The sequence below is a fragment of the Melospiza georgiana genome, chromosome 29, assembly GCF_028018845.1.
Source record: "Melospiza georgiana isolate bMelGeo1 chromosome 29, bMelGeo1.pri, whole genome shotgun sequence".
Classification (NCBI taxonomy): domain Eukaryota; kingdom Metazoa; phylum Chordata; class Aves; order Passeriformes; family Passerellidae; genus Melospiza; species Melospiza georgiana.
This window is the reverse complement of record NC_080458.1, coordinates 5,029,652-5,272,851: the sequence shown is the minus strand read 5'-3', so window position 1 is coordinate 5,272,851 and position 243,200 is coordinate 5,029,652. Positions and strand designations below refer to the sequence as shown.

Here is a 243,200-nt window from a genome sequence, read left to right as displayed (position 1 = left end):
TCCCACAGCACCACCCTGGGCACCCCCGGCACCACTCGGTGCCCTCCCGGTTTCCCGAGCCATGAACCGACAGAGCCACGACATCCCGGGAGGAGCCGCCTCCAAGAGGGGCTCCAAAATTGGGAAGGGAAGCAAGGGATGGGCCTGAAATCCCAAGAATTGGTCCCAAAACTGGACCAAATCAGTGCCCAGATCCTTGGAGGGGGTTTGGTAGCAGCAGTTCCTCCTAAAATCAAGCTCGACATGGAACAAGAGTTTCCCAAAAGCATCCAGAGACCACCCATTTATTGAAGGTCAGAAAAGTCAAGTCTAAAAAAGGAAATAGGGCTTTTTTCCTCAAATATTCAACCCAAACCCTGGCAGGTCCCCTGGCCCTGGGCTGAGGTTTCAGGAGGAGCTGCTCCCAGCTCAGCTGGGCGCAGCCTTGTGCCAATTGATTCCCTGAAGGGCTGCCCCGGGCATGGTGCCTACAGGACCAGCCTGGCACTTTCTCATCCCAGATCCCAGTGGGAATCCTGGATTTTTCCAGAGGAAATCCAGGGATCTGCAGGAAGGGAGCAAGGGATGGAGACAGAATCTCAAAGCAGAACAGGTGCAGGGGCAAGGAAACACAACCCAGCTCCCATCCCTCCAAAAACTCAACACCAATGCCTCAAATGGAACCTCCCCCAAAAGTCCCCCCAGGCTCTGCCACAGCCCCTCGAAATTAAAAGGAACCAAACCACTGAGATATAAGTTAATGCTTAAATTATTTGTAAAACATCTTAAATTTTCTGTGACATATTTTAAATATCCCCCACGTTCCCCAGATGGGGGGGTCAAAGCCCAACACTAACTGGAGGAGCCTATGGGGGAAAAAGGGAGGAATAGAGAAAGGGTTCCTTATCCTTTCACAGCTTTTAACAACTAAATATCAATAATAAAAGTTATATTATAATAAAATAAGTTCTTCGTGAGGCAGTGGAGATCAAAAAGCCCTTAGAAAAGCCCCGCAGGGTTCGGGCTCGGGCTCTGGACTCAGTAGTAAAAAGAGGGAGGGGTTATTTGGGGAGGGGAGGCAGCGGAGGGGGCGGTTCCGAGGGCAGAGGGGGCGGTCGGGGCTTGTCCGTGTTGCTGGCAGCTCTGGAGCCGCTGGAAGCCCGGGGGTTCAGGAGCTCGTACGAGTGGAATTCGAAGGCTGGGGGCTGCGTGGGCTGCATGCCCTGAGCGCTCAGCAGCGAGTGCAGCATGTTCACCGTGTCCTGATAGTCACTGGCCTGGCTGACGTTGTGCCCGTTGGCCCCCGAGGGCCCCTTGTCCGATTTGTGAGCGCCCCGAGCTTTGCTGGGCTGCGCTAAATCCGAGCTGTGCCCGGCCAGGTGGGCAGCCCCGGCCAGGTGGGCATACGGGAACGGCACTCCGGGCCCTTTGGAGACTTTGCCCACCTTGGGCTGGTGCTCGTGGGGCATGGCAGGGGGCTCCTCGGGCAGGGGTCTTTTGCGGGTGGGTGCCAGGGGCCCGTAGCCCTTGTGGGGGGCGGCGGCAGCGCCGGCTTGGGCGCCGTGTTTGGAGTCCCCCGGGCGCTTGGGCGCGGTGCTGGGGCCGGCGCCGAGCTGGGCGTGCAAGTGTTTGTGCGAGTGGTGGTTGTGGTGGTGGTGGTGGTGGTTGGATGAGTGGCCCTTGTGCTTCTCTTTGTACTCCCTGCTCTTGCCGCTGCTGCTGCTGCTGCTCTCTGTGTCTGCAGAGCTGTGTCTGTCTCCGGGAGCCGGCACTTTGAGCCGCATCTTGATATCCTCCTGCTTGGAGGCGATGGGCCTCTCCCCGCCTCCCGCCACCGCCGGGATCCTCATCTTGAGAGCTTTGTCACCCTTGTCGGCGCTGCCTGGGTTCTCCTGCCCCGTGCTGGGGATTTTCAGGACGATTGGGGAGGGGTTGCTGTCCTGCTGCCCTTCCCTCTCCCTCTGCTGCTGCACCAGGAGGTTTTGAGCGGCGTAGGCGTATTGGGAGCGCACGTTTGCCTCCATATTTTCCAGCTGCCGCTTCTGCGCCGCCAATTCCTCGGCGTGCTTGGCCCGGTATTCCTTGAGGGACACCTTGGCCGAGGGCGCGTTCTTGGTGCTCTGCTTGGGGTAGGCAGCAGCAGCACCATCCTGCTGCTGGTGCTCAGTGCCTGATGTGGCCTCGTTAGTCCTGTGGACGTCCAGCTTGGCCAGGGGGTGCCAATGATCGGCCTGGGATGGGTCGGCGGCCCTCGGCTCCCCGGGGGAATCGGTGGAGGCCGGGAGAGCCGGCCCTGCTCCGGCCGTGGAGGATGTGGACATGCTCATGAGGCCGGCGATGTTCATGTCCGAGCTGTTGTTCCTGGAGATCATGTTGAGGATTGTCTGCTCCGACAGGTTCTCGTCGTCGCCGTGGTCGTCGGTTTTGGATTTCCTGGCTGCTTGAGAGGCCTGGAATTAAAACAGATCAGTGGGTGTTTACTCAGGGGTGTTGATGGAGTTGGTGTGATCCAAGCAGCTCAGCTGGACAGTGCAAGGTCTTCTTTACAGACAGATCCACTCTGCTCCCATCCCTCCTTGTGGAAAAATTCCCAACCCCTGGAAGCAGGGCTGCTAATGCAGCTGGAAAATCAAAGTTCTGTACAAGTTAAATCACAACAGATGAACTCGAGCACCACGAGCATCACACACAGTATCCCAATTCCACACACAATTTCTGTACAAGTTAAATCACAACAGATGAACTTGAGCACCACACACAGTATCCCAATTCCACACACATTTTCTGTACAAATCACAACAGATGAACTCGAGCACCATGAGCATCACACAGTGTCCCAATTCCACACACAATTTCTGTACAAGTTCTATCACAACAGATGAACTTCAGCACCACACACAGTATCCCAATTCCACACACAATTTCTGTACAAATCGCAACAGATGAACTCGAGCACCACAAGCATCACACAGTGTCCCAATTCCACACACAATTTCTGTACAGGTTAATTCAAAACAGATGAACTCGAGCACCACGAGCATCACACACAGTATCCCAATTCCACACACAATTTCTGTACAAGTTAAATCACAACAGATGAACTTCAGCACCATAAGCATCACACACAGTATCCCAATTCCACACACAATTTCTGTACAATTTCTGTACAAGTTAAATCACAACTGATGTACTTCAGCACCACACACAGTGTCCCAATTCCACACACAATTTCTGTACAAATCACAACAGATGAACTCGAGCACCACACACAGTATCCCAATTCCACACACATTTTCTGTACAAATCACAACAGATGAACTCGAGCACCACAAGCATCACACGGTATACAAATTCCACACACAATTTCTGTAAAAGTTAATTCACAACAGATGAACTTCAGCACCACAAGCATCACACACAGTATCCCAATTCCACACACAATTTCTGTACAGGTTAATTCAAAACAGATGAACTCGAGCACCACAAGCATCACCCAGTATACAAATTCCACACACAATTTCTGTAAAAGTTAAATCGCAACAGATGAACTTGAGCACCACACACAGTGTCCCAATTCCACACACAATTTCTGTAAAAGTTAATTCAAAACAGATGAACTCGAGCACCACAAGCATCACACAGTGTCCCAATTCCACACACAATTTCTGTACAAGTTAAATCACAACAGATGAACTTCAGCACCACAAGCATCACACACAGTATCCCAATTCCACACACAATTTCTGTACAGGTTAATTCAAAACAGATGAACTCGAGCACCACGAGCATCACACACAGTGTTGCAATTCCACACACAATTTCTGTACAAGTTAAATCACAACAGATGAACTTCAGCACCACACACAGTATCCCAATTCCACACACAATTTCTGTACAAGTTAAATCACAACAGATGAACTCGAGCACCACGAGCATCACACACAGTATCCCAATTCCACACACAATTTCTGTACAAGTTAACTCACAACAGATGAACTTCAGCACCACGAGCATCACACAGTGTCCCAATTCCACACACAATTTCTGTACAATTTCTGTACAAGTTAAATCACAACAGGTGAACTTCAGCACCACACACAGTGTCCCAATCCACACACATTTTCTGTACAAATCACAACAGATGAACTCGAGCACCACAAGCATCACACAGTATACAAATTCCACACACAATTTCTGTAAAAGTTAATTCACAACAGATGAACTCAAGCACCATGAGCATCACACACATTATCCCAATTCCACACACAATTTCTGAACAAATCACAACAGATGAACTCGAGCACCACAAGCATCACACAGTATACAAATTCCACACACAATTTCTGTAAAAGTTAAATCGCAACAGATGAACTTGAGCACCACACACAGTATCCCAATTCCACACACAATTTCTGTACAAATCACAACAGATGAACTCGAGCACCACGAGCATCACACACAGTGTCCCAATTCCACACACAATTTCTGTACAATTTCTGTACAAGTTAAATCACAACAGGTGAACTTCAGCACCACACACAGTATCCCAATTCCACACACAATTTCTGTACAAGTTAAATCACAACAGATGAACTCGAGCACCACGAGCATCACACACAGTGTCCCAATTCCACACACATTTTCTGTACAAATCACAACAGATGAACTCGAGCACCACAAGCATCACACAGTATACAAATTCCACACACAATTTCTGTACAAGTTAAATCACAACAGATGAACTCGAGCACCACAAGCATCACACACAGTGTCCCAATTCCACACACAATTTCTGTACAATTTCTGTACAAGTTAAATCACAACAGGTGAACTTCAGCACCACACACAGTATCCCAATTCCACACACAATTTCTGTACAAGTTAAATCACAACAGATGAACTCGAGCACCACAAGCACCACACACAGTGTCCCAATTCCACACACAATTTCTGTACAAATCACAACAGATGAACTCGAGCACCATGAGCATCCCAATTCCACACACAATTTCTGTACAATTTCTGTACAAGTTAAATCACAACAGATGAACTTGAGCACCACACACAGTGTCCCAATCCACACACAATTTCTGTACAAATCACAACAGATGAACTCGAGCACCACAAGCATCACACAGTATCCCAATTCCACACACAATTTCTGTACAAGTTCTATCACAACAGATGAACTTCAGCACCACACACAGTATCCCAATTCCACACACAATTTCTGTACAAATCACAACAGATGAACTCGAGCACCACAAGCATCACACACAGTGTCCCAATTCCACACACAATTTCTGTACAAATCACAACAGATGAACTCGAGCACCACAAGCATCACCCAGTATACAAATTCCACACACAATTTCTGTACAAGTTCTATCACAACAGATGAACTTCAGCACCACACACAGTATCCCAATTCCACACACAATTTCTGTACAGGTTAATTCAAAACAGATGAACTCGAGCACCACGAGCATCACACACAGTGTCGCAATTCCACACACAATTTCTGTACAATTTCTGTACAAGTTAAATCACAACAGATGAACTTCAGCACCACACACAGTATCCCAATTCCACACACATTTTCTGTACAAATCACAACAGATGAACTCGAGCACCACAAGCATCACACAGTATCCCAATTCCACACACAATTTCTGTACAAGTTAAATCACAACAGATGAACTCGAGCACCACAAGCACCACACACAGTATCCCAATTCCACACACAATTTCTGTACAAGTTAAATCACAACAGATGAACTTCAGCACCACAAGCATCACCCACAGTATCCCAATCCCACACACAGCTCCCTCCCTTGCTGTCCTGCACGGTGATTCCCCAAGGAATCCCAGCCCGTGGCCGAGGTTCTTACCCGCCAGTTCCGGATCCGTTTCAGCCGGCTGGGAGTTTTCTCAAGGATCTGCAGGAATTCATGAGTCAGTTCTGCAGAGGAGACACAAAGCCAAGCAGGAGGGTCAGAACGGCCCCAGTCCAGCAGGACAAACCCCCTCATCTGCCACATGGAGCTACTGGTGGGATGGAGCTGCGCCAGGAGGGACATCCTGACAATCTGACCTGTTCAAACTCATTCCTCTGTGGTGCTACAGAAGAAAACCTCACCAAGCCCTGAAACTCCTGGAGAGCCCATGAGGTGATGCTGGAACCATCAGACCCAGGACCAACGATGCCAAAATAATTTTTAAGCTGCCTTTTGCAGGGGGGAGGAATAAAAAACACAACACCTCTCTCTCCCAAACTTACCATCTAAGAGCTCCAGAGTTACAGTGCCATCAACGTACTCCCACCAGTGCTTGCCGTCCGTGGAGACTGGGATCTCCCAGTTGGACCACTTACAGGCCAGGTGGATACAGACGCAGGCCACAACGGGAGGGGTGTACTGCAGGCTGAAGGTGGTCAGGTGCAGGCTGACGTCACCGGGAGAGAAAACAAAAATCCATCAACTCCCACGCCTGAGCTGCAGATCCACGCGGGATTTTGGGGGGATTGTGGCCCTCTGGAGCACCCCAGAAGGACCCTGGGGCACAGGCAGCTCCATCCTGCTCCAGCACAGCTTGGTTGGGCTTGTTTTTAAACAGAGAGTTTGGGGTTCTGCTTCTCTCCAGCAGGTTTTGTGTGGAGGTAATTTGGGAGATTTTCTGAGAGGGGAAAAGTCACTGGGGATCTGCAGAGAAACTCGTGCTTGTTTTGATGCAGGGAATTTGGGATCTCTTCCACCAATTTCCCTGTTTTACTACAGGAAATTTGGGATCTCCTCCAAAAGAAAGAAAATCAGTCACCCCACCAACCTCTGCTCTGAGGAGAAACATATCCCTGTTTTTGTTACAGGAAATTCGGGGTCTCCTCCACCAGTTTCCCTGCTTATCCTTCTTTTGATGCAGGAAATTTGGGATCTCCTCCAAAAGAAAGAAAATCAACGCTGAGGTCACCCCAACCAACCTCTGCTCTGAGGAGAAACTCATCCTCGTTTTACTACAGGAAATTTGGGATCTCTTCCACCAATTTCCCTCTTTTGATGCAGGAAATTTGAGATCTCTTCCACCAATTTCCCTGTTTTGCTACAGGAAATTTGGGATGTCCTCCACCAATTTCCCTCTTTTGATACAGGAAATTTGGCATTCCCCTCCAAAGGGGAAAAATCACTGGGGACCAGCCCCACCTCTGCTCATCAAGAGAAATTCGTCTGGTTTTTTTGCTCATCCCCATTTTGTTACAGGAAATTTGGAATCTCCTCCAAAAGAAAGAAAGTCAGGGCTGAGGTCACTCAACCAACCTCTGCTCTGAGGAGAATCTTCTCATCCTTGTTTTACTGCAGGAAATTTGAGATCTCCTCCATCAATTTCCCTGTTTATCCCTCTTTTCATGCAGGAAATTTGGGATTCCTCTCCAAGGGGCAAAAATCACTGGGCACCAGCCCCAGCTCTGCTCATGAAGAGAAATTTGTCTGATTTTTTGCTCATCCCTGTTTTGCTACAAGAAATTTGGGATATCCTCCATCAATTTCCCTGTTTTGGTGCAGGAAATTTGGGATCTCCTCCAAAAGAAAGAAAATCAGTGCTGAGTCACCCCAACCAACCTCTGCTCTGAGGAGAAACTCATCCTTGTTTTACTACTAGAAATTTGGGATCTCCTCCACCAATTTCCCTGTTTATCCCTGTTTTGATGCAGGAAATTTGGGATCTCCACCAATTCCCCTGTTTTGATGCAGGAAATTTGGGATCTCTTCCATCAATTTCCCTGTTTATCCCTCTTTTCATGCAGGAAATTTGGGATTCCCCTCCAAGGGGGAAAAATCACTGGGCACCAGCCCCAGCTCTGCTCATGAAGAGAAATTTGTCTGATTTTTGGCTCATCCCTGTTTTGCTACAGGAAAGTTGGGAATTTTCTCCATCTCTGGTCATTCTTGGTTTGCTACAGAAAAATTTGGCATCTCCTCCATTGGTTTCCTTGTTGATCCCTGTTTTGCTACAGAAAATTTGGGATCTCCAAGGACAAAAGTCAGTCCTGCCAGCCCCACCTCTGCTTTGGGGAGAAAAATTCCAAGCACAGCTCCCAGATGGCACCCAAGGAGCAGCTTTAGGAAGGGTCTGTTCCTTCCCAAAGGATTTTTAGGGAATACACCTGATGCTGAAGAGAACCTGAGCCAGGTGATCTAGGAAATATTTTCATTAATAAATTAATTTTCCACATGGCCATGAGTGCTGGGAGTGTGTGGGCAGCACCAGGACCAGAACTGAGGGATTTTGAGGACATCAGAGCTTAAGGAAACACAGAAACCAAATCTTGAATGTGGGATTTGCCCACTCCTGGATGGGCCTTTTGGGGATTCTGCCACCATCTCACCACCTTTCCCATCAGTGAAAAGTGGAGAAGTTGAAGTTTGGCATCTACAACCAAAAATCCTCATGTTTTATGGATTTTGGGTTTATCCAGAGAAATTCAGAACCTTGGGAGAGAGAAATTCAAGGACAACAAAGAGACTTAACCCTGCCAGAATGAAACCAAAGGGAACACAAGGATTAATTCAAGTTCATGCCAGAACTGGTTTTCTCAGGTAAAACCAAAGCTCTTCTCACACTTTCTGCCTGGATTTCCCTCAATTACAGCCTTAACTCCTAATCCCATGGCTTGGAAATTCTGGCTGCAGGGATAAACCAGGTTTTAGGGCTGTGTTTACCCAAATATCAGCACCAGCACATTCCTGAGGGTGGAAATGCACAGGGTGCCCTTTGGAGCACAAAACATCTTCAACAAACACTGAAGGTGAGCAGGAAACACCTCCCAGGTGGAAAAGGGAAATCACATTCCCAGACTGAGCTTGGAGGAATCTCCAGCCCTGCAGCTTCACCTGTGTTGGCACCTCAACCACTTTTCCCCCTGTAATTTCCTAAAAATTCTGTGTTTTTCATGTCTGTTCCAAACACAAACTCCATTTGCCTGAAGATGATAAATTCAATTTGGAAATAATCCTAATTAAAGTGCTGGCATCAGGCTGGCAGTGAAAATTTAGGTTGGAATCTCCAGCCCTACAATTTCACCTGTGCTGGCACCTAAACCACTTTTCCCTCTGTAATTTCCTAAAAATTCTGTGTTTTACATGTCTGTTCAAAACACAAACTCCATTTGCTTGAAGATGATAAACTCAATTTGGAAATAATCCTAATTAAAGTGCTGGCATCAGGCTGGCAGTGAAAATTTAGGGAGGAATCTCCAGCCTTGCAGTTTCACCTATGTTGGCACCTCAACCACTTTTCCCTGAATTTCCTAAAAATTCTGTGTTTTTCATGTCTGTTCAAAACACAAACTCCATTTGCTTGAAGATGATAAACTCAATTTGGAAATAATCCTAATTAAAGTGATGCCATCAGGCTGGCAGTGAAAATTTAGGTTGGAATCTCCAGCCCTACAGTTTCACCTGTGTTGGCACCTAAACCACTTTTCCCTCTGTAATTTCCTAAAAATTCAGTGTTTTTCATGTCTGTTCCAAACATGAACTCCATTATTTGTCTGGAGATGATAATCCAGGAAATTAATTTTAGAAATAATCTCAACAAAAGTGATGCCATCAGGCTGGCAGTGAAAATTTAGGGAGGAATCTCCAGCCTTGCAGTTTCACCTATGTTGGCACCTCAACCACTTTTCCTTGAATTTCCTAAAAATTCTGTGTTTTTCATGTCTGTTCCAAACACAAACTCCATTTGCCTGAAGATGATAAATTCAATTTGGAAATAATCCTAATTAAAGTGCTGGCATCAGGCTGGCAGTGAAAATTTAGGTTGGAATCTCCAGCCCTACAGTTTCACCTGTGCTGGCACCTAAACCACTTTTCCCTCTGTAATTTCCTAAAAATTCAGTGTTTTTCATGGCTGTTCCAAACATAAATTCCATTTGTCTGGAGCTGATCATCCAGGAAATGAAATTTAGAAATAATCTCAACAAAAGTTATGCCATCAGGCTGGCAGTGAAAATTTAGGGAGGAATCTCCAGCCTTGCAGTTTCACCTGTGTTAGCACCTAAACCACTTTTCCCCCTGTAATTTCCTAAAAATTCAGGGTTTTTCATGGCTGCTCCAAACATGAACTCCATTATTTGTCTGGAGATGATAATCCAGGAAATTAAATTTAGAAATAATCCGAATAAAAGTAATGATTTTATTTATTGATTTAATCAATAATTCAATTAATTAAATTAAAATTTAATTAATAATTAAATTTAGTAATAATCCTAATAAAATCCTGGCATCAAGCTGGCAGTGAAAATTTAGAGACAAAACAAAGCAGAGAAAGAATCTGGGGCTGATTTTCATTTCCAGGGAAAACTGAAGGACAAAACAAGAAGAACTAAAAACTTAAGGCTGATTTTCCTTTCCAGGGAAAATTTAGGGACAAAACAACCCAAAATAAGAACTTTGGAGTGATTTTTCTTTCCAGGGAAAACTTAGGGGTAAAACAACCCATACAAAAAAATTGTGCTTGATTTTTTCTTCATTTATGCCCCAGATCAGCCTTTTTTTTGGGGTACAAACCATATTTGTGGCCAATTTCCACAGCACCTGCTTGAGTGAAAACTCTCCAACACCCAGGAATAAGCAAGAAAAAATTTATATACTCATTTCCCCCTCAATCTTTTTGATTTGTTTGGGGTTTTTTTTGCAAACTTTCACATCTAAATTCCTATTAAATAAGCAGTGAAGCTCATGATTATCCCATCTGCCTTATTTTCCAGCTCATTTTACCCAGCAGCTGGCAGAAAAAATGGATGGAACCTTTCCTCAAGGCTCTTCCTGTGGGATTCCCAGCTGAGCAATGCCTCTGGAGCAGCAAGATAAATGATCAACCAATTATAAAATGATAAAATAATAACCTGTTTGTAGCCATGAAATAGGAAGTTTGTGCCAAGTCCTTGCTGGCTGCAAGAAAAAAAAAAATAAAAATAAGAACAATCAGGGTGTTATTTGCATAATTTTCATGTTTTTTTTAGTGCAAGAACCATGGGCCACCCACAGATTGACCAGGCCACAGCCACAAGGATTTGGGGAATTGCTGCTCACTGAGAGCTTTGTGTGGTTCAGAAGAGTCTAAAAACCATCTAAAAATGCCTGAATCATCTAAAAATGCCTTTATTTTGAGAGTCAGAGGGATGGACCAGCTCTCCTGGGAGGAAAATCTGGGAAAATTGGGAATTTTCAGCTCTGGGGTGACCCTGTTGTGGCTTTTCAGGTTCCAAGAGAGCTGAAGTGGGACTCTGGAGTGGCAGGAATGGTTTTTCACTTGGAAAAGATAAAAATAAAATGGGAAATTTGGAAGAAATCCCTTTCTGTGAGAGATCCCTTTGAGAATCACAGGAATGGAGCAGCTCTCCTGGGAAGAAAATCTGGGAAAATTGGGAATTTTCAGCCTGGACAAGGCTCTGGGGTGACCCTGTTGTGGCTTTTAACATTCCAATAAGCTCTGGAGTGGCAGGAATGGTTTTTTCACTTAGAAAAGGGAGAATAAAATGGGAAATTGGGAAGAAATCCCTCCCTGTGAGGGATCCCTTTGAGAATCAGAGGGATGAAGCAGCTCTCCTGGGAAGAAAACCTGGGAGAATTGGGAATTTTCAGCCTGGAGAATTGGGAATTTTCAGCTCTGGGGTGACCCTGTTGTGCCTTTTCAGGTTCCAATAGAGCTGAAGTGGGATTCTGGAGTGGCAGGAAAAGGGGGAATGTTTTTTTCATTTGGAAAAGATAAAAATAAAATGGGAAACTGGGAAGAAATCCCTGTGAGGGTGGGAAGGCCCTGACTGCCCAGAAAAGCTGTGGCTGCCCCATCTCTAGAAGTGTTCAAGGCCCAAGCTGGAACAACCAAGAGAAGTGGGAATTGTCCTTGCCCTCCCAACCCAACCCATTCCAGGTTCTGGGAAGCTCTGGAGCAATCCCAGCTGGAAATTTCCCCCTATTTCCCCTCCCAATTCCCCTCTCACCTCGGACAAGCTGGGTGCACTTCACCACATGGGTGTGAGGATGGTCAATGGTGATCTCAAAGCCTGGAAGGACACAGACAAAGATCCATCAGAACCTGGATTTGTGTTTTCCTGCATCCCTTCCCTCCCACAGCCCTGCAGGAATAGAGGAACCTATTTTTTTTTCCTGTATCCAGAAGCCTCAAATTTGTCCAGCTACAAACTCAGAAAGTTTCTGCTGCTGCCAGACCTCCCAGCTTCTGAAAGGCCTCACTGGAAACAAAACAACCATTAAAGAATTTTTAAAAATAGCAAGACAAAAGCCTCTTGAAGCAGCTGGGAGGAAGGCAAACACAATGGCATCTGCTCCAAGGGATTTCTCTCACCCAAAAAGCTGAGAGGAAGCAGATTTGTTTTCCCTTTGAATGGGCCTAAAGCATTGAGGACAACTGAGTTTAATCCTGGCTCCTGCTTCCTCCTCACTTTGGGAATTCTGTTTGAAAAAGGGGAAAAAAAAATAAAAATTCCAACTGGTCCATGTGCACAGCAGATCTGCAGAATGTTCTGGGAGAATTTGGGGGTTTTAGAAGGTCCCTGGAGAATTGAGAGGCTGCAGAATTGGGCTGGGTTTAGCCACAGGTTTGTGGCTTACAGCTACACTGATGGAGGGACACGGAGTCTGCTCTGAGTCCAGTCAGGAATAACAAATTCTGCTCTTTTGGAAGGAAAATCTACCTAGAAACTGCCTCTGAAACAGAATATTTGTTAGTGAACATCACTTTGAACAGTACATTTGATAAAGAAACAGGGCACCAGCTCCACCAGTCACAATCCAAAACCCAGAAATTCCTCCTGGTTTGTTGAGCTCTGGAGATTTTTCCCCCTATTTAATTCTTTAATCAAAATATTCAGTTTTAACCCATTTTTTAAGACATTTCTCAGTACAAACTGCTTCCTGCAACAGAACTGGAGTATTATGGCCTGGAATTGGATGCTCTTTAAAGTCCCCTCAAACCCAAACCATTCCATCATTCTATAATTAAACTGGAAAGCACAACCCAGGACAAAAAACAGCGTCCAAACAGCAGAAATCCTGATTTTTTTAGGAAAAAAAAAACCCCAAAAAAGTGACAAACCACACTTAAATCTCTCAGCAACGAGCCTGGCACGGGTTCCACCTGAAAAATTGATGTTAAAAACAGGTTTTGTTGTGGAATTCTCCTGGCTCTGGGGTCGGTCCGGTCGCTCTGAGGAACTTACCCAGGGTCTGTAGGATTATGCTCTCTAGAATGACCAGGTCTTGGGCTTGCTGCAGGTAAGCCTGGGGTTGAGAGGACAGGCAGGTTACTCATGGAGAGGCACTGATTAATCCTGCACATTCCTAACACCCTTCTCTGCAAGGCAAAAATTGGAATTTCCCTGCATGGGGGGACTGGAAGAGATTCCCTGTAAGCGTTCAAGGCCAGGCTGGATGGAGCTCGGAGCAAGATGGAAAATGAAAAAAATCAGCTTTTCCTGCCTTTTTTGCTTTAAATTTTCTGTAAATTTCCATGGAAAAAGCTGCCCCTTCCTGCAGGACTCACTGCTCAGCTCCAGCTAAAAGGGGCTGGCTGGAGAGATGAGGGATCAGGAAGGTTTTTAACCTGCACAAAGTTAAAAATGTTCCTTATCCCTGCACATTCCTAACACCCTTCTCTGCAAGGCAAAAATTGGAATTTCCCTCCATGGGGGGACTGGAAGAGATTCCATCCAAGTGTTCAAGGCAAGGCTGGATGGAGCTCAGAGCAAAATGAAATATTGGAAAACGTCCCTGCTTGTGGCAGGTGGGTGGAATGGGATGGGATTTAAGGTCCTTGCAACCCAAAACGTCTGGAGATTCTAAGAAAGATTCTAAGAAAGAGGGATCAGAGAGTTGGGTGCTGATCCCCCACAGGAGCAGTGCAGGAATCAGCTTTTCCTGCTTTTTTTTTTTCAATTTTCTGCAAATTTCCATAGAAAAAGCTGCCCCTTCCTGCAGGACTCACTGCTCAGCTCCAGCTAAAAGGGGCTGGCTGGAGAGATGAGGGATCAGGAAGGTTTTTAACCTGCACAAAGTTAAAAATGTTCCTTGTCCCTGCACATTCCTAAAAGAAAAATGGGAATTTCCTGATCAAGCCTGCACATTCCTAACACCCTTCTCTGAAAGGCAAAAATGGGAATTTCCTGATCAAGCCTGCACATTCCTAACACCCTTCTCTCCAAGAAAAAAATGGGAATTTCCCTGCATGGGGGGACTGGAAGAGATTCCCTCCAAGTGTTCAAGGCCAGGCTGGATGGAGCTCAGGGCAAGATGGAAAATGAAAAAAATCAGCTTTTCCTGCCTTTTTTGCTTTAAATTTTCTGTAAATTTCCATGGAAAAAGCTGCCCCTTCCTGCAGGACTCACTGCTCAGCTCCAGCTAAAAGGGGCTGGCTGGAGAGATGAGGGATCAGGAAGGTTTTTAACCTGCACAAAGTTAAAAATGTTCCTTATCCCTGCACGTTCCTAACACCCTTCTCTCCAAGAGAAAAATGGGAATTTCCTGAACAAGCCTGCACATTCCTAACACCCAAGAAGAAAATGGGAATTTCCCTGCATGGGGGGACTGGAATAGATTCCCTCCAAGTGTTCAGGGCAAGGCTGGATGGAGCTCAGAGCAAAATGAAATATTGGAAAACGTCCCTGCTTGTGGCAGGTGGGTGGAATGGGATGGGATTTAAGGTCCTTGCAACCCAAAACGTCTGGAGATTCTAAGAAAGAGGGATCAGAGTGTTTGGGTGCTGATCCCCCACAGGAGCAGTGCAGGAATCAGCTTTTCCTGTTTTTTTTTTTTAATTTTCTGGCAATTTCCATGGAAAAAGCTGCCCCTTCCAGCAGGAGTCACTGCTCAGCTCCAGGAGAGATGAGGGACCAGCAACATTTTTAACCCACTGAGACAAATGCTGGCACATTCTCCCACACTGAAGCTCCTCCTGCAGACACTGGCACACAGCACACCTGGATCCAGATGTGCAGCAGAGGAGAAAAAAAAAAAAAAAGCTTTGCACAGATGGGGGAAACCCAAATCTCTCTTGGATGGAGGAGCTGCCCCTGAGCACCTCAGCAAGGTGGAGGAACCCCAAGATTCCAATGCCATCCCCACTCCTGCAGCTCTCCCAGCATATCCCCAAGCCTTCCTCCCCATCCTCACCTCACTCTTGGTGTCCAGCAGAGGCTCCTGGGGGTGCAGACAGGCATGTGCCACCTTGATGACGTGCTCCAGCTTCCTTGGCTGCTCCTCCACCTTGGCTGCCAGGAAAAGAGCTGCTGGCACCACTGACTGTGGAGGAAAATGCTCTGTGTGCTTAAAAAGTCACCAAATTCAAGATGAAAAGAAATAAACCAAGTGGATTCTAAAATATTCCTGCAAGGAATTAAGGCTGTTCAGATCTGGCCACCAACAGGAGGGACAAAAGGGTCCCTTTGCCTTCCCAAAACTCCTCCCAAGGTGGGTTCCCCTGCCCAGGAGTGGATTTGGGGGTTCCCAGCACCCCTCAAAGCCCAGCACTCACATTCCTGTGGAACTGGGTGAAGGACTGCACCATGTAGAAGCGATGCATGTACACGATGGCCGTGTTGATGGTGAGCTGGGAGCTGGCAATGGGGTTAAGGAAAAGCACAGAGACCCCCCAAAACACCCAGGGGAGCCCCTGGAACAGAGCCCCACACACCAACAGCAAGATGGGACAGCCTCCCCTCATTCCCAGGGCACTTCCCTGCATCCTAACACAGCTCTCCTGAACCCCAAAACGGGCTCAGTGCTCCCCATAACCAAGCTGAGCCTTCCCAACACCCCAAGAGAGCTCTCCCTGCTCCCAAAATCCTTTTTGGGATCTTCTTGGGATGTTCAAACAAGCTCAGCTTTCCCAGGCACTCACGGGCTGAGCTTTCCCAACATCCCAGTACAGCTTTTCCCACTCCTCCGACCGGATTTCCTCAATCCCAAAACAGGTTCAGTGCTCCCCATAACTAAACTGAGCCTTCCCAACACCCCAGGAGAGCTCTCCCTGCTCCCAAAATGGGGTCTCCTCCATCCCAAACAGGCACAGCTCTCCCTGCTCCCAAAATCCTTTTTGGGATGTTCTTGGGATGTTCAAACAAGCTCAGCTTTCCCTGTCACTCGTGGGTTGAGCTTCTACAACATCCCAGTACAGCTTCTCCCACTCCTCTAACCAGATTTCCTCAATCCCAGCTCCCAAAACTGCAGGAGAGCTCTCCCTGCTCCCAAAATGGGGTCTCCTCCACCCCAAACAGGCACAACTCTCCCTGCTCCCAAAATCCTTTTTAGGAATTACTTTGTCCTAAAATAAGTTCAGCTTTCCCAGTCACTCATGGGCTGACTTCCCCAACACCCCAGTACAGCTTCTCCCACTCTTCTAACCAGATTTCCTCAATCCCAGCTCCCAACACCCCAAGAGAGCTCTCCCTGCTCCCAAAACCCTTTTTAGGATCTCCTTCATCCTCGAACAAGCTCAGCTTTCCCAGGCACTCACGGGCTGAGCTTTCCCAACATCCCAGTACAGCTTTTCCCACTCCTCCGACCGGATTTCCTCAATCCCAAAACGGGCTCGGCTCCCCCCACTCCCGGGCCGGCCCTCCCCGAGTCACCAGCGCAGCTTTCCCTGCTCCTGGAACGGAATTTCCGCGGTCTCCAAAGGGGCTCGGCTGCCCCTGCTCCCCTCTCCGGTTGTGTTTTCCCTTCCCAAAACCTCCTGGATCCCAAACCGGGCTCGGCGCACCCGAGCTCCCTTTCCAAGCTCTCCCTCTCCAACACTCCAGCACAGCTTTCCCCGCGCCCCAAACGCGATCTGCCGAGCCAAAAACGGGAAAAAGCGGCTTTGCCCTCCCCGAGAGCCGCCCGGGCCTTCCCGACACCGCAGCACCGAGCCGGGACCGGGCTCGCCTCCATCTCCACAACACTCAGCTCTCCCCGCTCTCCCGGTACCGACTCCCGGCTCTCTCCTCACTCCCGCCCGGGTCCCCCCGGTCCCGGCTCTCCCCGTCCCGGCCTTCGCGACACCGCAGCACCGAGCTAGAACCGGGCTCTCCTCGATCCTCACAACACTCAGCTCTCTCCTCACGCCCTCCCGGCTCTCCTCGTACCGACTACCGGCTCTCCCCGCCCCGAGAACCGCCCGGGCCTTCCCGACACCACAGCACCGAGCTGGAACCGGGCTCTCCCCGATCCCCACAACACTCAGCTCTCCCGGTACCGACTCCCGGCTCTCTCCTCACTCCCTCCCGGCTCTCTCCGTACCGACTCCCGGCTCTCCCCGGGCCCGGCTCTCCCCGCCCCGAGAACCGCCCGGGCCTTCCTGACACCCAGCACCGAGCTGGAACCGGGCTCTCCCCGATCCCCACAACACTCAGCTCTCCCCGCACGCCCTCCCGCCTCTCCCGGTACCGACTCCCGGCTCTCCCCTCACTCCCTCCCGGTTCTCCCCGCCCCGCCCCGCTCCCACCCGCGGCCTAGCGCGGCCTAGCGCGGCCGGATACACGTTGAGGCGCTGCCCCATGTCCTGCAGCAGGTTAGCCGCCTGCTGCCGGTACGAGAGCTCCTTGTCGGGGTCCAGACCGGCGCGGCGGGATGGGCTCCGCTCCAGCTGCTCGCGGCTGAAGTACCAGCGCCGCCCGGGCCCGGCGCCGCCGCCGCCCGCCGAGGCCTCCATGGCGGCTCTGCGCCCGCGCGGGGGACGCGGCGTGCGCACGCAGCGCGGCGGCGCGATGACGTCAAGCGTCGGGTGGGCGGCCGCGGGGGGGAGCCGTTGGTGGCGCGAGCGTTCCAAAGCAGGGAGGGACGTTGAGGGGGCGGGGCTAAGAGAGGACACGCCCTCCTCGCGGACAGGCCACGCCCCGCCCGCTGAGGGGGCGCCCGCGCTTTGCCCTCACGCCGTGAGGGGCTCCGGTTTCGGCCGGTCCCGCACCACGAGGCGGTTCCCGTGGCGCCACCAGCGGTTTCTCACCTCCCCCTTCTACGCACTGACACGCGAGGACTGCCGGGATACCGGTGTATCCAACCCGAGACCCCCGCCTCACCGGGACCTCAGTGTACCCCTCCGGTATGTTTCCCCCCTACTCCCGGGAGCACCGGGAGCCCCACATTCCTCCAAGATCCGGTTTTACCGGGTTCCCGCAGCCCCAACACGTTGCCTGTGCCCCCCCAACCGACTTTCCACCCCCTTTCCTTTACCGGGACGCCCGCGCTTCCCCTCACGCCGTGAGGGGCTCCGGTTTCGGGCGGTCCCGCAACACTCCCGCACCTCGGGGCGGTCCCCGTGGCCCCACCAGCGGCTTCTCACCTCCCCCTTCCACGCACTGACACCCGGGGTGGCACTCCAACCCGAACCCCCCCTCAGTGTACCCCTCCGGTATGTTCCCCCCCTACTCCCGGGAGCACCGGGAGCCCCACAGTCCTCCAAGATCCGGTTTTACCGGGGTCCCGCAGCCTCAAGACGTTGCCTGTACCCCCCCAACCAACTTTTCACCCCCTTTCCTTTACCCAGTGAGATAAGTTCCTTTACCGGGACACCCCCTCTCCTCACACCGGGACTCGGCTGTGTCTCCCTCCGGGACCCCTCCTCACCGGTTCCCGGTGTTTTTCCCCCCTGGGATCCCGGGATCCCGACCCCCCCCCCCTCCCCGTACGCCTCACAGGCCAGGCCACAGCTCGTATCCAAAGTGTTTTATATATAATTTATCTGTACACACGAAGGACAAAGTACCTCAGGTCTGCGCTGGGATGAGGGGGCCAGTGCCTCCCTCACTCCCCCCCTCCCCGCCCCAAAACTGCTTCCAAAAAAAAATAAAAGAAAGAAGAAAAAAAAAAGTCACTTCATTAGTTTTTTTTTTTTTTGCATTTAAAAGGGGGAGGGTCTTTCCCCCCTCCCCTCCCCGCCACAGCCCCCCAGAAGGAGCTGGGACCCCCGGGGGGTGAGGGGGCTGCGGAGATGCTGGGCCTGCGCCTCCCCACCCCCGCAGGCGGCACTTCAATTTGGCACATGGAGGGGGCTGGGGACCCCCAAAACCCCCTGCAATCCCTTTTCTGGGGGGGGAGGGGGGCCCATCTCCCCTCTTTGGCACATGGGGGGGTTCAGCAAAGAGATTGGGGGGTTACCATGACCCCCACCCACAAAAAACACCCCGGTGCAGGGCTGGGAAACACCCCCTAAAACACCCACGGAGGGGAGGCACAGGGTTACCTCCCCAACCACCTCCTTGTGTCCATTTCTCCCTTTTTTTTTTTTTTCTTAATATATTTGGGGATTTTTTTTCCTTTTTTTTTTTTTTTTTTTTTTTTTGCCTGGGGGAGTCCCCCCAGCATGAGGGGACACCACGGGGACCCCCCCTAACTACCCCCAGGGCCCGCATTGAGGAAGTAGGTGGTCATCTCCCCCTTGCCCTTGACCTTGACCAGCCCCCGGCACTCCAACACGTAGCCCTTGGCCGCCAGCACCTGGTACAGGTCTGTTGTCACCTGGAGGAGGGGGACACAAGGGTAAGGGGGGGGATTTGGGGGTCTCTGGGCAGGTGTCCTGTGTCCCTCCCAGCCCTGACTGACCTGGATACGATCAGGGACCCCGGTGCTGTCCATGCGGCTCGAGACGTTGACGGTGTTGCCCCAAATGTCATATTGGGGTTTGCGAGCCCCGATGACCCCTGCGACCACTGGGCCCATGTTCAGGCCTGGGGGGGACAGGGTTGAGAGTCAGGGAAAACCCAAACACTCGGGGAAGAGGGGGAAAAAAGGAGTGAGGCGGGGGAAAAGAAGGGGTAGGGGGTGAGATTGGAAAAGGAGAGAGTGACAGGGAGAAGAGGAATGTGGAGGGGAAAAGGGGGAGGTGATGGGGAGAAGGGAAAAAGGGGGAAATAGGGGTGAGGGGGGAAAAGAAGGGGTAGGGGGTGAGATTGGAAAACAGAGTGTGACAGGGAGAAGAGGAATGTGGAGGGGAAAAAGGGGATGTGAGAGGGGAAAATTGCGTGGGGAAAGTGAGATTGGAAAAGGAGAGAGTGACAGGGAGAAGAGGAATGTGGAGGGGAAAAAGGGGAGGTGATGGGGAGAAGGGAAAAAGGGGGAAATAGGGGTGAGGGGGAAAAAAAAAGAGGTAGGGGTGAGATTGGAAAAGGAGAGTGTGACAGGGAGAAGAGGAATGTGGAGGGGGTAAAAGGGGATGTGAGAGGGGAAAATTGGGTGGGGAAAGGGGGAAAGTGAGATTGGAAAAGGAGAGAGTGACAGGGAGAAGAGGAATGTGGAGGGGTAAAAGGGGAGGTGAGGGGGAGAGGGGAAAATTGGGTGGGGAAAGGGGGAAAGTGAGATTGGTAAAGAAGGGGTGAGGGGAAAGGACCGGTGAGAAGACAAAAGGGTGTGAGGGGGAAAAAAGGGGGCACAAGAGCAGAAAAAGGGCAGGAGAGGAGAAAAGGGGGTATAAAAGGAAAAGGGGTGTGAGGAAAATGGGGTATGAAAGGGAAAAAGAAAAGGTGATTGGGAAAGGGAGCGGATGAGAGAGGAAATAGGGGTGCAAAAGCCACCAGAACAAAGCCATAAACAACAGTGTGGGGTGGCTGGAGGTGCAGAGGGGCGTGCAAGGGGCGTGCAAGGGCTCACCAATCTTCATCTGGAAGTTGTTGAAGGAGTGCTCGTTGATGTACTTCATCTGCTCCATGAGGTGCATGGCGTAGTCGGCCAGCGCCGCGATGTGGCTCCGGCCCTCGCGGTCGTACGTGGCCGCGTTGAGCCCCGAGGCCGCCATGTAGGTGCTGCCAATGGTCTTGATCTTCTCCAGCTGCCGGTACTTCTGCTCGCTGATGATCTGGGGGGACGGGCTGGGCTCACCCCCACAGCACCTCGGCAGGGTGATGGGTACCCCAAATCCTGCACGCCCTCCTGTGGCTCTGTGAGTGCTGTTCCGTGGCTTTTCCAGCACCTCCTGCACTGTGGCTCCAGCAAAGCTGCTCCACAGCCTCTCCAGCAAGCCATGACCACATCCCCTGCACCCCAACCTCCTCCATGGCATTCCACAACCCCTCCAGCACGCCATGACCACATCCCCTGCACCCCAACCTCCTCCATGGCATTCCACAACCTCTCCAACACACCATGACCACATCCCCTGCACCCCATCTTCTTCCATGGTGTTCCACAACCTCTCCCACACCCCCTGCACACCATCTCCTTCACCCTGTCACAAACATGGTGCTCTGCAGGCTCTCTGTATCTTGTGCACCCCATCTTGCACCTCATCCATGGTGCTCCACAACCTGTGTGTGTGTTCTCTGCACCCCATCCTCATCCATGGTGCTCCACAGATTCTCCAGCACCCCATGACCACATCCCCTGCACCCCAACCTTCTCCATGGTGCTTCACAATCTCTCCACCACCCCCTACACACCATCTCCTTCACCCTGTCACAAACATGGTGCTCTGCAGGCTCTCCATATCTTGTGCATCCCATCTTGCACCTCATCCATGGTGCTCCACAACCCATGTCTGTGTTCTCTGCGCCCCATCTTCATCCATGGTGCTCCACAGCTTCTCCTGCAATCTGTGGCTGTTAAAACTTCTGCACCTCATCTTCATTCATGGTGCTCCACAGCTTCTCCAGCACTCCATGCACACCATCTCCTGCACCCTGCCCCCTGGACCACAACCTCCTCCATGGTGCTCCACAATCTCCACCAACCCCTACACACCATCTCCTGCATCCTGTCACAAACATGGTGCTCTGCAGGCTCTCCATATCTTCTGCATCCCATCTTGCACCTCATCCGTGGTGCTCCACAGATTCTCCAGCACCCCATGACCACATCCCCTGCACCCCAACCTCCTCCATGGCATTCCACAACCTCTCCAACACACCATGACCACATCCCCTGCACCCCATCTTCTTCCATGGTGTTCCACAACCTCTCCCACACCCCCTGCACACCATCTCCTTCACCCTGTCACAAACATGGTGCTCTGCAGGCTCTCTGTATCTTGTGCACCCCATCTTGCACCTCATCCATGGTGCTCCACAACCTGTGTGTGTGTTCTCTGCACCCCATCCTCATCCATGGTGCTCCACAGATTCTCCAGCACCCCATGCACTCCATCTCCTGCATCTTGTCCCCAAACCTGGTGTTCCACAGCCTCTCCACCACCCCATCTTCCTGCACCTCATCCTTGTGCACTCCATCCACGCTGCTCCAGCACACCCTTCACCCATTCCTGTGGCTCCATGAAAGCTGCTCCATGGCTTCTCCAAGGATGAGTACACCCTGTACCTCATCCCCACTGCTCCACAGCCTCTCCAGCACCCCATGACCACATCCCCTGCACCCCAACCTCCTCCATGGTGCTCCACAACCTCTCCACCATCTCCTGCATCCTGTCCCAAACATGGTGCTCTGCAGGCTCTCCATATCTTGTGCATCCCATCTTGCACCTCATCCATGGTGCTCCACAGCTTCTCCTGCAATCTGTGGCTGTTAAAACTTCTGCACCTCATCTTCATTCATGGTAAGCTCCACAGCTTCTCCAGCACTCCATGCACACCATCTCCTCCACCCCGTCCCCTGGACCACAACCTCCTCCATGGTGCTCCACAATCTCCACCAACCCCTACACACCATCTCCTGCATCCTGTCCCAAACATGGTGCTCTGCAGGCTCTCCGTATCTTGTGCATCCCATCTTGCACCTCATCCATGGTGCTCCAAACCTGTGTCTGTGTTCTCTGCACCCCATCCTCATCCATGGTGCTCCACAGATTCTCCACCACCCCATGCACTCCATCTCCTGCACTCTGTCCCCAAACCTGGTGTTCCACAGCCTCTCCACCACCCCATCTTCCTGCACCTCATCCTTGTGCACTCCATCCACGCTGCTCCAGCACACCCTGCACCCACTCCTGTGGCTCCATGAAAGCTGCTCCATGGCTTCTCCAAGGATGAGTACACCCTGTACCTCATCCCCACTGCTCCACAGCCTCTCCAGCACCCCACGAACCCCATTTTGCACCCCATCCCTGTGCCCTTCACCCCCACGCACCCCCTCGGCCCAGCACCTCATCGAAGTCGGCGATGATCTCGTTGAGCAGCCGCAGACACTCCACCCCCTCGTTGTTGGCCTCCAGCTCCACGTAGAACTCGGAGAAGTTGCTGATGGAGGCGAACATGACGGCCACGCACTCGCAGGACTGGTAGTAGAGCTCGTCGTTGCGCCGCTCGCGGGCCAGAAAGTGCGCGGCCACGTCCTTGGGCAGGATGTTGTGCAGCAGCCGCCGGTTGTAGGCCTGCAGCTCCTCCATCTCCTCCTTCTCACCCGTTGCCTGTGGGCACAGAGCCAGGTGGGAGCTGCCACAGGAGCCCCACAGGCACCCCAGCATCAGGGTGTGGAGAGGGGGTTGGTCCCAGCCCCATGGTCACCCCAGTCCTGGGGTGCAGGGAAAGGGTTGGTCTCAGCCCCATGGTCACCCCAGTGCTGGGGTGCAGTGCTGGGTTTGGTCTCAGCCCGATGGTCCCCCCAGTCCTGGGGTGCAGGGAAAGGGTTGGTCTCAGCCCCATGGTCACCCCAGTCCTGGGGTTGGTCCCAGCCCCATGGTCACCCCAGTGCTGGGGTGTGGAGAGGGGGTTGGTCCCAGCCCCATGGTCACCCCAGTGCTGGGGTGCAGGGAAAGGGTTGGTCCCAGCCCCATGGTTACCCCAATTCTGGGGTTGGTCCCAGCCCCATGGTCACCCCAGTCCTGGGGTTGGTCCCAGCCCCATGGTCACCCCAGTGCTGGGGTGCAGGGAAAGGGTTGGTCCCAGCCCCATGGTCACCCCAGTCCTGGGGTTGGTCCCAGCCCCATGGGCACCCCAATTCTGGGGTTGGTCCCAGCCCCATGGTCACCCCAGTCCTGGGGTTGGTCCCAGCCCCATGGTCCCCCCAGTCCTGGGGTGCAGGGAAAGGGTTGGTCCCAGCCCCATGGTCACCCCAATTCTGGGGTTGGTCCCAACCCCATGGTCAACCCAGTCCTGGGGTGCAGGGAAAGGGTTGGTCTCAGCCCCATGGTCACCCCAGTGCTGGGGTGCAGTGGTGGGTTTGGTCTCAGCCCGATGGTCCCCCCCAGTCCTGGGGTGCAGGGAAAGGGTTGGTCCCAGCCCCATGGTCACCCCAATTCTGGGGTTGGTCCCAGCCCCATGGTCCACCCAGTCCTGGGTTTGGTCCCAGCCCCATGGTCACCCCAGTCCTGGGGTGCAGGGAAAGGGTTGGTCCCAGCCCCATGGGCACCCCAGTCCTGGGGTTGGTACCAGCTCCATGGTCACCCCAGTCCTGGGGTGCAGGGAAAGGGTTGGTCCCAGCCCCCACACCTTGCTCCTACCTGGAGCTTCCAGAGGAAGTCGAGGCGGGCGGTGGACTCGACCTGCTGCGCGTGCAGGTACAGCGCGAGGGCAAACACGGCCAGGACCACGGGGGTCACGTAGCGCAGGGCCACCTTCCCCTCTGCCGGGCTGCAGGAGCCCCAGGAGCCCTGAGGTGGGCTGGGGGATCTGTCCCTGCCCACCCAGAGACCCCAAACTGCACCCAGACCCCAAACATGCACCCAGAGATCCCAAACTGCACCCGGACCCCAAACATGCACCCAGAGATCCCAAACTGCACCCAGACCCCAAACATGCACCCAGAGATCCCAAACTGCACCCGGACCCCAAACATGCACCCACCCACTCGAGGGACACCAAATCTGCACTCAGACCCCCAAGTTCCCACTCACCCACACAGGGGAACCCCAAAGATTCACCCACTCATCCAAGAGACCCAAAAAACTTCACTCAGACCCCAAAGATCCACCCACCCACTCCATGGACACCAAATCTGCACTCAGACCCCCAAGTTCCATTCACCCACACGGGGGAACCCCAAACGTGCACCTAACCCCAAAGATTGACCCACCCATCCAAGAGACCCAAAACCTTCACCCAGACCCCAAAGATCCACCCACCCACTCCAGGGACACCAAATCTGCGCTCAGATCCCCAAGTTCCATTCACCCACACGGGGGAACCCCAAACATGCACCTAACCCCAAAGATTGACCCACCCATCCAAGAGACCCAAAACCTTCACCCAGACCCCAAAAATCCACCCACCCACTCCAGGGATGGCAAATCTGCACTCAGAGCCCAAAGTTCCCACTCACCCACACAGGGGAACCCCAAACATGCCCCTAACCCCAAAGATCCACCCACCCACTCAAGGGACACCAAATCTGCACTCAGACCCCAAAGTTCCCACTCACCCACACGGGGGAACCCCAAAGATTCACCCACTCATCCAAGAGACCCAAAAACCTTCACCCAGACCCCAAAGATCCACCCACTCAAGGGACACCAAATCTGCACTCAGACCCCCAAGTTCCATTCACCCACACGGGGGAACCCCAAACGTGCACCTAACCCCAAAGATTGACCCACCCATCCAAGAGACCCAAAACCTTCACCCAGACCCCAAAAATCCACCCACCCACTCCATGGACACCAAATCTGCACTCAGACCCCAAAGTTCCCACTCACCCAACCCCAAACATGCATCTGACCCCAAAGATCCACCCAGACCACCCCCTTCAGGGACCCCACAGCTGCATCCAGACCCTCCCTATTCACCCTCCCATCCTGGGGACCCCAAATCTGCATGGTGGACCCCAAAGATCCACTCACCCACCCAAAGGTGCCCCAGCTTCGCACCCAGACCCCAAAACTGAGCCCACACCAGAGACCCCCAAGGGACCCTCCTGCTTCTGCCCACCCCACTTGGCTCCAGTTTCCCACTCACCACTCTCCCTGGGTCATGTTGAAGGGGGGCCTGTGGGGACAGGAGCCAGGTGTCAGTGGGGTGGGGACACAGCCCCGACGTGGGGACCCCTGGGGGAGGACTGGGGACACTCACAGGGCGTTGGCCAGGACCAGCAGGTCGGCGTTGTCAAAGAGAGCTGCGTGAGGCCCCTCCACCAGCAGCAGGAACGTGGCCTCGATGCCCACCATGAGCAGCAGCTTCCCGATGCTGCTGATGTGCAGGAAGACGGAGCAGGCCAGCAGGCTGAGCACCACGCTGTAGCTGAAGTACTGGGGGGCACACGGTGGGATGGCAGCAGCACCCCAAAAACACCAGATGGCACCCAGGAACAATAGATGGCACCCCAGGAACCAAGACTGGCATTCCAGGAACCCTGGAGCACCCTGGGAATACTGGCAGGCACTTCTGGAAATCCCTGATGGCACCCCAGAAACATCTACAGAACACTGGGAGCCCCAGATGGCACCTCAGGAACCCCAGATGGCACCCCAGGACAGGGAACCTCGCACCCATGGGATCTCTGCAGCACCCCAGTAACCCCTGCAGCACACTGGGAACCCCACATGGCACCCCTGGGAACACCAGCCAGCACCACAGGATTCCTGAAGCACCCCAAGAACCCCAGATGGCACCCAGGAACCATGGATGGCACCCTGGGGACCCCAGGAACTCCTGCAGCACCCCAGGGACCCCTGAAGCACCTTGGGGACCCTGCAGCACCCCAGGAACCCCTGAAGCACCTTGGGGACCCTGCAGCACCCCAGGAACTCCTGCAGCACCCCAGGAATGCCAGCACCTCCCCACGCCCACAGGGACCTTGCACCCCTGGGGACACTGTGCCAGCACCCAGCAACCTCAAGGGCTCAGTGCCAGCACCCACTGAGGACCTTGGACCTGAGCAACCTGTCCCAGCACCCCGTGTGTGTGTGGGCACCCTGTGCTGGCACCCTGCACCCATGGGGACCCAGTGCCACCACCCTAGGAACCCTCTGGGACCCTGTGCCACCATCTTTGGGGACACAGTGCCAACATCCTATGTTCTCAGGGACCCTGTGCCAGCATGTTTGGTGGCACTGCACCCATGGGGACCCCACACCAGCACCCTTGGGGACACAGTGCCTGCAGGGACCCCATTCCAGCACCCTGAGTTTTCAGGGACCCTGTGCCAGCGTTTTTGGGGACACTGCACCCATGGGGACCCAGTGCCAGCACTCTGTCACCCTCTGGGACCCTGTGCCAGCATCCCTGGGGACACTGCATGCATGGGCACCCTCTGCCAGCCCCCAGGGAGGACTTGGCACCAGCAGGGCCCCCTGTGGGAGCCACGCCCTGTGCCAGGCAGTGCCCACGGCCGCTCACCTCGGGGAAGTCACAGGCCAGCCCGTCGCCGTGGCAGGAGCCCACGGCAGTGCCCAGGGAGAAGTTGAGGGCACGGAGCTGGCACGGCCCCACGGAGCCGGGGGTGACGTTGAGCTCACGGGCGGCACAATCCCGCAGGGCCACGCGGCTGCAGGAGAACTGGGGGGGGGGCAAAGAGGGGTGAGCTGGTGCCCCACAGCCCCAATAAAACCCCCCCAGACCCCCGTGATGCCCCTACCATGTTGACAAAGGCGGCGATGAAGACGAGGAGGATGGCGAAGACGGCGATGCCCGTGCTGCGGGCACGGGACTGGACGATGCCACGGGAGAGCTGCTGCAGGGCGGCGGGGAAGAGCTGGGGGGGCACCAAGGAGCCGGTCAGGCGTGGCTGAGCCCCCCAAAAAACCCTCCCCCAGCCCTCGGGTACTCACAGTGACGCAGGAGTAGATGGCGCAGATGAAGAGGATGGCAGCAAGGAGGATGAAGATGCTGACGTAGACCCCGAGCATCAGCGAGGAGCTGGGGAGAGGTGGGAGGTGAGTGATGGGGTTCAGGGGGGGGGGTCAGAGCTGGTATTTTGGGGGGCTGCAGCACTTACTGGGGGAACACCAGGATCTGGAGGCAGCAGATGAAGCAGAAGACGAGGAGGGTACAGGCCACGTAGCCACCAAAACGGTCATCGACCTTCTTGGAGTACTGAGGGGACACGGGGAGCTTGGGATGGTTGGATGGAGAGAGGGGGGACCCCAGAACCTCAGGGGGGTCCCAGGGGAAGAGTGGAGGTGGCACTGAGGGGACACCAGGGAATGGGGGGGGACAGGATGGAGGGAAATGGGGGAACCCCAAGGGATGCGGATGAGGGGGGACTGGGATACAGGGGGACAGGAGCGACCCCAAAGGATGGGACAGAGGGGAATGGGGAACCCCAGGGGATGCAAGAAATGGGATGGAGGGAAATGGGGGGGACCCCAGGGGGTGGGGAAAAGGGGGACAAGAACCCCCTGGGGCATGGGGTGGGAATGGGAATGGGATGTAGGGAGGGGACCCCCGGGGATGGGAGGGGACAGGGGGGACCCCAGAAGATGGAATGGTGGGGGATGAGAGGACCCCAGAAGATGGAATGGTGGGGGATGAGAGGACCCCAGAAGATGGAATGGTGGGGGATGAGAGGACCCCAGAAGATGGAATGGTGGGGGATGAGAGGACCCCAGAGGATGGGAGGGAACAGGGGGGACCCCAGAAGATGGAATGGTGGGGGATAAGGCTGAGAAGGTGGAGGAACCACCAAACCAGCACAGAGAAGACCCCAAGGGATGGGAGGACCCAGAGGATGGCAGGGGGGACCCCAGGGGATGGAAAGATGGAATGGTGGGGGATGAGAGGACCCCAGAGGATGGAAGGGACAGGGGGGACCCCAGGGGATGGAATGGTGGGGGATGAGAGGACCCCAGAGGATGGAAAGATGGAATGGAGGGGGATGAGAGGACCCCAGGGGATGGAAAGATGGAATGGAGGGGGATGAGAGGACCCCAGGGGATGGGAAGGGACAAGAGGGACCCCAGAAGATGGAATGGTGGGTGATGAGAAGACCCCAGAGGATGGAAGGGACAGGGGGGACCCCAGAAGATGGAATGGAGGGGGATGAGAGGACCCCAGAGGATGGAAAGATGGAATGGTGGGGGATGAGAGAACCCCAGAGGATGGGAAAGGACAGGGGGGACCCCAGAAGATGGAATGGTGGGGGATGAGAGAACCCCAGAGGATGGGAAAGGACAGGGGGGACCCTAGAAGATGGAAAGATGGAATGGTGGGGGATGAGAGGACCCCAGAAGATGGAATGGTGGGGGATGAGAGGACCCCAGAAGATGGAATGGTGGGGGATGAGAGGACCCCAGAAGATGGAATGGTGGGGGATGAGAGGACCCCAGAGGATGGAAGGGACGGGGGGACCCCAGAGGATGGAATGAAGGGGATGAAGCTGAGAAGGTGGAGGAACCACAAAACCAGCACAGAGAAGACCCCAAGGGATGGAGGAGAGAAGGGAGGACAAAGATGCTGACAGGGCCAGGGCAGAGAGGACTTCAAGAGACAGACAGAATGGTGGGTCCAGAACAAAAGGGGACAGAGGGGCCCCCCAACCTTCTTCTCCAGCTCGGGGGTCTGGAAGGTGAGCAGGAACTTCTTGACGTGGTCCTTGCGGAGCTGGTCAATGCTGCGGGCATCGATGGCCCGGCTCAGGAACTCGTCCACCTCATCCTCAGGGTTCAGGGCCTCCTGGGCACCACGGCTGGGGAATGGGGGGCATCAGGACCCTCCCAGCTCTGCCCCAGGGAGGGGCTGGTCACGACCCCCCCCAGCAGCCCAGCATGGGAACAACTCACTTGTCCTTGCTGGAGTCATCGATGCCCTGCGAGACACAAGGGAGGTGTCAGAGACACTGGCACGGATGGGGGCAACCCTCATGAGTGCCAAGGACATGGGACATCCCCCAGCGTCACCCAGGATGGGGGACAGAGCTCCAGGGGTAAATGGGGCAGGAGAAGTCCCCAGTGGCTTTTGGCAAGGACAAGAGGGTCCCAGGGGTCTGCAAAGGGAGGAGGGAGGGGATGTCTAACACCCCTGAGGATGCCCAGGGCACTGGGGATGGGCACAGCAGGGTCAGGAGCAGCCCCCCCAAGCTGTGGTGGCACTGGGGATGGGCACAGCAGGGTCAGGAGCAGCCCCCCCAAGCTGTGGTTGGGCACTGGGGATGGGCACAGCAGGGTCAGGCATCAGAGATGTGCCAGCCCAGGGGATGGGCACAGCTGGGTCAGGAGCAGCCCCCCCAAGCTGTGGTGGCACTGGGGATGGGCACAGCTGGGTCAGGAGCAGCCCCCCCAAGCTGTGGTGGCACTGGGGATGGGCACAGCAGGGTCAGGAGCAGCCCCCCAAGCTGTGGTGGCACTGGGGATGGGCACAGCAGGGTCAGGAGCAGCCCCCCAAGCTGTGGTTGGGCACTGGGGATGGGCACAGCAGGGCCAGGAGCAGCCCCTCAAGCTGTGGTGGCACTGGGGATGGGCACAGCAGGGTCAGGCATCAGAGATGTGCCAGCCCAGGGGATGGGCACAGCAGGGTCAGGAGCAGCCCCCCAAGCTGTGGTGGCACAAGATGGGCACAGCAGGATCTCCAAGGGCTGCTGAGCACCAGGGCCCACCCAGGAACTCCCTGATGCCCACAGGCAGCAGAGGAAGCCACGAGAGCTGCGGGCAGGGCTGGGGAAGCCACCGACAGCCCCGGAAGGGCAGCGAGGGGCTGATAGCACTGTGCCCAGGGTGCCCCATGCCAACGCCCTGCCCAGGGCCGCTCACCATCTGCCGGAAGGCCTTGGAGTCCTTGGTGCGGGAGAAGGAGCGCTCGGGCACCCAGCGTGGCACCAGCCCCTCGCTGGAGTTGGCGCGAGCGCGCTGCAGCTTGGCCAGGATGGCTTTCTCCTCCTTCTGCGGGGTGACACGGCCATGAGGGGGGTGACCCCAGCTTTGCCAACCCCTGCTGCCCCCTCAGAGCACCCCAAAACTGACGCGTTTCTGGCTGCAGCCCACGATGAGGAAGGTCTCGATGTTGTGCTCCTTGAGGTAAGCGTTGCGCTCGCCGCCGTGGCCCGGCTCCACCTCGTAGTCCCCGTTCAGGTACTGCAGCGTGGCCCAGGTGATGTGGATCCGCCTGGGGGGTGAGGAGGATGAAGACGCTGAGCCCTCCCTGCCTGGCACGCCCTGCCCAGCCCCCGTGCCCAGCCCCCTGTGCCCGGCTCACCCGGCTTTGCCGCCCGCCTCCATGTGGTTGGCCAGGGTGACGTCGTTGGACCAGACGTCGAACTGCCACTTGCGCAGCCCCAGCACGCCGCAGTGAACGCGCCCGCTGTGGATGCCCACGCGCATGTTCACGTTCACGCCCGTCACCTCTCGCACCAGCCTGGGGATGGCAGCGGCACCGCGTCACCCCCCGGGCGCTGCGTGGCACCCCCCAGGTGCCCGCGGGGCATCGCCAAGTAGCCTTTGGCTTTTCGGGAGTGCCCAAGCATCACAGCACCCATTGGCACCAGATACCTCATGGTGCGCCCAAGCACCCCATGGCACCCTCTGTGGCACCCTCCATGGCACCCCAAGCACTCCATGGCACCCTCAAACACCCCATGGCACCCTATGGCACCCTCAAGCAGCCCATTCCCCCCTCAAGCACCCTATGGTACCCTCTATAGCACCCCGAAGCACCCTATGGCACCCCCAAGCACCCCATGGCACCCTCAAGCACCCTATGGGATGGGCACAGCAGGGTCAGAAACAGCCCCCCAAGCTGTGGTGGCACTGGGGACGGGCACAACAGGGTCAGGCACCAGAGATGTGCCAGCCCAGGGGATGGGCACAGCAGGGTCGGGAGCAGCCCCCAATTGTGGTGGCACTGGGGATGGGCACAGCAGGGTCAGGTGCAGCCCCTAATTGCGGTGGCACTGAGGATGGGCACAGCAGGGTCAGGAGCAGCCCCCCAAGCTGTGGTGGCACAAGATGGGCACAGCAGGGTCAGGAGCAGCCCCCCCAAGCTGTGGTGGCACTGGGGATGGGCACAGCAGGGTCAGGAGCAGCCTCCCCAATTGTGGTGGCACTGGGGATGGGCACAGCAGGGTCAGGCACCAGAGATGTGCCAGCCCAGGGGATGGGCACAGCAGGGTCAGGTGCAGCTCCCCAAGCTGTGCCAGCCCAGGGCACGGGCACAGCTGGGTCAGAAACAGCCCCCCAAGCTGTGGTGGCACTGGGGATGGGCACAGCAGGGTCAGGCATCAGAGATGTGCCAGCCCAGGGCACGGGCACAGCTGGGTCAGAAACAGCCCCCCCAGTTGTGGTGGCACAAGATGGGCACAGATGGGTCAGGAGCAGCCCCGCAAGCTGTGCCAGCCCAGCGGATGGGCACAGCAGGGTCAGGAGCAGCCCCCCAAGCTGTGGTGGCACTGAGGATGGGCACAGCCGAAGGGATGGGCACAGCAGGATCAGGAGCAGCCCTCCAAGCTGTGCCAGCCCAGGGCACGGGCACAGCCCCGGCTCTGCCCCACTCACGAGATGGCCTCGATCATGTCCACGCCCATCTCCACGCAGCAGTGAGCGTGGTCCCCGCGCGCCTCGGGCAGCCCCGACACGCAGTAGTAGCAGTCGCCCAGGATCTTGATGCGCAGGCAGTGGTTCTCCTGGGGGGCACCGGCACGTCAGGAGGGCTCCGGGAGCCCCCCCAAAATCCCCCGGCCCCTCCACTCACCGCTGCCAGCTTGTCAAAGCGGGCAAAGAGCTCGTTGAGCGTCATCACCAGCTCCTGCGCCGTGCACTGCGACGCCAGGCTGGTGAAACCCTCGATGTCCGCGAAGAGGATGCTGCCAGGAGGGAGAGCACGGGCTGAGGGTGGCCCACACGCTGCCCCAGACACCCTCAAGCAGCCCATGGCATCCTCTATGGCACCTCCATGGCACCCCCAAGTACCTTATGACCTTATGACACCCTTTATGGCACCCTCCATGGCACCCCCAAGTACCCCATGACACCCTCAAGCAGCCCATGGCATCTCCAAGCACACTATGACACCCTCAAGCACCCCATGGCACCCTTTATGCCACCCTCCATGGCACCCCCAAGCACCTCATGACACCCTCAAGCACCCCCTGGCATCCCCAAGCACACTATGACACCCTCAAGCACCCCATGCCACCCTTTATGCCACTCTCCATGGCATCCCCAAGCACCCTACACACCCTCAAGCACCCCATGGCACCCCCAAGCACCCTATGACACCCTCAAGCACCCCCTGGCACCCTCTATGGCACCTCCATGGCACCCCCAAGCACCCTATGACACCCTCAAGCACCCCATGGCACTCTCCATGGCATCCCCAAGCACCCTACACACCCTCGAGCACGCCATGGCACCCTCTATGGCACCTCCATGGCATCCCCAAGCACACTATGATACCCTCAAGCACCCCATGGCATCCTTTATGCCACCCTCCATGGCACCCCCAAGCACTTTATGACACCCTCGAGCACCCCATGTCACCCTCTATGGCACCCTACAACACCCTCAAGCAACCCATGGCACCTCCAAGCACCCTACAACACCCTCAAGCACCCCCTGGCACCCTCTATGGCACCCTCCATAGCACTCCCAAGTACCTTACAACACCCCCAAGCACCCCATGGCACCCCCAAGCACCCTACAACACCCTCGAGCACCCCATGGCATCCTTTATGCCACCCTCCATGGCACCCCCAAGCACTTTATGACACCCTCAAGCACCCCACGGCACCCTCCATGGCACCCTACAACACCCTCAAGCACCCCATGGCATCCCCAAGCACCCTATGACCTCCTCAAGCACCCCCTGGCACCCTCTATGGCACCTCCATGGCATCCCCAAGCACCCCATGACACCCTCAAGCAGCCCATGGCACCCTCCATGGCACCCCCAAGCACCCTATGACACCCTCAAGCACCCCCTGGCACCCTCTATGGCACCTCCATGGCACCCCCAAGCACCTTACAACACCTTCAAGCACCCCATGGCACCCCCAAGCACCCTATGACACCCTCAAGCACCCCATGGCACCCTCCATGGCACCCTACAACACCCTCAAGCACCCCATGGCACCCCCAAGCACACTATGACACCCTCAAGCACCCCATGCCACCCTTTATGCCACTCTCCATGGCATCCCCAAGCACCCTACACACCCTCAAGCACCCCATGGCACCCTCCATGGCACCCCCAAGCACCCTATAACACCCCCAAGCACCCTACGACACCCTCAAGCACCCCATGGCACCCTCTATGGCACCTCCATGGCACCCCCAAGCACACTATGACACCCTCAAGCACCCCATGGCACCCTCTGTGGCACCTTCCATAGCACCCCCAAGCACCCTACAACACCCTCGGGCACCCCCTGGCACCCTGGTGATGCCCCCCCCAAAGCCGTCCCACGCCCGGTGCCCGCGGTACCTGACGTTGTCGTGCTTCTGGATGTAGATCTTGTGGAACATCATGTCCTCCTTCTTGGTGTTGATGTCCTCCTTCATCTCCATGGCCACGTGCTGCGGCAGCACCGACAGCAGCAGCCGCTCCTGCAGCCACAGCAACGCCACCAGCAGGGTCAGGGGGTGCTGCTGGACCCCCAGCTCAGCACGGGGGACCCCCGGGACCCCCCCATCCATCCCCACCTGCTGCCGGTTCTCCCTCTGGAGGTGCAGCCGTGCCTGGATGTAGCCCCGGGTCTCCTGGAAGGCCTGGCGCTGCGACACCTCGGCCGGGTAGTGGGTGCAGACCCCCACCACGTTGGTGCACAGGAAGATCAGGGCGTTGGCACTGAGCTGGGGGGGGAGGTGGGCTTGGTGAGACCACCCAAGGACCCCCAGGCAGCCAGAGAGCACCCAGGGACCCCCAGGCAGAGGAGGGAGTGGGTATGGGGACATGGGCACTCAGGGCAGGGGGACAGGGGGGTCCTGGGACACAGGGGACAGGGTCAGGGGGACACGGGCAACAGGGTCAGGGGGACACAGGGGACAGGGTCAGGGGGACACGGGGGACAGGGGGGTCCTGGGACACAGGGGACAGGGTCAGGGGGACACGGGGGACAGGATCAGGGGGATGTGGGGCACCAAAGGACATGGGAAAACAAGGCAAGGGGGCTGCAGGGACATGAGGGACTTGGGGACACAGGATGGGGGACAAAGGGACACGTTGGTGCAGAGGAAGATCAGGGCATTGGCACTGAGCTGGGGGGGGAGGTGGGCTTGGTGAGACCACCCAGGGACCCCCAGGCAGCTCTGCCACCCTCCCAGAGGAGGGAGTGGGTATGGGGACATGGGCACTCAGGGCAGGGGGACAGGGGGGTCCTGGGACACAGGGGACAGGGTCAGGGGGACACGGGGGACAGGGTCAGGGAGACACAGGGGACAGGGTCAGGGGGACACAGGGGACAGGGTCAGGGGGATGTGGGGCACCAAAGGACATGGGAAAACAAGGCAAGGGCGCTGCAGGGACATGAGGGACTTAGGGCTGTGAGAAACCAGGGCAAAGAGCATGCAGGGCCCTGGGGACACAGGATGGGGGGCAAAGGGGACATGGGGACAAAGGGGACACATGGTAGGGGGATCACAGGGGCCTGAGGACACAGGTTAGGGTGGCAGAGGGGACTTGGGGACACAGGGGACATGCAAAGGGTGAATGTGGAGGGCCTGGAGAGCCAGGGCAGGGGGATGTGGGGATGTTAAAAGCAGAGCAGGGGGGATCTGAGGATACAGGAGCCGGGGGTGCACGGGAGCCTGGAGCACGGGGGGTCATGGGGACGCCCTCGGGAAGCAGAGGAAGCCCGAAAGCGGCGATGGCTGCGGAGAGGGAGCTGCGGTTTCCCCCCCGTCCCCGTCCCCATCCCCCGGGAGCGGGGCCAGGGCTATTTATAGCGCTCCAGCACGCTGGGACACCGAGGAGCAGAGGCCTCGCATCCCCTGCCCGGCCCCATCGCATCCCCCCGGAGCCCCAGCGCTCCTGCCCCGAAAGGGCGAACCCTCCCCGGGGGCGCTTCCCGTGACCCCGCCGGCCTCGGGTGTCGCCGCGCTCCTCGCCCCGTGCCCCGCGGGGACAGCACGTGGCCCCGGCCCCGGCCAGGCAGGGCGAGGGTGACGGGGACGAGCGGCGCTGCTCAAGGAGGGGGGAGCTGCTGGGGGCTCTCTCTCTCTCTCCCCCATTCCCATAGTTCCATTTTTGCCCGTTTTTTGGGTTTTCCACCCCATTTCTCCTTCCCCCCCCCATCCCTCGCAGTCTCTCTGCCCCATTCCCGTATTTCCCATATTTCCGTTTTTGCGATTTTCACCCCATTTCTCCCCCTCCATCCCCCACAGTTTCTCTCCCCCATTCCCATATTTCCAGTTTTCCCCCATTTTTGCCCATTTTGGGGGGTTTTTCTCCCATTTCTCCCCCTTCCATCCCCCGCAGTTTCTCTCCCCCATTCCCATATTTCCAGTTTTCCCCCATTTTTGCCCATTTTGGGGGGTTTTTCTCCCATTTCTCCCCCTCCATCCCCCGCAGTCTCTCTCCTCCATTCCCATATTTCCATTTTTGCCCATTTTTGGGGGGGTTTTCCCCCATTTCTCCCCCAGGCAGAACACACACCCCCAGGGATGGGGGACCCCTCTGCACCCCCTGTGCTGAGCAGCACCCCTCCGGGAGCCCTCAGAGAGGCAGGACAGGGGACATTGGGGACATCGGGGACATTGGCAGTGTCCCAGCCCCTCTGGGTGACGGCCACTCCCCTGCCCTGCTGCCCGGGACCCGCGTCCCTCCTCGGGGGTTTCCGCCAGCCCCACAACGGGGGCTTTGTGGGTGCAGCCCACAATGGTGGCTCTGTGGCGGCATGAGGAGCCCATCCCACCCCCACAGCGAGACCCCAGCATGGAACCTCCCCCAAGAGGCCCCCTCCACATCTAGAACTTTCCAGCAACAACAACAAAAATAAAATAAAATAAAATAAAATAAAATAAAAAAATCCCAAATTTGCAGAGCGGCATTCAGGGACGGCAGCAGGGCGGGACCCCGCGGGGCTCAGCCCCTCCCAGGTGTGCCCCTCACCTGTTTCCAGAGGAAAGGGTCGCTGGCATTGCGGTGCCAGGCGATGGCGAGGTGCAGGGCGGACAGCAGGACCCCGGCCAGCACCGCCGCCCTCATCCGCACGGGCAGCAGCGTGTAGGTGATGTAGATGAAGAAAACGCTCCACCAAACCCCCTCGGCAGCGCTCCGGGGAGCCACGGCCACCGTGCCCAGCGCCTGCACCCCGGCCAGCAGCCCCAGCACCACGTAGCTCACCACCCACATGTAGTCCTGGGGGAAAGCGCTGCGGCTGCACAGCACCATGAGGAGCAGGAACAGCGCCGTGGCCCCGGCCAGCGCGGCGGCCGCCGGCACGTGGGGGGCACCGGGCAGGCAGAGGAAGAGCAGCATCACCCCGCAAACCAGCACCAGCACTCCCATCAGCACCGTCAGGCTGCTCTGGTTCATCTGGAAGAAGTAGCGCTGGTAAAGCCGCTCCAGTTTGGCCGACTGGAAGCGTTTGGAGCGGAAAACCTGGAGCAGGCGCCGCCAGCACTCGCCCGCCGACGGCCGCCCCCCGCGTCCCGCCGCTGCCTTGGGCGCCTTGGCCTCGCCGTCCTCCAAGCCCGCATCCACGGATTTGAGTCCCAGCTCGCCCGAGGGCCCCTTCTTGCCGTAGTGATCCTCCTGCCAAGTGCAGCGCAGCCCCCGGGGGGGTCCCGCGGCCCGCTCCATCTCAGGGTCCTGCAGGCAGCTCATGTAGCGGGGGCCGCAGAGGCCGCCCCGGGGCCGCGGGCCCTTCTTGCCGTTGCGCTCCCCCCATGCCGTCTTCCTCTCGTCCACCTTGGGCACCAGGATGCCGCTGAACCACGACATGCTGTGGGCACCGAGGAGGGCTCAGGGCCTGGTCCTCCCACCCCGACACCCCAACAGGAGCCCCGGTGTGCGCGGGGGTGCGAAGCCGTGCGAGGAGTGGAGCGTTCTGATGTCCCCACCACCATCCTGGGGATGCAGAGCCCGAATCCCAGCTCTCCCGTGGGCCCTGCGTTGGGTTCCCGGTGCCCCAATGTCCCGGTGCTGGGTGCCCGGTGCACAGAGCTGGGTTCCCGGTGTCGGGTTCCCGTTGTCCCGGTGCCCGGTGCGTGGCCCTGCCGAGGCCGCCCCGAGCCCGCCCTTCCCGGTGCAGCGACCTGCGACAAAGCTGGGACCGACCCGGCCGTCCCGGCCCTGTTTGTCTTGAACGGCGGCCAACGGGTTTTACCGGGCACGGCCGCCCCGGGGCACCGGGAACCAGCCGGGACGTGGCAGCCGGTCCCTGCTCCGGGCGAGCGGCGGCGGAGAACGGCTACCGGGAAGGGCCGGCCCCGGTGGCGGCGGCGGCGGCGGCCGCCTCCCTCCTCCCCTCCCTCCCTCCCTCCCCGCTCCGGGCACGGGAGCCCCGCCGAGCCCGGCCCGTACACCGGGACCCACCAGCGCCCTCCGGCCGCCGCACCGGCCGCTCCCGCCGCACCGGACCCCCCCGGGGGCCGCACCGCTCCCGCCGCCCGGGGGCCCAGCCCGGTGTCGCCCCCCGCCCTAATCCCAGTTCCAGTTCCCAGTCCCGATCGCGGTCCCGGTGCCGATCCCCGCCGCCGCCGCCGCCCCGATCCACCCCCCCCCCAGCCCCTCCCGCCGCTCCCGGTGCGCCCGGGCGGCCCCGCTCACCTCCGCCTCCGGCGCCGCCGGCCGCGGGGCCCCGCGCCCCGCCACGGCCCCGCCGCCGCCGCCCGCTCCTACACGGCGGCCGCGCCGCGTTCCCGCCGCCCCATCTCGCGCCCAGGCCGGGCCCCCGGTGGCGGCGGCGGTGGCGGCCCCGGTCCCGGTCGCGGCCGCGCAGCCCCGGCCCGCCCCGGCCGGTGCCCGCCCCCCCTCCCCCCCCCCGCCCGGATCCGCTCCCGGGCGCTCCCGGCCGGGCGGCCTTAAAGGCGCAGCGGCGGCGGCGGGAACGGCCCGGTACGGCCCGGAGCGGCCCGGAGCGGCGGGGGCGGACGCGCACCCCCGGGGCTGCGCACACGCGCACGGACACACGGACACACGGACACACGCACCGACATGGCGGGGACAGCGGGCACCCCCGTGTCCGCACAACCCCCGCGAGTGTGTCACTTGCACACCCACCCCGGCGCCCCCAGCGCCTTCCCCTTGCACACATCCCGGTGCCCCCTTGCACACGCACTGCACGCCCTGGCACACGCGTGTTGCACGGCCGCGCACGCGAATCCCTTTGCACACCCGCAGCCAGCACACGCACCTACACGCACGCATCCCCTTGCACACGCACACGCACAAACCCTTACACACACGGATTTTGCACGTACACGCCCTCCTTGCGCGTTTACACACCCGTGCACATTTACACGCCCTTGCACACTCAGGCAGCGCCGTTATGCACTCTCATATAGACGTAGAGATATGTGTGTGCAAACACACGGATCCCCGTGTTCACACACCTGTGCAACCCCTTAGGCACAGCAGGTGTGGGTGCACACACACAGCCCTTGCACACGCAGTTTGCACACGCAGCCCTTACACACACACAGACACACGGCCACGCACCTTCCTCACCCACACCCCACACACTTCACACACTCTGCCTTGCACACTCACGTACACCCACCCCTTGCACACTCACCTTTACACATACACACCGCCCCACCTTCACACACACAGCCCTTGCACACCCCCCGTTATAGCCCCGTTACACACTCACAGCCCCTCTTACACGCGCCCTCACCCTGACCCACTCTTTACACACTCACAGCCCCCTTGTTTGCACACACACCCTGAGCCAACCCTTACACACTCACAGCCCCGTTGTTTGCACACACACCCTGACCCACTCTTTACACACTCACAGCCCCCTTGTTTGCACACACACCCTGACCCACTCTTTACACACTCACAGCCCCCTTATTTGCACACACACCCTGACCCACTCTTTACACACTCACAGCCCCCTTGTTTGCACACACACCCTGGCACACCCCTTACACACTCACAGCCCCCTTATTTGCACACACACACACCCCCCTTGCAGAGCCCCCCATTTCCTCACATCCTCACGCCCACCCTGGCACGGGGGCCCCCATCCCCGGTAACCCCACTCGTGTCCGTGGCACCGACCCTGCCCTCCCCCCACGGCAGCACCTCCCGTATCCTTCCCTTCCCTTCCCTTCCCTTCCCTTCCCTTCCCTTCCCTTCCCTTCCCTTCCCTTCCCTTCCCTTCCCTTCCCTTCCCTTCCCTCCCCCGCAGCGGCGGCGGCGGCGCGGGGCCCCGGGGAGCGCTGATTAATCATTAATTAGGAGCCGCCGGCGGGGCCGTGTCCCTGCGGCCCCACGCGGAAGTCCCGACGCGCGGGGGAAGGGGGGTGCGGGGCTCCGTGGGGCTCCCGGTGCAGCCGCGCTCCCGTTCTGCCCCTCCGGGCCGGCGATGCCGCAGCACCGGCACCGGTGCGAGCCCCCCACGGCCCCGCCCGCCCCACGCGGGAGTCCCCGGGGGCGTAACCCCATAACGGGGGGGATACTCCGGTGTGGGGGCGGCGGACAGAACCGTGGAAGGGGCGCGGTGACGGCGGGAGCCGTCCCGGCGGGATGCGGGCGGAGGGGCTCCCGCATCCCCGCACGCGCGTGGGCAGGGCTGCGGCGGCCCCCGGGGGGCTCCCGTTGCCCGGTACGGCGCCGCCGGTGCCCGCAGCACTGCGGGTTGTGGGCAGGCTCCGCTCTGCCGGTGCCTCCCGGTGGCTGCCCGGCTGCGGGGGCGCGGAGCGGCCGCCGCGGGGATGGGCGCGGGGGCGGGCGGGCGGGGGCGGGGACGGCCGGGACGCCCCGGCGGCCCCGTGTGATGCGGAGCGCGGCGGTGGCGGCGGCGGCGCGGCCCTTCCCCGCCGAGCGCCGCGGTCCGGTGTGGGGCTGCCCCGCCGGGATCCCCGCGGCTCCTCCGGTGGGCGCCGCCGGGGATGTCCGCCCCGGCGCAGGCTGACGCTTCCGGCTCCTTCCAGGTGAGCACACCGGAGCCTTCCCGGCCGCGGCGGGCCCCGTGCGGCCCGGTTCGGTTCTGCCCGCAGAGCCGGCGGCCGCCGGTGGCGGCTCCGCGGCGGGGCCGAGCCGCCCGGAGCCGCCCGGTGCTCACCGCCCGCTCTCGCCGCAGAGCCCCCGGAGGCTCCCGAAGCGCAAGAGCCGCTTCAAGCGCTCGGACGGCAGCACCTCGTCCGACACCACCTCCAGCATCCTCCGCAGGCAGGTGAGCGGGCCGCCACCGGTACCTACACCGGCACCGAGACCGGCACCGGGGCGGGGCAGCCTCGGCAGCCCCGGGTCCGCCGCTGCCGCGGCTCCGCATTAACGCGCGGAGCCGGGGTGGGGAGCGGGGAGCGGCCGAGCGTCTCCCACCCCAACCTCCGCACCGGAGGGAGCTCGGGGGCCGCCTCCGCCCCGCCGCTCCCCCGGGACCGGAGCTGGGCGCCGGCACCGGGCGCCGGTAGCATCGCAACAGCCGCTCCCCGCGGCTAAAAATAGCGAGTGCTGCGTCAGGGCCGGGCCGGCGGCGGGCACCGGCACTGCGGCGCGGGGGGCGGCCCCGGGAAACTGAGGCAGCGGAAGGGGACCGGGCCGGGCGGGGCTGTAGAAGCGGCCGCGGGGCTCCCCTGCCGCTCCCTCAACCGGCGGCACCGGGCCGGCTCCCCGCGCTGCCCGGGAGAGGCACGGAGCTCCCCGCCGCCCCTCCGCCGGTGCTTGGGTTCCTCCGGCCCCGAGCTGCGCCCCCTCCCCGGCCGCCGGCGGTGAGCGGGTACCGGGGAGGCTCCGCGGAGGGCGGGGGGTTCCGGTCGGGGCGGCCCCGGGGGCGCAGAGCGGCCGGAGCATCCCGAGTCCCTGGTGGGGCAGCGCCCGCCGTTCCGGTACTCCCCGGTACCCCCGGGGACCCCGCGACCCGGCCCAGCGCCCGGCGCGGCCCCTTCAGCACCTCGGAGAGGGCCCGGCTGGGCCCCGCCGTGTGCCCGGTACCGGGGCCCGTTCTCCATTCCGGTGCCCGGTGCCGGTGTCCGCGGGCGGTGCCGCCGCTGGCCGAAGCCCCCGCCCCGCCGAGCGCTGTATCCCCGATATCCCCGGGCCGGCCGTGAGCTGTCCCGGGCTGGTCCCGCCGCTCGGTAACGGGGCGGGCCGGCCCGGTCCCCCGGGACCCGTCGCTGCCCCCCTCACGGGGGCGGGAGGGGGGGGGGGCGCGGCGGGGGGGGGGGGCGGGAGCGGCTCCGGCCCCGCCGCAGGGCTCGCCCTGCAGACGGGGCTGCTGCCGGCTCGGGGCAGGACCGGAGCCGCTGCACCGGAGCATGGAGGTACCCACCGGGACCCCCCCGCCGCCGCCCCGGAACCCCGAGCAGGCTGCACAGCCCCTCCGCCGCTGCCCCGGGACTCTGCTGTCACCCGGAGCTCTCTTAGCAAACTATCCCCCCCCCTCCTCCCGGGGCACCGGGAGCTGCTCCGGTGACCGGTCCGGGTGCACCTCACCGGGACCGTTCCGGTCTCCCTGTTGCCAGCGCAGCCCCCCTCGCTGTCCCCACCGGAGAGGGGCTGGAGCCCCCCGCCAACACCGGGAAGGGGGAACGGCGACCCCCAACAGCACCCACCCACCCAGTGCCCCCACCGGGATGAGCGGCGGGGGCGGCTCCGTGAGCCCCGGGGGGGCGGTGGGAGGCGGGGGCGGGGAGGGGCGGGGAGGGGCGGCGGCGGCGGCGGAGCGGGCAGGGCCAGCCGGAGCCCGAGCCGCAGCCGGAACCGGAGCCGGTGCCGGTGGAGCGGGGCGGGCGGGGGGGGGGGGGCTCGGCTCGGCTCGCCCCGTCTATGTCGTTTTCTGACTCCAGCGCTACCTTCCTGCTCAACGAGGTACCGGCTCCGGTACCGGCTCCGGTACCGGGGGTCGCGTGCGCGGGGGGTCGCGGTGGGTTCGGGGGGGAGAGCTCTGCGCCCCCCGGGGTGGTGATGGCGGACGAGGGGGGGGGGGGGGGGGCCGTGCCCGGTGCGGGGCTCATGCCCGGTGCGGCGGGGGCTGTGCCGCCCCCCGGCCCTTTGTTCCTCGCCGCCGCCACCGCTCCCGTCCCCCCCCCCCAACCCGGTACCACCGGAACCGGGCGGGGAGAGAACCCCGATCCCCACGGCCGGGGGGGCCGCGTTGGGGGGGGGTCGGGGATGCTGTACCGGGGGGTCGTGCGTGAGGGGGGGGCTGGGGATGCTGCACCGGGGGATTCCCTGGGGATAACGGGGGGGTCGCGCTGGGGGGGGCAGCCCCGGAACGCTGCGGAGCCACCCTGGGCATGCCGGGGGTGGGTGGGGGATGCTCGGGGCGCGGTGACGATGCTGGGGGGGCCGCGCTGGGGAGGCCATGTTGGGGGGGGCTCTGCTGGGATCCATTTTGCCCGGGGGGGGCTGCAGGGGGGGGGGGGGGGTCCGGGCTCCCCCCGGTGTGAGCGGGGTGGGATGTGCAGGTTAACGGGGAGGGGGTGGGGCTGAGCTCAGCCTGGGGGGCCTCGGGGGGGGCTCAGCCACATTCAGGGACCTATAAATATTTCACCGCAGCTTCTGCGCCTGTTCCCGGCGCAGCGGGCGGTGGGTAAATAGCGGAGCGGCGGGGAGGGGGAGCCGGGGGTGCTGGGCTGAGCACCCCAGGGTGGTGGTTTGGGGGGGGGACAGGGGTAAGATTCACATCTCAGGGGCAAGATTCACATCTCAGCGTGACAAGGGGCATCTCCCCACCCCTGCGACCCTGCCACCCCCCCAGCGCATGGGGGCTTCACCCCAGGGCAGCTGTGCTGGGTGATGCCACCTGACACAGAGGTGATGCCAGCGCTGGAGGGGGGGCAGCAGGGTGCCCTCCCCTCGTTGTGGGGGTCCCCTCGCAGCCCCCCCGGCACTGACCCCGCTCCCCCAGGGCTCGGCGGACTCCTACACCAGCCGCCCTTCCCTGGACTCCGACGTGTCCCTGGAAGAGGACCGTGAGGGCGCCCGGCGCGAGGTGGAGAGCCAGGCTCAGCAGCAGCTCGAGAGGGCCAAGGTACGGATGGGGAGACAGCCAGGGCACGGCTCGGGGCTGCTGCCGGGGCCCAGGGGTGCTGATCACCCCCAAACCCCCCCCAGCACAAGCCGGTCGCCTTCGCTGTGCGCACCAATGTCAGCTACTGCGGGGCGCTGGATGAGGAGTGCCCGGTGCAGGGAGCCGCCATCAACTTCGAAGCCAAAGATTTCCTGCACATCAAGGAGGTCAGCTGGGGTGCTGAGGGGGTCTGCTCGGGGCCAGGCACCTCCCCTGCCCTCACCTCTGCCCTGCCCTCGCCCAGAAATACAGCAATGATTGGTGGATCGGGCGCCTAGTGAAGGAGGGGGGGGACATCGCCTTCATCCCCAGCCCCCAGCGCCTGGAAGCCATGAGGCTGAAGCAGGAGCAGAAAGCCAGGTAGGGATGGGACCCCCGGCCCCACTCCGGGACCCCCCAACACCCGCTCACACCCCCTCGTTCCCCAGGAGAGCTGGCAATGCCTCGGGCCTCGGCGACAGCGGGAGCCGGCGATCGCCTCCCCCCTCCTTAGGTAAGGGCACAGCTCGGCCCAGGGGAATCGTGGGGGTCCTGAGGGGGTCCCCCCTTTTTAGGTAAGGGCAGATCCCGGCCCAGGGGAATCGTGGGGGTCCCGAGGGGGTCCCCACTTTACTGTCACCAACCTCTGTCTCTTCTCTCCCCAAGCCAAGCAGAAGCAGAAGCAGGTGAGTCCCAGGTGCGGGGGGCTGTGGCTGTGAGCAGAGACCCCCCCCCCCTCTTTTCCCTGCTTATGGGGCTGGGGGGGCTCTGGGATGCTCTGGAATGGGCTCGATGCCCCCTCCTGGGCTGGGGGTGGGGACACAGGGCACTGCCACCCCCCGTGTCCCCCTGCAGACGCAGCACATCCCACCCTACGACGTGGTGCCCTCCATGCGGCCCGTGGTGCTGGTGGGGCCCTCGCTGAAGGGATACGAGGTACGGATGGGGGCATGCGGGGTGGTGGCCTGTTGTCCCTTGTCCCCTCCCTGGCCACGGTGTGCCGGCAGAGGGCAGATGGCACGGCCCAGGGGGGTGGCACGGTGCTGAGCGGCTGCCACCTCCCCGCCGGTGCCATCTGCCGCGGCTCACGGCGCCGGCGGCCCCTCGGCAGGTCACCGACATGATGCAGAAAGCGCTCTTCGACTTCCTCAAGCACAGATTCGATGGCAGGTGAGAGCGTCACCCCAACCCTGAACGCCCTCCTGGCACGGCCTGGGCATCCCCCAGGTGCCCACGGTGCCCCTGTGTCCCCTCAGGATCTCCATCACCCACATCACAGCCGACCTGTCCCTGGCCAAGCGCTCCATCCTCAACAACCTGGGCAAGCAGGCGATCCTGGAGCGCTCCACCACCCGCTCCAGCATCGGTGAGGGGTTCAGGCTCCCCCTTTTGGGGTGCTGGCACCCCCTCCCAGGGCCAGCCCAGCCTCACACCCCCCTCCGTGTCCCCCCAGCCGAGGTGCAGAGCGAGATCGAGCGAATCTTCGAGCTGGCCAAGTCCCTGCAGCTGGTGGTGCTGGACGCCGACACCATCAACCACCCAGCCCAGCTGGCCAAGACCTCCCTGGCACCCATCATCGTCTACGTCAAGGTGTCCTCCCCCAAGGTGAGGGGGCACCACGGCTCTGGGGGGGTGCCCTGGCTGCCCCCCCACGGTGCTGTCACCCCGCTGTGCCCTCCCCAGGTCCTGCAGAGGCTCATCAAGTCCAGGGGGAAGTCGCAGGTGAAGCACCTGAACGTGCAGATGATGGCAGCTGACAAGCTGGTGCAGTGTCCCCCGGTATGAGCCACTGTCCCCCAACCCTGGGGATGCCAAGGGGGGACCCCCAAACCCTCCCTGAGCCCTCTCACTGCCCCCCCAGGAGCTCTTTGATGTGATCCTGGATGAGAACCAGCTGGAGGACGCCTGTGAGCACCTGGCTGAGTACCTGGAGGTTTATTGGCGTGCCACGCACCACCCACCACACGCCTCCCACGCCGTGCCCTCGCCCACCGGCCTGCCAGGCCTGCAGGTAACCCCATGGCACCACCCTGGCAGCTGACACACAGCCCCCCATATTGTCACCACGGGGACTCAGTATTGGGGTGCTGGGGACACAGAGCTCCCACACTGTCCCCATGGGGACTCAGTATTGGGGTGCTGGGGACACACAGCCCCCCACACTGTCACCATGGCCCCCCACATTCTCCCCACTGGAACTGGGGGGACACACAGCCCCCCACAGTGTCCCCACAGCCCCCCACACTGTCCCCATGGCGCCCTACGTGCACCCCACTGGCCACTGGCACCCAGGGGAGGGCATGGGGGGCACACACAGCCCCCCACACACTGTCCCCATGGGGACTCAGTATTGGGGTGCTGAGGCCTCACAGCCCCCCACATTGTCACCATGGTCCCCCACATTGTCACCATGGCCCCCCACATTCTCCCCACTGGAACTGGGGGGCACACACAGCCCCTTCCCTGCTTCCCATGGACCCCCAGCCCAGGGTGCCAGGGCTGGGGTGGGTACAGAGCCCCCTCCCTGCTTCCCATGGACACCCAGCACAGGGTGCCAAGGCCTGGGGGGGGCACCGAGCCCATTCCCTGCTTCCTATGGACACCCAGCCCAGGGTGCCAGGGCAGAGGGGGCACAGAACCCATTCTGTGCTTCCCATGGGGACCCAGCCCAGAGTGCCAGGGCAGAGGGGGCACAGAATCCATTCTGTGCTTCCCATGGACACCCAGCACAGGGTGCCAAGGCCTGGGGGTGGCACAGAGCCCATTCTGTGCTTCCCATAGACACCCAGCACAGGGTGCCAAGGCCTGTGGGGGGCACAGAGCCCATTCCCTGCTTCCCATGGGGACCCAGCCCAGAGTGCCAAGGCAGAGGGGGCACAGAATCCATTCCCTGCTTCCCATGGGGATCCTGCCCACGGTGCCAGGATCCGGGGGAGGAGGGGAACCCAGCCCAGGGTGCCAGGGCAGAGGGGACACAGAGCCCATTCCCTGCTTCCCATGGACACCCAGCACAGGGTGCCAGGGCCTGGGGGGGCACAGAATCCATTCCGTGCTTCCCATGGGGACCCAGCCCAGGGTGCCAGGGCAGGAGGGCACACACAGCCCCCACCTCTCACCCCCTGCCCGCAGAGCCAGCAGCTGCTGGGCGAGCGGGGCGAGCACTCCCCGCTGGAGCACGACAGCCTGATGCCGTCGGACGAGGCCGGGGACACCTCGCCCCAGCCTTGGGGGGGAGCCACGTCCCAGCGCAGCTCCCGGCACCTGGAGGAGGAAGAGGAGTACGGGGACCCCTACCCGGAGCTGTACCAGCCCCACCGGCACCACCACCACCACCACCACGGCAGCGGCCCTGGCACGCCGGAGCGCGCGGGCGAGCGCAACCACGACAGGAACTGGCAGCGCAGCCGGCCCTGGGCCAAGGACAGCTATTAGGGCTGGGATAAGGGTGGGGGGCACGGCTGGGAACCGGCCACACCCCCCCCCCCGCCCCCCCAAACCCCGGGTGTGCTCCCCGCCTCGCCCCAGCCCCGCGCTGGGGGTGCTCAGACAATCGAACTCAGCACCGGCAGCTTCCTCTGGCCCGGCCCCACCCCCGGGCGTGATTTCAGCCATAAGCACAGCGAGGTTGGGGGGGGGGGGTCAGGATGGCCCTGGGAGTCCCCGAGGAAGTTTTGGGGAGCCTGGGGACAGACACACGCCTTGGCCGTGCCTCAGTGTACCCCCCTACCCATCACAGGTCGGCTCATTCTCCGCAGGGCAGCTGCCACGGACAGTGGGTGCCCCTTCCCCCGATAAAAAGGGGAGGGGGCGGTTGTAGCAGCATCCCCCAGCCCGCCCAGAGCCGAGGAAGGAAGGGAAGGTGCCTGCTCACCCCCCCCCCACCCCGGGACCTGGCCTGCCCCCTCCCCACCCCTGCATGGGACCCCCCGGGAGGAGTGGCTCTCACCGCTCTGCACCGATTCCCCCCACCGCCCCTCCGGTGACCGCGGCCACCCCGGCCCCGCCCTCAGCATGGGGAGGGTCCCGGGGGGGCTGCCCGGGCTCTGGGGGCTGCTCCACCACGCTTGCACCACCCACTGCCCTGTCCCCATTGTCCCCATGCTGTCACCGCACGTCACCACAGTCCTGTAAATACGGTGCCCACCGCCCTCCAATGGGGGGGTCCTGGTGTGGGCTGAGCCCCCCCCTCCCCCCCCGCGGCCATTATAGGGGGGGAAATGGGGTGGGGGCCACAGATTTGTTATAATTTCTTTTGTAGAAAGCACTGATTGCCCTGTAATTGGTTTCAGAAACACACACGAGTGCTCAGAGCTGCCTGGTGTCCGTGTCTGTGGAGGGGAATGTGGGGGAAGCTGGTTTGGGGAGGAGGGGGGGGTGCTGAGTACCTCCAAACGCTCCTTTAGGGCACTGCTGCCTTCTGTCCCCATGGGAGGTGGCACCCAGGGGCTGGCAGTGCCACCCAGGGAAGGGAGAGGATGAGGAGGTGACACCGGTAACGCCGCTGCCGGTTTATTCCTGCAGCCTGGAGCTTCAGCTACAAAAAAAAAACCAAAAAAATAAACCCCAAAAAGCCCAAAGGATGAGGTGCAGACAGCTCCCAGGACAGCCAGAAAAACCCAGCCCCACCCTGGCAGCAGGGAGGGAGCGGCCCCCAAACAGCCTCCAGCAGCTCCTCGGATCCGTGGGGAAACTGGGAAGGGCACTGGGAGAACAGGGGGGACAATTTGGGATAATCCCAACCCCAATCTCTGCTCGTGGGCAGTCCTGGGGTTGCACAAGGAGCTGGGAAAAAACAACAGCCAGAGCAGTCCTGGCAGCCCTGCTGGTCCTGCTGTCCCCAGAGGGGTGGCAAAGGGACCCCTCAGGCAAAGATGGTCTCCTCCCGGCGCTTCTTGGTGAGGATGGTGCCAGGCTTGTGCTGGGCATCGGGGTGGTTTGCCAGCTCTGGGGGGCACGAGGACACGGGGCTCTCCAGGATGGCCTGTTTGAGGTCGTAGAACACCGTGGAGTCCTCCTTGGTGAGGAAGGTGATGGCCACGCCACTCTTCCCCGCTCGGCCCGTCCGCCCGATGCGGTGGATGTAATCTGGGAGATGGGAAACGAAGGGTTAAGTGTGGGCAGTGCCAGGGCTGGGCACTCCCTGCAGCGTCCCCTGCACTCCCAGTGCCAGGGTTGGGCACCCCACAGACTCCTCAGTGTGGCAGCACTGGGGTTGGGCACCCCACAAGTGCCAGAACCAGGGCCAAGTACCACCCACACCACCAGTACCCAGGTTGGGCACCTACAATGCCCCCAGGACCAGGACCAGACAGCCCCTGGACTCCCAGTACCAGGGCTGGGCACCCCCTCCATCCCGAAAAACAGGGCTGGGCACCCCCCATAACCTTAGCACTGGGGCTGGGCACTCCTTCCATCACAAGAACCAGGGCTGGGCACCTCTGCAACCCAAGAATCAGGGCTGGGCACCCCCCACACCCTCAGCACCAGGGCTGGGCACCCCCCCCACACCCTCAGCACCAGCGATGGGCATCCCCTACACCCTCAGCACCAGGGTTGGGCACCCCCCACACCCTCAGCACCAGCGATGGGCACCTCTGCAACCCAAGAACCAGGCCTGGGCACTCCCCACACCCTCAGCGTTGGTGCTGGGCACCCCCCACACCCTCAGCACTGGGGCTGGGCACCCCCCACACCCTCAGCACCAGGGCTGGGCACCCACCACACCCTCAGCACCAGCGATGGGCACCTCTGCAACCCAAGAACCAGGCCTGGGCACCCCCCACACCCTCAGCACTGGGGCTGGGCACCCCCCACACCATCAGCACCAGGGCTGGGCACCCCCCACACCCTCAGCACTGGGGCTGGGCACTCCCTCCATCACAAGAACCAGGGCTGGGCACCTCTGCAACCCAAGAACCAGGGCTGGGCATCCCCTACACCCTCAGCACTGGGGCTGGGCACCCCCCACACCCTCAGCACCGGGGCTGGGCATCCCCCACACCCTCAGCACCAGCGATGGGCACCTCTGCAACCCAAGAACCAAGCCTGGGCACCCCCTACACCCTCAGCGTTGGTGCTGGGCATCCCCCACACCCTCAGCACTGGGGCTGGGCACCGCTCCATCCCAAGAACCAGGCACCTGGGCACCTCTGCACCCCCCTTAGTGAGGGCATTACCAGGGCCAGGCACCCCCCTGCACACCCAGCACCATCCTCCTCAGTGTGGCAGCACCAGGGCTGAGCAACCTCCCAAAGCCCCTCAGGACCAAGCCCCCCAGCGTGGGCACAGCCCCCCCAGTGCCCCCCTGAGTGCCCCCCAAGCCTCACCCTCGATGTTCTTGGCCATGTCGTAGTTGACCACCATGGAGACGTCGTGGATGTCGATGCCACGTCCGGCCACGTCCGTGGCCACCAGGATGTCCTTGGCTCCAGCCTTGAGGTTGGAGAGGGCGAATTCTCTCTGCTCCTGGCCCTTGCCACCGTGCAGGGTGCAGGCATTGTACTGTGGGAATTCACAGGGGGGTGAATGGGGGGCACATCCCTGGCACAGATGTATTTGATAAAAAGCCTTTGCTTATTAGGATTTTCCCTCCTGAGAAGCTGGGAGGCCTCAGGAACAAAATGGAAACATTGATTATCTGCTGCTGTGGGATGCAAAAAGTGCATCTGTGATTGGTCTCATAGAGTTGTTTCTAATTAATGGCCAATCACAGTCAATGATTATCTGCTGCTGTTCAGACCCCTCCAAACACCACCACATTTGGTGACCCCAAGTGATGAAAAACTCCACAAATCCCCACGTAGGGATGAGGGGGACAGGGCTCAGGGTGACCCCCTGTCATGGATGTATTTGATGAAAAATCCTTTCCTTAGAATTTCTCCTCCTGAGAAGCTGGGAGGCCTCAGGAACAAAATGTAAACATTGATTATCTGCTGCTGTGGGATGCAACAGGGGAATCTGTGATTGGTCTCAGAGTTGTTTCTAATTAATGGCCAATCACAATCAGCTGGCTTGGACTCTCTGTCTGAGACACAAACCTTTGTTATCATTCCTTCTTTTTCTATTCTTAGAAATAGAAATTCTTAGGAATAGAATTCTTAGGAATAGAATTATTTCATCTTCTGATGAAATAATTTCTTCTATTCTTTTAGCATAGTTTTAATATAAGATATATGATAAAATAATAAATCAAGCCTTCTGGAACATGGAGTCAGATCCTTGTCTCTTCCCTCATCCTGAGACCCTCTCTGAACACCACCACGTTTGGTGACCCCAAGTGATGAAAAATTCCACACATCCCCACGTGGGGATGAGGGGGACAGGGCTCAGGGTGACCCCCTGTCATGGATAGATTTGATGAAAAATCCTTTCCTTAGAATTTCTCCTCCTGAGAAGCTCAGAGGCCTCAGGAACAAAATGTAAACAATGATTATCTGCTGCTGTGGAATGCAACAGGTGAATCTGTAATTGGTCTCATAGAGTTGTTTCTAATTAATGGCCAATCACAGTCAATGATTATCTGCTGCTGTGGGATGCAAAAGGTGGATCTGTGATTGGTCTCATAGAGTTGTTTCTAATTAATGGCCAATCACAGTCAGCTGGCTTGGACTCTGTCTGAGACACAAACCTTTGTTATCATTCCTTCTTTTTCTATTCTTAGAAATAGAAATTCTTAGGAATAGAATTATTTCATCTTCTGATGAAATAATTTCTTCTATTCTTTTAGCATAGTTTTAATATAATATATATGATAAAATAATAAATCAAGCCTTCTGGAACATGGAGTCAGATCCTTGTCTCTTCCCTCATCCTGAGACCCCTCTGAACACCACCACATTTGGTGACCCCGAGTGATGAAGAATTCCACACATCCCCACGTGGGGATGAGGGGGACAGGCCTCAGGGTGACCCCTTCCCAGCCCAGCCTCACCCCCATCTTCTCCAGGGACTTGGCCAGCACATCACAGCCCTTCTTCTGGTTGACGAAGATGATGATGGGCGGGTCGAAGCCCTGCTCCAGGATGGCCAACAGCTTCTTCCTGTAAGAGCACAAAGAGGAGGAGGAGACAGTTGGGCAAAAGAGATGCTGAAGGCTCAGGCCACCCCTAAATCCGTGCTCCTCACCTTTTCTCAGACTCAGACATGAGGAACACCTTCTGCTCCACCCTCTCGTGGGGTTTGCCAGCGGAGCCGATGTAAACCACGGCCGGGCGCCGCAGGTAACTGCGGGCCAGGCGCTCCACGGCCGGGGGCATGGTGGCTGTGAACATGACAGTCTGCAAGGCAAGGGCACAGGGACAGCCTGTCAGGGGGCACTGTGCCCCCAGAGAGGAAGGAATGGTCCTGGTGGGGCAGGGAACATCTCCTCAAGGAGCAGGAACATCTCCTCAAGGAGCAGGAACATCCCCTAAGGAGCAGGAACATCCCCAGTGAGGAAGGAATGGTCCTGGTGGGGCAGGGAACATCTCCTCAAGGAGCAGGAACATCTCCTCAAGGAGCAGGAACATCTCCTCAAGGAGCAGGAACATCCCCCAAAGAGCAGGAACAGCCCCAGTGAGGAAGGAATGGTCCTGGTGGGGCAGGGAACATCTCCTCAAGGAGCAGGAACATCCCCAGTGAGGAAGGAATGGTCCTGGTGGGGCAGGGAACATCTCCTCAAGGAGCAGGAACACCTCCTCAAGGAGCAGGAACATCCCCAGTGAGGAAGGAATGGTCCTGGTGGGGCAGGGAACATCCCCAGTGAGGAAGGAATGATCCTGGTGGGGCAGGGAACATCTCCTCAAGGAGCAGGAACATCTCCTCAAGGAGCAGGAACATCACCCATGGAGCATGAACATCCCCCACTGAAGAGGAATGTCTCCAGTGGGGCAGGAATGTGATCCTATGGAGGAGGAACATCCCCACTGGAGCAGGATGATCCCACAGTGAGGTGGGAATGCCTCTGATGGGGCAGGAATGTCCCCATATGGAGCAGGAACATCACCCAAGGAGCAGGAACATCCCCCAGTGAAGAGGAATGACCCCAGAGGGGCAGGAACACCTCCTGTGGAGCAGGACATCCCCCAGTAAAGCAGGAATGACCCCAGAGGGGCAGGAATGTCCTCCCAAGGAGCAAGAACATCACTCATGGGGCAGGAACATCCCCCAGTGAAGAGGAATGACCCCAGTGGGGCAGGAACATCCCCTATGGAGCAGGAATGACCCCAGCGGGGCAGGATTGTCCCTCATGGAGCAGAACTGTCCCCACAGGGCAAAAATGTCCCCTTGTTGGGCAGGAATGTCCCCTCATGGGGCAGGAACATCCACTGTGGGGCAGGAATGTGCTCCCATGGAGCAGGAACATCCCCCATGGAGCAGGAATGATCCCAGTGGGGCAGGATTGTCCCTCATGGAGCAGAACTGACCCCAAAAATGCCCCCTTGTGGGGCAGGAATGTCCCCTCATGGGGCAGGAACATCCACTGTGGGGCAGGAATGTGCTCCCATGGAGCAGGAACATCCCCCATGGAGCAGGAATGATCCCAGTGGGGCAGGATTGTCCCTTATGGAGCAGAACTGCCTCCACAGGACAAAAATGTCCCTTTGTGGGGCAGGAATGTCCCCTCATGGGGCAGGAACATCCACTGTGAGGCAAGAACGTTCCTCCACAGAGCAGAAACGTGACTCCCATCCCCTCAACCCCTTCCCCAAACCCCCAAATTCTCCCTCCCACCCCCCACAGGAACCCTCCTAGACCCCCTTTACCCACCACCCACCTGTCTGTACTTGTGCTTCCCGGACTCAAAATTGGCCAACATCTTCTCGGGGTCCTCAGCCTCGTCGGTGTCAGGTTTCTGGTTGGTGACAGGCATGTGCTCCAGGATCTTCTGCACGTCAGGCTCGAAGCCCATGTCGATCATGCGGTCGGCCTCGTCCAGCACCACGTAGGTGCAGCGGCTCAGCACCAGGTACCGGTTCTCCAGCACGTCAATGAGCCGGCCCGGGGTGGCAATGACAATCTGGGGGGGACAGGAGGGTTGGTGGGAGCAGCTCAAAGCTCAGATGAACCCCCCCTGACACCCCAACTTGTCAGGAAGTTCCTCTGGTTGCCCTAGAAGCAGAGAGCTTCCAGGTCTAAGAAGATCTTGGCTCTGTGTGTCTGTGACAAGGAAGGTGATTCCATGGAGCAGGAACATCCCTCAGTGAAGTAGGAATGAACCCACAAAGACACCTCTGTGTGTCTTTAACTCTGTGTTTGCCATGGGTTAAAAAAGTTGTTTTTAACGATTTTATTTTTTTAAAAACGATTTTGAAAAGTAAACTGGGAGTAGGAGAGGGATTAGGATTATTTCCCTGTCATTTTAGCTCCATTAATTATCCCATCATAAAGGCAAACAAGCACCCATGGAAAAAATTATCAATTTTGTGTGAGGAGTTACAAACTACAAGAGTTTGAATAGAATGGCAGTGAATTTGTCACAGGTTGAAAATGTTGAATTTTGGGGTTTTTAGAATGGGGGTTCAGGAGGCAAGATGGAGGCTTGTCCAGTCTTTCTCCTTCTTCTTCTTGGCCTCCATCTTCTGCTGTGATGGTGGCACTTTTGGGTTGGTTTAGAGTAGAGACAAACTGTCTAACACAGGTGATAGGATTGGAAAATTATAGTAAATAATGGCTTTAGTATAAAAAGATAACACCACCCCAAGGTGTTGTGTGCCATTGTTCCAGATTGCAAGGCAAGATGTGTTCTATTACCATCTGTGTGGCAGCTGTCTTTTGTCAATGGGCAGTTTTTCCTTATCTCTTCCACAATCACTCTTCCCTCTGGGGGGACATCTGCTGATAACAGCTATTGAATGTCAGTGCATGGCTGATAAGAACCGCAGCATCCCATTGGGAGATGTGAGCCCAGAGGGAGGAGCCAAACATTCCTACCTGGACACAGTCTGGGATTTCAAACATTCCTGCCTGGACACAATCTGGGATTTCAAACATTCCTACCTGGATACAATCTGAGATTTCAAACATTCCTACCCGGACACAATCTGAGATTTCAAACATTCCTACCCGGATACAATCTGAGATTTCAAACATTCCTACCTGGACACAATCTGGGATTTCAAACATTCCTACCTGGATACAATCTGGGATTTCAAACATTCCTACCTGGATACAATCTGAGCTTTCAAACATTCCTACCTGGATACAATCTGAGATTTCAAACATTCCTGCCCGGATACAATCTGGGATTTCAAACATTCCTACCTGGATATAATCTGAGATTTCAAACATTCCTACCTGGACACAATCTGAGATTTCAAACATTCCTACCTGGACACAGTCTGGGATTTCAAACATTCCTACCTGGACACAGTCTGGGATTTCAAACATTCCTACCTGGACACAGTCTGAGATTTCAAACATTCCTACCTGGACACAGTCTGAGATTTCAAACATTCCTGCCTGGATACAATCTGAGATTTCAAACATTCCTGCCTGGACACAGTCTGAGATTTCAAACATTCCTGCCTGGATACAATCTGAGATTTCAAACATTCCTACCTGGACCCAGTCTGGGATTTCAAACATTCCTACCTGGACCCAGTCTGGGATTTCAAACATTCCTACCTGGATACAATCTGAGATTTCAAACATTCCTACCCGCATATAATCTGGAGGTTCTGGAATACCAGCACTGCTTCTCCACTGGATTTCCCAGAGGAGCAGCAGCTGCCTCTTCTTCCCCATTCTTCTTCTTCCATTCAGAGGAAGACTCCACCCTTTCCTACAGGATCCCTGCTCCAACAGAACCACCCCTGACACTGCAGGAGGGCTGAGCCACAATTCCAACTGGACTGATACCAACATCCTGACCCACAGGGTGCCAGGTTGGGTTCTGACTCTCAGTGTTGTTCCAGTGAACTGCATTGTTTATTTCATCCTTTTATTTTCTTCCCTATTAAAGAACTGTTATTCCCTGCTCCTATATTTGTTGCCTGAGAGCCCCTTAATTTCAAATTTATAGTAATTCAGAAGGAGGGGGTTTACATTTTCCATTTCAGAGGTGGCTCCCGCCTTCCTTAGCACACACCTGTCTTTCCAAACCAAGACACACTCTTATTCCTGCTCCCATATTTTTTGCCTGAGAGCCTCCTAATTTCAAATTTATAGCAATTTGGAGGGGTGGGAGGTTTACATTCTCCATTTCAGGGGAGGCTCCTGCCTTCCTTAGCACACACCTGTCTTTCCAAACCAATAAAAACTGTTATTCCTGCTCCCGTATTTTTTGCCTGAAAGTCCTTAATTTCAAATTTACAACAACTCAGAGAGGAAGGAGTTTACATTTTCCATTCCAGAGCAGGCTCCTTCCTTCCTTAGCATACACCTGTCTTTCCAAACCAAGCCAGCCATGAACCGACGTGCTGGACAGATCTCAGCAGGTCGGAGAAAGAATGTTAAAGATCACAAAAAATAAACAACTTTGAAAAGGAAAGCCAAGGAACCCTGGCTTCTTCTTCTTCACTCTCAGGGCTGGGAAAAAGAGATTTTCCAACACCTGGGGGTCATCTCAACACCAGAGACCCCTGAGCACTGACCTCGCAGCCCATGCGGAGCCGGAAGCCCTGGTCCTCGCGGGAGATGCCGCCGATCACGGCCACGGTGCGGATGCCCAGGGGTTTCCCAAATTTGATGGTTTCCTCCTCAATCTGCTGGGCCAGCTCACGGGTGGGGGCCAGGATGATGGCGTAGGGTCCCTGGTCTGATTCCTCGATGCTGCAGGATGGCAGGAGATGGTTGTGTCACTCACAGTGCCACGTGTGTGCCCTCCAGTGTCGCCCCATGCCATCCACCATGGCACCCTGTAACCGTGCCTCAATCCCCTGACAGTGTCACCCTGTCACCCCATCCTGTCACGTCCACAGTCCTGACCCCTCTGCAGTGTCACCCTGTCACCTCCACAGTGCCACCCTGTCCTGACCCCTCTGCAGTGTCACCCTGTCACCTCCACAGTGCCACCCTGTCCTGACCCCTCTGCAGTGTCACCCCATCCCCTCCACTATGTCACACTGTAACCCTGCCTCAATCCTCTGACAGTGTCACCCTGTCACCCCATCCTGTCACCTTCACAGTGTCATCCCATCCTGACACCTGTGCAGTGTCCCTTTGCCACTCCCCCATCCCACAGGCAGTGTCACCCTGTCAGTCACCCTGGGCAGTGTCCCCCTGGCACTCCCCCTGTCCCACGGGCAGTGTCTCCCTTCTACTCCTCCCCCTGTCCCATAGGCAGTGTCCCCTTGCCACTCCTCCTGTCCCACGGGGAGTGTCACCCTGTCCCACAGGCAGTGTCCCCCTGCCACTCCTCCTGTCCCACGGGCAGTGTCACCCTGCCACTCCCCCTGTCCCACAGGCAGTGTCCCCTTGCCACTCCTCCTGTCCCACGGGCAGTGTCACCCTGCCACTCCCCCTGTCCCACAGGCAGTGTCCCCCTGTCCCACGGGCAGTGTCCCCTTGCCACTCCCCCTGTCCCACAGGCAGTGTCCCCCTGTCCCACGGGCAGTGTCCCTGTCCCTGCCACTCCCCCTGTCCCACAGGCAGTGTCCCCCTGCCACTCCTCCTATCCCACAGGCAGTGTCCCCCTGTCCCACAGGCAGTGTCCCCCTGCCACTCCCCCTGTCCCACAGGCAGTGTCCCCCTGTCCCACAGGCAGTGTCCCCCTGCCACTCCCCCTGTCCCACAGGCAGTGTCCCCCTGTCCCACAGGCAGTGTCCCCCTGCCACTCCCCCTGTCCCACAGGCAGTGTCCCCCTGTCCCACAGGCAGTGTCCCCCAGTCCCACAGGCAGTGTCCCCCTTCTACTCCTCCCCCTGTCCCACAGGCAGTGTCCCCTTGCCACTCCCCCTGTCCCACAGGCAGTGTCACCCTGTCCCACAGGCAGTGTCACCCTGTCCCACAGGCAGTGTCCCCTTGCCACTCCCCCTGTCCCACAGACAGTGTCCCCCTGCCACTCCCCCTGTCCCACAGGCAGTGTCCCCCAGTCCCACAGGCAGTGTCCCTGTCCCTGCCACTCCCCTCCATCCCAGGGGCAGTGTCCCTGTCCCCACCGGTCGATTTTGGGCAGGGTGGTGATCCACACGAGCAGGGGGATCAGGAACGCTGCCGTTTTGCCGCTGCCGGTCTCGGCCACGCCGATGATGTCGCGGTTCTGCAGCCCGATGGGGATGGCCTGGCGCTGGATCGGGGTCGGCTCCTGCCGGGGGGAGCAGGTTGGGAGCAGAACTTCCCCTGTTCCCCCTCTCCAAACCCCCCTGCCCACCCCTTTTTCCCCCTCCCTCCCTCCCTCCCTCCCCAGCTCCCCCTCACCTTGTATCCACACTTGTCAATGACCTCCAGGATGTGGGGGGGCAGGGAGGAGTCCTTCCAGGAGCGGATGGGATTTGGGATCTTGCCCCCCTTGGTGGTGATGCTGTAATCCTCACGGAAGATGCGCCAGTCCCTGTCTGTCATCTCATCCAGCTTCTTCTGGGACCAGTGCCGGTCATCCCAGCGCTGCTTGGCCTCCTTCTTGCGCAGCTTCCGCAGCCGCGCCCTGCCCGGGGAGGGAAGGGGTGGGGAGAGGGAAAAGGGAATGGGGGAAAGGGATGAGGAAAAGGGAATGGGGAAAGGGAAAGGGAAATGAGAGAAAAGGGAATGGGGGAAAGGGAGAGGGAAAGGGGAGAAGGAAAAGAGAATGAGGGAAAGGGAGAGGGAAAGGGAGAGGGAAAGGGAAATGAGAGAAAAGGGAATGGGGGAAAGGGATGAGGAAAAGGGAGAGGGATGAGGAAAAGGGGAATGGGGAAAGGGAGAGGGATGGGGAAAAGGGGAATGGGGAAAGGGAGAGGGGAAAGGGGAGAGGGGAAAGGGAATGGGGGAAAGGGAGAGGGGAAAGGGGAATGGGGGAAAGGGATGAGGGATGGGGAAAAGGCGAGAGGGAAAGGGGAATGAGGGGAAAAGGAAATGGGGAAGGGGAGAGGGAAAAGGGAAAGGGAGAGGGAAAAGGGAATGGTGGAAAGGGATGAGGGATGGGGAAAAGGGAATGGGTGAAAGGGGAGAGGGAAAAGGGAATGAGGGAAAGGGATGGGAAAAGGGAGAGGGAAAGGGGAGAGGGAAAGGGGAGAGGGATGGGGAAAGGGGGATAGGGAAAGGAGGATGGGGAAAGGGAGATGGGAAAAGGGAATGGGGGAAAGGGATGAGGGAAAGGGAGAGGGATGGGGAAAGGGGGATAGGGAAAGGGAGAGGGATGGGGAAAAGGGAATGGGGGAAAGGGAATGGGAGAGGGAAAAGGGATGGGGAAAAGGCGAGAGGGAAAGGCGAATGAGGAAAAAGGGAACGGGAAAAGAGAATGGGGAAAAGGGGATAGGGAAAGGGATGGAGAAAGGGAGAGGGATGGGGAGAGGGAAAAGGGAATGGGGGAAAGGGGAGAGGGAAAAGGGAATGGGGGAAAGGGGAGAGGGATGGGGAAAAGGGAATGAGGGAAAGGGATGAGGAAAAGGGAGAGGGATGGGGAAAAGGGAAAAGGGAATGGGGGATGGGGAGAGGGAAGGGGGAGAGGAAAAAGGGAATGGGAGAAAGGGATGGGAAAAGGGAAAGGGGAGAGGGAAAAGGAAATGGGGGAAAGGGAGAGGGAAAGGGAGATGGAGAAAAGGGGGAGTGAAATGGGAATGGGGAAAAGGGAATGGAGAAAGGGGGATGAGGGAAAAGGGAATGGGGAAAGTGGGATAGGAAAAGGAGAATAAAGGAAAAGGAAATGGGTGAGGGAAGCACGATAGGAGAAATGGAGATGAGGACAGGCAGATGAGGGAGGGGGATGAAAGAGGGAATGAGGGCAGGGCAAGGAAAGGAAAAACAAAAGGGAGTGAGGAAGGTGAGGAAGGGGAAGGAGAAAGTGTTAAGGCTCACCCTGTGCCTCTAGAACTCTTCTGCCAATTACCTGCAGGACCTGCTGCAGCCCAGCTCCACATCCCAACCAAGCTAAGCCAGCCATGACCCCACACACCCCTCAGCACCCTCCCAGCTTCCCCAAAACCTCACTCCTCCTGCTCCTTCTCCTCCAGCGTCCTCCTCTTCTCCATCAGGTCCCCGTAGAAGCGTGACTGCTCCCGTTTCTGCTGCTTCAGGTCGATGCCGGCGATGAAGCCACGGCCCAGCAGCTGCACCTGGTGCCTCTCCTTGTACCTGGGGCAGGGTGGGAGCATCAGGAGCAGGCCTTGCACCCCACAGGGACACCCCCAGCCCTCGGGGCACCCCAGCACTCACAGGGGGTTGTAGTCAATGGAGGTGTCCTCCGATGCATCCCACTCGAACACAAACTTGCGGTCGTTGAGGTGCCGCGTGCGCCGCCGCTTCTTCACCCCGCCCAGGTACCGCTCCTGCAGGACCCCAGGCTCAGTGGGACCCCCCATCTTCCCCCCAGCCCCCCCCAGAGCAGCCCCCATCCCCACCTTGATGGCGTGGAGCTCTTTGCTCTTGTCCTTCTCCTCCCGGATCTTCTGCCTGCCCTCCTCGTCCTCAGTGCCGTTGGTTTCCCGCTCCATGCGCTCGCGGCGCTCCCGGCGCTCGCGCTCCTGGGGGTCTTCTGGGGAGCAGGGGAAGGGGCTCAGAGCCAGCAGCCACCCCCAGGGCTGGGTGAAGGGCTCCAGGGATGAGTCCTTACCCAGCATCTTCCTGCCCATCTCCTGGAATTGTTTCCTCTTCTTCCTCTCCTCCTCCAGCAGCCGCTGCCGCTCCTCCACCTCCTGCTGCCGCCGCCGCAGGGCCTCGGCCTCCCTCTCTGCCTTGGACAGGAACTTGGGCTGGGATGGGAGAGAGGAAATGTCACACTGGGCCTGCCTGCCACCCCCTGGGCTGCTGGGGGTCCCCTCAGCCTTCTCTGATCCTTCCTGGGGCCCCCAGGCCTCCCCTTTCCCTCCCATCCCTCTCTGGATCCCTCAGACCTCTCCACTCCCTGCAGAGCTCTCTCTGCTCCATCCCTGTGTCCCCTCCCTCCCCTCTGTGCCCCTCACCTTTCCCTCTTCCCTCCCAAGGTCCTTCTGCTCCCTCCTGGGGGTCCACCAGGCCTCCCCTCTCTCCACAGCCCCCCATGTGCCCTCCCAAGTCCCCCAGCCCTCCCTGCTCCATCCCACGACCCCTCCCAGTGTCCCCTGGCACTCCCTGCTTCCTTCTGGGCTCCCTCTGCATCCCCAAGTTTCTCAGCCCTCCCTGTCCCCTCCTGGGGTCCCCACAAACATCCAGCAGAGGGAAGAGGCTCCTGTTCCTTCTCCCACCTTGGCTTCTGCCTCCTCTTCTGCCTTCTTCTTTGCCAGCAGCTCCTCCAAGGACAGCGGCTGTGCCTGCAAAGGAGGTCAGATGTCAGCACCACTCCTGGGGACCTGGATCCCTCAGAATCACTCCTGGGGATCTGGATCCTTTGGAATCACTCCCCAGGTACCTGGACCCCCCTGGAGCCACTCCCCAGGGACCTCGATCCCCTCCCCAGGGACCTGAATCCCCCTGGAGCCACTCCTGGGATCCTGAATCCCCTTGGAATCACTCCTGAGGACCTGGATCCCCCTGCAACCACTCTTGGGGACCTGGATCCCTTGGAATCACTCCTGGGGACTTGAATCCCCTGGAACTACTCCCCAAGGATCTGGAGCCCCTTCCATCCAAGCCCCATCCGTCCCCTCCTCACCTTCTCCTTCTTCAGGGCATTTTCCTCCTCTTCCTCTGCTTTCCGTGCCTCCCGATCCTTCCGAGACTTGGAGTCCTTCCCCCTGCCCGGGGACAAACTTCCAAGGGAAACAGCACCAGGAATAAGACACCAAGCACAGCCCTGGGGGGGGATCCCAAACCTCCAGGGGATTTAGGGGAGAGCAGGAACCCCCCCAAAGAAGTGACAGGACCCACCTGGACCGCTTACGGTCCTTGTCCCTCCGGTGCCCATCCTTGTCCCTGTCCCGCTCCTTCTTGCTGCGCTCCCGGTCCCGCTCCTTGTGCCGCCGGTCCCTGTGGGACAGGGGGGTCACACAGCCCCACAGGGGGGTCACAGCCCCACAGGGGGGTCACAGCATGGCCCCACAGCCCTCACCCACCCTCTGCAGTGGTTTTGGTTCGTCAGTTTGAGATTTGGATGGTTTTGAGATTTCCTGTGGTGGGCTCAATGCTGCCCAATCCCCAGGGGACTCAATTCCTGCTGTGGGGCAGGGTGAGGAAAAAGGCAGGGCAGGCTCGAAATTTTAAAAAGGAGCCTCTTTATATCCTCTTTAAAACAAATAAATACTGTTAATAAATTCTTCTTTATACCCTCTTTAAAATAGATAAACACTGTTGATAATTTTTCTTTATATCCTTTTAAAGAGAGTATAAAGAAAAATTTAGTAACTAAAATAAAGAGTATTAAGAATCATAACAAAATCTTTACAATATTTCTTCTCCTCTCACAACTTTTTATTTCCCACTGACAAAGCCATCAAAGCTCTTCCAAACCACAGGGATAAATTTGAGATTTGGTTATTTTGAGATTTCCTGGCCAATGCAGCAGTGAGTGTGGTGGGCTCAGTGCTGCCCAATCCCCAGGGCAATCAATCCTGCTGTGGGGCAGGGTGAGGAAGAAGGCAGAGCAGGCTCAAAATTTTAAAAGGGAGCCTCTTTATACCCTCTTTAAAATAAATGAATACTGTTAATAAAATGTTCTTTATAATAAATAAATACTGTTAATAATTTTTTCTTTACACTCTCTTTAAAATAAATAAATACTGTTAATAAATGTTTATTTATACCCTCTTTAAAGCAAATGAATACTGTTAACAATTTTTATACCCTTTTAAAAGAGTATAAAGAAAAATATATTAACAGTAATATATTTATTAATATAATAATTTTATACTGTATATCATTATATTTATTAATATAATGATATATATTTATGAGTTATCAATACAAAACCTTCACAACACTTCTCCTCCCCTCACAACTTTTTATTTCCCACCGACAAATCCATCAAAGCTCTTCCCAAATCACAGCTGCCTCACCTCTCTGTGGACTTGGAGCGGGACCGCGATCGGGAGCGGCTCCTCCGGCGCTCCCGGGATCGGTGGCGCTTCCGTTCCTTGGCCGGGGGGGAGCCCTTGCGCTCCCGGTCCCGTTCCCGGTCCCGTTCCGGGGAGCGGGAACGTTTCCTCTCCTCCTTCACCGGGGATGCGTCCCGATCCTTCTTGTCCGCCACTTCTCCGGCCATCTGCGGGGAGGGAAACACCGGGACGGTCAGAGGGGAGACCGGGAGGGAAACTGGGGTGCAGGGAGGGAGAGAGAGGGGTTGTGAGGGAAGAGAGGGACCCCAAGAAGGAGTGGGGAGGGCTGAGAGAGCACCAGGAGGGAATGGGGAGATGTCAAAGGAGCCGGGGAGGGAAAAACGCCAAAAAGAAGCAGGGAGAGCTGGGGGACACCGGGATGAGGGAAAAGGGACCTTCAGGAGGATGGAGAGAGAAAAGGAACCCTCAGGAAGGGGGAGAGAGAAAAGGGACCCTCAGGAGGGAGTGGGGAACCCAGAGAGAGCGCAAAGGGACCCTCAGGAGGATTGAGAGAGAAAAGGGACCCTCAGGAGGGAGAGGGGGACCCGGGGAGAGCACAAAGAGACCCTCAGGAGGGGGAAGAGAGAAAAGGGACCCTCAGGAAGGGGGAGAGAGAAAAGGGACCCTCAGGAGGGAGTGGGGAACCCAGAGAGAGCGCAAAGGAACCCTCAGGAGTCAGGGAGGGAACTGGGGGACCCCCGAAAGGGCACAGAGGGACCCCAGCAAAGAGCGGGAAGAGCTGGAAGGCCCCGAGGAGAGAAGGAAGAGGGAAAGGAGGACCCCGAGAGGGCACAGGGAGCCCCCGGGAGTGAACGCGGGGAGCCCTGAGGGACCCCGGAAAGGCTCCGTGAGGCCCGGGGGACGCGGCGCAACGGCGCGCCAGGCCCTGCCGCTGGTAGCCAGTACCGGGGCTCTGCCCGGTGCCGCGGCACCACGGCTCTGCAGCCCCCGGGCCCCTCGCTCGCTCCCTGCAGTGCCCCCCGCTCGCTGCCGCCGGTTCCCGCTCACCGCCGCAGCCCCGCGTTCAGCGCCGCCGCTCCGCCGCCATGTCTGCCGGGCCCGCGGGGTTTACCGGGACGGCGCGGGACTACAGCTCCCGGCAGCCCTCGCGGCATTGGACTACAGTTCCCGGCATCCCCCGCGCGCTCCCGGCGCCCCTGCGCAGCTGAGGAACCGCCGCGCCCCGCGATCCTTCCGCCGCGCGGCAACTCCCCCCTCCCCACGGCAAAGAGTCCCCCAGGACGGTGTCCCCGTGTCCCCCACAGCCCGCAGGCACCTCCTGCTCACCCAAATGAGGTCCCCACGGCCTAGAGCACCTCAAAGCCTGGAGAGACCCTCCCGAGTCAGTGTCCCCCGTGTCCCTGCGCACCCCAAATCTCACGGGGACCCCTCCAGATCAGCAGCTCCAAGCACCCCAAACTCACAAGGGACCCCCAGATCAGTGTCCCTGCAGGAGCCTCACCCTCCTATTCACAAGATCGGGGAGTCCCAGGCAGAATGTGGGGGCAGAAGAAGTGGGGGGACTCTTTTGGCACCCCGATCACATCAATGTCACCATCAGCAGTGACACCAAAACATCCCAAAAAACCTCCAAAACCCAAAATCCCGCCCCAAAGCACAGGGCCAGGCAGGGCTGCACATAGGTAGGTGTTATATTTCTGATAATAAATAAGCTTTTTTTAATAACACTGACATGGAACAGAGACACCCCCCCCCATAATCCCCCTCCCCCAAAATATAGTCCATAAAACAGCCCCCCCTCCCCAACCCACAGGGTCCCCCAGGGCTAAGCAGCAGATGAGGGATGGGGGGAAGGGGGGAGAGAACAGGATGAGGCCATGGATGAGTCCCATGAAGTGCACCCCAAATCCCACAGGGATCCCCGGGACGGCGTCCCTGTGTCCCCCAAAACCCACAGGGACCATCCCAGGTGATGTCCCGGAGGGTCTGAGCACCCCAAACCCTCCAGGATTGGTGTCCTCAGGGTCCTGTGCACCCCAAACACCACAAAGACCATCCCAGGTGGTGTCCCCAGGGTCCTGAGCACCCCAAATCCCACAGGGACCTCTCTGGATTGGTTTACTCAGGATCCTGTGCACCCCAAACCCCACTGGGTTGATGTCCTCGAAGGTCTGAGCATCCCAAAACCCACTGGGCTTGGTGTCCCCAGGGTCCTGAGCACCCCAGACACCCCAGGATTGATGTCCCTGATGGTCTGAGCACCCCAAACACCCCAGGAACCCCCTCAGGGTTGGGAACTGGGTGATGCCCCCTCCAGGACAATAATGCAGCACCCCAAACCTCCTTCAGAGCTCGGGGGGGACCTCCCAAACCCTACCCAGCCCCACAGGGACCCCCCTGGATTGCTGCCCCCGAGGGTCTGTACACCCCAAATCCCACAGGGACCCCCTGGATTGGTGTCCCCAGGATCCTGCACACTCCAAACCCCACAAGAACCATCCCAGGTGATGCTCCTGAGGTTCTGAGCACCCCAAACCCCACAGAGACCCTTCTGGGTTGGTTTCCTCAGGATCCTGAGCACCCCAAACCCCCCAGGGACCCCCTCAGGGTTGGGAACCGGGTGAAGCCGTCTCCAAACCCCCCGCCCCCAGGGCAAGGGCAGCACCCCAAACCCTCCTTTAGAGCTGGGGGGGGACCTCCCAAACCCTATCCAGCCCCAGGAGCCCCCCTGGGTTGATGTCCCCAGGGTCCTGAACACCCCAAATCCCCCAGAGACCCCTCTGGGTGGGTGTCCTGAGGGTCCTGTGCACCCCAAACCCCACAGGGACTACCCCAGGTGATGTCCCTGAAGGTCTGAGCACCCCAAACCCCACTGTGGTGATGTCCTTGAAGGTCTGAGCGCCCCAAAACCATCAGGACTGATGTCCCCAGGGTCCTGTGTGCCCCAAACTCCCCAGGGACCCCTCTGGGTTGGTTTCCTCAGGCTCCTGAGCACCCCAAACCCCCCCAGGGTTGATGTCCTTGAGGTTCTGAGCACCCCAAACCCCACAGGGACCCCCCTGAGTTGGTGTCACCAGGATTCCGTGCACCCCAAACCCCACCAGGACCATCCCAGCTGATGTCCCAGACGGTCTGAGCACCCCAAATCCCTCTGGGCTGATGTCCCCAGGATCCTGTGCACCCCAAACCCTACCAGGACCATCCCAGCTGATGTCCCAGACGGTCTGAGCACCCCAAACCCCACTGGGGTGATGTCCTTGAAGGTCTGAGTGCCCCAAAACCATCAGGACTGATGTCCCCAGGGTCCTGTGTGCCCCAAACTCCCCAGGGACCCCTCTGGGTTGGTTTCCTCAGGCTCCTGAGCACCCCAAACCTCCTCAGGGTTGATGTCCTTGACATTCTGAGCACCCCAAACCCCACAGGGACCCCCCCTGGGTTGGTGTCCCCAGGATCCTGTGCACCCCAAACCCCACCAGGATCATCCCAGCTGATGTTTCTGAGGGTCTGAGCCCCCCAAATCCCTCTGGGCTGATGTCCCCAGGATCCTGTGCACCCCAAACCCTACCAGGACCATCCCAGCTGATGTCCCAGACGGTCTGAGCACCCCAAATCCCTCTGGGCTGATGTCCCCAGGATCCTGTGCACCCCAAACCCCACCAGGATCATCCCAGCTGACGTTTCTGAGGGTCTGAGCACCCCAAACCCCCCAGGGACCCCCTCAGGGTTGGGAACTGGGTGAAGCCCTCCCCTCCCAGGGCAAGGGCAGCACCCCAACCCCTCCCCAGCCCCCCCCAGACCCCATCCCGTGCACTTGGGGGGGGATGGGGGGGCTTCCCAAATTTGGGGTGGGAGCGGGAAAGGGGGCTCTGTGTGTGTTTTTGTGTGTGTGTGTGTGTGCGAATCCCTTCCCCCCCCTTCACATGACGGAGCAGCTTTTCGCTTTTTCCTTCTTGAAGGTGGAGGAGATGAGCTCGGAGCGGCTGGGGAGGTGCAGGAGGCGCTTGGAGAGGCCGCGCCCGGGGCTGCGGGGAGGCTGCGGGGCGGCGCTGCTCAGGCACAGCCCGGACGCGGCGCGGAAGATGCTGTGCACGCTCTTCTCCGAGGTGAAGGCCGAACACTCCAGGTAACCCTCGGCTCCCAGCTGCCGGGCGGCCGCGCAGCCCTAAAAGCGGGGAGAGTCGGGTAGGGGGAAGGTAGGTCAAGGTCATTGGGATATCCCAAAGTGAGTCCCAAAGCTTGAGACAGCCCCAAAGTCATTGGGATATCCCAAAAATCGGGATAGATCGAAGTCATTGGGATATCCCAAAAATCGGGATAGATCAAAGTCATTGGGATATCCCAAATCCACTGGGACAAAGTCATTGGGGTATCCCAAACTGAGTCCCAAACCCATTGAGACAGCCCCAAAGTCATTGGGATATCCCAAAAATCAGGATAGATCGAAGTCAATGGGATATCCCAAATCCACTGGGACAAAGTCATTGGGGTATCCCAAAAATCAGGATAGATCAAAGTCATTGGGATATCCCAAAAATCGGGACAGATCAAAGTCATTGGGATATCCCAAAAATCAGGATAGATCAAAGTCATTGGGGTATCCCAAAAATTGGGATAGATCAAAGTCATTGGGATATCCCAAAAATCGGGACCGATCAAAGTCATTGGGGTATCCCAAAAATCGGGATAGAGCGAATTCATTGGGATATCCCAAATCCACTGGGACAAAGTCATTGGGGTATCCCAAAAATCGGGACAGATCGAAGTCATTGGGGTATCCCAAATCCACTGGGACAGCCCCAAACCCACCGGGATATCCCAAACTGAGCCCCAAACCCATTGAGACAGCCCCAAAGTCATTGGGATATCCCAAAAATCGGGACAGATCAAAGTCATTGGGATAGCCCAAAAATTGGGATAGATCAAAGTCATTGGGATAGCCCAAAAATCGGGACAGATCAAAGTCATTGGGATATCCCAAAAATCGGGATAGATCGAAGTCATTGGGATATCCCAAATCCCCTGGGACAGATCAAAGTCATTGGGATATCCCAAAAATCAGGATAGATCGAAGTCAATGGGATATCCCAAATCCACTGGGACAAAGTCATTGGGGTATCCCAAAAATTGGGATCGATCAAAGTCATTGGGGTATCCCAAAAATCGGGACAGATCGAAGTCATTGGGGTATCCCAAAAATCGGGACAGATCAAAGTCATTGGGATATCCCAAAAATCAGGATAGATCAAAGTCATTGGGATATCCCAAATCCACTGGGACCGATCAAAGTCATTGGGGTATCCCAAACTGAGCCCCAAACCCATTGAGACAGCCCCAAAGTCATTGGGGTATCCCAAAAATTGGGATAGATCGAAGTCATTGGGATATCCCAAATCCACTGAGACGGATCGAAGTCATTGGGGTATCCCAAAAATCGGGATAGATCGAAGTCAATGGGATATCCCAAATCCACTGGGACAAAGTCATTGGGGTATCCCAAAAATCGGGACAGATCGAAGTCATTGGGATATCCCAAAAATTGGGACAGGTAAAAGTCATTGGGATATCCCAAAAATTGGGACAGATCGAAGTCATTGGGATATCCCAAATCCACTGGGACAGCCCCAAACCCACCGGGATATCCCAAAGTGAGTCCCAAACCCATTGAGACAGCCCCAAAGTCATTGGGGTATCCCAAAAATTGGGACAGATCAAAGTCATTGGGATATCCCAAAAATCAGGACAGATTAAAGTCATTGGGGTATCCCAAATCCACTGGGACAAAGTCATTGGGATATCCCAAAAATCAGGATAGATCAAAGTCATTGGGATATCCCAAAAATCAGGACAGATCAAAGTCATTGGGATATCCCAAATCCACTGAGACAGATCAAAGTCATTGGGATATCCTAAACTGAGCCACAAACCCACCAGGATATCCCAAATCCACTGGTACAGCCCCAAACCCACTGGGCTATCCCAAACCCATCAGGACAGCCCAAACCAACTGGGACAACCCCAAACACACCTGGACATCCCAAACTGAGCCCCAAACCCATCGGGACAGCACAAAGTGAGCCCCACAAACACCAGGAGAACCCAATCTGAGCCCTGTGCAAACACAGGGACACCTCAAACCCACCAGGATATCCCAAACCCACCCCTACAAACACTGGGACAGGCCAAAATTCCAAAATGAGCCCCACAAACATTGGGACAGCCCAAAGTGAGCCCCAAAAACATCGGGACAGCCCAAACTAAGCCCTACAAATCCACTGGGACAGCCCAAAGTCATTGGGATATCCCAAAGTGAGCCCTACAAACACCAGGACACCCCAAAATCATTGGGATATCCCAAATCCATCGGGACAGCCCCAAACACACCTGGATATCCTAAACTGAGCCCCAAACCCACTGTGATATCCCAAAGTGAGCCCCACAAACCCATGGGGACAACTCAAACCCACCAGGACAGCCCAAAGTCATTGGGATATCTCAAAGTGAGCCCCAAACCCACCGGGACACCCCAAACTGAGCCCTGTGCAAACACCGGGATCCCCCCCCAAACCCACCCCCATGTCAGACTACTGGGACACCCCAAAAATCACCCCCAAAAACAACAGCATCCCCCAAAACCATATCAGACTACCGGGACACCCCAAAAATCATCCCCAAACCCACCAAGACCACCCCAAACTGAGCCCTGTGCAAACACCAGGATCCTCCCCAAACCAGACCACTGGGACACCCCAATCCCACCCCCCACAGCCATTGGGGTCCCCCCAAACCCTCGGGGCCCCCCCAGACCTGCTCGTAGGAGATGGGCGCCTGTTTCTGGTGCGAGAGCTCCAGCAGCGTGCTCAGGTCTGTCCTCAGGTCCGTCTTGCAGCCGATGAGCAGCACGCGGGTGTTGGGGCAATAATCCAGGATTTCTGTCTTCCACTGAGGGGGCAGGGCACCTCTCAGGGACAGGGGACACCCCAAAAGCCTCGCCCTGTCACCTCCATGGAGGTGGTGTCTCCATGTGCCAGCCTTGACCCCACAGAGATCCCCACAGGAACCCCCCAAACCCCACAGAGATCCCCACAGGAACCCCCCAAACCCCACAGAGATACCCATAGGAACCCCCCAAACCCCACAGAGATACCCAAAGGAACCCCCAAACCCCACAGAGATACCCACAGGAACCCCCAAACCCCACAGAGATACCCACAGGAACCCCCCAAACCCCACAGAGATCCCCACAGGAACCCCCCAAACCCCACAGAGATCCCCACAGGAACCCCCCAAACCCCACAGAGATCCCCACAGGAACCCCCCAAATCCCACAGAGATACCCACAGGAACCCCCCAGACCCCATAGAGATACTCACAGGAACCCCCCAAACCCCACAGAGATACCCACAGGAACCCCCAAACCCCACTGAGATACCCACAGGAACCTCCAGACCCCATAGAGGTACCCACAGGAACCCCCCAAATCCCACAGAGATACCCACAGGAACCCCCCAAACCCCAGAGAGATACCCACAGGAACCCCCAAACCCCACGGAGATACCCACAGGAACCCCCAAACCCCATAGAGATACCCACAGGAACCCCCAAACCCCACGGAGATACCCACAGGAACCCCCCAGACCCCATACAGATCCCCACAGGAACCCCCCAGACCCCACAGAGATACCCACAGGAACCCCCCAGACCCCACAGAGATACCCACAGGAACCTCCCAAACCCCACAGGAACCCCCCCAAATCCCACAGAGATACCCACAGGAACCCCCAAACCCCACAGAGATACCCACAGGACATTGTCCTCACATCCCTGAACCCCCCAAACCCCACAGGGACCCCTCGGGCTGGTGTCCCCACATTTGTGAGCCCCCAAACCCCTCTGCATCAGTGCCCCTGCATCTCTGAGCCCCCCCCAAACCCCACAGGGACCCCCCTGCATGGGTGTCCCCACAACTCTGAACCCCTAAACCCCACAGAGTCACTGGTCTGTGTCTGTGAGCCCCCCAAACCCCCACAGGGACCCTCCAGGCTGGTGTCCCCACATCTCAGAGCCCCCTAAACCCCACAGCATCAGTGCCCCCTCATCTCTGAGCCCCCTAAACCCCACAGGGACCCCCTAGGCTGGTGTCCCCACATTTGTGAGCCCCCCAAACCCCACAGGGACCCTCCAGGCTGGTGTCCTCACATCTCAGAGCCCCCCAAACCCCTCAGCATCAGTGTCCCCACATCTCTGAGCCCCCAGATCTCACAGGGACCCCTCGGGCTGGTGTCCCCTCATCTCTAAGCCCCCCAAACCCCACAGGGACCCCCCAGGCTAGTGTCCGCACATTTGTGAGCCCCCCAAACCCCACAGCATCAGTGTCCCCACATCCCTGAGCCCCCAGACCCCTCAGGGTCAGTGTCCCCATATCCCTCAGCCCCCAAACCCCTCAGCGTCAGTGTCCCCACATCCCTGAGCCCCCAAACCCCTCAGGGTCAGTGTCCCTGCATCTCTGAGCCCCCCTAAACCCCACAGCATCAGTGTCCAGGCATCTCTGAGCCCCCAAACCCCTCAGGGTCAGTGTCCCCACATCCCTGAGCCCCCAAACCCCACAGCGTCAGTGTCCCCACATCCCTGAGCCCCCAAACCCCACAGCATCAGTGTCCCCACACCCCTGAGCCCCCAAACCCCACAGCATCAGTGTCCCCACACCCCTGAGCCCCCAAACCCTTCAGGGTCAGTGTCCCCACATCCCTGAGCCCCCAAACCCCTCAGGGTCAGTGTCCCCACATCCCTGAGCCCCCCCAAACCCCACAGCATCAGTGTCCCCACATCCCTGAGCCCCCCCAAACCCTTCAGGGTCAGTGTCCCCGCATCCCTGAGCCCCCAGACCCCTCAGGGTCAGTGTCCCCACATCCCTGAGCCCCCAAACCCCTCAGGGTCAGTGTCCCCACATCCCTGAGCCCCCCCAAACCCCACAGCGTCCATGTCCCCACATCCCTGAGCCCCCAAACCCCTCAGCGTCAGTGTCCCCACATCCCTGAGCCCCCCCAAACCCCACAGCGTCCATGTCCCCACATCCCTGAGCCCCCCCAAACCCCTCAGGGTCAGTGTCCCCGCATCTCTGAGCCCCCCCAAACCCCTCAGGGTCAGTGTCCCCACATCCCTGAGCCCCCAAACCCCTCAGGGTCAGTGTCCCCACACCCCTGAGCCCCCAAACCCCACAGTGTCAGTGTCCCCACATCTCTGAGCCCCCCCAAACCCCTCAGGGTCAGTGTCCCCACATCCCTGAGCCCCCAAACCCCACAGCGTCAGTGTGCCCACATCCCTGAGCCCCCCCAAACCCCTCAGGGTCAGTGTCCCCACATTTCTGAGCCCCCAAACCCCTCAGGGTCAGTGTCCCCACATTTGTGAGTCCCCCAAACCCCACAGCGTCAGTGTCCCCACACCCCTGAGCCCCCAAACCCCACAGCATCAGTGTCCCCACATTTGTGAGCCCCCAAACCCCACAGCATCAGTGTCCCCACATCCCTGAGCCCCCCCAAACCCCTCAGGGTCAGTGTCCCCACATCCCTGAGCCCCCAAACCCCACAGCATCAGTGTCCCCACATCCCTGAGCCCCCAAACCCCTCAGGGTCAGTGTCCCCACATCCCTGAGCCCCCCCAAACCCCTCAGGGTCAGTGTGCCCACACCCCTGAGCCCCCAAACCCCTCAGCGTCAGTGTCCCCACACCCCTGGGCCCCCCCAAACCCCACAGCATCAGTGTCCCCACATTTGTGAGTCCCCCAAACCCCACAGCGTCAGTGTCCCCGCATCCCTGAGCCCCCAAACCCCTCAGGGTCAGTGTCCCCGCATCCCTGAGCCCCCAAACCCCTCAGGGTCAGTGTCCCCACATCCCTGAGCCCCCAAACCCCTCAGGGTCAGTGTCCCCACATCCCTGAGCCCCCTCCCCACCTTCTTGGTGGCGCTGTCGAGGGTCTCAGGCCGGCTGACATCGAAGCAGAGCAGGACGGCGTCTGAGTCGCTGTAGCACAGGGGCCGCACGTTGTCATAGTAGGGGGAGCCTGGGGAAAAGGGGGGGACACCGATCAGCCCCCCCCAGCCCCGGGACATGGGAAAGGGGGGCTGGGAAAGGGACAGAGCCCCCCCGTCCGAAATGGGGTGGGGGTATGGGTATAGAGAGCCCCAAAGCGACAGAGCCCCCAAAAAGAGACACAGCACACCCAAAAGTGACAGAGCACCGTTCCTGCCCAGGGTGGGGACACAGCTCTAGGCACCCCCAAAAAGGACAGAGCCCCCCAAAAGAGACAGACCTCCATCCGAAATGGAGTGGGGGTAAGAGTATAGAGACCCCCAAAGGGACAGAGATCCCCCAAAAAGACAGAGACTCCCCAAAATGGACACAGCCCCATTCCTGCCTAGGGTGGGGGCACAGCTCTAGCGACCCCAAAAGGGACAGAGCACCCCAAAAGAGACAGAGATCCCCCTAAAAGAGACAGAAACCCCTGTCTGGACTGGGTGGGGGCACGGGTATAGAAACCCCAAAAGGGACAGAGTCCCCCAAAATAAACACAGTCCCATTCCTGTTTGGGGTGGGGACATGGCTCTAGAGACCCCCAAAAGGGACAGAGCCCCCAAAAACAGATCCAGCCCCCGTCCTGACTGTGGGGACACAGCTCTAGAGACCCCCAAAAGGGACAGAGCACCACAAAAGGGACAGAGCACCCCCCAAAAGAGACAGAGGCCCATTCCTCCTTGGGGTGGGGACACAGCTCTAGAGACCCCCAAAAAGGGACAGAGTCCCTAAAACAGCCACAGTCCCTCCATCCGAAATGGGGTGGGGGCACAGGTATAGAGACCCCAAAAAGGACACAGCTCCCCAAAAGGCACAGAGCCCCTAAAACAGACACAGCCCCCTGTCCTGACTGGGGTGGGGAGACAGGTCTAGAGCCCCCCAAAAGGGACACAGCCCCATTCCTGCCAGAGTGGGGGCACAGCTCTAGAGACCCCCAAAAGGACAAGGCCCCACAAAACGGACACAGCTCCCCAAAATGCACAGAGCACCCCTAAAAAAGACACAGTTCCCCAAAAGGGACAGACAGACACACAGCTCTAGAGACCCCCAGGAGGGACAAAGTCCCCCAAACGGACACAGCTCCCCAATAGGCACGGAGCCCCCAAGAAAAGACACAGCTCCCCAAAGGGGACAAACGGACACACAGCTCTAGAGCCCCCCCAAAAGGGACTGAATTCCCCAAAAGGGACAGACAGACACACAGCTCCAGAGCCCCCCCAAAACAGACACAGCCTGATTCCTACCCACAGTGAGGACACAGCTCTAGAGCCCCCCAAAAGGGACAGAGCCCCTAAAACAGGCACAGCCCCATTCCTGCCTGGGGTGGGGACACAGCTCCAGAGCCCCTAAAAGGGACAGATCCCCCCCAAAACGGACACACGGACACACAGCTTTAGAGCCCCCCAAAACGGACACAGCTCCCCAAAAGAGACAGACGGACACACAGCTCTAGAGCCCCCCAAAACAAACACAGCTCCCCTCCTGCTCAGGGTGGTGGTCCGCAGCTCTAGAGAACCCCAAGAAGGACACAGAGGCACAGCTCCAGAGGCCCCCCAAAAGGGACAGAGTTCCCCAAAAGGGGCACAGCTCCGGAACACCCCCCCCAAATCGCCACCTCCGTCCCCGCAGCCCCATCCGCGTCGCATCGCGCCTTGGCCAGGCAGCGGGAAATGGAGCCCGCGCTGTTTATGTAACAACCCCCCCGCCCCCCCTCCCATTTTGGGGAGCACCGAGGGGGTCTCGGGGTAGCGGGGGAGCCAGAGGAGGGGGTGTCACACGCTGTCACCCCCCCCCCCCCCCGGGATCCCCGGGGACACGGAGCCGCCAGCATCGCACCGGGGACTGCGGGGATCGCGGTGCGGGAATGGAGGGGGGGGGGGTTAATGGGGTGGGGGGCTCTGGGATGTTCCCCCACACACCCCCCCAGCCCCCCCAAAAGGCCTCGGAGGGGTTTGGCAGCCCAGACGCTCCGTGCACGGAATAGCAAAGAGGCTGCGCCAGCGCATCGCCATGGCAACCGGGGACCGGCGGGGACCCCCCCTCCACACCGGGGGGGACACTGCAGCACCGGGCAGGGCTGCCCCGACACCCCCCCCCCCCCCGCCAAATATTGGGGGTGCCCAGGGACGCGGAACAGCGGGCTGTCCCCATAAATCCGCCCCATTCACAGGCAGAACTCCACCCGGGGGGGAGCTCAGCGGAGTGGGGACCCCCACCAAAAAACGGGTTCAGCTTCCTGGGACACCCCCCCAATTCCTGACCCCCCTGTGACCGTGGGGTGGGTCCCTGGGGAGCGCCTGCACCCCCAAACCCACGGGTATGACCCTAAACCTAAACCCCCCCCCAAGTGCGGGCACCAAGCGCCCTCCGCAGCCGCAGGGACCCCAAAACACCCCCGGCGCCCCAAAACACCCCCGAGACCCCAACAAGGCCACCAAAGCCCCTCCCCTCCCACGCTGCAGGTCCCCAAAACACCCTCGGGATGGCCAAAACACCCCCACTGCAGGGACCCCCCGCTCACTGCAGCATCCCAACCGCGACCCCCCAAAAGCCCAAAGCACCTTCCCCGATCAGGGCCGGGGCAGCCCCCGCCGCACTCCCCCGGTAGCGGAGCCCCCGCCAGCCCCCCAAACATGCACCGTTCGTGTCTACCCCCCGGTACCGGAGGTGTCCCAGAGGCTCAGTTCCACCCGCTGCTCCTCGCTGGCCAGACACGCCGTGTAGTTCTCAAACACGGTGGGCACGTACGTCTGCAACGGCACCGAGAGCGTCAGCGCCCCGCTCGGTCCCGCTTTTACCGGCGCCCACTTTACCGGTTCCCCGGTGCCGTTCTGGGCTCACCTCAGGGTAGCAATCCTTGGCCAGCACCTGCAGCATTGCCGTCTTGCCGCACTGCACGTCACCCACCAGCACCAGCTTGCACCGGGCCGGGGCGGCCGGTGCCGGCCTCCGCTCCCGCATGGCGGCGGCGCGCACGCGACCCCCGCGCTCGCACCCACCCACCGCCCTGCGCCCCGCCGCCGCAGCGCCCTTATATACCCCGCCGCCCGCAGGGCCCGCCCACGGCGGCTCCCGTCCGCCAATCAGCGCGGGGAATCCCGGAGCGCCGGCCAATAGCGGGGAGGCAGAGCGGGCGGGACACGCCCCGTGAGCGCGCTCTTGGCCGCCAGGGGGCGCCCGCGCGGGTCAGGGCGGAAGTGCCGCGGAGGCCCCGCCCCCTCAGCGGCCGTTGCCGGGAGACCGGAGGGACGCGCGGGCCGGGCCGGGACCGGGGCCGGTACCGGGGGGACCCCAAATTGGGGAAGGATGGCGGGGGGGAGACCCCATTGGAAGGGGTGGTGGGTGCTGGGGGAGCGTGGGAGGGAGATAGGGATGAGCTAGGAGGGCTCTGGAAGTGGGGATGGGCAGAGGGAAATGGGCCCTGGGGCCTGGGGAAGGAGGTGGGGACAGGTCTGGGCGGTCGCTGGGAGGGGAGAAGGGGCCAGAAGGGGTTGGTGGGGTCTGGGGGTGCTCCGAAGTGGAGGGGCAAGGAAATGGGTCTGGGGGAGCCTGGGGAGGGAGGCAGAAGGTTATGGGGTGTGGGGTACCCCATAGTGCAGGGGGCTGGGAAGGGGAAACAGGCCGTGGTGAGGGCCCTGGAGGGGTCACCACGCACACCCCGACCTCTCCTGCCCTGTCCCCTCCTCCAGCCATGGCGAGGTCCCAACTCAGTGCCCCCACGTCGGCCGAGGCCGAGCTGCTGCTGCTGCAGAGACAAGCGCTGGTTGAGGAGGAGCAGGCCAAAATCAAGAGGGCGCTGCTCACCCGCTTCATGCAGGTCCGGAACCCCACTGCAGCCTCCCCTGATCCCCTCCAAAGTCCACCCTTTAAGCCCCCCAAACTCTTTTCCCCAGCAAATTTCCCCATCATCCCCACCAGGGCTGGGGCTGCCCCCGTTCTGTTGCACCCCCTGGTAGCAGAGCAGCCCCAAACCCCTTCCTGCCCCTTTCCCACCTCCCATTCCTCCTCCACAGGAGAAGCTGAGCCACTGCAACCTCCCCTGATCCCCTCCAAACTCCACCCTTAAAGCCCCCAAACCCCTTTTCACCAGCAAATTTCCCAAGAGCTTTCCCCATCACCCCCACCAGGGCTGGGGCTGCCCCTGTTTTGCTGCACCCTCTGGTAGCAGAGCAGCCCCAAACCCCTTCCTGCCCCTTTCCCACCTCCCATTCCCCCTCCACAGGAGAAGCTGAGCCGGGAGGAGCAGAGCAGCCTCTGGGGTCTCCACAAGGTCCGCACGCTCTGGCGCTCAGCCCAACGCAAGGCCAAGGACAAAGAGCTGCGCCAGGACATCGAGATCCTCAGCCAGACCTTCTCAAGGGTCATGGACTGCAAGGATGGCACCATTGAGGTGACTCTGGCTGCTCTTCCCGGGCCCCCTGAACGGGGAGAAGCTGTGAGAACATTGATGGTTTCAATCCAAACAGCTGAGTGTCAGGAGAAGGTCCAGTCCCTGGAGATGTTGGTCTGTGACATTCCTGGTTGTCTTGGTTTGGAAGGACAGGTGTCTGCTGAGGAAGGCAGGAGCCTCCTTTGAAATGGAGGATGTAAACCCTCTCTGAATTGTTATAAATTTGAAATTAAACCCTCCCCACTCCTCCAAATTATTATAAATTTGAAATTAAGGGGCTCTCAGGCAAAGATATGGGAGCAGGAATAACAGTTTGTCTTGGTTTGGAAAGACGGGTGTGTGCTAAGGAAGGCAGGAGCCACCCCTGAAATGGAAAATGTAAACCCTCCCCACCCCTCCAAATTATTATGAATTTTAAATTAAGGGGCTCTCAGGCAAAAAATATGGGAGCAGGAGTAACAGTTTGTCTTGATTTGGAAAGAGGTGTCTGCTGAGGAAGGAAGGCAGAAGCCTCCCCTGAAATGTAAAATGTAAACCCCCTCCCTCTGAATTGTTATAAGTTTGAAATTAGGGGGCTCTCAGTCAAAGATATGGAAGCAGGAATAACAGCTCTTTCTTTAATAGGGAAGAAAATAAAAGGATAAAATAAACAATGCAGTGAACTAAAAACAACACTGACAGAGTCAGAACCCAACCTGGCACCCTGTGGGTCAGGATGTTGGTGGCAGTCCCATTGGAATTGTGGCTCAGCCCTCCTGCAGTGTCAGGGGTGGTTCTGCTGGAGCAGGGATCCTGTAGAGAAGGATTTATTCTTCCTCTGAAGATCCAGTGGAAGAAGAGGCAGCTGCTGCTCCTCTGGGGAATCCAGTGGAGAAGCCGTGCTGGTGTCTCAAAAACCTCTGGATTATATTTGGGTAGGAATGTTTGAAACCTCAGATTATATCCGAGTAGGAATGTTTGAAATCTCGGATTGTATCCAGGTAGGAATGTTTGAAACCTCAGATTATATTTGGGTAGCAAAGTTTGAAACCTCAGATTATATCTGGGTAGGAATGTTTGAAACCTCAGATTATATCCAGGTAGGAATGTTTGAAATCTCAGCTCCTCCCTCTGGGCTCACATCTCCCAATGGGATGCTGCAGTTCTTATCAGCCATGCAGTGACATTCAATAGCTGTTATCAGCAGATGTCCCCTCCTGAGGGAGGAGTGATTGTGGAAGAGATAAGGCAAACTGCCCACTGACAAAAGACAGCTGACATACAGATGGTAATAAATACATCTTGCCTTGCAATCTGGAGCACTCGTGGTCCTTCCTTGTTCTGAAACAGACTTGCAGAATCCTGAAACAGAGAACTATTAAAGAAAATCCTTAATAACTATTTAGAAATCCACCAAGCTCTTTATCTTCTCCTGAAACTCAGATTTTTAGACTTGAAACAACGAACATCCTTTGCTTTTCTCACAGCTTCTCTCTGTTCTGAGGGCAGATGAATCCCACAACTCTGGGGCTGGCAGGGTGGGGAGGGGTGTGGGGGTGTTCACAGGGGTCCCAGGATGAGAGAAGAGATGAAAATCTTGGCTCCATGTTTCAGAAGGCTGAAATATTATATTATATTATATTATATTATATTATATTATATTATATTATATTATATTATATTATATTATATTCTTTTAGTATAATATATACCATATATATTAAAATATAAGGTAAATATAAAATATATGATATATGTATATGAGATATATATCTTATATTTGTCATAAGTATAAATATATTTTATATAAATATAACTATATTTTTATATTTTTTTCTATAAGATATATATAAAAATACATGATAAATATAAGATATTTATTGAAATATGTGGGATATATTATACTAAAAGAATAGAAGTAAGGAATTCATCAGAAGGCTGGCTGATTTATTATTTTATGATATATATTACATTATATTCTTTTAGTATAATATATATTATATATATTAAAAATACAAGGTATATATTAAAATATATGAGATATATATTATGATATATGAGATATAAATTCTGATATATATTATATATATCTTATATTTATAATATATTTTTCTCTAAGATATATATTAAAATATATGATTAATATAAGATATGTATTAAAATAAATGATATATATTATACTAAAAGAATAGAAGAAAGGATTTCATCAGAACGCTTGAAAGGAAAGGAAAAAATGGAATGATAATAAAATCTTGTGACTGACCAGCGTCCGAGACATCTCACTATGATTGGCCATTAATTAAAAACAACCAACATGAGACCAATCACAGATGCACCTGTTGCATTCCACAGCAGCAGATAATCATTGTTCATATTTAATTTCTGAGGCCACTCAGCTTCTCAGGAGGAAAAATCCTAACAAAAGGATTTTCTATAAAATATATCTGTGACAGAGGAGGGGTGCCAGGTGACACAAATGACCCCCCCCCAAAAAAAATGACTCCCCAAAACCTCCTCAGGCGCTGGTGACGGAGCTGAAGCAAGCAGAGGAGCAGCAGAACCGAGCCCTGAGCAGCCACCTGGACCTCACAGACCAACTGCTGAACCTGCAGCGCCGCCGCCTGGAATACCTGGAGCAGGGCTTTAGTGCCCAGGTGGGCGCCCTGAAGGCCGACTTTGAGGCTGAGAGGTGTGGAAATTCAAGGGGTGTTGGAATAATTATCAATATTGCCGTGCCTGAGCTTGCCTGGCCCTTGGTGCTGAACCAAATAGCAGCAACTGTGGTGTTTTCACCCCACAGACACTTTTGGCTATCTGGATACTCCACAGACACTTTTGGCTATCTGGATGTGTGGTGTTTTCACCCCACAGACACTTTTGGCTATCTGGATACCCCACAGACACTTTAGGCCAGCTGGGTGTTTGGTGTTTTCACCCCACAGCCACTTTTGGCTATCTGGATGTGTGGTGTTTTCACCCCACAGCCACTTTTGGCTATCTGGATGTGTGGTGTTTCCACCCCACAGACACTTTTGGCTATCTGGATGTGTGGTGTTTCCACCCCACAGACACTTTTGGCTATCTGGATGTGTGGTGTTTTCACCCCACAGCCACTTTTGGCTATCTGGATGTGTGGTGTTTTCACCCCACAGCCACTTTTGGCTATCTGGATGTGTGGTGTTTTCACCCCACAGACACTTTTGGCTATCTGGATACCCCACAGACACTTTTGGCTATCTGGATGTGTGGTGTTTTCACCCCACAGACACTTTTGGCCAGCTGGATGTTGCACCTGGGTGTGGTGGTGGTTGACAGGAGTCCCAGGATGAGAGAAGAGATGAGAATCTTGACTCCATGTTCCAGAAGGGCTGGTTTATTATTTTATGATATATATGATGTTAAAAGAGAATGATGTGTTAAAACTATACTAAAAGAATAGAGAAAGGATTCATCAGAAGGCTTGAAAAGGAAAGGAATGATAACAAAATCTTGTTACTGACCAGAGAGTCTGAGACAGCTCAATGTGATTGGCCATTAATTAAAAACAACCACATGAGACCAATCACAGGTGCACCTGTTGCATTCCACAGCAGCAGATAATTATTGTTTATATTTCATTTCTGAGGCCTCTCAGCTTCTCAGGAGAAAAAAATTCTAAGGAAAGGATTTTTCATAAAATATACCTGTGACAGCTGGGCACGTGGACACAAGTCCAGGCCTGCAGCAGCTCAGGATGGAGCTTCCTCTCATGGAGTTTACCTCAGGTTTACCTCTGGCAGAGAAGCTCTAAGGTGATGGTGAAGAAAAGGAGTCGGTTCTGATGGCAGGTTTGGATCCAGAGCTTTATCCTGGCCCACTCTGAATGCAGCAACAGCTCCAACAGAAGTCCCCAATTCCGTGGTTGTTGTTCCTTTTAACCCCGGGGCAAGGGGCAGGGAAAGGGTAGGGATCCCACCCACCAGGTACAGGAGGGGAGGGACAAAGGGACAAAGGACACCTGGATGGCCCAATGCCCCCCCCAGGGGTGGAAAGCACCTTTTGAATTTTGCCAATCACTTCTGGAATTCCAGGACTGACAGACAGTGCTGGGGGGGAAAGGAGAGGTGTGTGACACACCTGGCAGGGAATTATCAGGGGAGGGACCCGAGGTTCTGAGGTAAACCCTGAAATCACAACAAAACACAGGAGGAGAAGGGAATGGAGCAGCAGTGGCACCCATGGGCTGTCCTGAAGTGGAGCTGAGCCTCCCCTGGTGCCATGGGGAACCCTGCAGTGCCTTTGTCCTGGAGTGTAAGAGTGTCAGGGGGGTAGGAAGGTCAGGACAGACGGACACAAGAGATCTCTGAAGCCAGGGCATGGAACTTGGGGTTTATTGCAAAGGGCCAAGTGCAGGGAGCTGCCAGGGACAGCTGGAGCAGGACTAAGAGGAGAGAGGGGTAGAGAGGATGAGAGGTTGAGAGAGTAAAAGGGGAAGAGAGCGAGCTTTCCATTCCAATACAATAAATCTTCTTCTGTGTTGAATATTCTGATTCTCACTAACCAATCCAGTCCAAGATACAAATCCTACAGCATTTCCATACAGCCTATAAGAATCATTACATCACCATACTGTGCTACATTTTAAACCCTAAAAACTCCTCTTTGGACCCCTTCTGCCAAGCCTAAAAACTCCTCTTTGGAAACCCTAAAAACTCCTCTTTGGAGTAGTTTTAAACCCTAAAAACTCCTCTTTGTGCCCCTTCTGCCAAGCTGGCAGGATCTGCTCTGACCCTTGGAGCTGTCTGCGAGCAGAGGGTGTTGTTCCATCAAAAGGGGATCACCTTCAGCTGGCCACACCATTGTTTTCCAGTTGTTCTGTAACTGAGGGATCTCAAAGCTTGCTTTCATTTCAATCTCGCTTACAGTTTCCATATTCTCAAAATCTTTTGCCAGGCAATCATATTCACAAGGCTTTCCTGTTTCATCTCCCCCAACACTCCACCTGTCTCTCTGTCTGTGTGTCTGTGTGTCTGTCTGTCAGTGACCCCCCCGCTCACCTAAACTTGCTTTCACTTCAATCTCACTTATAATTTCCATATTCTCAAAATCAATCTTATTTATAAGGCTTTCCTGTTTCATCTCCCCCAACAATAGAAGAAACCCTTTTGCCCTGCCTTGTGTCCCCACAGGAAGGCCATGCTGGAGCAGCGGGACTGGGAAAGCTGGGTCCTGCAGCAAATGGAGCTGGCCATGGAGGAGGAGCACGCCAGGAGCGAGCAGGCGGCCTTGCTGAACTTCCAGAGCGCCCGGGATGACATCAAAAACAAGGCAAGGGGGCATGGAGGGGCTGGCAGGGATGGCAGGGGAGGTTTTGGGGGTAACCTGTTGGTTTGGAAAGACAGGAGTCTGCTAAGGAAGGCAGGAGCCTCCCCTGAAAGGGAGAATGCAAACTCTCCCCGCCCCTCTGAATTGTTATAAATTTAAAATTAAGGGGCTCTCAGGAAAAAATATGGGAACAGGAAATAACAGTTCTTTAATAGGGAAGAAAATAAAAGGATAAAATAAACAATGCAGTGAACTAAAAACAACACTGACAGAGTCAGAACCCACCCTGGCACCGTGTGGGTCGGGGTGTTGGTATCAGTCCAGTTGGAATTGTGGCTCAGCCCTCCTGCAGTGTCAGGGGTGGTTCTGCTGGAGCAGGGATCCTGTAGAGAAGGATTTATTCTTCCTCTGAAGATCCAGTGGAAGAAGAGGCAGCTGCTGCTCCTCTGGGGAATCCAGTGGAGAAACCATGCTGGTGTCTCAAAAACCTCTAGATTATATTTGGGTAGGAATGTTTGAAACCTCAGATTATATCAAGGTAGGAATGTTTGAAACCTCAGATTATGTCTGGGTAGGAATGTTTGAAATCTCAATTGTATCCAGGTAGGAATGTTTGAAATCTCAATTGTATCCAGGTAGGAATGTTTGAAATCTCAGATTGTATCCAGGTAGGAATGTTTGAAATCTCAGATCATATCCAGGCAGGAATGTTTGAAATCTCAGATTGTATCCAGGTAGGAATGTTTGAAATCTCAGATTATATCCACGCAGGAATGTTTGAAATCTCAGATTGTGTCCAGGCAGGAATGTTTGAAATCTCAGATTGTATCCACGCAGGAATGTTTGAAATCTCAGATCATATCCAGGCAGGAATGTTTGAAATCTCAGATTGTATCCAGGTAGGAATGTTTGAAATCTAAGATCATATCCAGGTAGGAATGTCTGGCTCCTCCCCCTGGGCTCACATCTCCCAATGGGATGCTGCAGTTCTTATCAGCCATGCAGTGACATTCAATAGCTGTTATCAGCAGATGCCCCCCTAGAGGGAGGTGTGAATGTGGTCACTCAAAGAGAGAGATAAAGCAAACTGCTCACTTGACAAAGATAATCTGCCATACAGATGTAACTAAAACCATCTTGCATTTCAATTTTCACCGTGTGTGTCCCCCCCAGTGCTGGCAGGATCAGCAGTACAGCCGCCTGCAGCTGGGGGCCAGGCTCGAGGGGCTGTGGGAGCAGATCCAGACAGCACGCAGGAACTACGCCCAGGCCACTGAGAGGAAGAAGGTGGAGCTGGAGGAGCTCAAGAAGAAGTGTGAGAGGACTTCCAATGAGATCAACGTGCAGGCGAAGAGGCTGGAGAAGCTGCAGGTTTTGGCAGGGGTGCTGGGTGGTTGTGGGAGTGGGGTCACCCCTCATTCCCCACTCGTTTTTCCATGGGATTGTGGAATTGTTGAGGTTGGAAAAGCCTCTGAGACCCATCAAGCCCAACCTGGCACTGGCAAGGAGGTGACAACAGGCCAGGCTAAGAAGGGGCCCCCCAAGAGTTTGTGGAGCAGTGCCTGAGCCATGGAATCATGGAATTATTGAGGCTGGAAAAGTCTCTGAGATCATCAAGTCCAACTGTTCTCTCAGCACTGCCAGGGCCACTGCTAAACCTCATCCATGTGGTGTTTGAGCACTTCCAGGGATGGTGCCTCCACCAGTGCCCCGAACAGCCCATCCCAAAGCTGGGCCACCCTTTCAAAAAAGGATTTTTCCCCCATCCCAAAGCTGGGCCACCTTTTCCAAGAAGAAATTTTCCCCCGTTCCAAGAAGGAATTTTCCCCGATTCCAAGAAGAAATTTTCCCCCACTCCAAGAAGGAATTTTCCCCCACTCCAAGAAGGAATTTTCCCCCATTCCAAGAAGAAATTTTCCCCCACTCCAAGAAGAAATTTTCCCCCATTCCAAGAAGAAATTTTCCCCCACTCCAAGAAGAAATTTTCCCCCACTCCAAGAAGGAATTTCCCCGATTCCAAGGAGAAATTTTCCCCCATTCCAAGAAGGAATTTTCCCCCGTTCCAAGAAGGAATTTTCCCCTATTCCAAGAAAGAATTTTCCCCCATCCCAAACCTGAGCCACCCTTTCCCAGCAGGAATTTCCCCCCCAGGAACATTTCCCCGCCGTTTCTCCCCAGGACATGGTCACGGCCACTCGGGCGCAGATCGCGGCTCACCTGCGCCGGAGCGAGGAGCAGACGCAGCGCATCCGCGGCGACCGCGAGGACGCCCAGCAGAAACTCCAGAAGCTCCGCTCTCAGATCAGCGGCGCCGGCGCCACGGCTCACACCCACCTGGTGACACTCTGCTCCCAGTGCGCTGCCACCCTCAAGGTGCTGCAGCAGCTGGTGGAGAAGGTGAGTTGGGCACCGCTGATGTTCCCCCCGCTGTGTCCTGCTGTCCGTCCCCACCTGTCGGTTTTTCGGCTGTTTAGGTGGCCTGGAAAGGCCTAGGGTGGCTTTGGACAGCCCGGCGCTTCAAAGGATGAGGAGAGACTTTAGATCTTGTCTCGGTCTCGGTGTTTATTAATTGTTTATCTAAAAGATTTTCTTTCAGCCCAACAGAGGTCTGCACAGCATGTCAGCCATGAGCACACTGCGAGCCCCCGGGGCGGTCACTTATCTTTATACTCAGAATTACGTATACAATATTTATCATTTTTCCCCAATACTTTCTCCCCTTATTAACCGGTGCACTTCTAGTAATACCCAATCCCAAAGTGCCACCATCACCACAGAAGATGGAGGCCAAGAAGAAGAAGAAGAAGAAGAAGAACAGGACACGCCCCAATTCCTCCATCTTACTTCTTTAGACCCCACTGTACAGAAATCCTAAACCCTGTGTTTCACACTCTAATTAACTTATCCCTCCACCATTCACCCAGTGAAATCCTCCCATCCTCATACAGGTGTCGTCTCCCGTGTAGGATCAAAGTCCAGCCAACGTTCCAGGACTCCTGAGCCCCCCAAGGGTGATCTCAGCCACTCTGCACCTCCATCCTGAGGTGCTGAGATCCCACACCCACCTGCCCTTCCTGATGTCCCCACCAGGCTCAGCGCCTCCTGCGCCTGGCTGAGCTGTGCCGCAGGCTGGAGACGGAAGAGGAGAAGGTGCTGCCCTTCTACCCCTCCTCGCTGGGCGAGCTGGAGCAGCAAAAAGCCCGCATGGTCCTGGAGGAGACGGCCAGCCAGCCCCTGGCACGGGTGAGGAGGCACCACCGCCATCCTCAGGCTGTGATTCAGCTCTGGGGATCCCCTAGCTGGTGCTTGGGGCAGGATGGAGACCCTAAAATCGCCCTGCTGCCTCCCCACAGGTGATGAAGGACTACATTGGGCTGGAGAGGTTCTGGCAGAGGTTCAACAAGGCCAAGCTGGAGGAGAAGGGGCTGGAGAAGGCACGGGCAGCCTTGGCAGCCAGGAACCAGGAGCTCAGGAGGCTCCTCCAGCAGTACCTGGCGGGGGCTACAATCCACCAGAGGGTGCCCAAAGATCCCCATCCCCTCCTTGCCACCAAGCAAAAACCTCATCCCCAGAAATGATGGGGTGAGCCAGGCTCAGGGACACTGGGCATGGGGAGGGCTCAACCACCAGGATCCCTCTTCGTGGCTCCACCAGCTCCAGCTGAGGTTCCCTGGCAGCCCTGCCTGGTGTTTGGGGGGACTCAGGGACTGTCACTTGTTGGATATGCCTTAAAAGAGCAAAACTGCCTGAAAATGTGCTCCAGGGTGTTATTTCTGGGACACTGGACATGGTGCACCCCAAGAGTTTCTGGGGAGGGGTCAACCAACCACCAGGATTCCTTTCCCAGCTGAGGTTCCCTGGCAGCCCTGCCTGGTGTTTGGGGACACAGGGATTTCCTGGATATGCCTTAAAAGAGCAAAACTGCCTGAAAATGTGCTCCAGGATGTTATTTCTGGGATTTATTGAGTCTGTAACCTGACAGGACCCATCAAAGCCCTGGGGCAGGCAGGGAGCTGAGGGGTGCACAGCCCCTTGCCACTGCCCTGTGCCCATCCCAGCCCCTTCCCCTGCCCTGTGCCCATCACAGCCCCTCCTCACTGCCCTGTGCCCATCACAGCCCATTCCCATTGCCCTGTGCCCATCCCAGCCCATTCCCATTGCCCATCACAGCCCCTTCCCCTGCCCTGTGCCCATCATCATAGCCCCTTCCCACTGCCCTGTGCCCATCACAGCCCATTCCCACTGCCCTGTGCCCATCATCACAGCCCATTCCCACTGCCCTGTGCCCATCACAGCCCCTTCCTGCTGCCCTGTGCCCATCACAGCCCCTTCCCACTGCCCTGTGCCCATCACAGCCCCTTCCTGCTGCCCTGTGCCCATCCCAACCCCTTCCCCTGCCCTGTGCCCATCACAGCCCCTTCCCCTGCCCTGTGCCCATCATCACAGCCCCTTCCCGCTGCCCTGTGCCCATCCCTGTGCCAGGAAGAGCAGGCACAGATGCCAAAAGGGGGGGAAGGTTTTATTTCTTTTTGGCTTTGTTCCTCTTCTCCTCCTTCTGCTTCTTCTTGGACAGCTTGGGGCTGCTGGCCTTGCGGTAGAGGTGGAAGCCAATGAGGCCCAGCAGCGCTGGCACCAGTGCCAGGCACAGCAGTGGCACCACCTCGTTCAGCACCTTCTGCCAGTAACTGGCACGGGACAGCCCCACCAGCTCCACCTCGAAGCGCAGCACAGCGTCAGCTGCAAGGGGGGCACGGCCTGAGCAGGGACCCCACAGAGACCCCAAAGAGACCCCAAAGAGACCCCAGAGAGACCCCAGAGAGACCCCAGAGAGACCCCAAAGAGACCCCACAGAGACCCCACAGAGACCCCACAGAGACCCCAAAGAGACCCCAGAGAGACCCCAAAGAGACCCCAGAGAGACCCCACAGAGACCCCACAGAGACCCAAAGAGACCCCAAAGAGACCCCACAGAGCCCACAGAGACCCCAAAGAGACCCCACAGAGACCCCAAAGAGACCCCAAAGAGACCCCACAGAGACCCCAAAGAGACCCCAGAGACCCCAGAGAGACCCCAAAGAGACCCCAGAGAGACCCCAAAGAGACCTCAGAGACCTCAAAGAGACCCCAAAGAGACCCCAAAGAGACCCCAGAGACCCCACAGAGACCCCAAAGAGACCCCAAAGAGACCCCAAAGAGCCCCCACAGAGACCCCACAGAGACCGCAAAGAGACCCCACAGAGACCCCAAAGAGACCCCACAGAGAACTCAGAGACCCCACAGAGACCCCAAAGAGACCCCAAAGAGACCCCAAAAAGACCCCAAAAAGACCCCAAAGAGACCTCACAGAGACCCCAAAGAGACCCCAAACAGACCCCAAAGAGACCCCACAGAGACCCCAAAGAGACCCCAAAGAGACCCCACAGAGACCCCACAGAGACCCCAAAGAGACCCCAAAGAGACCCCACAGAGACCCCAGAGAGACCCCACAGAGACCCCAAAGAGACCCCACAGAGACCCCACAGACCCCACAGAGCCCCCACAGACCCCACAGAGACCCCACAGAGACCTCAAAGACCCCACAGGGACCCCACAGAGACCCCACAGACCCCACAGACCCCCCAGGCCCACTGAGGGCCGCCCTCACCTGGGATGGTTGGGGGCGAGCCCCGTTTGCCGTAGGCCAAGTGAGGGGGGATGATGGCTCTGCGCTTCTCCCTGCCATGGTGACAGTGTTGGTGCCACCAACTGTGCTGGGCACACCGGGGAGGGGACACCGGGGAGGGGACACTGGGGAGGGGACAGCGGGGAGGGGACACTGGGGAGGGGACACTGGAGAGGGGACACTGAGGAGGGGACACCGGGGAGGGGACACTGGAGAGGGGACACTGAGGAGGGGACACTGGGGAGGGGACACCGGGGAGGGGACACCGAGGAGGGGACACCGAGGAGGGGACACTGGAGAGGGGACACTGAGGAGAGGACACTGGAGAGGGGACACTGGAGAGGGGACACTGAGGAGGGGACACTGAGGAGGGGACACTGGGGAGGGAACAGTGAGGAGGGGACACTGGGGAGGGGACACTGGAGAGGGGACACTGAGGAGGGGACACTGAGGAGGGGACACTGGGGAGGGGACACTGAGGAGGGGACACTGGAGAGGGGACACTGAGGAGGGGACACTGAGGAGGGGACACCGAGGAGGGGACACCGGGGAGGGGACACTGAGGAGGGGACACTGAGGAGGGGACACTGGAGAGGGGACACTGAGGAGGGGACACTGAGGAGGGGACACTGGAGAGGGGACACTGAGGAGGGGACACTGAGGAGGGGACACTGGAGAGGGGACACTGGGGAGGGGACACTGAGGAGGGGACACCGGGGAGGGGACACCGGGGAGGGGACACCGGGGAGGGGACACTGGGGAGGGGACACTGGGGAGGGGACACTGTGGAGGGGACACTGAGGAGGGGACACCGGAGAGGGGACACCGAGGAGGGGACACTGAGGAGGGGACACTGGAGAGGGGACACTGGAGAGGGGAAACTGGGGAGGGGACACCGGAGAGGGGACACTGAGGAGGGGACACCGGGGAGGGGACACTGAGGAGGGGACACTGGGGAGGGGACACCGGAGAGGGGATACTGAGGAGGGGATACTGAGGAGGGGACACCGAGGAGGGGACACTGGAGAGGGGACAGTGCCACCCCCGTGTCCCCACCCGCACTTACCCCACACACATGTCCAGCAGGCTCTGCTCCAGCCCTGTGGCACAGCGGGGTGAGGGTGAGCGGGGCTGGTTGGCATGACCCCGGTGCCCCCCAGCCCCGCTGCCCCCGTGCCCCTCACTCACCAGGGATCACCTGGCGCCTGCCCAGCTCCACCTGCAGCGGGTCCCGGCCGAGGGAGGAGTCGATGATGCGGCCATCCTCCAGGGTGCCCTGTGAGGGGGGCACTGCCATGGTGACCCCTGCCATGGTGGCACTTGGCTGCCAGCGTGGTCCCAGTGCTGCTCTGGGGCTGATGCCAGTCCCTGTGGCATCCCTGTGCCACCCCTGTGCTGATGCCAGTCCCTGTGCCATCCCTGTGCCCCCCTTGTGCTGATCCCAGTCCCTGTGCCACCCCTGTGCCATGCCTGTACTGATCCCAGTCCCTGTGCCACCCCTGTGCTGATGCCAGTCCCTGTGCCACCCCTGTGCCACCCTTGTGCTGACGCCAGTCCTGGTACACTCCAGGTCACTCTGGTCCCAGGGCCATGCCAAGGTAATCCTCGGGCTGATCCCAATGCCAGCCATGCCCATGCAAGCCCCAGTGTCACCCCCGTGCCACCCCAGGTGCCACCCAGAGCCCATCCTGGCACTGTCCCCATGCCATTTTCAGTGACACCCCTGTGCCACTCCAGGTGCCACCCAGAGCCCATCCTGGCACTGTCCCCATGCCATTTTCAGTGACACCATGGCACCTTCCAACTTCTCCAGCCCCCATATCCACCCCGGTACCACCCCTCCGCTCACCCCGGTACCACCCCGGTACCACCCCGGGATCACCCCGGTACCACCCCGGTACTACCCCCAGTACCACCCTCGGTACCACCCCGGTGCCACCCTCGGTACCACCCCCGGTACCACCCCGCTACCACCCCCAGTACCACCCTCGGTACCACCCCGGTGCCACCCTCGGTACCACCCTCGGTACCACCCCGGTACCACCCCGGTACCACCCTCGGTACCACCCCGGTACCGCCCCATTTCTCACCCCGGTACCACCCCGGTACCACCCCCGGTACCACCCCGGTACCACCCCATTTCCCATCCCGGTACCACCCCGGTACTGCTCCATTTCCCTCCCCGGTACCACCCCTCCGCTCACTCCGGTTCCACCCCGGTACCACCCCATTTCCCACCCCGGTACCGCCCCGGTGCCACCCCGGTACCGCCCCATTTCCCACCCCGGTACCGCCCCGGTGCCGTTGCCGTTGCCGTTGCCGGTGCCGGTGCCCCCCGCCCCGCCCCGCCCCCCGGGAGCGCAGTGCTGACGTGTTCCTGCCGCCCGTGCTCACCGTGTAGTGGATGTGCACCGTGTCCCCCGGCGCCGACAGCTCCGTGCAGCCCTCGGGAGGGGCCACCTGCAACGGGCAGCTCACGGAGAACCGGCACGGAGAACCGGCACGGAGAACCGGCACCGAGCCCCCTCCCCTCGGGGTCCCCGCAGCCCCCCGAGAGCCGAACTCCCAACCGGGCCCCCGGTTCTGGGTGCGCCGCCTTCCTCCGCCACAGCCCGCTCCTCCCGGTGCCCTCCGGTGCCAGCCCGCTCCTCCCGGTGCCCCGTGGCTCGCTCCCGCCGCAGCCCGGGCCTCCCGGTGCCTCCTCCCCCGCCCCGTGCCCAGGCCGGGCTCCCCGGTGCCCCCCGAGCCTCCCGCCGGTGCTCGGTGTCCCGCCGGTCCCTCTCGGTCCCTGCCGGTCCTGCCCCGGTCTCAGCCTGCCCAAGGGGGCCGCGTGGCTCCCCGGTACCCGGTTCCCCCCGGTTCCCCCGTTTCCCCTCCCGGGGCTCACGATCGTTTCCAGCCGTAGCTCCCGGGCGCCGCTTTCGGTTTCGCTCTCGGCGGCGCGGCAGAGCGGCGGCGGCGGCAGCAGCAGCAGAGCCAAGAGGAGCAGAGCGGCGGGGAACGGCATGGCCGGGCTGGCGGCGGAGGAACGGACACCGGCACCGGGACCGCCCCCTCAGCTCGGGCCCCGCCCCCGGGACCGCCCCCACACCGAGAGCGGCCCCGGGACGGGCACCGGCGCCTCCCCGGTGGGGCTGGGGGACGGGAGGATGCTCAGCACCGGCCGCTGCTCCGGTGCCCGGTGCTCCGTGGGGACCCCGGAGTCCGCCCCAGCCCGGGGACTCCGGGTGAGGGTCAGAGACCGCGGGGTCAAACCGGAGGGTCCGGGCCGGGGAACGCGTCCCGAGCACCGGTTGGGTGCGGCCCACCCCGGTAACATCCCCGGTGCCAGCAGGCGGCAGCACAGCCCGGGGAACCGGCACCCACCGGGGCCCAGGACCGCTCCCCGGGTCCCGACCCCTTCTCCAGCACCCCGCGGCTCCGGGTCATTCTTTCTCCTTCTCCCGGTACCTCCGCCGCTCTTCCGAGTGACACCGAGCCCGGTGGAACGGAACCGGCCCCAGCAAACCCGTCCGTGGGGACACCCAGGATATGCCCCCGCTCCGTGGGGCACACGGTGGGCAGCCGGGATCCCCCGCCCCGTGCCCGCGGGGATGGTTGGCACCTCATTGCTGTCACCGGCGCCGGTGCCGCTCCGGGACGGATGCGATGCCGACGCCCGGTGCAGCTCCCGGACGACGGCATCGGCACGCCGGCCCCACCGGCGCACCCACATACCAGGCTCGGTTGCCGAGAGGTGGGGAAGCCGGGCTGGCGGCGGGGCCCGGGCCGTTAATGGGATTAGGGCCGCCGGGTCAGCCCTGGGCACACAAAGCCCTCGGTGCCGCCGCTGGGAACGCACCGGGGCCGGCTCCGCTGCTCCCGCCCACCGGGGAGTCCCGGTGAGCCACACTGAGCCCCCGGTGGAGCTCCCAGAGCCCCGGTGATGCCCAGGGTGGCTCCCCGGGATCATCTCCATGGTCCCCAACCCACTGTGGGGCACGGGGCACCTGCACTGGAGCACCCCCATGGCACCTCCACAGCCCCCAACCCACTGGGGAGCCCTGGTCACCCCCATTCTGGGCCCTGGTGCTGGTTCTGGTCACCCCATTCTGGGGTGCTGGTTCTGGTCACCTCATTCTGGGCCCTGGTGGTGGCTCTGGTCACCCCATTCTGGGCCCTGGTGCTGGTCACCCCATTTTGGTCCCTAGTTCTGGTTCTGGTCACCTCATTCTGGGGTGCTGGTTCTTGTCACCCCATTCTGGTCCCTGGTTCTGGCTCTGGTCACCCCATTCTGGTCCCTGGTGGTGGCTCTGGTCACCTCATTCTGGTCCCTGGTTCTGGCTCTGGTCACCCCATTCTGGGGTGCTGGCCCTGGTCACCCCATTCTGGGCCCTGGTGCTGGTTCTGGTCCCCTCATTCTGGTCCCTGGTTCTGGCTCTGGTCACCCCATTCTGGGCCCTGGTGCTGGTTCTGGTCACCCCATTCTGGTCCCTGGTTCTGGCTCTGGTCACCTCATTCTGGGGTGCTGGTTCTGGTCACCCCATTCTGGGGTGCTGGCCCTAGTCACCCCATTCTGGGCCCTGGTTCTGGCTCTGGTCACCTCATTCTGGGGTGCTGGTTCTGATCACCCCATTCTGGGCCCTGGTGGTGGCTCTGGTCACCCCATTCTGGTCCCTGGTTCTGGTCACCCCATTCTGGTCCCTAGTTCTGGCTCTGGTCACCTCATTCTGGGGTGCTGGCCCTGGTCACCCCATTCTGGGCCCTGGTGCTGGTTCTGGTCACCCCATTCTGGTCCCTGGTTCTGGTCACCCCATTCTGGTCCCTGGTGCTGGTTCTTGTCACCCCATTCTGGTCCCTGGTGCTGGCTCTGGTCACCTCATTCTGGGGTGCTGGCTCTGGTCACCCCATTCTGGTCCCTGGTTCTGGCTCTGGTCACCTCATTCTGGGGTGCTGGTTCTGGTCACCCCATTCTGGTCCCCGGTTCTGGTCACCCCATTCTGGTCCCCACTCCTGTCTCTGCAGCTCTCACCCACCAGGAACCCCCCACCACAGCCCCCCAATGACACAGACGTGGCCAAACCCCCCCTCCAGCCACCATCCAGAGGGGACACGGGCACGGCACGGCATGGCACGGCATGGCACGGCATGGCATGGCAGTGCTGGCCCCAAATGCCACTCAGCCCCCCTAAACCCATGCAGGGGGGGGGTGACAACAAGGAGAAGGGGGGGGGGCCAAGCCCCACTCGCGCCCATCCCAGCGCTGGCACCGTCCCCACGCCCCAGCTGGGATTAGCACTAATGGGATTTACCATTTCATCCAATATTCCCCTCAAGATGAGCCTGGGAAGGGGGGGGAGCCCCCCCTACCCCCCCTCACCCCCTGCCAGCCCCCCCTCACCCCCCCCCCCCGTCCCCGTTAAGCTCTTTCTAATTAAAGCCAGCCCAGGGCTGTCCATCACCGTCCCCTCGGCGGGACCCCCACGGAAGAAGAGCCGAGGGGCAGAGCTACATAAAACATGTTTAATATCCAAGGGGGGGGGTCGGGGGGGGGGGTCAGGGGAGGTCACCCACCGTCTCAGGCTCGGGGGGGGGTGGTGGGGGGCTGGGGGGGCTGAGAACACACGTCCCTGGACAGGGCAGAGCCGCAGCGACACGTCACACCAAGCACAGACCAGGGGTATAAATACGGTGCTGGGGAAGGGCTGGGGGGCACGGGGGGGGGGGACACTGTCCGTCCGTGAGGGGGCAGGGACATACAATCACTATGCTGGCATGGGGGGGGGCAGGTGGCCAGGGTGAGGTGGGAGGGCACGGCCAAAGGGGACCACAGAGGTCCTGGCAGTGCCACCTCTGCGAGGGTCACGCTGCGGGAAGGAGACCTGCCTCGAAGTGACATGGAGGGGGACGTGTGGAATGCCCGGGGGGGGGGCAAACAGGGCTGGGAGGGGGTGCTGGGAGGGTGGAGGAGGTGTAGAATCCCAATCCCCCCCCCCTCCCCACGGCCCTGCTGCCCCCACATTTGGTCCAGAGGAAGGCGAGGGGTGCAGGAGGGGACATGCATGGGCACGGGGTGTCCCTGGTCCCCCCCCCAAGGCAGGGCAGTGCTGAGGTGGCTGCCCCCAGCCCCCATCCCACCCTGCCAGGGCTCTGCCCCTGCCCCCCCCTGGGCGTTATATAGAGCTCTAATTCCACGCACGCACACACGAGATCCGAGGGGAACCAGGGGGACCCCAAAAAAAGGCGAAAAAACCCCACAGCAACCGGTGCCAGAAGAAAGCAAAACCCAACCGGGGCGGGGAGGGGGCGGCCGGGGGGGGGCCCTGGCATGGCCCGGGGGGGGGGGCACAGAGGAGACCCCCCCTCATTTCTTGTTCTTGAGCTGGTTGGCGAGCCAGTCGAGGCCCTCGTAGAGCCCGTCGCCGCTGGTGGCACAGGTGGCCTGGATGTACCAGTTACGGTGGCGCAGGGAGTGCAGCCCCAGCTTGTCCGTGATCTCCGCTGCGTTCATGGCGTTGGGCAGGTCCTGCAGCAGCACAAGGGGTGTCACAGGAATGGATGCCAGCCCTCCATGCCCCTCCACGGGGGCTGGCACCAGCTCTGATGCCATGGGAGTGGGCACAGCTCTGCCACAGGGGAGCATCAGCAGGCCTGATGCTGCAGGGAGGAGGGGGAATGTGCCAGGGGGATGTGAGGCACCAGCCCTGGCACCACAGGGATGGACAGAGCTGGGTTAAACACCAGCCCTGGCACCGCAGGGATGGACAGAGCTGGGTTAAACACCAGCCCTGGCACCACAGGGATGGACAGAGCTGGGTTAAACACCAGCCCTGGCACCGCAGGGATGGACAGAGCTGGGTTAAACACCAGCCCTGGCACCGCAGGGATGGACAGAGCTGGGTTAAACACCAGCCCTGGCACCGCAGGGATGGACAGAGCTGGGTTAAACACCAGCCCTGGCACCGCAGGGATGGACAGAGCTGGGTTAAACACCAGCCCTGGCACCGCAGGGATGGACAGAGCTGGGTTAAAGATCATCCTTGGTGTCTTGGGAATGGCCATGAGGGCCACCACCATCCCTGGTGACATGGGGATGGACCCAGGGGCCACCACCATCCCTGGTGCCAGAGAGAGGGCCACCACCATCCGTGGTGCTATGGAGATGACTCCATGGGCCACCACCATCCCTGGAGCCACAGGGAGGGCCACCACTATCCCTGGTGCCAGGGGATGGCTCTGGGGGTCACCACCATCCCTTGTGCCACAGGGACAGCTTCAAGGGCCACCACCTTCCCTGGTGCTATGAAGATGACTCCAAGGGCCACCACTATCCCTGGTGCCACAAGGTAGGGTCTGGAGGTCACCGCCATCCCTGGTGCCATGGAGATGACCCTGGGGGGCCACCATCATCCCTGTGACATGGGAATGACCTCTGAGGCCACCACCATCCCTGTGTCATGGGAATGACCCCTGAGGCCACCACCATCTCTGGTGCCACAGGGAGGGCCACCACCTTGCCTGGTGCCATGGGGATGGCTCCAAGAGCCACCACCATCCCTGATGCCACTGGAATTCCCTGGGGATCACAACCATCCCTGGTGCCATGGGGATGACCCCAAGGGCCACCACCATCCCTGGTGCCACAGAGGGCCACCACCATCCCTGGTGCCATGGAGATGGGTCTGGGGGCCACCACCATCCCTGGTGCCACAGAGGGCCACCACCATCCCTGGTGCCACGGAGACGACTCCAAGGGCCACCACCATCCCTGGTGCCATGGAGATGGGTCTGGAGGCCACCACTATCCCTGGTGCCAAAGAGAGGGCCACCACCATCCCTGGTGCCGTGGAGATGGGTCTGAGGGCCACCACCATCCCTGGTGCCACGGAGATGGGTCTGGGGGCCACCACCATCCCTGGTGCCATGGAGACGACTCCAAGGGCCACCGCCATCCCTGGTGCCACAGGCACGGCCGTGCCTCTGTCCCACCACCTCTGTGACACCAGCCCTGATGCCGCAGCATGTCCCACACCACACGGCTGCCCGACACCCCAGGGATGTCTCCCCCCACCACAAGGCTCTCCCCACCCCCAGACCCACCTGCTTGTTGGCGAAGACGAGGAGGACGGCGTCCCTGAGCTCATCCTCCGCCAGCATCCGCATCAGCTCCTCCCGCGCCTCGTTGACCCGCTCCCGGTCGTTGCTGTCCACCACGAAGATCAGCCCTGGCCAGAGCAGGGGGCACCGTCAGGGCTTGCCCGTGCTGCTCCCCGAGTCCCCACCGCGCTGTGCCCCGAGCCACCTACCCTGGGTGTTCTGGAAGTAATGCCTCCAGAGGGGCCGGATCTTGTCCTGCCCGCCCACGTCCCACACGGTGAAGCTGATGTTCTTGTACTCCACCGTCTCCACGTTGAAGCCTGCAGGGAGAGACAGCGCAGGGAAACTGAGGCACGGGGCAGCCACCAGCCCCTTCAAAGGAGCCCATTCTGGGCCCTGGTGCTGGTTCTGGTCATCCCATTCTGGGTTCTGGGTCCTGGTCCTGCCCACCCATCCCACAGGGTGAAGCCGATGTTCTTGTACTCCACTGTCTCCATGTTGAACCCTGCAGGGAGAGACAGTGCAGGGAAACTGAGGCACGGGGCAGCCACCAGCCCCTTCAAAGGAGCCCTGGGCACCTCCATTCTGGGCCCTGGTGCTGGTCACCCCATTCTGGGATGCTGGCTCTGTTCACCCCATTTTGGGGTGCTGGTTCTCGTCACCCCATTCTGCGCCCTGGTGCTGGTTCTGGTCACCCCATTCTGGGGTGCTATGCCCTGGTCACCCCATTCTGGGTCCTAGTGCTGGTCACCCCACTCTGAGGTGCTGGCTCTGGTGAACCTATTCTGGGCCCTGCCTCTGGTCACTCCATTCTGGGATGCTGGCTCTGGTCACCCCATTTTGGGGTGCTGGCTCTGTTCACCCCATTTTGGGGTGCTGGTTCTGGTCACCCCATTCTGGGCCCTAGTGCTGGTTACCCCATTTTGGGGTGCTGGCTCTGGTCACCCCATTTTGGGGTGCTGGTTCTGGTCACCCAATTCCGGGGTGACTCCTGGTCACCCCACTCTGGGCCCTGGTGCTGCCCACCCACATCCCACACGGTGAAGCTGATGTTCTTGTACTCCACCGTCTCCACGTTGAAGCCTGCAGGGAGAGACAGCGCAGGGAAACTGAGGCACGGGGCAGCCACCAGCCCCTTCAAAGGAGCCCATTCTGGGCCCTGGTGCTGGTCACCCCACTCTGAGGTGCTGGCTCTGGTCACCCCATTCTGGGCCCTGCCTCTGGTCACCCCATTCTGGGATGCTGGCTCTGGTCACCCCATTCTGGGATGCTGGCTCTGTTCACCCCATTTTGGGGTGCTGGTTCTGGTCACCCCATTCTGGGCCCTGCCTCTGGTCACCCCATTTTGGGGTGTTGGTTCTGGTCACCCCATTCTGGGATGCTGGCTCTGTTCACCCCATTTTGGGGTGCTGGTTCTCGTCACCCCATTCTGCGCCCTGGTGCTGGTTCTGGTCACCCAATTCCAGGGCGCTATGCCCTGGTCACCCCATTCTGGGCCCTAGTGCTGGTCACCCCATTTTGGGGTGCTGGCTCTGGTCACCCCATTTTGGGGTGCTGGCTCTGGTCACCCCACTCTGGGCCCTAGTGCTGCCCACCCACATCCCACAGGGTGAAGCCGATGTTCTTGTACTCCACTGTCTCCACGCTGAACCCTGCGGGGAGCAACAGTGCAGGGAAACTGAGGCACGGGGCAGCCCCTTCAAAGGAGCCCAGATTGGGAGCTGGCTCTGCTCAGCGCCCCCCCTCCCCCTTCAAGCCCACCCACCGATGGTGGGGATGGTGGTGACGATCTCGCCCAGTTTGAGCTTGTAGAGGATGGTGGTCTTGCCAGCAGCGTCCAGCCCCACCATGAGGATCCGCATCTCCTTCTTGCCGATCAGGCTCTTCAGCAGGTTCCCGAAGATGTTGCCCATGGTGACGGCGGCGCTGGCTCCGAGGCCGGATCCTGCGGGGGCATGGGGCAGGCTGGGGGAGGCCCTGAAATCTGCAGGGGTGGAGCTGAGGGCTCCCCGGTGCTCGGAGCAGGGGGGGGAAATCGGGGATCCTCGTGTCCTGGGGGGGGATGCAGGGTTTGGGGGACCCCATGAAAGGGGGTGGGGAGGGGGTTGTGAACTGTTTGGGGGTGTGGGTGCGTGCAGCTCGGGGGATGCTGAGCCGGCCCCCGCTGCACCCTGCGGAAGGACAGCGCAGGGCGCTGCACTGAGGGAAACTGAGGCACAGCTGTCGCCCCCCTCGAGAAGAGCAGAGCCCCCCCCCCGGACCGGACCCGACCCAGCCTCCGCACGATGCCCCCATCACCGCAACCTCGCCGGAGGGGGAGGCCACATCACCCCCGCCCCCCCCAACCCGAACCGCAGCGCGCCCCTTCCCCCGCACCGTGCGCATCCCCCGCGCCCCCCCGGGACCCCCCAATTCCCCGCTCCCCCTCTTCACCAGCCCCCCATCACAACGCGCCCCCAAACCCCCTCCTCTCCATCCCCCCCCCGCGCATCGCCCCCCGCCCCCGCCGCACCGCACCGCATCCCCCCGCGCCGCCCGGTACGACCCCAACCCACCGGGGCTCCGCGCCCCCGCCGCACCGGGCACCCCGGTACTGGCTGCAGCCCCCCCCGCGCCGGTGCGGTGCTGATCGCCCCCCGGTTATCCCCGCGCACCCCCCGGCGATGCCCGCGCCCCGCAGCCCCGAGCGGCGGGCGGCCCCCCGCACCTGGTGCCGGTGCCGGTGCCGGTTCCGCCCCCGCCGCCGCTGACTCTGCACCGCTCCCGCCGCCGGAAGCGGAGGCCCCGAGCGCGCCGATCTCGCGAGAGCGCCCGGTTAACCCCCCCCCAACCCCCCTCCCGCCGCCCCGCTCCGCTTCCCGCAACCTCCCCCCCCCCACACCGGGACCGGGGGCGCGCACGGGGAGCGGCGGAGGGGGGGGGGGGGGAGCGGGGGGTGCAATGGCGAGAGGCACCGGGCGTTACCATGGCAACGGCTGCAGCAGTGAGGGGGGGACACTGAGGGGGGGGACACTGAGGGGGGGGGACACTGAGGGGGGGTCCCCATGTGTCCCCCCCCCCCCCACCCCGCCATCAGCCCCGTCCTGGTGGCACCGGGACCCGCACCGGGGGGGGCAGAGCCGAGTCCGAAGGGGAGAACGGGGTCCCGGCTCTTCCGCCCCCACCGTGAGCACCGGGGACGCAGCGTCCCGGTTTGGGGGGGTCTCTGTGTTTCACTGGGGACGGGGACCCCCGCACCGTAACGGGGGGACAGGCTGAGCACCCCCGCACCGTGCCGGTATGGTCGGTACCGAGGCTGCCCCGGTGTTCGCAGGCTGGGCAGGGGACGGGACGGGGCGCGGGGAACCCGCGGGTGCTTCCCACGTCCGTCCGTTTGTCCGTCCCTGCTCGGCGCCGCGGGACAGAACGGATGCCCCCCCGCTCCCAGGCAGGTACCGGGGGCGCCGAGCAGCACCGGGCGCCCCGACGGCTGCGGGAACTGTTCCAGCGGCACCCCAGAACTGGGGGGGGGATCCCGAGCACCGGGCTGCAGCACAGAGGGGATGGGGGGGACGGGGGCTCGGGGCAGCAGGCAGCGAGTGCGAGCACCGGAGAGTGCCGGGATGGAGCGGGGGAGGCGAGGGCCGCGGTTGCGCCCCGCCGCTGGTGGCACAGCTCCGGGCAGGGCCCTCCCAGCCGCGCCCCGGGGCCTCCCCGCGGCCGCTGACCTCAGCCCCGGGAGCCCCGACGGGGCGGAGGCCCGAGGGCGTGGACACGGCCCGGCCCGGCCGGGAACCGGGGCGGGGGAGGCGGGAGCGCCGCGCTGGAGCAGACCCCGGCTCGGCCCTGGGTTCCTCCCGGGCCGGGGGAAGGGCTGCGGGTGGGTGCCGGTGCGAGCCCCCCACCCCCGCCGCCGTTCCCGGGGCTTTGTCCGTCCTTGAATTAAACTGGAGAGCGGCGGCCCCGGGCCGTGACGGGCCAGCGGGGCTAATCCGGCCCCGCATGACTGGTCCGGGGAAACCGCGGCGGGGGGATTACCCCCCCCGGTTCCCGCCCCAACGGGGGACTCAGCTCAGGGCCCCCGGCCCGTCGGGCCCCGCGCTGGGGACTTCACACCCACCCACAACCGGCCCGGGCGGGGGGTGACGGGGACAGTCGTGTCCCAACCGGGACCGGGCCAGCACCGGCCCTGCGTGTCCGTGTTCTGGCCGTGGGCGCGTCCGGCCGCCGCCATCCGAGCACCCCCTGCCCTTCCTTCTGTCCGCCCTCCCTCAATCCCTCCGGTCCATCCCTACCTCCGACACCCGGTACCGGCCCAGAGCGGGCTCTCCGGGGCAGCGGGAGCCGTGCGGGGCCGTGCTGCGCCCACGCGGGTTGTGCACACCGTTCACGGGGGTCCGGGACAGCCCGGGACAAGCCGGGCTCCAGCGGCTGGAAGAGGCTGTAGCCCCCGTTCCACCGGGCAAGGAGTAGGACGGGACAGGGCTCCGTGGGCTCCGGAGGGGCGCCCGGCAGCCTCGACGGTCCCCGTCCCCGGGCACCGCACGTCGCGTCCCCCGGGAAGCCCCGGGACGGTGTCCCCGGCCTTTCCCGTGCGCCCGGGACTGTCCCGGAGCTCTGCCTCCCCCGTGCGCCCGGGACTGTCCCGGGATATCCCGTCACTCCTTGCCCCTGTGCACCCCGGGCTGTCCCGGGACATCCCGGGCTATCCCCGTTCCCCGCTCCCTCCGTGCGCCCGCAGCCGTCCGGGGCCATCCCGGGTTATTCCGGGACCGGCTCCTCCTCGCACCGGGAGCTGTCGCGGGCCGGTGCCGGTGCCTGCAGAACGTGCGCGCGGGACGGCGGGGAAGGCGGGGGGCGGCCGCCGGGAGCTCTGGGCACGGGGCCGGGGCGCAGCCACCCCGCCGGGCTAATCCGGGCCGTGACGGACAGCCCCGGCGCCGCCGCTCCCGCCGCCCCGTAAGAGATGCCGCAGCTCCGCCGCTCCCCATTGTTAGGGCGAGGACGCGGGGAGGCCCCGCGCGGCGGGACCGGCCCACGGGGACCCTCCGCGCCGCCCCTATAAGAGGGAAGGGGCTGGAAGATGCTCCCGGGTGCTGAGCGCTGTGCCGAGCCCAGTCCAGCCGTGCCGGCTCCCCGGGGAGCTGCCGGTACCGACCACCGGCACCGGGTACCGAGAGCCAGCAGCGGTACCGACGCGCAGAGTGCCGAGCGCCGGCTCCCCAGAAGCGGCACCGCGAACGGAGCGCCCGACGCCGCGCTCCGGGGCCCGCTCGGTGCGCGCTGGGCACCGCACCCCCGACGCCGCGCCCCGGCCACCGGCTGCAGCCCCGGTGGCGGCGGCGGTGCCGGCCCGGCCCGCCCGCCCGGCGCTCCCCGCGTCCCCCCGCGGCCGTCCTGATCTCGGAGCCGCCCCGCGCGTCCGGAAACACGCGTGGATGTAGCGGCCGGGCCGGGGGCTCTGCGGCACCATAAATACCGGGACGGCCGCTCGCCCGCGCACTCTGCCGGGGCTCCCGGGGCCGGAGCCATGCGCGCCGCCGCGCTGGGGCTGGCGCTCCGGGCACTCTGGGCTCTGGCCCTCTCCTCGCTCTCCAACACGCTGGCAGTGAACAACAGCGGCCGGTGGTGGTGAGTCGGACGGCACCGGCACCGGTACCGGCACCGGGGTGGTGAGGCGGGAGGGCGGGGCCGGCACGGGAACAGCAGGGACTGCCCTGCGCGCAGGAATGGGGCGTGTGGGGGAACACGGGGCTGCGAGCCGCCTTTGGGATCCCTGCAGGGGATGCTGCGGTGGCAGCGAGGAACCTGCAGGGAGGCCGAGGTGAGGAGGGAGGCGCTGGGGTCACCATCCCCACCTGTGCCGCAGGGGCATCATCAACGTGGCCTCGTCCACCAACCTGCTGACCGACTCCAAGAACGTGCAGCTGGTGCTGGACCCCAGCCTGCAGCTGCTGAGCCGAAAGCAGCGCAAGCTGATCCGGCAGAACCCCGGCATCCTGCACAGCGTCAGCTCCGGCCTCCAGACCGCCATCAAGGAGTGCAAGTGGCAGTTCCGCAACCGCCGCTGGAACTGCCCCACCTCGCAGGGCCCCAACATCTTCGGCAAAATCGTCAACAGGGGTGAGGCTGGCTGGGGGGGAAGCACGGGGGTCCCCCAGACCTCCTCCACGCACCCCCCAAGTCGGGATGCTCATCTCTGTGGCCATCTCTGTCCCCTCTGTACCCCTGGTGTCTATGGGGCATCACCAGCTCGTTGTGATGGAGGGTTGGGGGTGTCAGTGGGTGCCCCCTCCCCATGCTGGCAGCACCCTGAGGCCCCGCTCCCTCCGCAGGCTGCCGGGAGACAGCGTTCATCTTTGCCATCACCAGCGCCGGCGTGACGCACTCGGTGGCCCGGTCGTGCTCGGAGGGCTCCATCGAGTCCTGCACCTGTGACTACCGGCGCCGCGGGCCCGGGGGTCCCGACTGGCACTGGGGGGGCTGCAGTGACAACATCGACTTCGGCCGCCTCTTTGGGAGGGAGTTTGTGGACTCCAGTGAGAAGGGCCGGGACCTGCGTTTCCTCATGAACCTGCACAACAACGAGGCTGGGCGCATGGTGAGGGCACCGGGGGCTTGCTGAGGGCACTGGGGTGGGCACAGAGATGAGTGAGGCCACCAAAACCTTCAGCCTGTTCCCATGTGTGTGTTGGGAGCAGTTGGGGATGGGTTTTGTGCTTGTCTTTGGGATAAATGATGTCTGAGGGATGTGACACTGCAGAAATGAGGGGTGTAGGAGCGTCCTCAGGGGGATCTCAACCTGCTCACAAAGCCCCAAATTCCCCTTTCCTTCCAGACACAGAGATGAGCACAACCACCAAGACCTTCAGCCTGTTCCTATGTGTGTGTTGGGAACAGTTGGAGATGGGTTTTGTGCTTGTCTTTGGGACGAGTGATTGTCTAAGAGATGTGACAGTGAAGAAATGAGGGGTGTAGGAGCGTCCTCAGGGGGATCTCAACCTGCTCACAAAGCCCCAAATTCCCCTTTTCTTCCAGGCACAGAGATGAGCACGGCCACCAAAACCTTCTGCCTGTTCCCATGTGTCTTGGGAACAGTTGGAGATGGGTTTTGTGCTTGTCTTTGGGACGAGTGATGTCTGAGAGATGTGACAGTGCAGAAATGAGGGGTGTAGGAGCACGGTGGTCCCTAGGGTGGCTCTCAGGCTGCTCACAAAGCCCCAAATTCCCCTTCCCTTCCAGACCGTCTTCTCGGAGATGCGCCAGGAGTGCAAGTGCCACGGCATGTCGGGCTCCTGCACCGTGCGCACCTGCTGGATGCGGCTGCCCACCTTCCGCGCCGTGGGCGACGTCCTGAAGGATCGCTTCGACGGCGCTTCCCGCGTCATCTACGGCAACAAGGGCAGCAACCGCGCGTCGCGGGTGGAGCTGCACCACCTGGAGCCCGAGAACCCGGCCCACAAACCCCCCTCGCCCCACGACCTGGTGTACTTCGAGAAGTCGCCCAATTTCTGCACCTACAGCGGGAAGATGGGCACGGCGGGCACGGCCGGGAGGTTCTGCAACAGCTCCTCGCCGGGGCTGGACGGGTGCGAGCTGCTGTGCTGCGGGCGCGGGTACCGCACGCGCACCCAGCGCGTCACCGAGCGCTGCAACTGCACCTTCCACTGGTGCTGCCACGTCAGCTGCCTCAACTGCACCAACACGCAGGTGCTGCACGAGTGCCTGTGAGCTTGCCCTGTGCCCAGCCCCGGACGGGGGTCAGCGCCACCCACCCCCCATGACGGGTGCCCGGCTGGATTGAAGGCACCTATGGGTGGGGGGGTGTGGATGTGTCCTAGGGACCCCCGTCCTGCCGTGGGTGGGCTCAGTGTCAAGCACCTTGCTGGCCACTCCTCGGCTCCACGGGGTCACTTCTTGCTGTAAATAAAATATTTATTGTGGACGGTTTGGTGCTGCCACCCCTCCCTGCTTCGCTGGCCCCAGGCCCTGTTTTTTATAATGAAAGATAATAATAATTAATAATAATTAATAATAATGATGCTTTGTTACAGGTGTCATTGATAGCCTTTAGAGAAGAATAAAGAATATATTTTTATCAGTCTTGCCCCTGATTTGTGTCTGGGGAGAGCTGGGGGAAGGAGGGGGGACACCAACGCATCCCAAACCGTGCGATGAGCTGTCCATCTGTCCATCCATCCCTTCTCCATCCCCATTCCTGTCTGCCTGCTGTCCGTCCATCTCTCTCCTCCTTCCCTCCGCTCTCCGCCATCCCCTCCCCGCAGACCCCGTCCCTTCTCCCGCTGTGCCCGTCTCCATCGCAGCCATTCCCGGCCGGGACCGTGCAATCCCCAGGGCTGCCCATCACCATGGCACCTTGACTGCAGCATCTCCGACGCTGGAATTCGCCGGGGCGGTCGGGCTGGTGCCGCCGAGGCCGGGAGTTGGGAGCGGCCCCGGGAGGCGCAAGACGACAGACAGGGAATGAGCATCGTCCATCACCGCTACCGGCCGGGGCTGACGGCTCCCCTCGGCTCCGGGGGAAAAGCAGGGCCGGGGGAGGGCACCGGGGTTACCGGGGCAGGGGCCAGAGGGGACAGAGATGGCCACCGGCCCCACAAACAGCCCGACATCCGCGTGTGACCACAAGAGAAATGATGTGGAGAAGCGGGAGGGTGCAGCTCCGTTGGTTGGCAGGTGCTCTGCTGGCATGGGATGGGCATTTCTGCGGGGCAGGCTTGCCTCAGGATGGGCATCCCTCTGGAATGGGCATCCCTTTGGAATGGGCATCTTCTTGGCACAGTCCAGGAGTGGGCACCCAGCCAGGATGGGAATTCAGCTCTCAGGACGTGCCCTGAGATGGGATTTTTCCCTGGGATAAGCATCCCAAAGGGGTGGGCACATCCCCAGAATGGGCATCTTCTTGGCACAGTCCAGGAGTGGGCACCCAGCCAGGATGGGAATTCAGCACACAGGACGTGCCCTGAGATGGGTTTTTCCCTGGGATAAGCATCCCAAAGGGGTGGGCACATCCCCAGAATGGGCACCCTTGGGAAAGGCATCCTTCTGGGACAGGCATCCCATCAGAATGGGCATTCCTTTGGAATGGGCATCTTCTTGGCACAGTCCAGGAGTGGGCACCCAGCCAGGATGGGGATTCAGCTCTCAGGACGTGCCTTGAGATGGGATTTTTTTTCTGGGATAAGCATCCCAAAGGGGTGGGCACATCCCCAGAATGGGCACCCTTGGGACAGTCCAGGAGTGGGCACCACACCAGGATGGGAATTCAGCTCTCAGGACGTGCCTTGAGATGGGATTTTTTTTCTGGGATAAGCATCCCAAAGGGGTGGGCACATGCCCAGAAGGGGCACCCTTGGCAAGGGCATCCCTCTGGGACAGGCATCCCACGGGGATGGCCACAGGCTCCACACAATTCCCCTGCACTATTTCACACTTGGGGACATCAAAACCTCCTTCTCTGCGCTTGGGGGACCCCCAGCCCGGTGTCCCGGGGGTGCCCAGAGCCCGGGCTCCCCCCCCAGAGCCGGGAACCTCTCGGGGCCCCTGAGGCTGCACCGCATCAAAGGCTGCGGGATGACGCTGCCACCACCCGAAATATCCCGCGGAGCCGATAGTGGAAAAGTTGATGTTTCGAGACTCAAAAGGAGGAGGGGGGGGAAAAACACCCTGGGGGCCCCCGCTGCCCGCGCCGAGGTCAAAACACAGCCCGGCGTGGAGAATAAAATACCAAAAAGGCGAGGAAAAACGCCTGGAAAGGAACACAGCCCGAAATAACCCTCCGAGCATCTCCCGCCTGCCCGTTTATCTGCCTGCTAAATTCTGCTCCTGCTTCAGCATGAAAATAGCCTGTTTTCCTGCGGTAGGAGTCAGGAATATAGATAATGACATTCTTATAAGTCACCTCTGTTACTCAGCTTTTCCTGCGTGTCCTGCTGGGCACCTCGGGCAGCCGCCGCGACCCCCAGGTGGGCAGGGGCACCCTGGGCACGGGGCACAGACCTCCCCTGGCGTGGACAAATATGCCTGGGTGCTGGAAATAGCTGCTGTGGGCCAGCTGAAGGCCAGGGAGAGGGCGGTGCCATCCTGCAGCGGGCTGTCACATCTGGGAAGCCGGGTAACAGCTGGATGGTGGCCACAAGCTGGGCCTGCTGAGGGATGGGACAGCCCCGTTTTCAGGGATGGGGCTCTGCCTGGGGATGCGGGACAGAGAGACACACAGAAATGCAGGACAGAGGGACAGGAGGGCTTCCAGGACAGAGATGGCGTTCCCCAGAAATGTGGGACACTGGGATAGGACAATGCCCAGGGGTGCAGGACAGAGGGACAGAGCCATGCCCAGGAGTGCAGACAGAGGGACAGAGCAATGCCCAGGGGTGCAGGACAGAGGGACACAGCCATGCCCAGGGGTGCAGACAGAGGGACACAGCCCTGCCCAGTGGTGCAGACAGAGGGACACAGCCATGCCCAGGGGTGCAGGACAGTGGGGTGGTGACATTCCCCAACGTGCAGGACAGAAGGACAGGACAATACCCAAAGTTTCTGGACAGAGGGACAGGATGACACAGAGAGATGCAGAACAGAGCTGTGCCTAGAGGTGTGGGACAGAGGGATGGTGTCATTCCCAGAATCCAGGAAAAGGGACGGGACTGTGGCCAGAGGTGCAGGACAGAGGAATTGTGGCATTCCAGAGGTGCAGGACAGAGGAATTGTGGCATTCCCAGGGGTGCAGGACAGAGGAATTGTGTCATTCCCAGGGGTACAGGACAGAGGAATTGTGGCATTCCCAGGGGTGCAGGACAGAGGAATTGTGGCATTCCAGAGGTGCAGGACAGAGGAATTGTGGCATTCCAGAGGTGCAGGACAGGACAGTGCCCAGAAGTGCAGGACAGAGGAATTGTGTTATTCCCAGGGGTGCAGGACAGAGGAATTGTGTTATTCTCAAAGGTACAGGACAGAGGAATTGTGTCATTCCAGAGGTGCAGGACAGGGGAATTGCGTCATTCCAGAGGTGCAGGACAGGGGAATTGTGTCATTCCCAGAGGTGCAGGACAGGGGAATTCTGTCACTCCCAGAGGTGCAGGACAGGACAGTGCCCAGAGGTGCAGGACAGAGGAATTGTGGCATTCCAGAGGTGCAGGACAGAGGAATTGTGTCATTCCCAGGGGTGCAGGACAGAGGAATTGTGGCATTCCAGAGGTGCAGGACAGAGGAATTGTGTCATTCCCAGGGGTGCAGGACAGAGGAATTGTGTCATTCCCAGGGGTGCAGGACAGAGGAATTGTGGCATTCCAGAGGTGCAGGACAGAGGAATTGTGGCATTCCCAGGGGTGCAGGACAGAGGAATTGTGGCATTCCCAGGGGTACAGGACAGAGGAATTGTGTCATTCCCAGGGGTACAGGACAGAGGAATTGTGTCATTCCTAGAGGTACAGGACAAGACAGTGTCCAGAGGTGCAGGACAGAGGAATTCTGTCATTCCCAGAGGTGCAGGACAGAGGAATTGTGTCATTCCAGAGGTGCAGGACAGAGGAATTGTGTCATTCCAGGGGTGCAGGACAAGGGAATTCTGTCATTCCTAGAGCTGCAGGACAGGACAGTGCCCAGAAGTGCAGGACAGGGGAATTGTGGCATTCCCAGGGGTGCAGGACAGAGGAATTGTGGCACTCCAGAGGTGCAGGACAAGGGAATTCTGTCACTCCTAGAGGTACAGGACAGGACAGTGCCCAGAAGTGCAGGACAGGGGAATTCTGTCATTCCCAGAGGTGCAGGACAGGACAGTGCCCAGAAGTGTGGGGCAGGAGGACTCTGCCATTTCCAGAAATGCACGACAGAAGGGCAGAACAGCATCCAGAGGTGCAGGACAGACACACAGAGCTGTGCCCACCTGGCCCCATGCCACCTGCAGGACCATCCCCATCCCATCCCATCCCACCCCATCCCATCCCATCCCATCCCATCCCATCCCATCCCATCCCATCCCATCCCATCCCATCCCATCCCATCCCATCCCATCCCATCCCATCCCATCCCCTGTCACCATCACCAGCGGCACAGCCCCGTGCCGGCTCCCCTCGCCTCCGGTCGATGCGGACCCACGTCCCGCCAGCTCCCGGCTTGTCCGGCCGCCCCCTCCCATCCGCCGCATTCCTCCGGCGCGGGGCCAACGCGCCCAGCAACGGTGGCAGCGCTGGCCTCTAATCCCCGGGCATGCCAGCCCCGGGGGGACCGTCGCCGTCACCCACTCCCTGATAGGTGACCAAGGCCCGAGACGAACAATTAGGGACAAAGCGGAGCCGCCGGGGGCTAACGCCGGCCTTCACGGGTGCCTTGTGCGGCATTCGGCGGGTTTAATGAATTGTCCATCAATCCTTTCAGCTCCGCTCGCCCGGGCTGGATTAATCTGAGAAGCCGCAGTGGGGAAGGAGCCGCTAAGCCTGTATTTATTACTCTGCCATTGTAACTAATTGAGGTAATTATCTGTGACTCCAACCCCGCGCAACAATGGCGCATTCAGCGGGCCCTTCCCACCGGCTCCTCGCGCGGCCTGGGAGAGGCGGCACCGCGGGCCGGGACACGGGGACGCGGCGGGGACGGTGGCGTGGGGACGGTCAGGGTGTCAGCAGGTGGCACCGCGCTGCGGGGACGCGGACAGCGCTGCTGGCACGCGTGGGATGTGGCACGGCCGGTGCCAGCTGCACGGGAGGGTCATGGCTCTGTGGGGACACTGCCAACAGCAGCGCACACACGGATCTTTGGGGACATCGTTGTCACCAGTGACACACAAATGTCACAGCTGGCTGGGGGCACTGCCAGCACTGGCACATACATGGATGTGGTTCCTTTTGGACATGGCATGGCCGGTGCCAGCTGCATGTGAGGGTCACGGCTCTGTGGGGACAATGCCAGCAGCAGCGCACACATGGACACGGATCTTTGGGGACATCGTTGTCACCAGAGTGTCACCAGTGCCACATAAATATCACAGCTCACTGGGGACACCGCCATTACTGGCACATACATGGGCAGGGCTCCTTTGGGACATTGCCAACACCAGTGACACATGACAGGGCTCCTTTTGGACATGGCATGGCCGGTGCCAGCTGCACGGGAGGGTCATGGCTCTGTGGGGACAATGCCAGCAGCAGTGCACACATGGACACGGATCTCTGGGGACATCGTTGTCACCAGAGTGTCACCAGTGACACACAAATGTCACAGCTGGCTGGGGGCACTGCCAGCACTGGCACATACATGGGCAGGGCTCCTTTGGGACAGGGATCCCTTGGGAAATGGCACAGCCGGTGCCAGCTGCACGTGAGGGTCACGGCTCTGTGGGGACATTGCCAACAGCAGCGCACACATGGACACGGATCTTTGGGGACATCGTTGTCACGAGTGACACACGAAGGTCACAGCTCGCTGCACTGGCACATACATGGACATGGTTCCTTTGGGACATGGCATGGCCGTGCCAGCTGCACGTGAGGGTCACGGTTCTGTGGGGGCACTGCCAACAGCAGCGCACACATGGACACGGATATTTGGGGACATCGTTGTCACCAGAGTGTCACCAGTGACACACAAATGTCACAGCTGGCTGGGGGCACTGCCAGCACTGGCACATACATGGGCAGGGCTCCTTTGGCACATTGCCAGCTCCAGTGACACACGACACACGGCTCTCTGGGCACGCCAGCCACCACCAGTGCCACACAGGGCTTGTGGCTGTCTGGGGACAGCAGCAGGACACACACACACACACACGGGGACAGGCCTGCGGTGACATCGCTGTCGCGAGTGACACACAAAGCTCTCAGACACCACCAGCACCCACCACACTCACTCAGAGCTGGCACTGCCCTCTGGGGACACCGCCGTCACCGGTGACACGCGAGGGTCACAACTCCCTGCCCTGGTGACACCTGGCACTGCCCGGCACGGATGTCACACGTGGCTGGCGCTTCTTTGGGGACACAGCACCGCTCCGGGGGCAGGCAGGACCCCGGTGCCCCCCCGGTGCCCCCCCCGGTGCCCCCCGGTGCCCCCCGGTGCCCCCCCGGTGCCCCCCGGTGCCCTCCGGTGCCATCGCTCACCGGCTGCGCGGCGACATCTGGCGGCCACACGCGTCCCTCTGCGGGGGCTCCGGTAGCGGGCGGGACCCCCCGGTCGCGGGCGTTGTCACCCGGTTGGCACGGGCTGAGGTTGGCACTGGCACCCCCGAGGCTGCGGCGCGTTCCGGTGCCCCCGGGGGTGCCAGGGGAAGGCGGCGGCGCCGGCGCGGCCCGAATTAGAGGGTGAATTTCCCGGCGGGAGCGGCAGCGCCGCTGCCCCCGCGTCTGGGGCACCCCGGCGGGCACCGCGCCGGGCCGTGACGGGCTGTGCTAGGCCGTGCCAGGCTGGGCTGGGCCGTGCCAGGTTATACCAGCCTGTGCTGAGCCGTGCCAGGTTATACCAGCCTGTGCTGAGCCGTGCCAGCCTGTGCTGGGCTGTGCCAGCCTGTGCTGGGCCGTGCCAGCCTGTGCTGAGCCGTGCCAGGTTATACCAGCCTGTGCTGGGCTGTGCCAGGTTATACCAGCCTGTGCTGAGCCGTGCCAGGCTGTGCTGAGCCGTGCCAGGCTGGGCTGGGCCGTGCCAGGTTATACCAGCCTGTGCTGAGCCGTGCCAGGCTGTGCTGAGCCGTGCCAGGTTATACCAGGCTGTGCCAAGCTGTGGTAGTTTGTGTTGAGCCGTGCCAGGTTGAACTAGCCTGTGCTGAGCTGTGCCAGGCTGTGCTGAGCCGTGCCAAGCTGTGCCAGGCTATACCAAGCTGTGCCAGGCCATGCCAAGCTGTGCCAGGCTATACCAAGCTATGCCGAGATGTTCTGGGTCATACCAAGCCACGTTCCAAACTGTGCCAGGCTGTGCCAGGCTGCACCGTGCTGTGACAATCCGCGGCTCACACCGCACCTTGCCACCCACCCTATGCCGTGCCAGGCCATGCCAAACCGTGCCAAGGCTGCTGAGTTGACCTTGGCTCTTCTGGGCTTTTCCAAGCTGTGCCAGGCTGCTGTGCCAAGCTGTGCCAGGCTATACCAAGCTGTGCCAGGCCATGCCAAGCTGTGCCAAGACATGTTGGTTATACCAAGCCGCGTTCCAAACTCTGCCAGGCTGCATCATGCTGTGACAATCCGTGGCTCACACCACACCTTGCCAACCATCCTATGCCGTGCCAGGCCATGCCAAACCATGCCAGGCTGCCGTGCCAAGCTGTGCCAGGCTATACCCAGCTGTGCCAGGCCATGCCAAGCTGTGCCAGGCTATACCAAGCTATGCCGAGATGTTCTGGGTCATACCAAGCCACGTTCCAAACTGTGCCAGGCTGTGCCAGGCTGCATCGTGCCGTGACAATCCGCGGCTCACACCGCACCTTGCCAACCACCCCTATGCCGTGCCAGGCCATGCCAAGCCGTGCCAGGTGCCACGGGGGGGCTGCAATCGCCGTTGCGGCCAGAGCCAGGTGTGGCACTTGGATGCCAGCACAGGGGGACACATTGCGGGGGTGGCGCTGCCCCGGGGTGCCCCCCCGGCCTCCCGGGGTGCCCCGTGCCGTGCCCTCCGCGCCGGTGGCACCGCGGTAATGACAGGGTCGCGCCGGGCCGGCGGGGGAGGAGCCGGGTTTAAAAAAGGCGCAAATTGGCCGCGATATTTGTGCGGTTTCCTGGGGATCCTCCTCCCTTCCCTCCCTCCTGCGGTGACTCACGGAGCTGGCGGCTCTTTGGGGGGCACAGTGACTCACTGGGGGTCCCCCCCCGGCCGTGACGTGCGGCTGCTGGTGGCCCTGCTGTGCCACCTGCTCGTTATGGGGGGCACGGCGGGGGTGGCACGTCCTGCCCGCGTTGTGACGCACCGTGGTGGCCGCAGGGACACCCGGGACCTCCGTGTGACCCGTAACGGGACAGCGGGGATGTCGCGGGGGCGTGCCCGGACAGCCGAGCGCTTGTTGGGGGGCACGGAGCGACCTGAAGGGGTGACACTGTTGGGGGGCACGGAGTGGCCTGAAGGGGTGACACTGTTGGGTGACACTGTTGGGGGGCACGGAGTGACCTGAAGGGGTGACACTGTTGGGGGGCACGGAGTGGCCTGAAGGGGTGACACTGTTGGGTGACACTGTTGGGGGGCACGGAGTGACCCGAAGGGGTGACACTGTTGGGGGGCACGGAGTGACCTGAAGGGGTGACACTGTTGGGGGGCACTGAGTGACCTGAAGGGGTGACACTGTTGGGGGGCACGGAGTGACTTGAAGGGGTGACACTGTTGGGGGGCACGGAGTGACCTGAAGGGGTGACACTGTTGGGGGGCACAGAAGGGGTGACACTGTTGGGGGGCACCGAGTGACCTGAAGGGGGTGACACTGTTGGGGGGCACGGGGTGACCCGAAGGGGGTGACACTGTTGGGGGGCACGGGGTGACCTGAAGGGGTGACACTGTTGGGGGGCACGGAGTGACCTGAAGGGGGTGACACTGTTGGGGGGCACGGGGTGACCTGAAGGGGTGACACTGTTGGGGGGCACCGAGTGACCTGAAGGGGGTGACACTGTTGGGGGGCACGGAGTGACCCGAAGGGGTGACACTGTTGGGGGGCACGGAGTGACCTGAAGGGGGTGACACTGTTGGGGGGCACGGAGTGACCCGAAGGGGTGACACTGTTGGGGGGCACGGAGTGACCTGAAGGGGGTGACACTGTTGGGGGGCACGGAGTGACCCGAAGGGGTGACACCCCCCCACCCCGACCTCCCCCAAACAGCGACAGAGGCAGCGCGGGGGATCCCGGAGCTTTTATTGGGGTCAGCCCGTGGGAACTCCAGCCCTGAGCGCCTGAGGACCACGCCCCGCCAAGCCCCGCCCCCAAAACGCCACACCCCGCCAAGCCCCGCCCCTCAGGCCGGGGTGGGGCTGGCGGGGCCCGGGGGGGCTCCGGCGCTCTCCAGGCTGCTGCTGCTGCTGCTGTAGGCTCGGGGGTCTCGGCAGAGGCGCTGCCGGGACCCCCCCACGCTGCTCTCGGCATCCGAGTCCGAGTCGGGCGCCGTGTGCCGGCGGATGCGGGACACGGCTTCCCGCAATGCCTGCGCGTACAGCACCGGCCGCCGCGGCGGGGGCCGCCCCCGGGCACCCCTGCAGCCCCCCGGGCTGTGCCACGGGCTGCGGGGGCTGCCGGGCGGCTCCCGGGGCGGCGAGGGCGCTGCCGAAGCGCCGCCGACCCCGGCGGGCACCGAAGGGCTGCGAGGAGGGGATGCCCTGGCATAGCGGACCTGCTGGCGCTGCGGGGGTGGCACGTACTGGGCGCGGACCACCACGCGGGTGGCATCGATGAGGACGTGGCCTCCCGTTCCCCGCTGCCCCCTGCCGCGCCCCGGTGCCCGCTCCCGGCCGGCCGCCGCCCGTGGCAGCGTCTGGCAGTGCCGGGGGCCGGTGCCAGGCCCTGCTGGGGACAGCAGCGTCGCACGGGGCCACCGGTGCTTGGCCTCGGTGGCCGCCCGGGGCAGAGTGTGGCTCCAGGCGCCCGGCACAGCGCCCCGGGCCCGAGGAGGAGCCGCCGGGGGGCTGCGGGGTCCCCGCGGGGGTCGCAGCTGGAGGGTGCGGTGGGGACCGTCATAGGCGGGGGGTGCGATGTAAGGGGGGGGTCCCCCTCGGCGGCCGTGGGCGGCCTGCACCCGCTGCATGTGCACCTCGTACGTGGGGGGGCCCTGCTTGTCCCCCGACACCGAGGGGGGCCGAGGGGTGGGCACGGCGTGACCCCCCCAGGGTCCGCTGCTGCCCCCCGGCCCCTCAAGCCGTGGTGGGGGGCAGGGGGTGGGGGGCACCCGGGGCCGGGCTGTGAAGTCCTGCAGGCCACAAGGGGGGTTGGAGGGCGCTGGGGGCCAAGGGGGGGCCAGCTCGGCCACAAAGCGTTTCTCCAGGTACCTGCAAGACAGAGAGGGGAGTGAGGGCAGCGAGGGAGGGGAGCAGGGCAGGGGAGCGGGACGGACCCCCCCCAGCCCCAAATGGCGGTCCCCACTCACGCGTACTCCCCGGCGATGCGGCGGTAGGTCCAGGGCGGCTCGGGCCAGCAGCCCGCGGCCATGCCGCCACCACCCGGGCTGCAACACGCCACCGTGTCGATCTCCACCAGCACCAGCTTGGTCCGCTCGCAGATCCGCAGGCGCCCCGCACCGCCCCGCTCCGGACCCCCCAGCATCGCCCCGGCCCACACGGGGGTCCCCACGGTGGCGGGGGGGGGCTCGGCGGAGCCTCGGCGGTGCCAGCAGCCCGCCCGCACGCACCCACCTGCCGCACGCGTGCCCCCGGTGCCCCCGTGTCCCGCCCGGTGCCACCTCGGGCCACGCTGACCCCGGCGGCAGCGGCGCACGGCGGGGACCCCACCGGCCGTCCCAGGGGTGTCGGTGTGTCGCGTGTGTGTGTTTGTGTGTCCCCCCCCCCCTTTCCCTCGCCCCGCGGGATCCCTTCCCCCCCCTGCGACAAGCAGGCGATGGCGGGTTTGGCACCGAGCGCTGCAGCCCACGCGGGCTCCGAGCGGAGCTTAGCAACCCTCCGGCGGCGGCATGGCAACCGGCAAACCGGCACGGCCCCCCTCCCGAGTCCCCCGGGCCCCCCGGTACCTGCCCGGCGCTCCCCTGGCACTGCCGGAGCCCGGCACTGGCACGGACGCGGTGCCCGGGCCGGCCGTCCCCTCCCCGCCAGGAATGTGCCTCGCTCAGCACGGCCGGGCCTCGCACCTCCCCTGCGGACACCGGCTGCGAACCGCGCTGTCCCGGCTGCCCGAGACCCCCCCAGGGCGCCCCAACATCCAGCTCAGCCCCCTCAAGCTCCCCCAGCCCCTGCCTGACTCCCCCTGCTCACCGCGGTGCCCACCAGAGCGTCCCCATGTCCTGCCGTGTCCCCATGTCCTGCCGGGTCCCCCTGTCCTGCCGGGTCCCTGTCTCTGTCCCATCCCCAATCCCGGCCTTTTAGAAAAGCCACAGGCGTAACAAACAGGGATTTAGGGTCTGGGTGAGCTCAGCAGATTCCCCCTTCCCACACGGGGGGCTCACACCCCCTCCCCACACACCCCCCCCGGTGCCCGGGTCAATGCCCCCCGTGCCCTGCACGGAGCCAGGGTGGTGCCAGGTCTGTGTTTATTCGTGGTTTGTCCTCACACACGAAGCGGTGGCGGGTGTGGGGGCACCTTGGGGACACCCCCGGGGGGCATTGGGGGGTCCCTGGGTCTCACCAAACCCAGGGAGAAGGTGGCAGGTGTGGGGGAACCTTGGGGGGGACCCCCGGAGGGCTTGGGGGGGTCCCTGGGCCGGGTGGGTGTCACCAAATCCAGGGAGAGGGTGGAGGGGACCTGGGGGGAGACCCCCGGGGATTTTTGGGGGTCCCTGGGCCGGGTGGGTGTCACCAAACCCAGGGAGAGGGTGCAGGGTGACAGGGACCAGAGGGCACACAGAACAGCCCTGGCATGGCTAAGGGTGACCCCAAGGGGGGTCAAGGGCTGCCCCCCATCACCCCACACGGCTTTGGGGTGCAGGGCACGGCATGGGGGGGGGGCTCTGGGGTGCCCCCCACCCAGGGAAAGGCAGCAGGGGCTGCCCCAGGGCTGGGGGTTATTGCTGGGTGCTGCTGGTGAGTGGGGGCATCCCCCGGGGGTCCCCACCAGCCCAGGGCGGGGGGCACAGTGATACAGGAGAAGAGATTTTGGGGGGGATTGAGAGGACTGAACCCCCCCTTCCCACCCCAAAAACTGCCTCAAGGTCCCTGGGGCAGCACCAGGGCTTGCAGGATGTCCGAGAGGGAGACGATCCCTTTCACCACATCGCTCTCATCCACCACCACCAGCCGGTGGACCTGGGGAAATGGGGGACACAGCGAGGGGCTGAGGGGGTGCAGGGACCCCCAGTGTCACCCCAGAGACCCCCCCCAGCAGTCTGGGGTTGTTACCTCAGCCTCCACCAGGCGGTTGATGATGGTTTCCAGCGTTTCGTGCTTGTAGCACTTGAGGACGCCCTCGAAGTAGTGGGAGCGGTGCTGCAGCGCCCGCGTCACCGTCACGTCCAGGTTGTTGTAGGTTTTCTCAGCTGCCAGGTTCTGGGGCAGGGACAAAACGTTGGGGACACATTAGGAGACCCCCAACATCCCACTGTGTTCCCCCCCAAAACCCAGGATTTCCCCTCGTTCCACGATTTCCACCCCCCAGCCCAGAATTTTCTCCCCAGCCCAGCATTTCCATCCAGCCCAGGGTTTTACCCCCTAGACCAGGGTTTTACCCCCTAGACCAGGGTTTTCCCCCATTCCAAAATTTCCCCCCATTCCAGAATTTCCCCCCAGCTCAGGATTTTCCATCCAGCCCAGAATTTTTCTCCCCATGCCAGTATTGCCTCCTCCAGCCCAGGATTTTCCCCCCTTTCCCCTCAGCTCAGGATTTTCTTCCCCAACCCAGGATTTTCCCCCATTCCAGGACTTTCCCCCATTCCAGGATTTCCCCCAGCTCAGGATTTTCCCCCCCATTCCAGAATTTCCCCCTACCCAGGATTTTCCCCCCCAACCCAGAATTTCTCCCCATTCCAGGTTTTTCACACCCAGGATTTTCCCCCATTCCAGGATTTCCCCCATTCCAGGATTTTCCCCCATTCCAGGTTTTTCACACCCAGGATTTCCTCCATTCCACGATTTTCCCCCACCCCAGTATTTTCCCCCATTCCAGGATTTGCCCCCCATTCCAGAATTTCCCCCATTCCAGGATTTTCCCCCAACACAGGATTTCCTCCATTCCAGGATTTCCTCCCCCAGCCCAGAATTTCTCCCCATTCCAGGATTCTCTCCCATTCCAGCATTTCCCCCCATTCCAGGATTTCCCCCAGCCCAGGATTTCCTCCATTCCAGGATTTTCCCCTATTCCAGGTTTTTCACACCCAGGATTTTCCCCCCACCCCAGAATTTTATCCCCAACCCAGGATTTTCCCCCCAGCCCAGGATTTCTCCCCATTCCAGGATTTCCCCCCATTCCAGTATTTTCCCCCTACCCAGGATTTTCCCCCCTCAACCCAGAATTTCTCCCCATTCCAGGATTCTCTCCCATTCCAGCATTTCCCCCCATTCCAGGATTTTCACACCCAGGATTTCCCCCCCCCACCCCAGAATTTTATCCCCAACCCAGGATTTTCCCCCAACCCAGAATTTCCTCCATTCCAGGATTTCCCCCCCCAACCCAGAATTTCTCCCCATTCCAGGATCTCTCCCATTCCAGGTTTTTCACACCCAGGATTTCCTCCATTCCACGATTTTCCCCCATTCCAGGATTTCCCCCATTCCACAATTTTCCCCCATTCCAGGATTTCCTCCATTCCACAATTTTCCCCCATTCCAGGATTTCCTCCATTCCACAATTTCCCCCCATTCCAGGATTTTCCCCCATTCCAGGATTTCCCCCATTCCACAATTTTCCCCCATTCCAGGATTTCCTCCATTCCACAATTTTCCCCCATTCCAGGATTTCCCCCATTCCACGATTTTCCCCCATTCCAGGATTTCCCCCATTCCACGATTTTCCCCCATTCCAGGATTTCCTCCATTCCAGGATTTCCTCCATTCCAGCATTTCCCCCAGCCCAGGATTTCCCCCATTCCAGGATTTTCCCCCCAACCCAGAATTTCTCCCCATTCCAGGATTCTCTCCCATTCCAGGTTTTTCACACCAGGATTTCCCCCCATTCCAGGATTTCCCCCATTCCAGGATTTCCCCCAGCCCAGAATTTCCTCCATTCCAGGATTTCCTCCATTCCAGGTTTTTCACACCCAGGATTTCCCCCCAGCCCAGGATTTTCACACCCAGGATTTCCCCCCATTCCAGGATTTTCCCCCCACCCCAGAATTTCCTCCATTCCACGATTTTCCCCCCAACCCAGGATTTTCCCCCATTCCAGGATTTTCCCCCCAACCCAGGATTTCCCTCATTCCAGGTTTTTCACACCCAGGATTTTCCCCCACACCCCAGAATTTCCTCCATTCCAGGATTTCCTCCATTCCACAATTTCCCCCCACCCCAGTATTTTCCCCCATTCCAGGATTTCCTCCATTCCACGATTTTCCCCCATTCCAGGATTTCCTCCATTCCACAATTTCCCCCCCATTCCAGGATTTTCCCCTATTCCAGGTTTTTCACACCCAGGATTTTCCCCCATTCCAGGATTTTCCCCCCATTCCAGAACTTTCCAGCACTCACAATCACATCGAATTTGGAGTAGATATCCACCACACGCCCTGGGGAGGAGGAAGAGCAGCAGCTCAGCCACGCCCGAGGTGCCCAGGAGGGGACACTTGGGGACATCCAGAGCCAGGACAGGCCACCCTCACCTGACTCATCCACCACGGGCAGGGCAGACACTCGGTGCTGCACGAAGATGCCCAGGGCAACGTAGATGGGAGTGCTGGTGCCAACCACGGCGATGTTCCTGTAGGTGCCAATCTGCAGCTCCTCCAGGCTCCGTGCCATGAACTCGGGCTTGGGCACCTCTGAGATCTGAGGGGACAGGGGAGGGGACAGGGCTGAGCTCAGGATTGATGGGGAAAGGACAAAAAAAACGGGGGGCAAAGCATGTGGGGGGTTGTGGCATCTCCAGGGAGGGGTTGGTGAGGTACCAGGGCAGTGCCCACCCGCAGCTGGTGGTACCTGGTGTGCAGGGAGCTGGCACAGCCCAGGTTGGGGGGTTCAGAGTGAAACCCCAAAGGTTCTGGGGCACATTTTGGCATGGCTTAGATGGAGGGGATCAGGGCAGCCCCTGGCACAGCGAGCTGGCACAGCCTGGGCTGGCACCCGGGAATCTCAGGGTAGCATCTAGGCCTGGCACAGCCCAGGATGGGGGTCTCAGGGCAGCCCCTGGCACAGCCTGGGTTGGCACTTTGTACCACCTGGACTGGGAGTCTTAGGGCAGCACCTGGGACTGGCACAGCCCAGGATGGGGGTCTCAGAGCAGCCCCTGGCACAGGGAGCTGGCACAGCCTGGGCTGGCACTTGGTACAGCCTGGACTGGGAGTTTCAGTGTAGCACCTGGGCCTGGCACAGCCTGGGTTGGCAATTTGTACCACCTGAACTGGGGGTCTCAGGGCAGCACCCGAGCCTGGCACAGCCCCTGGCACAGCCCAGGGTGAACATCCTGGGTAATGCCAGAACGGGCACCGGGCACAGCCCAGGCTGGGGGTCCCAGTGTGACCCTGGCACAGGGAGCTGGCACAGCCTGGGCTGGCACTTGGTACAGCCTGGACTGGGAGTCTCAGGGTAGCACCTGGACCTGGCACAGCCCAGCATGGGGGTCCCATTGTGGCCCTGGCACAGGGAGCTGGCACAGCCCAGGCTGGGCGTCCCGGTGTGACCCTGGCACACCCCAAACCGAGGGTGCTGGCCTGATGCCACCCTCGCCAAGGGGCACAGACTCACAAAGAGCTTGAGGAACTTGAGGATGCGTTTGTGGGTGAGGATGTAGAGCGTGTTCCCCGAGCCGGGGTCGATGACGGGCAGCCGGTGGATCTTGTTGCGGATCAGGGAGGAGACGGCGTCAAACAGGCTGTGGGGTGGCAAGGCAGGGGGCATTTGGGGTTTCCCTGGCACTGCCAACACCGGCTGTGCCCCTCTCCGTGCCCTCCCCGGGCCTACCTGGCATTGGGGGAAATGCACACCAGCGGCTTGAAGGAGTCTTGCAGATAAACCTCTGTGGGGAGAGGGGTGGGTGAGGGCATGGAGGGGGCTGGGCACACCCCAAGAAGGGCAGCAGTGATGCCCACCCTCTCTCTCACCTCTCCACGTCTCTATTTTGTGTTCCTCCAGCTCGTAGATCTGCACCTGTGAGGAGGAGGAGGAGGAGGGGGAGGAGGAGGAAGCTCAGATGGCACAGCCAAAACCCCAACCCCAGAGGAAGAGGAGGAGGAGGAGGAAGAGGAGGAGGAGGACGAGGAGGACGAGGACAAGGAGGATGAGGAGGAGGAGGAGGAGGAGGAGGAGGAGGAGGAAGCTCAGATGGCACAGCCAAAACCCCAACCCCAGAGGAGGAGGAGGAGGAGGAGGAAGAGGAGGAGGAGGAGGAGGAGGAGGAGGAGGAGGAGGAGGAGGAGGAGGAGGAGGACGAGGACGAGGAGGAGGACGAGGAGGAGGAAGAGGAGGATGAGGAGGAGGAGGAGGAGGAGGACGAGGAGGAGGAGGACGAGGACGAGGACGAGGAGGAGGAGGAGGAGGAAGAGGAGGAGGAGGAGGACGAGGACGAGGATGAGGACGAGGAGGAGGAGGATGAGGAGGAGGAGGACGAGGAGGAGGACGAGGACGAGGACGAGGACGAGGAGGAGGAGGAAGAGGAGGACGAGGAGGACGAGGAGGAGGAGGAGGAGGAGGAGGAGGAAGAGGAGGAGGAGGACGAGGAGGAGCAGGACGAGGACGAGGAGGATGAGGACGAGGAGGAGGACGAGGAGGATGAGGAGGATGAGGAGGAGGAAGCTCAGATGGCACAGCCAAACCCCAACCCCAGAGGAGGAGGAGGAGGATGAGGAGGAGGAGGAAGCTCAGATGGCACAGCCAAACCCCAACCCCACATCCCCCCTCCCCACAGAGCCCAGCCCTCACCATGGGGGATTTGTAGTAGCGGTGCAGGATGTTGATGAAGTCGGTGATGGTCAGCATTCCTGGGGGGGGGCACGCAGGGTGAGGAGGGTCCTGCCAGCCCCCCAAAATCCCCCAGGGATCAGAGATCCCCCCCAGACCCTTTTGCTCACCCACAAAACTTTGCTTCTTGCTGTCCCACAGCGGGGCCGCCCGCACGCCGTTGGTGACCAGCGCGAAGAACGCTTTCTTCACCTGCGGGCACGGGGGTCAGGGAGCCCCAAAAGTGCCCCCTTGGCCCCAAAAGTGCCCTCACAACCCCAAAAGTGCCCCCTCGGCCCCAAAAGTGCCCTCACAACCACAAAAGTGCCCTCACAGCCCCAAAAGTGCCCCCTCATCCCCAAAAGTGCCCCCTTGGCCCCAAAAGTGCCCTCTCATCCCCAAAAGTGCCCTCACAACCCCAAAAGTGCCCCCCCGACCCCAAAAGTGCCCCCCTGACCCCAAAAGTGCCCTCACAACCCCAAAAGTGCCCTCACAACCCTAAAAGTGCCCTCACAGCCCCAAAAGTGCCCTCACAGCCCCAAAAGTGCCCCCCCAGCCCCAAAAGTGCCCCCCTGACCCCAAAAGTGCCCCCCTGACCCCAACAGTGCCCCCCTGACCCCAAAAGTGCCCTCACAGCCCCAAAAGTGCCCCCCTGACCTCAAAAGTGCCCCCTTGGCCCCAAAAGTGTGCTCACAACCCCAAAGGTGCCCCCTCGTCCTCAAAAGTGCCCCCTTGGCCAAAAAGTGCCCCCTCACAACCCCAAAAGTGCCCCCCCAGCCCCAAAAGTGCCCTCACAACCACAAAAGTGCCCTCACAACCCCAAAGGTGCCCTCACAACCCCAAAAGTGCCCTCAAAACCCCAAAAGTGCCCTCACAACCCCAAAAGTGCCCCCTCATCCTCAAAAGTGCCCTCACAGCCCCAAAAGTGCCCTCACAGCCCCAAAAGTGCCCTCACAACCCCAAAAGTGCCCCCTCATCCTCAAAAGTGCCCTCACAGCCCCAAAAGTGCCCTCACAACCCCAAAAGTGCCCTCACAGCCCCAAAAGTGCCCTCACAACCACAAAAGTGCCCTCACAACCCCAAAAGTGCCCCCTCATCCTCAAAAGTGCCCTCACAACCCCAAAGGTGCCCTCACAACCCCAAAAGTGCCCCCCCCCAGCCCCAAAAGTGCCCCCTTGGCCCCAAAAGTGCCCCCCGGCCCTGGCACACCTGCAGGGATGTGTCGAAGACGACGAGTTTGGAGCTGGTGGGGATGAGGTCGTAGCAGCGATGGGATCTCATGAAGGCGGTGTAGGCACCGCGGTGAGCGTCCCCTGGGGGGGCAGCGTCAGGGGCACCCCGAAACCGGGGCACCCCAATGCCCAGACACCCCGAAACCGGGGCACCCCGAAACCTGGGGCATGCCAATCCCAGACACCCCAAAACCCGGGACATGCCAATCCCAGACACCCCGAAACCGGGGCACCCCAAAACCCGGGACATCCCCAATCTCGGGGCACCCCAATCCCAGACACCCCGAAACCCGGGATACCCCAATTCCAGACACCCCGAAACTGGGGCACCCCAAAACCCAGGGCACCCCGAAACCCGGGACACCCCGAAACCCATGGCACCCCAAAACCCAGACACCCCAAAACCCGGGGCACCCCAATCCCGGGGCACCCCAATCCCAGACACCCCAAAACCCGGGGCACCCCAATTCCAGACACCCCAAAATCCAGGGCACCCCGAAACCGGGGGCACCCCGAAACCCAGGGCACCCCAATCCCAGGGCACCCCGAAACCCAGGGCACCCCAAAACCCGGGGCACCCCAAAACCCGGGATACCCCAATCCCAGACACCCCAAATCCTGTGGCACCCCAAAACCTGGAGAACCCCAAAACCCGGGACATCCCCAATCCAGGGGCACCCCAATCCCAGACACCCCAAAACCTGGAGAATTCCAAAACCCGGGACACCACCAGTGCCAGACACCCCAAATCCTGTGGCACCCCATATCCTGGGGCACCCCAAAACCTGGAGAACCCCCAAACCCGGGACATCCCAAATCTCGGGACACCCCCAGTTCCAGACACCCCAAAACCCAGGGCACCCCGAAACCCAGGGCACCCCGAAACCTGGGGCACCCCAATCCCAGACACCCCAAAATCCGGGACATCCCCAATCCAGGGGCACCCCAATCCCAGACACCCCAAAACCCAGGGCACCCCAAATCCTGGGACACCCCAAAACCCGGGGCACCCCAAAACCCGGGACACCCCAATCCCGGGGCACCCCAATCCCAGACACCCCAAAACCTGGAGAATTCCAAAACCCGGGACATCCCCAGTCCCAGACACCCCAAATCCTGTGGCATCCCCAATCCTGGGACACCCCAAAACCTGGAGAACCCCAAAACCCGGCACATCCCCAATCCCAGATACCCCCAATCCCAGACACCCCAAAGCCCAGGGCACCCCAAAACCCGGGACACCTCAAAATCCTCTGACACCCCAAATCTCGGGACACCCCAAAATCCTCTGACACCCCAAATCTCGGGACACACCAGTACCCAGGATATCCCAAAGCTCAGAACACCCCAAACCCTCCAGTGCCACAAACCCCGTTTCATTTCACTCCCAATTTCGGACACCCAATCCCAGGACACCCTTAACTGCAGTCATGGGGCACCCCAAAACCCACAACACCCAGCTCAGGGCTCCGGGACACCCCAAATCCGGGATATCCCCGGTTATGGGGCACCCCAAATCCTACAATACCCAGCTCAGGGCTCCGGGGTACCCCAAAATCCTCTGACACCTCAAGTCCCGGGACACCCCAAAAACCTCGAATACCCCAAATCCCGTTTCACTCCCACTTCTGGGACACCCAGCTCAGGACTCCGGGACACCCCGAAATCCGGGATATCCCCGGTCATGGGGCACCCCAAATCCCACAACACCCAGCTCAGGGCTCCGGGACACCCCAAATCCGGGATATCCCCGGTCATGGGGCACCCCAAATCCTGGACACCCAGCTCAGGACTCTGGGACACCCCAAATCCGGGATATCCCCGGTCATGGGGCACCCCAAATCCTGGACACCCAGCTCAGGACTCCGGGACACCCCAAATCTGGGATATCCCCGGTTATGGGGCACCCCAAATCCCACAACACCCAGCTCAGGACTCCGGGACACCCCAAATCCGGGATATCCCCGGTCATGGAGCACCCCAAATCCTACAATACCCAGCTTAGGGCTCCGGGACACCCCAAATCCGGGATATCCCCGGTTATGGGGCACCCCAAATCCTACAATACCCAGCTTAGGGCTCCGGGGTACCCCCGACACCGGGATATCCCCGGTTATGGGGCACCCCAAATCCTACAATACCCAGCTTAGGGCTCCGGGGTATCCCCGACACCGGGATACCCCCAGTCACGGAGCACCCCAAATCCCGGACACCCAGCTCCGGGACACCCCAAACTCCGGGATATTCCCGGTGTCCCAATCCCGGACCCCCAGCTCTGGGACACCCCCAGTCACGGAGAACCCCAAATGCCGGACCCCCAGCTCCGGGACACCCCAAACTCCGGGATATCCCCGGTGTCCCAATCCCGGACCCCCAGCTCATGGCTCCCCCAGACCCCCGGACAGGAACGGCCCCCGGGACACCCAAATCACCGCGTCCCCTCCGGTGCCGGGAGCTCCCCCGGTTTCACCTTCCAGCTCCGCCGGGCTCTCGGCGGCCGGGCCCGGGCCGGGGCCGGGGTCAGGCTCGGGGCCGGGATCCTGCGGACAGGCGGGGTCGGTCAGGGTGGCCGCGGTCCCGGTGCCCGACCCCGGTGTCCCCCCCAGCCCCGCTGTCCCCCTCACAACCTCCATGGGTCCCGCTCGGTCCCGAGGCGCCGCTGCCGCCCGGCTCCGGCCCCGCGCTCGCCCGGTCCCCGGGCCCGCTTCCGTCCGGTTCCCGGTCCCGCTTCCGCCCGGTTCCTGTCACGGTTCGTGCCCCGCTTCCGCCCGGTCCCTGTCCCGCTTCCGCCCGGTTCCTGCCCCGCTTCCGTCCGGTCCCCGGTCCCACTTCCGTCCGGTTCGTGCCCCGCTTCCGTCCGGTTCCCGGTCCCGCTTCCGCCCGGTTCCTGTCACGGTTCGTGCCCCGCTTCCGCCCGGTTCCTGTCACGGTCCTTGTCCCGCTTCCGCCCGGTTCCTGCCCCAATTTCCGCTCGGTTCGTGCCCCGCTACCGCCGTTCCCTGAACCACTCGGGCCCCGTTCCTGTTCCCGCCCCGTTGCCATTCCCGGATCCGCTCGGTTGCCGGTTCTGCCCGGTTCCCGGTACCACTCCCGCCCCGTTCCTGGTCCCGGTGCCGCCCACTGGCTCCCGGCCGCCGGGTCGCGGGGATGGTTTTGGGGGGAATTCGGGTCACACCTCTGGGGACCCCCGGGGGTTCGGGGACACGGCGGGACACACCGGGCATGGCCCGGGGCGGTGGGACACACAGACATAGGGTCTCCAGGACACACGGACATGGGGTCCCCAAGGGTGGGGACACACGGACATGGGGTCCCCGGGACAGGACGGGGGTGGGGACACACACGAGGGTCCCCAAGGGTGGGGACACAGCTCGGTGTGACTCAGGGCAAGGTCTCTGATTCTGGGGACAGACACGTGGGGACAGCAAGGACCGAGCAGCACCGAGCTGCCCTCGATGGACCCCGGTGCCACCGCTGTCCCCTCCCAGACCCCCCCCCCCCGAGGGATCAGGCGGCCTCGGCTTCTCACGCGCTTTATTTAAAATAACATCCAGTGGTTCCGGTATTGGTAAAAACGGGATTTCTACACGCCCCGGCCTATGTACAGCTCTGAAAGTTAAATTTCTCGTATATTTTTCTGTTAAAACTTTCTCATCCCCCCCACACTCGCGCTTTTCCTCTGGTATTTTTTTTTTTGTATTTTTTTTTTTTACTTTTTTAAAATTTTCTCTTTTTTAAAGATTTTTACCTTAAACTTTTTTTTTTTTTGTTTCAGATTTTTTTTTTTTTTTTAGATTTTTTTTTTTTTTTTTTTTGCAGCTTTGACGAGTTTGCGGAAGCAGCTTTTCAAAATCGGGCCCCGGCCCCCCCCCCCCCCCCAACACTGCACCGGGGGTGGGGGGTGGGGGGGAGAGGGGGGCACCACCCCCATTCATCAGACCCGACGCCCCCTCCCCATTTTGCAGGAGGAGCAGGGGGGGGGGTCCCTCCCCTTCCTTCCCCGCGCCGTGTTTGTGCGTTAAGAGATCCCGGCGCCCCCCGGGAGTGGGGAGGGGGCGGGCAGAGACCCCCGGGGTGGTGGGTGGGGTTGAGGGGGGGGGGGGGTCGGGGGTGTTAATGCCCACTCGCTGCTTCACTCTCCCCTGCCTGGCAGGAGGTTCCAGAGAGAGAGACCCCCACCCCTCCATCCCCACCCTCACACCTCGGAGATTGGGTTTTTAAAAAAAAACCCTCCCCACACCTTTTTTAATTTTTTTTTTTCTTTTTTTTTTTGCCCCTGCACCCCAAATCTCAGCCCAGCAGAGCACAAAGAGCCCCCCCCTCCCAGCCCCGTCTAGTATATACAATATAAGGTATAAATAGATAAATAACCTTCCCCCCCCCTCCCCAGTGCAGCCCCAGCTGGGAGGGCCAAGGGTGAGCAAGAGGGGGGGGGGGGGCTCCATCCAACCCCTCCCAGCCAAGTGTGGGGAGGAGGGGTCCCCACCCAGCCCCTCCAGCCCCCCCACCAGAGCTGGGGGAGTGGGTTTGACCCCCCCCTCACCCTCTCCCCATCCCCACCTCACACCTTGGCACGTCACACGGCTGGGACCTCCTTAAGGGGGGGGGACAAGGAGGGGGTGTCCCCGTGTCCCCCCTTCAAGGTGTCCTGGAGGAGGGGGACATGAGGAAGCCACATCCTCTGAGGGAGAGGGAAAGACCCCACCCCCCCAAAACTTTGGGAGGCAGGTTGGGATGGAGAGGGGGGGGCTCACATTTAAAAACAACAACAAATAAAAAGAAACAAATCTAACACTTAAAATGAGGTAGGTTTGGGTGCAGAAGCTCCTTGTGTCTGTCGGGGTCTTGGCTGCATCCCGCCGCCGCTCCGGGGTTCTCGTCCACACGCACAAACGAAAACAAAACAAAACAAAACAAAAAAAAAAAAAAAGAGATCAAAAAGGAACCGAAAGCGAGCTCTGGCCGCCACCACGCTGGGCAGGGCAGAGCCCGGATTGTCGAGCTCAAGGAGTCTGTGTTACCTTGGTAATTAGCGAGCAAATATTATTAGTTTCTAAAAAAAAAAAAAAAAAAAAAAAGGACCAAAAAAAAAAAAAAAAGGAAAAACCAATAAAATAAAATAAAATAAAATAATCGTTATATCCAGACCGGCTCCGCACAATCGCTCCGGCCACGCTGGGCCCGGCGCTGTTTCCCCATCCGTGGCTCTCCCGTGAGGGAGGCAGGCAGGGGGTGGTGGTGAAGGGGGCGTTTCTGAGCCCCCCCACTCCTTTATTTCCTCCTCGCAGGACGAAGCAAAGAAAACCCTGAGTTGCCAGTTCATCTGTCTGTCCGTCCGTCCCGCTCGGGCAGGGCCGGCAGCGCTGCAGCCGCCGCTCTCCCTCCGTGCCCGGCCGCCCCTGGCACCTCCTGCAGCCCTGGGGGGCTCGGCCAGGTCTCTGGGGCGGGGGTGGCAGCCCCCAGCCCCCTTTTTTCCCAGTTAGTTCATCCACTTCCTGCAATTCCAAGCTCCACAGTGGCAGGGGATCTTGTGCTGATCGTCCTCGAAGTCGAACTGGTAGTCGTAGGTGAGCTGGGAAGGAGAGGGGAGTCAGCCAAAGCACAGAGCTCAGCCCTGCCACGTCCAGCCCCCCTCCCTGGGTCCCCTGAGGCAGATATCTTTCATGAAAAAAATCTTTTCTTTAAGATTTTTTCCTCCTGAGAAGCTGAGAAGCCTCAGGAACAAAATGTAAACGACAGACAGAACAAGAGGACACAGTCTCAAGCTGCACAAGGGAGATACGGGCTAGAATTAAGGGAGGAAGTTCTTCGCAGAAAGAGTGATGAAATACTGGAATCATCTACCCAGGGAGGTGGTGGAGTCACCATCCCTCGATGTGTTTAAAAAAGACTGGATGTGGCACTTGATGCCATGATCTAGCTGAGGTGTTAGAACATGGGTTTGATTCGATGATCTTAAAGGTCTCTTCCAACCTAGAAATTCTGTGATTCTGTAAACATCGATTATCTGCTGTGGAATGCAACAGGTGGATCTGTGATTGGCCCACCGTTGGTTGTTTTTAATTAATGGCCAATCACAGTGAGCTGGCTCGGACAGAGAGCCGAGCCACAAACCTTTGTTATCACTCTTTGCTTTTTTATTCTTAGGCAGCCTTCGGATGAAACCCTTTCTTCTATTCTTTTAGTATAGTTTTAATGTAATATATATGATAAAAAAAATAATAAATCTTTTAGTATAGTTCTAATGTAATATATATGATAAAATAATATACTATTCTTTTAGTATAGTTCTAATGTAATATACATGATAAAATAATATACTATTCTTTTAGTATAGTTCTAATGTAATATTATATATGATAAAATAATATCCTATTCTTTTAGTATAGTTCTAATGTAATATATATGATAAAATAATATACTATTCTTTTAGTATAGTTCTAATGAAATATATATGATAAAATAATATACTATTCTTTTAGTATAGTTCTAATGAAATATATATGATAAAATAATATACTATTCTTTTAGTATAGTTCTAATGCAATATATATGATAAAATAATATCCTATTCTTTTAGTATAGTTCTAATGAAATATATATAATAAAATAACATACTATTCTTTTAGTATAGTTCTAATGTAATATATATGATAAAATAATATCCTATTCTTTTAGTATAGTTCTAATGAAATATATATGATAAAATAATATACTATTCTTTTAGTATAGTTCTAATGAAATATATATGATAAAATAATATACTATTCTTTTAGTATAGTTCTAATGTAATATATATGATAAAATAATAAATAATAAAAATCAAGCCTTCTGAAACATGGAGTCAGATCCTCATCTCTTCCCTCATCCAAGCACCCCTGTGAACACCATCACAGTCCCCCGGGACCCCCTGAGCCCCTCACTGACCTCCTCCCCCTTGGGGATGCGCCGGCTGGAGATGATGATGATCTTGTCCTCCTTGTCGAAGGTCACGACTTCGGCCACGCAGTTCGGGGCACACGAGTGGTTGATGTACCTGGGGGATGATCGTGGTCAGCACCAAGCCAGGGGCAGGACAGACGGACGTCGTGGCTCCCTCTGGGGGTATCCCAGCACCCCAAAGCCCCCCCTGTGCTCACCTGGCCGGGCCCCCCGTCAGCGTGGCGTCAATGACGTGCTCGTTGTTGATGCGGAACATGTAAATGCCGCGGTTCTGCCGTGGAGGAGAAGAGGGGGTTCAGGGGTGCACTGAGGTCCCCACATCCCACCTGAGTTGATTTCCACCATCCCGTGTTCCACTGGAGACCCTCAAATTCCATATGAGTTCTCCACATCCCCCCCGAGTCGCTCCATGTCCTACCAGAGCTCCCAAAATCTCACCTCAGACCCTACCAGAACCCTTGATAACCCTCTCAAGTCCCTCCATGTCCTGAGTGGCCACATGTCCTGCCAGAGCCTTCAACATCCCCCCCAAATTCACTCTCATCCCACCTGAGCCCCAACATCCCATTTGACTCCTCACATGTCCTTCTCCATGTTCCACCAGAGCCCACATCTCACCCAAGTCCTCTCACATCCCATCTGACTCCTCCCATGTCCTCAGAGTCCCTCCATGTTCCACCAGAGCCTCCAACATCCCACCCACCTCCACCCACATCCCCCCTGAGCCCCCAACCACCCATCTAACTCCTCCCATGTCCTTCTCAAAGTCCCTCCATGTTCCACCAGAGGGCACAATGTCCCACCCAAGTCCATTCTCATCCCACCCAAGCCCCCAACATCCCATCTGACTCCTCCCATGTTCCACCAGAGCCCACAAAGTCCCACCCAAGTCACTCCACATCTCACCCAAGCCCCCAGCACAGCCCCACCTGCTCCTCATAGATCTTCTCCCGCCTGTTGGCCACCTCGTTGCGGATGATGGTGCCGATGTACTCGATGACCATCGTGTGCTTCTCGATGTCCTTGGCCGCGTAGAGCCCCAGCCCCTGGATGCGGGACCGCGCCAGGTACACGTTGTTCTTCCACTCCGTCTTCAGGCGCCGGTACTGGGAGGACTTGGAGTGCACAAACTGTTTGCTGTAGGGCGTGTTGGTCTCGCCCGTGAACGTGCTCTGGTAGGCCTTGGACATGCTTGTGCTGTTCAGGGTGTGGGGCCTTTGAGGAGAGGGGCATGAGAAGGGTTAGAGATGAGAGATCCCAGCTCTGTTGGTGGTTCCCAGCTTTCCTGGTGGATCCCAGCTCTCCCAGTGAATTCCAGCCTCACTTACCGCTTGTAGTGGGTGAGGATCTTGGGCTCGGAGCGGGCGCAGCCGGTGGGATTGATCATCAAGGGCAGCTCCATCAAAGGATGGCGCCCATAGCGGAACAGGTAATTCTGGCAGCTCTCCACACCCGGCAGCTGCAGAGGGGGACATGGAGAAGGGGTCAAGAGGCAGCAGCAGGATGGACCCCCAGTGTGGAGGAGAGAGCTCCACGCCCGCCCCGGGACCCACCGACTCGGCGATGCGCAGCACCGCGTGCACCGTGAGGCCGAAGAGCTCCTCGCCCTTCAGGTACTCGGGGAAGAGTCGCAGCATGTCGGCCTCCTTCCTCATCATCGCCACTGGCTCGATGATCCGGTTCCACACAGCTGCCAAGGGAAGGGAGAGCCACAGAATTAATGAGGCTGGAGAAGATCTCCAAGATCATCGAGTCCAAGTGACCAATCACCACCAGAGCAAAGCACTCAGGGAAGGGGGAACCACAGAACTAATGAGGCTGGGAAAGATCTCCAAGATCATCGAGTGACCAATCACCACCAGAGCAAAGCACTCAGGGAAGGGAGAACCACAGAATTAATGAGGCTGGAAAAGATCTCCAAGATCATCGAGTGACCAATCACCACCTCATCACCAGAGCAGAGCACTCAGGGAAGGGAGAACCACAGAATTAATTAAGCTGGAAAAGATCTCCAAATCATTGAGTCCAAGTGACCAATCACCACATTGTCACCAGAGCAAAGTACTCAGGGAAGGGGGAACCACAGAATTAATGAGGCTGGAAAAGATCTCCAAGATCATCGAGTCCAAGTGACCAATCACCACATTATCACCAGAGCAAAGTACTCAGGGAATGGAGAACCACAGAATTAATTAAGCTGGAAAAGATCTCCAAATCATTGAGTCCAAGTGACCAATCACCACACTGTCACCAGAGCAAAGCACTCAGGGAAGGGGGAACCACAAAATTAATGAGGCTGGGAAAGATCTCCAAGATCATCGAGTCCAAGTGACCAATCACCACCAGAGCAAAGCACTCAGGGAAGGGAGAACCACAGAATCAATGAGGCTGGAAAAGATCTCCAAGATCATCGAGTGACCAATCACCACGCTGTCACCAGAGCAAAGCACAGAGTGCCACAGGTTGAATACGGGCACCTCAAGCCATTTCCCACCACCCCATCCTCTGGTGCAGCTCAGTCACCGGCACAAAGGTTGGACACTGGCACATCCCAACTCCTTACCTTGTGGCGAGGAGTCAGAGAAGACAAGATCCTCCAAGCCCTGCTCGATGACCTGCACGACGAACTCGGGGCGCCCGTTGTTCTCGCAGATGGTGCAGCGGTAGCAGCAGCGGCGGTTGTTGGTCCGCAGGCTCCAGTAGATGCGCGTGGCCTCGTAGCCCACGGGGTAGAGCGCCGTGACGCTGTGGAAATCGGCCATCTGGTGGGGCAGCAGCTGCCCGATGGCGTGGAAGACCAAGCCGCCCACGCGGAACATGTGGAGCCGCTCGCCGCGCTGGATGATGCTGGCGATCTGCTTCACCTCGTCCCGCTCGATGTAGACGCGGCGGAACACGGTGAAGCTGCTGAGCTCCTGCTCGCAGGGCCCCTTCAGCTTGTGCAGGGGACACAGCATGGTCTTGTCCTTGAAGAACATGCACTTGGCGCGGATGGCGCAGGCGAAGTGGTACACGCTGGGGCAGCGGATGCGGTTGCAGCTGTTGGTGGCGCCGGTTTTCTGGCACAGGGAGCACTTGGTGAGCAGCCCGCGGTGCAGAGCCACCTCCACGTTGATCAGGGCCCCTCCCTGAGTCTCGTACACCTCCGTGGACCACAGGGCGCAGTTCAGGTGGACCCAGAGGTCGAGGTCAAGGTTGAGCAGGCGGGCCGGCCCGTCCGTGGCGCCGTCGCCCTCCTCGTGACAGAAGCAGCACTTGCGCATGTCCTGCGGCACCTTCTCGGGGCGCAGCGTGGTGCCCAGCTTGTCGATGAACTCGGCGATCTCCTTGTCCCCGTCGCGCTTGGCTCCCCCTTTCTGGATGGTGACGAGGAAGCGCAGCCGTTTCCAGCGCACCCCCTTCCACTTCTTCAGCCGCGGCCTCGCCTCGTCCCCGTCCTCCAGAGGCCGCGAGCGCGGCTTGAAACGGGGAGGGGAGTGGACGGCCGTGGCCCCTTCCTCCTGGGGGGCTGGCGAGGGGGCCGGTGGCAGTGGTGACAACGGGGCTGGGGCTGCCTCGTGGGACGCCTCGGGGTCGGGGACCCTGGTGGGCTCAGCGGGGCTGGATGGGGAGGGGACAGAGGGGGACAGCGGGGGCGAGGGTTCCTGGGGCAGGACAGAGAGCTGCCGCACGTCCAGGTTGGAGACATTGTTGACGTAGCAGTGGTGAAGGGTCTTCTCAGGAGCAGGGCTCTCCTGTGATGTGGAGAGGGGGAGCATGGGTCAGAGAGTTGCAGGGATGGAGACCCCCAACCTCCCTGAACATTGCAGGGATGGAGACCCCCAACCTCCCTGAGCATTGTAGGCATGGAGACCCCTAACCTCCCTGAACATTGCAGGGATGGAGACCCTCAACCTCCCTGAACATTGCAGGGATGGAGACCCTCAACCTCCCTGAACATTGCAGGGATGGAGACCCCCAACCTCCCTGAACATTGCAGGGATGGAGACCCCCAACCTCCCTGAACATTGCAGGGATGGAGACCCCCAACCTCCCTGAACATTGCAGGGATGGAGACCCCCAACCTCCCTGAACATTGTAGGCATGGAGACCCCCAACCTCCCTGAACATTGCAGGGATGGAGACCCCCAACCTCCCTGAACATTGCAGGGATGGAGACCCCCAACCTCTCTGAACACTGGAGGTATGGAGACCCCCAACCTCCCTGAACATTGTAGGCATGGAGACTCCTAACCTCCCTGAACATTGCAGGGATGGAGACTCCCAACCTCTCTGAACACTGCAGGGAGGGGTCCCAGACCCTACAGTGTCCCACATGCCCCCAATACTGCAAGGACCTCCCGGACTCCTTTCTGGGAGCACCAGCTCATGGCCACCTGGCGCCCCAGGAAACTCCCGGCAATCATGGAGTGACCTACAGGGACCACCATGCACCTCTACCAAAGAGTCCCTGCTCCTGTAGCCTGCCACAGCCCCATGGGTACCCCCAAAACCCCTCTCCCAGCTCTGTGGGGACCCCTGCACGCCACTGACCTGTCTGAGCAGCGTCAGGAGGTCCAGCTCGCCCTTGAGGCTGTACCCTGGCAGCACGGCATCAAACTGCTTCAGCCACTCCGAGCTGCTGTCCGGAACCTTCCCAGCCAGAGCCTTCTCCTTCCCTCCGAGCATTCCTGCGAGAGGGATGGACTGCCCATCATGGGGGTCCCAGCCTGGGGACACGGGGGGCCGTGGGCACAAGGGGAACACTCACCGGCCATATCAGTCTCCACTTTCTTGGCCTCCACCACAGCTGCTCGCACAGGGCCATCGGGGAACAGCACCTCGTACGAGCTGGGGATCTTCATGCTCAGCAGCTCAGCCATGGCCACCATCACCCCATTGAGGTTCTAGGTGAGAGGAAGGTAGGATGGGTACGGGGTGACACAGGTGTCACTGCGTTAGGTCACTGGTGGGACCCCAAAGGTCTGTGAATCCCCCAATCCCCTCCTCACTCACCTTGGCAGCTGCTGCAGACACCGTCAGCATGACGGACACCTCGCTGCTCTTGCCCTTCTCCCATGGGGCTCCAGGGCCTGCTGCCCCCACCTTGCCTGGAGGAGCCCCAAAGGGCTCTGCAACCTCATAGGGTTTTGTGTCGGGGAACACTGGTGTGGGGAGAGGGGGGTCAGAGCCGTGGGGAGCAGAGCCAAGGTGAGAACTGTGCAGACCAACAGCCACCCATGAGCTGCCCCAGATCCCTCAGGGAATCCACCACCCTGCAAATCCTTTTCCCTCACATCCCACACTTCCCAAGGACCCTTCCCCTAGCTCCCTTAATCCCCTCCTAGACCAGGAACTCTGTCCTGCCCCACCCATATCCCTTCTCCAAACCCCCTCCTTGCGCTGCGCATCCCACAAACTCCCTCCTGCCCAGTCCATACGGACCACAGACCCCTCCTGCCCTGACCCACACACCCCTGCAGCCCACCCCACCTGGGATGCTGGCCCGGGGGATGATGGGGATGATGGGGGACAGCACACGCTCCTCCAGCTCTGGCTTGGCCTCGCTGAGCAGGGGGAAGCGGAGCAGCTCCTCGCCCAGGACACTCTCGGGGGACGAAGCAGGGACGATGCTGTCGGGGGAGTCGCTCTCGTCGTCGCTCTCCATCCTGTGGGGAGGGAGGTGTCAGGGGCCACAGGGCCTGGTGTCACCCATGGAGGGGCTGATGGCACTTGTGGTGAGGTCTCTCACCTGACGTCCTCGGTCTGGTTGTGTGGAGGGGTGGGCAGCGCTGCCAGCAGGTCCAGGCTCTTCACCTCCACAGCTGGTGCATCTGCAGAGAAGAGCTGGGTGTCACCAGGGGGAGTGACAGGTGGGCAGCAGCACGGATTCTGTGCCACCCCTGTGCCAGCCAGGCTCACCTTTCTGGCCGTGGGGCTCACGGGCTGGGTCGGCGTCCTTGGGCTGCTCCCCCAGCTCTTCAGGGGCCGTGACACCGTTCACCATCTTCTGCTGCACGGAGGGAGGGGGTGTGGGGGGCAGCGAGGAGGGTGGCGTGGGTGGGTTGCTGAGGTTGTTCTGGGGGGAGACGGTGGGGTGAGAACAGCAGGATGGTCCAGGACCCCCAGAAAAGGGGGACAACCCCCCTCTCACCTTGGTGAGCAGCTGGGAGTAGTAGTCAGGGACGCTGTCCAGCACAGCGCTGCCGAAGGCGCCCCTCAGCTGGCTCTTCCCGTTGATGGGGCTGCTGCCAAAGGGCGCGAAGAGGCTGAAGTTGGCCATGATGGTTGGCTCAGTCAGGGGCAGCAGCGACAGCTCCTGGGGACAAAGTGGTGAGGGGGGAGAGAAGGGCAAAGGAAGCCTTCTGCCACACCCTGGCCCACAGCTGTCACAGACATCTTTAATGAAAAATCATTTCCTTAGGATTTTTCCTCCTGAGAAGCTGAGAGGCCTCAAGGACAAAATGTAAACGTTGATTATCTGCTGCTGTAGAATGCAACAGGTAGATCTGCGATTAGGCCATGTTAAATGTTTGTGATTAATGGCCAATCACAGCCCAGCTGCCTCAGACAGAGCCTGAGCCACAAACTTTTGTTATCATTCTTTGCTATTCTATTCTTAGCTAGCCTTCTGATGAAACCTTTTCTTCTATTCTTTTAGTATAGCTTTAATGTAATATATATCATAAAATAATAAACCAATCCTTCTAAAACATGGAGTCAGATCCTCATCTCTTCTCCAGTCCAAGAACCCCTGTGAACACGGTCACACATGGCCATACCTGCTTCAGCTGCTTCATGAGGGCCTCGCCAGGACGCAGCCCCTCATCCTTGCGCAGCTTCTTGCGGGACGCCGGCATCCGCTCGTTGCCTTTCTGTACCCGCTTAGGCTTGGTGGGCGCTGGCTTCCTGGCAATGGAGGGGTCCTGAGGAGGAAAAAGAGGGCATGAGCAGTGCCAGCACAGCCCCTCACCCATCCGACCCCCAGCCCAGCCTCTGCTGCTCACCTCCCGGCCCAGCAGCAGCGACTGTGGCCGTGGCTCTGTCCCAGCGCTCCGGTTCTCCACGTGCCCGTTGAGCTCGCCTGGGCTCTGAGCTGAGAGCTGCACGTTCTTGGCCCGCAGCAACTTCTGCAGCAGCAGGTGCCCGGCCTCAGAGCGCCCACCCTGGGCCAGCAGGCTGTTGGCTTGGCTGTCCCCAGGGTCCCCATTGGCCTCTGGTTTTGCTGTCTCATCTCCATCCACCTCACACTGTGCCGCTGCCGCCGCCTCTTCCTTGGGCTCCTGCTTCACCAACACCTGGGGGGCTTCACCTGCTGCAGGAGCCCCCTCTGGCACAGCCCCATTGATGCGGGTCTCAGCAGGGTCAGCTGGGTCCGCCCCAGGTGCCTCGGCGTCCCAGGGGCCGTGTGCTGGGTCAGGGAGGGCCCCGCTTGGCGTGGGAGCCAGCCCTGGCTCCGTGGGTGCTGCAGGGCTGGGGGCCAAGGCCGGGACCCCCGGTGATGTCTTCTTTGGCTCTTGGGGGCTCTGCTCAGGGCTGGCCAGGTGCTGGGGGGCACAGCCCAGGGGTGAGGGGGCTGGTGGCGTGGGGAGGCGGATGAGACCGGGCTGGGGGCCACGGGCAGCCAGAGCTGCCTGAACCAGCTCAGCCAGGGGCTGCTGGGGAGGCTGCCCTGGCAGTGCCCGCCCCGCCTCGCTGGCAGAGCCGCTCTGTGCCTCTGCTGGAGCATCTGCCCGGGGCTGGAAAAGGGACCCCATGGGACGAGGAGGCTGGCGGGTAGCCTGCAAGCTGTAATCCGGGGCCTGCCCGGGGAAGGGGCCGGGGGTCCGTAGTGCCTGGTTCTGCTGCAGCAGGCTCTGCTGGTGCCGCTGCACCAGGAGGGCCTGGAGCTGCTGCTGCTGCTGCGGCGTCAGGTGCCGCAGCTGCGGGTTCTTGGCCAGGACACCCTGGAGCTGTGCCCGGATCTGCCCCATCACCGGCCCTGCCACCTGCCCCAGGAGACCTGGGGGGAGAGTGGCAGTGCCCGACGCTGGCCCTACTTTGTGCTGAACGGGGCTCTGGAGCCGTGGCGGCTGTGGCTGCCCTGGCAGGGCCCCTGCCACCCCCTTGCCGGGCTGCTCTGGGGGCCGCGGTGCCGGCACCATGGCCTGTGCTGGGCCTGTCCCACAGCCCAGGGCTTGCTCTGCCACCTCAGCCGTGTCCTCGTGCTGCTGGGACAGCTCGGGGTGGACAGCCCCAGGGCTCTGCAGCGATGGGGCCAGCAGGGCACCTGGCTGCCCGGGGGCTGCCCGCATAACACCCGGCTGTGGGGAGCTCAAGAGGAGCTGCTGGCTCTGCCCTAGCTCAGCCTGATGCTTGGGGGCCTGGGGCTCCCCCAGCCCCGGGGGGTTCAGGGCTCCCTGCTGCTCCCCGTGCAGCTGCCCCCCGCTCTCACCGCCCTCAGCGTGCAGGGCGCTGCCGTCCATGCCCGCGGGCTGCTCCTTGGCAGCCAGGACCGCTGGGGCCAGCTGCATTCCCTGACTCAGGTGCAGCACAGAGGGGGCCTGGCCCCCGGCCCCGTGCTGCGGAAAGTGCTGCATGGAGGAGGGCTGCCCCTGGCCCAGCCCCAGGAGAGCCGGCTGGGCAGCCGCTGCTGAGTTCTGCTGCTGCTGCTGCTGCTGCTGTGGAGCCAGCAGTGCCCGAGACTGCCCCAGCTGCTGGGATAGCACGAGCCGGTGGCTCAGCATCCCCGGAGTCTGCGGGGTCAGCTGGGGCGAGCCCAGCACCCGCTGCTGGTGGGGGGCCAGGACGACCTGGCGCTGGGCTGGGGGGTGGCCCAGCACGCCAGGCTGGTGCTGCAGCCCTGGCCCATGGCCCAGCACGCCTGGCTGCTGCTGGGGTGAGAGCTGCTGCACCAGGAGGCTCTGCTGGCTGCCCAACAGCCCCGGCTGCTTCGGCACCATGGGCTGAGCCCCTGCGCCGGGCTGTGGGGCTGGGGGCTGCTGCTGCTGCTGGCCCAGCAGGCCAGGCTGGCCCGGCACGGCTGTTGGCTGCACTGGGGCCTGGCCCAGCACACCTGGCTGCTGCATGGATGCCTGGCCCATCATGCCTGGCTGCTGCAGCGAGGTCTGGGCCAGCACGCCTGCCTGTTGCATTGAAGTTTGTCCCATCACACCTGATTGCTGCATGGACGTCTGTGCCATGATGCTCTGTGGCTGCATCGAGCTCTGTCCTATCAAACCTGGCTGTTGCATGGACGCCTGTGCCATCACACCCTGTTGCTGCATCGATGTCTGTCCCATCACACCAGGCTGCTGCATGGACGCCTGTGCCATCACACCTGGCTGCTGCAGCGACGCCTGTCCCATCACACCTGGCTGCTGCATGGAGCTTTGACCCATCACGCCCTGCTGCTGCATCGACGCTTGTGCCATGACACCTGATGGCTGCAGCGACGTCTGTCCCATCACACCTGATTGCTGCATGGCTGCCTGTCCCATCACACCTGATTGCTGCATGGCTGCCTGTCCCATCACACCCGGCTGCTGCATTGATGCTTGTCCCATCACGCCCTGCTGCTGCATGGCCGCCTGTCCCATCACGCCCGGCTGCTGCAGCGACACCTGTCCCATCACACCCGGCTGTTGCACCGACGCCTGTCCCATCACACCTGCCTGCTGCTGCAGTGACACCTGGCCCAGCATGTTCTGCTGCTGCAGTTTCTGTGCCAGCTGCATCCTCTGCAGCTGCCGCTCCTGCATCAGCCGGCTGTCGGCCGCCAGCCCGCGCAGCGCCGGGTTCCCGCTGAAAAACGCGCCAGAGGATCCAGGCCCGGGGGCATTCCCTACAGGCTGCTGCCCCATGAAGGACAGACCCTGCTGCACGGCCATGGACACGCCGCCCTGGGGCAGGCGCAGCCCCCCAGGCTGCCCTGGCTGCTGCCCCAGGCCCTGTGCTCCCACCAGGGCTCCCCCGGGCTGCTGCACTCCGTGTGCTGACAGGAGCTGTCCTGGGAGCTTGGACATGAGGCGAGGGCTCTGCGAGGGGCTCAGGGCCATCACTGCTGAGGCCTGGTGCTGGTGCTGCTGCTGCTTGTTGCGGTATTCGGCCATGAGGTTGGTGTGTTCCTTCTGCTGCTTTCGCACCTGGTGGGGATGGCAGGGTGTCAGTGCCAGGAATGGCATGGAATTAGTGCCAAGGGCAGGGAAACAACACAGCCTTAGCAGTGGGGATGGTGGGGCATCAGCAGCAGGAATGGCACAGATTTAACGCCCAGGATAGGGGAGCAATAGCATCAGGAATGGCACAAAAACAGTGCTAGGAATGGCACACCACGACCACCACCAGAAATGGCACAGCTTTACTGCCAGGGATAGTGGGGCATCAGCAGCAGGAATGGCACAGGTTAAATGCTGGGGACAGTGGGGCATCAGTGCTGGGAATGGCACAGGATAAATGCTGGGGACAGTGGGGCAACAGTGCTGGGAATGGCACAGGATAAATGCTGGGGACAGTGGGGCATCAGCACCAGGAATGGCACAGGATAAACGCTGGGGACAGTGGGGCATCAGTGCTGGGAATGGCACAGGATAAATGCTGGGGACAGCGGGGCATCAGTGCTGCAGACAGTGGGGCATTAGTGCTGGGAATGGCAGTTCATTAGTGCCAGAACAGCAGGGCATTAGCCCCAGGAATAGTAGGACATCAATGCCAGGAATGGCAGAGTGTCAGTTCCAGGAACAGCAGGGAATTAATACCAGGACTGGCACAGCATCAGTGCTGGGGACAGCAGGGCAGTAGAGCCAGAAATGGCACACTGACTCTGAGGACATCACTCAGTTTGCACTGGGGATGGCACAGTGCTAAAGTTGGGAATAACAAGGTTGGCACTGGGAACAGTGGGACATCCCATTTGCACCAGGGACAAGGTGCCCATCCACATGCACCCAGGGTCCTACCTGGTCCAGCTGCTTCTGGATTTTGCTCTGCTGCTCTGTCACCAGCTTCAGCTTCTCAGCATCGGCCTCGGGGAACTCCCTGCCGGCTTTCTTGGCCGTGCGCTGCTTGGCACAGAGCGCCTTGCGGGACTTGCGGTGCGCCCCGATCTGCTCCTCCAGCACCTTCAGCTGCATCTGCAGCAGCTGCTGCGTGTGGAACAGCCACTCCTCGTACTGGCGCTGGTCAGCCTCGTCTGTGGGATGGGGACAGGGCTCAGATCAGTGGGGACCCCGGGTAAGCAGAGACGCTGGGTCAGTGGGGACCCCGGGTAAGCAGAGACGCTGGGTCAGTGGGGACCCCGGGTAAGCAGAGACCCCGAGTGAGTGGGGACCCCCAGGTCAGTGGAGACCCCAGCCCCAGGGCAGGGTGAGCCCTGTCCCACACCAGCCCTGCCGTGTCAGTACTCACTGATGACGCCCTGTGCAAAGGTGGGTGGGTTGGGGCGAGCCTGGGTCGGGTCTGTGCCACTCCGCTCCTGCAAGAAAAGGGAGTGTTTGGATGCTGTGGATTTCTGCCCTCTCCCCACAGACTCCATGCCCTCAGAGAGATACAAAACCAACAGTTCTGGCCTGCCAGCCCCAAGAGACACCTGTAGAGCCCACTCACCTGGCCAGTCCCTGCCAATAAGTGGTTCTGCATCTCAGAGACAGCCGGGCCCCCCGAGAGCCGCTGGGCCAGCAGGGAAACCTGTTGCCTTTGGGGGGACACACACAGAGATGAGCTGTGAGCCAGAGCCAAAGCAACCTGTCTGCCCCACCCTGTGCCCCCCAGATCCCCTTGTCTGTTACCTGTTCATGCCTGGGGCCACCCCAATGCTGCCCTGAGCCATCACCTTCTTGATGCCCTTCAGTGCCACCATCTTGGCCTTGGCAATGGGGTCCATGATGTCCTCAGCCGCAAACTTGTCCAGGTCTGCTGAGACAGAGACCAGAGCACGTTCAGCCCTATACCCCCACACCCAAAAAGGCCTCGTGCTCCCACAAAAAAAAATCCCCCCCCCAGCCCCTACCTGTGTCTGGGAAGAAGCTGTTGGCCAACTGCTGCTGCATGACGAGCTGGGGGGGCTTCAGGCCCAGGCTGGGGGGCTGCACCCCGCCCATCGGCTTCTGCACCAGCACCTGCTGCTGGCTCTGCTGTGGCTGCCCCAGGGCCACCTGCACCCCATGGGGGGACGACAGCACGTGGGGCTGCCCAGAGCCCATGCCCATGTGGGGGGCCAGAGCTGGGCCCTGCTGGGGTGCGTTGAGCCGGGGGGGCTGCGGTGGCAGCAGAGGTGGCCGGGCCACCAGCCCCAGCTGGAGGGGAGTCTGAGGGGTGCCCAGACGGGGTGGCTGCCCCTCGGGAGGCTGCCCAGATGCCCCTGTGTGCAGCATGGGGTGCCCCGGGGCTTGGAGGTGGGGGGTGCCACGGGGCAGGTGGGCTGACATCTGCTGCTTCTTCTGCAGCTCCTTCTTCTCGTGCTCCAGGAGGTCCTCGATGAGCAGGGGCAGCTCGCTGGCCACCAAGGAGCTCTCCATCTTGTCCAGGTCATCTGCTGGCGAGTGCCGGGCACTGCCCAGCCCCAAAGCTCCACTGTCCAGCTCAAACTTCTCCAGCAAGGGGTTGGTCTGACCACCCAGCTGGGCAGTTGCCAGCCCACGGCCAGGGCCGGTGTAGGGGTCCTTCTCCAGCACGGGGACACCGGCGTGGCCACTGTTGGAGAACTGAGTCATGCCAAGGCGAGTGGGGCCAGTGCTGGAGCTCAGGAGGGTCTGGCCAGGTTTGACACTCAGTCCCAGGGAGGCAGAGATTTTATCTGTGCCCTGCAGTGCCTCTGACTTGATGGGGGGACCGGCGGTGGTGAACTGGCAGGGCGAGGTCTTCAGGCAGCCTTCCTCCAGCTTGGGCTTGACATCAGTGGGCAGCGAAGCGGGCTTTGCCTCTGCACCCTGCGCCTTGAAAGTCGGGTCAGGGGCCAGCACAGCGCCCGTGGGGCAGGCAGAGAGTCCCAAGCCCATCCCAGACACCAATCCTTCCTTGGGCACCTCCTGATCCTCTGCAGATGGGGTCACATCTTTGCTGTCCCCAGCGTCAGGGAGCTTCAAGGTGGGTGCTGGTGGTTCTGTCTTGAGCTGGGCCTCCCGCTCTGCCTTCTCGTTGGCCGACTCCACCAGGCGCAGGTGCTCGTTGAAGATGTCCTTCTTGTCCCCGGTGTCCAGCTCGGGGTCGGTGTAGGCCAGCAGGTCGAACTCATCACCGTTCAGCAGGTCGTCGAGGTGGGGGTCTGCTGTCTCCAGGCTGTCCAAGTTGTCCAAGTCATCGTCCCCTTTGGCCACATCTGGATCCAGGCTAAGGTTGGCCAAATCATCATCATCTTCCAAGTCCTTGTGGGAGCCAAAGTCGTCATCCAGATCGGGCTCCACGGGCACCTCGCAGGGCAGCCGTGCCCCCTCCAGGCTCAGGTGGCTTTTCCCAGGGGCGGGCGCAGGCTCTGGAGCAGGGCCATCCTTGGCACCCTCGGGGCGCAGGGTGGCACCGGAGGACAGGGGGCGCGGAGGGATGTGCTGCTGCAGCTCCAGGGTGGGCGCTGGCAGTGGAGGTGCCACCTTGGCGTGGGGCTGCTGGTGGCTGTTGCCCATCTCGGCTCCCTGTGGGGACGCGGGTGGCAGCGGCGCTGGAACCTTCTGGGATGGCAGCGCCTGCATGGGCATCACTGGGGTGCACAGGGCCTGCGGGGTGCCCTCCTCCCCGGGCAGGAAGAATCGAGGCCGGGGCGCCTGCGGGGCAAAGGGAGATCCCACGACACCCCCAGGTCCTTTCTGCACGTTGTGTCGGAGCTCGATGAAGGGAGCGCCCAGGGCAGCTGCCGAGGGGGGCACGGCCTCGGCAGGGGTGGGCAGGCGGGTGCCCAGGGTGCCCATGGGGGTGCCAGCGGCTGGGGGGGCGAAGCGGGAGGTGACAGGGAGCCTCAGGGCCGCCACTGCTGCTTGTTGCTGCTGCTGCTGCTGCCACAGGTGCTGCTGCTGCTGCTGCTGCTGTGGGGATGGTGATGGGAACACCCCACGGGGGTAGAAGGCCTGGGGAGGCCCCACCGCCGCCCTGCAAGACACCGTGGTGTTGGCACCAGCTTGGCACAGCCCCGACACGCCACGTCCCATCCCTCTAAGACCGTGCCAAGCACCCAAAATCCCACAGCCATCCCCTCCCTCCAGAGCGATCCCCGCACGCTGGGGGTCTGTGGGTGATGTCTGCCGGCTCCCACCCCTGCACGCTGAGCCCGTGGCACTGCCAGGGGGCACCCACCGCCCGCTGATGTCCAGCATGGCTGGCGTGGCCGCCGGCGGGGGCCGGGAGAGCCGCTCGTCCTGCGTGAACGCTGCCTGCACCATGACGGAGCCAGGCAGCTTCCCTGCGCCTGCTGCCGTGGCCAGAGTGCCCAGGAGAGCCTTGTCCTGGGAAAAGGAAGGAAAAAAGAGTCACCCATCCATCAGCCACAGCATCCCTCTTGTCCCTCCATCAACCACAACATCCATCTTTACATCTCCATCAGCCACATCTCCGTGCCCTTCCCTCAGCTGCATCCCCCCAAGCCCCTCTATCAGCCACATCCCCCATGCTCCTCTATCAGCCACATCCCCCAAGCCCCTCTATCAGCCACATCCCCCAAGCCCCTCTATCAGCCACATCCCCCATGCTCCTCCATCAGCCACATCCCCCAAGCCCCTCTATCAGCCACATCCCCCAAGCCCCTCCATCAGCCACATCCCCATGCTCCTCTATCAGCCACATCTCCCCAAGTCCCTCAATCAGCCACATCCCCCCCTGTGCTGCATCCCCCCATGCTCCTCTATCAGCCACATCCCCCAAGCCCCTCCATCAGCCACATTCCCCAAGCCCCTCTATCAGCCACATCCCCCAAGCCCCTCTATCAGCCACACCCCCCAAGCCCCTCTATCAGCTGCATTCTTCCCATGTCCCTCCATCAGCGACATTTCCCAGTGCCCACCATGCCCCTCCATCAGCCACGTTATCCCCCATGCCCCTCTCAGCCATATTCCCCTGCCATGACCCTCCACCAGCTTCATCCTCCCATGCCCCTCCACCAGCTTCATCCCCCACGTGCCCCTCCACCAGCCACATGATTCCCCTTGCCCCCCTCCATCAGTCATATTCCCCTGCGTCCCTCCCTCAGCTGCATCCTCCTTGCCCCTCCATCAGCCACATCCCCCCCGTGCCCACTGTGCCCCTCCATCAGCCACATCCCCTCATGCCCCTCCATCAGCTGCATTGTTCCCGTGTCCCTCCATCAGCCACATCCCTCCACCCCGTGCCCACCATGCCCTTCCATCAGCCACATCCCCCCCGTGCCCCTCCATCAGCCACATCCCCCCCGTGCCCCTCCATCAGGCACATACCCCCATGTCCTTCCACCAGCTGCATCCTCCCATGCCCCTCTATCAGCCACATTCCCCTGCCATGCCCATCATGCCCCTCCATCAGCCACATCCCTCCTGTGCCCCTCCACCAGCCACATCATCCCCCGTGTCCCACCATCAGCCACATCCCCGGATTTGCCCCTCTATCAGCTGCATCCCCCCTTGCTCCTCCCTCAGCCACACCCCTCCCCATGCCCACTGTGCCCCAGTTCTCCCACCTGTGCTGGCTGGTACGGGGCCATGCCCCGGCTCAGCTCGAAGCTCTGCCCGCTCTCAGGTGCCCAGGCAGCGGGTGAGGAGGAGGCGGCAGCAGCCGCGCTCTCCTTCTCCTGCCGAAGGCTGTTCCTCTGGATCTGCTGCCGGATCAGCAGCTCCCGGAGCCGCTGGCGCTGAGAAGAATCCAGAGTTAGAGCCCAGAGTGGCAACAGGACCAAAATCAGCAAAACAAACCATGCACAGAGTGACCATTAAAGCCTTCACAGCCCCAGTTTTTCCCTCTCATTCTCTCCCAAACCCAAATGGATGCAACTGGTCAGCAGCTCCTGGAGCCAATGACGCTGAGAACTCAGTGTTAGAGCCCAGAGTGGCAACAGGACCAAAACCAAAAATAAACCACACAGAGAGTGCCCATCAATGCCTTCACAGCCCCAGTTTTCCCCTCCCATTCTCTCTCAAACCCAAATGGATGCAACTGGATGAGCAGCTCCTGGAGCCACTGGTGCTGAGAATTCAGATTTAGAGCCCAGAGTGGCAACAGGACCAAAATCAGCAAAACAAACCATGCACAGAGTGGCCATTAACGCCTTCACAGCCCCAGTTTTTCCCTCTCATTCTCTCCCAAACCCAAATGGATGCAACTGGTGAGCAGCTCCTGGAGCCACTGACACTGAGAACTCAGTGTTAGAGCCCAGAGTGGCAACAGGACCAAAACCAGCAAAACAAACCATACACAGAGTGCCCATTAATGTCTTCACAGCCCCAGTTTTTCCCTTCCATTCTCTCCCAAACCCAAATGGATGCAACAAGATCCCAGGAGAGACCTCACCTGCCGCTGCTTCTCCAGCTCCGACTGGCTCATGGTGCCCAGAGCCCCGTCCTGGGCACCGGGCAGCTCCGCCAGCTCCCGGTTTGGGGGTGCTGAGAGCCCTGCAGCCACCTCCTCCCTCTTGTCGGCCGTCAGTCCCAGCGCAGCGCGGGGCAGGAAGGTTCCAGAAGGGTCCTGCTGCTGCGGGGGAGCCGGGGCCTGCGGCGGCAGCACCGATGGCGGCCGCAGGGGCGAGAGGCTGTAGGAGTCGGGGGCGGCGGTGCCAGGGCCCAGCGGGCTGCTGGCCTGGTGGAAGCTGGGGGACGAGGCGTAGGCCGAGCTCTGGGGCTTCCCAGAGCCGTAATGGCTGTTGATCCCATGGGGCTGGTGGGACGGGGAGCCCTTGAGCGGCTCTGAGACGGCCGGGGGGAAGGTGAAGCGCATGGCGGGCTGGCTGCCCGGGAAAACGCTGGCACCGGGCGAGCGGGCAAAGGGCGGCTGTGGCCCTGCCGCTGCCTTGGCGTGGGGGTCACCTGCTGGGGTGCCCCCAAAAGCTCCGCCAGCTGCCCCCACTGATTTGAACCCCGGCTCCGGCAGCTGTGGGCGGGGGGGTTTGTGCAGCGGGGTGAAGGGATCCCGGGACTGCGGCCGGGAGGGCGGCTGGGAGTAGGGATCCGGGGACTGGAAGCGAGGGGTGACTGGGGACTGGCAGAAGGCTTCGTTGGACAGAGGGCGGGGGGTCAGGGGGGACTGGGAGCTGGACTGGGACTGGGGGCTGGCGGGGATGCGGGAGAAGGGCTCAGAGGGCAGCGAGCGGGGCGGGAGGGCGCAGCAGGCCTCGGGGGGCTGCAGCCGGGGCGTCAGTGGGGGCTGTGAGTAGGGGTCCAGGTAGGGAGACTGACGGTACAAATCAGGGTGGCCTGGGGGCGAGGGGGCCAGGGGATGGGGGTCGGGGGGCCGGTGCCCCAGCCCCGGGCTCTGCGGCTCTACCTGAGAGACCCGAGGGGTCATGGGGGCTTTGAAGACGTCGGCCGCCTTCAGCTCCGCAGCCGAGAGGTGGGGGCCGCCTGGGGAGTCCCCGTAGCCCATGGCAGAAGCATAGCCAGGTGAGCAGACCCCCAGGCTTCCCCCATCCTCCTTCTTCACCTCCAGACCCTTCTTCTGCTCCCCAAAAGGCAGGGGAGAGAGCAGGGCCTCAGGGGGCCGTGCCCCAGGACTCCCTGGCACCGACAGGTTGTCCAAGGAGGGGCACCGGGGCTTCAGGAAGGGGTCAGGGGTGCCAGGCTGGTGCCGAGGGGTGCCAGGCGGGGTGGGGTGGAAGTCAGGGGGAGCACGGGGGGCTGTGAGGGGCTGGGGCTGGCTAGGGAAGGGCTGGAAGGCAGCCCCCGACGTGGGGCTCTGGCCCAGGGGCGAGGGGAAGCGAGGCTCCAGCGCGTAGGCGGGCGCCGCGCCGTAGGGATCGTGCGAAGGCACTTGGGCAGGGGACTGGGGCGGGAGCTTGAGGAAGAGCTCGCTGGGAGACTCAGGTCCCCCTCCAGCACCCGCTGGGGGCTTCAGGAAGCCCTCGCCGGTGGCTGGGGGGCTGCTGATGTAGATGGGCTGTGCCCCCGGCGGCACCGGGATCCGCAGGTGCAGCGAGGGCCTCTCGGGCTTGCGCAGTCCCTCCCCTTTGGTCTGCTTGTTGATCTGGCTCTCGGCCTGCTGCAGAGAGAGCCGGGCTGTCAGCGCTGTGGGAGCCCCTCCCCACGGGGTGGGCACGGGCTGGGGCGGGCACAGCAATGTCCCCCAAGGCTGGGCCGGGGCCGCCGGGCACCTCCCCGCGCCTCACGTACCTTCTGCACCTTGTTGATGCGATGAGCCGCCCGGTTATCTTTGGCCTTTTGCTAACAAAGACACGAAGCCAGCTGACTTGCAGCCCCCCGGGTGCCCCGGCCCCACCACCCCACTGACCTCCTGGCACTCACCAAATATGGGGCTTTGTCCGTGGCAGGGACTTTCCTCCAGAGCTTCATGATCTGTTTGCAGCGGCTCGACCAGTCTGGGAGTCCAGTACGAGCAGATACAGGGGAGGAAAGCAACGTTAGCCCGGACCTGAGGAGCTCACTCCTATCCTTGGTGGGTCACTGTCCCACCCTCATGTGAAGGGACAACCCAGGAGACAGAGCTAAGACCCCCTACCCACTTTAAAGAACACTTCAGTGGCAGAACAGCTGGGATCTCCCCTCAAAAAAGGAACCAGGGGAGTTACACTCCACCCATACCCCCAACCCTCACCCCAATGGGGCGGCTGCAGCCCCCCCAGAGCCCTACCTGGATAATCCTGCTTGAGGTTGGGGAAGTTCATGTTGGCGTAGAGGACAGGGGAGATGGTGGAGAGCTCACCCAGCTCCTCGTCCTTCTCCCAGCGCTGCAAACTGCGCTGGTTGTAGGACAGCCCGTCGCCCTCGCCCTCCGTCGTGGGCGTCGTGGGGGTCGAGGGGGTGGTGGCGGCCGAGCTGCTGGCCCAGGGGCTCTCGGGCTCGCAGTGGTCTGGGCTGAAGAAGCCACTCCGCTCCCTGAGTGGAGAGAGTGTTACAGGTTGTAAGAATGTGTGGGTCACAGGACAGCCTGCAGTTCAGTTCCTCCAAGGAGGGGACCCCCAGCTCCTCTGAGTACCTGTTGTCGAGGAATGGGGACTGGCAGACCCCCGAGTACGAGTCCAAGGAGACAGATCCGGAGAGTGAGCCCAGGGAAACGCTCCCTATGAGGGAAACAAGATGGGTTGCAGGGAAAACAAAGTTGGGGAACAAACCTGCACCTACCCTGGGAGTCCAAACAACTCCCAGACAGCACAACCCCCAAATTCTTCTCTAGATTCACCCTCAGAGCAACAGGGAATACCCAGGAGTATGGGCTCTCAGACACCACAGGCACCGTTGAGTGAGTGAGTGAGTTTGGCTTTCCTGAGGCTGGAAACAATCCCTGCCCTTCACCACACAATTCCAGGGACCTCCTGGATGATGAGGGCTCTGCCAATTCCACCCACCCTGCCCCGAGAGCTGTAGGTCTCCTTGCAGGAAGGGCCGCTGTGCTCGGCTGGGGTCCTGCCCGGCCTCCATCCCCGCGGCCACGCAGTTGAGGGGCTGCTCCCCACGCTCCGCTGAGCCCAGCACGTCCTTGAAGAGCTGCTGCACGTCCTTGCTCTCCATCTTGGGCAGCTCTGCAGAGACAAACACAGGAGAAGCTGGGTGCAAATACCACACTGATGGGAAGCAGAGAAACCTCGGGGTCACGGTCCTGGCACACCTTCAGCAGAAGAGGGAGCACAGGATGGTCTCACCTTCCGTGGGGATCTTGTCGAGGTCGGAACTCAGCGCTCCCTCGCCTGGGGTGGCCGGTTTTTCGGTGTCCCCGCGGTCTGGGGAATCCTTGGGCTCGTCGGCTCCTGAGGAAGAATCAAGAAGTGCCCTCAGCCCCCTGGGGAACCCCGGCTCAGGGTTTTGGGGACCCCCATGGGGCAGCCCCTGTCACCCAACAAGGGACACGAATCCATCGGTCCTCCAGCGGCGCCGCGCCACAAGGGGGCGCTCTAAGCCCCACTCTATGGTCACGGGCATCATGGGATTGACCATAGAGCTCAGCCCTGCCTAGAGCGGAGCCCTCAACCATAGAGAGTTTGGTCTCGGTGCGTGTGGGCGCCCTGTGCCCCGTGGAGGACTCGGCTCTGAGGGTCCCCACAGGGGTCTCACCCAGCTCCTCGGCCTTGGCGTCGTCCTTGCCATCGTCATCGGGAGCGGCGGCGCTGCCGTCAGTGCTGTCGTCGCCTGCAGGGTAGCCCAGGATTCAGTGAGCAGGGTCAGGATCCCCCCTCCCCCGAGCCCCAGTGCCTTCCCTCAGCGGTGATGGCCGCCCTCACAGCCCTCGGCCTTGCCCAACGAGCCTCAGAGCCCCCAGCACTGCTCACAACGGGGGTCCCCAACAATCCAGCGACTCCGATATCCCCCCAAGACCCCCAATAACCCAGGACCCTCAACAACCCCCTCAGCCATTCCCAGCCATCCTGGGGACCCCAAGAACTTCCAACAAGGCAGGGATCCCACAGCAACCTCAGGACAACCCCCAAGAAACCCCAACAACCCCAGCGACATCTGATATCCCCAGGCACCCTGAACAATCCCCTCAGCCATTCCCAGCCATCCTGGTGACCCCAACGAGCCCCAACAAACCCAGGGACCCCCAATATACCCTCAAGACCCCCAACAAGCCCAGGGACCCTGAACAACCCCCTCAGCCATCCTGGGGACCCCAACAATTCCAACAAACCCAGGGACAACCCCCAACAAGCCCAGGGACCCTGAACAACCCCCTCAGCCATCCTGGGGACCCCAACAAGTTCCAATAACCCCAGGGACAACTCCCACAAGTCCCAACAAGCCCAGGGATCCCCAACCCCAGTAGGGACCCACAACAACCCCTCGCCAACCCCTGTAACTCCCCCCGTGTTAAGCTGCAGACCCACTCCTGGCCACACTCACCTCGGGGGTGGGTGGGGGTCTCCCTCCTGTCCGGGGTGCCCCCCTGCAGTGCCCCAGCGAGGTTGGGGTCCCCCTTGGGCCTTGGGGCACCCTGGCCCAAGGCGGGGCGGGCGGCCCCGTCCCCAACCCCGCCTGCTGCCAGCAGCGCCTTGCGGCTCAGGTCCATCAGTGCCTTCCCAAAAAACGCCTCCTGCAATTGGGGAGGGGGTTCTATCAGCATGTGGGGGTCTCCCCCATCCATCTCCTCATCCATTCCAAGCCCCTCCACCCATCCATCCCACCTGCAGGTACGGGGGGAACATGTCCTCCAACTTGCTCTTCTTCCGTCCCCGGCGCTTCTTCTTCTCGTCCCCCTCTCCTGAGCCAGGATCCAGGCCAGCCTCGGCTGGGACGTCACCAGGAGCCCCTGCAAGAGCCCCCCAGCAATGAAAACCACCCCCAAAAAAGGGTCTGGGGATGGTCCTGTGCCACTGGAGGGGCACTGCACATCCCTGGGGGTGAGAAGGGAATGGGAAATAAAGGGGAAGGGAAGGGAAGGGAAGGGAAGGGAAGGGAAGGGAAGGGAAGGGAAGGGAAGGGAAGGGAAGGGAAGGGAAGGGAAGGGAAGGGAAGGGAAGGGAAGGGAAGGGAAGGGAAGGGAAGGGAAGGGAAGGGAAGGGAAGGGAAGGGAAGGGAAGGGAAGGGAAGGGAAGGGAAGGGAAGGGAAGGGAAGGGAGAAAAAAAGGAGAAAAGGGGGGAAAAAAGGGGGAAAGGGGAAAAAGGGGGGAAAAGGGGGAAAAAAGGGGGAAAAGGGGGGGAAAAGATGGGGGAAGGGGGGGGAAAACGGGGTGGGGGGGAAGAGAGGGGGAAAAACCAGGGAATCACTGGGCCCTACCATCCTCAGGGTGTCCCTCGGTGCTCAGCCCCTCACGCCCCACGTCTGGCAGCACTGCTGAGATCTTCTTGAGCCGCGTGTGGGACTTGCGCTGCCTGACCATGAACCCACCGATGCCTGGGGGGCAGAGGAGGAGTGGGGATCACAGTGGGGTCACAGAAGAGCCCAGAAGGGTTCAGAGCCTGCAGGACACTGCAGGACACTCACCAGGCCGGTACGGTTTGCGCTTCCTCTTCTTGCACTCCTCAGGGTCCTCCAGCCCCTTCCCCGAGTCCCCATCAGCTCCAACGTCACGGTCAGGGCTGGCCGGAGCCTCCAGCTTGATCTCACACTCCATGTGCTCCACACCCACTGCTGGGGGGGGTGCACATTAGTGGGACCCCCTGACACCCCAACACTGCAACCCCCCCGGCTCTCCCAGCAGGAACACCCACGCTGCAACGCCTCAGCTCTGCCAGCAGCAACACCCACCGTCAGCTTTGAGCAGCTCATCCGTGTCCAGGTCACCATCCTTCTTGTCCTCAGGGCCCAGGGGGTCGCCCCCCTCCAGCCCCCCGTCCCCGTTGAGGGTGCCCGGGCGGCCCTTGCGCTGCCGCCGCTTGTGCAGGGGTGACAGGGTCAGGTTGCGCAGCACGGCCATCCCCGTCTCTGTCAGCCACACGCCCTCGAAGCGGAAATACTGGGGCTCTGAGGGGACAAATGCCAGCGTTGGGGACAAATGGCAGCGCTGGGCGTGTAAGCCAGAGGATGGCACAGCCCTGGGAAGCCCAGCACGTACCTGGATCCTTGGCTTTGATCATCTCTGCAGAAGGCGCGGGCACTGTGGCAGGAAAGCAGAGGAGCAGGTGAGTCCCCACAGCCCTCAAATGCCCCCCAAATCCCCCAGAGTTCCCCCCTGCCCCATGAACTCACCGGGTTTGACCACGTAGGGCTGGCAGGCGCTGCAGTCAAAACCTTCATCTGCAGCTTGCTCCACCTCCTCCTCAGTGAAGAGGCTGTCACACGCGGCATGCAACCACCTGTGGGGAGCACGGGGGACCATAACACACCACAGCCTCGCTGGGAGGACCCCAAATTCAAGCCCCTGGAACCCAGGGCACGGTGCTCACCGATCACAGTGCCGGCACTGGATGAGCAGATCGTCCTCCACGTATTTCTCACGGCAGAAGGGGCACACAACCAGGCTGGCACAGGGGGCACAGTGGGTGTAGTTGTTCTGCCACTCGCAGTGGAAGCCAGGAGATGCAGCCCCACACTGCACGCAGCACACGCACCTGCAGAGAGGCGCCCAAAGGGTCAGCACCCCAAATTTAGAGCCCAAATTTCAGCCCTGTGTGTGTGTCCCCCACGCACCACTTGCACTTCCAGCCGCCCTTGGGCACGGTCTGCAGCGGGGGGTCCAGGCAGTAGGTGTGGTAGCTGATGTCGCAGTCGTCGCAGAGCAGCAGGCGCGAGGGGTCCGAGGCTTTGCCGCACACCTCGCACACGATGCACTCCACGCAGCGCCAGCCCTTCAGCAGCATCACCTTGGTGATCTGGGCACACGGGAGGGCACCCACGTGAGCCCTGGGCACGGCCACGAGGGTCTCCAGGCTACCCCACATCCACACCCCAGGGCTTGGCGTGGACATGTCGGAGCACAACTCAACACACAAGACGTGCCAGGCACGACCTTGTGTGTCCTTGGGGGGCACAGCACAGTTCTGGGGTGGGGCTGGGGGTGCTGGGCCCCCTCCTCACCTTGCTGTTGACACAGTAGGGGTGGTAGCACTGGGAGCACTGGGAGCAGGCGAGCAGGTGCCCCTCGGCCCCACGCCCGAAGCTGCCACACACCACGCACATGTCCTGAAGGGGGAGAGGTTGTGAGTGAGGAGACACAGCTGGCAGAGGAGAGACAGAGTCTGTCCCACCCTGTCCGTCTGTCCATCCTGCCATGCCCTGGTTACCTGCATGAGCACAAACTTGTCAGTGTTGGAGAAGAGGACGACTGTGTTCTGCATGGTGTCATCATCGTCCTCATCCTCCTCCTTGCTGGGCGAGCTCTCCACATCAGCGAGCTGAGGACAGAGAGGGAGGCTCAGCACTGAGGACACCCCCTCTGTACAGTGTGAGGGCATCAGGAAGATGCAGGGCCAGCAGAACCCCTCCCCAGGGTGCAGCTCTGTACCTGCCCTATTTTTTGTGGTGAAGCCCCCAGACTCAGCAAAGGCGCAGGCATGAGACTCCATAAGACCCAACCCACCCCACATGAAGGCCTCAAGTCTTTCCATGGGAGAGATGATAGAGAAAGGGATGGGGGAGACTCTCAAAGCTCAAGGATCCCCTGGACCCTCCCTGCCCCAGCCCAGCCTTACTGCTAAGGTGTCCACAGACGAGGTGGTCGACTTCAGGCGTGCCCGGCCTCGGCCCCGGCCCCCGTGGGAGCCACCTCGGGGGCGTCTCCGCCCTGGGAAGCTGCTGCTGCGACCCTGTGGCCGAGGGGAGAGGGGAGTTACAGCACTGGGAGCAGTGGGACCCCCCATGCCAGGGCAGCAGAGAGGGCACTGCCCCCATCCCACCCCACCACACACTCGCCTACTTGCTGCCCAGTGAGGGGGCTCAGGGTGAGGGGTCCCCCCAAAATTGTGGTGAGGGGAGTCTCCCTATACCTGCTTGACACGGGAGCGGCCTGGGGAGCTGCGGCGCCGGCTCTTGTCCCCGTCCCCCTTGGCTGCTGGCTCGAAGAGCAGCGAGTCATCGGTCTCAGCACCCATTGGCAGTGACCCGGCATCCTCCTTCTGCAGACTGGCATCAGCTGAGGCTGGGCCCAGCTCAGGGGACAGAGACCCCCCACCCTCAGGGTCTGGGGAGCCCAGCAGCGGCTCCGAGCCGGGGAAGCTGCTGCTCGTGTCCCCCTGGCTCAGGTTGGAGATCTCGTTGAGGATGTCGGGCCGTGGGCGCAGCGCGGGGGGCTCGGGGCACCCCTCGTCCCCGTGGCCCAGCAGCTTCTCGGTGGTGGTGCACACCTCCATGGGGGTCTCGGGGCCCAGCTCCTCTGGTTCCAGGAGCAGGGGTGACCCTGAAGGTGACCGCTTGACTTCTGCTTCCCCCCCAGCCCGGCCTTCTTCCAGGGCATCCTCCTCGCTGAGTGGTGGGGAGCTTCCACTGGTGCCCTCCCTCTCCAGCCTCGGTGCTTCTTCTTCCTCCTCTTCCTCCTCCTCAGGCAGGCTTGGGAAGGGCCTCAGCTCGGGGGATGGGCTGCCCTGGGGGGCATCTGCAGGGGGGCTGGCTGGGGACTCCCCCTCAGCAGCGGCCATCTCCATCTCCTCATCCTCAGGGGGCTCGGCAGGGGCCAGGGTGACAGCAGGAGAGCCCAGGGGTGGCGGTGGGGAGCCAGGGGGGTCGGTGTCCATGGCGATGCCAGGGCTGCCAGGGGGCTCGGGCAGGGCTGGCGTGGGGGGCTCGAGCACCTCGTCCTCCTTGGCATCAGGGGAGGGCGCTGGGGTCCGTGCAGGTGAGATGGCACGGAGAGCTGGGGGGAGAGAGGGGAGAAGTGTGAGATACCACAGCCCCCCCAGAGACACCCACACCCCCAGTCCCAACCCTGGTGTTTCCCCAGACCCACCTGGGGGAGCTGAGGGTGGGGGTGTCATCTCAGGGGGCAGCGAGGGCTCTGGCTCCAGCTCCATCTCCTCCTCAGGGAGCACCTCTGGAGCCAGGGCTGGCGCTTCCTCTGCCACTGTCACCTCAGGGAGGAGACCTGGGGGATGGAGATGGGGTGAGGGAGTGTGGGGGTCCCCTCCATCCCCTCCCTGTGCCACCCAGCCTGGCATTGAGAGGTCCCAAAGTACCCCAAACAGGGCACCAACATATGAAAAGAGAAGGAATAGATGAATCAGGCAAAGCCAGGGCTGGGAGAAGCCGCAAAAAAACATCCAGAGGAGGGAAAAGAGGACAGTGAGAAGTGCCCAGATTACCTGGTGGTTTCAGGTCCTCCTCGGGGGGCAGCTCGCTGGGGACTGGCTCTTCAGGGGCCAACTCAACAAGGGGGGGCTCTTCAGGGCTCAGCTTCTCGGGGGGCAGCGCTTCAGGAAGGGGGTCCTTGGGGAGCAGCTCCATGGGGGGAGGTTCACTGGGGGGCAGCTCCTCAGGGGGTGGCTTGTTGAGGGGCAGCTCATCCAGGGATGGCTCATTGAGGGGTGGCTCTTCAAGGGGGGGAGGTTTGGGGGGTGACTCGTTGGGGGGCAGCTCGTCAGAGGGTGATTTGTCAACGGGCAGTACTTCAGGGGGGGGCAGCTCACGGGGGGGTGACTTTTCAAACGCTGGTTTCTCAGGGGGCAGCTCAGCAAGGGGAGGGACATCGAGGGGCAGCTCGTTGTGGGGGGGTTCACTGGGGGGCAACTCCTCGAGGGAGGGTCTGTCAGGGGGCAGCTCAGCAAGGGATGGGGTCTCGAGGGGCAGCTCCTCACAGGGAGGCTCCTCGGGGGGCAGCAGGAGAGGAAGGGGCTCCTCAGGGGGCTGCACTTCAGGAGGCTGAATGTCAGAGGGCTGCGTGTCGGGGGGCGGCTGATCGAGGGGCAGCTCATCTGAGGGAAGTTCTTCGGGGGGTTCTTCACTGGGGGGCACCTCCACAGAGGCCAGCTCGCCAGGAGGACACTCAGCATTGCCTGGGGGAGCCTCCTTGGGGTCTGGGGGTGCCTCTTGGGGGTCTGGGGGTGTCTCCTTGGGTTCCACGAGGGGCTGCGTCTCCTCATCACACCCCACAGGCTCCAGCTCAGGCGGGGGCACGGGCGCATCCGTCGAGTCGCTGGGGACAGGGGACTCTGACCTGGGATGGGGGAACCTGGGTGAGGGGACAGCACTCAGGCCACCCCACAGAGGGCCTGAGCCCCCCCCTCCAAAGCAGCACTCCCATCCCCACTCACATCTGGGCAGGTGGGTCAGGCTGTGGTGAAGGTTCTGGCGCCGTGGGGACATTGGCCGTGGCACGGCGCTGCTGGCAGTCCCCACACACCTCCGAGCCCGGGGACCACCGGCAGCTGGAGCTGGGGCGCTGGCCACAGTCTGAGCAGACCCAGCAGTTCTGGGGGGAAGCAGAGATGTGTCAAGGGGTGCAGGGGGGGCAGGCACAGCGTACCCCAAGTGAGAGCAGGACGTACCTTGCACTTCCAGGAGCCGGTGGGGAGGCCCTGGGTGGCTGGCTCCGTGCAGGAGCTGTGGTAGCCCTTGTCACACGCCTCGCACACCAGCATGGCAGAGTCCTGGCCGGGCTGCCTGTAGGGCACAGGGGAAAGTGAAGGCTGGGACCCCTCTTTGAGTGCACACCCCACTCCCCAGCGCGGGTCTGGGGGCTCACCTGCAGGTTTGGCACACTTTGCACCGGGGGCACTGCCAGCCCGAGCGCTTGCGAGGCGTCAGGGAGATGTTCAGGCAGGCCCCGTGGAAGTGCTGCCCGCAGCTGGTGCAGAACACCAGGTCCTGCAGCTCGCCCGGCCCGCTGCACACCGAGCACCGCGCGTCCTCTGTCAGCCACGAGAAAAGGGCGTCAGGGCCGCCTGCTCGCGGGGTTCCACCCTGCTGGGAGCAGGGCAGGAGGCTCCCAGCACCCAAGGGTGGTGTCCCCAGCCCCACGCACCCATATCCACGGCCTCAGCCACGTGCTCGGGGCAGAGCAGCCGCAAGGTCTTCATGGACTGGAAGCAGCCGCTGGCGGCGGCGCAGGGGAAGTGGTAGAGGCGGGAGCAGCCGGCGGCCGCCCGGCACGGGATGGTGGCGCCCGCCCGCCCGCAGCGTTCACATTTCTGTGAGCAGAGGAGTTGAGAGGGTCAGCAAGCGTGCAGCAAACCCTGCCGTCCCCCTGAACCCCCTTTGGGATCTGCTCACCTGTGAGATCCCTGAGAAAACAGCTCTGGCCACGCCAGCCACGTCCGGCCCCGCACCGGCCGCCCAGGCCGCACACCAGTGGTGCACCCAGCAGTGCCCTGTGGGGAGGGGGAGTCAGGGACAGCTTGGGGACACTCGGGTGGCAGGATGGGGACACTCAGGTGGCAATGGAGACACTCAAGTGGCGGTGAGGACCCTCATGCCGTGATCACACTCACCCGTCGGCTCGAAGAGCTGCGCTGGCGTCACCCCCTCGGAGAAGCCAATTTGTGCCAGGCTGTCACCCGCCAGCTCTGGCTCTGGGGGGAGCTGGCTGGGCCCTGGGGGAGCCCCTGGGCTGGGCCCATCAGGGGGTTCGTGCCCCCCCAGCCGCTCGGGCCAGTCGGGCACCGGCTCGAAGCGCTGCAGCTCCCGCTGCCCGTGTAGGCTCCAGTCCCCACAGTTGCAGAGGGCACAGCGGCGGCCCAGCGGGCTGGGAGGGGACAACAGGGGGTGTCAGGGACATTTAGGACACCTTCGACAGCTCCACACCACCCGAGTCCTCCACCCTCACCTGGCAGCCTCGGGAGGTCCCTCCGTGCCCGCGTCGTCCGGCTCTGGCCCCACAGAGGCTCCTTCGGGGGGTTTCAGGGGGTCCCCCTCGGCGCTGCCCATCTCCTCCGAGGCCATCACCCCATCGGCTGTGGGGACAGGGGTGTCACCAGCACAGGGCAAACAGGGCCAGGTGCCCAAAGTCCTGCCCACCCTGGCAGGGTCTCTGCCCATGGCTCACCTGGCGCGGCTGCGTCCTTCTCCTCGCTGGGCACCTTCTGTTCATCCATCCTGCCTCTGGCGTTCCTGGGGGGCCACAGCTATAGGGGGGGACACCCGTCAGCACCAGGAATGGTGGCACCTTCCCTGGCACCCTGCAGCCTCCCTCTAGCAAAGGGACAGGGCAGCATCTTCCCACTGCTCCCCCAAACACAATTTATAGGCTCTGGCATTGGGAATGTCCGCCAGGAGCAGAGGGTGGCACCTGCCCCACAGGGGTCCAGGAGACCCCCTGGCCTCCCCCATCACCCTCTGCCCACCAGGTCCTCCCCAAATCCAGCCAGTGCCGCCCCAACAGATCTGGAGCACCCAAACCCCCGAGTGACCTGGATTAAGGGGGAGCAGTGACCCCAACTCTACCACACACCAGCACCCCAGGGAGTCACCGAGACCCCTGAGGAGCCCTCAGGACCCTCGCAGCAAAGCTGGGACCCCCACGTGAGGAATATTCACGGCAATTCGGGATGCAGCAAAATAACGGGGTGCCCACCACCAGCACCTGCCTGTGCCCCCATTTCCTCAGGCCCAGCACCGACCCCGCACAGCACAGAGTCCCAGGCTGGGAACGGGGGGAGACTCACCCCAAAACACGACCCACACACCGGAGATGGAGTCCCGCAGCCGCTCCCTCCCACCGCTGCCTCAAGCGCACCCCAAAAACCCCGGAGGGCTCCAGCACGGCGGGGGCAGCGAGGGGGACCCCAAACCGGAGCACGGGGCACGCACGGGGGGACCCGCGGGCACCGGGGGGGCCCCAACGCAGAGTCCGGGGCACCGGGGAGGGGGGAACGCACCGGGGCAGCGCCAACCCCCCAAAAACCCGGGAGGGTCCCGGCCGCGGGGTAGGAAGCGCCGTGTCCCACCCAGCACCTCCCTGGACCCGGTTCCCGGTGGGCCCGGGGCTGTTCGGGCCCTCCCCGGAAAGGCTCCGGGGCCGGGGGGATTCGGGCCCTCCCGGGAAAGGCTCCGGGGCCGGGGAGAGGCCCGGCCCGCACCCCCCGGTGAGCCGAAACACCACGCGGGGACACCACCCCCCCCGCACCCTCCCCGGTGCTCCCGGGCCACGCTTCCCCCGCTCCCCGGTGCAACCGGGGGGTCGAACCGGCCAGGCCCCGATCCCCGGCCCACCGCGGCCTACGCTGGCACCGGCACCGGGCCCCGAGCGACGGGCCCGGCCGCAGCTGCGCTACACCCGCCCGGGCCCCGCCGGTACCGGACACAAAGGCGTGGGAGCCGCGCTCCGGGCCCGGCCCCGGTCAGGCCTTACCGGGAGCGGCGGCACGGCGGAGGCGGCGCGGCCCGGAGCCCGCACGACCGCGGGGCCGCTCCTTCCGGGGCCGCCGGGGCCCGTCCCGCCCGCGCGGGCCCCACGGCGGGGCCGTTTGCACCCCCGCGCCCCCCGCCCGGTGCTCACCCCCGCGGCCGCCCTACGCCGACGGGCCTCGGGGCGCGGGGCGTTCGGTGCTCCCCGGCGCGGCCATTTCCAGAGGAAAGTAGGTCCCGCCGCCCGCCCCCGCCCCGCCCCGCCCGCCCCGCCGGGGCCGCCGCCGCGCTGGGTCCTAAGGGGGAGCCGCGGAGCGGGGGGCGCCGCCGCTCCCGCACTACTTTGGGCGGCGGGGGCTGCGGGCGGAGGGAGACGGTGCGCGGCGGGCGGGCGCTGCGGCCGCGGCGGGGGGGGGGCGCGGGGGGTGTGACGGCGCGCGCGCGGCCGCAGCGCACGCTGCCGGGCGGGGCGGGGGGGGGGGGAGATCCCTCCGCCGAGCTTAACCCCGGCGGCGCCGGGGCGGGAGCGCACGTGGGCACCGAGGGGGCGGGGCTAGAGGAGCCAGGCTCCGCCCACCGCACCGGCACCGGGGACGGATGGATGGATGGATACAGGGAGGGCGGCATTCGGGATGTGCCCCGGGCCGGTGTCCCCGTTATCTGTGTCCGGCATCAGGGTTCCCCGTAAGAGCCCACGGGACAGGTCCCGGTGTATCCGGAAGAGCTGTTGTGTCCACTGCCGGTATCCCTGTACAGGTCCAGGAATCCCCGGTAGCAGCCGCCGAGCCCGGTCCCGGTCCCCGCTAGCAGCCGCTATGCCCGGTCCCGGTCCCCGGTAGCAGCCGCCATGCCCGGTCCTGGGGTCCCCGGTAGCAGCCGCTATGCCCGGTTCCGGTCCCCGGTAGCAGCCGCCGAGCCCGGTCCCGGTCCCCGCTCACCGGCACCACGTGCTGCTGCTGCGCCCCGGTCCTGCAGCACCATGCACACCCGGTTCCGGTATCCCCGGAGCAGCCGGTGCTGCTCCCCCCCATCCCAAGGGGTGCACGGGGCCGGTACCGCCCGTTTGGACCCTGAACCCCCCCGGGGAGGGGTAGGGGGGTCAGACCCAGGACCCCCAGGAGCCCAAACCCGGTCATCTGGGAGGAAAATTGAGGGGGTGCAGCCCCACCCTGGTCCCAGCACCCCAAAAACACTTCACGCCCCCCCCCCCCAAGCAGCTCCCGTTCCTCTTTACCACCATAATTGTGTAATTAGCGCCAATTAGCCCGACTGGGTGGAGATAAGCCTCAAGGGGAACCGCAGCCAGAGCCCCCCCACACACTCACAAAGTTCTTAGGGAGAGAAATGAGGGGGACAGGGCTGGGAAACCCCCAAAATCCCAGCGAGGCTCTTGGGGTGCTCAGTGCCATGAGGAGGGGGCACATCCAGGCTTGGAGGGAGCCCAACCCAAGGAACAACCCCCCCAGTTCAGGGGTTTAGAGACAAAACAAAGTTGAATTGTTCCAGCCGCGACTCCCACGGGTCCGGGGGAACAACACCCGCATTGAGCCCTGGCTGCCCGAGCAGGAACGGCCCCGACCTGTCCTTGTGGCTGTGGGGGGGACAGCAGAGAACCCCCAGGCCGCTGGGAGCCCCGCAGGCTGTGCAAAGTGAGGGGCTCCCCCCAAGGAGGGTCCTGGGGGAGGGTCTGTCCCAGCCCAGGGGTCACAGCATGCTGGTGGGTCTGAAGCTCCTCGTGAGCTTCATGAAGGTCCCCGTGGTCGCCTGAGGGTGAGGGAACATCGGTGGCAGCACATCGGGGCTCCAGGTGGGCTCACCTGGAGGAAAATGGCTCTTCACACCTCCACCAGCTTCTTCCTTTCATCTGTCCTCGCCTCCCAGCTGGGGACACGGCAGGACAGACAGGATGTGCCAGCGGGACACACAGACACACAGGTGGGACCCCCGACCCACCCAGACCCCTCCTCACCTCTGCAGGGTCCAGAAAACCCTGGGACCCCCTCCCCAGGAGGGGCAGCACCTGCCGTGTCCCCCCCCCCCCTGCCCCAGGTGACCCAGAGGGGTCCCCCCCTGTCCCCCAATCTCAGGGGTCCCTTAGGGAATGTCACCAAGTGGATCAGGATGGAGCCATGATGATGATGATGGAGTGATGGGAGACCAGCAGCCCCACAACACCCCCAGACCCCTCAAACTGCCCCACAACACCCCAAAACTGCCCCAGCATCAGACAGAACTCCTCCTCACCCATCACCACCACCTTGGAGGCTGCAAGGGGGGCACCAGCTCAGGGGGGGCTGCCTGGGACCCCCCCAAATCCTCCTCTCAAGGCTCAGACCAGCTTCCATCTCATTCCAGGGGCACCTCAGCCCCCAAGCACAAGGTTTTAGGGTACAAGACACCCCCACAAAAATGGGGACACGTCTGTACTCATCACCTGGGGTCCCACAGGGGGATCAGGAAGAGAGACCCCTCCTCACCCACCCGGGATTTACTGCTCTGCACCGTGGGCTCACAGCCCAGGGAGGTTTTACCGGATGGGGGGGGACACAACACCGGGCTCGGTACTCCCGGTATCACCCGAGGGAGGGGATGGAGCAACGGGGAACCCCTCCCGTTGGGGCTCCAGGGGGTCCCGGGGAGGCTGAACGCAGCCCCAAACCCCCACCGGAGGTGGGCTCCCACCGTGCTGAGCCCCTCCGGTGCACCCGCCCGTTGCCGGTAATCCCCAGTGGAGCATCCCCGCTCTCACGTACACCCCGGGAACGGATTCCCGGAGCCCGGGATCCCCCCAGGCCGAGTGGCCCCGCACGGACCCACCCGGGGCTCGGTAAGCGGGGAGGAGAATTTGGCGGGAGGGCGCGGGCGGGCGCGGCAAACAGCGCAATAAACGTGCCGGGGGGGGCGGGGCCACCGCCACTACACCGGCGGCCGCACGTGACCACAACACCGCCCGCCCGCTCCCATTGGCCGCGCAGAGCGGATAGGGGCGGGGCTAAGAAGCCGCGCATGCGCTTTAGCTGGAGGGGCTCTCCATTCATGAAAAACGGAGGGAAGGGCCGTGGCCACGTGGTGGTCGCGAAATTGAGCGGGAATGGGGAGGGGGGGTGTGAAAAATGCGGATTTTATCCTTGGCTTTTCGCAAATATTCAAATGAGCATTTTATGTGTTGTGTCCGAAAGTTTTGCTATATTAATTCTCTTAAGTAGTGCATTATGTATAGTTTTAGGTTATAAAAAATGTGTATTTTATGATTGTCTTTTCGCAAATATTCAAATTAACATTTTATGTGTTATGTCTGAAAGTTTTGCTATATTAATTCTCTTAAGTAGTGCATTATATATAGTTTTAGGTTATAAAAAATGTTTATTTTATGATCAGCTTTTCGCAAATATTCAAATGAATGTTATATGTGTTGTGTTAGAAAGTTTTGCTGTATTAATTCTCTTAAGTAGTGTGTTATATATAGTTTTAGGTTATAATGTTAAAATAGAAACTATGCTATATAGGATGTGAAAAATGCAGATTTTATGATTGGCTTTTCGCAAATATTCAAACGAACATTTAATGTGTTCTGTCAGAAAGTTTTGCTATATTAATTCTCTTAAGTAGTGCGTTATATATAGTTTTAGGTTATAAAAAAAATGTGTATTTTATGATTGGCTTTTCACAAATATTCAAATGAATATTATACGTGTTGTGTCAGAAAGTTTTGCTGTATTAATTCTCTTAAGTAGTGCATTAAATATAGTGTTAGGTTATGTGAAAAATGCGGATTTTATCCTTGGCTTTTCACAAATATTCAAATTAATGGTATATGTGTTGTGTTAGAAAGTCTTGCTGTATTAATTCTCTTAAGTAGTGTGTTATATATAGTTTTAGGTTATAATGTTAAAATAGAAACTATGCTATGTAGCATATTTTTTTCTAAAGAAAAGACTCACAGTGAGATAGTAGCCAGAAGACACCGAAATCTTTCAGAGAAAGAGAATTTATTGCTCCATTATCAGGAGAAACAAACTTCTTCCCACCTTTCTTAGGCAGGAAGATGCTGTTAAGATTGTGAGAAAGAAGTTGATGCTGCCCAGACAGAATCCTGTGTTTGGATGGAATTTATGCACCATGTATGAGGTGTATGAATATGCAACAGGCTGTTGCTTTTAAGGATTAATCCTCTGTTAATGTAGGTCCTTTTTCGGGTTTATTTTGCCCAGAAAAAGGTATCTGGGCTGTCCATAACTCTTTGTTTCTGTTGGGCCAGAAAGTCCAAGAGGAACCAGGGACCCCCAGAGCCCCCAGGATCTCAAACCCCCAGCCCAGACCCTGGGATGCTCCAACCCCTCAGGACCCCCAACCCCCTGGAATGATCAATCCCAGCCCCTCCAGACTCCCCAACCACAGCTCCAACAGGAAATAGGGCCATAAACTTTCTTTATTTTCCCAAACAATTAAATAGTAGTAGTTCTTTTGAATTTTTTGGTTGGTTTTTTTTTTTTTTTTTTTTTTTTTTTTTTTTTGTTTTTTTTTTTTTAACTGAAGTGGTTAAAAGCAGGCTGCCCCCTGCCAGGGCAGGCAGGCATGGGGGACATTTATATTACCATTTATAAATAGAAAAATAAAACTCTCAAGCAGGGCGGGTTAGCAGTTAGCATGGTTAGAGTTGGACCTGGCACGGAGTGCCCATGGCAGACACCCAGTGCCCACTGTGGGTGCCAGGGACACTGTGGGTGACAGGGACGGACCCAGAGCAGGGGGACAGGCAGGAACTGCTGCCAACTGCTCAGTCTTGGGGGTGTTTTTGGCTCGATTTGGCCCCCAGGGCAGGGTCTGGTGCTGCCTGGCTGAGGTTTGACAGGCACCAAGCCCACCCCAGTGGTTAATAAAGTTTTGGGGTGTTTTTGGCATCTTCCCAGCTGGGTTTGACTCTCCTGGGCAGGGTTTGGGTGCTGCCTGGCTGGGGTTGGACAGACACCAAGCCCACCCCAGTGGTAAATAAAGTCTTGGGGTGTTTTTGGCATCCCCCCAGCTGGATTTGGCCCCCAGGAGGAGTTTTGACCCCCCTGGCTGGGTGTGACAGGCACCAAGCCCTCCTCAGTGGTTAATAAAGTTTTGGGGTGTTTTTGGCATCTTCCCAGCTGGGTTTGACTCTCCTGGGCAGGGTCTGGTGCTGCCTGGCTGGGGTGTGACAGACACCAAACCCACCCCAGTGGTAAATAAAGTTTTGGGGTGTTTTTGGCATCTTCCCAGCTGGGTTTGACCCTCCTGGGCAGGGTCTGGTGCTGCCTGGCTGGGGTGTGACAGGCACCAAGCCCACCCCGGTGGTTAATAAAGTTTTGGGGTGTTTTTGGCATCCCCCCAGCTGGGTTTGGCCCCCAGGAGGAGTTTTGACCCCCCTGGCTGGGGTGTGACAGGCACCAAGCCCTCCTCAGTGCTTAATAAAGTTTTGGGGTGTTTTTGGCATCTTCCTAGCTGGGTTTGACTCTCCTGGGCAGGGTCTGGTGCTGCCTGGCTGAGGTTTGACAGACACCAAGCCCACCCCAGTGGTTAATAAAGTCTTGGGGTGTTTTTGGCATCCTCCCAGCTGGGTTTGACCCTCCTGGGCAGGGTCTGGTGCTGCCTGGCTGTGGCACCAAGCCCACCCCAGTGCAGTGGTTAATAAAGCAATAAATACCAGCGGGGTCTGGGCATGGAGACCCAGCCATGGGGGGCTCCAGGACACAGCACAGGGACCACCCCATACCCCCAGGCAGTGCTGAACCCCACCCTCCCCACAGCACTGGGGGTACCCCTATCCCTCCTCCCCATGCCCAGGGCTGTGTGTGGCATCACCTGGCAGAAACGGGGGGGCAGGCACCCCCTAAAGCTGCAGCGCCTCGTGGCCCAGCACGCCCCCGGCCAGCCGGTAGAGCAGGCGGGAGTACCAGTGCATGCCCACCTCGGGCACGGTCCCGTTGCCCACCTCGGCGTGGGCAGGCAGCAGCGAGAGGAGCCCGTGGAAGAGGCGCAGAGGGGCGAAAGCTCTGTGTGCCCAGCGGTGGCTCTCCAGCACCGCGTAGCAGGATGCCAGCACCCCGTTAACCAGCAAAGTGCCCTGAGAGGTCAGGGGGGCAAAAACCCCCACTCCATCCTCCCGAGAGACCCTCAGCACCCTGGTGGGGCGCAGGCCCTGCCCGCCAGCCCCGTGGGCCAGCACGGCGTCGCCCGGGCGCACGCGGCGGGCGAAGATGGGCAGGAAGGCGCCGGAGCCGTTCCCTTCTCCCCGAGCTGTGAACACCAGGTGGGACGGGGTGAGGAGCAGCCGCTGAGCTGGGCTGGCTGTCTCGATGGCCACGAAGGAGGCACGCTGGCCCAGGTCCCGGTGCAGGAAGAGCAGCACCTCGGTGGGCACCAGGCGCCCGCCCGGCTCGGCGCCCAGCACCCGGTCACCGCGGCGCAGCTCGGCCAGGCCCCGGTGCTCCCCGCTCTGCAGCGTCACCGTGGCGTGGCCGGGGAAGCAGCCGCCGGTGCGGACGGCCAGCGAGTTATCTGCGAGGATGGAGAGAGTTCTTGGTGGCACCTCCACCTCCAGAGGGGAAACGGCGAGCGCCGGACCCCCCAAAGCACCCCCAGGAACAAAGGGGGTATTTTGATTTTTCCTCCTGAATGCTGCAGGGCCCCTTTGTCCACCCTGCACTGACGCCCTTTGTTCCGGGCTCCAACGGTGACATTTATGGCCATTTTCACTTTCTGTCAATTGGCACTTCTGGGCTGGATGGCAACTGGAGCAACTCTGGGGCTGTGGGGCTGTGGGGCTGCATTGCTATTCCCCTCACCAGCAGCTGAACCACAATTTTGTCTCCATCTGGCCAAAATTTGGAGGGGAAAATCGAGTTTTTGCCACTCAGGGGGACAAGTAGGACAGGGGGAGCTGGGCTGGGGTTGACACCAACCAGAGCAATAATCCCACACAATTCACTTTCTGTCAATTGGCACTTCTGGACTGGATGGCAACTGCTGGCTGGAGCAACTCTGGGGCTGTGGGACTGCATTGCTCTTCCCCTCACCAGGAGCTGAACCACAATCTTGTCTCCATCTGGCCAAAATTTCGAGGGGAAAGTGAGGATTTTGCCAATCATGGGGCCAGGAGGAGCTAGGCTAGGACTGACACCAACCAGAGCAATAATCCCACACAATTCACTTTCTGTCAATTGGCACTTCTGGGCTGGATGGCAACTGCTGGCTGGAGCAACTGTGGGGCTGCATTGCTATTCCCCTCACCAGGAGCTGAACCACAATTTTGTCTCCATCTGGCCAAAATTTGGAGGGGAAAATGAGGTTTTTGCCAATTAGGGGTCCAGAACGAGCTGGGTTTGGGCTGACACCGACCAGAGCAATAATCCCACACAATTCACTTTCTGTCAATTGGCACTTCTGGACTGGATGGCAACTGCTGGCTGGAGCAACTGTGGGGCTGCATTGCTATTCCCCTCACCAGGAGCTGAACCACAATCTTGTCTCCATCTGGCCAAAATTTCGAGGGGAAAGTGAGAATTTTGCCAATCATGGGGCCAGGAGGAGCTAGGCTGGGACTGACACCGACCAGAGCAATAATCTCACACAGATCCAGGACATCAAGGGGGAGCAGCAGGGCTGTGAGCTGGGATGTTTATGGGAATTACAGCCCCCTGCCTGGTGGGGAGCAGGAGCTGAACCACAATTTTGTCTCCATCTGGCCAAAATTTCGAGGGGAAAGTGAGGATTTTGCCAATCAGGGGGCCAGGAGGAACTGGGCTGGGGCTGACACCGACCAGAGCAATAATCCCACACAATTCACTTTCTGTCAATTGGCACTTCTGGGCTGGATGGCAACTGCTGGCTGGAGCAACTGTGGGGCTGCATTGCTATTCCCCTCACCAGGAGCTGAACCACAATTTTGTCTCCATCTGGCCAAAATTTGGAGGGGGAAATGAGATTTTTGCCAATCAGGGGGCCAGAACGAGCTGGGTTTGGGCTGACACCGACCAGAGCAATAATCCCACACGGATCCAGGACGTCAAGGAGGAGCAGCAGGGCTGTGGGCTGGGATATTTATGGGAATTACAGCCCCCTGCCTGGTGGGGGGCAGGAGCTGAACCACAATTTTGTCTCCATCTGGCCAAAATTTCGAGGGGAAAGTGAGGATTTTGCCAATCAGGGGGACAAGTAGGACAGGGGGAGCTGGGCTGGGGCTGACACCAACCAGAGCAATAATCCCACACAGATCACTTTCTGTCAATTGGCACTTCTGGGCTGGATGGCAACTGGAGCAACTCTGAGGCTGTGGGGCTGTGGGGCTGCATTGCTATTCCCCTCACCAGCAGCTGAACCACAATTTTGTCTCCATCTGGCCAAAATTTCGAGGGGAAAGTGAGAATTTTGCCAATCATGGGGCCAGGAGGAGCTAGGCTAGGACTGACACCAAGCAATAATCCCACACGGATCCAGGACATCAAGGAGGAGCAGCAGGGCTGTGAGCTGGGATATTTATGGGAATTACAGCCCCTGCCTGGTGGGGAGCAGGAGCTGAACCACAATTTTGTCTCCATCTGGCCAAAATTTAGAGGGGAAAATGAAGTTTTTGCCACTCAGGGGGACAAGTTGGACAGGGGGAGCTGGGCTGGGGCTGACACCAACCAGAGCAATAATCCCACACAATTCACTTTCTGTCAATTGGCACTTCTGGGCTGGATGGCAACTGCTGGCTGGAGCAACTGTGGGGCTGCATTGCTATTCCCCTCACCAGGACCTGAACCACAATTTTGTCTCCATCTGGCCAAAATTTGGAGGGGAAAATGAAGTTTTTGCCACTCAGGGGGACAAGTAGGACAGGGGGAGCTGGGCTGGGGTTGACACCGACCAGAGCAATAATCCCACACGGATCCAGGACATCAAGGGGGAGCAGCAGGGCTGTGGGCTGGGATGTTTATGGGAATTACAGCCCCCTGCCCTGCTGGTACCTGCTTTGACAGAGACGTGGATGTGCGCCTTGGACTCGTAGTAGACCCAGTCGAAGCCAGCCTCCACGGCCAGCCGTGCCAGCATGCCGTACTTGTGGCGGTCACGGTCGGACGTGGTGATGTCCAGGGCTCTGCCCTCGTAGTGCAGCGAGTCGGGGAGGTGGTGCCCATCTTCATCCCAGCCCTCCGTCACCCTCAGCTTCACCCCCGGCCACATGTTCATCACGGCGATGGCCAGCGAGTTCACGCGCTCCTTGCAGCGCTGTGGGGACACCGGTGTCACCCTCGGGCGTGACAGACAGACAGACAGACAGACAGACACCAGGGCTGTCCCCAAAGGGGCTGCCCCCACCCAAAGGGGTGCACAGAGGGTCACGGCCAAGCTTGCCCCCCGTGGCTGGGTGCGGGTTGAACTTTAACGGGGTCCCGTGATGGAGCTGCTCTGCTCAGCCGGGCACAACGGGCACGGGAGCGGGACGGGCACCTCGGCGGTGTCACCTTCCCCGCGGCCACCGCTGGGACTGATTAACCTGCTGGGGGGGGCTGTGAGGCAGAGCTGGGGGCGGCTGACCCTGAACCAGCCCCAAATCCGGGCTGACCGAGAGCAGGGCGGTTCCGGGGTGCCTCTCCCCGTCAGCATTGGGGTGCAGGGCTCGGAGCCGCCCCTGTCCCCCCCGCATTTGCTGATGTCCCTCAGTGCCCCAGTGTCCCCCCTCCCTCCCCCGTTCAACAAAGCGGCTCCGGGAGCGCGGGCCCGCGGGGGCGGAGTGCGGGGCGCGGGCCCGGCCGTGCCGGGAAGGGGGGGCAGGAATGCGCTCGGCCCGGCCCGGCCCGGCCCGGCCACAATAGGCGCCTTCCAGCCCGGAGCTGACCTCAGGCCCCGGGAATGCCGCCGCGGCCACAAAGGGCCCTTTCAGCCACCCGCAGCCCGGGCCGGCTCCGTGCCCGCGGCTCCGCCGCCCCGGCCCCGCCGCCTCCGCCGTCCCGGCTCGCGGGAGCTGCCGGCGCCGCCTGGACCACTCTCAGCATCCCCCGTCGCCATGGCGACCGCGGGGCCGCCCCTCGCCATGGCAACCGTGAGCATCCCGGCGGGCTCGCGGCGCGGCCCGGGCTCCCGCCGCCCCGGTTTCCCGCCGAGCAGAGAGAGGGGTACCGGGGCCTCCCCCTCCACTCTGCCGTCGGGGCGCTGGGGGAGCGGAGCCGCTGGTACCGCCGGTGCCCCCGGTGCCGCCCCGTCCCGTCCCGTTAATCCCCGACGGTCCCGCCTCGTCCCGGGGCTCCGGTGCTGCCGCGCCGCTGCCATGGAAGGGAGCGGGGCACCGGGGCGGGGTACCGGGGTACAGCACCGGGAGGGACCCTGCGCCCCGGGAGGATCCGTGAGCCCCGGCATGACCGGCGCGCCTTGGAGAGCATCGGTGGCGACCGGCAAAGCTCCGTGAGCCCCTGAGCGCGTCGGTGCCGACTGAGAAACGTCCACGGGCCCCGTCGAGGGTCGCTGTGATCCCGCCCATCCCCCCCGCCGCCCCCCGCGCCCCCGCGCCCCCGGGAGCGAGGCCGGGCCGGGCCGGGCCGGGCGCAGCCCCCACCTCGGTCATGAGCCGGTCCGCCCCCGTGTTCTCCTCGTCCTTGAAGATGATGTCGGGGTTGTAGTTGGGCACCAGCTCCCTGAAGCGCTCCGAGCCCCGCAGCACTTTGCCCTCCGCCTTCCCGCTCGCCCCCAGCGTCTGCTCGGGCACGTTGGGCACGAACTGCTTGTAGAGCAGAGGCGAGAGCTGCCGCCGCCCCAGCCGCCGCCGCCCCACCGGGCCCCGACCGGGGCCGCAGCCCAGCACCGGCGCGGCCAGCAGCGAGGCGGCGAGCCCGAGCAGGACGAGGGCGAGCGGCCTCCACCGGGGCATCCCGCCCGCCGGGCCCCGCTGCCTCCGCGGCTCCCGCTCAGTCACCGGGGGAACGGGCGGCCGGGGCGGGCATGGTCCCGGTGCGGCGGCCCCGGGGCTTTTAGTTGGTCGTGGTGCCAGGGGCGGGTCGGCGCCGTTTCCTTCTCACACCCACGGTCCCGGCGCTGCTGCGGGATCCGTGGCCGCTCGGGACGACTGACCACCCCCCCCCCGGTAACCCCCCCGCCGGTGCCGCCACCCACTCGGAGCGCCGCCGGTTGCGCGCCCACGGTGTCAGCACCCCCCGGCCTGCACCCCGGTCCCGACACAGCCCCAGCCTTAGGGAAAAGCCTCGCGGAACGGTGTGTCAGCACCGGGCACCGGCATCCAGCTCCGGGCACGGCCCTGGCACTGCCACCGGTTCCTAAGGCTGCCCTGGGACCGGCACGGGTCTTGCTCCCCGTTCCCGTCTAAATCCCGCGTTCTGGTGCCGCCTCCTCTCCGCGGTCCCTGCGCTGCTCTCCGGTACCGGAACCCTCCCTTATCCCATCCGAACGCCGCGATTCTGGTCCTGGCACCTCTCCTGTCACCGCCTGCTGGCACCGGGGACCCCTCACTCCCCGTCCCGGTCCTTCTCCTCCTCCCGGTCTCCCTTGCACCGAGGACCCTCCCTATTCTGAGGCAGTGCCGCCGGTGTCCGCACCTGCTCCGTCCCCTTGGCACAGCCCCGCTCCCGGGACCCGCTCCCTGGCACTACCCCGCTCCCCTCTGTTCTGTCCGACCCACGGTTCCGCTCCCCGTTCCTGGCCCAGCCCCCGGTACCGGCTGCCTTGGGTGCTGATCGGCACCGTGCACCGCCCCGGCCGGGCTGCCCCCACCGCGGCCGCTCGGCTCCGGCGCTGGGCAGCCCCGTCGGGCCCCGCCTCGGAGCCGGCCCCCGGGAGCGGCGGCAGCGGCGGCCACATCCCCCGGGGCCGCCCCCACCGGGCTGCCCTGCCCCGGCCGGCCCCGCCGCGCCCCGGCACCGGGGCACCCCCGGAACGGGACCGGGGCACCTCCTGAACGGCACCGGGGCACTCCCGGAACGGCACCGGGGCACCCCCGTAACGGGACCGGGGCACCCCCGTAACGGGACCGGGGCACCTCCTGAACGGCACCGGGGCACCCCCAGAGAGGGACCGGGGCACCCCCAGAGAGGGACCGGGGCACTCCCGTAACGGGACCGCGGCACCCCCGGAACGGGACCGGGGCACCCCCGGAGTGGCACCGGGGCTGTGCCAGGGCTCCGGGTACCGCCGCGGACGGGGCTGGGCTGCTCCGGGACTGGCACCGGGCTCCGACAGTGCCATGGGCACCCCCGGAGCGGCACCGGGACCGCGCCCCCAGCGCTACCGGCGGAGCACCCGAGGGCACGGCGGGCTCCGGGGAGGACAGGAGGCAGCAGCGGGGTCGCGGAAGGTCGGGAATGGGTCGGAGGGGGGGTCCCGGTCCCCTCCCAGCTCCCCCGCAGCCCCGGTGCCAGCCCGGGGTGACTGGGAGGGGAGCAGGTCGCGGGGAAATCGCGGGCACCGATGGCCTCATTTCCTGCTATATAAACCACGTTTCCTGCGCTTCCTGCTCGGCCCCAAGCCGGGGGGGGGGCGGCCGGGGGGGGGGCCTGGGCCCCCCAGCCCTGCCATGGAGGGGCGGGGGGCGGCCCCAGGCGGGGCAGGATGGGTGGGGGGCCGGTTCCCCCGGTTCCCCCGGTTCCCGGGGCAGTTTCCGTTGTGGCTGCACGACCCTCGGTGCCGGGAGGTGAAGCCTCTGCTTTGCCCCTCATGTGGGGGAGCTCAGGCCGTACCCCGAAGCCTCCCGAAGCCCCCCAACACCGCCGAGGTCAGCAGGCAAGGAGTTGCCCTCGCTTGCAGCCCTGCCTGGAAGAAAGCTCGTTAACCCCAAGCAGGAAGAGGGTTAATTATGTCCCCATAGGGCCCATGAGGAGGGGCAGGACTGTGACCCCCCCTCCAAGGCAGGGACACCCCACCCCTGCCCCTTTCCTACTCAGCCCTGCCCTTGGCAGGAATGAAACCCCAATATTTTTATATAAAAACCAGTCACTATTTATTTCTCCAAACAATTCCTGTTGTAACAGACCCAACATACACACGAGGAGCTGGAGAAGGGGGGGGATTGTCCCCTGCACCCCAGGCCTCCCCATTAGGGACCCCCAAAGGCCTCAGGGTGGCCAGGGGACAACCAGTGTCCCCCTGCAGCCCCAGAGTGACACAGGGGTGGGGTGTGGAGCGGCTCCGGGCACAGGACAGGTGGGGCAGCATTTCAAACTCAACCAGACCCCAGGGAGCAGCCAGGGGAGGTCGGGGTGGTTGGGGGGGTCCCAGCCATTGTTGCACGAGGTATGTAAATGTGGGGGTGGGGCGGGGGGGGCTGCAGCCAGCACAGCCTCGGGGGGGACCCCACACCCCTTGGGGACGTGGCTCAAGGCCAAGGCTCAGCAGCACAAGAGCTGAGACAGAGCAGGGGGGGCGCGACCCTAAAGGTGTCTCAGCTTTCCCTGAGGGGCTCTGATGTCCCTGAGGCTCCAGGCGCTGTCAGGGCCAGCTCTGGGGCTGGCAGCCACCCTGGTGGCCACCACAGTGAGGAGAGAGGAGGGGGACACGTCCCTGTCCCCCCGCTGTCCCCCAGCCCTAGCTGGGCTTGCTGCGGGTCCTGCAGCGCGTCACGGGCAGCGGCAGCTTGTGCAGACCTGGACACGGGGGAGAGTGTGAGAGCCAGGCTGGGGCACAGGGGACACCCCAGCAGCCACCCCTGTGTCCCCACGTCCTCACCAAAGGCACGGATGAGCTCGGCCTGCACTGCCCAGGAGACCCTTTTGACCAGGCACAGCGTGGTGAGCCCAGCAAAGCCCATGTTGTACAGGAAGACGATGTAGAAGTTCCCCAACCAGTTGAAGCGGCCAAAATCCCCCAGGAGGTCAAAGCGGGTGATGCCTGCACAGGGTGGGGGTACATTGGTCAGGGCACCCCCATTTTGGGCTCACCCCCATGCAGGCATCACCCCGATCCCCTCTGGGAGCTCACCCAGTGTCCTGGAGAAGACAGGCAGGGCTGAGCTGAGCACCAGCAAGGAGACGCAGTTCCCAATGATCTGGGGAGAAGGAGGAGGTTTGGGGAAGGAACTTTCCAGATGCCAGGGAACCACAGAGGGGTCCTGGCACTGTCCTCCCGTGTGGGAGGGACACACAGAGTAGGGAAAGGGTCTTGCACCCCCACAGGAGCCCCCCAGCCCCACCCTGCTGCTCCCACCTTGGTCAGGGGGGTGCCCTCCCTCTCTGGCAGCAGCCGAGTGAACAGGGGGGAGCTGTAGAAGCCCACGACAGAGGAGAGCATTAGGTAGCTGCAAAGAGTGTCAAGGAGGAAAACAGCGTGGGCTGGCACTGGGAATAATGTTGGGGACACAGGGGACATGGCTGGGGACACAAGTGCCCGCCTGAAGGATACAAAATGAGCACGACCTGCAGCGCAGCTCCAAAGGAACCAAAGATGGAGAAGGACACCTGGCCCAGGGACGCATCCTGCCGGAAGAGGAGGGAGCAGGTTGGGGAGGAATGGCCCCCAGAGCTGCCAGGCACACCACCCTGAGCTGTGCCATGCCCCCAGGTGGGTAGGGGGATGCTCCTTGTCGGTGGGTACCTGGATGCCCCTTGGCATGGCAGCATCGTCCAGCAGCAGCTCCAGGACGTGGAAGCAGACAATGAGCACAGAGATGCCCTGGCAGGAGCAGGGAGGGAGTGAGGGTGGTGCTGAGGATGGCGACAGCACCCCCAGCTCCCCTGAGAGCCCTGAACTCACTGTGAGTGCCAGCAGGCCCAGCATGGCCAGGGGGTAGCCCAGGTTCCGCTGCCAGGGCGATGCTCGGTGCCGCAGCTCTGTGGGGAGGAGGTGCCCAGGTGAGAGGGCGGCACAGGGCAGGAGATTGAGGGGCCAGGATGGGGGTTGCCAGCCCCCAGCCCATCTCCCTCCATGGATTTCCAGTGCCCAGTTCTCCCAGTGCCAGGCTGGAGGGCACCCAGTGTCCCCTTCCCCTGCCCAGGCTCCTCACCCAACTTCCTCCTCTTGCTCCGGATGGCAAAGAATTGCTCCCGTAGCATCTCCATGTCCAGATTCAGCCAGCAGGAAGCTTTGCCTGCTGGGGAGAGACCCAAGGGGCTCAGGAGGGATGAGGTGGGGTAGAGGGTCCCCCAATGTACCCCGTGCCCCCCTTTGCCAAGCAGCAGCACCCACCGGAGCGGATCCTGTGGGACACAGCGGCTTCCTCAAACCTCGTGCAGCTCAGCTGCTCATCCAGGTCCTCCAGGAGCTGCAAGGGTGGGTGAGGAGCCTGTGAGTGGCTGCTGGGCTGTGTGGATGGCAGCCCTGGGGACAGTCACCCCCAAATCTGGGGCAGAGGGATTGTGGGGTGACGCCTTACCCGGGGTTTCACCAGCAGCTTCCCAGTGACGGTGAACATGGTGGAGAGGCCAAAGGGGGTGCACACTGTGGTGGGAGGAGAGGCTGAACAGGAGGTGTCCCATCATCCTACCCCTCCTCACACCCTCAGAAGGATCCTGGAGACTTCAGCCACGAGCCATGACCCCCTCCAGACCCCATCTGGATGGAGCAGAGCCTCGTGAGGACACAACTTACACAGCAGCAGCAGGACACCGAAAAGCGAGATGCAGGAGTAGAGGTAGGGCAGGTAATATTCCCAGAGATCTGCAGAGACAGCAGGATCAGGCCAGTGGCAACAGAAACCCCTTGTTCCACTCAGTGCCAGGGTCTAGAGCCCAGCTCACCCACCGTAGAGTGACTGGCGACTGGCAGCGTCGTTGCCCACGATGGCAGATGCCACCCAGACCATGCCCAGCACCAGCAGGGTCAGCAGCAGCAGCACCACCGAGGTCTCGTACACCCTGGCCATGATGCCCTGCAGGAGCTGGGTTAGCAGGGAGTCACAAAAGTGGGGGACAGGGAGGGGGACGAGTGCAGGATCACCCACCTTCTTGGATCCTGCAAACCCCTCTGACTCGGTGAAGAAGTAGGCAAAGGGCATGAGGAAGACCAGGGACAGGTTGGAGAAGAGGAAAACCAAATTCCAGAGGCCTGGAAGAGGGGGGACAGCATGGGGTGAGCTCCCAGGCAGGGCAATGCTAACCCCAAAGATTTCGGGGACACCCCAGGGTCACCCACCATGGATGAGGGAGCCGTTCAGCCACTGGATGTAGTAATTCTGGGGGAAGGAGAGCAGCACCTCGTTGCTGATGATGGAGAAGGGCAGGAGCAGGACAGCACCCAGTGCCACAGCCAGGGTGAAGGTACAGAGCCCCAAGCTGCCACGGGGACAAGAATCACTCTGGGTCAGGCTCCCTCTGGCTGTCACAATCCCAGTTTTACCCCCCAGCACACAGGACATGGTGTCCTGGCTGAGGAGGAGGATGAGGAAGGGGACAAACAGGAACTCACGCAATCCTGTTGACAGCGGCGTCCTCGTCATCGTGAACTGTGGGGACAAAATCCCAAACCAAAGGGCTGGGGGAGAGGCAGGGCTGCCCAAAGCATCCCCCCTGCCCAAGTTCTCCCCTCTCCAAATGCTGCAGAAATCCTCCCAGGGAATTCTGGCTTTGCTCCCACCTAGGGCAGCAACTGGTGTCACATTCATGGTGGGACTGGGGTGCTGGGGGAGGCCGAAAGCAATGAGGAAGAGGAAGAACCCTCAGAGGATGAATTTGGCTCTTGAGGGCTGCCTGGCTCTGGCAGCTCCCACCCCCTTACCTGCTGTGAAATCCGTGTGCTTCTTAAAGTGGGTTATGACAAAGTGGCAGAGGATGTAGAGGCTGGCAAAGAGCAGGGCACAGATCTGTGGGCACAGGAGTGTGGGCATGCCCTGAGGGGATGCTGCCAGCCCTGGGGCTTGTCAGCTCCACCCTATTTGTTTTTCCACTCCTGGTTCCACCCCACTGGTGCGCTCAGACCTCTCTGTTCAATGGGCACTGCACCCAGGGCTCACACATGGGTGCCCACAACCTGGCACAGCACCCAGACCGGGGTGGGGGAGCTGAAAACCCACCCAAGATCAGCCCGTGCTGGCAAATCTGTGACCCCCGTGGGACATCCCTGATCTGCTGGATCCCACAGCCCTGGCCTTGCTGGCAGAGCCACGAGGGCAGCCTTGAGTCAGGAGCCAAGGACATCTGCGGCGTCCCCGCTGCCCCCGCTGGAACGCCGAGGTCAGGCCAGCGCAGGCAATGTTCGGGGAACACGGCGACCTTTCATCCCTCTGGGAACGCGGCAGGACGAGGAAAGGTCGCCTGAATCCTCCACCTTGGCACAGGTGCAGCGGGAAGCAGCAGTGGCACCTCCCTGCTGCCTGCCTAGGGGTGCTCCGAGCCCACCTGAGGGTGCCCAGGATGTGCCAGTGGGGTACAGGGAGCCCCCAAAGCTGGTCCAGCTCTGCACTCCCAGAGGGGCAGCACCCAGCAGGTCCTTCTGCTCCTGCTCCCACCCAGTGAAGGGTCTCAGGCCACAGATTCCCTCCTGCCATGGGCTGTACCCCACAAACCGATGCTCTGCCTGCTGGGGGGACCCCCAACTCCTCCTCTACTCAGTGAAGTTGGGCTGAGTAAGTTTTGTCTGCCAAACCAGCAGCTCCTGGCTGAGATGTAGCACCCCAAGATGGAGGTCTGGGGGCTCCAGGGCCACCAGCTCTGCCCTGTAGGCACCAAATGTGGCTGTGCCAAGGTAGCGCTGGCACTGCTGGTCACAGCCCCCTTGGTTGCCGTGTCCACAGCACCCCCAAGGCCCCTGGGAGATGCCAGGACCGGGACATCCAGGTCACCCCCATCCCTGAGCAGAGGAGCAAACCCAGCTGTGTCCGAGGTTTAGGGGCTCTGTGGGGTCCTGCTGGCCTGGGGACAAGGACAGAGCCAGGAGCCTGGCACGGGGCTGGCCCGCTCTGACACCACCACAGCGCTCCCAGCACGACGGGAGAGCGGCTGGCACTGCTGGAACCGGCAGAGGGGTCGCGGCAGGAGCTCAGGAGGGTCCAGCCCTGGCACCCCGATATCTGTTGGGCACACGCGGCCGCGGCGGCTCTGGCCCCGATAAGCGCGGGGTGTGGAGCCCTGCCACAGCCGCGCGATCCCGACGGTCCCATGGAGAGCTGCGAGCTCCGAGCCACCCTTCCCATCTCTCCCCGCCACACCGATCCCTTTCCCCGCCGCCCCCGGGCACTCACGATGCACTCGCGGACCCTCTCGTGGAAGAGCTGCTCCCGCACGGCCAGCGCGTCCTGCTCCACAGGGGCCATTCTGCGGCCAGCATGGCAGGGCCGGGCAGAGGCAGGGCAGGACGGCAAGGCCGGTACCGCCACGCCGCTCCAGCCGCTCCGGTACCGTTCCGGTAACGCCGCTCGGAGCCCGCCGGGTCCAGCCCAGCGCCGCCGTTGAGGCCCCGCCCCTCCTTTGGCCCCGCCCCCTACGCGCTACAAAGTATCCGCTCCCTCACGGGATGAACGGCCAGGCAGGCCCCGCCCCCTGCCGCCTATTGGCTAAGAGGCTTGAATGAGGCGGAGCTCATTGGCTGAAGTGCGGCGCGCCGCGCGCTGATTGGCGGAGCCCGCCCGCCGCCGCTCCCACGGGCCGGCGGCCCCAGTGCAGCCACCGGAATTAGGAGCAGGGATGGAGTTAATCCCGGGCCGGGGATAATCCCGGGTGTGTTAATCACGGAGGGGGTCAGGGCTGAGCTGCCGAGCGCGGGGGGCACCCGGCAGGGCACGGCCCCGCTCATAGGCAGCACATGAAGGAGCGCAGCAGCACTCAGGGTGAGGCCCCACCCTGTGGAACCCAGCGGATGTGGGGGCATCACCCCCCCCAGCCCTGCTGGGCAGCTAGGGTAACAGCGGTACCATGCCAGCTGCCCGACTGGGCACAGACAATAGGGACAGTCTGTTCCCATGGGACGGGGCCAGCCGGCCCGGGTGAGAGCGGGCACTGACACAGAGGGTTTGTATCCGACACAGCGTAGCTTCTCTTAAAGCCTTTTATTCACAGACACGGTAAAATCACAGACACATGGAAAATCTGCATGATCACATCCGAGAGGGCAGCACATCCCTGGCCGAGCCCACGGAGCCAAACCCCACGCAGTGCACAAGGAAGCTCAAGTGTTTGAAGCAGACATTTCGTGGACATGCGACAGCGACAGAAGGAACCCAGTTTAGTATTCCTCCCCTTCCTCCTCTCCCTCCCCTTCCACAGAATCCACCCCCACCTCCTCATAATCCTTCTCCAGGGCTGCCATATCCTCACGGGCCTCCGAGAACTCGCCCTCCTCCATGCCCTCCCCCACGTACCAGTGCACAAAGGCCCTCTTGGCGTACATCAGGTCAAACTTGTGGTCCAGGCGGGCCCAGGCCTCGGCGATGGCCGTGGTGTTGCTCAGCATGCACACAGCCCTCTGCACCTTGGCCAGGTCGCCGCCAGGCACCACCGTGGGTGGCTGGTAGTTGATGCCCACCTTGAAACCAGTGGGGCACCAGTCCACAAACTGGATGCTACGCTTGGTTTTGATGGTGGCGATGGCGGCGTTGACATCCTTGGGCACCACGTCCCCGCGGTACAGCAGGCAGCACGCCATGTACTTGCCGTGCCGAGGGTCACACTTGACCATCTGGTTGGCCGGCTCAAAGCAGGCGTTGGTGATCTCAGCCACCGAGAGCTGCTCGTGATAAGCCTTCTCAGCAGAGATAACCGGGGCGTAGGTGGCCAGAGGGAAGTGGATGCGGGGGTAGGGCACCAGGTTGGTCTGGAATTCTGTCAGGTCGACGTTCAGGGCTCCGTCAAAGCGCAGAGAGGCCGTGATGGAGGACACGATCTGGCTGATGAGGCGGTTCAGGTTGGTGTAGGTGGGCCGCTCGATGTCCAGGTTGCGGCGGCAGATGTCGTAGATGGCCTCGTTGTCCACCATGAAGGCGCAGTCGGAGTGCTCCAGGGTGGTGTGGGTGGTCAGGATGGAGTTGTAGGGCTCCACCACGGCCGTGGACACCTGCGGGGCTGGGTAGATGGAGAACTCCAGCTTGGACTTCTTGCCGTAGTCGACAGAGAGGCGCTCCATGAGCAGGGAGGTGAAGCCAGAGCCGGTGCCACCGCCAAAGCTGTGGAACACCAGGAAGCCCTGCAGCCCTGTGCACTGGTCAGCCTGAGAGGTTGGGAAGGAGAAAACAAGACCAAACTGTCAGGAATTCTGAACTTCAGCTGTTACTGAAGTTGCTGACTTGCCCAGGAAGACACATTATTTCCCACAAGGATTTCAGAATTTTGGGGCACCGCTGTCCATTCCACTTCCAGCCACAGCACCCTGTGATCCAACATGACCTGCCCTCAGGAGAAGGGACCCCTCCCTGCCCCCTCCCTTCAGCTGCTGCCTCCTATGACCCTGGCAATCTGCTTGGGGGAAGGGGCAATGCACAAGAGCTGCCCCAGCAAGAGTTAAATACTCAGCACAGATGCTTATAAGCAGTTGGTCAAGCAGGATCAGCATCCAGATCAAGGAGAAACCTCACATGACCTTAAAAAGGGGTAAAACAAGGTTTTTCCAGGGATTGAAATGACACAGAATCCCACAAGCCCCATCACACCCCTGGAACATGCCAAGATCAAGGTGAACATCCTGTGCTGGTGGGGTTGCAGAGCCTTGAAAAAAGGGATTCAAGTCAAGGGGAAGGCAAGGGGCTGATCCTGATCACTGAGAGCATCCAGACCCCATAGGGAGCCACCATGTGCTGCAGGCTGACACAACAAATCCATCCAGATCCTGGAGGCACAACAGGTCCCACCAGGAATGCATGAAGTCTCTCCTGTCACAACCCAGGCCTGATCCCTCCTGGCACAACTCTCTGCCCTAAAGTGCTGATGGGGCTGAGAAGGACCTGCCCAGGCACACGCGGAGCTTCCCTTTGTCCCCACATCCCCCGCAGGGACAAACCCACCCCACGAGCCCCCCCAGCGCCCCTACCAGCTTGCGGATGCGGTCGAGCACCAGGTCGATGATCTCCTTGCCGATGGTGTAGTGCCCGCGGGCGTAGTTGTTGGCCGCATCCTCCTTGCCCGTGATCAGCTGCTCGGGGTGGAAGAGCTGCCGGTACGTGCCCGTGCGCACCTCGTCTGCGGGGACAGCCCCGGGCCCCGTTAGCAGCCGGCGCCCGCCGCCAGCGCCCGCCCCGCCCGCCGGCCGCCCCCCGCGCGCTCACCGATCACCGTGGGCTCCAGGTCCACGAACACGGCCCGGGGCACGTGCTTGCCGGCGCCCGTCTCGCTGAAGAAGGTGTTGAACGAGTCGTCCCCCCCGCCGATGGTCTTGTCGCTGGGCATCTGCCCGTCGGGCTGGATGCCGTGCTCCAGGCAGTACAGCTCCCAGCACGCATTGCCGATCTGCACGCCCGCTTGGCCCACGTGGATGGAGATGCACTCGCGCTGCGGGGGCACACGCCACTGGGTCACCCCTCTTGTCCCCCCCTCAGCACCCACCGGGCTGGGAAGGGTCCCTCCTCAAGGCTGGATGGAGGCAGATCCTGCCCCAGGTGCTCCCGTTGTGCTCAGCTTTGGGGGTGCCATCCTGCTGCCCCTTCGCCAGGAGCTGAGACCCTGCACCAGTTGGTGCCCTTCACCCTGCACACCCCACAGAGCCGCCAATTGGGGTTCCTCAGGGTTAATGCTGCTCCCCACTACTCCCAATCCCCAATGAGACAGGGACACTGAACCCCCCTGTGCAGGGACAGGGACACCCCCACATCCCAGGGAACATCTCAGCGTGCTCAGCTCCGATGCTCCTATCCTGCCCCTCCCGGCAGCTACGACCCTGCCTTCGGTGGGCTGAAAAGATCTCACAGGGCCTCAAGCTCAGCACCCCCAAACCCCACTTGTGCCCTAGTGCCACCCCAATGAGTGGCTGAGCTCTGCTGGGGCCACCCAAGATCCGAGGAGCGATCTGTAGGGTGACATCCGTGCTTGGGAACAGACCGCAGCCACCTGTGGGGATGCCACCACCCCGCAGCTGCCACCATCTGCTCCCAAATGGCGCCCGGGGAGGACATTTTCCAGCCGGGCAGCCTGGGCAGGGCGAGGTCGGGAGGAGGAGGAGGAGGAAGAGGAAGCTGAGCGCTGCAGCAACTGACCCGGATCGGCGGGGATGGGCCGGTGGCGTCACCCCCGGAGGGTCGCGCACATTCCCGGCCGCTCCCTGCACATTCCCCACCTGCTCCCCGCGTTCCTCCCGCCCGGGCCGGGGGGAGCCCGTGGTTTGGGGGGGGTCTGGAGCGGAGGGTGACCCCCATGAGCCATGGAGGGGGATGGGGATCACCGGCTCGGGTGGGGGGGAAAATGGAATTTTGTGTTTCGGGGCAGAGCGAGGTTGTGTGGGGGGGTGGGTTTAGGATGGATTTAGGGGGGAAGGGTGGGTATGGGGGGGGGGGCGGGGCTGTGCCCAGGGCGAGGGGCGGGGCTGTGCCCTCGCCGCGCGCCTTCCCGCGCGCGGGAACGGTAACGGTCGGGCTGACCCCGCCCCCAGCGGTGGGCTACCGGAGACCACGTGCGGCCACCGCAAGAGCGCCGTGACCCCCCCCCCCCCACGAGATTCTCCCTCCATCAAGGACCTCATCCTCCATCCCTGCTCAACACCCCCATCCCCTCCTCTACCCACCCACGTCCCCATCCGTACCACCCATCCCCTCCCAACTTCCCGACATGGTGCCCCCCACCCTTTTACCCCTCCGCTTTATTTCATTTCCCTGCCCCCCCGAAATCCATCCCCCCCGCCGCCACTCCTTCCTCCTCCTCTCCTCACCTCCCCTCCGCACCCATTTCCCCCAATCCCCCGCGCCCCCAGACCCATCCACGCTCCTCCTCTCCCCCTCCATGCCCCGAGCCCATCCCCCGGGATTTTGCAGCCCCTTCCCCTCACCATGGCTGCGGCTCGGTTACTCGTCCCGACAAGCAAGGAATCGACGCAAGTACCAGCTACCGCCGCCCCCGGGCGCCCCCATATATACCGGCCCGGGGGGCGGGCCGAGCGCCCCCGCCCCGCGCTCCTATTGGCGGCAAAACCCATCCATCAACGCCATCGCATCGCTGATTGGCTGAGACGAGTGGCGCGCTCCGCCTCCTCCGCCCTCCGCGCTGCGGGGCTTTTTGAGGGGGGGGGTAGAAACGGGGACCCTCCCGCCGTGGGGTGCAGCGCCCTTCACCCCCCCACAGCTTGGAGAGCGGGGTACGGGGGGGGTCTGACCCGCCTATGGTGCTCTGTCCCCCCGATAACGCGTTTGGGGCGTAGAATGGGGGGGCACAGCCGTTCCCGCCCGTTCCCCCCCCCCCTCTTCCGCCGCCCCTCCCGCCCGGTGCGGCTCCGCTGCGGAGGAAAACTGCGACATGGAGCGGGGGTGGGGGGGGGGGAGCGGCGGCCGCACGTGCTGCCGCGCCCGGTGTCGTTCCCCGCCGTCCCCGCGTTGTTAATCGGCTTCTCCTTGCCGACCCCCCCCCATTCCTATCCCTGCCCCATCTGCACCGCTCTCCCCCCCCCCCACCCCCCCAGGATTATCTGCACCCCGGGGGTCCCTCCCAGACCATCTGCAGCCTGAGCAGCCCCCCCCACTCAGCACCCCCCCCGGCCCAGCTGGACCCCTGGGTCCCACCGCCATGCGGATGTCCGGGCTCCCCCCGCGGGGTTCGCACATTTTGGGGTGAGGGGGAGGATGGACCCCGTTTTTCAGGGTGGGGCTTTTCTCACCACCGTGAGCGCCATAAAACAGGGGGCGTCCCACCGTGCCCCCCAGCATGGAGCAGCTCCGTGCCAACGGAGAGCACCGGGGGGATGGGATGGGGGTGGGGGCATCCCCAACCCCCACTTAATCCGCGCAGCTATTTGCACCCAATAATCCCCTTCCTGTTTTGCCAAGAGCTTTGCGGAAAACCCAGCGGCCACTTCGGCAGCACACGCCGCTGGGGTGGGGGGGTGGGGGGGGAGAAAAGGGGGCTCCGCATCCCCTCCCCGGGGGTCACCGGGGCAGCCGAGCCCAACAACCGGCGCTGGCTCGGTTGCAGCATCCGCCGCAGCTGCATTGCAGCGCTGACGTGGCTTCCCCGCCATTTGCCTCGCTGCCCGCGTGTCCGCATGGCCGCTCCGGTCCCACCGGGAAAGAACCGGCTGCCCCCCACCCCCCCACCCCCCTTCAAGCTGCTCCCACCCCGGTGTCAGTTTGGAGGTCCCGGGTGGGATTTGGTGCTGGAAGTGCTGGTGCCGGTTCTGTTTGTGGAATGGGTGTGCTGTGGAGGGGGGGGGTTTGTTACACACACACACATCCACCCCCCCCCGAATTCCCCGTGCATCACGTCAGCTCTGGAATGGTGTTAGGAAGTGTTTTGGGTGGCTGAAAAACCGAGCAAAAGCAGGTTTAGCGTTAAAGTGAAAGTGCACAAAATTCACCGGTGACTTCCCTCTGTGTTCCACCGGTGACTTTCCCTCACTCAGAAGTGAAAGACGACAGAGGAAAATGCGGCTGAAATTTAAAATCGATCTGTGTAAAACTAGATTTGGCCAAAAATTATTTAAAGGGAGGCTGGAGATAGGAAAATAATGATCAAATGGAATAATAATCGAGATCTTCCCACTGAGTCAGAAGGGGCAGAATGGACCCCCTGCCCCATTGTCAAACTGAGCCCTGGGCTTTACCAACAGTTTAAGACCAAAGGTTTAAGAGCACTTAATCCAGAGCTTAATTTAAATCATTTACCAACAGATTCATATAAAATTTACTATAGGCACAACAGTAACACTGTTACAGGCCTATTTTATTTATGAATCTAAAGCACTTAAGAAGGAATCCGAGATCCACGTTCCTGGGACATTTGCTGTAAATATTCACCCTTGCACACACACATACCTGAAGAGCATGTGCAGATGTAAATACCTGTAAAAAATCCACCTTGAGTTCAGTATTGACATCAGTGCCTTTGTGTCTTCTCAACAGGCCAAGGGTCGAGCCCCAGCTCTGGGGGATCAGCCCAAGCTCTGCTCACCCTCCAAGAATCCCAAACTTGTGAGTTCACCACCCCTGAGAGTTCTCCTGCTGAACCCAGGGGGGGGTCTCACTATTTTAACACTGTAAATGTTGGCTTTTTAGTAATCCTAATTTTCTGTCCAGGCTACAATTTGTATCTTCCTCTGAAAGCTCCATAACAAACATGTTGTCGCACTTGGGTTGTCCTTCAGAAAAACAAATTACTTCCCAAGGCTGTTCCTTAGAATCAAGGAATTGGTTTGACAACAAAAAATTCCTGGGAGCTGCTGGACTTGAGGAGCTTGGCCCTGGTGCTGCTCATCAAAGCTTAGCCTGAGCTCAGAGTGCAGAAGAGGGAGGGGTGCAGGACACAAATGAGGGTCCCAGAACACAAACGAGGGTCCCAGGGGTCCTCCCCAGCTGCATCACCCTCTCAAGTTTCACTCTGCATTCAGCTTCCCCTTCATTATTTATCCCTGCGTGGAGCCGTGAGGGTCAGGGTGAAAGGAGAGGAAAGGGAGGGTGAAGAGGCTCCCCCCCCATTCAAGAGGTAAAAAGAGAGGGAGGGTGAAAAGGCTCCCCTCATTCCAGGAGGCTGAAATGACATTTTCCCCTCCCCCTCTGTGGCTGGGACCAACAGGGCCAATTCCTCATCCCTCAAAGAGCCAGAAGAACTTGAGGACACAGTGGCTGGATAAAAGAACCCTCATCCCCAGCACTCTCACCCACCCGTGGTGGGCAGAGCTCCCCCTCCCCATCCCCAGGGTAATGCAGCCCCTCCCCTGCCCAGGATGAGGAGGTAGCAGAGATACCAAAGATTTCTGTTAAACGGGGGCCTTCAGGCTTCTCCAGCCCACCCTGAGGAGTTCAGACCCACAATGTACTTGATTCCTGGTACTGAAATATCCAACCCTCTCCACTTCCCCAGCACTTGGTTGGGGTGGGGGTACAACACCGAGCCCACCAGGATGAGGAAGGAGCATGGGTTTGGGAGGACTCAGCACCCCAAAATCCCCAGCACACGCTCAGGGACAGGGTGGAGACCCTGAGTGGGGACAGGGACTGCAGGGCCATGTCATGTGCAGGTGGGGACAGCGTCAAAGCCAGGCAGGGACATTGCCACAGGGAGTGAAGACACCAGAGGCAGGGTAAGACAGGGAATGCTTTTTATTCAGACCCACAGGAGAGGACGGGTGGGTCCATCACAGACTTCTTTCCCATTGAAGCACAGACCATTGACAGGACAGAGCGCGGCGCACACACTGCTACAGACCCCGCGGGGCCTTCAACTAATTTATGTTCCCTGTTCCAGCAGCACCCTCGTGACTTTAGTATTCCTCCCCTTCCTCCTCTCCCTCCCCTTCCACAGAATCCACCCCCACCTCCTCATAATCCTTCTCCAGGGCTGCCATATCCTCACGGGCCTCCGAGAACTCGCCCTCCTCCATGCCCTCCCCCACGTACCAGTGCACAAAGGCCCTCTTGGCGTACATCAGGTCAAACTTGTGGTCCAGGCGGGCCCAGGCCTCGGCGATGGCCGTGGTGTTGCTCAGCATGCACACAGCCCTCTGCACCTTGGCCAGGTCGCCGCCGGGCACCACCGTGGGTGGCTGGTAGTTGATGCCCACCTTGAAACCAGTGGGGCACCAGTCCACAAACTGGATGGTGCGCTTGGTCTTGATGGTGGCGATGGCGGCGTTGACATCCTTGGGCACCACGTCCCCGCGGTACAGCAGGCAGCACGCCATGTACTTGCCGTGCCGAGGGTCACACTTGACCATCTGGTTGGCCGGCTCAAAGCAGGCGTTGGTGATCTCAGCCACCGAGAGCTGCTCGTGATAAGCCTTCTCAGCAGAGATAACTGGGGCGTAGGTGGCCAGAGGGAAGTGGATGCGGGGGTAGGGCACCAGGTTGGTCTGGAATTCTGTCAGGTCGACGTTCAGGGCTCCGTCAAAGCGCAGAGAGGCCGTGATGGAGGACACGATCTGGCCTATCAGCCTGTTGAGGTTGGTGTAGGTGGGGCGCTCGATGTCCAGGTTGCGGCGGCAGATGTCGTAGATGGCCTCGTTGTCCACCATGAAGGCGCAGTCGGAGTGCTCCAGGGTGGTGTGGGTGGTCAGGATGGAGTTGTAGGGCTCCACCACGGCCGTGGACACCTGCGGGGCTGGGTAGATGGAGAACTCCAGCTTGGACTTCTTGCCGTAGTCGACAGAGAGGCGCTCCATGAGCAGGGAGGTGAAGCCAGAGCCGGTGCCACCGCCAAAGCTGTGGAACACCAGGAAGCCCTGCAGCCCTGTGCACTGGTCAGCCTGAGAAGTTGGAAAGGGGAAAACAAGACCAAACTGTCAGGAATTCTGAACTTCAGCTGCTACTGAGTTCCCCTGGAAGGAAAATTTTCCTCCCAGGATCTCAGGACCTTCCCACCAGGTCCACGGAAAGGGACCCTGTCCTGCAGGGATTTGAGGACACTCTGTAGAGACAAAGAGGGCCATGTTTACTCCTTCCTCTCCGTGGCCTCACCAGGACATTTGGGGGCTTTCCAGCAGCAGAGCCAGAGTCAGCAGGATGGGGACAGGGTCACACTGACTCACAGTGAATCACCCAGTAAAGCTGCTTGGCCTCTGGGGTGAGGCAGTGCCCAGGGGCACCTCAAAGGGCAGAATTGCCACTGGCTCAGCAGCAGAATGGAGACCAGTTTGGCCGTGAACTGTCACGGCCACATGACTCTGGAAGGGACCGGTTTGGGGCTGCCCGTCCCCAGCACACGCAGCTGGACTCGGCCACGTCAGGAGCCAAGTGGGAACAAAGAGGGAATTGCCGAGCTCAGCACCGGCAGCGCCCGGGGGCTGCGGCGCTGTGGAGCCGCTCCAGCTGCCGGCCAATGGCAGCCACTGCACAACAGGATTAACATTAATTAATAAATTAAATCTAAACCCAACCCAGCGAGTCTGCAAGGGAGAGCGAGACAGAATGGAGGCTTTGTCCTCCTCGCCCGCCACCTGCATCCCCCAGCGCCCCTACCAGCTTGCGGATGCGGTCGAGCACCAGGTCGATGATCTCCTTGCCGATGGTGTAGTGCCCGCGGGCGTAGTTGTTGGCCGCATCCTCCTTGCCCGTGATCAGCTGCTCGGGGTGGAAGAGCTGCCGGTACGTGCCCGTGCGCACCTCGTCTGCGGGGACAGCCCCGGGCCCCGTTAGCAGCCGGCGCCCGCCGCCAGCGCCCGCCCCGCCCCGCCCGCCGGCCGCCCCCCGCGCGCTCACCGATCACCGTGGGCTCCAGGTCCACGAACACGGCGCGGGGCACGTGCTTGCCGGCGCCCGTCTCGCTGAAGAAGGTGTTGAACGAGTCGTCCCCCCCGCCGATGGTCTTGTCGCTGGGCATCTGCCCGTCGGGCTGGATGCCGTGCTCCAGGCAGTACAGCTCCCAGCACGCATTGCCGATCTGCACGCCCGCTTGGCCCACGTGGATGGAGATGCACTCGCGCTGCGGGGGCACACGGCACTGGGTCACCCCTTCTTGTCCCCCTCCCCACGTGTGGCACCAGCCCAGCGCTGTCACTGAGCTGGGAGGGGTCCCTTCCTGTGGCTGGATGGGGTCAGATCCTGCCCGGACACACCCATTGTTGTGGGTCTGGGGGTGCCCCCAGTGCAGGCGTGCCATCCTGTCCTGTGCCCATCGCTGCTGGCACCCCGCCTGTGGGGGATGGCGAGCTCAGCACTTGTGGCTCATCCTGCCCGGAGGGACTGGGGCTGCGCCCAGGGTGAGACAGGAGCCCCGGGGTTGCCATCCTGCCCCACCCTGCCCTGATGGGACCCAGCAAAGCCCCAGCGTGGCTCAGAACCTGCCCAGATGAGACCCAGCAATGCCCCAGGGTGGCTCAGAACCTGCCCAGATGAGACCCAGCAAAGCCCCAGCGTGGCTCAGCACCGTGGGCTCCTCCTGCCCACCCGGGTCCCCATCGAAGCAATGCCACGCCCAGTGCGGGACTGGGGGGGTCCCATCCTGCCGTGCTTCCATTTCTAGTGCGGGATGGGGTGCTCAGCACTGGGGGGACACATTCCGCCCTGCCCACCCCTCACCAGGGACAATTTTTCCCTCTTTATATCGGGGCCACGCCCAGCGCAGGCTGAGGGCTCAGCACCGCGGTTTGCGGGGGGGAAAGAGGGTCCGTCCTGCCCGGTTTAACGGGAGCCACGCCCAGGGACGGACAGCGGCTCGGTACCGAAAGATGGAGTCCCGATTCTGCCCCTTTCATGCCGTGCCACGCCCAGTACGGGCTTAGCTCCGGGGACCCATCCTGCCCGGTTTAACGGGAGCCACGTCTGGTTCGGGCTCGGGGCTCGGTACCGGCAGCCATCCTGTCGGGTTTAACCGCGTCTCAGGGTTTCATCCTGCCCGGTTTAACGGGAGCCACGCCCGGTGCAGGCTCAGGACTCGGTCCCGGGGGTCTCATCTTGGCCGGTTTAATGAGAACCACGCCCGGTGCGGTACCGTGGATCAGCGCCAGGGATCCATCCTGCCCGGTTTAACGGGAGCCACGCCCTATGGAAGCTCGGTGCCGAGTCCTGGGGGTCTCATCCTGCCCGGTTTAACGGGAGCCACGCCCTATGGAAGCTCGGTGCCGAGTCCCGGGGGTCCTATCCTGCCCGGTTTAACGGGAGCCACGCCCTATGGAAGCTCGGTGCCGAGTCCCGGGGGTCCTATCCTGCCCGGTTTAACGGGAGCCACGCCCTATGGAAGCTCGGTGCCGAGTCCCGGGGGTCCTATCCTGCCCGGTTTAACGGGAGCCACGCCCTATGGAAGCTTAGTCCTAAGTCCCGGAGGTCTCATCCTGCCCGGTTTAACGGGAGCCACGCCCGCTACGGGTTCGGGGGTCCCGGGGGAGACAGGAAGACCCTTCCAGGCCCGTTTAACCGGAGCTACACTCGGGGCTGGGTCCCGGGCGGGCGACACATTTTACTCGGTGTAACGGGAGCCACGCCCGGTGCGGGGGGAGTCTCGGCGCCGAGGGCTCATCCCGGGAAGGGCGGACGAAAAGCCCTCGGGAATGGAGATCCGGAGGGGGTTGGGAACCAGAGAAAACGGCGAGACGGGGGCCGGGGTGGGGGATGAAAACCGGAGACTACGATGGGAGGGTGGGGATTGGCACCGGGGAAAGGAAAACCACGGGGCCAGCAGGAATGGGGGGGACAAGGGAAGGGGGACGGTGGGATTAGAGACAAAAACCCCGACCCCCCCGCACCCCCTCACCATGGCGGCGGTCGGTCCGGGGCGGTCTCACAGCCCGACGCTGAGGCGGTCGATGTAAGAGGCGCGGCGGAGCGCGGGGTTCGCTGCGGGGCTTTATAGCGGCGGCGGGGCGGGGCGGGCGGCGGGGCCGGGGGGGCGGCGGCGCGGGCGGCAGCGGCGCCCATTGGCGGCCCGCAATGAGGTAATGCCCCCCCGCCGCCGCAGACAAAGGCCGGGCGGTGCGGGAGGGAGGGGGGGGACCCGGGGGCTGCGGCGGCCGCGGCCCGGCCCCGCCGCCGGAGGGGCCCCGGCTGTGTCCTTGGCACCGTCCCTGCCACGCCCCGGTGCCCGGGCTTGGCTGAGCCGGCGGTCACGCTCGGGTCCCCATCCCACGGTCCCCCATCCCCCCACGGCCTCTTTCCCCCCCGTTTTTCCCGTTCTCTCCCACTGCCCGGAATGGGTCTCTTGGTCCCGGGGCTCCCGGTACGCGGGGTAGAACCACGCCCTGGTCCCCATCCCCGGGGATGCAGCCCTCCGCCGAGCTCCCGGTTATCCCCGGCCACACCCCGCTCCCCGTTGTTCCCAACCCTTGTCACGCTCTGGCCCCCATTCCCAGCCAGCCACGCCCCGGTGCCCATCCTCAGTGCCGCTGTCCCCATCCCCGTGCCCATGCCCAGGGGCACTGTCCCCATCCCTGGCCGTGCCACAGTGCCCTGGTTCTCAGCCGTGTCCCTGCCATGGCCCCGCGCCGTGCCCAGCCCTCCCAGCGCCTCTTTGTCTGCTCGGGCAGTGGGAACCAGCGCCGCGGGGCCCAGCCGGGGGACAAAGAGCCATCCCCCGGGCAGCTGGGGACGAGCGGGGCCGGGAGGGGGTGAGGGACAGCGGGAGGACACAGGCGACAAAAGCCCCCAGGGCAGTTTAGGGCTGGGGGGCTCGGGAAGAGCAGCAGCTGCTGTGCGGCAGCTGGCGCTGGGGACACAGCTGGGACACTGGGACACGCGTCCCTTGGCCACCCTTCCATCTGCTGCAGCCCCCCCCGAGCCACCAGCCCCACAGCCCTGCGGTTTCCCACTCCTGGGGGGGCGTTTCCCCCCCTCCCCAGTTTGTTCTTGCAAAGCCCACAGAGGCTGGGGGGGTCTGTTCCCCATGGGGGGCTCGGTCCCTGCAGGGAGGTGACCCCACACCCCATGCATGGTCCCATCCCCACACCATCCCCACATGCCCAGCTGCTGCAGGTGGAGCTGCCAGGGTGCCCCCCGGGCTGAGAAATCCCTGTTGGTTTTTTTTTCCTGGTGTTTCCCACATTATGCAGATTTCTGGGCAGATCCAAAGTTCCCATGTCCCTGTTGTCCCCACCGCCATCCCCGTGTCCCCAGGGCCAGCCCAGTGTCCCCAGTGCCATCCCAGTGTCCCCAGTGCCAGCCCCATGCCCCTGGGGCACCCTGTTTTGGGGTTCTGCTGGGGCTGCAGAGCTGCAAACAAACAAAGAGGGGATGGGATTTGGGCATCGCCCACCAGAACAAAGGAGCAGGTGGCCCCGGCTTTGCTGAGCAGACAAAAACCAGGAGATTTGCCTGCCACCAGGCTGGTGCCCATTACAAATGGCTGTTTTGGGGCTGTTTTGGGGCACCCTGACCCCCAAAGCAGCTCAGCCCCCAGCCCTGACCCCGCTGTAGCTCCGTCCCTGCATGGGAAATGCCTCCTGCCTTTGTTCTCTTCCAGTCCCAAGCGCTCAACACCAGCGTGGGGCCTGTCAGGGTGTCCCCATTGTGTCCCCAAACGGGGGTTTTGGGGGGCTCACAGCACCCCCCTGCCTCGGGGACCGCTCTCCAAAAGCCCCACCCACCCTATTGCCCCGGGCTGAGGGCGGGAGGTGCCTCACGGGGCAGGGGTGGCTCAGCCCTGTGGGTGATGTGGGGTGCAGGGTGAGGGGCACCGGGTGCTGCAGCCCCCCCGGTACCCCCCCGGTGCCCCCCAGCCCCCCCCATCTCCTTGGGTATGGACGGCCACACGTCCTGCGCCGATTGCTGCCAGGCAACCGGTGCGGTTGCTAGGAGACCGGTTGCTAGGAGACAGGGTGGGGACCCCCCCCCTCGCATCCCCCTTCCCCAACATCCATCCCAGGGCCGGGTGGGCGGGGGGTTGCAGGCAGGAGACAAGGCCGGGTTCTCATCACTCTCACCACTCACTCCCTGGCCTTATCACCATGGTGAGGAAACCATTCCTGGGACCCCCACTGTCCTTGGGACCCCCAGAGCCTGATCCTGAGGGTGGGGAACCATCCTTGGGACCCCCACTGTCCTTGGGACCCCCAGAGCCTGATCCTAAGGGTGGGGAACCATCCTTGGGACCCCCACTGTCCTTGGGACCCCCAGAGCCTGATCCTAAGGGTGGGGAACCATCCTTGGAACCCCCAGAGTCTGATTCTAAGGGTGGGGAACCATCCTTGGAACCCCCAGAGCCTGATCCTAAGGGTGGGGAACCATCCTTGGAACCCCCACTGTCCTTGGGACCCCCAGAGCCTGATCCTAAGGGTGGGGAACCATCCTTGGGACCCCCAGTGCCTCACCCTGAGCATGGGGCACCATCCTTGGGACCTCCAGGGCCTGACCCAGAGCATGGGGAACCATCCTTGGGACCCCCAGTGCCTGACCCCACCATCTTTGGGAGCCCCAGAACCCAATCCTAAGAGTGGGGTACTGTCTTTGGGACCCCCACTGTCCTTGGGACTCGCAGTGCCCGACCCTGAGGGTGGGGCACCATGCCTGGGACCCCCAGTGCCTGACCCTGAGCATGGGGCACCATCTTAGGAACCCGCAGTGCCACACCCCACCATCTTTGGGACCCCCGGTTCCTGACCTTGAGGATGGGGCACCATCTTTGGAACCCCCAGTTCCTGACCTTGAGGATGGGGCACCATCTTTGGAACCCCCAGTGCCTCACCCCACCATCCTGGGGACCCCCAGTGCCTGACCCTGAGGGTGGGGCACCATCCTTGGGACCCCCAGAGCTTGACCCTGAGCATGGGGCACCGTCTTTGGGACCCCCAATTCCTGACTTTGAGGATGGGGCACCATCCTCAGGACCCCCACCACTCTGCCTTGCCAAGTGGGGGTCCCCAGGCCCTGGGGTCCCTCAGTGCCCACTCTGCCATGGATATCAGCATCCCTGTGTCCCCCCCAGTACCCAGCCCTGCTGAGTGCCAGCATGGGGGGGGTCTGGCACAGCTCCCATCCCCCCCCCTCCTGTGCTTCCATTCTTTGTGCTCTGTTGACTGTTGGTAGCAACGTGGTGGCTCCTGGTGACGGTTGCTGTCCTCCCCCTTCCATGGCCACCCCCGTGGTGCCACTGGGTGGGACGGACCCTGAACCCCCCCGGGGTCACCCCTGTGTGCACAGTGTCCCCATGGCTGTCCCCACTGGTGCTGGGAGGCTCGGGGGGGCTCCCAGAGCTGGCATCTCACCGTGCGTGGGCTGATTTCCCACTGCTGGACTCCTGCCCGTGGCACGGCTGAGATTCCCACCCTCCCCCAGTCCGGGCCCTTCCCGAGGATCCCAAATCGGTGACCTCGAACCCCGCACGGCCGGGACACGGCTGGGACACGGCTGTCCCCGGGGACCGAAGGCTCTCAGCCCCATCAGGAGCTGTGTGGCTCGGGGCTGACAACCCAGACACAGGCTGCTGCTATTTTTAGCCCGTTTTCCCCGCAGAACCCAGCTCTGTCTGTCTGTCCGTCCATCGATGTGACAGATTCATTCACACGGAGAGACAGCGCAGTTCGGGGAGGAGGGGGGGGTGCTGTGGTGGAGGGGTCCCTCTGCCCCCCGGCTGGCCCAGGGTGGCACAGAGGGGCTGGAAACCCTCGGAGGGGTGGCACCCAGCCGTGCCCCACCCGGAGGGCACGGGGAAAACCCCTCCAGCCGCGGTCTCGGGGGGCAGCAGGGCATTCATCGCCTGTGGGAGGAAGCAGGGAGGTGGCACCGATGTTCTCGCAGCCTGCGCGTCCCGGTGCCCCCTCCCGGAGCCACAACAAAAGGGACAATCGGTTCCGACGGGGGTGGGCACTGCCAGGGGCAGGGGGAGCATCTGAGGGGTGCAGTGGAACAGCCGTGGGGTGCAGGAGCAGCCGTGGGGTGCAGGGAGCAGCCGTGGGGTGCAGGGAGCAGACGTGGGGTGCGGGGGAGCAGCCGTGGGGTGCAGGGGATGAGGCATGGGGTGCAGGGGAGCGGCCGTGGGGTGCAGGGGAGCAGACGTGGGGTGCAGGGGATGAGGCATGGGGTGCAGGGGAGCGGCCGTGGGGTGCAGGGGAGCAGCCGTGGGGTGCAGGGGATGAGGCATGGGGTGCACTGGAGCAGCCGTGGGGTGCAATGCAGCAGTTGTGGGGTGCGGGGAACAGCCGTGGGGTGCAGGGGAGCGGCCGTGGGGTGCAGGGGAGCAGACGTGGGGTGCAGGGGATGAGGCATGGGGTGCAGGGGAGCGGCCGTGGGGTGCACTGGAGCAGCCGTGGGGTGCAATGCAGCAGTTGTGGGGTGCGGGGAACAGCCGTGGGGTGCAGGGGAGCGGCCGTGGGGTGCAGTGGAACAGCCGTGGGGTGCAGGGAGCAGCCGTGGGGTGCAGTGGAACAGCCGTGGGGTGCGGGGGATCAGGCATGGGGTGCAGTGGAACAGCCGTGGGGTGCAGTGGAGCAGCCGTGGGGTGCAGTGGAACAGCCGTGGGGTGCGGGGGAGCAGCCGTGGGGTGCAGTGGAACAGCCGTGGGGTGCAGTGGAACGGCCGTGGGGTGCAGGGCAGCAGTTGTGGGGTGCAGTGGAGCAGCCGTGGGGTGCAGTGGAACAGCCGTGCGGTGCAGTGGAACAGCCGTGGGGTGTGGAGGAGCAGCCGTGGGGTGCGAGGGAGCAGCCGTGGGGTGCGGGGGATCAGGCATGGGGTGCAGTGGAACAGCCGTGCGGTGCAGTGGAACAGCCGTGGGGTGCGGGGGGCTGCGGGCGCGCTGCCCGTGGGGAGGGGGCTGCGGCACCGCCTGCGTGCGGGGCGGTTCCGCAATGCGGCAAAGCCGCGAAGAAAGGAGCGGGGCGGCGGAGGGGTGGGGGTGAGCCGGGACAGACCCCGCTCTGGGAAGGGTCCCCCCCAAAGCACCCCCTGACCCCCAGCAGGGCTCCGGGACCGGCGTGGTGGCGGCTCGGAGGGCTCCGGAGGATCACGAGTGGGGGGACACAATGGGCACCCCGGTTCTGGGGGTGTGCCAGCTGCGGGGATGTGCCCAGGGAGCGGGGGGACACCGGGGGCTCGGGGAGGGGAGGGACACTGAGGTGCCCAGGCTGGGAGGGGACACTGGGAGTGACTGGGGGGGAGACACTGAGGGTGGGAGGGGACACTGGGAGTGACTTGGGGGGCACTGGGAATGACTGGAGGGGGGAAGGGGGACACTGGGAGTGACTGGGGGGGGACATTGAGGCTGGGAGGGGACACTGGGAGTGACTGGGGGGGAGACACTGAGGGTGGGAGGGGACACCGGGAGTGACTGGGGGGGGACATTGAGGCTGGGAGGGGACACTGGGAGTGACTGGGGGGGACACTGAGGGTGGGAGGGGACACCGGGAGTGACTTGGGGGGCACTGGGAATGACTGGAGGGGGGAAGGGGGACACTGGGAGTGACTGGGGGGGGACATTGAAGCTGGGAGGGGACACTGGGAGTGACTGGGGGGGGACATTGAGGCTGGGAGGGGACACTGGGAGTGACTGGGGGGACACTGGGAGTGACTGGGGGGGGACATTGAGGCTGGGAGGGGACACTGGGAGTGACTGGGGGGGGACATTGAGGCTGGGAGGGGACACTGGGAGTGACTGGGGGGACACTGAGAGTGCTCAGTGCGTGGGGGGGACAGGACACTGAGGGTGCTCAGGCTGTGAGGGGACACTGGGAGTGACTCGGGGGGGACACTGAGGGTGCTCAGGCTGTGAGGGGACACTGGGAGTGACTCGGGGGCGACACTGAGGGTGCTCAGGCTGTGAGGGGACACTGGGAGTGACTCGGGGGGGACACTGAGGGTGCTCAGGCTGTGAGGGGACACTGGGAGTGACTCGGGGGGGACACTGAGGGTGCTCAGGCTGTGAGGGGACACTGGGAGTGACTCGGGGGGGACACTGAGGTGCCCAGGCTGTGAGGGGACACTGGGAGTGACTCGGGGGGGACACTGAGGGTGCCCAGGCTGTGAGGGGACACTGGGAGTGACTCGGGGGGGACACTGAGGGTGCTCAGGCTGTGAGGGGACACTGGGAGTGACTCGGGGGGGTCACTGAGGTGCCCAGGCTGTGAGGAGCGCCCAGGGTTTGGCAGGACACCGGGCAGCGTGGGCTCTGCAATTCCGTCTCGGTGCCAACCCCAATGTCCCTATGCTGTCCCAAACCCCTCTGTGGCCACTCCTAACCCGCTCCAAACCACCCCGGAGCGGGGGAGGCAGGGCGGGACAGGGCTCTGCACCCCGGGGGTGGGTGTGAGATGTTCCCCCGGCCCCGTCCGTCCTGCCCCACCGGACCTGCCCCGCGTGGCTTCCCCCGGGAGCAGCCCCGGGGCTGGCACGGGGCAGGGCGGCGGCGGCGGCGGGCACAGGAGCCGGCGCGACGGGAGCCCGCGGGGCTTCCCACGGGAACGGCACCGCGATGGGGACGGGGGCGCGGCGAGGGATTTGGGACCCCCGAGATCTCCAACCCAGCGCGGCTGGGGCGCTCCGGGGGGGTTCAGGGACCCATCGTGCCGCCGTCTGAGCCCACCGCCCCAATACCGCAAAGCCCCCTCCCCTAAAGCACCGCCTAAAGCCCCCTGACCCTAAAGCACCCCCTAAAGCCGCCTCTAAAGTCCCCCGCCCCTAAAGCCCCCCGACCCTAAAGCTGCCCCTAAAGCCTCCCGATCTTAAAGCACCCCCTAAAGCCCCCCGACCCTAAAGCCCCCCGACCCTAAAGCACCCCCCTAAAGCCCCCCGCCCCTAAAGTCCCCCTAAAGCCCCCCGACCCTAAAGTCCCCCTAAAGCCCCCCGCTCCTAAAGCACCTCCTAAAGCCCCCCGCCGCTAAAGCACCGCCTAAAGCCCCCCGCCCCTAAGGCACCCCCTAAAGCCCCCCGACCCTAAAGCACCCCCTAAAGCCCCCGCCCCTAAGGCACCCCCTAAAGGCCCCGCCTCTAAAGCCCTCGTAAAGCCCCCGCCCCAATATTCCGCCGCCCCTAACGCCTTCCGACCCCTCTGACCCCCCCAATTCCCCTCTATCTTACCCGCTCAGGCCCCCCCCAACCCTCGGGACCCCCAACCCTCCTCCCCGCCCATAGCCACGCCCACTTCCACAGCAGGCCACGCCCCCTCAGCAACTCCCGCCCGCCGCATTCCGCTCCGCTGACGTCACCACCCCCATTCGAACCGGCCAATTAGAATCGAGGCGGGGCGGAGGGGGCGGGTCCAGAGCGCCGCGTGCTCGGAGGGGCGGGGCGAACCCCTATTGGCTCCTCCCCTGTCCCCGCCCCCTCCTAGGCCACGCCCCCCCGGGGTTAAACTCGGGGGCCCTACGGGGCAACCCCCGCCTCCCTCCTCGACGGCTCCGTAACGGTTCGGGCAGCGAGCGGCCATGGTGAGGGTTGGGGTGTTCGGGGCTCCTGGGGGGGCTCCGTGCGGGGTGAGACCCCCGGGAATGCGGGACCCCCCCCGAGCAGTGAGGGGGGCTGAAGGGTGGGGGCGTGCCGGGCCCTCCATGTCCCCTTGCAGGACGTGGGGCCGAGCTCTGGAGGCGTTGGGAGCCCCGCGCGTGTTCCGGACGCCTCGTGGGGCTGCCGAGCTCGGGCTCGTGCTGGGGGTGCGTTTGTCCCCCAAAACTGGAGGTCGCTGCCCCGGGGGGGGGGTTCCACTCACCCCAATTCCCTGCTAAATGCGTGGGGGCACCCCGAGTGGCACTGCGAGTCTTGGGCTCCCACTGGGGACTCAACTTATCCGCACAGGAGAGGAACAGGCCGAGAGGGGGTTTGGGGGCACCCCCTGTGCTACCCTGTCCTGCCTGTGCTGGCCGGGACACGCGTGGGTGTGAGTCACGGCGTGGAGGGGGGGGGCAGATTCCAGCGTGGCCCGGGCGCAACTGGGATCGGCTGGCACGGGGAAAGTCCTCGCGGTCAGCGGAGTTTGCTCTGGCCCGGGTGGAGCTGGGAGCTCAGGAAGCGGGACAGGCCGGGGTTGTGCAAGGGCTGCTGGAGAAGGGAGCGGCTCCACGTTCCGTGGGGTTCAAAACCCCCCCGAAGTGATGAGCAGCCCCCGGGGGAAGGGGCTGAAGTGTCGCTGTCACTGTGGCATCCCTGGGTGGTGGGGACTGGGAATGGTGGGCACTGGGAATAATCCCAGTTCTGGGCTCGTGGGAGGTGCTGGTGCGTGAATGGCACCGAGCAGTGCTGGGGGGTCAGGATGGGACCCCCAGGGCTGAGCATCCTCTGTATTTGTGGTACCCCAGGGCTGAGCACACTGACAACCCCAGTCTGGTCCCTCCACAGCTCCTGGGTGTCTCCAGCTGGAGTTCGGGGTGATGCTGGGTCAGCCCTGCACAAACCAGGGTTTGGGGGGCTGAGCTTGTGCCCACCTCGTTATTGCTCAGTCCCTCAGTGGGTTTGGGCACGATGGGACCCTCGGAGCTGAGCACGCTGAGATGTTCCCTGGGATGTGGGGGTGTCCCTGTCCCTGCACAGGGGGGTTCAGTGTCCCTGTCTCATTGGGGATTGGGAGTAGTGGGGAGCAGCATTAACCCCGAGGAACCCCAATTGGCGGCTCTGTGGGGTGTGCAGGGTGAAGGGCACCAACTGGTGCAGGGTCTCAGCTCCTGGCGAAGGGGCAGCAGGATGGCACCCCCAAAGCTGAGCACAACCGGAGCACCTGGGGCAGGATCTGCCTCCATCCAGCCTTGAGGAGGGACCCTTCCCAGCCCGGTGGGTGCTGAGGGGGGGACAAGAAGGGGTGACCCAGTGGCGTGTGCCCCCGCAGCGCGAGTGCATCTCCATCCACGTGGGCCAAGCGGGCGTGCAGATCGGCAATGCGTGCTGGGAGCTGTACTGCCTGGAGCACGGCATCCAGCCCGACGGGCAGATGCCCAGCGACAAGACCATCGGCGGGGGGGACGACTCGTTCAACACCTTCTTCAGCGAGACGGGCGCCGGCAAGCACGTGCCCCGCGCCGTGTTCGTGGACCTGGAGCCCACGGTGATCGGTGAGCGCGCGGGGGGCGGCCGGCGGGCGGGGCGGGGCGGGCGCTGGCGGCGGGCGCCGGCTGCTAACGGGGCCCGGGGCTGTCCCCGCAGACGAGGTGCGCACGGGCACGTACCGGCAGCTCTTCCACCCCGAGCAGCTGATCACGGGCAAGGAGGATGCGGCCAACAACTACGCCCGCGGGCACTACACCATCGGCAAGGAGATCATCGACCTGGTGCTCGACCGCATCCGCAAGCTGGTAGGGGCGCTGGGGGGGGCTCGTGGGGTGGGTTTGTCCCTGCGGGGGATGTGGGGACAAAGGGAAGCTCCGGGTGTGCCTGGGCAGGTCCTTCTCAGCCCCATCAGCGCTTTAGGGCAGAGAGTTGTGCCAGGAGGGATCAGGCCTGGGTTGTGACAGGAGAGACTTCATACCTTCCTGGTGGGACCTGTTGTGCCTCCAGGATCTGGGTGGATTTGTTGTGTCAGCCTGCAGCACATGGTGGCTCCCTATGGGATCTGGATGCTCTCAGTGATCAGGATCAGCCCCTTGCCTTCCCCTTGACATGAATCCCTTTTTTCAAGGCTCTGCAACCCCACCAGCACAGGATGAGCTTGGTCTATCCCTATGGTGGATGTGGGGACAAAGGGAAGCTCCAGGTGTCCCTGGGCCGGTTCTTCTCAGCACTTTGGGACAGAGGGTGGCGTTGTCCCAGGAAGGAAATGCTGGACCTATCCTGGCCTTGCCAAGAGGAGGAGGAGGGTGGGGAGCCCCATGGCCAGGGCAGGGGGGCAGGTGAGATGCTTTGGGTGCTGGTGCAGCACTGGTTTGACTGGTGTGGCTGCCCAGGCTCTTTGAACCCCTGGTTCCCACGCTGGGGCTGGCGCCGGGGCGGCCGGAGCTGCTGCGCCAGCGGCTCCGCTCGGGGAGCTCCTGGCACATCAAAGGCTGAGCTGGCTGCCCCTGGGCTCTTGTGGGATCACAGCCTGCTCCTGCTGCACCCTCTTAGATAAAAAGAGAGGGGGGGTGAAGCCTTCCAGAACCTGCTGGGGTGTCTCCCAAAAGCTGGGGGATCCACCATGAGTCAGTGTCCAACATGGAAGGTCAGGGACGCCCTGTCCACCATGCTGTGGTGCTGGGACACCCTAAGAATGTCCTTATGAGGCCAAAGAGAGGAGCAGCTTCTGTTGCCTGGAACACACATGGCCCTCCTTGTCTCTGCAGAGTGTCCCCAAATCCCTGCAGGACGGGGGTTCCTTCACCTGGACCTGCTGGAAAGGTCCTGAGATCCTGGGAGGAAAATTTTCCTTCCAGGGGAACTCAGTAGCAGCTGAAGTTCAGAATTCCTGACAGTTTGGTCTTGTTTTCTCTTTTCCCCTTCCCAACCTCTCAGGCTGACCAGTGCACAGGGCTGCAGGGCTTCCTGGTGTTCCACAGCTTTGGCGGTGGCACCGGCTCTGGCTTCACCTCCCTGCTCATGGAGCGCCTCTCTGTCGACTACGGCAAGAAGTCCAAGCTGGAGTTCTCCATCTACCCAGCCCCGCAGGTGTCCACGGCCGTGGTGGAGCCCTACAACTCCATCCTGACCACCCACACCACCCTGGAGCACTCCGACTGCGCCTTCATGGTGGACAACGAGGCCATCTACGACATCTGCCGCCGCAACCTGGACATCGAGCGCCCCACCTACACCAACCTGAACCGCCTCATCAGCCAGATCGTGTCCTCCATCACGGCCTCTCTGCGCTTTGACGGAGCCCTGAACGTCGACCTGACGGAATTCCAGACCAACCTGGTGCCCTACCCCCGCATCCACTTCCCTCTGGCCACCTACGCCCCGGTTATCTCTGCTGAGAAGGCTTATCACGAGCAGCTGACGGTGGCTGAGATCACCAACGCCTGCTTTGAGCCGGCCAACCAGATGGTCAAGTGTGACCCTCGGCACGGCAAGTACATGGCGTGCTGCCTGCTGTACCGCGGGGACGTGGTGCCCAAGGATGTCAACGCCGCCATCGCCACCATCAAGACCAAGCGCACCATCCAGTTTGTGGACTGGTGCCCCACTGGTTTCAAGGTGGGCATCAACTACCAGCCACCCACGGTGGTGCCCGGCGGCGACCTGGCCAAGGTGCAGAGGGCTGTGTGCATGCTGAGCAACACCACGGCCATCGCCGAGGCCTGGGCCCGCCTGGACCACAAGTTTGACCTGATGTACGCCAAGAGGGCCTTTGTGCACTGGTACGTGGGGGAGGGCATGGAGGAGGGCGAGTTCTCGGAGGCCCGTGAGGATATGGCAGCCCTGGAGAAGGATTATGAGGAGGTGGGAGCCGACAGCATGGAGGGCGACGACGAAGGAGAGGAATAGAAGCGCCTTGTCTCGACACCGTGGTGCTGTTCATTAAAATGCCTCTCCCCAGTGCTGCCTCTTCATTGTGCTGGGACAATCTGCCTTGTGGTGACCTGGGGGGACATCCCAGGGGAGGGGGGGGCCTCAGCTGGGTCGGCTGCCAGGTCCTGCTGCCAGCTGGCACAGGGGGGAGAGCCTGGGGGGCTCTGTGGGGTTGGGGTCCTTGTGCTATGAGCTGGCACTGGTGGGGAGCTCATGTCCTCCTCAGCGTTCTGCTGCTCCTGGGGGCCTCCAAGTGCCCCCTGAGAGCCCCCAGTCCTGCCCAGAGCCTGCTGCAGACGGGCTGGACGTGGTGTCACGCTGCAGCTGGCACGGAGCCACTCTCGGTGCGGCTCTGCAGAGCGGGGAGGGGTCCTGGGCTGGGGGGGGACCCTCCCCTGGAGGAGCCTCTGGGCAGGGCAGCGACTCCTTCCCGTAAGTGCCGCCCTGGCTGCCTGGAAAGGGGGGGTTCGGGGGGGGTTCAGGGCTCGCTGTCCGGCGCTGCCCCGCGCATGGCAGCTCCCACAGCGCCGAGTCACGGCGGCCCCGGCACAAAGGGAGGGGGGTGGCTGAGAGGGGCACCCCCTCCCTGGATGCTGAACCCCCCCAGGCAGAGTGGAACCCAGCTCAAGGGGTGCTCTGCATGCCAGCTTGGGGGGGTTTGTACCCCCATGTTACCTGGGGGGGACCCCATAAGGGTCTCTCTCCTTCTGACCCAGCGTGGGGGGGTTCCTGTGTCTCCCGGGCACCCTCGGATCCTCTTTCTCCTGGTGCTGCTGCTGCTTCCTCTGCCTGCATCCCCCAGCCCCTCTCTTGCATCCTTTGGGGGTTCCCGAGCCCCCCTGAATATGAATTCCTGCAGCCCCAGCCCCTCATCCCTTGGGGGTCCCCGAGCCCCCTGAAGGGGATTCCTGCAGCCCCTGCCCCTCATCCCGATGGGATTCCCGAGCCCCCCTGAATATGAATTCCTGCAGCCCCACATCCTGCAGCCGCCGCCCCTCATCCCTTGGGGGTCCCCGAGCCCCCCTGAAGGGGATTCCTGCTCCTGCAGCCCCCGCCCCTCATCCCGAGGGGATCCCCCGTGAAGGGGAATTCCTGCAGCCCCACATCCTGATGGCGTCTCCGAGCCCCCAGCCCCACACCCTGCAGCCCCCGCCCTTCATTTCTTGGGCATCCCCGAACCCCCCCTGAAGGGGAATTCCTGCAGTGCCCACATCCCCGAGCCCCCCGAATAGGAATTCCTGCAGTGCTCACATCCCCGAGCCCCCCGAATGGGAATTCCTGCAGCCCCACATCCCCGAGCCCCCCGAATGGGAATTCCTGCAGTGCCCACATCCCCGAGCCCCCTGAAGGGGAATTCCTGCAGTGCCCACATCCCCGAGCCCCCCGAATAGGAATTCCTGCAGTGCCCACATCCCCGAGCCCCCCCGAATGGGAATTCCTGCAGCCCCACATTCTGCAGCCCCCCGCCCCTCATCCCTTGGGGGTCCCCGACCACCCCCATCCCCTTTTCCCCGCCCCTCTGAGGGCACATCCGCAGCCCCCGATCCTCCCTCCGGCCGGGAGACCCCTCCCCTCTCTCTGTGTCCGGTACCCCCGGGTCCCCCCGGGCGGGGCGGAGCCGCTGCCCGCTATAAACGGCCGCTACCGGCAGCCAGCGCCCTCCCGGTGCCACCATGAGCCGCCGTGCCCGCGACCCCGGGATGTCGCCGCCGCTGCCCGTGGCCCCGGAGCGGCTGGCGGCGGCGGCGGCAGCGCGGGGAGCGGAGCGGGAGGAGCTGGCGGCGCTGAACGATCGTTTCGCCGCTTTCCTGGAGCGGGTGCGGGCGCTGGAACGGCAGAACGGGACCCTCCGAGCCGCGCTGGGCCGCGCCACCGCCGCCGGCGGGCCCCGCACCGGGCTGGTGCAGGGGGAGCTGCGGGGGCTGCGGGAGCGGCTGCAGCGCCTCGGCCGCGATCGGGACCGGCTCCAGGCCGAGCGGGACGGGCTCGCCACCGACCTGGCGGCGCTGAGGCAGCGGTGGGACGGCGGAGGGACCGGGGGAGGCGGCGGGGTGGGGAGAGAGGACGGGTCGGGATGAGGGATGGGGAGGATGCGCGGGGAGCAGGGGATGGACTGGGATACGGGAGGAACTGGGGTGAGAGATGAGCTGGGATTGGGGATGGGGAGGGGAGGGTGTGCAGGGACCGGGGGATGGACTGGGATGGAGGGGGATAAACTGGGATGAGGGATCTACTGGGATAGGGGATGGGGAGGGGAGGATGTGCCGGGGACCAGGGGAGGAACTGGGATGGACTGGGATGGACTGGGATGGAGGGGGATAAACTGGGATGAGGGATCTACTGGGATAGGGGATGGGGAGGGGAGGATGTGCTGGGGACCAGGGGAGGAACTGGGATGGACTGGGATGGAGGGGGATAAACTGGGATGGAGGGGGATAAACTGGGATGGAGGGGGATAAACTGGGATGGACTGGGATGGAGTGGGATAAACTGGGATGGACTGGGATGGAGGGGGATAAACTGGGATGAGGGATCTACTGGGAGGGACTGGGATAGGGGATGGGGAGGGGAGGATGTGCCGGGGACCAGGGGAGGAACTGGGATGGACTGGGATGGAGGAGGATAAACTGGGATGAGGGATCTACTGGGATAGGGGATGGGGAGGGGAGGGTGTGCCGGGGACCAGGGGAGGAACTGGGACGGACTAGGACGGTGCAAGAACTGGGATGAGAGATGTAGTGGGATGAGGGATGGACTGGGATGGGGGATGAATTTGCAAGAGAGATGGACTGGGATGAACTGGGATGAACTGGGACGGGGGATGAATTGGGATGAGGGATGGACTGGGATGAATTTGCAAGAGGGATAAACTGGGATGGAGCGGGATGAACTGGGATGAACTGGGATGGGGGATGAATTTGGACGAGGGATGAACTGCAGTGGGAACCGGGGGTGTGGCAGGCTGAGTTATGGGATGGAGACTGGGCAATGTGCCAGGGACGCACTGGCATGAGGAATGTGATGGGACGAGGCTTTGCACCGGGATGGGCAGCGGGGGATGCAGCGGGATGGGGATGGGGGAGCCCCGGGGATGTCGGGGGAGGGACTGGTGAATGCCCGGGGAAGGCGACCCCTGGGAAGGGATACTGGGAAAGGCACCCGGGATGCACGGAGGGCACTGGGAGGCACTGGGAGATGGGGGCTCTGCGGAAGGGCGGGGCACTGGGAGGGGCAGGACAAGGGTGGGGACACTGGGAGGGGCAGGACAAGGGTGGGGACACTGGGAGGGGCAGGACAAGGCTGGGGACACTGGGAGGGGCAGGACAAGGGTGGGGACACTGGGAGGGACAGGACAAGGGTGGGGACACTGGGACGGGATTGCTGCGAGCGCTGCGGCCGCTCCATCCCCGTGCGCAACAGGAGGAGGGGTCTGCACCCCCGCCCCCGCCTCCCTCTCATCCCTTGCTGTCCCCAGGCTGGAGGACGAGACGCAGAAGCGTGAGGATGCCGAGAAGAGCCTGGTGCTGTTCCGCAAGGTCAGCGGGGTGAGGGGCTCGTGTCCCCCCGCAGTACCCGTGATCCGAGGCTGGAGGGGACTGGGAATGGTGGGCACTGGGAATAATCCCAGTTCTGGGCTCGTGGGAGGTGCTGGTGCGTGAATGGCACCGAGCAGTGCCAGGATGGGACTCCCAGAGCTGAGCACCCGCTGTGTCCGTGGTACCCCCGGAGCTGAGCACCCTGACAACCCCAGTCTGGTCCCTCCACAGCTCCCGGGTGTCTCCAGCTGGAGTTTGGGGTGATGCTGGGTCAGCCCTGCACAAACCAGGGTTTGGGGGGCTGAGCTTGTGCCCACCTCGTTATTGCTCAGTCCTTGAGTGGGGAGGGGCAGGATGGGACCCCCAGAGCTGAGCACCCACCGTGTCCCTGGCACCCCCAGAGCTGAGCACCCACCGTGTCCCTGGCACCCCCAGAGCTGAGCACACTGTTAGCCCGAGTCTGGTCCCTCCACACCTCCATCCTCAGCTCCCGGGTTTTGGGGTGATGCTGGGTCAGCCCTGTGCAAAATCAGAGTTTGGGGGGCTGAGTCTGCGCCCACCACCACCACCCCGGGGTGGGGCTCTGGGGTGGTTTCACCCCCTCCACGCTGCCCTGCAAGCTCATCCATCCCCGCCTCTCCCGCAGGACGTGGACCACGCCACGCTGTCCCGCCTGGAGCTGGAGCGCAAGGTGGAGCTGCTGATGGACGAGATCGGCTTCCTCAAGAAGCTGCACGAGGAGGTGGGGCCGGGGCGGGATGGGGCGGGCAGGGGGGGCACAGATCGGGTCCTTGTGATGCCCCCGAGCCCCCGCAGGAGCTGCGGGACCTGGAGGTGAGCGGCCCGAGCCCGGCGGCGCTGCCCGAGGCGGAGATGTGCAAACCGGAGCTGACGGCGGCGCTGCGGGAGATCCGCACCCAGTACGAGAGCATCGCGGTCAAAAACCTGCAGGAAGCCGAGGAATGGTACAAATCAAAGGTACCCGGGGCTGCGGGGGGATTTAGGAGCGGCTGAGCCCCCTCAGAGCCCTGACTCGCCCCCTGCCCGCGCAGTTTGCCGATCTGTCGGACGCAGCAAACCGCAACCACGAGGCGCTGCGTTTGGCCAAGCAGGAGATGAACGAGTCCCGGCGGCAGATCCAGAGCCTGACCTGCGAGGTGGACGGGCTGAAGGGCGTGGTGAGAGCCCGGGGAGCGTTCGGGGGGCCGTGCAAAGAGCGGAGTCCAGCCCTCGGAGCCCTTTGCAGCCCTCGGTGTGCCCGCAGAACGAGGCGCTGCAGCGGCAGATGCGGGAGATGGAGGATGAGTTCGGCGAGGAGATCGGGAACTACCAGGACGTGGTGGGGAGGCTGGAGCAGGAGATCCAGCAGATGAAGGAGGAGATGGCACGGCACCTGCGCGAGTACCAGGACCTGCTGAACGTCAAGATGGCCCTGGACATCGAGATTGCCACCTACAGAAAGCTGCTGGAGGGCGAGGAGAGCCGGTGAGGGCAGCAGATCGTCCCCACTGCCGCGGGGGATGGCCCCTGTGTCGAGTCATCCCGGTTGTTGTGGGATTCTGCCGGGAGGAAGCAGCTCCAGGCCTCGTTCCCACAGGAAAACAAGAGGTTCCCACGGGAGCTGAGATAAAAGCAAGGCCAGGGGATGGTGGGGGAGCTGCCTCAGGCTCTGCTCTGGGTGCCAGCCTGGATGCCCATGGGCGCAGCCCCCAGCCCATGGGCACAGCCCCCAGCCCATGGGCACAGCCCCCAGCCTGGCAAACCACTGGCACAGCCCCCAGCCCATGGGCACAACTCCCAGCCTGGCAAACCATGGGCACAGCCCCCAGCCCACGGGCACAGCTGATCCGGGCTGTGGGTCACAGACTCGAGGGTGTGGAAGGCTCCCTGGCAATGCCCAGGGGTGCCAGCCCCTCCTCATCCTCCTCTGCCCCCAGGATCACCGTCCCACCGCACCCCACCACCTCCTTCGGCATGAGGAGCTCAGGTGAGCCCCAAGCTGGGGGTCCCCCACGATGCCCGGGGGTCTTTCCTGGGGGTCCCTGTGCCATCTGGGCGTGCACAGGGTGCTGATGCCCCCTCTGTGCCCAGTGCTGGAGCCGCCGCCTGCGGAGAGCCCGGCCCGGAGGATGGTGCTCATCAAAACCATCGAGACCCGGGATGGGCAGGTGAGAATTGGGGGTGCCCTGCCTGGGAGCCCCAAGGCCGCCTCGGGACTGACCCCCAAACTCTCCTCCTGCAGCAAGTGGTGACGGAGTCGCACCAGGAGCGAGCGGGGAAGTGACAGAGGAGCGGCTGCCATGGAGGGGTTTGTCCGACCCTGCTGCGTCCTGAGGGGGCAGGAGCGGAGCAGGGGGGGCTGGGAGCACCCCAAGTGCTGTTCCTGCTGTCAGCGCCACGGGACAGGGCCGTGGTGTGTCCCTGTGCCTTGCGGTGTGTCCCTGTGCCTTGTCCCCCCCGCTGTTTATCGCTATTTATTGCCTATTTATTGATCTGCCAACCACACCCCCGGGTGTATTTGATGTCGAGCGTTCCCCACGCTGCCCTGAGGCCGAGGGGGTCGCGGCTACTCCCTCCTGTCACCACAGCTGGCGCTGCTGTCCTCGGGGCTGGCGGTCCGGTGACACCCAAGCGATGTCACTGCCACGGGGAGTGGCACAGAAAGGAAATCTGGGTCCCCAGGGCCCCCTCTCCATGCCACGAGTGCCACTCTGGGGGTCTCACCTTCCCTCCTGTCACCGCAACCAGCACCGGTTACACCGGGATTGGTGGCTCCACTGTCCCCTGTGGTGTCACCGTCACGGGGACAGAAAGGGACACAGTGCCCGGCTGAGGGAGGATCTGCATCCCCAGGGTCCCATTCTGTCCCAGGGCCCCTCTCCATGTCACAGCTGCCACTCTGGGGGTCTCACCTTCCCTCCTGTCACCGCAACCAGCACCGGTTACACCGGGATTGGTGGCTCTGCTGTCCCCTGTGGTGTCACTGTCATGGGGACAGAAAGGGACACAGCGCTCGGCTGAGGGGGGATCTGTGTCCCCAGGGTCCCGTTCTGTCCCAGGGCCCCTCTCCATGACACGAGTGCCACTCTGGGGGTCTCACCTCCCCTCCCGTCACCGCAACAAGCACTGGTTACAGCGGGATTGGTGGTGACATCCAAGCCTTGTCCCCTTTGGTGCCACCACCTCGGTGAAGGAGCCTCCACCCCTGAACTCTGAATCCCCGCGGGTCCCGCTGCTTCCCAGGACCCCGTGACTTCCAGAGGACCCACGGACACGCCCGGTACCCGCCCCAGACCCACGGAATCTCCGCCCGGTGCTCCCGGAGCATCGCAGGACCGGGGCCGGGCGCGGCCGCGCTCGTTCCCTACCGGCACCACCAGGGGGCGCCACCGGCGCGGCCCCATCGCTGCCGCGGGTTAATTCCGCCTTAATTGCCTGTTAATTACGGGTTAATTACGGGTTAATTACAGCGTGACAAGGCTCTGGGTGCGCGGGGAAACACCCTGATTTCTATAATTGCGTTCAGGGTTGTTTTTTTTTTTTTTTTTTTTTTTTTTGCATGATTAATTGAGTTCAACGAAATTATGCAAAATTGCGTTAATGAAAGATTTGCTTACTCGTTTGGTTATTTTAAGGAAATTTTTTGCACTGTTTCATTTCTATCAGCATTTTTTGCACCACTGATTGAATTATTTTAAGCAAGTTACGCACAACTGCGTTATTTAAACAAATTTGCACACATAATTGCCTTATTTTAAGCAAACGCTGCATCATCGCATTTTAAGTATTTTTTTGCATCGTCAATTGCGTTATTTTAAGTACTTTTTTGCATTATTCTGTTATAGAAAATTATACAAAATTGCCTAATTTAATGGAATTTTGGCACAATTAATTGCATTATTTTAAGCAAACTATGCACAATTGTGTTATTTAAACAAATCTTGCACACATAATTGCCGTATTTTAAGCAAATGCAGCATTGCTGCATTTAAAATATTTTTTGCATCATCAATCGTATTATTTTAAGTATTTTTTTGCATCATTGTGTCACAGCAAATCATACAAAATTGCATAATTTCATGAAATTTTGGCACAGTTAATTGCATTACTTTATGCAATCTTTGCACCATTAATTACACAAACAAAACAATATAAAATCGCATTATTTTAACCGTTTTCCCCCATTATTAATGACGTCATGTTAGCCAATTTTTTTCGCACGAAAATTGAATTATTTTAACCCATTTTTTTTTGCATCATTAACAGCATCATTTTAAGCCGTTTGCATTATTTGAAGCGCTTAATTGCAATCCGGGTCACGGCAACACCAACTCGGGATCCCTGCCCGAGGGTGGCGAAGCTGCTGCGGGCGGGTTTTGGTCACAGGGGACCAAGGACGGGATCAGGGAGCCCCTGGCAGGGGTGACAAACACCTGGCTGAGGTGATAAACACCTGGCACAGGTGACAAACACCTGGCAGAGGTGACAAACACCCGGCAGAGGTGACGAACACCTGGCAGAGGTGACAAACACCTGGCAGGGGTGACAAACACCTGGCAGAGGTGACAAACACCTGGCAGGGGTGACACACACCTGGCACAGGTGACAAACACCTGGCAGAGGTGACAAACACCTGGCAGAAGTGACGAACACCTGGCTGAGGTGACAAACACCTGGCAGAGGTGACGAACACCTGGCAGGGGTGACAAACACCCGGCAGGGGTGACAAACACCTGGCAGAGGTGACAAACACCCGGCAGAGGTGACGAACACCTGGCTGAGGTGACAAACACCTGGCAGAGGTGACGAACACCTGGCAGGGGTGACAAACACCCGGCAGGGGTGACAAACACCTGGCAGAGGTGACAAACACCTGGCACAGGTGACGAACACCTGGCAGAGGTGACGAACACCTGGCACAGGTGACAAACACCCGGCAGAGGTGACGAACACCTGGCAGGGGTGACAAACACCTGGCACAGGTGACAAACACCTGGCAGAGGTGACAAACACCTGGCAGAGGTGACGAACACCTGGCAGAGGTGACGAACACCTGGCACAGGTGACAAACACCCGGCAGAGGTGACGAACACCTGGCAGGGGTGACAAACACCTGGCACAGGTGACGAACACCTGGCTGAGGTGACAAACACCTGGCAGGGGTGACAAACACTTGGCACAGGTGACAAACACCCGGCAGAGGTGACAAACACCTGGCAGAGGTGACAAACACCCGGCAGAGGTGACGAACACCTGGCAGAGGTGACGAACACCTGGCACAGGTGACAAACACCTGGCAGAGGTGACAAACACCCGGCAGAGGTGACGAACACCTGGCAGAAGTGACGAACACCTGGCTGAGGTGACAAACACCTGGCAGGGGTGACAAACACCTGGCAGAAGTGACGAACACCTGGCACAGGTGACAAACACCTGGCAGAAGTGACAAACCCCTGGCAGAGGTGACAAACACACAGTCACAGTCCCCTGAGAAAGGGTTTAATGAGGGGAGGGGGTGGCACTGCTGGTGCTCGCACAGAAAGGGGGTTCAGAGGGACGGACGGACAGACAGACAGGTATGAACACAATGTACAGGCACCCCCCCGGCCCACCTTTGGGGAGTAACACCCCTGGAGCGGGGCTGGGGGCGCTTGCAGTCCTGCCAGACTGGGATTTGGGGCGGGGGGCACTGGGAGCGCTGGGACAGCCCATGGGGCGAGGGCTCTTTGGTTTCGGCGTTAAGGCTGCGTGGGTGAGGAGGGGAGGGGGGCTCACCCCAGTCAAACCAGTTCCCCACTCCGGAGGTCACCTGGAGGGTCGGGGCTGTATCCTGGACCCCTCCTCAACCAGGGTGACTCCAAGGGGGGGGTGGTCCCCGCTTTCCCCCCAGGCACAAATGTGGCTGTGAGAACGACCCCCAGCCCTGGCCCCACCTGAGGGCGGGTGCCCCCCGTTAGGACAGCGAGTTGAGGAAGTGGCTCTCCCCTGCCAGCGTGCTCAGCATGGAGCTCATGTCCCCCACTGCCATGTTGGCACCGCCATGCGAGGGCACCAGGAGCCCCCCGGCCGGGCTGGGGGGTCCGGGCAGCGCCGGGGGGGTCTCCACGTCCTCCACAATGGCAGCAAAGTCAAGGTGCGTGTTCTCCAGGTCCAGCGAGTCCAGGCTGTTGGCCACCTGCTCCCCAGAGTCCAGGTAGTAACAGGAGGTGCCCTTGAGGCCCTCGGGGCCGTAGTGCCCGCAGCTCGCTGCCCCCTGCCCCAGCAGCTTGTGCCCGCCTTTGCCCGCCTGCCCTGGGTAGTACAGGGGGAGGGTCCCAGCTCCCTCGGGCACGGGGCGGGCCGGGGGCAAGCGTGGCAGGCGCCGGGCACCGGTGTCCACCCCGTCGTAGGCATGCCCAGGCTGTGCCAGGCTGTTCGGGTAGCTCAGGGCAGGTTGGTGAGCCGGTGGTTTGGGGCCAGCTGGAGGGTGTGGGATCATCTCGGGGTTGAAGCAGGGCGGGCTCAGGAGGTGCTGGGGCTCTGCCAGGCTCTGCAGGTGATCCCCTTTGGGTTGGTAGCTGCAGTACCTGGGGCTGAGGTACGGCGGCGGGGCTGGCACGGCCTGGCACTGCCCGGGCTCGCTGCCCAGCCCCACGCCAGCCACGCTGCCCTTGCAGGGGGGCGGCTGCTCCCCCCACATCAGCGCCTGCTGCGCCTCCACGTAGTTCCTGACCATCACCTCTTTGCTCTGCAGGGTGGGGGTCTGGGCTCGGCGGGCACCCGGGCTGGCCATGCCCATGTACCCACCTTGTGTGGGTCCCACAGGGGGGTACCCACCGTGCCCCATGTCCATGCTGTGCCCAAAGGCGGCGGGGGAGGCTGAGGGCCCGGCCAGCTTGGTGCTGGGGCAGGGAGCCAGCGCCGGGCTCGGTGCTGGGTATCGCTGCTCGGATTTGATCTGGAGCCGGTTAAAACGATGCCCCCCCGAAAATTCTTGGTCCTGGCATGAGCTCACCAGTTTGGGATGCTGCCCACAGGCGCCGGGGTGGGGGTACTCGATGTTTTGATGGGGACAGTGCGGCCCAGACATGGCGGGAGCACCCACACCTTGCCTGGAGCTCATGCCCAGCGTGCCCTGGGTGGGTCCATCCCAGGGCTCTGGCACAGCCCCATTCCCAGCAGGCAAACTGGGGAAGCGCTGGTTCATCTGGCACGGCGGGAGGGAGAACTCAGGCTGCTGCAGCAGCGCCTCCTCCATGTCCCCATGTGTCCCCACCATGGTCCGGTGGGTGCCGTAGATGCCACCCTGGAGCTCCACGCCGGTGCCCTGGCACGGGAAGCTTTCCTCAGGATAACCCAGGTACTGCTCCATGTCCAGCAGGCCGGATTCGGGGCCAGGGCCCCCCAAGCTCTCCATGAAGACGTTCTCAGTGATGCTGGGGGGGCGTGGGGAGAAGCCGTGGCTCTGCAGGTTGGCTTCAGACCCACCCAAGGGCTGCAGCACCGTCCTGCCCGCGCCTGGCACGCTCACATTGCCCACACTCTTAAACCTCTGCACCCTTGGCACGGCTGGAGGCTTGGCCACCGTCCGGGCAGGGTCACTCGCCCGTCGCACACCATGTCGGGGCATCAGCTGAGCGGGCACGCTGCCTGGGTAGCCGGGGTTCTCATTGGAGCTGTTCCTCCTCACCAAGCCGTTGGCGATGCAGCGAGGCCCGGCGTGCGCGGGGTAACCCCCGGGCGTGCTACCGTGCCCACCTGGTGCCACCTGCTCCACGCTGGGCAGCGGGGTGGGCGGGGGGCCGCCCGTGGCCGCCGCGTACTTGGCCTTGAGGCGGTAATGCTGCGCCGGGGTGAGATCACCCACCCCCGGGAGCCCCCCGGCATCACCGGAGCGCCGCGGCTCATCCGGAGAGGCGGCACCGTAACCGTCAGCGGGCACGAGCATGGCCGCGGCGTCACCGCCCGGGCACAGGTACGGGGACACCAGCGAGGAGCGGCGGCTGACGGTGTAGGCCGAGCTGACGGTGCTGGTGCCGCTGCTGCGGCGCTCGCCCGGTGCCGCCAGGCCCAGCTCGGCCGCCGACAGCTCGGCGATGCGGCGGTGGGAGGCTGGCGGTGGCACCTCCCCGGGCAGGCCTGCGGGAGAGAAGTGTCACAGTCATGTTTTCTGAAAAATTCTCTGTCATGGGCATGTTTTCTGAAAAATTCTCTGTCACGCTCATGTTTTCTAAAAAATTTTCCGTCACACTCATGTTTTCTGAAAAATTCTCTGTCACGGTCACGTTTTCTGAAAAATTTTCTGTCACGCTCATGTTTTCTGAAAAATTTTCCGTCACAGTCATGTTTTCTGAAAAATTCTCTGTCACGATCGTGTTTTCTGAAAAATTCTCTGTCACGCTCATGTTTTCTGAAAAATTTTCTGTCACGGTCATGTTTTCTGAAAAATTTTCTGTCACGCTCATGTTTTCTGAAAAATTTTCTGTCACGGTCATGTTTTCTGAAAAATTCTCTGTCACGGTCATGTTGTCTGAAAAATTCTCTTTGCCCACGATTCTTCTCCTGGGAAGCTTAGAAGGCTCAGAGAAAAAGGGAAACAATAATTTTCTGATTTGCTTCTCCTGTGTTTTGCTGCTTTGGGATGTGTTTGGGCATTGTTTGCCAACAATTACCAATGGTTGTTTCATTGGTTCATTTCATAAGCCATGAAATTTATGTGGTTTCACGTAAATTGTTTTGACTTATCAGCCAACCAGGGCCGAGCTGTGTTGAGGCTCTGGAAAGAGTCATGAGTTTTTCATTATTATCTTTAACAATTCCTACCTGGATACAATCTGAGATTTCTAACATTCCTACCTGGATACAATCCGAGGTTTCAAACATTCCTAACTGGATACAATCTGAGGTTTCAAACATTCCTACCCAGATATAATCCAGAGGTTTTTGAGACACCAGCACGGCTTCTCCACTGGATTCCCCAGAGGAACAGCAGCTGCCTCTTCTTCCACTGGATCTTCAGAGGAAGAATAAATCCTTCTCTACAGGATCCCTGCTCCAGCAGAACCACCCCTGACACTGCAGGAGGGCTGAGCCACAATTCCAGTGGGACTGCTGCCAACACCCTGACCCACACGGTGCCAGGGTGGGTTCTGACTCTGTCAGTGTTGTTTTAAGTTACTGCATTGTTTATTTTATCCTTTTATTTTCTTCCCTATTAAAGAACTGTTATTTCCTGCTCCAATATTTTTGCCTGAAAGCCCCTTAATTTAAAATTTATAACAATTCAGAGGGGTGGGGCGGGTTTGCATTCTCCATTTCAGGGGAGGCTCCTGCCTTCCTTAGCAGGCACCTGTCTTTCCAAACCAAGACATTCTAACACCAGCAAGCTGTGGCAACCTCTGGCTGCCACCCAGGCGTCTTCACAGCCCTCCCACGGGCCAGCCCCACATCCCAGGGGGAGAGGCGCCCCAATCTCACCGGCTCCAGGGATGGGGGGCAGGCTCAGCCCCTTGGAAGCCGCCGGTTTCCTCAGCTGCTTCAGCTTGTCGATGCGAAGGTTCTCCAGTTTGTGCAGGGCCATGAGCCCCGAGGTGCCCATGGGCTCCCCGGGCACCACGTCCTCCAGCGTGGACAGGTCCTCGTAGCTGCCGCCGGCGTTCCCGGCCATCTCCACGCCGCTGTCGTTGTTGGTGGTGCTGCCCAGGGGTGAGTGGTCGCTGCTGCACGAGGATTGCCCGCCTGGGCTGGGCTGGGGCTTCTGGGGAGAACCAGAGCATGGCAAGGGGGTCAAACACCCAGGATGTGGGAAACCAGAACATCCCTCTGGCTGTCCAGGATGGCCAAGACCCCTGCCAGGGGGCTCAGAAACCCTGGCACAGAGCACAAAACACCTGTGGGTTTGATTATGACCCATGGAGCAAGTTACCAACCTTAGATGAAGATCAGCAAACCACAACAGTTTAGGTAGAATCATAGTGAAGTTATCATGGGGTGGAAAAAGTAGATTTTGGGGTTTTTGGTATGGGGGTTCAGGAGGCAAGATGGAGGGAACTGGGCGTGTCCAGCCTTTCTCCTTCTTCTTCTTGGCCTCCATCTTCTGCAGTGGTGCTGGCACTTTTGGGTTGGTTTAGAATAGAAGCTCACTGTCTAACATAGGTGATAGGTATTGGGAAGTTATTGTAAATATTGTACACGTAGTTTTTGGTACAAAAAACTAATACCACCCCAAGGGCTGGAAACAATTCCAGCTTTGTGTGAGGAGTTACAAGCCACAAGAGTTTGAGTAGAATGACAGTGAATTTACCACAGGGTGAAAATGTAGAATTTTGGGGATTTAGAATGGGGGTTCAGGAGGTAAGATGGAAGAACGTGGTTGTGTCCTGTCTTTCTTCTCCTTCTTCTTCTTGGTCTCCATCTCCTACTGTGATGGTGGCACTTTGGGATTGGTTTAGAGTAGAAGCTCACTGTCTAACATAGCTGATAGGTATTGGGAAGTAATTGTAAATAAATTGTCCATGTAGTTTTTAGTATAAAGAGATAACACTGCCCTGGAGGCAGGCAGAGTGCCTGGAACTGTCCTGCTGGATGGACCTCAGCAGGGCAGGAGAAAATTTTTTATAGATAAGACACAATAAACAACCTTGAGACCGAGAAATGAAGAGCTCTGACTCCTTCTTCAAGCGCCGGGCTGGAAAAAGAGACTTAGGAACTTTTCTTGGGGTCACTCTGATAAACTGAGGATCCCGACACCAGGACACACTTGGAATCACCATGAAGGTTGGAAAAGCCTCTGAGATCACTGAATCCAACTGAACCCAACACTAATGTCACAGACACATTTAATGAAAAATTTTGTTAGGATTTTTCCTCCTGAGAAGCTGAGAGGCCTCAGAAACGAAATGTAAACATTGATTATCTGCTGCTGTGGGATGCAACGGGTGCATCTGTGATTGGTCTCATGTGGTTGTTTTTAATTAATGGCCAATCACAGTCAGCTGTCTCGGACTGTCTGATCAGTCACAAGATTTTATTATCATTCATTTCTATTCCTTTCAAGCCTTCTGATGAAATGCTTTCTTCTGTTCTTTAGTAAGTTTTAATAGATAATTTTCTTTTATTACAATATATATCATAAAATAATAAATCAGCCTTCTGGAACATGGAGTCAAGATTCTCATCTCTTCCCTCATCCTGGCACCCCTGCAAACACCACCACACGCTGCCATGTTGGGTTAGGACACACTTGGAATCATCATGAAGGTTGGAAAAGCCTCTGAGATCACTGAGTCCAACTATTAACCCAACGCTGCCATGCTCACCACTAAACCACGTCCCCAAGTGCCACATCCCAGAGTTTTTTGGACACTTCACCGAAAAGGGACGGTGATTCCATAGGGCAGCCCACTCCCGTGCCTGACAACAAAGGAATTTTCCCTATTATCCAGTATCTAGTATCCTAATATTAGATATTCTAAGATTAGATATCCTATTAGATATCCTAATATCAGATATCCCAATATCTAAGCCTCCCCAGGAACACTTTTGGGCTGGTTTTTCCTGTCCCCCACCACCAAACCCTCCCTCCATCCTCCATCACCCCGCAGCTCCTCACTCACCAAGGCCAGCTCGGGCACCAGGAGTTTCCCATCGTCCTTCCGAGCCTCGCTGGGGCCGTTTGCCTCCTTCTCCTGCTTCATGTCTGGGGGGGCACCGGGGGTGGGCAGTGCCCGGCCCGGCCCCACGTCCCCCCGGTGCTTTTTGGTGACGTGGGCGTCGGGGCCGTGCACGGTCTTGACGTGTTTGCGCAGGGAGCTGGGGTCGGTGTAGCGCTTGGTGCAGCCGGGAATCTTGCACACGTAGGGCTTCTGCATGGAGGGGGGTGGGAGGAGAAAGCTCCAACTGCAGCCCCCAACCCAAAAATAAACCTCCCTTGGCACCCTCTGCAGAGAGCTGAGGGTGGCATCAAAGTGGTTGAGCCCCCTTGGTGAGCTCAGGATGGCAGAGGAAGGAGGAACTGCCCAGGAGTGGGGTAAAGGGATCCCAGGGCAATGCTGGTGATGAAGGAGGCCCCTCCCCATAAACAAACTCCCCTTGGCACCCTCTCCAGAGAGCTGAGGGTGGCATCAAAGCCCTACGGAGGGCGCACGGTGGGCACTGCGATGAGCTCAGGAAGGAGGAACTGCCCAGGAGTGGGGTAAAGGGATGCCAGAGGGACCTGATAGGCATGGAGGAGTGAGGGAGACAGCTTCAACTGCAGCCCCCTCCCCAAAAATAAACCCCCCTTGCCACCCTCTGCAGAAAGCTGAGGGTGGCATCAAAGCGGGTGAGCCATGTTGGTGAGCTCAGGATGGCAGAGGAAGGAGAGAACTGCCCAGGAGTGGGGTAAAGGGATGCCAGAGGGACCTGATAGGCATGGAGGAGTGAGGGAGACAGCTCCAACTGCAGCCCCCTCCCCAAAAATAAACCCCCCTTGCCACCCCATGCAGAGAGCTGAGGGTGGCATCAAAGCGGGTGAGTCCCCATGGAGGGTGCATGGTGGGCTCAGGATGGCAGAGGAAAGAGGGAGCTGCCAAGGAGTGGAGTAAAGGGATCCCAGGGCGACCTGATAGGCATGGAGGAGTGAGGGAGACAGCTCCAACTGCAGCCCCCTCCCCAAAAATAAACCCCCCTTGCCACCCCATGCAGAGAGCTGAGGGTGGCATCAAAGCGGGTGAGTCCCCATGGAGGGTGCATGGTGGGCTCAGGATGGCAGAGGAAAGAGGGAGCTGCCAAGGAGTGGAGTAAAGGGATCCCAGGGCGACCTGATAGGCATGGAGGAGTGAGGGAGACAGCTTCAACTGCAGCCCCCTCCCCAAAAATAAACTAAACTCCCCTTGTAATCCTCTGGAGAGAGCTGAGGGTGGCATCAAAGTGGTTGAGCCATGTTGGTGAGCTCAGGATGGCAGAGGAAAGAGGGAACTCCCCAGGAGTGGGGTAAAGGGATCCCAGGGGGAATGCTGGTGATGAAGGAGGCCCCTCCCCAAAAACAAACTCCCCTTGGCACCCTCTGCAGAGAGCTGAGGGTGGCATCAAAGCGGGTGAGTCCCCACGGAGGGCACACAGTGGGCGCTGGGGTGAGCTCTGGATGGCAGAGGAAGGAGGGAGCAGGAAAAAGGGATCCCAGGTGGTTAAGGAGACATTTAAAGTAGGAAAAGAGGGAGTTGGGGCGATGCCCAGGGCTGTGAGGAGCTCTCAGAGGGCAGCAGTGACCCAGGAGCACACGGTGGGGTTGTACCTCTGCAGAGAGCTGAGGGTGGCATCAAAGCAGGTGAGCCCCATGGAGGGCACACGGTGGGCGCTGGGTTGAGCTCAGGATGGCAGAGGAAGGAGTGAGCAGGATAAAGGGATTCCAGGTAGTTAAGGAGACATTTAAAGCAGGAAAAGAGGGAGTTGGGGCAATGCCCAGGGCTGTGAGGAGCTCTCAGAGGGCAGCAATGTCCCAGGAGCACACGGTGGGGCCGTACCTCTGCAGAGAGCTGGGGTTGGCATCAAAGTGGTTGAGCCACCTTGGAGGGCACACGCTGGGCTCAGGATGGCAGAGGAAGAAAAGGGGTAAAGGGAGGAATGCTGGTGATGAAGGAGACGTTTAAAGCAGGAAAAGAGGGAGCTGGGGCGATGCCCAGGGCTGTGAGGAGCTCTCAGAGGGCAGCAGTGACCCAGGAGCACACGGTGGGGCCGTACCTCTGCAGAGAGCTGAGGGTGGCATCAAAGCAGGTGAGTCCCCATGAAGGGCACACGGTGGGCACTGCGATGAGCTCCGGATGGCAGAGGAAGGAGTGAGCAGGATAAAGGGACTCCAGGGTGATGAAGGAGATGTTTAAGGCAGGAAAAGAGGGAGCTGGGGCGATGCCCAGGGGTGTGAGGAGCTCTCAGAGGGCAGCAATGTCCCAGGAGCACACGGTGGGGCCGTACCTCTGCAGAGAGCTGAGGGTGGCATCAAAGCAGGTGAGTCCCCATGAAGGGCACACGGTGGGCGCTGGGGTGAGCTCCGGATGGCAGAGGAAGGAGTGAGCAGGATAAAGGGATCCCAGGTGGTTAAGGAGACATTTAAAGCAGGAAAAGAGGGAGTTTGGGCAATGCCCAGGGCTGTGAGGAGCTCTCAGAGGGCAGCAGTGACCCAGGAGCACATGCTGGGGCCGTACCTCGTTGGAGTGGGTGCGGTTCTGGTGCTTGGCGCGGTCGGAGGCGTTGGAGAAGGCTTTGTTGCACCCCTCGTGCTCACACACGTAGGGTTTCTCCCCCGTGTGCGAGCGCAGGTGGGTCTTGAGGTTCTCCAGGCGGGAATAGGCCTTGTTGCAGCCCTCGAACTGCAGCAGAGCAGGGCGGGACGTGTCACACGCTGTCACCAGCACTGGGAGCGCGTGGTGACACGTCCCACATGTGACACATCTCGCCTGCCAACACACCTGCCACCCTCGCACCTTCACCATGGGGTTGTGCCACCTCCTTCTGTCCCATGGCAGCCCCTCAGAGGGTCCCCAAACTGGGATTGACGGCAGCACCCAGCTCCCCACCCCGATTCAATTCAGGAACGTCCTCCAAAGCATGGGATAACTCTAGGGCCGTGTGACTTTGGGTTCAAATGGGATTTTGAGAAGAAATTTCTCCCTGTGAGGGTGGGCAGGCCCTGGCATAGAGAAGCTGAGGCTGCTCCATCCCTGGAAGTGTCCAAGGAGAGGTTGGACAGGGCTTGGAGGAGCCTGGGGTAGTGGAAGGTGGGATGGGATGAACTTTAAGGTGCCTCTAACCCAAAACATTCCAGGATTTCATGAGCACCACACCTATACCCACCTTCTGCCAGCCTCTTCTGCCACCCAGGCTCCAGCTCCCATATTTTTTGCCTGAAAGCCCCTTAATTTAAAATTTTTAATAATTTGGAGGGAGGGGGTTTATATTTTCCATTTCAGGGGAGGCTCCTGCTCTCTTTACCAGACACCTGACTTTCAAACCAAGCCAAACTGTTATTCCTGCTCCCATATTTTTTTGCATGAGAGCCCCTTAATTTCAAATTTATAATAATTCGGAGGGAGAGGGTTTCCATTTTCCATTTCAGGGGACGCTCCTGCCTTCTTTAGCACACACCTCTCTTTCCAAACCGAGACACCCCCTCACTCCCCCAGCCCGGGCAGGATTTTGGGGGCAGTTTTTTGGCCTCTCACCGTGCACTTGTGAGGTTTCTCTCCCGTGTGGCGCCTCATGTGCACCACCAGCATGTACTGAGCCTTGAAGGGCCTCTGCTCCCGCGAGCACGCCGCCCAGTGGCACACGAACTCCTTCTTCTCGCCGTGGATGTGCTCGTTGTTGATGTGCTGGGGAGGGAGGGCAGCGTCACTGGGGGCACTGGGGAGGTGGGCAAGGGATGGGGGATGAAGGAGGGAAAGGGGATGGGGGATTGGAAGAGGAATGGAGTGGGAGAAAGGGGATGGACAGACTGGGATGGGAGAAAGATACAGGGAAGAATCCGGTGGGAGAAGGGGGTTGGAGGGATTGAGAGAGGAATGGGGTGGGAGAAAGGGACACAGGAGAAACTGGGATAGGAGAAAGGGATACAGGAGAGACTGGGATGGGAGAAAAGGACATTGATAGACTGGCATGGGAGAAAGGGGATGGAGGGATTGGGATGGGAGAAAGAGACACAGGAAAGACTGGGGTGGGAAAAAGGGGTTGGAGGAATTGAGAGAGGAATGGGATGGGAGAAAGGGACAGAGGGGAAACTGGGATAGGGATAGGAGAAAGGGATACAGGAGAGACTGGGATGGGAGAAAGGGACATGCACAAACAGGGATGGGAGAAAGGGGATGGAGGGATTGGGATGGGAGAAAGGGATCCAGGAGAGACTGGGATGGGAAAGGGACATGGACAGACTGGGATGGGAGAAAGGGGATGAGGGGATTGGGAGAAGAGTGGGGTAGGAGAAAGGAATACAGGATAAACTGGGATGGGAGAAAGGGATCCAGGAGAGATTGGGATGGGAAAAAGGAGATGGAGGGATTGGGAGAGGAGAAAGAGATACAGGAAAGACTGGGATGGGAGAAAGGGACATGCACAAACGGGGATGGGAGAAAGGGGTTGGAGGGATTGAGAGAGGAATGGGGTGGGAGAAAGGGGCATGGACAGACTGAGATGGGAGAAGGGGATGCAGGAGAGATTGGGATGGGAGAAAGGGACACTTGAAGGGCCTCTGCTCCCGCGAGCACGCCGCCCAGTGGCACACGAACTCCTTCTTCTCGCCGTGGATGTGCTCATTGTTGATGTGCTGGGGAGGGAGGGCAGCGTCACTGGGGGCACTGGGGGCACTGGGGAGGTGGGCAAGGGATGGGGGATGAAGGAGGGAAAGGGGATGGGCAAAAGGGAAACAGGAGAGACTGGGATGGGAGAAAGGGACATGCACAAACTGGGATGGGAGAAAGGGGGTGGACAGACTGGGATGGGGAAAAGGGATACAGGAGAGACTGGGATGGGAGAAAGTGGATGGAGGGATTGGGATGGGAGAAAGAGATACAGGAAAGACTGGGGTGGGAAAAAGGGGTTGGATGGATTGAGAGAGGAATGGGGTGGGAGAAAGGGACATGGACAGACTGGGATGGGAGAAAGGGACACTAAGGGACTGGGATGGGAGAAAGGGACACTGAGGGACTGGGATGGCAGGTGCAGACACCAGAGTTTGGGGGAGAACAGGCCAGGTGGTGTTTGGAGGAGGCAGAGAATGCAGGGGATGTTTGAGGGATACTCTGGGAGGACCAAGAGGGGTCCAAGTGGTCCAAAGGATGGTCAGGGGATGTGGGAGAGTTGGAGGAAGCAAAGCTGCAGCAAAGGAGGGATCTGGAAGCACCAGGGGCCGAGGAGAACTGAGGAGAACCAGGAGGGAACTCCAGCACCATGGTGAGTCCCCAGGGGTGGCTGGGACCTGGGAGCAGGAATCACAGGCTGATCCAGGGGATGCTGCCCAGCAGCCTGAGGGCAGACTTTGGGGTGGCAACACCTTGGCAGCCCCTGACTCACGTGCACCAGCTGCTCCTGCGTGTCGAACTCCTTGGCACAGCCGTCCCAGTAGCAGTTGGTCTCATACACAGCCTCACACTCGGCTTTGCCATCCTCCTTCTCCAGCTCCTCCCGGACATCCAGCATGCCCAGCAAGGGGTCCTGGGGGGCACGGGCAGGTGAGCGCTCCCAGGTGTGACCCCACGGGAGTTTGGGGGGATCTGATGGGCAGGGGTGTACCTGGGTGCCCGTGGATGCTGGGCTGGAGATGTCACCCTCAGATCGCTCCTCTGGGAATTTGGCACTCAGGGGGCTGCTCAGGCTCCACTCCAGCTTCAGCTGCTGCCAGGGCAGGGAAGAGGGAGGGAGTCAGGAGGAGATGGGCACGGGAACAGGAATGACAGGGATGCACAGCTCACGTGGGTGCAGCTCACTTACATGGAACCCAAATCACATGGAATCCAAATCACAGGGATCCCACTCACATGGAACCCTACTCATGGGGATCCCCAATTCCATGGAACCCCACTCTCAGAGATCCCCTTTCACATGGAACGCCAACCACAGGGATCCTCAATTCCATGGAACCCCAATTCCATGGAACCCCACTCACAGAGACCCTCACTTACAGGGATCCCTAATTACATGGAACCCCACTCACGGGGATCCCCAATTACATGGAACCCTACTCTCAGGGACCTCTTTTCACATGGAATCCCAATCACATGGAACCCTAGTCACGGGGATCCCCAATTACATGGAGCCCCACTCACAGGGATCCCCTTTCACACGGAACCCCAATCACAGGGATCCCCAATTCCATGGAACCCCAATTCCATGGAACCCCACTCACAGAGACCCCCATTCACAGGGATCCCCAATTACATGGAACCCAAATCACAGGGATCCCCACATACATGGAACCCCATTCACTGGGATCCCCAATTACATGGAACCCCACTCACAGGGATCCCCACTCACATGGAACCCCACTCACAGGGATCCCCACTCAGGGATTCCCTTTCAATCCCCTTTCACATGGAATCCCATTCACCCAGATCCTCAGTTCCATGGAACCCCACTCACAGAGACCCCCCTCTTACAGGGATCCCCAATTACATGGAACCCCAATTAAAGGGATCCCCTTTCACATGGAGCCCCACTCACAGATCCCCACTTACATGGAACCCCAGTTTCATGGAAACCCTTTCACATGGAACCCCTTTTCACATGGAAACTCACTCACAGAGACCCCCATTCACAGGGATCCCCTTTTCACATGAGACCTCACTCATACAGATCCCCAATTCCATGGAACCCCAATTCCATGGAACCCCACTCACAGAGATCCCCAATTGCATGGAACCCCAGTTACATGGCACCCCAATCACAGGGATCCCCACTCACATGGCACCCCAATCACAGGGATCCCCACTCACATGGAACCCCACTCACAGGGATCCCCACTCAGGGATTCCCTTTCAATCCCCTTTCACATGGAATCCCACTCACCCAGATCCTCAATTCCATGGAACCCCACTCACAGAGACCCCCTCTTACAGGGATCCCCAATTACATGGAACCCCAATTAAAGGGATCCCCTTTCACATGGAGCCCCGCTCACAGATCCCCACTTATGTGGAACCCCAATTTCATGGAAACCCTTTCACATGGAACCCCTTTTCACATGGAGACCCCCATTCACAGGGATCCCCTTTTCACATGAGACCCCACTCATACAGACCCCCAATTCCACGGAACCCCAATTCCATGGAACCCCACTTACAGAGATCCTCAATTGCATGGAACCCCAATCACAGGGATCCCAAATTACATGGAACCCCAAATCACAGGGATCCCTCTCACAGGGATCCCCTTTCAATCCCCTTTCACATGGAACCCCACTCACTAGGATCCCAAACTAAATGGAACCCTGCTCACAGGGATCCCCTCTCTCACATTTCCCCCATACCTGGAAGTGTTTTAGGGTTTATCACATTTCCCCCCATACCTGGCAGTGTTTTAGGGTTTATCTCACATTTCCCCCCATACCTGGCAGTGTTTGGGGTCCCTCTCACAGATCCCCCATACCTGGCAGTGTTTTAGGGTTTCTCTCACATTTCCCCCCATACCTGGCAGTGTTTTAGGGTTTATCACATTTCCCCCCATACCTGGCAGTGTTTTAGGGTTTATCTCACATTTCCCCCCATACCTGGCAGTGTTTGGGGTCCCTCTCACAGATCCCCCATACCTGGCAGTGTTTTAGGGTTTATCTCACATTTTCCCCCATACCTGGCAGTGTTTTAGGGTTTCTCTCACATTTCCCCCCATACCTGGCAGTGTTTTAGGGTTTATCTCACATTTCCCCCCACACCTGGCAGTGTTTTAGGGTTTATCTCACATTTTCCCCCATACCTGGCAGTGTTTAGGGTTTCTCTCACATTTCCCCACATACCTGGCAGTGTTTTAGGGTTTATCTCACATTTTCCCCCATATCTGGCAGTGTTTTAGGGTTTCTCTCACAGATCCCCCATGCCTGGCAGTGTTTTAGGGTTTATCTCACATTTTCCCCCATACCTGGCAGTGTTTTAGGGTTTATCACATTTCCCCCCATACCTGGCAGTGTTTTAGGGTTTATCTCACATTTTCCCCCATACCTGGCAGTGTTTTAGGGTTTATCACATTTTCCCCCATACCTGGCAGTGTTTTAGGGTTTCTCTCACATTTCCCCCATACCTGGCAGTGTTTTAGGGTTTATCACATTTTCCCCCATACCTGGCAGTGTTTTAGGGTTTATCACATTTTCCCTCATACCTGGCAGTGTTTTAGGGTTTCTCTCACATTTTCCCCCATACCGGGCAGTGTTTAGGGTTTCTCTCACATTTCCCCCCATACCTGGCAGTGTTTTAGGGTTTATCACATTTTCCCCCATACCTGGCAGTGTTTTAGTGTTTATCTCACATTTTCCCCCATACCTGGCAGTGTTTTAGGGTTTCTCTCACATTTTCCCCCATATCTGGCAGTGTTTTAGGGTTTATCTCACATTTTCCCCCATACCTGGCAGTGTTTTAGGGTTTATCTCACATTTTCCCCGATACCTGGCAGTGTTTTAGGGTTTATCACATTTTCCCCCATACCTGGCAGTGTTTTAGGGTTTATCTCACATTTTCCCCCATACCTGGCAGTGTTTTAGGGTTTATCTCACATTTCCCCCCATACCTGGCAGTGTTTTAGGGTTTATCACATTTTCCCCCATACCTGGCAGTGTTTTGGGGTCCCTCTCACAGATCCCCCCCATACCTGGCAGTGTTTTAGGGTTTATCTCACATTTTCCCCCATACCTGGCAGTGTTTTAAGGTTTATCTCACATTTTCCCCCATACCTGGCAGTGTTTTAGGGTTTATCTCACATTTCCCCCCATACCTGGCAGTGTTTTAGGGTTTCTCTCACATTTCCCCCCATACCTGGCAGTGTTTCAGTGCCCCTCGAGCAGGTGGGTGCTGCAGCAGCCCCCCACGTGTGGGCACCTCGTGGGAGCTGCAGGCTGGGGGTGTCGTGTACAGGTGCCCTTGGCCCTTCTGCTGCCCAGGTGGGCTCTGGTACCCCAGGGACGGGCTGTGGAGAGCAGGTGGCACCATCAGGAGATAAGAACAGAGATCTGGAATCCCAATCATGCCTTCCCCACCCTGCTCCCCTAGGTGTGAATGGGCAAGGGGGGTTATTTACAAACTATAAATGGGACGGGGCTGCTGCTGAAAGCGCCTCGAGCTGTTTTATTTTCCAGCATCACTCTCATTCCATGGTTATGACAATGGGAAGATGCCAGCAGCTCACATTCCAGGCAGCAGACAAAGAACTCAAGGTTACAACTCACTTTATAACTTTTTTTGACCAATCACACAAAGCAAAAGCACATTGACAGCAGTTCTACCCAATCACCATGAGCAACGTGCCTTTGGTTAAAACAATGCTGCTTATTTCCAACACAGTACCTGCTTGTGAGCCTTAAAACACAACGCACAGAGCTCCGTTATTAAGCTTTAACTTTCCTAATATCTTGCTAGATAAACTTTTCTGTAGCTTAGGGAGTTATTCTGACAAGTGTTAATACACAGGGTGGATGCGTAGAGGATAATATATAGATAGAATATTTATACATATATATATATATATATATATATATATATATATATATATATATATATATATATATATATATATATAAAATTATATATTTATATATAATATATAATATATAATATATAATATATAATATATTATATATATTATATATATTATATATATTGTATATGCAATATATATAATATCTAGAATATCTATACATATAGATATAATTATATATTTATCTATATATTATATATATAATATAGAATATATTATATATTTTTTATATATTATATATGTAATATATATTTTATTTATATAATATCCAGTATATCTATACATAAATATATATAGAATTATATATTTATTTATTTATCTATCTATCTGTCATCTATCTAATCTATCTAAACTATCTATATAAAATACATATAATATATATAATATATATAATATATATAATATATATAATATATATAATATATATTATATATATTATATATTATATATATTATATATATTATATATAATATATATTATATATAATATATATAATATTATATATTATATATTATATATGTATATATAATATCTAGAATATCTATACATAAATATATATAGAATTGTATATCTATCTTTATATTATATATAATATATATTATATAATACATATTCATAATGCATAAATATATGTATAATATATAAATATACATATAATATATAATATATAATATATAATATATAATATATAATATATAATATATAATATATAATATATAATATATAATATATAATATATAATACATAATATATAATATATAGTATATAATATATATTATATAATATAGAATATATTTAAATATTATATATATTATATCTATACATATAATATATATAAACAGAATAACAGAGGATGCCTCCCCTATTATTCTATGTACCTTTGCTTTCCTACAGTTTAAATACTTTTCCTGCTGACCAACCTCACGGCTGCTGCTTAGCTCTGCTCACAGTTCTGCTCTATCTGATGCCTGCATCTTGCAGCTTTCCCCAAACCCTTTCATTTTGCGGATTCCCACTCCAGGGGGTGCCAGGGGTGCCAGGGCAGTGCCCACCTGATGGTGCTGATGGACAGGTGGCCGTAGGAGCCGCCGGAGGAGGCGCAGCGGGAGTTGATGAAAGCCACCAGGGAGTTGGGCGAGGTGCGGATCACGGTCTGCAGGTCGATGCTGGAGTCGGACAGGGGGGAGATGGACAGGGCTCGCTTCTTGCCCAGCTTCCCTGCGCCTCGGGGCGTGGAGAAACGGGAGCCTGGAGGGGGGCAGAGCAGGGGGAACAGCCCTCAGTGTGATCCTGGGGGGCTGGAGGCACCCCAAAGACACAAACCTGGTGTTTGGAGGGTGCAGGGGTGCCCTGAGTGTGCTTTAGACTTGGAGCTGAGAGATGTTTAACTGCTCTAGGGAATCCTCCCTGCCCCCCCAAAACCGGGGGTAGAGCAGAGGGAACAGCCCTCAGTGTGATCCTGGGGGGCTGGAGGCACCCCAAAGACACAAACTCGGTGTTTGGAGGCTGCCCTGAGTGTGCCAGTTCACACAGAACTAAGAGACTTCTAACCCCCTCTGTGGAATCCCCCCTGCCCCATGGAGCCCCAAAACCGGGGGAACAGCCCTCAGTGGGATCCTGGGGGGCTGGAGGCACCCCAAAGACACAACCCTGGTGTTTGGAGGGTGCAGGAGTGCCCACAATGTGCTTTAAATTTGGAAAAGAGAGGTGTTTAACCCCTCCAGCCCCCCAAAACCTGGGGCAGAGCAGGGGGAACAGCCCTCAGTGTGATCCTGGGGGGCTGGAGACACCCCAAGGACACAAACCTGGTGTTTGGAGGCGGCAGGAGTGCTCAGAGTGTGTCTTAAATTTGGAACTGAGAGATATTTAACGCCTCTAGGGAATCCTCCCTGCCCCATGGTGCCCCAAAACCGGGGGAACAGCCCTCAGTGTGATCCTGGGGGGCTGGAGGCACCCCAAGGACACACACCCGGCGTTAGGAGGCTGCAAGAGCGCCAGTTCACTTTGAATTTGGAACACAGAGATGTTTAACCCCTCTAGGGAACCCCCCCCCGGCCCACAGCCCCCCAAACCCCCAGACTCACCATCCCCGGCGTGTTCAGCTCCTGGTGCCAGCCCATACCCGCGGTGCCCGGGCTGGTGGCACACGGGGAAATCCAGCCCTGGAGGAGGGAACAGAGCTGAGCTGGGTGTGGGACAGAGACCCTCGGAGCCCCCCTGACCTCGGGGGGGGGGGTCCATGAGGATCCTGAAGCCCCCCCATGACCCACCTGGTGGTGCCGGGGGTGCGGGGGCTGCTCCGTGCGGGGCGTGCAGGCAGCAGTGCTCGCTGTAGCCGGCGGCCGGGGGTCCCGAGGGGTCGAACATGTCGCGATAGGGCCCGGGGGTGGCTCAGGGGGACATCGGGGGGGTGGCAAAGCCCGGGGGGTGACACCGGGACCTGGGGGCGACACCGGGACCTGGAGGGGGGGGGGAGAGGGAGAGGTTGGGTTCGGCCGCCAGGGGGCGCCAGAGCACGCGGGACCCCCATGGCCGGGAATGGATTTAAACAAAAATCGGCGAAATTTGGGGATTTTGGGAAGAAATTCCTCTCTGTGAGGTTGGGCATGCCCTGGCACAGGGTGCCCCTGGAATGCTGGAAGTGTCCAAGGCCAGGTTGGAGGAACGTGGGATAGTGGAGGGTGTCCCTGCCTGTGTTGAGGAGTTGGCAAGTGACATTAAGGTTCCTTCTGGGACCTGGATTTAAACAAAAATCGGCGAGATTTGGGGATATTTGGAAGAAATTCCTCCCTGTGAGGGTGGGGATGGCCTGGCACAAGGTGCCCCTGGAATTCTGGAAGTATCCAAGGGCTTGGAGCGACCTGGGATAGTGCAAGGTGTCCCTGCTCACGGTGAGGGGTCAGAATGTGACTTTAATGTTCCTTTGGAACCTGGATTTGAACTGAAATTGGGGAGATTTCGGGATTTTGGGAAGAAATTCCTGCCTGGGAGGGTGGAGATGCCCTGGAACAGGATGCCCACAGAAGCTGTGTCTGCCCCTGGAATTCTGGAGGTGTCCAAGGCCAGGCTGAACAGGGCTTGGAGCAACCTGGGGTAGTGGAAGGTGTCAAAACGAGACCTTTAAGGCTCCTTTGGAACCTGGATTTGAACTGAAATCGGCGAAATTTGGGGATATTTGGAAGAAATTCCTCCCTGTGAGGGTGGGGATGGCCTGGCACAAGGCGCCCCTGGAATTCTGGAAGTGTCCAAGGGCTTGGAGCGACCTGGGATAGTGCAAGGTGTCTCTGCTCATGGTGAGGGGTCAGAATGTGACTTTAATGTTCCTTTGGAACCTGGATTTGAACTGAAATTGGGGAGATTTGGGGATTTTGGGAAGAAATTCCTGCCTGGGAGGGTGGAGATGCCCTGGAACAGGATGCCCACAGAAGCTGTGGCTGCCCCTGGAATTCTGGAGGTGTCCAAGGCCAGGTTGGAAGGGGCATGGAGCAACCTGGCGTAGTGAAAGGTGTCAAAAGGAGACCTTTAAGGCTCTTTTGGAACCTGGATTTGAACTGAAATCGGCGAGATTTGGGGATATTTGGAAGAAATTCCTCCCTGTGAGGGTGGGGGTGGCCTGGCACAAGGTGCCCCTGGAATTCTGGAAGTGTCCAAGGGCTTGGAGCAACCTGGGATAGTGGAAGATGTCCCTGCCTATGGTGAGGGCTCAGAACGTGACTTTAAGGTTCCTTCCAGCCCAAATTCTGGAATTCTGGGATTCCATGAACTGGAAAAGCGAGGCACAGCCAGAACCATTCCCAGGCCAAGGACAAGATCTGGCTGCCTCCCTCCGCCCTTCCCAGGGATTCCCCAGCATTTGCAGGTCCCACCCTGCCCTGCCCTGCCCGCGGGTCCCCACCCTGCCCCGTCCCACCCACGCAGCCACGGGGGTGAGCCCAGCCCAGCCCCGATCGCTGCGTGTGGGGTCCCGGCCCTACCGGGGCCACCATGCTGTCCCCATCTTGTCCCCAAATGGTCCCCCTAGTCACCATCTTGTCCCCAAATCCACCTCAACCCTCCTGTCCCCAAACCCACCTCAACCCTCCTGTCCCCAAATCCACCTCAACCATCCCGTCCCCAAATCCACCTCAACCACCCTGTCCCCAAATCCACCTCAACCACCCTGTCCCCAAATCCACCTCAACCACCCTGTCCCCAAATCCACCTCAACCATCCTGTCCCCAAATCCACCTCAACCATCCTGTCCCCCCACTCTGGGTCCTTGTCCTGCCCCCCAACTCCATCTCCACCATCCTGAGCCCGTCCATTCCCACCCCCCTGGTCCTCAAATCCCCAAGGGTGACACGGACACCTTGCAGGAGGAGCCACCACCTGGGGCCACCATTCTGTCCCCAAATCCACCTCAACCCTCCTATCCCCCTACTCCATTCCCACCCCTGGTGCTTTTCCTGCCCCCCAACTCAATTTCCATCCATTTCCACCATCCCGAGCCCATCCGTTCCCACTCCCCTGCTCCCCAAAATCATGAGGGTGACACGGACAGGAGCCACCACTGGAGGAGTCCTGCCCTCACTCAGGGCCACCATTCTGTCACCATCTTGTCCCCAAATCCACCTCTACCATCCTGTCCCCCCACTCCATTCCCATCCCTGGTGCTTTTCCTGCCCCCCAACTCCATCTCCATCCATTCCCACCCCCCCGGTCCCCAAAACCCCGAGGGTGACACGGACAGGAGCCAGTCCTGCCCTCACCCAGGACCACCATTCTGTCCCCAACGCCCTGGTCACCATCCTGTCCCCAAATCCACCTCAACCATCCTGTCCCCCCACTCCATTCCCACTCCTGATGCTTTTCTTGCCCCCCAACTCCATCTCCACCATCCTGGACCCATCCATTCCCACCCCCCCTGGTCCCCAAATCCCCGAGGGTGACACGGACACCTTGCAGGAGGAGCCACCACCTGGGGCCACCATTCTGTCCCCAAATACACCTCAACCATCCTGTCCCCCTACTCCATTCCCACTCCTGATGCTTTTCCTGCCCCCCAACTCAATTTCCATCCATTTCCACCAGCCTGAGCCCATCCATTCCTACCCCTCTGGTCCCCAAATCCCCAAGGGTGACACGGACAGGAGCCACCACTGGAGGAGTCCTGCCCTCACTCAGGGCCACCATTCTGTCCCCATCTTGTCCCCAAATGGTCCCCCTAGTCACCATCTTGTCCCCAAATCCACCTCAACCATCCTGTCTCCCCACTCCATTCCCACTCCTGATGCTTTTTTTGCCCCCCCAACTCCATCTCCATCCATTCCCACCCCCCTGGTCCCCAAAACCCCGAGGGTGACACGGACAGGAGCCAGTCCTGCCCTCACCCAGGACCACCATTCTGTCCCCAACGCCCTGGTCACCATCCTGTCCCCAAATTCACCTCAACCATCCTGTCCCCCCACTCCATTCCCACTCCTGATGCTTTTCTTGCCCCCCAACTCCATCTCCACCATCCTGGACCCATCCATTCCCACCCCCCCTGGTCCTCAAAACCCTGAGGGTCACACAGACATGAGCCAGTCCGGGGCCACCCTTGTGTCCCCAAATCCACCTCAACCATCCTGTCCCCAAATCCACTGCAACCCTCCTGTCCCCAAATCCACCGCAACCATCCTGTCCCCAAATCCACCGCAACCATCCTGTCCCCAAATCCACCTCAACCATCCTGTCCCCAAATCCACCTCAACCATCCTGTCCCCCCACTCCTGATGCTTTTCTGGCCCCCCCAACTCCATTTCCACCATCCTGGGCCCGTCCATTCCCACCCCCCCTGGTCCCCAAATCCCCGAGGGTGACACGGACACCTCCCAGGAGATGCCACCACACTGGGTGGGTGGCGCTGGGAACAAGGGGCTCCTTCCCCCTTAGAACGGCGGGGAATCGCCCCAAACAAGGGGGTCTGGGGGAGGGGGAGCCCCTCACCCCGCTGGGAACAGCGCCGGGTCGGCTTTGGAGCCGGGAGGGGCTCGGGGGGCAGCGATTCTTCCGCATGAGCTCCCCCTTTGAAAGCTCGTCCCGGGGCTTTGTGAGCGTGTCAGGCAGGAAGAATGGACAGGGGGGGACAGAGGGACACGCACAGGGGAGGGGGCTGCTCGGGAGGGTGGGGGAAATGGGGGGAAAAAGGGGAAAAAGGGATGAGGAGGAAACGGGGCAGAGAAAGGGGCTCTCACCTGTCCCCTGGGCTGGGAGCTTGGAGGGGAATTTGGGGATTAACCCGGGAAAAGTTCCCAACTTTCCTCACCTGCCAGGGTTAAAGAGGTTTGGAAACCCTTCTCCTAAAGTTTGTGGGGTTTTGGAGTGGAAATGAGGGGAAAAGGGGAAAGAGATGAGGAGGAAATGGGGCAGAGGGTGGAGAAGGGGGATCTCACCTGGGATTGAGCCTGGCAGGAGAGTTTGGGGATTAACCTTGGGAAAAGCTCCCACAACCTTGGGAAAAGTTCCCACCTGAGTTAAAGAGGTTTGCAAACCCTTCTCCTAAAGTTTGTGGGGTTTTTGGGTGGAAATGAGGGGGAAAAGGGGGAAAAAGGGATGAGGAGGAAACGGGGCAGAGAAAGGGGCTCTCACCTGTCTCGTGGGCTGGGAGCTTGGAGGGGAATTTGGGGATTAACCCGGGAAAATCTCCCACTTTCCCTCACCTGGCAGGGTTAAAGAGGTTTGCAAACCCTTCTCCTAAAGTTTGTGGGGTTTTGGGGTGACCCCAGCCCAGGAAGGTGGGGGAAATAGGGGGGAAAAGGGAAAAAAGAGATAAGGAGGAAACAGGGAGAAAGGGTATCTCACCTGGGATTGAGCCTGGCAGGAGAGTTTGGGGATTAACCTTGGGAAAAGCTCCCACCTGAGTTAAAGAGGTTTGCAAACCCTTCTCCTAAAGTTTGTGGGGTTTTGGGGTGGAAATGAGGGAGAAAATGGGAAAAAAGAGATGAGGAAACAGCAGGGAGAGAAAGGGGCTCTCACCTGTCTCGTGGGCTGGGAGCTTGGAGGGGAATTTGGGGATTAACCCGGGAAAATCTCCCACTTTCCCTCACTTGCCAGAGTTAAAGAGGTTTGCAAACCCTTCTCCTAAAGTTTGTGGGGTTTTGGGGTGACCCCAGCCCAGGAAGGTGGGGGAAATAGGGGGAAAAAGGGAAAAAAAAAAAACGATGAGGAGGAACCAGGGAGAAGAGAAGGGGGAATCTCACCTGGGACTGAGCCTGGCAGGAGAGTTTGGGGATTAACCTTGGGAAAAGCTCCCACAACCTTGGGAAAAGTTCCCACCTGAGTTAAAGAGGTTTGCAAACCCTTCTCCTAAAGTTTGTGGGGTTTTTGGGGTGGAAATGAGGGGGGAAAAGGGATGAGGAGGAAACAGCAGGGAGAGAAAGGGGCTCTCACCTGTCCCATGGGCTGGGAGCTTGGAGGGGAATTTGGGGATTAACCCGGGAAAAGTTCCCAACTTTCCTCACCTGCCAGGGCTAAGGAGGTTTGGAAAACCTTCTCCTAAAGTTTGTGGGGTTTTGGGGTGGAAATGAGGGGGAAAAAGGGAAAAAAGAGATGAGGAGGAACCAGGGAGAAGAGAAGGGGGAATCTCACCTGGGACTGAGCCTGGCAGGAGAGTTTGGGGATTAACCTTGGGAAAAGCTCCCACAACCTTGGGAAAAGTTCCCACCTGAGTTAAAGAGGTTTGCAAACTCTTCTCCTAAAGTTTGTGGGGTTTTGGGGTGGAAATGAGGGAGAAAATGGGAAAAAAGAGATGAGGAAACAGCAGGGAGAGAAAGGGGCTCTCACCTATCCCATGGGCTGGGAGCTTGGAGGGGAATTTGGGGATTAACCCGGGAAAAATTCCCAACTTTCCTCACCTGCCAGGGTTACAGAGGTTTGGAAACCCTTCTCCTAAAGTTTGTGGGGTTTTGGGGGTGGAAATGAGGGAGAAAATGGGAAAAAAGAGATGAGGAAACAGCAGGGAGAGAAAGGGGCTCTCACCTGTCTCGTGGGCTGGGAGCTTGGAGGGGAATTTGGGGATTAACCTCAGGGAAAGTTCCCAAATTTCCTCACTTGCCAGGGTTAAAGAGGTTTGCAAACCCTTCTCCTAAAGTTTGTGGGGTTTTGGGGTGGAAATAGGGGGGAAAAGGGGAAAAAAGGGATGAGGAGGAAACAGCAGGGAGAGAAAGGGGCTCTCACCTGTCCCCTGGGCTGGGAGCTTGGAGGGGAATTTGGGGATTAACCCGGGAAAAGTTCCCAACTTTCCTCACCTGCCAGGGCTAAGGAGGTTTGCAAACCCTTCTCCTAAAGTTTGTGGGGTTTTGGGCTGACCTCAGCCAAAGAAAGTGGGGGAAATAGGGGGAAAAAGGGAAAAAAGAGATAAGGAGGAAACAGGGAGAAAGGGGGCTCTCACCTGGGATTGAGCCTGGCAGGAGAGTTTGGGGATTAACCTTGGGAAAAGCTCCCACCTGAGTTAAAGAGGTTTGCAAACCCTTCTCCTAAAGTTTGTGGGGTTTTGGGGGTGGAAATGAGGGGAAAAGGGGAAAAAAGAGATGAGGAGGAAACAGTGGGGAGAGAAGGGGGAATCTCACCTGGGATTGAGCCTGCAGGGGAATTTGGGGATTAACCTCAGGGCAAGTTCCCAAATTTCCTCACTTGCCAGGGTTAAAGAGGTTTGCAAACGCTTCTCCTAAAGTTTGTGGGGTGTTGGGGTGGAAATGAGGGAGAAAATGGGAAAAAAGAGATGAGGAAACAGCAGGGAGAGAAAGGGGCTCTCACCTGTCCCATGGGCTGGGATCTTGGAGGGGAATTTGGGGATTAACCCGGGAAAATCTCCCACTTTCCCTCACTTGCCAGAGTTAAAGAGGTTTGCAAACGCTTCTCCTAAAGTTTGTGGGGTTTTGGGGTGGAAATGAGGGGAAAAGGGGAAAGAGATGAGGAGGAAATGGGGCAGAGGGTGGAGAAGGGGGATCTCACCTGGGATTGAGTCTGGCAGGAGAATTTGGGGATTAACCCCGGGGAAAGCTCCCACCTGGGTTAAAGAGGTTTGCAAACCCTTCCGCTAAAGTTTGTGGGGTTTTGGGGTGACCCCAGCCCCCCAGCTCAGGTGTGTGTGCACACCCAAACCCACACGGACCCAGCTCAGCAGAGAGGTGCACGTGTTTAGGTGTAAAATTCTCAAAATCTGACGAAAAACTCACGTAATCTGCATTTATATACAAATTTTAAGGTAAAAAAAACCCCTGACTTTGAAATGGCACAGAACGAGACAAACATTGTTAAAAGGGAAATAAAACTAGAAATAAGTTTCAAATGCTTGAAAATGCATTATAAGCCAAGAAAGGTTTATAATTAATTAATTATAATTACATGCATATAAAATTATATATATAATTATAATGATATAAAATTTATAATTAATTTATAATTAATTGTAAAAACTTAATAATGTTTTTTAAAAGTTCATAATTATTATATTTTAATTAAGAAATAATTAGATTCTGATTGTGATGGTGTGAATTATAACACCTACATTGCCTCACCCTTCACATGGGACTGAAAATGGAATAGAAGCTTTCAAAACACCTCTCAGTTGCCTCATTTACGGGTCAGAAAAGAGCAAAATCCAACAAATGTGCACCTGGGAGGTGAGGGGGGCAAATTTTCCACCTCCTCCTCCTCCTCCTCACAAGCATCACCTGAGACACCTGGCGAGCATCAGCCCTGGAGCAGAGATTCATACACCTGGTGTGACAGGTAAAGGTGAGAGAACACACAGAGAACTCACACAAAAATCACAGCTTGGGACAGGAGAGAGCTCAGAGCTCATCCTGTCCCACCTTTCACCGGTACTGGGTGCTCCAAACTGGGCTGGGACATTTCCAAGCTTCCCCACAGGTGTGCCCAGGGTGTCACTGCACGTGGGGACACACAGGTACAGCACAGCTCACACTGTCCCCACCTCAGAACCGTCAGATTTTCACACCACTCCCCTTCCCAGGGCTGTGTTCCCCCTTTTTTACCCCTTCCAGCACAAGTGTGCCAGCCCTGGAGCACAGGTTCACACACCTGTGTGACAGGTAAAGGTGAGAGAACACACACAGAGCTCTGCAGGCACAGGTAAAACACCCACAGCACACAAAAGTCACAGCTTGGGACAGGAGAGAGCTCAGAACTCATCATTTTCCAGCCCAGGGTGCTCCAAACTGGGCTGGGACATTTCCAGGCTCCCACTCAGGTGTGCCCAGGGTGTCACTGCACGTGGGGACACACAGGAACAGCACAGAGCACACGGTCCCCACCTCAGAACTGTCAGATTTTCACACCACTTCCCTTCCCAGGGCTGTGTTCCCCCTTTTTTACCCCTTCCAGGACCTCCTGTGCCAGCCCTGGAGCACAGAAGCACCTGTACAGGTACAGGTAAAGGTGAGAGAACACACACAGAGCTCACACAAAAATCACAGCTTGGGACAGGAGAGAGCTCAGAGCTCATCCTGTCCCACCTTTCACCGGTCCTGGCTGCTCCAAACTGGGCTGGGACATTTCCAGGCTCCCACTCAGGTGTGCCCGGAGCACACAGGTACAGCACAGAGCACACAGCACCCCCAGATTTTCACACCACTTCCCTTCCCAGGGCTGTGTCCCCCCTTTTTTACCCCTTCCAGGACCTCCTGTGCCAGCCCTGGAGCAGAGATTCACACACCTGTGTGACAGGTAAAGGTGAGAGAACACACACAGAGCTCACACAAAAGTCACAGCTTGGGACAGGAGAGAGCTCAGAGCTCATCCTGTCCCACCTTTCACCGGTCCTGGGTGCTCCAAACTGGGCTGGGACATTTCCAGGCTCCCACACAGGTGTGCCCGGAGCACACAGGTACAGCACAGAGCACACAGCACCCCCAGATTTTCACACCACTCCCCTTCCCAGGGCTGTGTTCCCCCTTTTTTACTCCTTCCAGCACAAATGTGCCAGCCCTGGAGCAGAGATTCACACACCTGTGTGACAGGTACAGGCACAGAACACACACAGCTCTGTAGGCACAGGTAAAACACCCACAGCACACAAAAGTCACAGCTTGGGACAGGAGAGAGCTCAGAACTCATCCTTTTCCAGCCCAGGGTGCTCCAAACTGGGCTGGGACATTTCCAGGCTTCCCCACAGGTGTGCCCAGGTACAGCACAGATCACACCATGCCTGGATTTTCACACCACTTCCCTTCCCAGGGCTGTGTCCCCCCCTTTTTTACCCCTTCCAGCATCTCCTGTGCCAGCCCACACCCTTCAGCGTGCCAGGTGGGTGCCAGGTGCCATTTCCCCAATACCCCACATCCTCAGAGCACCAGCACACCCCAAAACCACCTCAAACCACCCCAAAACCCCCTCTCAGACCCACAGGGGTCCACAGGGGCTCCCCAAAACCCTTTGCCCCCCCCCGATTTGAGGGGTCTGGATGGGGCTGGGGCTCTCTGGGAGCCCCAAAACCACCCCAAACCACCCTAAAACTACCCCAACCACCCCAAAACCCCCACTCCGACCCACGGGATGCTCCTCCCAACCCCACAGGGCCCACGGGGGCTCCCTAAAGCCCGTTGCCCCCCCCGAGCCGAGGGTCTGGGGCTCTCTGGGAGCCCCAAAACCCCCCCAAAACCCCCACTCAGACCCACAGGGCTCAACGGGGGCTCCCCAAAACCCTTTGCCCCCATGATTTTAGGGGCCTGGATGGGGCTAGGGCTCTCTGGGAGCCTTTGGGAAGCTCTGGAAGTCCCAAAATCACCCCAAAACCCCCACTCAGACCCACCGGGCTCCACGGGGCCTCCCCAAAACATGGTGCCCCCCTGATCTGAGGGGTCTGGATGGGGCTGGGGATCTTTGAGAGCTCTTTGGGGCTCTCTGGGAGCTCTTTGGGTCTCTCTGGGAGCTCTTTGGGGCTCTCTGGGAGCCTTTGGGGCTCTCCGGGAGCTCTTTGGGGCTCTCTGGGAGCCTTTGGGAAGCGCTGGAAGGCCCCAAATCACCCCAAATCCCCTGCTCAGACCCACCGGGCTCCATGGGGCCTCCCCAAAACACGGTGCCCCCCTGATCTGAGGGGTCTGGATGGGGCTGGGGATCTTTGAGAGCTCTTTGGGGCTCTCTGGGAGCCTTTGGGGCTCTCCGGGAGCTCTTTGGGGCTCTCTGGGCCCTCTTTAGTGCTCTCTGAGAGCCTTTGGGAAGCTCTGGAAGCCTTTGGGGCTCTCCGGGAGCTCTTTGGGGCTCTCTGGGAGCCTTTGGGAAGCTCTGGAAGCCCCAAAATCACCCCAAACCACCCCAAAACCCCCACTCAGACCCACAGGGCTCCACGGGGGCTCCCCAAAACTCGGTGGCCCCTGATCTGAGGGGTCTGGATGGGGCTGGGGATCTCTTGGAACTCTTTGGGGCTCTCTGGGAGCCTTTGGGAAGCTCTGGAAGCCCCAAACCCACCCCAAATCCCCCGCTCAGACCCACCGGGCTCCACGGGGCCTCCCCAAAACACGGTGCCCCCCTGATCTGAGGGGTCTGGATGGGGCCGGGGATCTCTGAGAGCTCTTTGGGGCTCTCTGAGAGCTCTTTGGGCCTCTCTGGGAGCTCTTTGGGGCTCTCTGGGCCCTCTTTAGTGCTCTCTGAGAGCCTTTGGGAAGCTCTGGGAGCCTTTGGGTCTCTCTGCAAGCTCTTTGGGGCTCTCTGGGAGCCTTTGGGGATCTCTGAGAGCTCTTTGGGTCTCTCTGCAAGCTCTTTGGGGCTCTCTGGGAGCCTTTGGGGCTCTCCGGGAGCTCTTTGGGGCTCTCTGGGAGCCTTTGGGAAGCTCTGGAAGGCCCAAAATCACCCCAAACCCACCCCAAAACCCCCACTCAGACCCACAGGGGTCCACGGGGGCTCCCCCAAATGCGGTGCCCCCCTGATTCGAGGGGTCTGGATGGAGCTGGGGATCTCTGAGAGCTCTTTGGGGCTCTCTGGGAGCCTTTGGGAAGCGCTGGAAGCCCCAAACCCACCCCAAATCCCCCGCTCAGACCCACAGGGCTCCACGGGGCCTCCCCAAAACACGGTGCCCCCCTGATCTGAGGGGTCTGGATGGGGCTGGGGATCTCTGAGAGCTCTTTGGATCTCTCTGCAAGCTCTTTGGGTCTCTCTGGGAACTCTTTGGGGCTCTCCGGGAGCTCTTTGGGGCTCTCTGGGAGCCTTTGGGTCTCTCTGCAAGCTCTTTGGGTCTCTCTGCAAGCTCTTTGGGGCTCTCTGGGAGCCTTTGGGGCTCTCCAGGAGCTCTTTGGGTCTCTCTGGGAGCCTTTGGGTCTCTCTGCAAGCTCTTTGGGGCTCTCTGGGAGCCTTTGGGGCTCTCTGGGAGCTCTTTGGGGCTCTCTGGAAGCTCTTTGGGTCTCTCTGGGAGCCTTTGGGGCTCTCCAGGAGCTCTTTGGGGCTCTCTGGGCCCTCTTTAGCGCTCTCTGGGAACCTTTGGGAAGCTCTGGAAGCCTTTGGGGCTCTCCGGGAGCTCTTTGGGGCTCTCGGGCCCTCTTTAGTGCTCTCTGGGAACCTTTGGGAAGCTCTGGAAGGCCCAAAATCACCCCAAACCCACCCCCAAAACCCCCACTCAGACCCACCGGGCTCCACGGGGCCTCCCCAAAACACGGTGCCCCCCTGATCTGAGGGGTCTGGATGGGGCTGGGGATCTTTGAGAGCTCTTTGGGGCTCTCTGGGAGCCTTTGGGGCTCTCCGGGAGCTCTTTGGGGCTCTCTGGGCCCTCTTTAGTGCTCTCTGTGAGCCTTTGCGAAGCTCTGGAAGCCTTTGGGGCTCTCCGGGAGCTCTTTGGGGCTCTCCGGGAGCTCTTTGGGTCTCTCTGGGAGCTCTTTGGGTCTCTCTGGGAGCTCTTTGGGGCTCTCTGAGAGCTCTTTAGTGCTCTCTGGGCCCTCTTTAGTGCTCTCTGTGAGCCTTTGCGAAGCTCTGGAAGCCTTTGGGGCTCTCCGGGAGCTCTTTGGGGCTCTCTGGGAGCCTTCGGGAAGCTCTGGAAGCCCCAAAATCACCCCAAACCCACCCCCAAAACCCCCACTCAGACCCACAGGGCTCCACGGGGGCTCCCCAAAACTCGGTGCTCCCCCCCCGATTTGAGGGGTCTGGATGGGGCTGGGGCTCTCTGGAAGGCTTTGGGAAGCTTTGGGATCTCTTTGGGGCTCTCTGGGAGCCTTTGGGGCTCTCTGGGAGCTTTCTGGGAGCTCTCTGGGAGCCTTTGGGAAGCTCTGGGAGCCTTCGGGAAGCGCTGGGAACCGTCCCGAGCCTCGCCCACCGCGGCGCGGCCTCCCCCGCCGGCCTCACACCGCCTCGGCCCACCCAAGTCGAGGCCTTCGGGCATAAATTTGAGAGCCAGGCGCAGGCGGGGATGGAAAGGCGGGGGGGGGGGGAATGAATCTTCCCCTCGCTCTCCTCCCTCCTCCTTGCCAAGAAACTCAAACCGAAACACATTCCTGCTGCTTCCCTGCCAAAAACAACCCAGGAGCGCGGCCAGAGGAGCGGGGACGGCTCCAGACGCGGAATAGGGAGCGGGACGGGGGGGGGGGGGTCAGGCATGGCCGCCCCCCCCCATTCCCCTCACGGCTCCTCGGCTTTGATTTCCTGCAAACGCAGCGAGATTTTGGCATCTGGCTCCGGTTTCCTCCTCCTCGGGACACCCGGGAGAGGGGAGGGGATGGAGAGGGGAAAAAGGGGATGGGAATGGGGGGGTTTGTGGGGTGGTGACAGCGAGGGGTGGTGGGGACAGACGGACGTGGGCACGGACAGACCGGGGACACCGGAAAGGGAGGAGGCTGAAATTGCCTCCCCAGCACCCCAAGATGGCACAGACCGCCGCCTTGAACACCCCAAAATGGGGCAGACCCCCACCGCAGCACCCCAAAATGGGGCAGACCCTGCCCTCGAACACCCCAAAATGGGGCAGACCCCCACCTTGAACACCCCAAAATGGGGCAGACCCCCACCTTGAACACCCCAGGATGGGGCAGATCCCCACCACAGCACCCCTAGACGGCACAGACCCCCCCCCCACCTCCCCGAGCACCCCCTAACCCTGCAGACCCCCGCCCTGAGCAACCCTAAATGGGGCAGACCCCCACCACACCCTAGATGGCACAGACCCTCTCCTCGAGCACCCTAAAATGGGGCAGACCCCCACCACAGCACCCTGGAGGGGAGATATTCCCCCCTCGAGCACCCCTGGACGGGACAGATCCCCACCACATCCTGGACAGGACAGACGCCCCCCTCCAGCACCCCAGGATGGGGCAGATCCCCCCCCTTGAGCACCCAGCAGACCCCCACCATACCCTGGATGACACAGACCCGACCCCCCACCCCCGACCCTCGAGCACCCTAAAATGGGGCAGACCCCCACCACAGCACCCTGGAGGGGACAGACCCCCCAGTCGAGCACCCCATGACACTGCAGACCCCCACCACAGCACCCTGGAGGGGACAGACCCCCCCAGTCGAGCACCCCATGACACTGCAGACCCCCACCACAGCTCCCTGTATAGGACAGACCCCCCCTCGAACACCCCCAACCCTACAAACCCCCATTTCCCTCTCCCACCGGGAACACCCCCATTCCCCCCAATGGCTGCATCCCCCCCCTCTCCCACCCCTCCCACCCCCTGGGGGGGTCCCCGAGCCCCCCGAGTTCCCCCCGAGCCCCCCGGGCCCGGCAGGGTTAACAGCCCCAGCTGCAGGAATGCGGCGGCAGCGCTGGATTAGCCCCCCCAGGCCGAGCTGTGTGTGGCACGATCCGTCAGGAACAGGCACAGCCCCCGGCGTGGGGGGCCTGGGGGGCTCGGGGGGGCTCGGGGAGGGGGCTCGGTGAACACACACGTGGCTGAGTGGGGCTGAGTGGCGGGAGAGGGGGTTTGGGGTGAGGGGAGGGGGTTTGGGGTGAGGGGAGGTGGGTGGGAGGAGAGAAATGCAAAATTGAGGGGAGGGGGTGGGAGGAGAGAAACAGAAAAATTGAGGGAGCAGAGAGACCCCAAAACTGGAGCAGAGACGCCCCAAAATCGAGGGGTGGTGGGAGCAAAGAGACCCCAAAACTGGAGCAGAGACACCCCCAAAATCGAGGGGTGGTGGGAGCAAAGAGACCCCAAAACTGGAGCAGACATACCCTAGAATTCAGGACTGGGGGAACAGAGAAACCCATAATTGATGGGGGGGGGTGGTGGGAGGAGAGGAACAGAAAAATTGAGGGAGCAGAGAGACCCCAAAACTGGAGCAGAGACACCGCAAAATCGAGGGGTGGTGGGAGCAAAGAGACCCCAAAACTGGAGCAGACATACCCTAGAATTCAGGACTGGGGGAAACAGAGAAACCCATAATTGATGGGGAGGGGGGTGGGAGGAGAGAAACGGGAAAATTGAGGGAGCAGAGAGAGCCCAAAACTGGAGCAGAGACCCCCCCAAAATCGAGGGGTGGTAGGAGCAAAGAGACCCCAAAACTGGAGCAGACATACCCTAGAATTCAGGACTGGGGGAACAGAGAAACCCATAATTGATGGGGAGGGTGGTGGGAGGAGAGAAACCCAAAAATCGAAGGGGGTGGGAGGAGAGAAATCCAGAATTCAGGGTGAGTGGGAGGAGAGAAACCCCAAAACTGGAGCAGAGACACTCCAGAATCGAGGGGTGGTGTGAGCAAAGAGACACCCCCAAAGGGAAGGGAGGTGGGAGCAGAAAAATCCAAAAATCGAGAGGGGTGGGAGGAGAGAAATCCAAAATTGAGGGGAGGGGGTGGGAGCAGAGGAACAGAAAAATTGAAGGGTGCTGGGAGCAGAGAGACCCCAAAACTGGAGCAGAGACACCCCAGAATCAAGGGGTGGGGGAGCAGAGAAACAGAAAAATTGAGGAGTGATGGGAGTAGAGAAACCCAAAATTGAGGGGTGGTGGGAGCAGAGAGACCCAAAAGTCGAGCATTGGTGACAGCAGAGAAAGCCCAAAATGAGGAGTGATGGTAGAAGAGAAACCCAAAATTGAGGGGTGATGGGAGTAGAGAAACCCCAAAATCGAGAGTTGGAGTGTTGGGAGCAGAGAAACCCCAGAATTGAGCATTGTGGGGAGCAGAAACATCCAAAAATTGAGGTTTGGTGGGAGCAGAGAAACCCCAAAAGTGATGGGAAATGGGAGCAGAGAGACCCAAAAACCGATGGGAGGTGGGAGCAGAGAGACCCCAAAATGAGGAGGGAGGAATGAGGGACAGACAGAGCAGAGAGAGCAGACAGACAGAGGGACGGGTGGGGTGGTGGGACAGGGCACTGAGCTGCAGATCCCTCATGGAAAATACAAATTTTGAGCCCTAAGAGCTCAGCCTGGGTTGGGAAATGCTTCTTCCAAACCCCTCAAAATGCGATTTTGGGGTCTCTCTGCTCCCATTTCCCGTCACTTTTGGGGTTTCTCTGCTCCCACCAAACCTCAATTTTTGGATGTTTCTGCTCCCCTCAATGCTCAATTCTGGGGTTTCTCTGCTCCAATCACCCCTCAAATTTTTGGGTTTCTTTGCTCCCACCTCCCACCTCCCACCCCGACCCCACAAATTTCTGGGCTCAGAAGGGATCTCCAGCTCCCTGGGGCTGCACAGAGCTGCAGATCCCTTATGGGAAAAAAAAAAAAAACCCAAATTTTGAGCCTTAAGAGCTCAGCTTGGGCTGGGACCAAACCCCACAAATGCGATTTTGGGGTTTCTCTGCTCCAATCACCCCTCAATTTTTGGGTTTCTTTGCTCCCACCTCCCACCCCACCCCGACAAATTTCTGGGCTCAGAAGGGATCTCCAGCTCTCTGGGGCTGCACTGAGCTGCAGATC

The 243,200-nt window shown here is 60.4% G+C and overlaps 19 protein-coding genes across 27 annotated transcripts; 5 read left to right on the top strand and 14 right to left on the bottom strand.

The window, feature by feature from the left end:
* Nucleotides 1-270: 270 nt before the first annotated feature.
* CCNT1 (cyclin T1) lies at nucleotides 271-17,682 on the bottom strand. The gene is made up of 9 exons (XM_058042111.1): nucleotides 17,510-17,682; nucleotides 15,526-15,607; nucleotides 15,165-15,293; nucleotides 13,217-13,277; nucleotides 11,978-12,040; nucleotides 10,880-10,925; nucleotides 6,260-6,423; nucleotides 5,871-5,941; nucleotides 271-2,429 (listed from the first exon to the last, which is right to left on the bottom strand). Exons 1-9 carry the CDS (start codon nucleotides 17,680-17,682, stop codon nucleotides 1,041-1,043), a joined length of 2,178 nt encoding a protein of 725 aa, XP_057898094.1. The 3' UTR covers nucleotides 271-1,040.
* Nucleotides 17,683-18,854: 1,172 nt separating this feature from the next.
* On the bottom strand, nucleotides 18,855-38,525 carry ADCY6 (adenylate cyclase 6). Its single transcript, XM_058042082.1, has 22 exons — nucleotides 38,480-38,525; nucleotides 36,818-37,652; nucleotides 34,411-34,560; nucleotides 34,193-34,314; nucleotides 32,462-32,573; nucleotides 32,266-32,393; nucleotides 30,971-31,129; nucleotides 30,739-30,880; nucleotides 30,529-30,657; nucleotides 29,563-29,588; nucleotides 29,321-29,468; nucleotides 27,780-27,877; nucleotides 27,613-27,700; nucleotides 27,420-27,536; nucleotides 27,182-27,340; nucleotides 25,916-26,091; nucleotides 25,802-25,831; nucleotides 24,352-24,481; nucleotides 23,056-23,319; nucleotides 20,616-20,820; nucleotides 19,572-19,696; nucleotides 18,855-19,487 (listed from the first exon to the last, which is right to left on the bottom strand). The coding sequence occupies exons 2-22, from the start codon at nucleotides 37,649-37,651 to the stop codon at nucleotides 19,359-19,361; spliced, it is 3,471 nt and encodes a 1,156-aa protein (XP_057898065.1). The 5' UTR covers nucleotide 37,652; nucleotides 38,480-38,525; the 3' UTR covers nucleotides 18,855-19,358.
* Nucleotides 38,526-40,695: 2,170 nt separating this feature from the next.
* Nucleotides 40,696-48,184, top strand: CACNB3 (calcium voltage-gated channel auxiliary subunit beta 3). 3 transcript variants are annotated; one of them, XM_058042123.1, is made up of 14 exons: nucleotides 40,696-40,812; nucleotides 40,962-41,054; nucleotides 43,734-43,856; nucleotides 43,940-44,062; nucleotides 44,140-44,255; nucleotides 44,324-44,388; nucleotides 44,541-44,560; nucleotides 44,730-44,810; nucleotides 44,986-45,044; nucleotides 45,131-45,240; nucleotides 45,328-45,479; nucleotides 45,558-45,653; nucleotides 45,736-45,885; nucleotides 47,004-48,184. In XM_058042123.1, exons 1-14 carry the CDS (start codon nucleotides 40,771-40,773, stop codon nucleotides 47,304-47,306), a joined length of 1,533 nt encoding a protein of 510 aa, XP_057898106.1. In that variant the 5' UTR covers nucleotides 40,696-40,770; the 3' UTR covers nucleotides 47,307-48,184. The 3 variants fall into 3 exon arrangements, with proteins under 3 accessions (XP_057898106.1, XP_057898108.1, XP_057898107.1); XM_058042125.1 differs by lacking the exons at nucleotides 40,696-40,812; nucleotides 40,962-41,054 and adding an exon at nucleotides 42,124-42,144; XM_058042124.1 differs by lacking the exons at nucleotides 40,696-40,812; nucleotides 40,962-41,054 and adding an exon at nucleotides 42,626-42,691.
* Nucleotides 48,185-48,358: 174 nt separating this feature from the next.
* On the bottom strand, nucleotides 48,359-64,002 carry DDX23 (DEAD-box helicase 23). Of its 2 annotated transcripts, none has more exons than XM_058042100.1 (17): nucleotides 63,943-64,002; nucleotides 62,896-63,101; nucleotides 61,772-61,870; nucleotides 61,557-61,653; nucleotides 61,150-61,215; nucleotides 60,540-60,678; nucleotides 60,328-60,461; nucleotides 60,143-60,255; nucleotides 59,918-60,061; nucleotides 58,211-58,436; nucleotides 57,952-58,097; nucleotides 56,447-56,624; nucleotides 53,629-53,871; nucleotides 51,999-52,150; nucleotides 51,805-51,913; nucleotides 50,201-50,375; nucleotides 48,359-48,959 (listed from the first exon to the last, which is right to left on the bottom strand). In XM_058042100.1, the coding sequence occupies exons 2-17, from the start codon at nucleotides 63,099-63,101 to the stop codon at nucleotides 48,736-48,738; spliced, it is 2,451 nt and encodes an 816-aa protein (XP_057898083.1). In that variant the 5' UTR covers nucleotides 63,943-64,002; the 3' UTR covers nucleotides 48,359-48,735. The 2 variants fall into 2 exon arrangements, with proteins under 2 accessions (XP_057898083.1, XP_057898084.1); XM_058042101.1 differs by having other exon boundaries at nucleotides 60,328-60,458.
* Nucleotides 64,003-66,434: 2,432 nt separating this feature from the next.
* RND1 (Rho family GTPase 1) lies at nucleotides 66,435-75,959 on the bottom strand. The gene is made up of 5 exons (XM_058042191.1): nucleotides 75,804-75,959; nucleotides 75,625-75,712; nucleotides 72,842-72,951; nucleotides 69,700-69,834; nucleotides 66,435-67,057 (listed from the first exon to the last, which is right to left on the bottom strand). The coding sequence occupies exons 1-5, from the start codon at nucleotides 75,921-75,923 to the stop codon at nucleotides 66,812-66,814; spliced, it is 699 nt and encodes a 232-aa protein (XP_057898174.1). The 5' UTR covers nucleotides 75,924-75,959; the 3' UTR covers nucleotides 66,435-66,811.
* A 232-nt stretch (nucleotides 75,960-76,191) lies between these two features.
* CCDC65 (coiled-coil domain containing 65) lies at nucleotides 76,192-86,479 on the top strand. Its single transcript, XM_058042134.1, has 9 exons — nucleotides 76,192-76,239; nucleotides 76,652-76,779; nucleotides 77,185-77,352; nucleotides 79,851-80,020; nucleotides 82,500-82,638; nucleotides 83,809-84,006; nucleotides 84,814-85,032; nucleotides 85,726-85,878; nucleotides 85,989-86,479. Exons 2-9 carry the CDS (start codon nucleotides 76,654-76,656, stop codon nucleotides 86,211-86,213), a joined length of 1,398 nt encoding a protein of 465 aa, XP_057898117.1. The 5' UTR covers nucleotides 76,192-76,239; nucleotides 76,652-76,653; the 3' UTR covers nucleotides 86,214-86,479.
* Nucleotides 86,480-87,138: 659 nt separating this feature from the next.
* Nucleotides 87,139-91,327, bottom strand: FKBP11 (FKBP prolyl isomerase 11). Its single transcript, XM_058042195.1, has 6 exons — nucleotides 91,185-91,327; nucleotides 90,692-90,757; nucleotides 89,486-89,573; nucleotides 89,364-89,397; nucleotides 88,280-88,350; nucleotides 87,139-87,372 (listed from the first exon to the last, which is right to left on the bottom strand). The coding sequence occupies exons 1-6, from the start codon at nucleotides 91,302-91,304 to the stop codon at nucleotides 87,155-87,157; spliced, it is 597 nt and encodes a 198-aa protein (XP_057898178.1). The 5' UTR covers nucleotides 91,305-91,327; the 3' UTR covers nucleotides 87,139-87,154.
* Nucleotides 91,328-94,121: 2,794 nt separating this feature from the next.
* ARF3 (ADP ribosylation factor 3) lies at nucleotides 94,122-99,187 on the bottom strand. Its single transcript, XM_058042197.1, has 5 exons — nucleotides 99,081-99,187; nucleotides 98,139-98,318; nucleotides 96,583-96,693; nucleotides 96,377-96,501; nucleotides 94,122-94,802 (listed from the first exon to the last, which is right to left on the bottom strand). The coding sequence occupies exons 2-5, from the start codon at nucleotides 98,284-98,286 to the stop codon at nucleotides 94,641-94,643; spliced, it is 546 nt and encodes a 181-aa protein (XP_057898180.1). The 5' UTR covers nucleotides 98,287-98,318; nucleotides 99,081-99,187; the 3' UTR covers nucleotides 94,122-94,640.
* A 2,695-nt stretch (nucleotides 99,188-101,882) lies between these two features.
* On the top strand, nucleotides 101,883-104,292 carry WNT1 (Wnt family member 1). The gene is made up of 4 exons (XM_058042159.1): nucleotides 101,883-101,983; nucleotides 102,222-102,475; nucleotides 102,688-102,953; nucleotides 103,595-104,292. The coding sequence occupies exons 1-4, from the start codon at nucleotides 101,883-101,885 to the stop codon at nucleotides 104,081-104,083; spliced, it is 1,110 nt and encodes a 369-aa protein (XP_057898142.1). The 3' UTR covers nucleotides 104,084-104,292.
* Nucleotides 104,293-113,183: 8,891 nt separating this feature from the next.
* On the bottom strand, nucleotides 113,184-114,818 carry DDN (dendrin). Its single transcript, XM_058042155.1, has 2 exons — nucleotides 114,412-114,818; nucleotides 113,184-114,313 (listed from the first exon to the last, which is right to left on the bottom strand). The coding sequence occupies exons 1-2, from the start codon at nucleotides 114,585-114,587 to the stop codon at nucleotides 113,290-113,292; spliced, it is 1,200 nt and encodes a 399-aa protein (XP_057898138.1). The 5' UTR covers nucleotides 114,588-114,818; the 3' UTR covers nucleotides 113,184-113,289.
* A 701-nt stretch (nucleotides 114,819-115,519) lies between these two features.
* Nucleotides 115,520-125,028, bottom strand: PRKAG1 (protein kinase AMP-activated non-catalytic subunit gamma 1). 3 transcript variants are annotated; one of them, XR_009115680.1, is made up of 12 exons: nucleotides 124,872-125,028; nucleotides 124,715-124,784; nucleotides 122,222-122,325; nucleotides 120,995-121,225; nucleotides 120,178-120,223; nucleotides 120,038-120,092; nucleotides 119,822-119,948; nucleotides 118,741-118,906; nucleotides 118,610-118,647; nucleotides 116,330-116,476; nucleotides 115,737-116,236; nucleotides 115,520-115,654 (listed from the first exon to the last, which is right to left on the bottom strand). XR_009115680.1 is itself a non-coding variant. In XM_058042162.1 (12 exons), exons 1-12 carry the CDS (start codon nucleotides 124,875-124,877, stop codon nucleotides 116,138-116,140), a joined length of 999 nt encoding a protein of 332 aa, XP_057898145.1. In that variant the 5' UTR covers nucleotides 124,878-125,025; the 3' UTR covers nucleotides 115,520-116,137. The 3 variants fall into 3 exon arrangements, 2 of the variants coding, with proteins under 2 accessions (XP_057898145.1, XP_057898144.1); XM_058042162.1 differs by having other exon boundaries at nucleotides 115,520-116,236; nucleotides 120,995-121,053; nucleotides 121,144-121,225; nucleotides 124,872-125,025; XM_058042161.1 differs by having other exon boundaries at nucleotides 115,520-116,236.
* Nucleotides 125,029-126,986: 1,958 nt separating this feature from the next.
* On the bottom strand, nucleotides 126,987-159,120 carry KMT2D (lysine methyltransferase 2D). 4 transcript variants are annotated; one of them, XM_058042073.1, is made up of 55 exons: nucleotides 159,056-159,120; nucleotides 157,604-157,682; nucleotides 157,385-157,511; nucleotides 157,050-157,303; nucleotides 156,832-156,929; nucleotides 156,584-156,749; nucleotides 156,305-156,470; nucleotides 156,108-156,222; nucleotides 155,874-156,031; nucleotides 154,926-155,776; nucleotides 154,574-154,708; nucleotides 153,618-154,480; nucleotides 153,324-153,437; nucleotides 152,916-153,026; nucleotides 152,710-152,814; nucleotides 152,323-152,504; nucleotides 152,079-152,243; nucleotides 151,882-151,988; nucleotides 151,748-151,789; nucleotides 151,441-151,656; nucleotides 151,177-151,320; nucleotides 150,970-151,086; nucleotides 150,377-150,501; nucleotides 150,096-150,285; nucleotides 149,310-149,384; nucleotides 148,901-149,005; nucleotides 148,607-148,780; nucleotides 148,237-148,321; nucleotides 147,892-148,136; nucleotides 147,546-147,619; nucleotides 147,414-147,464; nucleotides 145,603-147,282; nucleotides 144,776-144,946; nucleotides 143,425-143,573; nucleotides 141,152-143,220; nucleotides 140,931-141,057; nucleotides 140,749-140,836; nucleotides 140,551-140,617; nucleotides 140,103-140,335; nucleotides 136,173-139,289; nucleotides 135,948-136,091; nucleotides 135,320-135,484; nucleotides 135,088-135,244; nucleotides 134,918-134,999; nucleotides 134,659-134,834; nucleotides 134,182-134,330; nucleotides 133,937-134,072; nucleotides 133,720-133,856; nucleotides 131,750-132,920; nucleotides 130,740-130,876; nucleotides 130,515-130,645; nucleotides 130,116-130,401; nucleotides 129,384-129,457; nucleotides 129,172-129,280; nucleotides 126,987-127,816 (listed from the first exon to the last, which is right to left on the bottom strand). In XM_058042073.1, the coding sequence occupies exons 2-55, from the start codon at nucleotides 157,650-157,652 to the stop codon at nucleotides 127,724-127,726; spliced, it is 16,257 nt and encodes a 5,418-aa protein (XP_057898056.1). In that variant the 5' UTR covers nucleotides 157,653-157,682; nucleotides 159,056-159,120; the 3' UTR covers nucleotides 126,987-127,723. The 4 variants fall into 4 exon arrangements, with proteins under 4 accessions (XP_057898056.1, XP_057898060.1, XP_057898057.1 ...); XM_058042077.1 differs by having other exon boundaries at nucleotides 135,088-135,178; XM_058042074.1 differs by having other exon boundaries at nucleotides 140,931-141,054.
* A 5,638-nt stretch (nucleotides 159,121-164,758) lies between these two features.
* On the bottom strand, nucleotides 164,759-169,774 carry DHH (desert hedgehog signaling molecule). The gene is made up of 3 exons (XM_058042152.1): nucleotides 169,463-169,774; nucleotides 167,877-168,138; nucleotides 164,759-165,426 (listed from the first exon to the last, which is right to left on the bottom strand). Exons 1-3 carry the CDS (start codon nucleotides 169,772-169,774, stop codon nucleotides 164,759-164,761), a joined length of 1,242 nt encoding a protein of 413 aa, XP_057898135.1.
* A 2,645-nt stretch (nucleotides 169,775-172,419) lies between these two features.
* Nucleotides 172,420-177,094, bottom strand: LMBR1L (limb development membrane protein 1 like). The gene is made up of 17 exons (XM_058042147.1): nucleotides 177,023-177,094; nucleotides 175,561-175,645; nucleotides 175,252-175,288; nucleotides 174,979-175,118; nucleotides 174,788-174,891; nucleotides 174,589-174,715; nucleotides 174,436-174,504; nucleotides 174,221-174,285; nucleotides 174,034-174,109; nucleotides 173,852-173,935; nucleotides 173,602-173,678; nucleotides 173,443-173,520; nucleotides 173,251-173,324; nucleotides 173,056-173,146; nucleotides 172,831-172,897; nucleotides 172,579-172,740; nucleotides 172,420-172,496 (listed from the first exon to the last, which is right to left on the bottom strand). The coding sequence occupies exons 1-17, from the start codon at nucleotides 177,092-177,094 to the stop codon at nucleotides 172,438-172,440; spliced, it is 1,467 nt and encodes a 488-aa protein (XP_057898130.1). The 3' UTR covers nucleotides 172,420-172,437.
* Nucleotides 177,095-177,811: 717 nt separating this feature from the next.
* On the bottom strand, nucleotides 177,812-181,826 carry LOC131094503 (tubulin alpha-1B chain). Its single transcript, XM_058042145.1, has 4 exons — nucleotides 181,744-181,826; nucleotides 180,035-180,257; nucleotides 179,800-179,948; nucleotides 177,812-178,983 (listed from the first exon to the last, which is right to left on the bottom strand). The coding sequence occupies exons 1-4, from the start codon at nucleotides 181,744-181,746 to the stop codon at nucleotides 178,003-178,005; spliced, it is 1,356 nt and encodes a 451-aa protein (XP_057898128.1). The 5' UTR covers nucleotides 181,747-181,826; the 3' UTR covers nucleotides 177,812-178,002.
* Nucleotides 181,827-184,984: 3,158 nt separating this feature from the next.
* On the bottom strand, nucleotides 184,985-189,189 carry TUBA1A (tubulin alpha 1a). Its single transcript, XM_058042146.1, has 4 exons — nucleotides 189,087-189,189; nucleotides 187,097-187,319; nucleotides 186,857-187,005; nucleotides 184,985-186,144 (listed from the first exon to the last, which is right to left on the bottom strand). The coding sequence occupies exons 1-4, from the start codon at nucleotides 189,087-189,089 to the stop codon at nucleotides 185,164-185,166; spliced, it is 1,356 nt and encodes a 451-aa protein (XP_057898129.1). The 5' UTR covers nucleotides 189,090-189,189; the 3' UTR covers nucleotides 184,985-185,163.
* Nucleotides 189,190-198,047: 8,858 nt separating this feature from the next.
* Nucleotides 198,048-200,650, top strand: LOC131094532 (tubulin alpha-1C chain). Its single transcript, XM_058042181.1, has 3 exons — nucleotides 198,048-198,291; nucleotides 198,383-198,531; nucleotides 199,664-200,650. The coding sequence occupies exons 1-3, from the start codon at nucleotides 198,171-198,173 to the stop codon at nucleotides 200,633-200,635; spliced, it is 1,242 nt and encodes a 413-aa protein (XP_057898164.1). The 5' UTR covers nucleotides 198,048-198,170; the 3' UTR covers nucleotides 200,636-200,650.
* Nucleotides 200,651-202,332: 1,682 nt separating this feature from the next.
* Nucleotides 202,333-206,499, top strand: PRPH (peripherin). The gene is made up of 9 exons (XM_058042156.1): nucleotides 202,333-202,676; nucleotides 204,135-204,195; nucleotides 204,842-204,937; nucleotides 205,012-205,173; nucleotides 205,248-205,373; nucleotides 205,460-205,680; nucleotides 206,133-206,182; nucleotides 206,287-206,363; nucleotides 206,438-206,499. Exons 1-9 carry the CDS (start codon nucleotides 202,333-202,335, stop codon nucleotides 206,477-206,479), a joined length of 1,179 nt encoding a protein of 392 aa, XP_057898139.1. The 3' UTR covers nucleotides 206,480-206,499.
* Nucleotides 206,500-210,148: 3,649 nt separating this feature from the next.
* Nucleotides 210,149-227,742, bottom strand: GLI1 (GLI family zinc finger 1). The gene is made up of 11 exons (XM_058042081.1): nucleotides 227,646-227,742; nucleotides 227,460-227,537; nucleotides 226,428-226,623; nucleotides 224,658-224,808; nucleotides 221,434-221,535; nucleotides 221,215-221,355; nucleotides 219,372-219,521; nucleotides 218,355-218,519; nucleotides 215,790-216,038; nucleotides 213,652-213,931; nucleotides 210,149-212,313 (listed from the first exon to the last, which is right to left on the bottom strand). Exons 1-11 carry the CDS (start codon nucleotides 227,740-227,742, stop codon nucleotides 210,149-210,151), a joined length of 3,774 nt encoding a protein of 1,257 aa, XP_057898064.1.
* Between the last annotated feature and the right edge of the window lie 15,458 nt (nucleotides 227,743-243,200).

Excerpts from the sequence above, each read along its gene's own strand:
- CCNT1 (XM_058042111.1), bottom strand. The coding sequence starts at position 17,682 with ATGGAGGCCTCGGCGGGCGGCGGCGGCGCCGGGCCCGGGCGGCGCTGG. Across the intron at positions 13,278-15,164 it reads TGCTGGACACCAAGAGTGAG|GCTTACCTGCAGCAAGCCCA; the intron begins GTGAGGATGGGG and ends TCTCAACCCCAG. Across the intron at positions 5,942-6,259 it reads AACTCTGGAGCTCTTAGATG|AACTGACTCATGAATTCCTG; the intron begins GTAAGTTTGGGA and ends TCTCCTCTGCAG.
- ADCY6 (XM_058042082.1), bottom strand. The coding sequence starts at position 37,651 with ATGTCGTGGTTCAGCGGCATCCTGGTGCCCAAGGTGGACGAGAGGAAG. Across the intron at positions 34,315-34,410 it reads AGAGGGAGAACCGGCAGCAG|GAGCGGCTGCTGCTGTCGGT; the intron begins GTGGGGATGGAT and ends CTGTGGCTGCAG. Across the intron at positions 26,092-27,181 it reads TGGCCTGTGACTTCCCCGAG|TACTTCAGCTACAGCGTGGT; the intron begins GTGAGCGGCCGT and ends TGTGCCCCCCAG.
- CACNB3 (XM_058042123.1), top strand. The coding sequence starts at position 40,771 with ATGTCCGCCCCGGCGCAGGCTGACGCTTCCGGCTCCTTCCAG. Across the intron at positions 45,480-45,557 it reads TCAAGGTGTCCTCCCCCAAG|GTCCTGCAGAGGCTCATCAA; the intron begins GTGAGGGGGCAC and ends TGCCCTCCCCAG. Across the intron at positions 45,654-45,735 it reads AGCTGGTGCAGTGTCCCCCG|GAGCTCTTTGATGTGATCCT; the intron begins GTATGAGCCACT and ends CTGCCCCCCCAG.
- DDX23 (XM_058042100.1), bottom strand. The coding sequence starts at position 63,101 with ATGGCCGGAGAAGTGGCGGACAAGAAGGATCGGGACGCATCCCCGGTG. Across the intron at positions 53,872-56,446 it reads GGCTCCGCATGGGCTGCGAG|ATTGTCATTGCCACCCCGGG; the intron begins GTCAGTGCTCAG and ends TGTCCCCCCCAG. Across the intron at positions 52,151-53,628 it reads GGAAGCACAAGTACAGACAG|ACTGTCATGTTCACAGCCAC; the intron begins GTGGGTGGTGGG and ends CTTGCCTTGCAG.
- RND1 (XM_058042191.1), bottom strand. The coding sequence starts at position 75,923 with ATGCGGGAGCGGAGGCCGGCACCGGCCGCCCCGGCCCGGTGCAAGCTG. Across the intron at positions 75,713-75,803 it reads CCAAGGATTGCTACCCTGAG|ACGTACGTGCCCACCGTGTT; the intron begins GTGAGCCCAGAA and ends GTGCCGTTGCAG. Across the intron at positions 69,835-72,841 it reads TCGACAGCGCCACCAAGAAG|TGGAAGACAGAAATCCTGGA; the intron begins GTGGGGAGGGGG and ends CTGCCCCCTCAG.
- CCDC65 (XM_058042134.1), top strand. The coding sequence starts at position 76,654 with ATGGCGAGGTCCCAACTCAGTGCCCCCACGTCGGCCGAGGCCGAGCTG. Across the intron at positions 76,780-77,184 it reads TGCTCACCCGCTTCATGCAG|GAGAAGCTGAGCCGGGAGGA; the intron begins GTCCGGAACCCC and ends CCCCCTCCACAG. Across the intron at positions 85,033-85,725 it reads TGCAGCAGCTGGTGGAGAAG|GCTCAGCGCCTCCTGCGCCT; the intron begins GTGAGTTGGGCA and ends TGTCCCCACCAG.
- FKBP11 (XM_058042195.1), bottom strand. The coding sequence starts at position 91,304 with ATGCCGTTCCCCGCCGCTCTGCTCCTCTTGGCTCTGCTGCTGCTGCCG. Across the intron at positions 89,574-90,691 it reads CGGTGCACATCCACTACACG|GGCACCCTGGAGGATGGCCG; the intron begins GTGAGCACGGGC and ends CCCCCCTCACAG. Across the intron at positions 87,373-88,279 it reads CTCGCCCCCAACCATCCCAG|CTGACGCTGTGCTGCGCTTC; the intron begins GTGAGGGCGGCC and ends CCCCCCTTGCAG.
- ARF3 (XM_058042197.1), bottom strand. The coding sequence starts at position 98,286 with ATGGGCAACATCTTCGGGAACCTGCTGAAGAGCCTGATCGGCAAGAAG. Across the intron at positions 96,502-96,582 it reads TTACTTCCAGAACACCCAGG|GGCTGATCTTCGTGGTGGAC; the intron begins GTAGGTGGCTCG and ends TGCTCTGGCCAG. Across the intron at positions 94,803-96,376 it reads TCGTCTTCGCCAACAAGCAG|GACCTGCCCAACGCCATGAA; the intron begins GTGGGTCTGGGG and ends GTGCTGCTGCAG.
- WNT1 (XM_058042159.1), top strand. The coding sequence starts at position 101,883 with ATGCGCGCCGCCGCGCTGGGGCTGGCGCTCCGGGCACTCTGGGCTCTG. Across the intron at positions 101,984-102,221 it reads AACAACAGCGGCCGGTGGTG|GGGCATCATCAACGTGGCCT; the intron begins GTGAGTCGGACG and ends CCTGTGCCGCAG. Across the intron at positions 102,954-103,594 it reads ACAACGAGGCTGGGCGCATG|ACCGTCTTCTCGGAGATGCG; the intron begins GTGAGGGCACCG and ends CTTCCCTTCCAG.
- DDN (XM_058042155.1), bottom strand. The coding sequence starts at position 114,587 with ATGCTGGGGGGTCCGGAGCGGGGCGGTGCGGGGCGCCTGCGGATCTGC. Across the intron at positions 114,314-114,411 it reads CGCATCGCCGGGGAGTACGC|GTACCTGGAGAAACGCTTTG; the intron begins GTGAGTGGGGAC and ends TCTGTCTTGCAG.
- PRKAG1 (XM_058042161.1), bottom strand. Across the intron at positions 121,226-122,221 it reads TCTTCGACACATCCCTGCAG|GTGAAGAAAGCGTTCTTCGC; the intron begins GTGTGCCAGGGC and ends CCGTGCCCGCAG. Across the intron at positions 116,237-116,329 it reads ACCGCCTGGTGGAGGCTGAG|GTCCACCGGCTGGTGGTGGT; the intron begins GTAACAACCCCA and ends CCATTTCCCCAG.
- KMT2D (XM_058042073.1), bottom strand. The coding sequence starts at position 157,652 with ATGGATGAACAGAAGGTGCCCAGCGAGGAGAAGGACGCAGCCGCGCCA. Across the intron at positions 148,781-148,900 it reads CGACAAGATCCCCACGGAAG|AGCTGCCCAAGATGGAGAGC; the intron begins GTGAGACCATCC and ends TTGTCTCTGCAG. Across the intron at positions 144,947-145,602 it reads AGCTGGAGAAGCAGCGGCAG|CGCCAGCGGCTCCGGGAGCT; the intron begins GTGAGGTCTCTC and ends GATTCTTCTCAG.
- DHH (XM_058042152.1), bottom strand. The coding sequence starts at position 169,774 with ATGCCCCGGTGGAGGCCGCTCGCCCTCGTCCTGCTCGGGCTCGCCGCC. Across the intron at positions 168,139-169,462 it reads CGGACCGGCTCATGACCGAG|CGCTGCAAGGAGCGCGTGAA; the intron begins GTGGGGGCTGCG and ends GTGTCCCCACAG. Across the intron at positions 165,427-167,876 it reads CCACGTCTCTGTCAAAGCAG|ATAACTCGCTGGCCGTCCGC; the intron begins GTACCAGCAGGG and ends CCATCCTCGCAG.
- LMBR1L (XM_058042147.1), bottom strand. The coding sequence starts at position 177,094 with ATGGCCCCTGTGGAGCAGGACGCGCTGGCCGTGCGGGAGCAGCTCTTC. Across the intron at positions 173,521-173,601 it reads TGGGCCTGCTGGCACTCACA|GGCATCTCTGTGCTCATTGT; the intron begins GTGAGTTCAGGG and ends TGCTCCTGCCAG. Across the intron at positions 173,147-173,250 it reads CTGCAGGTCGTGCTCATTTT|CTACCTAATGCTCTCCTCTG; the intron begins GTATCCTTCAGG and ends CACTCTTTGCAG.
- LOC131094503 (XM_058042145.1), bottom strand. Across the intron at positions 179,949-180,034 it reads CCTGGAGCCCACGGTGATCG|ACGAGGTGCGCACGGGCACG; the intron begins GTGAGCGCGCGG and ends CTGTCCCCGCAG. Across the intron at positions 178,984-179,799 it reads TCGACCGCATCCGCAAGCTG|GCTGACCAGTGCACAGGGCT; the intron begins GTAGGGGCGCTG and ends CCAACCTCTCAG.
- TUBA1A (XM_058042146.1), bottom strand. Across the intron at positions 187,006-187,096 it reads CCTGGAGCCCACGGTGATCG|ACGAGGTGCGCACGGGCACG; the intron begins GTGAGCGCGCGG and ends CTGTCCCCGCAG. Across the intron at positions 186,145-186,856 it reads TCGACCGCATCCGCAAGCTG|GCTGACCAGTGCACAGGGCT; the intron begins GTAGGGGCGCTG and ends CCAACTTCTCAG.
- LOC131094532 (XM_058042181.1), top strand. The coding sequence starts at position 198,171 with ATGCCCAGCGACAAGACCATCGGCGGGGGGGACGACTCGTTCAACACC. Across the intron at positions 198,292-198,382 it reads CCTGGAGCCCACGGTGATCG|ACGAGGTGCGCACGGGCACG; the intron begins GTGAGCGCGCGG and ends CTGTCCCCGCAG. Across the intron at positions 198,532-199,663 it reads TCGACCGCATCCGCAAGCTG|GCTGACCAGTGCACAGGGCT; the intron begins GTAGGGGCGCTG and ends CCAACCTCTCAG.
- PRPH (XM_058042156.1), top strand. The coding sequence starts at position 202,333 with ATGAGCCGCCGTGCCCGCGACCCCGGGATGTCGCCGCCGCTGCCCGTG. Across the intron at positions 204,196-204,841 it reads GCCTGGTGCTGTTCCGCAAG|GACGTGGACCACGCCACGCT; the intron begins GTCAGCGGGGTG and ends CCTCTCCCGCAG. Across the intron at positions 204,938-205,011 it reads TCAAGAAGCTGCACGAGGAG|GAGCTGCGGGACCTGGAGGT; the intron begins GTGGGGCCGGGG and ends GAGCCCCCGCAG.
- GLI1 (XM_058042081.1), bottom strand. The coding sequence starts at position 227,742 with ATGTTCGACCCCTCGGGACCCCCGGCCGCCGGCTACAGCGAGCACTGC. Across the intron at positions 226,624-227,459 it reads AGCTGAACACGCCGGGGATG|GCTCCCGTTTCTCCACGCCC; the intron begins GTGAGTCTGGGG and ends GCCCCCCTCCAG. Across the intron at positions 212,314-213,651 it reads GCCCCCCATCCCTGGAGCCG|GCCTGCCCGGGGAGGTGCCA; the intron begins GTGAGATTGGGG and ends TCTCTCCCGCAG.